Source organism: Tiliqua scincoides, chromosome 3 (assembly GCF_035046505.1).
Source record: "Tiliqua scincoides isolate rTilSci1 chromosome 3, rTilSci1.hap2, whole genome shotgun sequence".
Classification (NCBI taxonomy): domain Eukaryota; kingdom Metazoa; phylum Chordata; class Lepidosauria; order Squamata; family Scincidae; genus Tiliqua; species Tiliqua scincoides.
In genome coordinates, this window is record NC_089823.1 from 132,780,648 (window position 1) to 133,069,005 (window position 288,358).

At 43.3% G+C, this 288,358-nt stretch overlaps 4 protein-coding genes across 7 annotated transcripts in view; 1 reads left to right on the forward strand and 3 right to left on the reverse strand.

The window, feature by feature from the left end:
- Window positions 1-6,590: 6,590 nt before the first annotated feature.
- Window positions 6,591-92,837, forward strand: PSD (pleckstrin and Sec7 domain containing). The gene is made up of 16 exons (XM_066618981.1): window positions 6,591-7,556; window positions 7,679-7,781; window positions 8,392-8,860; window positions 14,060-14,506; window positions 33,322-33,522; window positions 34,064-34,144; window positions 35,699-35,811; window positions 37,332-37,390; window positions 37,759-37,848; window positions 66,508-66,551; window positions 85,216-85,394; window positions 87,160-87,230; window positions 89,368-89,525; window positions 90,174-90,318; window positions 91,901-92,044; window positions 92,613-92,837. The coding sequence occupies exons 1-16, from the start codon at window positions 6,591-6,593 to the stop codon at window positions 92,835-92,837; spliced, it is 3,495 nt and encodes a 1,164-aa protein (XP_066475078.1).
- Window positions 92,838-93,107: 270 nt separating this feature from the next.
- On the reverse strand, window positions 93,108-125,817 carry NFKB2 (nuclear factor kappa B subunit 2). Its single transcript, XM_066618982.1, has 23 exons — window positions 125,733-125,817; window positions 125,036-125,100; window positions 123,679-123,757; window positions 122,594-122,628; window positions 122,286-122,384; window positions 118,141-118,292; window positions 114,209-114,315; window positions 113,867-114,025; window positions 112,713-112,817; window positions 111,620-111,705; window positions 110,586-110,724; window positions 110,375-110,494; window positions 108,856-109,065; window positions 105,493-105,634; window positions 105,051-105,165; window positions 104,187-104,394; window positions 103,050-103,219; window positions 102,017-102,119; window positions 98,017-98,258; window positions 97,557-97,635; window positions 97,130-97,302; window positions 96,935-97,046; window positions 93,108-96,846 (listed from the first exon to the last, which is right to left on the reverse strand). Exons 2-23 carry the CDS (start codon window positions 125,057-125,059, stop codon window positions 96,719-96,721), a joined length of 2,787 nt encoding a protein of 928 aa, XP_066475079.1. The 5' UTR covers window positions 125,060-125,100; window positions 125,733-125,817; the 3' UTR covers window positions 93,108-96,718.
- A 2,769-nt stretch (window positions 125,818-128,586) lies between these two features.
- On the reverse strand, window positions 128,587-167,406 carry LOC136644905 (transmembrane protein 150A-like). Its single transcript, XM_066621116.1, has 8 exons — window positions 167,185-167,406; window positions 143,582-143,629; window positions 140,869-140,940; window positions 140,090-140,157; window positions 138,964-139,091; window positions 134,614-134,791; window positions 131,511-131,756; window positions 128,587-130,269 (listed from the first exon to the last, which is right to left on the reverse strand). The coding sequence occupies exons 1-8, from the start codon at window positions 167,298-167,300 to the stop codon at window positions 130,109-130,111; spliced, it is 1,017 nt and encodes a 338-aa protein (XP_066477213.1). The 5' UTR covers window positions 167,301-167,406; the 3' UTR covers window positions 128,587-130,108.
- An 11,205-nt stretch (window positions 167,407-178,611) lies between these two features.
- Window positions 178,612-288,358, reverse strand: part of GBF1 (golgi brefeldin A resistant guanine nucleotide exchange factor 1) — a 126,971-nt gene continuing 17,224 nt past the window's right edge. The window contains exons 4-41 of one of the 4 annotated variants that reach the window (XM_066619155.1): window positions 250,179-250,310; window positions 246,830-246,948; window positions 246,253-246,361; window positions 245,815-245,875; window positions 241,899-241,953; window positions 240,581-240,679; window positions 229,800-229,926; window positions 228,216-228,436; window positions 227,361-227,529; window positions 226,967-227,178; window positions 223,282-223,380; window positions 222,536-222,730; window positions 221,047-221,233; window positions 220,527-220,664; window positions 219,808-219,893; window positions 216,785-216,987; window positions 215,232-215,355; window positions 214,173-214,298; window positions 213,429-213,511; window positions 212,982-213,218; window positions 212,746-212,839; window positions 211,286-211,462; window positions 210,800-210,864; window positions 208,621-208,744; window positions 206,633-206,704; window positions 206,195-206,289; window positions 205,121-205,274; window positions 204,144-204,366; window positions 203,495-203,652; window positions 201,813-202,059; window positions 200,224-200,426; window positions 196,356-196,506; window positions 194,290-194,420; window positions 190,430-190,531; window positions 189,653-189,766; window positions 188,661-188,838; window positions 183,725-183,862; window positions 178,612-179,920 (exon numbers count right to left, since the gene is read on the reverse strand). In XM_066619155.1, coding sequence (XP_066475252.1) covers window positions 179,652-179,920; window positions 183,725-183,862; window positions 188,661-188,838; window positions 189,653-189,766; window positions 190,430-190,531; window positions 194,290-194,420; window positions 196,356-196,506; window positions 200,224-200,426; window positions 201,813-202,059; window positions 203,495-203,652; window positions 204,144-204,366; window positions 205,121-205,274; window positions 206,195-206,289; window positions 206,633-206,704; window positions 208,621-208,744; window positions 210,800-210,864; window positions 211,286-211,462; window positions 212,746-212,839; window positions 212,982-213,218; window positions 213,429-213,511; window positions 214,173-214,298; window positions 215,232-215,355; window positions 216,785-216,987; window positions 219,808-219,893; window positions 220,527-220,664; window positions 221,047-221,233; window positions 222,536-222,730; window positions 223,282-223,380; window positions 226,967-227,178; window positions 227,361-227,529; window positions 228,216-228,436; window positions 229,800-229,926; window positions 240,581-240,679; window positions 241,899-241,953; window positions 245,815-245,875; window positions 246,253-246,361; window positions 246,830-246,948; window positions 250,179-250,310 — 5,477 coding nt within the window. In that variant the 3' untranslated portion in view covers window positions 178,612-179,651. The remainder of the gene's footprint in view (window positions 179,921-183,724; window positions 183,863-188,660; window positions 188,839-189,652; window positions 189,767-190,429; window positions 190,532-194,289; window positions 194,421-196,355; window positions 196,507-200,223; window positions 200,427-201,812; window positions 202,060-203,494; window positions 203,653-204,143; window positions 204,367-205,120; window positions 205,275-206,194; window positions 206,290-206,632; window positions 206,705-208,620; window positions 208,745-210,799; window positions 210,865-211,285; window positions 211,463-212,745; window positions 212,840-212,981; window positions 213,219-213,428; window positions 213,512-214,172; window positions 214,299-215,231; window positions 215,356-216,784; window positions 216,988-219,807; window positions 219,894-220,526; window positions 220,665-221,046; window positions 221,234-222,535; window positions 222,731-223,281; window positions 223,381-226,966; window positions 227,179-227,360; window positions 227,530-228,215; window positions 228,437-229,799; window positions 229,927-240,580; window positions 240,680-241,898; window positions 241,954-245,814; window positions 245,876-246,252; window positions 246,362-246,829; window positions 246,949-250,178; window positions 250,311-288,358) is intronic. The other 3 variants (XM_066619153.1, XM_066619152.1, XM_066619154.1) reach the window with 3 other exon arrangements.

Below are 288,358 nucleotides of genomic sequence, written 5' to 3' on the forward strand. Positions count from 1 at the left end.
TAACTGAAATCAGTGAATTAAAATTATATGTGTGAATTTCTATCTATTATTATAATTTAGGATAAACCCTAAATAGCTGTCAGAGAGGCTAAAATATGCCAGAGAGGTAGAACTTAGAAAAAAGAGTCACGTGTGTACATATATACTATGCATGCTTTGCATAGTAAATCCAAGAGAGTAATATACCTTTTAGAAGTTTCAAAACATTACTATCTTTACATTGTCATGTTGTATCCTGACCCTCTACAGTGGGTAACTTTTCCCCATATTGCACATGGAAAGGCTGAGACAGTGTGGTTTGTGTAAGGTCATCTAGTGAGATTGTGGCTAAAGTGCTACCCAAAGCAGTCTTTCTAATTCATTGCCAATTTCTTACTTAATACAATATAAATATAGCCGCTCTTCTGAGGTATAACATTATAGTGTGGAATCTCTTTTTCATTAGAACTTGAAACATTTTTGTTTTATGAGTGAAACTATGGCCAATTTTTAATATATAGCTTAGTTAAAATTTGGCAGAGTCACAAGGGGCAACAAGCCATGCCTGCATTAAGTTAAAAACCCAACTAAGAATCCTGTGGAAACTGAAAGACTACAGCATGTATTGTGGCATGATCTTTCTCAATCAAGAGTTGCACTTTCTATTGCAACATACTTTTCAGATAGCCAACTGGTTACACTCAAATTGTTTTCCTTTTTTCCAATATGAAAAACTATGGGGTGTCTAGAATTCATGCCAGATATTGGTGTTCTGTGTTGGAAAAAGCCCAGTCGAAAATAGAACTTCAAATGCCTGGAGTCAGGGGAGGTACCAGTGTCTGTAGGCAGCCGCTGAACCTGAACCCCAAAGTGAAAATAATGAGGCAGAGGTTCCTGGAATGTTTTAAGATTCACTATGCACGGTCTGAACCCTCAAGCATCTTACAGGAGGCCATTGACCTGATGATGGAGGCTTTGGAACATGTGCAGTAAGGCTTGGTGTAGCCTGGGGATGTCCTTGGGATGCATTAGTCCTGATTGCACTTGTATGGTGGTTGCTCCTGGCTCTATTCTGAATCCTAAATATCAAACCCATTCTGGAATTTGGCAGACCAAAATCAATTTTGGAATAAACGTTTTGGAATCAGCAGTGCTGTCCTTTGCCAATATGCTGTGATTACTGTTTAGTTTTATAGCTGAATGATCCTTGGGGATTTGTGGGCAGGGGAGCAGAGCTGAACAACCACAGAATCGTTTTCCCACAAAGGCTTCCTCCCTCAACCTGGAAGTCTTCGCCTACCCACTCAGTGACTTTTTTAGCATCTGCCTTGCTGAACTGGCATGTGGGCACAAATAGTTTGGTGTCTGGAAGCTGGAACTTGTCCTTATTATGACAAAGATTCCTGGTTATGCGAGGATGACATTAGCAGTCCATGCCTACAAAAAGAATGGAGCTTTGAGGACGTGCAGTTTGGGGCTTATTACAATTGCACTGTGTGTAGCCATCATGGCCTGGCAGATGACAAAGATACTGATGAATGTTATGTGCCCAGTCCTATTCAAGTTTATAGCATTGATGCAGCTGCAGTGCAGCCCAAAATACGTATGAGGGGATAAATGTTCACTTGTCTTGATGAGGCCTCCATAACAGTCTCCCCACTGCAGGGTGAAGTACATGCCCTATTAGCATGGCTGCATCAGTGCTAGAAAGTTGAATAGGATTGTTCCCCATCTGCATGTAACTGTGTGAATTTTTAAGAACATAAGAACAGCCCCACTGGATCAGGCCATAGGCCCATCTAGTCCAGCTTCCTGTATCTCACAGTAGCCCACCAAATGCCCCAGGGAGCACCCCTGATAACAAGAGACCTGCATCCTGGTGCCCTCCCTTGCATCTGGCATTCTGACACAGCCCATTTCTAAAATCAGGAGGTTGCACATACACATCATGGCTTGTAACCCATAATAGATTTTTCCTCCAGAAACTTGTCCAATCCCCTTTTAAAGGCATCCAGGCCAGATGCTGTCACCACATCCTGCAGCAAGGAGTTCCACAGACTGACCACATGCTGAGTAAAGAAATATTTTCTTTTGTCTGTCTTAACCCTCCCAAAACTCAATTTTATGGATGTCCCCTGGTTCTGGTGTTATGTGAGAGTGTAAAGAGCATCTCTCTATCCACTTTATCCTTCCCCTGCATAATTTTGTATGTCTCAATCATGTCTCCCTCAGGTGTCTCTTTCCTAGGCTGAAGAGGCCCAAACGCTGTAGCCTTTCCTCATAAGGAAGGTGCCCCAGCCCAGTAATCATCTTAGTCGCGCTCTTTTGTACCTTTTCCATTTCCACTGTCCTTTTTGAGATGTGGCGACCAGAACTGGACACAATACTCCAGGTGTAGCCTTACCATTGATTTGTACAACGGCATTATAATATTAGCTGTTTTGTTCTCAATACCTTTTCTAATGATCCCAAGCATAGAATTGGCCTTCTTCACTGCCACCGCACATTGGGTCGACACTTTCATCGACCTGTCCACCACCCCCCCACGATCTCTCTCCTGATCTGTCACAGATTTTTCCACAGATTTGGTGCTTGTGCACGTCAGAACTCCTTTGTTCCTCCCCCCCCCTTTTAAAAAGTGTTTTCTAGGCCAAGTGGTTATAGACATAAACTTTAGGGTGGTTCAGATTATACTCTGACTCCCATTAATTGCAAAGGAATGAGCATCAGCATACTGGCACCTAATCAGTGGGGGGGGGGAAGGGTATTTCAAGGGATTGGTAGGACAACATCCCATGCAATTAGCCACCTGTGTGTCAGGGAGAGTTGTGTGTGCCCAGGCTCTTCCTTCCATGATGGAAGGGGCCAGTTGGAGTATCATCTGGCTCTCCCCTTTCAAACTGGGCAGGGAATGCTGACACAAGGCTCTTGTGCTGTGAGGGCAAAGCTCCTGTGCAGTGTGTAGGAGACATTATCTTCTCCCTCATTAGCTGATGAGCCCTTTCCTGCTGATGAGCCCTTTCCTTTTCCTCTCCCTTTCACATAACAATACTCCTATAAGAGGGCCCTCTTCTATATTTAAAAAAATCAGATTTTGAGGTGTCAGTGAAAAGGAATTTGGATGCAAAAATTTGACTTCTTTTGAGAGTGGGGAGGGGTGACATTTTATAAAGTGGTGCCTGCTCTTGGGTTTTGAAAATGCTTTTCCAACCAAAGAACCTCCTGAGTCCAGAAATTTTGTGAGTCCTAAAACAATTCCTCCGTCAGATTGCTTATCATGAAGAGTACTGTGGGTTAATTTATCTGGAATTTAAAAGCATGATTTGGGTTAGGGGTGGCATTAGGGGTTGTCTAGATTGGGCACTTGCCTATCCGAGGTCCCACTTAGCTGGGCTAAACCCTGAACCCTCAGTACCAGTGGTAGTTCCCAGTATGGTATCGGGAGTTGTGTGGGGCTAGTTCAGGGCCCCAGTACAGGGTTTTTTCCCCAGGCCCCCTAATAACCTAGCACTCGCTCATTACACAGATTGAAATTTATATTGTAAAGCTGATTTAGGGGGGGAAAACCAACACTATATTTCCCTAAAAAATAGATCGGAATCATCCGTAGCTCATTCCTGTGTCTCTGTTCCCACTAGAAAGGATGTTGTTCTTGGCACTTCTGCTCATTCTGGTGATGAGCTTTCTGTGCCATAAGTAATAGCAGACCTTGATTAATCCCCACTGTGACTTACCAGGGGAGGCCTTTCAATGATGGACATGTTCTTAACCACCCCCTTTGCCAGATGCTGCCAAAGCCCATTACTACTATCCCATAATCTCTTGCTCTTTCTTTGCTGAGTGATAAAAGTAATTGGTCCTTGTCCTCACTTTTAACAAAGCCTCTTTATGTACAGGCAGCTTATTATGGCTTATTCTGTCCAAAGTCTCAGTGGCTGTTTTGGAGCAAGTACTGCAGAGGCTGCTCTTGTAGGAGGTGAGGCGAGGTAATATACCTCGGGTACAAGTTTGGGGTGGCAGAGTGGGAAAGGCAGATCTCCCCCACAGAGCTCAAAGCACTGGGAATTTATCCTGCAGTGACCTGGTTGAAATGAATGAAAGCTGTGCGAGAATACTACCATGGATCCACCAACAGAGTTGGGCTCCCTTTTTATTTAGTGGGTGGAAGAGGTGCCATTTCAAACATCAAAATGTGTTGGGCTTACCCTCCTTGGGATATTATCTGTTCTAAAGGCCACTTTGTGCCTGACATTGTCCTATCAGTTTCCAATCCAAAATACTTCCAGGAAATAACTATTCTGCTTTACTTTGGGTATGATGTACATGGTTTTCCCCTATACAAAAACTACTTTGAGATATCCCAGCATGGCAATGTTCTACATGGAGATCCCCGAACACTTAATCTGATGATTATCTGTGACAGATATCCTTCAGGTCAAAGAACTGGCCCAAATGACCATGTTCTCTCTCCCCTACCACATCCTTAGAAGAGCTTCCCAGAACATGGTAGCTCTTTTGGGCTAGCTCAGGGATTGCACAGCTCTCTTTTCTCAAGGCACAGCAATGTCTACAGGTATAGCTCTTTCAGCCTTATCCAGGGTCAGTGCAGCCCCTTGAGCTAGTCCCTCAAAAACACCTAGCAGTATTCTCGCATTACGTTGCTTGTGTATACATTTCATTATGTTTATTCACCCCTGCTAACTGGACAAAGAGGCACCTTTTAAAACGGTATCCTTTTGTATTTAGCAGGGAAAGAGCAACTGTTCCAGATTACACTAGCACGGTATCTTTTCTAGTGCCTCTTCTGCATCTCTTTTTAGAATGTAAGCCCATTGGGGACAGGGAACTGTTTTTTGATTGATTTTGCAATATAAACCACTTTGTGAGGTATTTCATGTTGAAAAGTGGAATATAAGTATTCTTTTGTTGTTGTTTTTAATGCATGTGCATACACATTTTTATATGAATGACTGTACATGTCTTCATTTTGAAGGCAAGACTGGACCCCTTAAATGAAGAGTTCAGATTGTGCACAATGCTGCATGTGCACCAAACATAATGTGTGAATTAACTGTATACATGTATATATTACCAATCTGTGTATACTCTCGACGGATTGTACATACAAATAAAAAAAGTGTAAATAATCCTTTCATTTTTCACCAAATTTGCCTACAATTTTGCCTCCTCAAAGTGCAAGTTTCAGTGGGGGGGAGGGGGATTGTGAAATTCAGCTCAGCCATAAATATACTTTTAGTTTAAGTTGTAAAATAATTTTGCGGTTTAGTTTTTTTCAAAGGATTGGGCAAATCTATGAAAGCACTTTTATTAATAACTCTTAGCCACATTAACTATATAGAACAGAGACGCATTACAGTCTTCAAATCCCATAAATGAGAGAAATCTTTGCATCTGCCTCTTCCTTCCATGTTAGAAGACCTGGAGGTGGGGTGGAGCAGGTTGATGGCAGGCACAAATAGATGTTGTCTAGTGACAAAGCCAATATTTGTGGATCTCTGAGTCTTCTCACTGCAGTACTTATCAACAATGGCCAATAGGTGCTCTTTAACTCTTATGCAGCACATTTGTTGCCATTATGATAGCTGCATAGAATATACCTCCTGAAATGGAGTGAAGAAGAAGCTCATCATTCTAAGTAAAAGTATATTGTGGTTTGCGTACAGGGAAAATATGATATTTGCAGCAGAAGTGCAGCCTTGAAATCCTCATTGCAATACTTAAGGACATTTATTTATTTAGCGTATGGCTTATAATAAGTGGACTTATATATCAATTAGACTAGATCAAATGTCAATGTCCAGTTCATCCAGCCATTCAGGGACAGAGTTAACTTCATTGAAAAAGTCAGACCATGGGCCAGTATATGCCCTCAGTTTGTAGCCAGGCACAATGGTAAATGGTTTGGCAGGAGAACCCGCAATCACACTGTGGGGTCGATACTAGCCCCCATTTAAACATTGAGTCCTGACAGACACCATGTAGGATACAGATCCTGTTCAAAGCTTTCTAGTGCTGGCGAGGTAAGTCGAAACCTGGCACCTTAAGTGTAAGATTGTCTATATATCTACCCGTTTCTGGGCGTTCAACTGCCCATTTAGCTTTTTCATTGGGCATTGATGTTAAAGTTGTTGTGCAGATGTTGTGCAAGTACCAGAGAAGGCTTCCTGGATTTAAGCCTACCGATTAATAGATGAGGAAGATCGGCATGTACTGGTAAAAGTGGGTTGTTGGTGATTTTTCTATATTCTTTCACTAAAGCCTCTTGTCTCCGTAGGGCTGGTAGTGCTATGTGGCTCAAGATGGGGAGCCAACAGATAGGAGTGGGTCTTATACAGTCACTTATGATCCTCAAGGACAATTCTGTGGCCTTGTTTCTAGGCTGCTGTAATGTAGCATCTGTTCACACTCTTCCTCCAATTCAGCAGGTCTCTGTATCTGATGTGCCTCTGAGATTGTGACCTCTAACCTTCTGCTCTCTGTTTCAGGGCCATGTAACTCTTCTGCCTCTGTTGGATTTCTTACTTCAGCAGTGCCTCCCACTCCCTGTTCTTCTACTTTCACTTAAGTCTGATTCCTCTCTTTCCTTCAAGATGTCCCAGGCTGGAGCAGTCATGTGTTTCCATCCTGAGGGAGACCATGCCATGTCACCTCAGCACTTTGCTCGCGACCTAGAGAGGAGGCCTTGGCTGTCGTCTACCAAGAACGTGGATCCTGCTGCCTTTAACTCCCAGCACTGCCTCACACCAAACCTCAATGCTGGCAGGATTCATCTTCTCCGCAAGGGACTGACCCCAGAGGCCAGGCTGTCTCAGCTGGGAATGTACAACAGCACTGGCTCCCTTATTCGGAAGGTCACAGAGATGGGTTGCCTTGGCAATGGCAGCTGCCCCAGCTCAGGGAGAGTGACAGCCCCATGTACCCCTCTGAGAAGCAGGCCTCCACCCTCAATATGCTCACCAGGTAGCCGTGTGCCTCTGGTGGCCCCAGTGCCAAGTGGACAAAGCTCTGTTGTGACCTTTCGCTTTATTGAGAAGGCCAGTGTGAAAACTTTAAATGGCCTCCCACTAGCAGAGTCCAAGAGGGAGAGTGGCCTAAGCAAGAGCCTGGAATTTGGAGAAGCCCTCCACTTTGGCTCCAGCAAGCAGGGAAGTTGTTGCTCTGCTGTCCAAAGTCAGCAGTCCCTCCCACAGCACGAGGTTACAATGTCTCAAGGTCCTACTGCTCTAGACATGAACAAGTCTCTCAAAGCGAGGACAAATGAGTACAACTTGGCCAGCATTGGTCCAACAGGTGGTCAGGCCTTGTTGGCGCTTAATAGTAAAGGCCAGGAGCACCTTAGCCACAAACTGAAGCTGGAAACCTCTGCATCAGATCCTCTTCTGGCAGGAAACAGGCTCCTTGTGGGTGCACAGTCTTCCCAGAGCTTGGGCAATGGAAGCCCACATCCTTTGAATGCCAACTGTCTCTCCATCTCCCTCACCAATGGGATGAGCAACCCTTCCAAGGATATCTCATTGCTCCGAAGAAGTCCACAGAGTGGGGAATCGCAGCACCAGGTACTGTGCATTAAGAACCAATCCTTTTCCTGCCAAGTATTGTACCTCCTCTGCCTAACCCTGCATCCTCCCTCATCACTCCTAAGGATCCTTTCAAATGAAGTTCTCTCTCTTTTCTACAGGGAAGCCTGTGGTCATATTCTCGAGAGAGCTCTGCTCATGCCCAGCGCATTGCCAAAGCCAAATGGGAATTCTTCTATGGATCACTGGACCCTCCTGGGACAGGTGATAAGCATGTTGCTAATACTGGTGTGGAATGTTTGCATTTTTGACTATCCACATCTCATTATGATTTGCCACCAGGAAAACGGTATCCTGCAGTCCCATTCTAGTGCGGTGCAATTGGACATTGCATAGTCAGTTATTTGAATAGATTCAACCTGATCTCTATTAAGATCAGACTAGCTGTGACCCTAAACACGAATAACCTGTGGTTTTTTCTTCTTAAATAGCATGGAAAGGTGACAAACCAAAACTGTGGCATGAGGACTTTAGTACTTCACCTTTAGTACTGGTCATATATAAGTGTTAAATTATAGCACTTCTTTAAATGTGATGATAACAATAAACATTTGTATTATTAACTGATATTAACTCTTTGGGGCAAGGAAAGCCTTTGCTTTCTTTCCCTCTTTTTTCTCTTCTCTGCTTTTATTTTCTCTTTTCTTTCTCACTGAACTCATGTCTGACTGAACATATACTCTATAAAGCCAGAGGTGCTGATTTTTAGCATGTTTCTTAAGTGAGTACCATAAATGTAAGGCACCCAAAGTGATTCAACATGTCTCAGGAATTGTTGAGGGCATATGTAACCCAGGGGATATGTTTGTTCCAGGCACATCTTTACAGAAGGCACCTGATCCTCCATCTCAGCTGCCTGAGAAATCCAGCCACCCGATGCATCCCAAACCAGATTGGATTGTGCCAGAGCACAGCTTATGTCACGTAGAGGTGGAAATTGAGATGGCACCAGCAGGCAGTAAAAAGTCTGGAAACTGTGAAACTGGAATAATCCGCAGAACAGTGAAGTATTCAGAGACTGACCTGGACTCTGTTCCTTTGAGGTGCTACCATGAAACCAATATTGATGACATCTTGGCTGAGAAAGAGGAAGTGGATTCAGCCATTGAGAGCCAGAAAGATAGTGAGAGCAATCCAAGTTTCACTGGAATCTTAGGGAAAGGGAGCACTGTTCCAGGGGATCCCTATACTCAGCACAATAGGGAAGATGGTGACAAATGTTTAAGAAATGGGATACAGGACAATGATGAGGTATTTGAAGCCACACAACCGCAACAAGAGAGGTGAGAGTTTCTCTAGAGTGGTCAACACTCAGCATGTCACTTGCTGTAGTTATTATTGTCTGATTTGCAAAATCCCAAATAACGAAGTATGGACATTATTGATTCTGAATAATTTGATCTCTTTAGGTAGTGTATCATCCTATCTCTTAAGATAGGGTCAGGCCAGGCCAGGCCAAAACTTGTCTGGGAAAACTTGCCAGTTGTTGGGGGTACTGCTGAGGACCTGCACTCATGATCTTGGTTACACTTTTAGGGCTGCCAAAGATTCTGTATTTCCAATGCTTGATCAAATGAAGTGGTCTTGCTCAAACATAGTGCTCTCTATTCTGCAGTGAGATTATCTTCCCATTCATTGCTTTCTGCTCATAACTGCTGGTTGTCTCTTGACAAGCAGCTATTGCTTATATTGTGTCGTTTACGAGGTGGGGAGATGTCCATGAATAGAAAATGTAGCAGATCATCCTGTCTGCATAGTGGTCAACACTCTCAAAGAATTCTAAACAGAAGGCTGTCTGAAGAAGGCTTCTCTTTGCAGAAGCTATGCTGATTTGTTCTCAGCATAGCTTGTTTTATTTAACTATTCCAACTTTAAGCCATTTGTGCCCAATGTTTCATATGCTCAACAGGGACCAAATGTGTACACCTGTGGGCTGGGCAGAAATGGGTACTGCCAATGTGTTCTACCAATTTATGTGACACGTAGGTTAAGGCTGATAGGTCTATAATTTTCTAGATCCCATTTTTTTAAAAAATTGGTATAACATTGGCAGTGTTTCCAATCCTCTGGTAAGGAGGCTGAGGTTTGTAAGTTCCATAGTTTTCATTCAAATATCAGCCCTATCACTTTTGAGGTGTCTAAAAACCAAAATACCATTTGCTTCAGTGCCTTCTTAGTATTGTAATTTAACTCTAAATGTTACACTTTGCCACCTCTTCTGATACCGCATCTCAGATAACCTCAAAACCAATTGTTGAGGTGTGAATATCCCTCCAGCATCTTCCACAGTGAAAACTGACACAAAAACTTCATTGGTTTGCAGTTTCCTTTACACCAGTGTCTAAAGGTCATAGTACCTTACTGGCTCATTTCCGTCTTCTGATAAACTTGAAAACAGTTTTATTGTTTTTAAATTTTATACATAGGAATTTTATAGGAATTAGTATGCACCGCAGACACTTGCCCATAAGTCTATCTCACAGATAAGTCGAGGACAGGTTTTGAGGCAAGAATCATAGAATTTTCTATGACCCTCGGATAAGTCAGGGTCATAAACTTGGGGGGGGGGTCTGATTATAGTTTTGTCTGATTTTACCCTAGGCCAGATCCTGAAAAATAACCTACCAGTAATTGTTACCAAAGAACTGACAGTGTCTAATTTATTAAAAATATAGTAAAAGATCATAAGATTCATTTTTATTCATAAACTTTTAAATTCTGGTCTTCACCATCTTTTTGTAAACACTATCAAAGAGTAACTGCACTGTAAACAACATACTAATAGAACAGTGGTTCCCAACCTGGGGTTCATGTACCCCCAGGGGTACTCAACAGTAGGGGTACCTGAAAGAGAATGGAATAATGGCAGTGCTCCAGAATACCTTGCAGGGCCAGCAAGGCAGGAAGAGAAGTAGCTAGTTGACTGTGAAAGCTCCACCAATAGCTAATTTTTGGTGATCAATTCATGTATGAACCAGTGATTGAAGACCAGCACAGGAAAAAAAACTGAAACATAAAAAAGTGATCTATCACTCAGAATTTCTCAAGACACTTCTGATGCAAAACAGTGCAAAGGCAGAGTCTTCTGCTCTTAAGCCAGAAGCTCTACATATAACATACAACTTAGAACACAACTGGGAGTGTGCAATTCAATTCACAGCAGAGACAAGCAACAGCAAATGGCTGTGACCAAGTGCAGCTGCACATAGCTGAAACCCTGTTTACACAGAAGTAGACCCATTGCTTTCCCTTGGTGTTATTCGTAAGTAATGGTGCTCTGAATTGTAGTTTGTGAGACATTTGATGGGAGTGTTTCCACTTTCAGGGAAGGTGCATCCTGCAGCTGCAACAAGCCCACCCTCACCTGGTCTGAGGGCTGTTTCCTCCTCTTGATTAACAACAGGATCAAGGCTGTCAGGGGGTTTCCTTGTCAGTTTCCCTGATTGCATGGCTTGTAAATAGGGGGCAGAGAAAGAAGGACAGTGGGGAAGGGAGAAGAGAAGGGGGAGAAAATAGTATAACAGAATGAAGGCTGATGGAGGGAAGAGAGGGGCTGGGGCTGAAGGGCAGAGAGAAGCAGGCAGTGCAGGAGTGGGGGTGGGCGGGCGGGAGGGAGGGAGGGAGGCTGAATGGGGGGCTCCCCTCCTCCCTCTTGCTCGGAAGAAGCAGATGCAGAGCTGTAGACTCTGCATGAAGAAGCAGCCCTCCCGTTTCTCTCCCCATCTTCAAGCTATAATCTTTTCCTGGGAGTAAGCCCCATTGACAATAATGGAATTTACTTCTGAGTAGGAATGCACAGGCTTGGGCTCAAAGGCTGCCATCCTATGCGCACTTTCTTGGGAGTAAGTCCCACTGACCACATGCATGGGACACGCTCCAGGCTCCTGCTGCCCTTTCCTGTCCTTGCGAAGACAGAAGACGACGAGTGGGGTGGAGGAGGAGGAAGTCAGAGCCAAGGAGACCAGGCTCCGGGAGCCTGAGCAGGCGGGACTGCAATGCCCAGGAGCAGCTACAAGGAGGGAGGGAGGCAGGCGAGTGGAGCAGCTGGAGGTGAGAAGGAGGGAGCAGCAGAGAGCAGAGTCAGTCTCCCTGCTCCAGGTGGGAAAGAGGGAGCAGCAGCTAAGCAGCTCCGTCAGGCTCCCTGTGCGCAGTGGGGGAGCGGGTGGTGAGTCACCCTTCCCAGCAGCACCACAGCTGCTCCACAGTGTGCCTGAAACAGCCCTGACCCCGAATGGCCCCACAGATAAGGTGAAGGGTAGATTCAGGAACTATCTGTTGGGACAAATTTATTGCCCTATAGGCGAGTATCTACAGTAGTTTTACTTGCCATGTACCAATTTACATATACTAGAGTATTTCTCCTTCTTGTTTAATGAAGCAAAGTTAAGCTTGTTTTCTTGTTTAAGCATCCTTCATTAGGATGATATAAAAGGTAAGGATGCTCTTACCTTTTATAGGCATTGCTTTTCAAACTTGCTTGCATTCTCTTGGACTTGTTTGTAACTTTTCCACATGCAGTGTTGATACAGATGCGTATCATGACCACTGTTCTTCATCCATCCCACCACGTCCAATTATTACTGGGTTAAGACAAATTCAAAATTTAAGTAATAGGGAGGAAAAACAGTTTTATCACGTTGAACAGACAGGGAGAGTGCACACGTGTGTATAAATATCATCATCTTGGGAGCTTGGGTATGATAAAGGATTCCATATTTTTTGTGGAAGAGCTGGTTCATTTTGTAGGTTTACAACCTGATTGGATAGTTAAATTCCATGACCAGTAGGACAGTTAAAAGGCAGTTGAAAAGGGGTTAGTGAAGAAAAGCTAGGAAAGTGAGAAGGTAGTAGCTGCCTGAAGAATGTCTCTGTGAGACAAAGATCAAGGGTCAAACCAGGCATAGCACTCAAAATCTCAGTAGACTGCCTGCCTTTTTTTCTCTCTCTCATTACCCTAAAACAGCAGCTTCAGAGTCCCTGATGAGGATTGGGCAATGATGGAGGGGGCATTTTTCCATTAGTGCCATGTTCATTTTCTCCCCACCCCCAAATTCTTATCAGCCTTAGGTGCCAGTAGGAGCTACTTTCCTATGTAAATGTGTAAACACCCTGCAAGATCAACTTTATAGATCTCAAAGAATAAGGAGATGTGTATGTATTGGAGAGACCAATCTTGAAGGTTTGCAGGACAGAGGCTGCATGAGAGTCAACCAATAAATATCTCAGGCAATTGATAAAATTGTGTGTATAAGGGCGAAGGTGGGAATAATGTAAGAAAACGAAACATCAGTGGAAAGCAGTGCAAAATTCTGGAAAATTGAGAGAAAATAAGTTTGAATATTGGAGGTCTGACTTCTGATATTTAAACTGAACACAGATTTGCACAGTGTTTGGACTAGATAACTTTTCATTAAATCTGAGTGATACCTAAATCATTGTGAAATTATGGTTGCTGCTTTTACAAGATTAATTTTGTGCAATCATAATGAGGACTAGAGTTTAAAGCAACTCAAAATGGACATTCAAATTCTGTTCAGTAATAAGGAACCATGCCCACAAAACATACTAATTTTGTAAGACAACTACTCAGTTTGCATCACTTTTCTGTACAGATTCTATACAGTTTTCAGTCCTGGAAATTTCTTGATCAGGAACAAGTTGACCTAAATCAAAGACAGGGTGGGAAGCAATATGGTAGCACCATAACACAGCACCATAACACATAACACAGCACCATAACAAAGAGCTGTGATGAAATAAGGAGGGAGGCTACAAACACTCTGCTCCAGAACATTGAAGCATGCGGCATACGTTGCATGTGGTTGGCTCACTGCCGAATGAAGCAGGTTTCTAATCTGGATTCAGGACTCTTCCCCTTCTCCCCTTCCTGCTGAAAGAAGGGGAAGAGTCCATTCCCCATCCTTGCCTACTTGGAATGGATACCACAATCCTATACAGCCTGCAGTGTTCCCCTTCCTTGTTAGAAGTACTTCAGAAATCTTTGTTCTGAGCTTCTTTAGAAGACAACATTGAAAGTGGCACCTCTGCTGCTTGCTGGCTTAAAGAGAAGCATATAGTTATCTGCTACAAGCCCCTGGGATGGTGTGGGCTGTAAGCTGAATAAAAGCAGTACCATAAATGCAAAATATATGGGAGGAGAGACCTCAGACTTGCAAGTTATTGAAATGGGTCATCATATGCTAGCCCTTCTGTCTGGGGAGAGGGCAGCTGTTCTTTGGCTTAGCTGATGGAAACAGTATAGAGGCTAGAGCAAATGCATTTTCTGAAAGGTGATAGGAGGAACTGGTCATTCTCTTTGGAAGTGTGGCAAGGAAACTATCTTTTTGGTCAGTAGGGAGGAAAGGAAAAGGAAATTTCCTGAGACATTTGCCTAGGTGAGGAAGGAGGACATTTGAATGCAGTGCCTTATTCTTGATAACCAGCATCTCTCTCCCTTTCTTCACCCTGTTTTCCAATCTCAGAATCATGAATAGAGATGTCCAAGGGATGCTCAAGTCCCCAGTGCCCTTCCTTCTGGGGCACAGCCTGTCCAAGGATGGTATGGATTCATTCAGCAGACACTTTGAGAGCATCATGGAGTCTCATCGAGCCAAAGGGACCTCCTACACCAGCCTGGATTCCATTGACATCTTGTCTTCCCCAATTCACACACACAGTGGGACATACTTCACATTTGATCTTCCTATCCTTACCCCAGAAATACAGAGGCAAATTCAAGACAGTGCCAAGCTCATTGAGCAGAAGTTTGCCCCCCTGGCTCTCCTGGAGCCAGACTCTGGAACCAGTTCTGCCACTGATGCTCCCTGGACTGAGCGGGAAGAGGACACAAGGCGTGGAAGGAAAAGTGGTCTGCAGAGTCCCTGTCACTCAGAAGACAGCTTGGGGATTCCTTTGGCTTCCATCACAAGGTAAGTAAATAATTACTCCAGATTATATAATTTGATTTCTTCATTTCATGTGTCCTTTTACACTGACTGTGTGGGACTAGTATTGCCAACAACTGAAGCTATTCCTTGGAGATTTTTTTTTTGCAGTGTGGTGTTGGAAATTCCTGGAGATCCTTTTAGAATATCCAGGGTTACTTTCATTAGTCTTCGGGAGATTGGTGCTGATTCCTGGAGACTCCAGGCCAATGCTGGAGGTTTGACAACATGGTATGAGACAGCAATCACTGGAGACATTGAATCAGCAGGAGCATTCTGGAGGGCTAGTGTCTTCTTAAAGCTAGCAAAAAAGTTGAGGGGTGTATGAGAGTGGTTTGGGGGGAAGCATGCACACAAATGATACAGCTGTATTTAGCCACTACACCTATGCTCTGCTCCTTGGTGTTTCAACCTTTAGAAATGGACCTTTGATCATCTTAAGGATACACTTCTAAAAACTGGAGTGTGTGATGCTCTGTCAGAGCATTCAGTTATGCATCGGATTTTCATGGCCATTTTTACAAACTTGAACACCACATCAAATTGTGTGAGAAGATCTGTTAAAAGATCACCTACCTTAACCTGTTTGACATTTTGTTTTCCCATGTTGATTTAAAGTTGTGGTTCCCCACCCTCTAATCTGCTATTGCTTCATTACAATCTTTTTTTAATTTGGAAGGACGTTGGCCACACTCTTTTTTGGGGGGTGAGGTGCTGCTGTGCACAGACTAACATACAGACAAATATTTTTTAAAGCTCATTACTGTGCATAAATGCCTGGATTTAAAAACATCTGAAAATCCCCTTTTGCAAACATTGTCATATTTTTTTGAACGCTCTCTGAAAATATTGTGACATGCTCATGCCCCGCTTCCCCACACAACGAGAAATTCCAAGGTTGCAGTGCTACCCAAATTGTTGCTTTCACTGGAGGCTTACAACATTTCTGTAATATCTACCTTATTTACAAATACTGTATATAGGTTCAAACGTTTGGGAAGCACTTTTTTGAGGATACATGCTTACATGTTTTATGAAACTTCCCTCCCACCACCCTTCAGCTTGGCTTTTAAAAAAAAACCAGTTCCTGTGCAAAGAAAACTCTTGTTCTGTGTTCAGAATCCATCATCATCATCATCATCATCATCATCATCATCATTATTATTAATAATAATAATAATAATAATAATAAACAGTATTTATATACCACTTTTCAACAAAGTTCACAAAGCAGTTCACAGAGAAAAATCAAATAACTAATGGCTCCCTGTTGCAATAGGGCTCACAATCTAAAAAGATGCAAAAGAATACCAGCAGGCAGCCTCTAGAAAAGACACTGCTGGGATGAGGAGGGCCAGTTATTCTCCCCCACTAAATAAAAGAGGAGCACCCACTTGAAAAAGTGCCTCTTACTCAGTTAGCAGGGGTAGTTAGCATAATTTATCATTATGTAGATGATAAATGTACATTTCCCTTTTTCCCCTATGGTTGCTCAGGTGAGAGTAAAATAAGTTGATAGTTTCCACTGGACATACTGCTGCCAGCCAGAAAGCTGCTATAGAGTTTCTGATGCACGATCAAATCATGCATCGGAAAGAGAGCATATAGTGAAGCTAGGCCTTTTTTTTAAGGGTGAGGTGATCCAGGGAATTGACCATCTTCCCCAGAATGTTCAGCTGGCAAAAGGATATGAACAAGAGTGAAGACTGCAATACTTTGACCCAAGTGCAACGGACAGGCACAAAAGGCTGAGCACATGTCAACAGCTTGGCAGGACAGGGTTGGAACAAAAATAACAAGACGAGCAAAGGAGGTGACCGAGGCCCAAACCACATGTTCAGAAATCCACATAGCAATGGGCATTTTCCATGGAGTAAGTACATGTTAGGATGCAAAATTCATATAGGTTTTCTTAGCCTATGGGTAATGCTTTGGAATATCCAAGAATCTCTTTGCCAGTAGTTGCCTCCTAATCTGTGAGTTTAGATTCTTCTATGTGGGTTTTTGAACATGTTACAGAAGGGCTGCTGTTTCTTCCCCTTGCTTGTGGCAAGAAGGAGAGACAGCAACAAACATGGCATTTCCTTGATCTTTATCTGCTTAGGATCTAGTAGGGAGAAGCGTTGGAGAGAGGGGAAGAGGTGCCTCCTGTTTATATTACCCTATGTATGCCTCCTCAGAAGTAACTCCCATTGTGTTCTTACTCCTAGGAAAGCATGTGTAGAATTGCAGCCCAAGTTGCATGGAAGGAGCCTCACAATTTTGTCTTGCAAACTATCACTGTCTCCGCTTGCATCAGTCTTTTTGCTTGAAAATGCCTGCATTAAACAAAAGGCTTCTTTTCATTGAGCCAGTCACTGGGACCCACTTTTTAAAATGACTCTCTATCAGGACCCACCTAGTTTTATGAGACTAAAAAAAAGTTTCACTTTACCAGTCACTCAAGCCTCTGTGTTTAACCTTTTTACTACTGGGGAGGGGTGGAATCACCTTCTGAAATGTTTGTTGTCATAGTTAATTCCTCATTAACTATGGGTGCCAGTTCGCAACTTGTGTCTGTAGATGGGTTGAAGCTGCCTGTAGTGCAGGTAAACTGTAGCAGCGTGCATTCTTATGGGGAAGGCGAGTGCATATCTGTGCAATGTTGTGTATCATTAAACCACAAGCTTACATGTGTGCTACAGCATTTGTATTTGAAACATTGCTGCATGTGATTTGTAGGACATGTTGCTGCAAATGATTGTGTACTTTCAGAGCAAGTCACTTGCAAACAGCACAGCTCCCTCCATAGTGACCAAACAAATTATGCTGACTAGGTGATGAAGAGAACGTTCAGAGTGACAGAATGCTGTGAAATGCACTTCCCTGAACTATGCAGGCACTCTTCTGGCCTGTATTATTTCTTTCAAAACTGAGCTATGAAACATTTTGTACATTTGTAGAAAGACCAGGTTACATTTTTCTATCCAGATAGTTTTTCTTCCAGATAGTTTGTTCTATCAAAGGGAGAAAGTTATCTAATAGGAATATCACATACATGTAATGGGCGGTGTAGAATTATTATATTTTGAACTCAGTAATATGGCCCAGTATTGGAACTGATGCAATATTGCTATACTTTAAAGCAAAAATACCTTTCATTTAATGTGACTGTAGTAAAATCAAACAACTTAATTACAGGGTGCCATTTTGTTTTTTAATTAACTTCACTATTTCAGGGATATGCATTTCCCAATATCAGCATCTGTAATTGGCACAATCTAACAAACAGATACCGCTCCTATTTTTGCTTACGTCTGCCGACTCTAACTGAACAGGGACAGACCTTGAAGTACCTATCTTTGGCCACATGAGGGCATGCTAGTATAAGTCATTCCTTCACTCTCACTGGATGCATAAGGAACATAGAGAGAACAGGAAAGCACCAGGTGATCAATAGGAAGAAATGAAGGTACTAACTCCATCCCCATTAGGCTTGGAGACTTACAGTAACATTTTTTGCAATGGGACTTAGTTGTAGCTAACTCTTGCTGAGTGGTGTCCACTTTTAGGGGGTGCATATCTGACATAGTAGTGCTCAGTTTCTACAAAGTAGATCCAACTTTCCTCAAGTATCCCCTCTACTAGGCAGAATATCCTGTCAAATAGAATCTTTCCCAGTATACCTTTTCACTTTGTAGTGACTGATCAATGTTTATTAGTTGCGCATGAAAACAAATGTCATAAAAGGTTTAATTGGAACATTCTAAAATGAGAAAATTAAACCCTATCAGTTTGCAGTTCGTATGTAATAAATGTGGCAGGATGGCTAAAGACTGATGAAATGAAAAAAGCAGATCTTCTTAAATGAAATAAGATTTTTTTTTTAGTTCAGATACCAAGGTTTAAAATATTTGAATGTAATACAACTATATTGGAGCCTATGCTTGAAAGCTCTGGAGCAGTCTGCCTTGTGCTGTTGTGGATTATCCCCCATTGGAGATTTTCAAGCAGGGACTGGATGGCCACCTGTGAGGAATGCTGTAGCAGTTGCCTTCAGTGAGCAGGGGGTGGACTAGATAACCTCCAAGGCCTCTTCCAACTCTTAAACTCTATGATTCTCACTTTCACAACTGCATTCCCTCAACATGCAAAAGGGAGTGAGACTGCAACTGCTGGGCCCACCAGTGAAGGTATCTGCATTTCACAGGCTGTTCCACATGATTGGAAATCCTGCATGATGAGGTTCCCTCCTAATCACATGTACATAATCTCTGGGCTCTTTTTTTTAGATTCATTTTATATTCATAGAGCCACTGGACAAGGGTGTCCCCATTAACGTTTCTTTGTGTGCCATTTCAGTGGAGCCTTCTGCATTACCCTAGGACTGCAGTTTTCAAACTCTCAGGGAGTTTGAAAACTGCAGTAAGTCCTTGCAGGGGAGGGGAGGGAGGCAGCAGGGGTGGAGGGAAGGCAACGATGTGATCCCTAGGATCACATCAACTAAGGGGGGCTGCAGGGACTGGGCTGCACTCACTAGTCCCTGTAGCAGCCTGTTGGGGGTGTGGGGAGCCCAGCGTGAGTGTCTGCAGGGCTCCCCAGCCTTCCAAAAGTGAAAGTGGAATGATCACACTCCGCTTCCGGTTTTGCAGAGGTGGAACGCGATTGCTCCACTTTCATTCTTAGAATGCTGGGGAGCCCTGTAGACGCTTGCGCAGGGCTCCCCACACCCCAGGAAGGCTGCTGCAGGGATTGGTGAGTGCATCCCAGTCCCTGCAGCCCCCCTCAGCAACGTGATCCTGGGGATTGCGTTGCTGCCTTCCCCCTGCCCCATCCCTTTATTGGGCAGAGGCCAGGGCTCTCAGGCTGAGGTGTCGCAACGCCCCAGTTTGAATAGCTCTGCCTTAGGATAAAAAAAGCATTTGCTCATGCACCAAAAAATATGGAAATGATAAGTTGAGGTGAACTTCTGTACTATCACCATGTAAGCAGTAAGCAGTATTAGCAGTAAGCATACTCTACAGCTCTACTCTACTGTAGCAGTAAGCATACTCTACAGCTTTGCATACTGGGTTGGCTTATATGCACCCTCATTTTCACTTGGTATTTCAGCATCAGTTTTCTTCCCCATCAGATTAAAAAGTGGCACTAAAGCTATAATCAGTGTTATGTCAAAGTTTAACTAGATGTATGCCTTTAAATTCTAAATTCTGACCACCAAACGTTTGGATAGTCCATCTGAAGCTACAGACAGTAATCTTTTTCACAATGAACCAAAAATAAAGCAAAGGAAGTAACAGTTTAGGCTTAGCACAACATCAAACCTGTGCACCTAGTCTGCCTGTCCAAAGATTTTCACAATCCATTTTAAACTGTCTCCCTGTTAAAAAGGCCTGCTTTAGGCATGTTTAGTCATATATGCAGCACTCAGCTCCTGGTTTCTCTTGCTGATGTGTATTGCTTCAAATGAAACAGAAATATGCCATCTGCCCCAGGTTTGTGTCCTTCTGTGCATCCTCCATCTATCAGTCTTGTTCTCCACAGCATATGTGATCACTAACGTGTGTGATTTTCTTCAAACCAAAACAAAAATGAATGGGGAAAGCAGAATGTCAGTGTTCTACTGCCCCCTCCCCATAATCCTGAGCTATATGTTTCTCCAAGGTGCAGATGAAGAGAATTAGAGCTGAAAACCAAAGGAAAGTAAGGCTGCATAAGTGAGGCTGCAGTCTTAACCTCACTTTCCTGGGAGTAAGTCCCATTGAACACAATAGGACTTACTTCTGAGTGACCTGGTAAGGATTGTGCCCTAAGACTGTAAGAGCACACCATGTAAAGTGTAAAGATGGGTCACCTTAACTGAAAATTACCATACCTTTTTGGCACATGAATTAATTTATAGGCACCTTTCATTCTCTTAAACTGAAGGGTTTTTAAAAACCTTAACATGTCCTCGTTTTTAAAAAAGAAAATTCACTAAATTGTTTCAGGGGAGAATTAACTTCACCATAACTTCTATAGTGCACCTTAAGCCATTTCTGCCCAATGTTGCAGGGACTAAGGGCACAATCCTAACCAGGTCTACTCAGAAGTAAGACCTATTTTGTTCAATGGACTTACTCTCAGAAAGTGTGGTTAGGATTGCAGCCTAAATGTGTACACCTGTGGGCTGGGCAGAAATGGTTTAAGGTGCTGCAGACACTTCACACGTTATCTCGCTAATACTTACAGCAAGCCTGCAATAATTTTTCAAAATGATCCCCATATTAGTCCTGTTCTGCCATAGTTTGTCCAGTAATTCCAAAATTTTCTAGACATACAATGTTGTCCATTCTTGTTTAGTTCTGCAGAGGCCAAAGCTGAAGCAGAATGGTTAACACCAACCCTGAAGTGTAGTCCACTGCTACCACAGGCTGCAGATCAAGTGAATGTTGCAAAGAAATTGGGAGCAAACCAAGCACACACACAGATCATTACAGGAAATGAGGCAAGCCAGAGACTGCAAATCGAGTGAAGTCATGGCAACTCCTCTCTCATTTCACACGGCGGCACACGTTTTGTGTATGTACCACATGCACTGCAACATGCAGCTGTGCTACCCCCCACCCGGTCCTCAAGAGCCTTATACACCAGGACTAGCAGTCATTCATTTATACAGCAGGAAGTAAATCACTGTTCCTAGTGGCTGCTGGGCTGGGGAGGCAGGTTTTGTCTCCCTCTCTGACCCTGATTGCAGCCCATTCAATTGTTCCCACACATCCATGGCTTCCCATGACTTAAGTCAAGCTGCATGTGGGAAGATTCTTGATAGGGGGCAAGGCCTGCCTTCCCTCTCTCCAGGCTGAAAATGCCCCTTGCCATTGGCAAGTCATCAGTCCCCCCTTCAGCTGTCTTTAACTGTAACCTCACTACTTTTTTCCTGCAGTTATCAATGTCTCTTATTAACTTCCACAGGAGAAAGTAAACACAGTTCATCACACTGATGGGCATCTCACCAGTTAATTAATATACATAGGTTAGTAACCATTGCTGGCTTGTGCTTGCAATTCTGTGTTGCTTCTGCCTACTTTAACAGTGGGTGCTATGGCAACAAGGGGAATGAAGAAGGGAGTGCCTAGCAACAGGGAGGGTCTGGCAGCAGTATTCTAGGCAGGCTGAATGAGATTGACTGAGAGAGGAGTGGGAGAAAGCTGTTAAGGGAGATGGAGTAGCGAGGGGATCCAGGAGAGAGATATAATCAGAATTGGCTTTGCCCATAACACACTTGTATTTTTCCATGACAGTGTTTCTTTTGATGAGTACAAGGCAGACAGGATCAACTAGACTTTGTTCCCCTAAAGACAATGTTGTTGGTTATTTGGAAGAACACAACCGTCCATCTCAGGAAGATAAGGATAAAAACAGAACCAGCACAAAATAGGACTGGGATGGTTACAGTGCCAGCACCAGGTTGTTGAGGGCTCTTTGGTCTTGCACTGCATCCCCACAGCACTCTTCCCACTTCCTTATGGTGCTGTCATACCAAGACCATACCAAGACTGGGCACTACCAGTGCCAAGACTTAAAAGGCCATGGCTCTTATGGACATGGTAGGTTACTAGATACAAATGGGGACAGAGTGCCTATACCTTTAACCATAGTATAGAAGAGGGAATTTTGGCAGGTGCAGCTTTTTAAACCCTTCCATGTTGAGCTGTACCCGCCAAAATTCCCTCTTCTATACTATGGTTAAAGGTATAGGCACTCTGACCCCTTGTAACTGGTAACCCTAGGATGGCCAGTGCCTTGTGTGGCCAACCTCTGAGCCCTCCCGCTGGACCAGCCATTTTCAACCACACTGCCATGGCACACTGGTGTGCTGTGAATGGTCACAGGTGTGCTGCAGGAATTTGGGGGAGGGTCATTTATTAATAGGACCATTGGGGGATGTGAGCCCCCACCTGCACCATGGTGTGCCTTGTCAATTGTCAAAAACTGATGGTGTGCCTTGACAATTTAGCAACTCGTCAGGGTGCGGGGAGACAAAAAAGGTTGAAAATCACTGCCCTGGTCTGTTAAAATGAGAGAGGGGAGGGCTTCTCCTGTAACATTACCGTGAAATTTACTTTTAAAACAAATTAAAAGCTCTATTTTTAATGGCAGTAGTTCTTGTAGTTCTAGGAAACACATAATTTTTTTGGCATGAAAATTCATGGAAACCCAGTGTCTTAAAGTTTTAGACTGGGCCAGATCTCACTTGGTGTAAGAAGCCTTCTATATATCAGTGAAAAGGTGTGAGCAAAACCTAGTGGGGTGCTGATGTTCTCCTACTGTTTATTGCTAACTGGGCAAAGAGGCACTTTTTCAACTGGAGCTCCTCTTATATTTAGCAGGGAGAGACTAAGGGCTGAATCCTATCCAATCTTCCAGTGTTGTTGCAGCCATGCCAATGGGGCATGCACTGCATCCTGTGGTGGGGAGGCAGTCACAGAGTTCTCCTCAAGGTTTGGGAACATTTGTTCCCTTACCTCTGGGCTGCATTGCAGCTGCACCAGAGCTGGAAAGTTGGACAGGGTTGGGCCCTAACTTGCCCTCTTCAACCCAGCAGAGTGTATTTTCTAGTGACTGTTTGCTGATGGTGTTTTGTATTTTTTGAATTGTGAGCCCTTTTGGGACAGGGAACCATTTAGTTATTTGATTTTGTCTGTCAACTGCTTTGTGAACTTTTTTTTTATTGAAAAGTGGTATATAAATATTCAAATACATAAACAGATATCCAGTTAATCATTCTATAACTCTCGTAGCAACTCACAATGAATTGAAAGGGAATATAGTTGCCTCTCCCACCACTGCTGCCCTGCAACTGGTATTCAGAGGTCTACTGGCACTAAACATGGAGGTAAAGCTTAGCCATCATGACTAGTAGCCATTGATGGAGCTGTCCTCCATTAATTTGTTCAATCCCCCTTTAAAGTTATTCAAGCTAGTGGCCGTCATCTTTTCTTATGGTACTGAATTCCACAGACTGTGCGCTGTGTGAAGAAGGGTCTAGTGGCAGCACTCACAGAATGGTTGGTTGGCAACCTTCAGTCTCGAAAGACTATGGTATAAGCCTACAGCACCCAGTATTGCCAGGCGGTCTCCCATCACAGAATGGCCATCAGTAGAATGACATCCATGTTTGTAGTGTGCTCTGCATGGCAGCCCAAACCACCATAGAATTGGGCTGTAGGAAAAAGAGAATCTCCACTCCCCCCAACCCTATAAAAAGGCAGGGCTAGATTTTGCATGTTTTGTTTCAGCACTTGCAGAATTAACTGCACATTGCTGTCACTCTTATCTAAACCCAGAAGGCAAAAAGTGGAACTGCAGCCAAGTAAGTGATCCTAGCTGGCAACAAATCGAGGCAGCTTGTTTTAGGATTTTATTTATTTTGCCTCTGATATTCAAGTGCCTGATATGAGAATCTTGAGCATGTTATGATTCTAAATAAATTTTTTTTTTTTTCCTGAAAACTCACTGGTCTGTTTCATTCAGATCAGAGTGTAGAGCTACTGCCCACACTCTTTTATACGTAGATTGCTCATGATGCTGCAGTGTTGTGTGTGTAGGTGCAAAGGAGCTGAGATTGACCAAATAAGTTGGCTTCTCAGTCACTCTTCTTGACCCAAACTCCACTGAGTGGAAACCTCAGGATTTGAGGTCACTTAAGACTAAAGCAGCGGTTCTCAAACTTTTAGCATCAGGACCCAATTTTTAGAATGAGAATCTGTCAGGATCCACTGGAAGTGGTCATGACCCGAAGTGACATCATCAAGCAGGAAATTTTTAACAATCCTAGGCTGCAGTTCTACCCACACTTACCCAGGAGTAAGTCTCATTGACTATCATTGTTAAGTACATACATAGTAGCCTGTACGTACAGACTTGTCACATTTCTTCAAATGCAGTCACGTAGCATTATTTCAATGGTAGCATCAATTCTAATGTATTAAAAATAAAATATTGAAATGAATGGGGACCTACATGAAATTGGCTCGCGCCCCACTTAGTGGGTTCTGACCCCACAGATTGAGAAACACTAGACTAGAGAAAAGGCATGTTAGAATTCTGTCCTTTGATTTTTTCTGTTGCTGGTGGCAGGAAGATATCCTTGGTGGAACTGTCTATATCAGGGTGCTGTGTCTCTCACAGTCATTTCATGAGGCACTGGAGAGCGTGTGGGAAGGTCACGTGCAAGGGCAGTTTGCTTTGCTTCTTTCACCAAGCCTGCTCAGTGGACCACAACAGCCTCATTGGATAACCACAGCGCCAAAGCCCTGCAGCTCCACCAGGCAGTGAGCCACTATTCCACTATGTTCCAGACTAGTTTGTGGACAACAGAGGCTTGCTGAGCCCGCTTGCTGGTGCCTCAGAACTTCTAGAGCGGGTAAGGTCACTTATGTACACTAGACATGTTCCCATCACTGAAGACTAGGCTTTGGGTGTGACTGTCTTGAAGGGAGTTTAGTTTGGATATTGCCATAGACAGGCATCTCCTCTGCTTCTGGCCTTTGATATGGGCTGCCGCTATTAGGAAGGGTAACTTTCTTGGCGTGAGTGATAAATCTCCAACTCCTCCATAGCTTCAGGAGTAGAGGTATTTGAAAAAAGGTGTTTTTACACCAAAGTAAGCACATTGCATTTAGTAAGGGCCCAATCCTGAATGCTCAACCCTGGCCTTCCGCTGGCACTGAGTGTCGCAAATGTGCCATAAGGCACACTCACAATACTCAGCACTAGGTCAATGCTGGTGCCAGCTCAGCACCAGTCTGCGTTGAGGCAGCCCCAGCCAGAGGTATGCCGCCTAGAGCAAAGGGCGAGCTGCAGGCAGTGGAGAGGTGAGTCATGTTGGGGGAAAGTGGAGCAGGGAGGCAGGGCTGGTGGAGCAAGAGATCCAGAACCCCATGTCGGGCCTCCCAGCTACATATATTCATATTTCTTCACATCCTAGGAGAAAGCTGTTACTTTCCTGTTATGTGATTAGAAACAGTGATATTGGCTTCTCCCTCAACCAGTGATGGTGGTCAGCCCAATCCTATTGAAATTCCCAATCTTGGGAAGGGGGATAGGATACGGCACGCACCAGTGCTGCCAATCCCGCCACCACCCCCTCCTGGAACCCCATCTGCCTATCCCCCACACTTCTCCCACTCCTCCACTGCTCAGAGCTTTCTTGCTCCAGGATGTGCTGGGCCCTGCACTGGTGCCGGCAGTATGGCACAGATCTTCCTGCTGGCACTGCTAATTCCTATCTCTCACTACATGCTTTATGGCACATTTGTGACAATCTGCATAGTAGAATTGTGCCATAAGTTCTGTGTTCCTGTTGTTCACTCTGTTCTCCAGACAGTGGTTTAAAAGTATATTTTGCCATTGAAACCATCTGACCAATGCTCAGGATCTGTTAAAAAAGATCAGCACTATCAATCTAGGTGAACTGCAAAATTATGGGGCACAAGGCAATTGTGATGTTACAGTGGAATATCTCTTAAGACTTCAAAAGTGGGATAAATTTGTTTGCTTAGCCATAGGGAAATTTATTTATTATAATTTAAAGAATTTCTACCCAGCTTTTCCACCACATATTGGGCATCCAAGGTGGCTTACAACATAAAAAAAACAACACAATACAAATAACAGATTAAAACAATAATACAATACCTAAAACAATGGCAAACAAAACTCTGAAAATTAGAACTATAAAACAATATAAAAGTCACTTGAACATCACTTAAATATGTCGCTTGAAACAGAATAAAATAGCATGGAAGTCAGTTATCCATTTTGAAATTAACACATTTTTATCAGTGACAATGCATTTTTGTCAGCTTTTCTCAAAGAAATCCAAGTTCTTTTTCATTGCTGGGTCTTTCGGACATGTAATTGATTATGTTTTACACAACCGCATTGAAACAAACGCAAAACCTCAGAGAGCACAGAGTATGGGAGTAACATCCATCCCATGCCGCAGAAGGAAATCATTACAGCCATAAGAAAGTAGAAGCCTCTCAGGAGGTTTGGAAGGTCTATCAAACAATTCTCTAGTTCATACTTAAAGTTTAACAGCCTATTCCACTGTGCTATTTTTACTTCTGCCAGAGGAGACAAATATATCTCCTGCTCTCATTTTAAGTGTTTTTACTGCTAATGGTTCAAGGCCAGCAAAGTATTCTATAGAACAGGGGTGTCCAAAGTTTTTAGCAGGAGGGCCACATCCTCTCTGACATTGTGTCAGGGGCAGGGGAAAAAAGGAATTCATTTACATTTAAAATTTGAATAAATTTACATAAGTTTACATAAATGAATATATTAAAGATGAACTTATATGAATGAATGAAGCTCTTGCAATAGCTCAAGGCCTATAAAAGGCCTGGCACAAAGCAAGGCCAGCCTTTCCTTCACTGCCACTGCTGCGTCATAGACGCGAAACAGCAAGCAGTGGAAGGAGTCCTCATCCCACAGCTCACACGAGAGGTCAAACAGTTGCCCTCACACTGAAAGCAGTTACGTTGGGCCAGTGCAGGCTCCAACAAATCTCTGGAGGGCCAGAGGCTCATTGGAGACTGGGGGCTCCCTGAGGGCCACATTGGGAGTCCTCGAGGGCCGCAAGTGGCCCCAGGGCTGGGGTTTGGGCATCCCTGCTATAGAACATCTCTATAGAGCAGTAGTCCCCAAACATTTTTGACTGTAGGCTCTCTTGACCTTCTGGGCCATTGGCCATGGCTCCCCATTAGATCTAGAATCCTATACATTGTATAGGGCGGCAGGTTTGTAGCAAGGATTCTGTGGCTCTCCTGGCTGGTTTTTGCAGTTCCCCAGCCAGCCGCAGCTCACAGTTTAGGAGCACTGCTACAGAGAATTCATGCAAGTAAATAACAGAAATGAATTACTGAATCCAAATAGTCAGACTTATTCAACTTTCCAGAACTGAGGTAGCCATGCCAATGGGGCATGCGCTGCATTTGACTGTGATTGGGAAGTCATGGAAGCTTCTTCAAAATAAGGGAACATTTGTTTCCTGGGTCTGCATTGCAGCTGCATCAGTGTTGGAAAATTGGATAGGACTGGGCCTTAAGGGAAATAGAATATGTAACTGTTCTCAGAGATACATTTTAGGGAGTCTCATCAGCTGTCTTGCCCTTAATTTTGGTCCAATAATTAAATGGATGTGAGTAATTTGACCAAAGAGACCTGTTCAGCCATTAAGCTGAGGATGAACTGGACCAGCTATTTTCTCTCAGCATAACCTACCTCAGTGGTTTTGTGAAGATTACTTTCCTTTCTACCTGCAAAACGCAGAAACTTTTCTAAGGATTCAACTCCCAAGATTTGCAGCATTGCAGATCTGGACAGCAGTTCTGGCTCCCTTTTTCCCTAGTATTGTTTGATTTGAGGAATGAGCTTTTGCATGGTTAATTGTTACTTACTCCCTGTGGCAAACAGACCCACAATTTCCTAATCTCAAGTCAATTTGCATACTTTGTTCATATCTACTGGTAACATCCTTATTTCAGAATGCCAAAGACCAGATGGAGTACCCTTAGGGGTGCCTCTGATGGCACTTAACACTTTATTTTGATAAGAAGAGCAAAGAGAGACCATTAAAACCCCAAACCTCAGCTGCAAGTAGAATTTGTGGGTGAAGTTTAGATTCTAGATTTCAAAATTCCGTTTGCTGTCCAGTAGTTCAATATCTCAGCACTGGCTTCCTCTGATTTCAGTTTAATAATGGACAGGGAGGCTTCAGGAGGGGGTGGATCCAGCAGTGATGGCAGGCACTGGATCCTATATCCTCTGGAAGCAGCTTACATAAGAACAGCCCCACTGGATCAGGCCATAGGCCCATCTAGTCCAGCTTCCTGTATCTCACAGTGGCCCACCAAATGCCCCAGGGAGCACACCAGATAACAAGAGACCTGCATCCTGGTGCCCTCCCTTGCATCTGGCATTCTGACATAGCCCATTTCTAAAATCAGGAGATTGCACATACACCTCATGGCTTGTAACCCGTAATGGATTTTTCCTCCAGAAACTTGTCCAATCTCCTTTTAAAGGCGTCCAGGCCAGATGCCATCACCTCATCCTGTGGCAAGGAGTTCCACAGACCAACCACATGCTGAAGTAAAAAAATATTTTCTTTTGTCTGTCCTAACCCTCCCAAAACTCAATTTTAGTGGATGTTCCTGGTTCTGGTGTTATGTGAGAGTGTAAAGAGCATCTCTCTATCCACTCTGTCCATCCCATGCATAATTTTGTATGTCTCAATCATGTCCCCCCTTAGGCGCCTCTTTTCTAGGCTGAAGAGGCCCAAACGCCATAGCCTTTGTTATTAAGGGAGGTGCCCCAGCCCTGTAATCATATTAGTTGCTCTCTTTTGCACCTTTTCCATTTCTACTTGCAGCCAATGCTACAGTCCTAGGAGGTGGGGGGGGGGTGCAAGGAGTCCTCTGCAGGGCTCCCCGTGCCTGCAAAACCATAAAATGGAAAAAAAAAACAAAAAACCTGGCTCCCCTTTCCCCCCTTTCTCTTCCTGTACCAGTGAAATTGCCGGTTCAGGTCTGAGAAGACCCATTGCCAGGTGGGAGGTTTACCAAGGGGAAAGGGGATTTAAATCTGAAGCCTCCTGCTCTGTGTCCATCCATCACCGCCAGCAGGTTACAGCATGTGTAACCCCTGCTAAATTGGGTAAGAGGCACTTTTTCAAGTGGGTGCTCCTTTTTTTATCAGGGGGAGAGTAACTGGCCCATCTCACCCCAGCAGTGTCTGTTCTGGTGGCTGTCTGCTGGTATTCTTTTGCATCTTTTTAGAATGTGAGCCCTTTTGGGACAGGGAGCCATTTAGTTATTTGATTTTTCTCTGTAAACTGCTTTGTGAACTTTTAGTTGAAAAGCGGTATAATAATAATAATAATAATAATAATTAATGTGTCTTTTTGGTGCAGCTGCACCAGCTGGGGGGGGGCAAGGGATAGGAAGGATAGGATTGGGCTTTTAGAGTGCTAGCTTATGCATGTTATGTTTACTCAGAAGTCAGTCTGTTCAATATAATTTACTTCCAGGTAAACTTGCATAGAATTGTAGCCTCAGTTAACACGAGCTGCATACTATCTCAGACACAGAGGTGTTACTAGAGCTTGCATCACTAGATGCAAGAGCTCATTGCATCACCCCCATGATCTCCTCTTGTACCAGACCACACAGAATAAATTACAATATCATGTGCACAGCCTAAATGCACTCGGGTTGGTGTAACCCCCATTAACTTTATTTATTTTAACATGTAACAGTACTGGTCTCCCAACAAATCACTTAAAAAAAAAAAAAAAAAACAGTGGCCAACTTGAAACCAAATAAGGGTAAAATCCTAACCAGGTCTACTCAGAAGTAAGTTCTATTTTGTTCAATGGGGCTTATTCTCAGGAAAGTGTGGTTAGGATTTTAGCCTAAGACTTCTAGTATTATCTATCTGATATATGGAAATGCGAGCTGACTCATACTAACACCTTACTGGTTCCCTGCTGTGCCATAATAACACCTCATTGGCTCTCAGAACAATCAATCTCATTAGTCAGTTTTGAGTTGAGAAAAATTCACTTTTTGTTACATAAGGCAGTTGCGTTTTCCTTTTCTGGTTATTTGGCCATAACTTTTGATAGAATACAGATATTTCAACATAGTTTGTTTCATTGTATTCTGCATTAAAGTATGCATTGAATGATATGTAATATTATAGTATTATTCAAAAATACTGCAATTTTCCCAATTTTGACCAGCAGTGGAATCACCATCTGAGTGCATCACCCAGTGCAGTTTGCACCCTTCTCCCCCCCTGCACTTCTCTAGCAATGCCACTGGTCAGACAGCCCTTAGGAAAGATGATGGCTTAGGGCAGTGTTATTCAAACTGTGAGGTGTGGCTCCCTGGGGAAGCACCACAAATGCACAGGGGAGGCGCGGGATGTCCTCTTGCAGCGATACAGTCACACCACCTTTCCTGGGCAGAATGCGAGCCCCTCTGTCTTCTGCGCTTTTATTTAAAACAGAAGAAACGGGGGTTGCTCATCTGCTCTCTCCAAGAGGGACTGCGATAGTGGCTGCTGCTGCCCGCCCTCTTCTCCCTCCTCCCCGAGGCTGCCGCCTTCTGTGTTCGCTGCATTGATCCTTGTCTGGTTGATTCCTAGTTCCCAGCCTGGGATCGCTTCTCATCCAAGTGAAATCTCTCTTTTCAACCCCTGCCTCTTCCACTCCCCCCTTTCGATCTCCAAACTTTCCCGCTTTCCTCCCCCTCCCTAAATAAAACACTTCATATTTTGCCAGTCACCAGGGCTCTTAAAGTTATTTCCATGCAGCTGGCAAAAGGGGGGGGGGGAGAGGTAAGCACACACTTGGCCAAGAACAGATAAAGGGTACAGTTTTTAAATTGATTTATTAATCTTGTTGTTTGACTGAAGAGGAGAGGTTGTATTTTTAAAGTGATGAATCTTGCTATTTGAAGGGAATGTTTGTTGGCATCCTTCAGTCTCGGAAGACTATGGTGTCGCGCTAAGTATAAGGGAATACTTATCAGCCATTGATGAAGTGATTGCCAGCCCAATCCTATTCACACTTTCCTGGGAGTAAGCCTTATTGACTATAATGGGACTTACTTCTGAGTAGACATTCATAGGATTGAGCTGTGCATCTCCTAGTATAGGAGACAAATTAGCCTCCTAACCAAACCCTTATCAGCTCTGATATATTTTCATGGTCTATTTTTATTTTCCCCACCAGCTGCTGGAAAAATTTAATGTAATTTAATTAATAAAGGGTTCAGTCCTATCCAAGGAGAATGGGAGAAATGACTAGTTGGATTGGGGTCCACAGGGGTGTGTGTAATGTTGGTCAGACTGGGTGTTCACAAAGTTCATTTGATAAAACAATGCAATTGGCATGCTTACAAAGTTTTAAAAAATGAGTCCTCCTGGACCAGACAAAAATCTACCTACTCCAGCATCCTGTCTCCAACAGTGATCAGCTGCTGATCATTTATAAAGCATGTATATTGCTGTGTATTAAGAATATATTTTTAAGATCTGCATTTAATTAATGATATGATTAATATAATTCATTTTAATATAGTTAATATTTCTGAACACTTCCTGTTTAATGATGTCACTTCCAGCCCTCAGGAATATGATGGGGAGTCATGGCCAACAGCCATGGGGGTCAAGGGAGCCACTGGCCAGAAAAGTTTGAGTACCACTGGCTTATGGTCCAATCCTATCCAGTTCTCCAGGGTCAGTTCAGGCATGCCAATGGGCTGTGTGCTGCATCCTATGGTGGGGAGGCAGTCACAGAGGTCTCCTCAAGAAAAGGGAATGTTTGTTCCCTTACTGCAGGGTTGCATTGCGGCTGCACCAGTGCTGGAAAGTTGGATAGGATTGGGCCCTTTGAGACATTAACATATGCCCCTAGCCAACTTTCTCAGTTTTTCTCCAACTGAGCCTGATAATTCTCCCCCTTCACTAAATTCCTTGGAAAAAAATTTCAAAGGCAGCAACTGAGCACTCCTGCTGATTACACCACTGCTCCTGTTGTAGGAGAAGTCCTGGAGCTTCGCTGCCCCACAGCTGAAACCTGTACAGAAGTCAGATACAAAAAAAGAAACTGCAAAATCAAAAGTAAGTTCTTCTCCCTAGAGGGGTGGACCTCATATCCAATAAGGATTATTCTCCTTTTCTCTTAGGCAGTACCTCTGTATGCCATTATTTCCAGCTGAAGGTGTTTCAGTTTGCACTTAATGGTGAAGCCTCCAGTACAGGTATAACCTAATTATCCACAGATTTTTCACTTGCAGTTTTATCTTAACACAATGAGAAGGGCCCTTTTAACTAAAAGGAAAAGTTGTTTAACAGTAACCTTGTTAATGTGAGAGAGGGCAGCTGGCAGACAATCCATCAATCTTTCTCTCTCCAGGCACTTAGAACAGCTTCACTCTCAGGGAAGTGACCTCTCCCCTCTGAGCATGTGAGAGAATGCTAAGTGAAAGTGATTATCCCCTCTTCCATTCTTTCCCCATGCTACAGCTCCCAGTGAAGGGAGGGATCGATGCCTTGGAATGAAGCCTTTCTAAGAGCCCGATTGTCTGCCTGATGCATTACAAAGTTCAGCAAGGCTGTTTTTAAATTGCTGAGCAAAGGGACATTGTTTTTTAAATGGATTAATGCAATTTTTGCCATCCATGTGAGCTCTGAGAATGGAACCCTTGTGGATATCGAGACTCAACCTATATTGCTGCCTGATGTCCAGATTTTTTTTTAATTTACTTACTTAAAATATTTATACCCTACCTTTCCCCCTATAAAAATGGGACATCCAAGGTGACTAGAAACAAAGATTAAACCATAATATCATAAAAGAAAACAATTTTTTACAAAACAAACCAGCAGAATAATAAGTAAAAAAGCACTACACACAGCAGAGCAATAAACTTTGTTTTGTTTTATTGGTGGTTTCATCACAAAACTGAAATGGTGGGAAAGGATCCTTCAAGACACCAACTAGCAGCGGGGTTGTATTACCGTGGGCTTCACTGCTCTTTCTGTTTCTGCAAGCATTTAGGTTGTCATTTGGATTGATAATTATCAGACAGAAAATGCCCAAGTCCCAGTCAGAAAGTGTGTGTGTGTGTGTATGTCTCACGCGTGTGTGTCTCACACACAGACAGAGCTTCATCTGGAACTGCCTTCAGTGATATATTACAGGGGGAGAAACCCACTAGTTTGCAAAGTTCACATGACCTTTTCTGTGTTTTTTGTTTTAGTGAACATCCACTGAGTCAGCTGATCTCTGACTCAGACTCAGAAATGGACAGCACAGAGCAGCTGGCCCTGGGCAGTACGGACACCCTCTCCAATGGGCACAAGGCTGACCTGGAAGCTGCTAGACGCCTGGCAAAAAGGCTGTACAACTTGGATGGTTTCAAAAAAGCTGACGTGGCTCGTCACCTGGGGAAGAAGTACGTGTGGGTATTAGGAGAAAAGACCGCCCCCCCCCCCAGACCTCTGTTAACTCTCTGAGGGAATGCTCCCACCTGCTACAATCAAACAGAACCATCTTGAGGAGAAAGTCTTGTGGAGAACAGCTGATAAGACATAGCCTTAACTCCAGAGGAACGAGCAAACCTTTGGGAGCGGGTCTTTCTCAGACCCACTTGGGATGGCAGGGCTTTCTGTGTGACCCGTATAGGTTGTGTCAGGTTGTGTCTGTGCTACATTTCCTCTAGCCCGATGTACTCATTCATGCTAAAGGTGTATGCCATCAGTCCTCATGCATATTGCTACTAGAGAATAAATGTTTATGGCATCAAAGCATATAAAGGAGCACATAGTGCAGTCCATCATCAAAGACAGACTGTAGGCATCTTTGCTGACCTAATGTAAATTTTGACATCTTAAGTCCTACCTTCTTAGTCCTTTGCTGTGCCAGTCACAATGTTCTCTGTTTTTGTCCATCTCACAAGTTGATAGTTTTTTTAAAAAAAGATATTTGTCTCTCCCTTCTAGTAATGATTTCAGTAAGATGGTAGCCGTGGAGTACCTGAAGTTTTTTGAATTCACTGGAATGAGTCTGGACCAAGCGCTGAGGTAAGTCTGGAGATGTGTGTTCTCCAGAAATGCTGAAGGTATGAAAAATTAACAGGCACAAGCTGATGCATGTCTACTCAGGCAGGTGTTCAAATGGGGCTTACTCCCCAGAAAGCATAGGATTGCAGCCTACATTTAATAGAACTCCATTGTCTGCAGTAGTAAGCTACTACTACTAATTTCATTGTATTAAACTTTATATTTTAAAGAATATTATAAGTATTGTTTATTTTCATTACGCATCCAGTGCATGTCTGCAAACCAGCATTTCATAAACCTCCTGTTTTTGTTGCCTGTCTGGGATTACAAAAAGGGGGGAGGGGACCTGTAGGGTATCTAATACCTGCCAGGCTTCAGAATTACTTCTTGCAGGAAATTCGCTCTCCTTTTACAATTGTAGTACGCATTCTGTATATATGTCATTGTGACGGTATCATAGGCTCCCATTGGAGAATGCCCATGACATAACCGATCACCAGACATACCTCCTTATTTCCTATAGTTTTGGTACTATTTTAATAGGGAAGGGGGAATACCTTTTAAATTTGTTTTAATTCTGACCAGATTACATGGGATGTGGGAGATCTGGGATGGGATTTCCTGATGTGCTTTTGTAACAAAACATAAAAGTAGCGATGGGAAGGGAACAAATTTGATTCAACACAACACCCCTCATGAGGTGTTCACCCTTCCTTTGCCATGCCATTTTTCCAGTAGAAATTAACCCTGTCCTGCAAAGCTGCTAGTAGGAGTGGGGGAGGGGAGATGGGTTCCTGTATTATGCTTCTTCCCCCGCCCCAACAAACCTATTATCATGTGGGGGCAGGGTGATGTGACAGAGCTCAGTTGCTTGTGATCATGCTGGGATGTGATGTTGTCCCTACGTGTGATGTCACCATTGTGTACAGGGAGCGATAATGGGATTTATGGATTAAACCAGGGGTTCTCAAACTTCTCAGGAGTAATACTGAGGTAAGTCTTGGCAGGGGAGGGGGGAACGCAGCAACACAATCCCCAGGATTCTGCCACTGTTAGGGGCACAGGGGCTTTCTTTTACTTACAAGACTCTGCAGCAGGCTCCCTGGGGTGCAGGGAGCCACACGGAAGCCTCCGCAGGGCTCCCCAAGCCGCAAAGAATGAAAAAAATAATGACTGTGACCCACTACAAGTTTTGTGATCTGCAGTCACAAACCGGAAGTGGGTTGTGATAGCTATTTTTTCATTCTCTGGAGTTTGGGGAACCCTGTGGAGGCTTCCATGGGGCTCTGCACATCCCTGGGAACCTGCTGAAGAGACTGGTAAGTAAAATAAACCCCCCTCCCAACAGCGGCGGGATCCTGGGGATCGCATCACTTCATTCCCACCTCCCCTCCCCTGAAAGGGGCAAAGGCAGAGGTCTTCAGGCTGGAGCATCATGGCACCCCAGTTTGAGAACCTCTTGATTAAACCCTTTTTATCTTCTAGGAAAGAGACAGATACTCTGCTAAGTGACAGGATATGACTGTCACGGCTATTATATGGGGGAGTAACCTCCTTTTCCTTTTTTGTTTCCAGGTCCTTTCTGAAGGAGCTGGCCCTTATGGGTGAGACTCAGGAGCGGGAGCGAGTCTTGGCTCATTTTTCCCAGCGCTATTATGAGTGCAATCCCAAAGCCATCTCCTCTGAGGGTGAGATATCAGAACCTATAGGAAGATGGGATGGGTGGCGGAGGTGCTTGGGCTTGTTCAGGAACTGGACAATTGATTCTGCCCTCAAAGTGCAGTGACTCCCGCCATGCCAAGTCATGCAGAGCAATCTGCCTTTGCTTCCACTGAAATATGCCCAGTCCCAGGTCTCATGCAGGTCTCATGTTTCTGGGCCTGGTTTCTTTACATAAGAGAGCACTGGAGATTTATGGTATCTTTGGAAATTTGCTCAATGGAGGTAAAGGGCATTCCTAAAGGGCACATCAGACCCCCAGAGAAGAACTCTGCGCCTCAAGGTGCTTTCAGCATTAACATTTCTACCTAATGTTGCATTTATGCAACAGGGATCAAATGTGTACACCTGTGGGCTGGGCAGAAATGGGTTAATCTAAATTCTAATGTGTGCTTTGCTCCCCCCCCCCTTTTTAAACTAGCCAGCTGCTGTGTTTTTTTGTTTTTTTTACATATACACAAGCACACCTTCCCCCACAACTGTAGGAGTGGTTCTCTAAGCTCAAACACTGGAAGATTCTCAACTATCGGGACAATCTCATAATTTACTCCCTTTGCTGAAACATCAGCCAATCTGCCTAACAAAGAAATGGTCCGCTGATACAGTACAATGAAATAATACTATGGCAGCTCATGGTGTAATAATAACACTGTCTATGTACACAGTAAAAATCACAGTAAAAATGCTCCATTGGACGACTAACATTGTTTAGAAATTTAAAAGCCATGACAAACACTGCAAGTCAAATATCTTAAAACCTTGAAGATGACAGCAAGTATGCTCAAATTTCTAGGAAGGCAGTCTCTGATAGTAATTGGAGTCTGACTCATTATTACTATAGAGGTGTTTGAAAACATTTATTTTACTCAGAAGTAAGCCCACTGTGTTCAGTAAGACTTGGGCTGTAATCCTATCTTATTCACTGGAACCAAACAACTCTAATGGAAATAAGCATTCTAAGAACAATCTAATAAGTCCTTTCTTAATCCTTTTAAGGCCCAAATCCTAACCAACTTTCCAGCTCTGACATAGCTGTGCCAGTGGGGCATGTGCTGCATCCTGCAGTTGGAGGGCAGTCACAGAGGCCTCCCCAAGATAAGGGAATGTTTGTTCTCTTACATTGAAGCTGCATTGCCCTTAGGTCAGTGCTGGAAAGTTGGTTAAGATTGTGCCCCTAGTCCTCCTAAGCAATATAAGGATATTTATCAATGGATCTTAAGGATACCTGCTTGAATGAACTGGGGTATAAAACAGTTCATAAAACCTTTCTTCTTGATATCCATTCATGATACTATGAGTCTGTTTCACATAATTTTTGCAGGGATTTTAGTTCCAAGTTCATATGTGCATATATGACAGTCAGCCTTCAGAGGTTATTAAACGATGTTTAGCTCAGGTGTGATCCTCATCAGGAAAGCACCTGATCAGTAAAATGAATTTCTGCATTCTGGGCTGGAGGCTAATGATCTCTCTGATGTTTGCACTGCAGATGGAGCCCACACTCTGACCTGCGCCTTGATGCTCTTAAACACTGACCTTCATGGACATGTAAGTGCCTCACCCTCAATACTCCCTCCTTCCTTTCCCTAAGTATAACTGATATAGTGTGCTGTCCAAAACAAAGGCCAGACAGAAGATTCTAGATGGCTCACTAGCAGTGTATGATAGCCATCCCTTCTTGTTTGCTCTGACACTGAGAACTATATTGCTCTGGACATGGAGATACATTAAGCTATCATGCCTAAGAGCTGTTGATAGTCCACCCACTACCCTCCATGATGTTGCCTAAACCTGCTTCTTATTGTCTAAAGCAGTAGATATTACTAGGGTTTGTGATCATGAATTCTGCCTTTATGAACCTGCCTCTTATCGCCTGACCCTGTTACTCTTACTTCTTCTTCAATTTCTCCTCCTAGAATATTGGGAAGCGAATGTCCTGTTCAGATTTCATTGGGAACCTAGAAGGACTCAACAGAGGGAGTGATTTCCCCCGGGAGCTACTCAAGGTAAATCCAATTAGAGCTCTTCTGGGGCAGCTAGTGCTGTGCAAGGACTTTGTTGTTTTCTCAGAAATCAGTTCTCTTGTCACTCTTCCTAGGTCAGTTCCTCAGACCTGACCTATCTTATGCATCTTATTTCATCCCAGAGACATCATTTGAATATCTCTGTTCTGGGCAGCAGCTGGCCCTTTTCAAGAAGATGGCTTTCCTGGGTCAGGGCATATATTCTAAGATATGGCTATGAATTCTCAGAAATGAAGGAGGCTATCATTTTGCAGCTGTCCATTGAGAACTAGCAGTGCTTGCTTCCTGGGTTTCAAATTGTGCAGAATTCTGCATGGATCAGGTATCTAATACAGAAAGCTTTCTTGAAAATATCTTCAGGGCTGTTTTTGATGTTTTAAAGAAAGCACAGAGGTAGTGGTGGTGATAAGGATTCCTCTGAAAATATGGCTACCCCTGTGCTTATCAAGGGACAGTCATGAGAGAGAGCATTAAACAATTATATCAAAACCAGTTAATGAAGTTTTGGGCTGGACAAAGAGAACTGAATTAGTGTAAGTGGTCAAAAAGCTATTCTGAAACAGTTAGCATAAGCTTAGAATAAACATGGGAAAAGACCAAGTTCTTCACTGTTCTTCACTTTAAATCCTTCAAAAAGTTCTTCATTATGAATCCATTATTTATAACACTTTAATTAGAATAATAAACTAGGACTGAAATCTTATACATGCTTACCTGGGAGAAAGGCCCATTGAACTTAATGGAACTTACTTAGGAGCACACTTGCATAGGATTGTGCTGTAGGAAACTTGTCTAGCTGAACAAAATATAACATTCATTGATATGTTGAATTGGGGAGAAAAAACAGTTTCATTACTTGGGAAGACAAAGTGGTTCTCACAAGTGGTCACCATCCTGGTTTCAGAGACCCCAGGTAAGGCAGTTGTGTCTACTCCATTTTACATTATTTGAAACAACTACAGCAATTAGAAATATGGGAATCTTTGATTAAAGTACTTTTTTTTAAGGTACTAATTTATCGACCTGCAAATTAATAATTAACTTCAAGGCTCAGAAAAGTTCTCATTGGAACATAGGAAAAATATCTTAGTTTTGTCATCCTAGAGTCTAGGATGGTCTAGAGCAGCCATTTTCAACCACTGTGCCGTGGCATACTGGTGTGCCGCAAATGGTCCCCAGGTGTGCCACGGGAGTTTGATGGAGGGTCATTTATTAATAGGACATTGGGGGATATGAGCATGGTGTGCCTTGTCAATTGTCAAAAACTGATGGTGTGCCTTGACAATTTTAGTACCTTATCAGTGTGCCATCAAACAAAAAAGGTTGAAAATAACTGGCCTAGAATCACGGTCTAATATCTTACAAATAATTAAAATCATCTTCCATAAGCTTGTAATATATGAGTTGTGGTGGAATTGCCTCTATATTCTGGTCTCCAACTCTGGTCTTAATCAAGTTACAGAAGAAAATATGAAATTTGAACCAATTTGTTAAATTATCAGCAGGGGGGGACATGTTCCTGTTGTTTCTTCTGGACCTCTTGGCTGCCTTGATTAAAACAGATCAGGCCTGTGCAACCTGCAACTCTTTAGCCTAATGCAGCCTGTCAGCCAGATATGGAAAGCAATTAGGGGCTTAGTATATTCCCTGAGTTTTCTGAGCTTGCCTGAGAGACTGCAAAACTAAGTAGGGCTGTCAAGCAAATTGCAGGTCACAACAGATGGGTGATAGGCTTAGTTGGTCACAAGTTGTACGGGACTGTAGCAGATCACCAAATCCTTCTGAACTGTCTTAAAAGGATGGGAATTGGGGCATTTTTTTGCAAGGATTCCATTCCTACAAGTTTTCAGGACAGCATTGTGTAACTGTGACTCAACCTCCTGGGAACGTCCCCAATGCTTTTCACCATTTTTTTGCAGTGACTGAGTGAGAATTAACCATTTTGGAGTGTGGTGTCATCAATATGCTGATGACGCTCAGCTCTGTTTTCCTTTTTCATCAAATCCAGGAGCAGCAGTCAGGAGTCCTAACGCAATGCTTGGATGCTGTTATGGTTTGGATGATGATGAACAAAATCAAACTGAATCCTGACAAGATGAAAGGGTTGATGGTGGGCAATCCAAGAGATTCATGGGAAACATGTATGCATGTTCTAGTCAGGGTCACACACACCTTGAAGGTAGCAGGGACACAGCATGAAGATATTCTGATATCCATATTTGCTCCTAGCTGTCTGGGTTGCAGCTGTGGCCAGGAGTACCTCTTATTAGTTAAAACTAATAAGCTGGCTGTACCCCTTTCTCAGGAGTAATGCCATGGCCCCAGTTAGCCCTAGTAATTTTGCTAAGGGTAGAGTACTATAAGGTACTTTATATGAGGCTAACTTTGAATAATCTTCAACCTTACTACTGAATTTTGCTGCCTGCCCCTTGGTGCAGCTGACTGCAAATAACACAAGACCAATTCTTAGTCATCCACACTGGCTGCAGGTAGGCAAATTCTAGGCCAATGCTTAAGGTGCTGCTTATCACCTTTAAAACCCAACATAACTTGGACAGCTTCTCCTCCCATGTGAGCCTCTCTGTTCTTTTGAGATCTTCTGAGGAAGCCTTGCTCTAGGTCCCTTCTTTCTGAGCTATGACATCTGAGCACAGGGCCTGGAGTACATGGCATCACTGTTGTGCAACAGCATCCCAAGGGAGGTCCACCTGGCTGCCCCCTGTGTTGAGTTATTGGTGCTCTGCTAAAACTGCCTAGTTCTCCCAGGCTTTTCACAATTTAGATTTGGAGCTCTTGAATAGTGGTGAATTTTTATTTTATTCTGTTTATTGTTTGTCACTATCTTTATTGTAATTGTGATCTGTTTTGGATACAGAAAGGTTAAATACATTTGATAAATAAAAATAAGTAAGTGGAAGCAATCAAAATGATGCATAGTGTATTCCATAGTGGGCACTTTATAAATCTTTGGAAAAGCATGATGATATTTGCCATTTCCTTTTCCCTCCCTTTTTAACAAGGAATTTGTTAAAATTCAATTAACAAATGCTGTAGTTTTCAGTACCACAATGATGCTTTCACTGAGTTTCCAGCTTTCATTCCAATATCTGTTTTGTGGGTAGTCGCAGCCACTTTGGATCCCATGGTGAGACCTTAAGTTTTTGGTGTTCTCTTATGTGCTTCTTTTTACACCTATTTATACTGAATCTCATCTGGCATCATTCAGTCTTATTCATCCAGTTTGGAGATACTTTTTTGGAACGCAACATGTTAACAACTGTACTTGCCATCCGTTCTGTCACTATATACTTCTAATTCCAAATCATTTATAGGTTAAATAGGGCCAGTCCCAGGACAACCTGACTGAAGCAAGAACGTTTTAAACTATGGGTATGATTAAATACTTTTTGGAAGCCTAGGACTCTGATCTAGAGATGAGTCATACAGTGCAAGGTGTGTTTTTCCCCATTTATTCAAATCTTGTAGCTATACAAAACCTCAGAGAGTCTCTGCGAAATATGAGGTTCTATATCTTTCTAGTGAATGGGTCCTCACTGGGTACTCATGTCCTTCATGATCTTTCCATTCGTAGCAGACCAAGCAGAGCCCCTTTCACCTGCTTGAAAAAAACAGATTTAAATGTATCAGGAACATAAACTAATTGGAACCATTTGAGGCTTCTGTGACAAGCTGTGACAGTAGCTTGATACTGACCATTCAAGATCCCATTCAGATGGTACCTGTTGCTGGAACACGCAACTCACCATTTAGAAGTGGGAATGTTTTATTGAGTAATGTGCTGGGGATGTGGGTTTCATTTCCAATTCCTCAGCAGGCTAAGGCTGCAGTCCTAACCCCACTTTCATGAGAGTAAGCACCATTGAACAAAATAGAACTTACTTCGGAATAGACTTGGTTAAGATTGTGCTCTGAGTCATAATTAACCACTTGAAGGGAGGGAACATTTCCTAAGTCAACAACTAGCGCTGCTTCTCTACTTCAGACATTTCTCCCTTCCTCTAGTCCTGTATCTCCAATTGTATGATCTTTCTGCTCGGATGCTTCATCTTCAGCTCAAGTTCAGTTGTGTGCAAGACCAAATTTTTCATCTCTCCTCCTAAGCATTTCTTATATAAACCCTCTGTATCCACTGGTGACGTCGCCATCCACCTTGCTGGACAGACACGACACCTTGGCACAGACTCCTTTCTCTCCTTTTCTCCCCATATTCAGTCCACTGCCAGTCTTGTTACTTCTCACATTACAACATTTGCAAAAATAATCTCTCCCTCTCTGCCCCCTCAGTAAAAACTCCAGTTCAGGCCTTGATCATCTCTCATCTTGCATACCACAGTCTTCCTGTTTGATTTTGCACTGTCTCATCTTGGTCCTCTCACTTCAATCTCTGCTCCTGAACCCTGCTCAAATGTCTCATCCTTGCCTTCAAGATCCCCTCCCAATTGTTTGTTCCCCTCTTCTATCTCTCTGCTCTTATATCAACACATGTGGGCTATATGATCTTAGGTTGTCCTGCTCCATCATCTTCCATTTCTAATGGGCTCCTATTCCCTCAGACAGCTCTGTCCCTTCCCCTTATGCCTTGAACTGCCTTCCAGAATGCCTGTGTGATGCCTTCTCTCTTACTTCTTTCAAATTCCTTCTCAAAACCCATCTTTTCTTTGACATAGCTGTATGCTAAGTCTTTGACATAGCTGTATGCCCTAGCCCCTATACCTTATTAAGCAAAAAACAAAACAAAATGTAACTGAAGTAAATGGCCTGAGTTCACTGTCAATTTACCACTGTTTATTGCTTCGAACAAAAAAGGGCAGGGTCTTCCTTTGCTGGGTTATTTCACCCTCAGTGGTGGGTGGGTTGGTGGGTGGTATCCCTTCTCTCAAGTAGATGCCCTGCTAGTGTCCAAAAGATGCAGCCACCATTAATGATTGCAGCCAGCACCCTCCACAAGAATGGAAATCTTGAAATGGTGAAAACCACGCTCCTCCTGCTCTTCTGCCTGCAACTCCATTATTCCAGGAAGGGCTGGGATTAAGCAGGCCTGTTGCCAGCAACAGTTCTGTTCCTCATTACACCAGCTGCGTGTGTTTGCCTTTGTACCGTTCTCTCCGCAAGGAATAGTGACTCAGTACTGTCAACGTGAGTGTCAGAGGGCAAATGGCTCTCTGCTTGGTCATCTCTGTGGCGACACAGCCTGATGGTGTTGTGGTTCCTCCCACAGGCTCAGAAGGAAAGAGCTTCATCTTATAGAAAGTGCATCAAGGAAGAAGTTGAGCAATCTAGAATGCATACCCAGTTTTGGTGGCAGGCATTTCCTGCTACGCTCGTGCCTCAGTTTCCTACTTGATTATATAAGGATCCAAGTACCTGTTCCCACAAGAGATGTCCTAAATACTTGAAAACCATATTATTGCAGTGCTGAGTTGATAATGGAGCAGGATACATGTTGAGCTGGGATGGAGACAGAGCAAAAACAATATTGCTGCTTTTTTTCTTCAGTTGTTTCTGCTCTTTTGCCTGTTTAAGGCAACAGGCAGACACATCTATAGCTATATCTATCTAAATACATACAGATATAGATATATCTCCAACAAAAGCAATCTGGTAGAGCTGACACTAGATTGCAGATACCATTATTCTGTGCCAGACTGCCTTTTTCTATAATTTACCTTATTTTAGTTTTCTGAGAAAGGTGGTTAAAAATATGAACAATCAATAAATAAGTGCTGATCAGCCAGTACCTTCTGTGGTAGCTTTCTACGTTTTCTATCTAGCTAGAGAGCTCTGAAATGTATCCAGGGTTCTGCTTGGCAACACAGTGAAGCCCTGCTATGGCATCCAGCCCATGTTTCCTGCTACTCAGAAGAGATTGACGCAAGTTCTGTGAAAAGCCTGCCGGCGCCATCATGTAGCTCCAACCCTCAAAGAGGATGCTTAACTACTCAGCAAGCAAGGAACAGAGCATTTTGGGCAGGATTTTGGATATCTGAGTATAACCCTGAAGTTCTTTTTCACTCTTGTGTCCTCCTACAATTAGAGGTCTGCAAAATATGAAGGAAGAGACTTCCTCACTGCCCTGCCGTGTATGCACTGGGACAGAAAAGTGTGCAGTCAGGGAATAAAGTGTTTGCCCTTTTCACTCAGTAAAAGGATATTCCTGGCCAGTGAGCCCCAGGCTGCAATCTTATAAACACTTACCTGGAATGAGTTCCTTTAAACTGAATGGGGCTTACTTCTGGGTAGATGTGCCTAGCATTACACTGTAGGTCAATTAGGATAGCTTTTGTGTCATCATTTGAAAAGGTTGTGCTTTAAAGAAGCATAACTGCAAGATCTTTCACAAATACGGTCACAAGCTCTACTGAAAGGCTAAACTATGTGTGATGTTTGAAGTGTTAATAAGCCTGATAGGCATAGTGTTTTTATCAAGATAATAGTAAAGATTGAGACCATGATGAAAATTAACACTATCCCCATCATGCTTCCAATCCATAGGGGTTGATTCAGCTAGTGGTGTAGCAACGGAGGGGGATCTACCCCAGGCACTAGCTATGAGTACCAGGGTGCCAGCATCACTTCCACCCTGGCCGTGCCAACTTCAGACATGCTGCAGCCTGGCCAGCAGGAGGCTTGTTTCTCACCAAAGAGCTGTGGGCAGGACAGCCAGTGGCACTTGCTGTGGCCAGAACCAACTCGCACCACAGCTAGTGTCTCCTCCCCCCCCCAGCAGAGAAAGCTTGGCAACCCAGAAGTGACGTGTGACATGATGACAACTTCCAGGTTGCCGAGCTTTGCATTGGGTGATACCAACCCCAGTGATGCTGCTGGATCCAGCTGCTGTTTGTCCTGGAAAGAAACCTCAATTGGCACTTTAATCTTTCCAGAGAATTCATTTTTAGCATAAAAATATGTCGTGTGTCCCTCCCCAATCCATGGATGACGTGTCCGCAGATGCTAGGGTATGTATGTGTCTCTGTCTGTAAGAGCATCCTTCAAAGAAAAAATGCAAAACAATGTTTACAATTAGAAAGAAAATATTCCAGCAATATTGATGCACTGTTGTATGCAGAGGTGGAGTCTCGTGAGTGGTTGCTGAGGGTATTTTAAAAGAACTACATGATAGCCCCTGCATGATGGTATTGCAGTGGGAAGGTGGAAAACTCCCCATTCAAGTAATTTTTTTCAAAAGAGTAAAAAGCATCTTTACAAAACTGGTATGAAGTGGGGGAGGCAGAGTGGAGTCATGCAGCTTTTTAATCACTGATCTCACACCCATGTTTTGGATGGGTGCCCATGGCAGTTTACACAGCCCCATCCATCCCACACTGCCTGTACAGTTTTTTCTATCATGAAGTATTGCTATCTGAGCTCTAGGAAAATTGGTTATCCTGAGAACAAAGGCACCTTTGAGAGGGAAGACTTATGGATTCTACACCACACAGTGAGCAAGAGCAACACATATATGTGAATAACTGATCTGTTTGAAAGATACTTTGTTGAAATCCTCTGGCACCACAGTTCTTCCCAAACACCCAGATTTATCTATTAGTTCCAGAAAAGCAGTTTCCTTGCTACCTCTCCCCATCCTGCCCATTTGTCTTTCCTACCTCCGGGTTATGAATGACAGCAGCAACCACAGATACGGGGCTGCTCTTGACTAAAACCTATTTTGGGGGATGAGTTGTGCTAACTGACATATGTTTGTGTGGTTGGCTAGAGCTTAATCCTATGTCAGACTTCTCCCTGGGGCTGTTTCGTGGTTTGGTTTTACTCACAGACTGTGGAACATAAGAAGAGCTCTGCTGGATCAGATCAAAGGCCTGCCCATTGAGTCCAGCACCCTAATGGTAGCCCAGCTATCCAGGAAGGTAGCTAGAGAAGGCAGGCTGACCAAGGGGAATAGTGTCTGGTGGTTAGCTCTCACACACCTTTTCCTGGCCTGGGCTTTATCTTTTTTCCTAGTCCACAGCTGAATGGGGAGGGAAACTGGTAGTTGAATCTGCTGTCACTATCCATGCTAAAGAAACCACGCCCTGGGGAGATCTAAGGAAAAAATCCTCCCAGGACAGCACAATACCACAAGGGGTCCTTACCAAAATACAATTGCCTAGCACCTGTGAGCGATCAGCTACAATAACCCATTGAATTATCCATGAACATAGACTATGCAGGCTGATAAAAATGCCTGAACTCAGCTGGATGAACATAAATCAAAAGCCTGACAAAACAGGATACAATAACTAGTAATGCCCAACAGAGGGAGCTGGGAAGTTACTCAAGAGTAAAGCATATTAAGAGCCCAATCCTATGCATGTCTACTCAGATATGTCCCATATAGTCAAAGGGGCTTACTCCCAAGGAAGTGTGGATAGGACTGCAGTCTTAATCCCCAAGGCACAGCTAAATCAGTGAAGTTTGCAGGCTGGCTTAAAGTTAAAAGAGAACAAAACAAAATTAACTCCCTAAATACGTTTAAGCTAGAAATACCATAGCTACTACTTACATAGTCCCAGGAATCTCAGTCCCTGCATTTACTGGAGAGTAAGTGAGTGTGCCTTCTGAAAAACAACACTAGATGTCTTGGCAGACCTAGAAGAAACACACCTGAGCATCCCTGTGCTTGAACCTAAGCCAGGTTAGATAATGTCATAGAGTTACCAGATTGGAGATGGGGAGCCCAGCTGGCCTCTCCATACCAGTGCTTTGCCTAGACAGGTTTGGCTTCCCAATTGGTAGATACATGCACATCTCAGAGGGAGACTCAGTGTGGGATAAAGCACAGAGATAGGCTGTGCAGAGCAGCTGTCAAGTGGGGCTGGCAAGGCTTCCCCCAGGTAGTGATGTGACCTCTGGTTGGGGAAGCCTCAGGAGACTCAGGGCCCAATCCTGTCCAATTTTCCTGTATCGGTGCAGCCGTGCCAATGGGACGTGCACTGCATCCTGTGGTGGGGAGGCAGTCTTGGGGGCCTCCTCAAGGTATGGGAACATGTGTTCCCTTACCTCAGGGTTGCACTGCAGTTGCACTGTGCTGAAAAGTTGGATAGGATTGGGCCCTCAACCAGCAGTGCAGGCAGCCTAGGCTTTCCAGACTAGAGGACAGTCAGACAGTGGAGAGAGAGAAAAGTGCCAGAAAAAGACAGGGTGTGGAGAAGGAGGGAGAGACAGGTGAGAGATGATGCAAAGGGAGAAAGTGAAGCTGAGGCAAGGGACAGAGAGGAGGAAGGAAGGAACATTGAAAAGAGAGAAAGTAGGTCTGGCAGCAGAAGAAAGCAGAGTTGTAGTAATGAATTGGCAAGAGGTGGAGGAGTGAGAGGGACCTGGTGAGGAAGAGGCATAGAAGAGATGCCACATACTGGGAAGAAGTAAGGAGGAATTTGGGGTTGAAGAGAGTGAGTCCACTGCCTTCAAGCTCTTTGCTAGGAGAGTCACCCCCAGCCCTGTTATGGTCCAAGCCATACTTGGACTTTGCTCCATAAGGGAGCACCAGCAACCCCCAGGGAGGGCTTTAGGGCTAGAAGCCTCCAAAGGATATCCATGTAACTAAAGATACTGTAGGACAAAGACAAGCAAGTGGAAATCAAGCCTCGCACGCTACTCCTCTGTTCCTTTCTGTACCCTTCCTCCAAAATAAACTCCAAATAGCAGCAGCATCTTCCTTTGGTCTCTTTAAGGTCTTGTACACCAAAGCCATGCCATTACCCTCCTCTTCAAGGTAGAGCTACCCCCTTGGGACAAGTGGGAGAGGAGCAAGGAGCCCATACTTGGCTACTGCAGACATGGAAGATGACCCAAATCCATATGTAGCACATGGCTATCTGGGAAAGGGTTTTCAAATGAAGAACAGAGCCTGCTGCAGAAGCATGGCCCAGCAGCTTTTGAACCAACACAGTTTTTTGGGGGGGGGGAGGTGGGGGTAGAAGAATTAAGAAAAATAGGCAAAAAATGGGACACGGACACACACACTGGACATTCATCACACGAACAGAAGGTAAAGCCAATATCTCTCTCCTGCCATTGCTCTCCTACAATTGCCTCTGGACCTGAAGCATTCACTCATTATTCACTCATCATCATGACTAGTAGTCACTGGCAGATTTGTCCTCCATGAATTTGTCTAATTTGCTTGTGAAATCATCATCCAAACTAGTCAGCACCACCACACCTTGTGGCAGTTCAATCCTTTTGCGGGAGAGTAACTAAGCTTGCAGATGGCAAGGGCCTAAAGCCTGAAAGTGTTTGGCCTCTCCAGATTTGGATGTCCAAACAGCACTTGTTCTGTTGCAGTTCAGACCTACTAAAGAGGCATTGCCATTTAAGGGGCTGGTGCAAAACCACTGACGTTTTCTTCATAACTGCAAGTACTTTTTCCGTCAGTCATTCCTAGCATGTATCCTCACTGTCCCAAACTACTCACTACAGGAAAATATAAGGGAACCACCAACCTGTGGTTCCCAGAGTGCTGGAACAAAGTTTGATATGACATTTCTTCACCCCTTCAAGCATCACCCATAGAGCAGAGGCAGGGAAACACTATCAGCAGCACATTGCACAGCTTTTAATTATACCTGGCTGGGTTATGCTCTGCCTACACGTCTTCCCTTCATGTAATTTGGGGCTTCAGGCTTCTAGATCTTTCAAGCCTGTGCAATAAAAAGAACAGATTTTTCCCAGTTTTGAATCTGCATCATGGCTTTCAGTGTTGCTTGATATAGCCTCATGCTTTCTGACTCCAGCCGTGCCAGTGTTGGGAGAGGTTGATGCCTCTCTTTCTATGCCTCCTCTGTTTCTGTACTTCACTGACTTTTCTCCTACGTCCTCACACTGGAGTCAGCTACTCCCCTGCAGCCTTCCCAAAGTCTAGCTGGGCTATTTGCCTCAGACTTTGCAGCATAAAGGAATCCTTAATGGATGTTTCCTCCCACCTTCCTTTCTTCTTTTCCCAACTGGTCTTACCCAAAGTATTTTAAAAAAAAACAAAACCTGTTGCTTTGGATAGCTTTTTTGAAAAGCTTACCTTCCTGCCATCTTCACACTACTTTCCTCTTTGTGCTGAGAGGATGTCTTGGACCTGAGAGGATACATTAAGCATTGTTTTGAACCAATACCAGAAAAAGATAACTAGATAAGATAACCCCTCGCCACCCCATTGAGCTGATTAACCAAGCTGTGATTTAAGGGTTACCTCTCATGTGGCATCACAAATGGAACACTTGTCTTTTTTCTTGATAAACAGTGTTCCAGGGATATTACAAAAGGAAAAAGAATGAAATTTCGTATCTCTTTTTGGACCCCTGAAAAATAGACTGCCAATCACATGTCTTGAATATAACATGCAAATAGCCATGCCCATACAGGTCAATTAATTGTGTGCTGTGCACACAGATTCTATGCACATTGAAGTGATGTGTGAACAGGAGTACTTTGGTGCATCAATCAAGTTCTGGAGCATATGAGGGATTTCTCTCTCTCTCTCTCTCTCTCTCTCTCTCTCTCTCTCTCTCTCACACACACACACACACACACACACATTTTTTCAAGAGGCTTTTGTCTATTGGACTATTTAAGAAGGCAAGGCACTAGAGTCTTTGAAAGTGTACATTTGCAATGTGTGGTTTTAAGCAGCAATTTCATTTCTGCAGGGGAATATCCTTCTCAGGGTCTTGGTTAGGGTAACATAGATTTGTGTAGATCAGCAAACTGTTCTTTTGGCTGTTTCAAAAGTTGGTTCCTAGTTCTTATTTGACTCCTAAGTTAACATGTGCATGTTTCAGCAAAGTTGCTGTTGGATTTTGAGTATGCATGTGTATACTTCAAAATCAAATCTGTAATGAATTTGAAAAAGCAAACATTTTATAGATATCAGTATGGATTAATAATTCTGTTGATTAGAACATTGGAAAATCATATAGTACATGTATGTGTTTTTTGCAGTACTTGCCTTTGCAAGTGTGTCTTTGCTCACCTAGAAATTATCTTTTTGTGACATACTTGTAATTCACGTTGTTTCCCCTATGTCCAGAAACAGTGGGCTCCGCCCCATAATTCTTCCAGTTATGTATGTGGATACTAGGTGAGAGAAGCTCAGAGATTATGCATGCCAGTTCTGCTTACAAAATTCAGATGTTTTCAGGGCTGTGGGCTATTCCTTAGGCTTAGGCTCAAATCCTAACGAACTTTCCTGCAGTGGCATAGCTGTGCCAGTGGAGCGTGTGTTGCATCCTACAGTTGGGTGGCACTCACAGAGCTCTCCTCAAAGGGAATGTTTGTTCCCTTCCCTTGGAGCTGCATTGCCCTTATGTTGGTGATGGAAAGTGGATTAGGATTGTGCCCTTAACAATGAGCATTTGAGGCTGTTGTACAGTGGTATGAGTTTAGTAACCAGACCTTGGATGAAAAGCAAAGAAATGCTTTTGATTTTTGTTCATTTTGCTTAGCTGTTAGACTCTTCCTGTTTGGCTATAAATGTTTTAACACAAAAGTCAAAACACATAAAAATTCAACTAATGTTCAGTATCATGGCAGAACCCCAGACATCCACCTTGCTATGTCTTCATTGAAGCTTGATTGTCAAATGTAGTTGCTTGGATTTTCTGAAAACCATGATGCTTGTGATGTTTAAATTGAGTGTGTGAGAACGTATCTGTCATGTACAGCCAAACCGATAGTCCATCAAGCCCACTCACCTGTCTTCAGCCGAAGACAGTCATATATTACTCACAGCCTGATCCTGTGTGTGTTTACTCAGAAGTCTCTATGAGTCCCCTAAAGAATTTGCTTCCAAGTAAGTATGTATAAGACTGTATAGGGCATAGCAGCACAAAACATGAATGCAGTACTTGAGTTCCTGCTGATCACTCCTACAGAACCATTTCTGTAACTTAAGGAAGCTCTGGAGATGTATTTGCCATCTGTCTTTTTGTGAGCCCAGTTGAACTGTAAACCAAAATCATGCCCTGTAGTGAAGGTCCACAATTCTGTACTGGGTAAAACACATGGCTTTAGACTTGCATCAGGAGGTGTCATTGGAGAAACTTTACTGCCAAGGCAGAGGGATGGTCAGCTTTTCAGAAAATGTGAGCAACTGTTCTGCTGTGACATATGACTCTTTGGTTGAATTTACTTTATTTTTAATGGCATTATTGGTCTAAAATATATTTTACTGGAAATTGGGCTCTGGACTAAGGTAAACTGCTGGTATAATCCAAAATGGCAGCTATGTTTCTTTCTAATGTAGTTTACTGTCTTGGACAAGTAAAGGATAAAACAGCTGAAGTTTCAAAGTCAGACAAACATCTTTGAATTTTCATGCAAGGGCTTCTCTGTTTTTAAATTCCACAGTTGCCAGCCTAGATTTCAGATCCTGACAAGTATCTGAGGGCCCAATCATATCCAGTTTTTCAGTGCCGGTGCTGCTGTACCAATGGAGTATCTTGTAAATGGGAGGCAGTCATAGAGGCTTCCTCACGGTATGGGAACATTTGTTCCCTTACCCCAAGGGTGCATTGAGGTGCTGGAAAGTTGGATAGGATTGGGCCCTCAGTTGTGATTTTGTTCAAAGGATCAGTGGAACCAAATTAAAGAGGCAAATGAAATATGTGGGCCAAGAAGGGTAGGTAGTATTCTCTACTGTGCCTCCGTACCTGCCAGCTCAGGTGAGATGCCCTGCCCCCCAAAAAGTGGCCTTCAGGCCTTTCTCAAGAGAAAGCATTTTCTCTGAACTCATTTTTGGTTACTGAGAATGCAGTTTTCCTCCAACCAGGGTGGAAACCAGGCTTTTGCAATTATCCATATGTACTGTGATCACACAAATGTCAAAGGCACCCGTTACCTCTGGTGTAGGACATCTGTGGCAATACCATCACCGTCTTCCTCATACCAATACATATTTCATGTAAATTTTTTTCTTAGGCAAGTGCTTCCTGGCTCATCATCCTCCATTCAAATTGTAGTATGTGTGGCAGCAATGTTCAGAAGACACTCCCTTGCCATTGTGTGAACCCCCCCCCCTTCGGCTCTGCACTCCTGTTCCTCCCCCAGGCTGGAATGTACATCTACCTGCTCATTTTGAAAAGCGAGGAATAAGCAGCCGCCTCGTTACTTCCGCCAGCAACTGCGGAGGACCACGATCTGGTCCTATTGGCTTGAATTCGCCGGTTACTCATTGATCATCCCTTAAATCTGGCAGCTTCGGGGGGGGGGGAGAAGGTGTATGCTACCTGAGGCGCTCCAAGGGCCCGGGGCAATGCAGTCGCGTCTGGCAGCGGGGCTGCTGGGGAAGCACCAGCAGTGACCCGCGACCTTGCAGGACGCTGTGCAACAGGGAGTGCCCGCCACGCGGTGCCGGCGCTGCAGTGCAAGGTGGACGCCTGCCTGGCAAGGGCCTCTCCCCGCCCCCGCGGGACTCCTGGCCTCGCCGCCGCCGCTGCTGCCGTCACTCCCCCCTCCCCGTTGCAGCCCCTGCCTTGATGTCACACGTGCGGCTCCGGCGCCGCCGCCCTCCGCCCGCCCCTCCCCGCCTTCCCTCCGCGTTCCGGCAGGCTCCTGGGCGCGCGCTAATTGCCTGGCTCCGGGCTGCTTCGCACCCGCCATTGGCTGCCGTCGCGGGCGAGGCAGGAGCCGCCGAGCCGGAGCCCCGCGTCCTCGCCAGGCGGAGGCAGCCTCGCAGCCCGCGGCCAGCATGATCGGCGTGAACAGCATCAACAGCAGCGGCAGCGCCGGGCGCCTCCGCTCGCGCTCGATGTGCTCGGTGCGCTACGGGCGCAATTGCCGCGGCATGGAGACCTTCTGCTACGGCTGGCCGCAGCGCTCGCGCACCCTCAAGCCCGTGCTCTACACCGACCTGGTGGTCAGCCGCCTGCAGAGCCGCAGGAAGAAGAAGCAGCAGCCGGTAAGGGCGAGGGGGCGCCGCCTGCGCCACAGGCTGCCCGGCTCTGCGACGCCCTGGCGGCTGGGCGCGTCACGCCTGACGCTGCCCGTCAGCAGAGGCGCCCTGGACGGCACTCGGGGAGCTGCCGGCGCGCCCCGTCGCGCCTGCTCTCCGCGACCTCCGCCATCAGCTTGGCAACGCGCACGCCTTGCAGACATGGCATCCGGCAGCCCACACGCACCTGCCAGCCCTACCTGTGCGAGGATCGCTTGGCGCAAGGCTGCAGGCGCGTCTCGCAGGCACTGGGGGGCGTTAAGTTGGCTGGATGGAAAGGATGGTGGCTGCGATCCTGTGCGCGCTTTCTCGGGAGCCGGTCCCATTCAACTCAGTGGGGCTTACTTCTAAGCAGACGTGCATAGGATCGGGAGCTCTGGGCCCACTCCTGTCCAACTTTCCAGCACCGGGGCAGCCTCAAAGCAGCCCTGAGGTAAGGGAACACATGTTCCCTCTGTGACCACGTGCAGTTCATTCCCCATTGGCACAGCCCTGGAAAATTGGATAGGATTGGGCCCTATGTCGGTTGGGAAGGAAAAAAGACCATTCCGAGCAGCAGATTTAGGGCCAAATCCTAGCCAACTTTCCAGCCCTGGTAGCAGTGCCAATGGGGTGTGCGCTATCACCTCTGCTGGAAGGGTAGTTACAGAGGCCTCCGCAAAGTAAGGGAACATTTGTTCCCTTGCCCCCAGACTGCATTGCAGCTGCACCAGCACTGCAAAGTTGGATAGGATTGGGTCCTTAGAGAAATTTACCATTTTGCATTTTGTGCCTGTCCTGGATATGCTAATTGATTGCTGTCCTTGAGTTAGGTTGGAGTGCTGCCTAATAAGACTGCCTAGCTAGCATCCCTAACGTCTAGTCATCTACCTCTTGCTGTTAGTGGATTTGGGTTTTGCATTCTGTCCGCATGCAAGGGCAGAGGTCACTTATGCATCAAGATTACTGAAAGATAAAGGTCTCTTTTCAATATAGTATTTGGCATACAGGCTAAGTGTCAAGAGCTTTCCAGGCTGGTAATTCCTGGGCAAAAGTGTGTGGTTTACTTTGGAGAGAAGGATTTTGGTATCCTGAGATGAAATTGGGGGATGATTCCTCTTTTCCTTGGAATCAAGGAAGTAGACGTTTGTACTGCCAGGATTGGGTTCTGCTGCCTGTATATATGTAGCTCAGCTTTCTGAGTTGCAGACCAAGAGGTTTTCTGAAGAAATGCTGCAATTAGGGTTTTTTCTCCCTTGTACACCTCCCCTTTCTGGGTTAGGACACTTCTAAATGAGGTGTTTAGTCTGGTAGTGTCACACTTTGTTTATGGGGAGGCATCTTCACATGATGTCATATTTCACCTATTGCCTTCTTGTATTTTTCCAATACTTAAATTGTCACATTTGTTTATTAACATAGGAAGTTCAGCTGTTTTTGTTTTTGTTTGTTTTGTAATAGTGGTAGAGCAGCAGAGTGACCACCAGTTAGCACTAATGTTTTTTTTCTTTCTTTCCTGAGAGTTACATGCTCAGATAGAACAGATGTGGGAGAGCTAAAAGGGAGAAGGTTAATCTCCTAGATCTCGGAAGCACATTTATCTACTACTGCAGTGAGGGAGGAATGTTGCAATTCAACATGCGACTGCAGGTAGAAAAGCAGCAGCTTGCTGGTGCTGCAAGACGCACATTTGAAAATGCCCTTGGTGTATTTTTTTTGCTTCTGGTCAGGAGCTGAAGCTGTTTGCTCCCATGCAGTGTGCCAGCATGCAACCAGACTTGCCACCTGCTGCTCCCAGCAGTCATTAGAAATGTGCATGGAGCAAAAACTGGCCCACTCCACTCCCAGCAGTGTTCATAAGACCACCATCGCTGCTGAGAGTTGCTAAGAAAGACCACACCCCAAGAAGATCCATTTGACAGACTGCGCTGCATAGGGTGAGACTGCAAGCAGTACATTCAGCAGGGTGACAGGCTGCTTCCTACTTGTGTAGGAAACCTCCCATCCTGGGCTCAGTGACGTACAATATTTATTTTATTTAGGGTCAAATCCTGTGCAACTGTGCAGCCCAACTGATGCAGCCGTTCCAATGGGGTGTGCTTTGCATCCTGTGGTGGTGGTTGGGCAGTCATGGAAACCTTCTCAAGACACAGGGACATTTATTCCCTTACCTTGGGGCTGCATTGCGGCTGCGTCAGCTCTGGGAAGTTGGATAGGATTGGGCCCTTATTGTATTTTTAGACTAATTTATTTTCAGTGCAGTCAGGTTCCCCATGGAAAGATTTTAACAGAACAAATCAAAGAGGCCTTGAATTCTAAAGAGCGCAATATGGAGTTTCCTGATGGGGAGCAGGGCTACTCTCTGGGGCAGACCCACTTGCCTCCAAAGGCTCTCTTTTGTCTGGGGCCTCTGGCACCAGCTCGGGATTCAAACAATGAAGCATAGAGCTGCAGTCCTGCTCATGCATGTGTGTCCTTAATCCTCTGAATCAGTTCAGGTCTGCAACCCCAGGGCAGATTGTTCTTTTGGGGTGGGGGAAGCAAGCTCTCTTTAACTCCTTCTTTTTTGATTGATGTTTGGGGCCAGGCTAGTCTTCCCTTTACTGTGATGCTGTCCTAGGAGGAAAGGTGTGCAACTCCCTAGTGCAGTGGTTCTCACACATTTAGCACCAGGACCCACTTTTTAGAATGAGAATCTGTCATAACCCACCGGAGGTGATGTCATGACCAGAAGTGACATCATCAAACAGGAAAATTTTTAACTATCCTCAGCTGCAATACTACCCACACTTACCTAGGAGTCGTTTACTATCATTGTTAAAAGAATATACATAGTAGCTTGTTAAAAGTACAGGTCTGTAACATTTCCCCAAACGCAGTCACATCCCAGGGTAGCATCAAGTCTAGTATATTAAAAATAAAATATTGAAATGAATGGGAACTCACCTGAAATTGGCTCGCGACCCACCTAGTGGGTCCTGACCCACAGTTTGAGAAACACTGCCCTAGTGCCCCTTAGTTCTTTTGTAGAGGACAGAAAGTGCTTCTTTTCCATCCTGTGAGGAGGAAGAAGTCAAAATAGCAGTTCCAGAGGAAAACATCAGAGCTTGTTTTGCTGTCAGTTCACTTGAGGCGGTGGTGAATGGGACACCCATTCACCCCACCTGAATGGGGGTGAATGGAGGATTGTTCAGAATGAGTCGGTCCTGTTCTTGCTCTTGAGAGCATGTCTTCCTCCACCCATGATAGCTGGTCATTGCATTCACCCAGAGTTTTGTGGGGAGACAGAGGCGCAGGCAGTAAGATTCTCTGAGGGAATGGGGAGGGAGGCAAAGAGAAAAGCCCTCCCTACTGTTAACCTAGGTCTTTCTCTGTTCTGATGGCTGTGAGAAGACATATAGCAGAAAGGGAAGTGACACCCATTCTCTGCATTTGTTTTAGAGGCATCTTCTTTCTAAGAAGTTGTATGCCACAGGCAACTGTCTGCTAGCTAAATGATGTACTGCATTAGATTCAGCTTCCTATTTTAATCCCAGCTCAGTTCCCCATTCACCCCAAATCAGCCTGTTACATAGGAGAGAGATCAGAGGGGGAATATGATAGCTTCCTAATTCTGGGAGTCAGCTGGTGGGTGGATAGAAAAAGAACTCCTTCTATTCAACAGTTCTCCCTTGGGTTCAGGAACTTAATGATTTGCAGTTGATAGTTCACCCTATGTCTTGCGAGGGAGGATGTCTCTTTGATTCCTCTTCTAACATACATTTTCAAGTGGTATATTTTCCTGCTTTGCTTTTTGAAGACTATTAGAGTGTTAAAACTAGCCCCACAGCCGGCTGATGAGTTGCCAGACTCTGAAGTTTCCTAGACCCAGACCCTTGGAACAGACTGTTCCTTTCCCTGTGGATTTTGGAATGACTTTTCCCAGCTCAGGGATGGGCAGTTCCAGAAAAGCTCCCCAAAATGGTGTTCTTGTTCCTCACCGAAGATGAAGACAGATTCTTGACTGACTCAAGTAGAAAAATGAGACAATTTTTCATAAAGTTCCTAAAATGTCAGCAATTAGAGCAGCTTCTATTAACTGTGTTTTTGGCAGAATGGCTGTTTTCTGAGCAAGAGACATGCCAAGTGAAATTCCCCTAAACCTCTAAATTGTCATGAAAGGGGGTTTGTAAGTGAATCTAAACTGCTGGCATCATGAATAGTTCCAGGTTAGGCTGCATGAAATTCACATTCAATCATAGTAGGAGCAGTGGAGTGAGGTTTAACATCTTATTGAATCACTGTAAAGCAGAACAGCGTTCTAGAGTTCATTTAGTTACTGCTCAAATTTTAGGGGAGAAGTTACTTGAGGTATTACTTAAAGGTGCGCTAATGGATGAGGAGAGAGTCATGCTCCCTGCACTAAGGGAATAGTTTTGGTTCTTTCTGTCCCCCTGTCTGTCTTGGACAATTGGCTCATTCAGCCTAGATCAGTGGTTTTCAACTTGTCAAGAGCTATGATCAACATTTCCTGTAATTTTTACAGGGAGCGTGTAGAGCTGTACAAGCAAGGCGCAAGTATAGAGCACTAGGAAATGATATCATTGCCAAGCTTCTAGAGCATCCTGAAAGAAGCTGTGAGGCACTCCAATTTCAGCTGCAGAGTTTGGGGGGAATGCTGGCTGGGAGCCACCTCCAAACCCAACCTGCTACTGCAGGGGTGTCCAAAGTTTTTGACAGGAGGGCCACATCATCTCTCTGACACTGTGTTGGGGGCCAGGGGGGGGGAAGAATTAATTTGCATTTAAACTTTGAATAAATTTACATAAACGAATATATTAAAGATGAACTTATATGAATGTATGAAGGTCTTGTAATAGCTCAAGGCCTATAAAAGGCTTTGCACAAAGCAAGGCTGACCTTTCCTTTGCTGCTGCTAATGCATCACAGGCGTGAAACAGCAAGCAGTGGAGGGAGCCCTCATCCCATAGCTCACGCAAGAGGTCAAACAGTTGCCCTCACGCTGAGAGCAGATGTGTTGGGCCAGTGAGGGCTCCAGCAAGTCTGTGGAGGGCCAGAGGCTCATTGGAGACTGGGAGGTCCCTGAGGGCCGCATTGGGAGTTCTTCATTGGGAGCCGCAAGTGGCTCCAGGGCCGGGGTTTGGGCACCCCTGTGCTACTGCATATGAGATCCATCTTCAAGAGGCCATCAGGAAAGGGAGGTAGCAAATGAATATCCATGGTTCTTTTTCTTTGTGGTCTCTATCTAGTCACATGTAGTGGAGTTCTGTAAACATGCAGGGCCAGCAATGGAACCTGCTGGAACTTAGTTAAATGTTAAGAACATAAGAACATAAGGAACCTTCTCTGCATGTATTTTGGTTACATGTTCTGTATTTTGGTTGTATGTTCTGTCCCTGGTTTCTAGTGGGGAAGATCCCATGCATTCAAGGGTGGGAAGAACACACAATCCCTCAGTTCCTTTGACAATGGCTCCCTAAGATCCAGTTGCAGAGCTTTCCTCTGTTGCAGTGTCCAAGCGCCACTGATTTTTGAGAGTGATATTAAGAACATAAGTAGAGGCCCCCCTAGATCAGGCCCACCAGATGACTTTATCTCACAGTGACCCACCAGGTGATTCAAGGAGCGCATAAGACAACACGGTACCACTTCCTTGCATTTTGACTGTGAGCCATGTTGATGTCCCCATGTTGACACATCTGTGGTTATTGTTCTGGATGGTGTGTTGGGATGGAAGGGATGCTCCTGAAAAGATGGTTAGAAGAGCTCATCACTCTAAGGAACATAGGATTTGGTATGGAAAGATTGGCAGTTTGTGTTGGCAGTGCACTTAAGACCTGAATACGGATAGGAACTACTGTATGTTTGTAGAGGTATCCTGTGTAGATGTGCCAGTGAGATGCCTGCTGTTGTAGATGACACATGATCTAAAAGTTGCTGGATCAGGCGAAGGTTGGAACAGTTGATGAATGCTGTGTCTGCACAGGTGGCCTCTTGAAGAACTTTAGTTACAGGTAAGCAACCTGTGCTTTTCCTGCTCAGTGGTAGCCAATCGGTTTGTGCAGTGTGGGCAGAGAGTGTCATGGCAACAGTGCGCAATAACTCTTGAATGATGGAGAATGAGAGAAGAAAAAAGGCACAACAGAGAGACTGCCACAGCAAGGGAGGACAGGCAGATGGGTGGAGGACTGAGATGATTCACCAAAGATTAGGGGATTTGGCCAAAGCAATCTATCCAGAGCCAAAGTCTCCACCAGCACAACCTCCTCTAGGACCCCCAGCTGTTCAGGCATTGGAGACCTAAGCCCAATGGGGTGGGCAGGCATTAGGTCTCACCCAATGGGGTGAGACCTAAGCTTCAGTGGGGTGGGCAGGCATTCACAGAAGCCTCCTCAAGGTAGGGGAACATTTGTTCCCCTACCTTTGGGTTGCATTGCAGTTGCACCGGTGCTGAAAAGTGGGATAGGATTGGGCCCTTTGTCATTTATTTTAGTTTTGAAAAGGGTGAACACTTCATTGCTGTAATTCATTGAAAATCAAATAGTGATGTGCGACTGCATCCTCTTGACGTTGCTGCATGATGGAGCCACAGGCTAGGTCTGTGCCAGACGAACCTTGAGCCTTCCCCTGTTCCCCCTTGAGCTGATTCTGGGTAGAAACATAGGATCTTCAACTGGCCAGTGGTGATGCCTTCCTTATCTGCAAGGAAAACAATGTAAATGTTGTCCAGAGTAAGTGCTTGACCAGAGGCGACTGATGCTTGGCTGCAGTTCCATTGTTTCCTTTCTGGTTTGGGAGAGGTACATCACAAATGGGCAGCAAGTGCTGGAACAAAATGTGCAACCTCTCAATCCAGTCACCTCTTTTTATAGGCTTTGGGAGTCTCAAGATTCTACCTTTCCTACTGGCCGTTCTAATGGAGAAAAACCGTAATTCAGCAACGGTCAGGTGTTGGAAGATTTCAGCAGGATGCCAGTGTTTTCAGTGTGGCCCACTTCTCTACCTGGTTCAGATATTGGTCACACACATTGTAGGTTCACATTGTACAATAAACATTTTAGGTTCAATGTTCCACTGTGCAATTTACAGAGGTCATGGTGATGAGGTTGTACAGGTGAACTGAACCAAGAAAGCTCCCTACTGTGTATAAATCAGGTTTTCCCATTAGGGTGAAGGGAACCCATTCCCCTGGGTTTTATTACTTGCGGCTGGGAGATCTCTCCGCTAAGAAACTTGGGGGATTCCAGCTGTGCTTAAACTCATTTTTTATTATTTCTCTGCAATGAGGCAGGACCCTGTGCAGGAAGTTTCTCATTTTGCACTTTGTCACTCTTTCGCACTGATTGGATCAGAAATGTTGGATCATTCTAACCTACTCAGATCTTTTAACAAGTTGAAAGTGGGACACTGGGACCATCCTGTAAGAGAAGGTCAGCACAATTTTCCAAACCTTTTTCTGTGAAAGGTTCTGTCCTCCACTCCTGTCCTTGAGAACACTGTACTCTGGTCTCTGGTTTGGTTCATTTTTTAATTATTATTATTATTTTGAGTTGTGGAAACCAATCACCTACATTGAGACCCCCATGCCGCAGAACTCCACTGAGAAGATGGAAATTAATGCATCTGAGGCTGAGGTGTGTATCTCAGTGAGAGGAGGACAGAAGGCAGGCCATCTCCATTCAAGCATATTAAAACAGCTGGCACATTAAAATGATCTCTTAAAAATCAATTAAATTTTGTCATTCTGGAAAAGAGCTAAAGAGCTAAATGTGTATCTGTGTTCTTGAAAGGAAGCAATCTGGACCTGTTGGTTAGCTTAGAACAAGTAATAGCCTCAAGGACAAATATTTAAGGGAAGTCTAAATAATGAATTGGGCATATGCCAGTAGATCATGCCAGATTAATCTGATACCATGTTTGAGAGGATAACTAGTTTTCTGAATAAAGGACAAGGCAGTAAATCTTAGTCTGCCTGGGCTCCAGTGAAGCACAGAAAACTATACCATTGGGAATTATTACGACAGTGGAAATAATGGGCCTCAGACACATATATCATAAAGGGACTGGACCCAGCCCCCAAATCACCTTAATCCAGACTCTTGTGACCTTACTGAATTTTAATCAAGGTTTGGCAACCGTTCTGCTCGGTTTTAGGTAAAATTTGCTTCCAAATGCTATGACTTCGCATTGCAATGTTAATCTGTTTTGTATATCATATGCCTTGACAGGTAGACAAACAAAGCTGAGACGCTGTCTACTTCACATCCACCTGGATTGGCTTGCTACCTCATAATTCCAGAAAGTGAAAGGCCCATTGCCGGTTTGCCTTTTGTGAAAAAATAAGGGAATTGTGTATTTGGTTGCATAGCAATTGTACAGGCATCTTCTGATGCTTTCAGTTAGCCAGTATGGACGCTTGTATGGTTATCTAGAAACCACATATGTAATTTCATTTTGCCTCCTTTTCCCACTTAAGTATTACTAGTTTAACCAGCATGCACTTGGCTGGAAAGTTACGTAGCTGCCAGAGCTGCAGTGTTGGGCCATCCGCTTACCTGTCACAGGCCACGCTTTGTATAAAAGGCCAGTTGCACATGGAATGCTCTAGCTTTGTTTTGTATGGTGGTGTTGTTTTTTTTTGTATGGTTTTTGTATGGAGCCAGAAAAAGCATAATAAATTGCATGAATATCAGAGATACATGGTTACTCTACTGGAACGGGTGAGGAGACATCAAAATTGCATGGGGCCTTGTTCATTGCAGATTTATGGTCTGTCAAAGGCCTTCCACTTCTCTGGAAGTCTAGACCAGTGATTTTTTTTTTTTTTAACCAGTGTACAGTGGTTTTACAGTGATGGAAAATAAAGGATTTTTTTTTTGGGGGGGGGGGGTTTATTTATAAGTAGAGCCACTGGGGAATGTGAGCTCCCCACCAGCAGTGTGGTGTTCCTTGTCAAGTGTCAAAAAATTCATAGTGTGCCTTGATAACTTTAGCACCATGTCAGTGTGCCATGAGATGAAAAAGCTGAAAATTGCTGACCTGGCCCTTTAAGGTATGGGAGGTCTTTGCCTCCACTTTCAGACTGACTCTTGGCCACATTTCCAATTTCATTGTTTGAACTCCTATGCAGAAGCTTCTCCTGATCTCCAGTAGATGGAGATAGTATATTGTAGGCATCCATGGTAGTCGGAGAGAATGAGATATGTATATTAGGGTGCAATCCTAACCCACTTTCCTGCACTGACATAAGGGCAATGCAGCTTCGAGGGAAGGGAACAAACATTCCCTTATTTTGAGGAGGCCTCCATGAGTGCCACCCAACTGCAGGATGCAGCACACGTCCTACTGGCACAGCTGTGCCAATGCTGGAAAGTTAGTTAGGGTTTGGGCCTTAATTATATAGCCCTTTATTAATTTTGTAACTCAGATATTTTAAGCAACTAGACACAAGACCTTAACTCTGGGAACTATTATTGTATTCTCCTTTAAGTGAAATAAAATGGTTGTATGAGCATTTCAGTGCTGCACTTTGTCACAGGTCAGAGCTAAACAAGTTTGTGGCATAGTCCCTAGCAGAAACAGTAGCTCACTTGAACAGTGAAAGTATTTGTTATTAAGAGGCTCATTAACACTATGTTCTAAAAGTAGTGCTTGGACTTGCTATTTTGGAGAATATCTGGACAAATCTAAGGTGGTTTCTGTAAGAGGGTCCATCTCTTGTTAAGGAACAGTGGGGTTGGGAGAAAGAAAAAGAGGATGTGAGATCCCATTTAAAAGAAGAGTACTTAGGACTCTTATAACACTACTGTGCTGTGATCTTCACAACAACTTGATTTTTGATTTGATTAAGTCTCAGAAGTTTACTGGAATCATTCTGTGTCAGCATATCCTTCACAAAGTCCTTGCGTCAGTTGCTTAGATGGTCTTTGCTGGACACTTTGGCAATGATCCAGAAGAGTTAACTGTGCATACACCCACTTAATTTTAGTAGAATTTAAGTGTGCATAAAAATGCCTTTGTATACAGTTAAATTTCCCTCTGGAGGCAGTGGGGAGGGGAGCCTTGATTCAGCCATGTCGGGGAAAGAGAATCCTTGGAGAAGTCAGACTGACCAAGGGGATTAGTGCACCCCGTTCTTGCTTCCTACTTTCCCTTTACTGGACCAGCAGCTGAATGGGGAAAAAGTCTTGGTAGTCTGTATTTGCTGCCACCATACCAGTCTGCAGAGATGGTAGAGGAACACAAAGAAACTCCACCCAGGAAAGCACTGAACCTCATGGTTGGATATTAAAAATCAAACCCAAGTAGTGTCCGCAGGACAAACAAACATGACAGTCCACTGATTTGTCACCCATGAACATGGGCCAGGCACGCAAAGAGTTAAAATGTAATTAGTTTTAATAAACTAGTCTAAAGTCTAAACAAAAAAAGAATAATGTGGGTAAAGAAAATTGGGCAGTAAAAGTGCAAGCAGGTATATGAAATTGCCTGAGCTTGGCTGGAAAGCACCTAGAAAACGTTTCACTAAAGGGATGCTACTTGTCTGAGCCCACTACACCCCTCCTACACACACACACACACACACACACACACACACACACACACACACACACAATATTCTATTAGACCTGGGAAAGTTTGTACAAGGCTGGAATGGATTTACAAACCCCGAAAACAACACAGTCCTTACATTAAGGCAATCCTAACTAGATAGGATTAAACTACTTGCATTGCTCAAGGAATGCCCAGTCATTGCACTCACAGGTGAGCAAGTGGATGCTTCTCTCTGAACTTCCAACCAATGGGTCACTCAGATGACTGATGGAGAATACCACCCACTCCCTGTGGACTGTGAAAATTACTGTATAACTTTGTGTTGGTACTTTGAAAGAGACTGCCCTCAAGCCAGAGTTATGCAGGAACTGAAGGCTCTTCATGAATGAGCTCCAACTTGTAGAATATGGCAAATAATGCCATATTTGTTAGCATTTGCAGGATTCTGTCAATTGGGAAAGCCTGGGCAGCTCCTCTTAATGCTATTTAGCAGTTTGGGGTGGCTCTGCTCATAGTTCCTCTCACTTCTTGCCCATCTGCCTCTGCACCCATGTCCCCACAATACTGTCTGAATCCTAATCACTGTTCTTTAGTTTGTGGCAAGAAGAGTGAAAGAAGAAATCATTTTAAAAAAATTCTGCAGCTTGTTCCAGTATCTGCATTTGCTTATTTTTTTTAAAATGTAAGTTCCATAAGAAATGCCTTATTAGATCAGGCCAAATTCCACCAGGCGCCTGCTGGGAGTGCAAAAAAAGGCATAAGGTGATCCTCACCAATTGTTTGCTGATGGCACTGGGAGGACTGTCACTGTACACACGGCTATCATGGTGACATTGATTTGTAAAGGAAATCAATGAAGCTATTGAATGTCACCACATCTTGTGCTAGCAAGCAGCATGTGTTAATTACATGCTGTGTAATGGATAGTTCTAGTATTGGCAGTTGGCATGAGTGAGCATCTGACAGGACCAATATGTCAGCAAGAGGGCCCACCACTGACAAGGTAATTACTGGTGCTGCCATCCCACCCTTCTCATCACTTACTCATATGCAGGCCATATACAAGAGTGCATCTGGGGCTATCCCTGCTTTCTTACTTCTAGGGAGTGCTTCATTCAGTTCTCTTAGCCAATATTGGGAAGATATCTTAGAAAGTATTTGATGAGAGATGTTATCAAATGCTTTTTCAAAAAGCCTATTACGTCTGCCTTCGTGAGATCTATGAAGGCTATAAAGAGTGGCTGTCGTCGTTCCCTGCATTTCTCCTGCAGTTGTCTAAGGGAGAATACCATATCAGTGGTGGACCTGTTGGCTCAGAATCCGCACTGCGATTCTGGATAGATGCTCTCTGCAAAGTTCCAAACAAGACAGTCCTGGAACATGCTGGAATCCCTAGCATGTATGCACTGCTGAAACAGAGATGCCTGCGTTGGCTCAGTCATGTCGTGAGAATGGATGATGGCCGGATCCCAAAGGATCTCCTCTATGGAGAACTCGTGCAAGGAAAGTGCCCTACAGGTAGACCACAGCTGTGATACAAGGACATCTGCAAGAGGGATCTGAAGGCCTTAGGAGTGGACCTCAACAAGTGGGAAACCCTGGCCTCTGAGCGGCCCGCTTGGAGGCAGGCTGTGCAGCATGGCCTTTCCCAGTTTGAAGAGACACTTGGCCAACAGTCTGAGGCTAAGAGGCAAAGAAGGAAGGCCCATAGCCAGGGAGACAGACCAGGGACAGACTGCACTTGCTCCCAGTGTGGAAGGGATTGTCGCTCCCGAATTGGCCTTTTCAGCCACACTAGACGCTGTTCCAGAACCACCTTTCAGAGCGCGATACCATAGTCTTCCGAGACTGAAGGTTGCCAACATGATTACGTCTGCTAGATTGCCGTTGTCTCACACTTGCTGACAAAGAATTGTAAAGAAAAACTGGTGGGTTCAAAACTATTATTTGCAGAATCCATGCTGATTCTTCCTGAGCATGACTGGCCCAACTGTATGCTTAGCAACTCTATCCTTGGTTAAACTTTCCAGCAATTTACCTGGAACAGAGTGAAGATGATTAGTCTGTAATTTTCTGTGTCTGAAGTCAGTTGTTGTAGTTATTCAGATGTGGATGTCTCTAGCATATTGTAATAGGTCCCCCTTGCTGTGCCTCTTTCCAAGGAGGTAGGCTGATATTGTGAAGGGTGGTGTCTTTAGGTTGGCAGGTCTTTAGCAAGTGGCTGGTTGATGCTCAGTGTGAGTTTATTAAAGACTGCTTCATTGTCTCTTGGGAGTCCCAGGATTCTTCTCCAGGCCCCTTCTCTGCCTTTGGCTTCCACAACTCTCTTGACTTCCTCACTAAATCCTATGAAAGGGAGTTTTTCCACTTTGGCCTGCAGCTGGTGGATTTGAGGGTCTTCTTTGCCCTCCTAATGTGTCCTGGGTAAAAGTCTCAAGCCTTGGTTTTGGGATTGCAAAGGGCTGAAAATAGGTTGGAGCTCCTAGGGGCAGGGGGTATGTAGTCAGTGTAGTCAGACCACCTTGTAGTCAGTGACCAACCATAGCTGGGGACGAATGGCTTCCTCGTTCCTTCACCTGATCCCACCCTTCATGGTCTTTAACCTTCATTTTCTTCCTTGTGTCCGCTTCTGGATCAGTTTCCCCCTCCTACTTGCTTCTGTCCACTGGCCGGCCTCCAGAATTTGGAAAAAAATTCAGTTTTTAAAGGAAGCTCTTCTGCCTTGTGTAAAAAGGGCTTCTTTGCCTCTGCTGCTCAACTATGACATCTTTTTTGGATTGTATATATTTTAGTTGCACTTTTATTATAGTAATTTTAAACAACCTTTGATCCTTCTGAAAGGACATGATCCTTTTGACTCTCTCCCTTTCAGCTCCTGTAACTAATCCCCTCTAATTACTGTGTTGCACTTTTTGAGCAACTTTCACTTATGTGTGTATTGACTGTGATAGCATTGTGGTCATTGTTTCCAAGTGGTTGGACAAATCTCTTATCTTTCACTAGCTTGTAGGAACTGTTTAGGATTAAATCCTGGGTTGCCTCTGCCCTTGTCTGTGTCATGTGAATAATTTTCCAGTTTTAAAGTCAATAATTTATTGTATCTAGAAATAGTGTCTCCTCAATTTGTCTGATAATACTGATTTTTTTTTTCCTTTTTAAAATCTCTGCAGGCCCTGTATAGCTCAATCAAGAATGAAAAACTACAGTGGGCTATGTGAGTACCCCTATTTATTGGTAATAGTAAGAGCCCTTATCTGAACAGCCGCTTAATGTCTCCTTTATGTTGAGCTAAACATATTGCTCTGTTGCTTGCAACCAGATTTTGCCCCTCATTCCGCTTTCAGCTTTCCTGTGCACCAAAGTGGCACATATATCCTAAGAGAAATCAAATGCAATATGTACAGGTGTGCCCCTGCATTTGCAGGGATTCAGTTCCAAAACCCCCTGCAGTTAGGTGAAACCACAGATACAGGTGAATGCCTCCCCCATCCTCCAGAGGGTCCTTTGCCACATCCATCTGTCCACAGCCTTTGCCGGGCTCAGAATGAACCAGAAAAAAGCACAACTACTGGTTTCTTTGGGAAACCGGAAGTGATTTTTTAATGCTTTATAAGGCATTAGGAGGCCCAGGGAAGCCCCAGAGGGGACGCACACGGAGGGTGCTTCGTGGGGGGGGGGGCTCTGTGGACTCAAGTCCATGGACATGGGAGCCCTCCTGTACATGGGAAGAGCATAATTTCATGAACCTATTAGTAATAAAAATTAAGGTTTGTTTTAGATTCTGCAAACAATGTTCTTATCTAAGGTGGTCACAAAAGAAACAGTCTTGAAGGGGGGGGGGGGAAGACCAGCTTGCGATAGATAGCATGTAGATTTAAGACTCATTGCCTCCTTTCTGTTCTCTCTAATATTTCTTATTTGGAAACTTTTTCTGTCAATGTAAGTTGTTCTTGCTGACTAGTTGGCTCTGTGCCTTGAGTCCTGTCACTCAGAACCATCTGTCTAGGGTCTCCTATAAGTCTCCCGGGGTCAGAATACATGTGAGGTGCAGATCCATGTAATTTTGCCCCATCGATGTGTATGTGTTTTAAAGTGAACATCTGCTGCAAAAGGTTGCAGTTGGATGTCCTTACATCTAGATGACCAGCTTTGAAGGGGATTGCTTAACCTTTTGGTAGGGGTTAATTTTGTTGTTCAGGAACAACCTATTGTTGTTCTCCTTTCAGAAGGATAGATAGTGGTTCCTGTATCTTTTTTCCCCCTGCAGGAGGAAAGCAGCTGGGGTGGTTTGAGCAGGAAAATGAGCCAAGAGAAAAGGGCTATGCACTTACTCCCCGGCTACCAGTCTCCTTCTCAAGATTGCAGTTTCTTGCAGCTGCTCTTCAAGTAGAAAAAAGGAACCTGTGCATTACTAAACATTTTGTTTGGCCATTTGGGTTAACTGTAATATTTCTGTGATTTTTGGTCAGAAATTTAGCTTATGTCTTACAAATGTAAATTCTTAGTTTCAAACGGTCACTTGAGAAAGAACAAGCCTGTCTTTGGCTACTGGTCATGTTGCCTATATACTTCCCCCCAATTCAGAAGCAACATTCCTCTGAATACCCATTGCAGGGGAGCAACAGTGGGAGAGAGCTATGCCTTCATCTCCTGCTTATAGACCTCCCCAAAGCAACTGGGGGGCCAATGTGGGAACTGGGGAGTTAGATGGACCTTGATCCAGCAGAGCTCTTGTTCTTAAAGAACGTTTGTGACTGACTCTGTTCTTCACCCTGGGTTCAGCCCTCAGCTACTTAGCAGTGCTGTTACTCCTGAAAGGGCAGCCCATATGAAAATTGGGCTCTCCCAATTCTTGAAATTGTTCAAGAATTCTTGAAATGGTTCAGGTTTCTTATTCCTCCATTGTCATCACAAAATGCATTAGTATAGACATTATACTGCATTCAGCCAGTAGGTGAGGTGAATAATGGAATCTAATGGAATGAAATTATAATGATTTAACAGCACGAAGGTAGGAAATTGGATTTTGGTGCTTTTTTTCCTTTTTACAAGGCATTTAAAGGTGAACCTTGGTATCAGGGGTGAGTCAAATATGTTGTTGGCATCCTTCAGTCTCGGAAGACTATGGCGTCACGCTCTGAATGGTGGCCCTGGAACAGAATGTCCTCTCCAGTGCGCGAAGCCTGGATAAAGTAGGTATGGAGGATAGGCTGTTACCCATGCAGCAAATCCCCCTCTCCACGTCGCTGAAATGGTCCAACGGAAAGGCAGAGGCCAATACGATTGGTTCCAGCGGCATCGCAGGAGTTGCCAGAACGTGACTGTGTTCAGCCATGAACTGCCTCAGGGACTCCGGCTCCAGATTTTGCCTCGATGTTGACTCCTGAGGCCTTTTCCATAACTGGATGTAGCCACAAGGCAGTGGAGGTTTGGGATCAGAGTTTTCCTTCTCTCAGATGAGCTGCCTTCCCAGGCTGACAAGTCCCATCTACCTGGTGGCTTAGTCGCCTCTTACGACAAGTACAGCCAAACTGAGGGCCTATTCTTATCCCCAGCCCCGAGTCAAATAGTGAATACCTAATCAGTGGATATTGAGGGCCCACCTGTACCATCAAACAGCATAAGCAATGTCTCGGTTTGACAACACCGACACAAATGGATGCACCTCCAGATATGGCGTATCAAGTACAAAGAACGGAAGTGTGATGTGTCGTGACCTGAGTAAGGGTTGGGACATTACCATCACACACACACCCCCACCTTTATAGAAGATCTGTCCCTCTATATGGAGGCAGGACTTAACTGTGTGCTGTTCCCAGCAGTATTGTCCAGATACCCTTCCCCCTTTTCTTCCCTGGGACTATAAGAAACGCTTCTGCAAGCCTGTGTTTTAGTCCGTTGCTGGGGAACTCAGTATAAGCTTGTAAATAAACCTGTTACATTAGCAGTATTTCTGCAGAACCTGAACAGGAACTCCAGTTCGCTAGACAACATTGTAGCTTTTAATGTTCCGTTTTGTGGTAAAATTATACTTCTTTTGAAGACAAAGATCTAATTTGTAGAACAGGCATGGTCGTGGAAATCCCAGTATGGAGTAAAAGATTCTTGCTGTCTACTGCACATTTTGGTCTATGAAGCAGCGGAAATTCAGGGTGCATCCAGATGGAGTATTCTTACCACTGTCCAATAGTTCCCTTTTTGTTGTTGTTTGCATCCAGAATTGCAGTGGACAATCTGTGTGTGTGTCTGTGTGCGTGCGCGCGCGCGCGCATGCACACATCATCCACAAGCGTTTATACATAGCTACCAGGTAGCATTTGCTCCCCCCCAACAAGGTCTTCCTTGTGACCTGTGTTGTATAAACCCTCTGTAATTATTTCCTGAAGGTGCTTCTTCTCCCTTGCCCTTAGTTGTGTTCTCATTTTTTTAACTTACTCTATTATGGTTACGTGCTGCACAATTTTTTAAAAAATAATTGTGAATACCCTTTTTATAAAAAATTTTTAAAATAAAAACAGATCACTAAAGTGGCAGCTACTGGTAACCAATATGGTCATGACAAGGCCAGGCAAGAGGGCTGAACTTCCCAAAATGTCACCACGCCTGTTAAAACCATATTTCTTCCAAAGGGATGCAAAATCCTGTAGAGATTTGCTGCCCCCCAAAAGCACAGAGTTTTCAGAACTCTCCAAAGAAAGAAAAGTGGTTCAGGGAAAAGGCAGGATGATGATTTGCCAGTGACATGGCCCATAAAAAGTGGCAATTCTGGAGAAACTACGTACTTCAGCTGCAAACGCCCTCGGACAACATGAGACATTTGACAAAATCAAAAGTTTTTCTCACTTTGTATCACTTTAGGTCAGGACCACCTGCATGTGAGCCCAATCTCTGTATTCTGCAAGATCATGTACTCTTCTTTATTTCCAGCTCAGTGAAAATCAAGTTTATATCGTGTTCGGTTATCCATTTAAGTCTCCCTCCATTGTACAATTATATACCATGCATAGAAGTGAGTTCTCCCCCAGCAGGTTGTATCTTTCTTCATTCCTTGCCTTGAGAGGGGATTTCTGCAAGATGTTCTAGTGCTCTTGGGGGCTGAGGTAGACAGGCGGTTTCCTAATCCAAGTCAGCAGGATTCCTGGGGAGGGAGCCAAAGGGGTACTTAGGAGAGGCTGCTGGTTTTTCTAACTCAGTGGTTCCCAACCTTTTGGAGCTCGTGAACGACTGAGGCAAAAATTGGAATTGTCGTGAACCACATGCAATGACAGCCGTGAGTGGTCTGTTCTCCACCCTCTCTGGTGGTCTTTGAGGAATCATCTGCCAAGTAAGCACTCCCCCACAGACCACCAGAGAGGGTGGAGAATAGGCCGCCTGCAATCTTCAGTGTCTCCACCCTCTCCAGTGAACCGTCCCCCAAGTGAGCACTCCCCTACAGACTACCAGAGAGGGTGGAGAGTGGACCACTCACAACCAGCACTTCAGTGCTGGCTGCAGACAGTCTGTTCTCCGCCCTCTCTGGTGGTCCCTCTGGTAAGGGAGTGCTTGCTCGGCAATGTGCTGGAAGTGATCAAAGGTGACTTTTTTCCTGAGACCTCACAGACCATTTCTCAGGGTCTTGTGGATCACCTGTGGTCCATGGATCACAGGTTGGGAACCAGTGCTCTCACTGCACTGTCATGAATAAAAGCAGCTGCTGTCTTCCACCCAAAGGCAATTGTCCCTCACCATTGGGTAGTAAGTAGGCCAGTGACTCTTGGCATGACTGTTCCAGTGCATTCACCAAGAGTCAACTGGTATTTATATTCTGATTCTTTCATTTCTCCTTGAAATGCAAAAATATTGCTAGGTGTTTTGCTGTTGTTGTTTTGATGTACTAAATTGCATTTAAGGTTATTTTTTGCTTACTGTATAATTTACCCCTAGCTCAAAAGGAACTTACTTACCCTGAAAAGAAATCTTTTTGTCTCTGGTGAGTCATTTCTGAAGGTTGGTGGGGAGCATAGAAAGTAAACGTGGGCTGTTTTAAAACAAAATGAATTTCCATGAGTGGGGAATTCAAATGCTATTCTTAGTGTCGCTTACCAAAAGACGCCACCGCAGCCCCACACACACCACAAAATGAAAGAATTGCAAGGCAACTGGACTTTCCTGCCAGTTGCCTCAGTGGCAGACTTACCTCGCCCCCAGGGCAAAGATGCGAGATGCCCCCCCATGCCTGAAGCTGCCCCCTACCTTTCTAGCATGCAACGAAGCCTCACACAACCCTTGGACCAACTGGGGAAGCATTCTAACACTTCCCCATAGTCTTAAACGGCACTTCCAAAAAACCAGAAGTGCAGTTTCTGTGTTGGGAGCCTCAGTGAGACTTCCCGTGCAGTCCTCGAGGTGTGTGGACAGCACCTGGGGAATTTGCCCCATTTGTCCAGCGGTAGGTCCACTGCTAAGTTGCCTTACTTAGGCACTGTCTTCAGGTTCTTATCAGACAGAGCTGGAGGGTTACCCTCATTTAATGACAAGAGTTGCTGCAGACTGGCATGGAGGACGTTGCCTGTTCCCCTATCAAGTTTTTGATTTTACATTGCTTAATATTTGTCTTGCCTTGTTTATGGAACTTCAGAATCCCAAAAATTGACACTTGAAATGTTGTATTTTAACAATATTTATAAATACTGTATATGATTACTGAAATAATAATAACAACAACAACAACAACAACAACAACAGTATTTATATACCGCTTTTCAACTAAATGTTCACAAAGCGGTTTACAGAGAAAAATCAAATAACTAAATGGCTGAAAAATCAAATAACGAAATGTTGAATGTCTGCAAGACGCACGTGCACATTCTTCCTACACCTGATTTAGACGACTGGAATTTGATTTCATATTCTGAGGAGGTAGTAAAGTTGCAGATTTCTCGTCTAAAACAAACCACTATACTATGCAGTATCTATGAAATTTATTTATATTTATGTGGGTATTTATGAAATTATGACATTTAGGTGGCAGAAGCCTATCAGTGGATCTGACACAATTACTATGCAGCATTTATGGAGTGCCAGATGAGACAATGGGGGAAGGGAGTATGATAAATTCAATTGCATCTTTGGAAATCTGCACTGAAATTCACTCAGGTCCACTGGGAGACTTTACTGGATGATGCATTGTGACAGATATTTATTATGTGAGAAGCAGAAACAACCAGAATAGATGAAATGGGGTCATTCTACACCCTATGCTTTTTAATCTCCTATTGCAGTGGTTCCCAAACTTCTTAACACTGGGACCCACTTTTTAAAATTAAACTCTATATCTAGCTTTACGAGATTCAAGTTTCACTTTACCAGCCACTCAAGCCTGTTTTTATCCTTTTTACTGTTGGGGAGGGGACGACTTTCTGGAGCACATTCTCCTTTGATAGGCGTCAAGGCACATCTGCCTACTTGCAAGGAAACATGCGCATGTGATTCAGTTTCGCTTTCCATAGGGCTCAATACATTTTCCTTGTCTGCTGGGGAGAGGGGGGCAGGACTTCTTCTCAATAGTTTGTTGGTGCCTGCATCATTGGATCAGGACCATATTGGTGGTGTTGGTTGCCCCTCAGCCTGCCCTTCGAAGTGGACCAAGGTACATTCACCTACTTTCAAGTAAATGTGCGCATGCTGCTCCTTTTGGTTTCCATAGGGCTCAATACATTTTCCTTGTCTGCTGGGGAGAGGGGGGCAGGACTTCTTCTCAATAGTTTGTTGGTGCCTGCATCATTGGATCAGGACCATATTGGTGGTGTTGGTTGCCCCTCAGCCTGCCCTTCGAAGTGGACCAAGGTACATTCACCTACTTTCAAGTAAATGTGCGCATGCTGCTCCTTTTGGTTTCCATAGGGCTCAATACATTTTCCTTGTCAACTATCAGCTTGTCAGTGTCGCAATTCACCAAAAATTGGGTCACAACCCACTGGTGGGTCCCGACACACAGTTTGGGAACCACTGTCCTACTAGTTACAAAACTGCCAATCTATAGTTAGTAGGGCTGCCCATTCACTTCAGCTGAAGAAACTGTTCCATACCCATCTGCTGCTGAAATGAATGGGGTAACCCAGTGGTTGCTAAATTTTTCCCAGCCATGACCCACCTCGTCCTCTGCTATGGGGCTCCTCATGCTCAGTGTTCTGCTACAAAGCACTTCTGGGGGTCCTGGATTGTGCCAGGTGCACAACCCACTCCATTGGCCTCCATGTCTCACAGAAATATCCAAAAGTGACTTTTGGTTTGCAGTTTTGTATGCAGGAAGGCTCCCTGCACTGCTGAAAAGGGCTTTACAGCACTTTTGCAGCAGCCTGTGCTGGCAGAATAGGATGTTTTACCAATGTGCAAATGTAATAGATTACAGAAAGGTTTGTCAATTAATTGCATGAAAGCCTTAAAATTGAAATATACAGTCCAGTCAGTGTCAAGTACTTTAACACCCATTGATGACAATATTTAATAATCCTGTTATATGAGTTAAGATAATATCTTGGGCAGATAGTTTTCAGCAACAAACTTGATTTATAGTTAAAATTAATATAAAAAAGTCATTGTCCTAGCCAGGAAAGGAGCTTCCCTGTTTGACAAACACAAATGCATTTTCCTGAAGAACTGAATTTCAGACAATAGAGGGTTGGTAATAATTAACTTGGAGTTCCCATCACAGCTGACATGACAATCTTAATTTCTATAATTAATACAAGTTATAGTATTACTGTTTCATCACATTCTGTTCATACTTATCCTGTTCAGTGAAAGGAAAAAAGACAATACTTTGAGAATTTAGCTTGTGAATAGTAAAATTACTTTTCTGGTTAGAGCAACAATTTTTCTACATTGTTTAGTCTTCATATCAAGTTTGTGAAACCAGCAGCTGTATTGGACCAGCGTTTCTCAGTGGGTTGCAACCCACCAGTAGGTCACAACCCGATTTTTGGTGAGTTGAGAAACTGACAAGCTGATAGCTGACAAGGAAAATATGTTGAGCCCCAAGGAAACTGAAATGGAGCAGCATGTGTGTGTGTGCTCAGGAGTAGGCAACTATGCCTTGGCTCTTATTAAAGGCCATGCGAAAGGAAATGCCAAACCACCAATATTGTTCCGATCCACTGAATATAGAACTCAACAAACGCTCCAGAAGGTGCCTTCCACCATAATAAAAAGGATAAAAACAAGGCTTGAGCAGCTGGTAAAATCTCATAAGGCTAGATGGACCCCAATAAAGCAGTGCTTCCCAAACTCCTACAAGGCAGTTGGGAACACTGTAAGTTGTTGCGATGAAACCATAAGTGTCCTTTTTTCTTTTTTGCACACTTTTGCAGGCATGGGGAGCCCTGCAGAGGACTGCCTGAACCAAGTAGAAAAAAAAACCCCTCCTGTTGCTGAAAGCAGGGTGATCCTGGGAATCACATTGCTGCCCTCCCCCCCCCCTTAAAGGGACATTGGCCAGTGCTTCCCAGGCTGGCATGTCACCAGTTTGGGAACCACTGCTATAGAATGTCATTTTTAAAAGTGCTAAAACGTTTGGAAACGACTGTCCTATTGGTATCTGTTTGACTTTAGCCTCATTTGTGCTTTGGGTGCAAGTTAATTGTACATCAGGAAGAGATATATCAGTGCTTGTTTGGAGTTCCTTCACACATTAACACACAAAGAGGAGACCCCAAAACTGAATTAAGCCTCTAGTAAGGAGATTAAATCATCATACCCCTACCCTGAGTTACGTGTAAGCAGCAGCCAAATTCTGATCAATATTAAGGCATCTCAGCCAGCCAGCCAGCTTCAGCCATGGTGCAAAGACCCCTGTGTCCTTGCATCATTTTGGGGTCTCCAAACTGTTGTACAGAATCCCCAGGACATCAGATGTGGCAAGTGATTTCAGGAAGGGAGCTATAATTGTGCTTTATACTCTTTCCTCTCAATCATCCCTTCCCCCTTCCTTTCCCCTTAAGATTAGAGTTGGGGGGGGATATTAAGTCTGATTTGGACTCCTGCCCATAACGTGATCCCTTTTTCTTACTCGCTGGGTGCACAAAATACAGTACGCACTGCAAACATTCATCCACCATAAACCAGACAAGGGATTAGGATTGTTTAAAATTCCTTACTGCATTTTCATTGAACTGTTGGTGAAAGGGTATCTTTGGCATACATTAGTTTTGATGTCTGTTCTCTTACAGCAAATCTGTAATCTTTTTGACTGGAGGCTCCCACTCTCTTTCTTCCCCAATCTGCCCTTTAAAAAGGGGTGTTCTTTTGCCTTCACTGCTTTTTCCTTGGCGGAGTCAGGACTGGCCATCCAGTGTTTCTTTATTATCATCTTTATTAAATACTTCCCTACGCAGTTCCCTTGGTAACACGAGGGGACAGGACCAAATAGAACTTCAGACTTTATTCATTTATCTCAACATTTAATACGTTGCACTTTCTAACCTGAGGAAATCCCAGGCTGTTTACAAAATATTAAAACGAACTTAAAAAAAAAAAAAAAAGCACCACTATTCACCATATAGTGAGATGGAAATTTGCAGCTTTGTCCCTTTTCCCCCCAAACTACATGACCTGGCATCTGGGTAGCAAAAAGAGGTCAAAGTCTTGGCCGGAGTTCTGGAGAAGCAAGGTTCATAGTCCAGTGATGGATATGGATACTTGATGAAAACAGTACATTGCTGGTGATAGTTAAAGTGGGCAGGCAGAGCTGACTGGGGCTGTGCTGCCTGATATGATTTAAAGGCATTTGAGAGGCTGTCCACTGCTCGCAGGTTGCATGGCTATAGGGGAATAAGACAAAATAAAATGGGGAGGGGGAGAGCCACTGATAAAACCTGCATCTACTTCTGTCTCCTTCGGTTCCCCCCTTCTCTTCTATATGCTTTGTTTTTTCTTACTCTTATCGCTCAGCTTCATAACTTGAGGATGTTTTTTTCCCTTCCTTTTTCTTTTCTTCCAACAACTGTTAAACCTTATAATTTTCTATAAGTTTATCTTGTCAGCAGTGCTTTTTTTGTAAAAAAAAAAAAAAAAGTGCAGGAACTCACGACTTGTTAATCTTTTATTTATTTATTTTTAAATTTATTTAAAATAAAATATTTTATTTAATATATATAAATATATAAAATATTTTATTTATTTAAAATAAAATAAATCTTTTATTTATTTATTTATTTATTTCATTTATGTATTCATCTCATTTCTCTCTTTAAATCCCCATTCCCCAACTACTTAAGAACTAGAAAATGAGGGGAGATTCTTCAAGAGAGAAGAACAAAAAGAGACGGACCACCTTGGGAGCGCACACCAAGGATTATATCGAGGCTTGTTGCATGTATTTGCAAATATGTAACAACCAAAAAATTTAATTAAAACTTTTAAAACATTTAATAAATATTGGTTAAAACAATTGATGAAGGCAAAATATAAAAAATGATTACATTACATCACTCTACAGATTTGTTTGAACCCAAATCAATTAGCACACAGGGGAGAGGGGGCACAAAAGATGGGTTAATTAATTGATTAATAAACAAGTTATGGATCAAAAATCATGTGGTCACACACCCTCTATTGGCTCAAGACATTGAAACATGATTGGTGCAAAGAAAAGAACATCCCCCTGCCCACTCTATCACTACATCCTGTGGCCAGGAGTTTCACAGGCATTCAGTGTGAGTGGACTTCCCCTGGTTCTGGTGTTCTGTGAGGGGGAAAACAGCATCCCCCTATCCACTGTATTTATCACCATGTCCTGAGGCAAGGGGTTCCACAGACACTCAGTGTGAGTGGACATCCCCTGGTTCTGGTGTTGTGCGAGAGGGAAAAGAGCATCCCCTATTCACTGTATTTATCACCATGTCCTGAGGCAAGGAGTTCCACAGACACTCAGTGTTCCAACCCCTAAAATTCAGCCACTGAATTGAGGGCAACAGATTCAGAACAGTCCAAAGAAAGTTCTTCTACACACATGTATAGAATTTGCAGCCACAAGATGTGGTGATGACCAATCCTAGGCATGTCTCCTCAGAAGTCAGTCCCATTAGAGTCAGTGGGGCTTACTCCCAGGAAAGTGTGGACAGGATTGGGCTGATGGGTGGCTGGATGGGTGCGGGAAAGTTGGTTAGGGCTGGGCTTGCCAGGCCAGCACCTGCTGCAGAAACAGACTGGGATAAAGAAGACAGGCAGATCAGCCTGGATGCTGCAGAAGAAAAGTGCATGGAGGGGGAGAAGAACACTGGACAAATGCAGACCAAGAGCCCCAGCCTATGCATGTCTACTCAGGAGCAAGTCCCACTGTAGTCAATGGGGCTTACTCCCAGGAAAGTGAGGACAGGATTGCAGCCTGAGAGTTCGCTTCTGTGCCTGTCTACTCAGAAGTAAGTCCCATAAGAGACAATGGGGCTTACTCCCAAGAAAGTGTGGGTAGGACTGCAGCCTGTGAGCCCGATCCTATGCATGTCTATTCTGAAGTAAGTCCTATTGTGGTCAATGGGGCTTACTCTGTAGCCTGCCTGCAATAACCCTTCCCCAAAAGAATCAGTGAGATTTCCAGTCCTCCCCAGTGCCCAGTTTAAAGTTCTTCTATTTCAGGCATATCAAATAAAGACCCTCCTGGTTTTGTAAGTGCAAAATAGAAAACTTTCCCCTTACCACCTGAAGCCTCTTTTTTGTCCTTTTTAGTGGGGGGGGGAGGGAGGAGAGGTTGCCTTCTGGAGTATCTCCAACTCCATGGGATCGGGACCATCCTGGTTTCCTCACATTCCCCTTTCCCTGGCCAACAGCCAAGGCATGTCTGCCTACTCATGAGTAAATGTGACGTGAGGCTGCTTGCTTTCCATATGGCTCAATAGATTGCAGCTGGGGGGGAGGCAGAGACCTCCTTCTTCCTTTTGTGTTTTTGGGGACTGCATTCATTGGATCAGGACCATGCTGACGTCCTTGGGGTCCTCTCAGCTGCCCTTTCTGAGGGACTACTAGTGAGTAAATACATGCATTTATGCATGCATGTGACCGTGGCATGCAGGGAGGAAAGGAGGATTTAACTCCTGCTGAGGTCCTGGTGAAAATCACACCCCTGAAGCTGCTGTTGGTACTGTGAATGAAGCTTCTGTTGCTGGCTTCCTTCTTGGCTACTAGCTTCTTCTAGTAGCTTTGCAGATGCAGTTTGGATTGGGTTTGCAATGTTGGACAAAAGAGTTAAATACCTACCCCCTTTCCCATGCACCATCTTCCTGATCCTCTCCCCACAGTTGCTCTTTAACATAAATGAACACACAGGTCCAAACTTGGTGTTTGGTTTGCCTTTTTATTTTATTCTGTCCAGTGGTGGGATTCAAATAAATTAACAACAGGTTCTATATCCTAATGACCATTTACCAGTATGCCAAAAGATATACCGAAAGGTAGTTTAACTCTTGGGTGGATGCCATCAAGCCCCTTTTAAAGGCGTCCAGGCCAGACGCCATCACCACATAATGTGGCAAGGAGTTCCACAGACCAACCACACGCTGAGTAAAGAAATATTTTCTTTTGTCTGTCCTAACTCTCCCAACACTCAATTTTAGTGGATGCCCCCTGGTTCTGGTGTTGTGTGAGGGAAAATAGCATCTCTCTACCCTTCCCTTGCATAATTTTGTATGTCTCAATCATGTCCCCTCTCAGGCGCCTTTGTTCCAGACTGAAGAGTCCCAAACGCTGCAGTCTTTCCTCGTAAGGAGGGTGCCCCAGCCCAGTAATTATTTCAGTCACTTTCTTTTGTTTACAAAAGTTACAAAAGTCACTTTCTTTTGTTTACAAGAAAAGTGTGGTTAGGATTGCAGCCACTGTCAAGCAGAAGGCGAAGAAGGAAGCATCTCACCTTCGTCACTGAGGCTTTGATCCTATCCACACTTTCCTGGGAGTAAGCCCCATTGAACAAAATAGGAGTTACTTCTGAGTAGACCTGGTTAGGATTGTGCTCAGTGCCTACCCAGAGGTAAGTTCCATTGTGTTCAATGGGGCTTACTCTCAGGAAAGTGTGGATAAGATCGAAGCCTCAGAGAAGAGCATGAGGTGCTAAGGGCTGCTTGTGGGAAGAGGGTCTGGACTGCTTGTGGGTCAGGGTTGCTTGGGGGGTCAGGGCTCCACAAGGGTCAGGCAGGCAGGCTCAGGCGGGAGGGGTCGCGGGGGGCTCTCCCTCGGAGGCAGCGGGGGGGGGGCTCTTTGGGCAGGAGCAGCTCCAGTGCCCTCCTCTTTGTCCAGGCTAGCTCCGCTGGGGAGGAGTGGCACGGGGCAGGCAGCTGAACTGCTCCTCTTGCCCCCGTCAGGGATCGCGCCCTCTCCTACATTCTCAGCGCAGTCGCAGGAGTCAGAGCTGCGCATGTGCTCCCGGCCAGCAAACGGTTCTCAGAACCAAGACCTTGATTAAGTAGGGGTTCCATAGAACCGGGGCGAACCGGTTGAATCCCACCACTGATTCTGTCCCTGTTATTTTAATACACAGTGTTGCCTCCCTCCCTCTCTGTATTGTTCCTCTGTTTTATCTCAACAGAGCATCTCATCTGGTTTTCGCGCCTTCCTTGTCCACTGTGCATTGGCTCCTCTTTCCTCCGCACATTATGAGTCAAGTTCCACATTCATGAAATGAGTGTTTTTGACGCAGATTTTTTTAAATGATAGTGTTGGGGGAGGCAGATGAAATGACCCTGAACAGTTGTGGCTTTAAGCACCTAGCCCCTGCAGTGTGTTTTAGTCACATCCCTCCCCACCATGCTGTTTATAGTTCTTACCAACCCTTTATACTCTTTGATGAAAAACCTTTTAAAATTAACCAGTGCTTGAAGAGGGTCACATAGTCAGGCTGGAAACTGCAGCAGGAAACTAAGCACTAAAAAAAAAAAGACCCCTCAATCTCCCTGCTTGCAGTGCTTGGCCATTTTGTGCCTCCCAGCACTATCTGAGAGAAAAAAATCTGAGTTCAAAGCACACATTTGCATGAACACGTCCACACTATCCTTAGTTTAAACTCCTCCTTCTGTTATTTTGGTATTTATTTTCTTGAGCTCCCATCATTCTTTTTCTTTCCATTCTCTGGCATGCTGTCTTTGCTGTTCTTGCAGTATCTGTATTACAAAACTAGGATTTGCTATCTTGGTCTTTTCTCTTGTTCTGTTCCCTACTTGTGGAATACTCTCCTTCCCAACATATGCCCCATCTCATTTTTATAAACAGCATCTGAAAACCCATCTGTTTAAAATGTTCTTCCCAAATTAAGATCTCTTGGCTCCCAGCTTCCCCCTTGCTTTTGTTTCTTTTCCCGCTCTCCTTTCCTAATTGAATGCTATATTAGATTGTCAGCCTGTGGGCAGCATTTATCTCAGCTTAACTTTTGTCCAGTGCTTTGTTTTTAAGTACTGTAGAAATACCAAATATTGTCATTATTATTATATTCTAATGAGCCCCGGGAGCTGTCAACTCTTGCAATCTGGACAATATGCTGCAATGTAGGCTTCTTCAGACTTCAAAGCTGTGCTGATGGGAAGATTTGGACATTTTGAGGTTAGGGACTCATGGGGTGACCCTAACCCTGGCATTTAGAATGCAAGGCCCTCCCACACCCTGATGTGATGCCAAGAGGATGTGTCAACTTCTCACCTACCTTCCTGGCTCCCATCACCACAAATCTGTTCAATGGAGTTGCAAGGATTCATCATCCTGGTTTGTAAGCCTGGCTGCAAGCCAGTACAGCCAAAGCTGCTGTCATGGAGACAGCCCTGCTCAGGCTGATGTGTTTAAGTAAGCAGTGTATTTGTGAGGGAAATGCAGCATACTTTCTCCTCCGCCCTGGCACAGTGGGGAGCAGCGCTAAAGCATGATTCACAAGGGAGAGGGAACGTGGCAGGCCCACTGCCTGTCTCCAGCCCTCCAAGTGGGTGTAAAACGCCAGCACTGTGACATGCCTGCCTTGAGGGACCTTTGCTCTGTGTATCTCAGAGCAGTAGCAATTCTCACCCCCCGCACTCATGGCCAAGAGCTTTCCTCCATTTTTGTCCCTTGGCCTGCTTCATTGTTTATCTGATTCCATAGACAAATCCCCCTTTGGCATTGGAGGACCAGCTGGTCTCACATTAAGGAACGTGCAGGGTAAGAATGTGAGCTTTCGTTGGAAGTAGGAGCAGGACTTTGTCATGGTTGCAGAACTGATCTGATACACTGGCGGTGACAGATTCTGGGGGGGGGGGGGAAGTGCCAGGAAAGTGGGTGGAAAACTGGTCGTCTTGTCTTTAGGTTAGCAGTGAAGAATAGAAACTTGGGTTATGTCCCAACTTTGCATCAGTAGTTCCTTTCACTTGTGGAAGAAGAATCACACCCATTTGTGGGGCACACCTGCAAACAGAAGGGATCCTTCTGGAAGGAGCTGCCAGCAGGTTTGTGTTTCATGTGAAGTCCATGTACAACCCTCTGCTATCTTTGAGGCCCCAGTCCTCCTATTTTTCAACAAGGCCAACCCAATAAGAAAAGATCTGACTCCTGAGCCAAACCTTTGTTGTTTTAGCACACGTGTACGTACACATTCTCTCTTACATTGCTCCCTCTTTGTCTTGCTGGAGTACTTGAACCATGATCTGTAGCCTTACTGTGAACTTTGTACAGGCATATTTATTTAAAAGCATTTACACCATGCCTTCCTCACCAAAATGACCCAAGGCAGCTTATGACAAAATAAAAAGATATCAAAATAACCAACAATTCGCATCAGTTAAAGCATAGAAAACAGTAAACACTGTGTGATAACTTGTACGGTATTGCAGAGTTATGTATTTCTCAATCAGCTTTGAGTCCTACCCTCCCTCTGAGGGGCTCAGGGTGCCATGCATTAGACAAATGATTTTATGTAAAACATTTGTATCCTGCATGGGTGTTTTCCATGGTGTTCCATCTTGTCCCCATGTTATTTAATGACTGCACATAATCACTGGGGAAGGTTGTCAAGACTTGTGCTGCAGTTTCACCAATATGTGGACAACACTTATTTCCCTTGGTCTCACAGTGGATGTTCCGAACTGGTGTCCGGAGGCAGCAATGGGCTGGATGTGGGCTAGCAAACTGAGCCTTAATCTAGAGACAGGGCAGAGGTGGTGGTAGTTGTTAGTAGGAGAGATTATCTGAGAAGAGACTTTCAGCCTGGATGGGATGGCACTCCATCTGAAGGAGCAGCTGCAGTTTGGTGGTAGTCCTGAACCCAGTTTTATGTTTGAAGGCTCAGGTGGTAGCTGCAACTAGGAGTTTCTGTTTTTATGCACCAAGGCAAGAAAAAGTAGAACTGGGCCCTATTGCCCATGCCTTGGTCACATAGGGTTAAATAATAATAATACATACATAATAATACAGGTATTTCTATACCGCCTTTCTTGGTCCTCAGATTTCTCCTTAGACTTTATTCAAGGCGGTTTACATAGGCAGGCAATTTAAATCCCCGTAGGGATTTTTACAAGTGATTGTAGTGTGCTCTTGAAAAGCATTTGGAAAGCTCAGCTGGTGTAAAAATGCTGCTGTCATGTAACTTTTGTGGGGGTTCTTGGGTGTAGGCTCTTCACTAGTTCAAGCATCATTGTTTCCTGTGTGTTTCTGTGTTCAATTCAAGGTGCTGGCTGTTGCTTTTTAATGTCCTAAAGCAGTTTAGACCTTGGGTATCTTATGGACAGCCTGCTGCCATGTAGTGCTGCCCACCTGATAAGATTTTCAGGGGAGGCTTTGTTCTTGCCATGCCAACTTTGCAGAGGTTCAGTTGATGAGAACACAAAAGCAAGGTGTTCTCTCCGTGGTGGCACCTGGGCTTTGGGATTTCCTTCCCCAAGTAGTTTATGCAGCACCATCTCTCCATTCCTTGAGAGGTCAACTTCAGCCTCACTTGTTCTGCAGTGCCTTCAGGATAAGCTGGGACAGATCTCTCTTACCAGTGGATTTTATGCTGTCTTTTTAATTTTTATCTCCTGCTTTTCAACAGAAAAATGGTACACATTTCTTTTTCTTCTTCATCTATCCCATTATGTTCTCTGGGCACAGCACTAGAATTGAATAATGTACTCATACCCCACTGCACCACTCTAAATTAACTTCAAAATTTTCTTCATGTGTTTTGTAGTACTTTAAAGGTGATAATGGCTTGTCCACTATTAATCATGCAACTCTTTAACAAGCAAAAAGGGTTACCTCTCACTAATGAAGAGTGATATATAAATAGCTCAGCCGTTTGAGCTGTATTTAAACTTGCATTTCTCTTATTTGGGGAAAAGGAGTAGGTGAAAGGTCTGTGCATGTCTGCATATCTGAAAAGCAGTGCAGAGCTGTTCCTTTCCATACACCAATGTCTCATTCCTGCAGTTCCACAAAAATAATAGTTTGTGTTCAGCCTGCATAAGATCAAGGTATCCATAATCAGTGACAGTGCTGTCCTATTGGCAATGGCGTGGGTGTGGAACAGAAATAAATCAATGAATGGTTTATATAGAAATACCTTAAATCAATAAATGGTTCTTTCTTGTGCCATTTCTTTGTTGTGTGCTATTTGTATAGCACTGTTTAAACACAGTAGTTCTCAAAGCAGTCCACAATAATAAAATATGTGAATGATACTGCTCTCCTGATGACCGATCTGGAATACCAGGAAGTGTTGGATGGTATTGGTCAGTGAAATCATTTGACACCTTGCTCTTTTCACCTGCAAGGTTGTGGCAGAAAAGTGGAGGAGTGCTGGGGGCAGATGTTCCGCAGAGCCTTTACCACACTCTGCCGTGTGTTTTGTTGTCACTGCTGCTCTGAGCAGGTGATTTCATTGTCTCCTTCAAACTCTGAGACAAGGGCTGTTAGGGGCATTGGGTGGGTCAGTGATGTATCTGTTCTTTTCTCCAGTCCTCCTGTGGCATTGCTACTTCCCCAGGATTATAGAAGTGGCCATGGGGAACTACCCTTTCCCCTGAAATAGGCTGCCATGCCTATGATTGGAAGCCAGATGTTTTCCACCTCTGTTGGGGTAGGCTTCCTTGCCTAGGTGAGAGTGCAACTGCTTTGGCTCTGTCACCTGAAAGGTGGTGACAGCCAGCGGGAGGCGTTACAGGGGTAGATACTCTTCAGAGCCCTTTCCCCAGCCCACTAGGTATTCTTGCTGTTGCTCTAAGCCAGGGATGTCCACACTTTTTGGCAGGAGGACACTTTTTTGGCAGGAGAATCATCTCTCTGACATTGTGTTTGGGCCAGGAGAAAAAGAATTTACATTTAAAATTTGAATTCACATAAATGAATATATTAGCGATGGAAATTATACGAATGAATGAAGGTCTCAAGATAGCTCAAGGCCTGTAAAAGACCTTGGCAAAGCAAGGCTGGCCTTTGCTGCTGCTTCACAGACATGAAACAGCAAGCAGTGGAGGGAGCCCTCGGCCAGCAGCTCGTGCGAGAGGTCGAACAGGCGGCTCTTACGCGTTGGGCCAGCGCAGGCTCCAGCAAGTCTACGGAGGGCCAGAGGCTCATTAGAGACTGGGGGCTCCCTGTGGGTCAGCTTGGGGGTCCTCAGGGGCTACAAATGGCCCTCAGGCCGGGCTTTGGGCATCCTGCTCCAAGTAGCATGTTTCCAAAATGGTGGCAATTCCCCATCTTGCTGAGAGAATCAGAGGTAAGCTGTGAGCTTGGATCTCAGGCATGTGCTTGTTGTTTGTCCCTAGGAACAACTGTGTGTACAACTATGCTCTTCTCACCAACAATCTCATTTTTGAGCCTCCTGTCACATGGACCCCAGACTAAAGGACCTGGCTGAGAGATTGGTGGGAAGGGGTGAGCTGCTTCTGAAGGCGTTTTATCCCTAGTGCTTATCTTCCTTCCAGAGATGAGGAAGAACTACGAAAGTCCCTTTCGGAACTGGCAGACCCCAACCCGAAGTCCATCAAGCGCATTAGCAGCTGCAGTAACCCATTTCTGGACTTCTCGCAGGATCCAAGCATTGCCACCTACAAGCACGGTCTCCTGGTCCGCAAGAGTCATGCCGAGCCAGACTGCAAAAAGAGTACGTGTGTCTGCAGCAGTGGGAAAACCTTTGCCTGGGAAGGGCAGCTGGGGGCCTTCCTTGCAGGCCTGGGTTAGGATTTGGGGAGGGAGGGATAAAGGACAGATCTACGTCAATGCTCATCATGCTGTATCTGAGGGAGACTTGGAACTAGGCAGCATTTGGTGCTAAACACATGAGCCCCCCCCCCCCTCCAGGATGGCAGGAGCAATTTCTTAGATGTGTAACTGCTCTGTCTTTGGTCAGGGAAACATCTGAAGTTTGGCTTTTTCAAGGCAGTTTGAGAGTATGAGCAAAGGGGTTGCCCAGAAATGAGAGAAACACAACATGCAGTTTTTCAGCTCCTAAGGGATAGTACCCACACGAGGTACCCACTTTTTCCCCTCCTATGCCAGGATTGTTTGGTATAGTTGCAGTGAAAACAGGCTCAAGCTGCAGTAAAATGCCAATACAGCTACAGGCCTGTCTGCTGGCCACTGTAGTTGGTATTCTCTGTGCAGCCTGGTTCACACTAACAAGGGCATTAGTGGACAGTTCTGAACATTTACAGAACATTTGCAGAAGCTTCCCTTCATTTCTAATTTCTTTCCCCCCACCCACAACGGTGTATTGCTTGGATTCCATTTGCAGGGTGCCTTCACTGGATGTTTCTTTTAAAATGCATACCCCACTTTTCTTCCAAAATGGGAGTTCAGAGTCGGTTACAAATTTCAGTTTGGTCCCAACATGTGGCAATTGCAGTCCACATGGCACAATCCTCAAAATGCGGCATAAGATTATTCACTGAGTTTTATTCTTGATTTAGATGCTGTCGGAGTCCTTTTTGACCACCAGTTGCCGTCTTGGAAATGCTTCCTTTTTCCACCCAGTGTGCGTTTGCCAACCCTTTGCTTTCCTTCCTCACTATCTAAAGAGCTCCGTCTGAGTTTTGGAGAGTTATTTTGCTAGTGAAAGCCCTGGTGGCTTCTCTGCAATTCTTGTGTCCAAGTCAGAAACTAGATGATACCAATCTTGGGAATGGGGCCACCATTGGCCAGGTTTCACAGAATCCTTCATCAGACCCAGAGGGGACGCGTGCAGGTCATGTGCAAGAATTCTGTGATCTCTTGCCGATTGCTAATCTTGGTGCCTTTGTGCTGCCACCCATACCCGCTTATTGCAAAGCCAACACACAGCTTTCAGAGAGGGCAGTAGGAAGATTATGTGGCAGGGGGGTTACTAGTAGGCCTGTTGCCAGTAAGCTGAGCTCATCTGCCAGGTGATGCCTTTTTTTCTACCTCTACCAGGTGAACGTTTTAGTGGTGGGGGTGGGCTGGGGCACTGATAAAAACTTGCCTCCCATTTCCCCTGGGAGATGAGTGATGCTCCTTCTTGAGAGCACGCTTAAGGTTTTTGGTTCCTGATGCTGAAATTCCTACCCCTCCCCAAGAATGCAGCCTCCGTGCACACTCTCAGTTTCTCCTGGAAAATCCTCCCTAATCCAGCCCCGTTAATGCCTTCCTGATCTGATTAGATATTGCCTGTATGTTTTGTATCTGCTGCTGAGTACAGAGTTTACCTGGTAGGAACGGCTGGCACAGAACTTCAGCAGCTGCCTGCTTGCCACCGTCATAGCCTTATCCCAGGAGGCACCAAGCAAGGATTTCATAGCTTCCCTGCTTCTGTTCAGAGCACCCAAATCCACACTGCCACTGTGCGCTGCATCCTTGCTCCCACACTTTGCAAGGTAACAGCTAGCGTACTGACTATCTCCTTTGCTTGGCAGCTCCACGAGGAAAGCGGGGATGGAAGACTTTTCACGGGATCCTGAAAGGAATGATTCTGTATTTACAAAAGGTACAAGAACCCTTCTTCTTTACCCTGCATCTGATAGGGTTGACCTTTCCTGGTTGCTGCTGGCACTGCACGTCCATGGCCAAATAAACACACATGCACACTCTGCATCTGCTCATGACTTTTGGATTGAAGAACCTGAAAACATGAAACAGAAAATAGCCTGCGATTGGAGGACAGTGAATAGTAGCCATAATTGGGAACCCAGAAAGTGCTGTAGTAGTTTCTTTCATCCACCTACCTTCCCCCAACATCATCAAATGATGATGCCAAGTCACTACTGCCCCATTTTGTAACACAGGAAAATTTATCCTCAGGCTATTAGTCATTCTAGAATGAGACTATTAGGGAATGCACTCGATTCCATAAACCAGGTCTTGTTTCAGTCCTAAAACTACACCTTGTAGTACTGGAGCAAGGGCTCCCCTTTGAGGTTCTTTTTGTGTCACTTTCTGACATCCTACAGTAGAGGGTGGGATGGGGTGAAGTGCTGCTTCTTACTTACTACTAAAAAGCAGGACACCAAACTTATGTGAAATTCATATTGCTACTAGGCAACATTTAGAGGTCACATTGTCATAAGTGTTGCTCCAGCAAGCAAACTATAGCCCTTACAACTTGCAGAGTGCTTTATTATGGTTGGCCTTACAATAGCCCTCTGAAGTGGAATGCTATTAAAATCAGCTTAATGTAGATATAATGTTGAAAAGTAAGCCTGAGCCTGTAAAAGTAAGAGGAAATGTGAAAGCAGAAGGCCAGTTACTCTCTAAAATGTATAAAATTATTTAATTTATATATAAAATGTTTCTGTAAATTTTAAAAAGTTACTTTTAAATTTCAATCTTAAAGGTAAGGGAGGAGAAAGATGATTCATCTAATATTTTGAGGGGATTGAAAATCCCAGGAAGAATTAGAAAATGTCTGTGTTTTAAAAGTGACAATGATGTCGTCCAGTGGCTATACAGTTTCAGAGGGCTAGATTCTATTGCTGCAAGTCCCAGCAAGCGGGGTACATGCCAGTGAACGTCTGCCGTTATGTAGTGGTCCCCATACTACCCAATTTACAGACTACCCAACGTGCAGTGATACCAAGAAATTGCCAATTGGAGGCAAAGTTCTATACCTACTCAGTTTCAGACAGAAACAGAAACTTTGGCTATGAAATAGCACAAAAAATACAGAAGAGGAAGAGCCGGCTCTGATTTGAACTCACCTTTCCGATGGACATTTTGCTGGCAGAGATAAAGGAAGGAGAGGTGGGGCCAGGAACTTGAAACCATCCTTGGTTGGGCAGAAGCTGTGGCAAGCAGGGACATGTAGAAGTCCATAATCTGCTCACCATACTAACCGTTGCCCTCTGGCAAGTATAAGGAGTGCCAGTCTTTTCTTGTTGGGAATATCAGAGTCGCAGCATGACCTTGCTGATGGAAGGGCCACACAGTGCAGCCATTTTGTAAAAATAGCATTTGCATCAAGCAAGTTTTTGCACAGCAAGCTAAATGCTGTTCCGCCTGTTAAACACTGAAAGCAAACCATGCGTAGAGACATGGATGGTCTTGTAAAATAGTGGCTATGTAGCAGATCTCATAAAACATGGGAGAGGCCTATCAGTTTCTGAACACTGTTAACCTGATACTTTCCACCTCTTGGGCATTAAGCTGCCAAAAGAGGTTTGCGTGCACATGCTGTAACTGGACAGCCACAGTAGCACAACTGCATGACTTTACCTACAAATGTATAGCATTTTTCATATGAGCCCCTTCCTATGTGAATGCTGATGTTTAACAAGAGATTGTAAATGATCTGGGCCACAGGGTTAGGAACTCTGGAATGCAATAGGAAGGTAGCACAGGCCACAACAAAGGAGCAATAATGATTGAAAAATGCCAACCCTCCTCCGGTTTGTGGGCAGAAATATACACCAACTTTAAAGTTTTTCATCATATTCATGGTCCATTCATGTGGACCGCTTCCATCACCAGAAACTTCCTAACACAGCAATCACAAACCCCAAGGCCATGCTTTGAAGTGCCAGTTTGATTGGGAAAGGAGAGAGAGCCCCATCTCCTTTAGGAAGGTAGCAGATGGGGGCAGGAAAGGAGAGAGACTAGTCTTATGCCCAAACCTGTCTATACTCCAGGAAGAATACAAGCCAGGCAAGGCCCTGGCAGAGGAAGAGCTGAAGCACGCCATCAGCATCCATCATTCTTTGGCCACCCAAGCATCCGACTACAATAAGAGACCCAACGTCTTCTACCTCAGGACAGCCGACTGGAGAGTGTTCCTCTTCCAGGCCCAGTGAGTAGTAGCACTAAGTGCCCATATGGAAAGCCCAAAGAAAGAATTGCAGTGGCAGAAGTTTCCTGTCCCAGAACCACATCAAGCTGGGCCAGTGCAGGCTCCAGCCTCCGTGCCAACTCGTGGGTTACATTGGCCAAGCTCAGCCAACGCAAGCGTCTGGGGTAGGCAGGGAGGAGACGGGAGGGAGGCATTCTGGAGCAGGGAGAGGACTGACAGAGGGTGGTCCCAGGGGTGGGCCAGAAGTGGGAGGTGGGGCTGGAACCCAGCTGTTATGCCAGATCCCAACCCCATTCCCCAAGCAGTGCGGAGCAGCTGCCAGCCACTCTGCTCTCCTCTGACTTATGCCACAACATTCAGTTAGTTTCTATCAGCATCTAGCCACCTATAGTCCCCTTATCAAATTTGCTGTTTCTCTATAATCATATCACATGGGGGGTGGGGAGAATAGGGCAGGACTTACCAGTTATCTTACCTATGCCTTTGCCTCTTAAAAAGAATACTTTTGTTTTGGACTATTGGTCCATCCACATTTAGTTCATTTTTTTCTAGGGCATGTGTGTCAATGCAGCACCTGGATCAGAGTAGGATCTTTTGCTAACAAGTGCAGAAGGAGTACAACAGCTTTCTACTCTTGTCTTTCCACAGAAACACAGAGCAAATGCACTCCTGGATAACTCGTATTAATGTAGTGGCAGCCATGTTCTCTGCTCCCCCATTTCCAGCTGCAATTGGGTCCCAGAAGAAATTCAGCCGCCCCCTACTGCCCAGCTCCACCACACGGCTGTCTCAGGTAAGTGATATTATGAGATACTGGAGAGAAAAGCAGTAATGTTAGCAGTTGGACTCCTGTTGAAGAAGGAGGAGCAGAGAGCTGATGGAACTTCTATAAAAGGAACTGCCCCAGGTTAGGGAAAATAAGGGCACAATCCAAAGTGTCCCCTGGACCAACGCAAGCCCCTTGTGCCGGCCCGGGAATGTCACAAAAGTAACAATCTCCAGAGACAGTGAGTTTGCGGCAGCCGAGCTCAGCCAGCTTAGGGACCCGGGGAGGAGGCACGTAGGAGGTATTTCATAAGAACATAAGAGCAGCCCCACTGGATCAGGCCATAGGCCCATCTAGTCCAGCTTTCTGTATCTCACAGCAGCCCACCAAATGCCTCGGGAAGCACACCAGATAACAAGAGACCTCATCCTGGTGCCCTCCCTTGCATCTGGCATTCTGACATAACCCATTTCTAAAATCAGGAAGTTGCACATACACATCATGGCTTGAAACCCATAATGGATTTTTCCTCCAGAAACTTGTCCAATCCCCTTTTAAAGGCATCCAGGCCAGATGCCGTCACCACATCCTGCAGCAAGGAGTTCAACAGACTGACCACATGCTGAGTAAAGAAATATTTTCTTTTGTCTGTCCTAAACCTCCCAACACTCAATTTTACTGGATGTCCCCTGGTTCTGGTGTTATGTGAGAGTGTAAAGAGCATCTCTCTATCCACTCTGTCCATCCCCTGCATAATTTTGTATGTCTCAATCATGTTCCCCCTCAGGCGTCTCTTTTCTAGGCTGAAGAGGCCCAAACGCCGTAGCCTTTCCTCATAAGGAAGGTGCCCCAGCCCAGCAATCATCTTAGTCACCCTCTTTTGCACCTTTTCCATTTCCACTATATCCTTTTTGAGATGCAGCAACCAGAACTGGACACAATACTCTAGGTGTGGCCTTGCCATCGATTTGTACAACGGCATTATAATATTAGCTGTTTTGTTCTCAATACCTTTTCTAATGATCCCAAGCATAGAATTGGCCTTCTTTACTGCTGCCGCAGGGGGAGGGCAAGCAGTGGGTGGAGAGCAGGGCCAGGATCCAGCAGTTATGCTGGATACTAACCCCGTTCCCAGGCTGCTCAGATTTGCGCCAGATTTGAGGTGGCATAGATCTGAGTAGCCCCATTGAGACTGCAGAGGCTCTCCTGGGGGTAAGGGGAAAAGTGTCCTCTTGCCCCTGGCTGAATCTCTGACTGCCTGAAACTTGTACTGAATACAGTACAGGCCCACTGGCCTGCCTGTTCCACTGCAAGTTAGGACTGGGGTTCCCAAGACCTTGTCAGCATACCTGTGCAAAGTGCACATTCAGGATGACAAAGAAGAGAACATAAGGTCTTGAGGAAGAACTTGGACACACTTGGTATTCCTGTGCCGCCTACTTCTCCATACTGTCTCAGCAGCCTTCTACCCTCCCTAAAAGGGGAGGAAAAATCATCACAAGTTAGGGCTCTTGGACAAAACATAATCCAGATTGGGGCTGATATGGGGGAAGAATGCGTATTTCTAGAGAAAGCTGAGCAGTGGATTTCCCTTCTTCCTCTTCCCCAGGAGGAACAAATGAAGAGCCACGAGACCAAATTCAAAGCCATGGCAGCAGAGCTGCTGGAGCACCGGGCCTCCCTGCCTGAGAAGAAGGTGAAGGGTAAGGAGTATGAGGAACTGAAGCAGAAGGAAGAGTATCTGGTGTTTGAGGTGAGACATCCCAACAGACCTATTAGCATCAATAATCTGAGCCAGTAACCACCACCCTACCATGTAAACCACCCCACTCCATTCTCTATAGACCAATCGTGTGTGAAAAATTATCATTTCTGAATTTTCAGACAGTGTCTTTAGAAGGCAGGATCACCTATTCATAGGAGGCCTACAACTATGTCTGCGTTTACCCGCGAGCATTCATTTTTCCCTCGCTCACCTAGTAATCCCCCCAAAATTAACAGCCCCAAACATTTTTGCTTTTCTAGTAGAAAAGTGCTCTGACTCCTTGATCGTTTTGTTTTACATTTCCTATATCTTTTTGTGATGCATGAATCATGTATAGCTTTCTACATGTAGCTGCATCATTGTCTCATTTACCAGCTTATTTTCTATTTACTGTCAAGTGGTCCTTCCAGAACTTCTCCTCCTGTATTGGTGCTTGCCCCCCTCTCCCTTTCACAGCTTCTCTGCATGCGTCAGGTCACAGTGATGTCTTATTTTGCTGAAACCTTGTTGGAAAGAGGCCTTAAAGACCAATCTGCTTTCTACTGGTTTTGTGCAGAAATCACGCTATGGCATTTATGCTACATTAATGCGTGCCAAGCTGAAGACGGGCTCTGAAGACTTGGCAGCTCTGGAGGCCACACTGTTTGACACAGCACCCAGTACTGAGGACAGCCTCAAGAAGTTTCAGTCCAGCCCTTCCCTGAACCAGGAACCAGCTACCACAGCTCCCAGGATCAAACCCAACAGTCGACAAGCCATCAGCAACCTGCAGAAATCCTAGAAAGGACAGGTGCCTGCCAGGAGAGTGGCATGCCTGTACTAATAACCTGCATGATTTCATTCTCCATGGCCAGAAGCTGCACCATAAGAGGTCAGAGGGTATCTTGTCATGGACCAGATTCTCTGCCAATGTCACCAGCCAACAGGAGGGCTGATATTCTATCCTGACCACAGTCCCACCGTGTGCAGCCTTCCCAGTCTCATGGAACTTTGGCTCCCGTGCAGGTGAAGCAACCAAGAACCCATGGGTAACAAAGCAACAGGGCTTTATTCCAAATCACACAGCACACAGAAGTTCCACAGGAGGAAGAACATTTTCAATTTCTTGCAAAAAAAGGGGGGGGGCTAAATCTTGGCTGCCTCCACACTACACCCCTCTTCCCTGCCAGTTTTACACTTTTGTGACGTAGTATTTTACAGTTTTTTAGCACTTGACAAAGCTGAACCACACTGAAGTAGGGAATGTTATTTCTGATGCTTTGGGGACACTACAACAGATGAACAGTTGCTATATAGTTGGTGGACAGTTTTGCCTAGAGTTGGGAGGGTGGGGGATCTTTGCCCTCCTACAGCCACAGTTCTCACCTGGGCTGCCTACAAGAGCAAGTCCTCCACAGATGCCCAAGTTCTTCACCACCAGCAGCTGTCCTGGACTGGGTCAATTCAGTTTCCACTAGCATGAGCTGAACCTTGACTCACCCTGGTACTGGCTCAGTATTCATAGACCTGACCAGGGTTTGGGAATTTAGTTTCACAGCAACAGACCAGCACAAACAGGGTAAAACAGTGGATGCCTGCCAGGTGGCAACCTAAAAAAGCCATACGAGGGTGCCCCATAAGCACACCCTGTATAAATCCCTCTTCCCTCTCCCTCTGGGGATTGTGGGGTCTAGTCAGCATGCTGGCCTTTTTTTTGGAGCCAGGCAGACCCCAGTCTACCTGCAGTGCTCATGAAGTGCAAAGACCAGAACAAAGAGGCTGGTGTAGTGTTTTCTGAATATACAGTCAGAAGGGGAATGAAGTGAGAATATTTTCCAGACCAAGTCTGATTGGAGCATGTCTAAAGGAGGAAGGATTCCAAAACTGCCAGGAGCATTTCCATTCCCAAAGCTGCTGCTTCCTTTACTTGAACAGCAGGTGCCACCACAGCCCTGTACAGATAGTCTGTTCCTTAACTTGTCACATCAAAAGGGCTCTAAGGCAGTGGCTCCAGTACTTGCTTACAGCACATATGCCGTGAAAGACTAGTATAGAAGCAAGCCCCACTGATCTACCGAGGTAAGGGTATAGACCTAAGGAAACGGAGAATCCACAAACACATGAAAAGGCCTGAGGTCAGGATAGTGGGTGGGAGGAGAACCCCACTGCCCAGTGCAAGGGGCTGGCTGCTTCCAGCACTGACTCTCTGAATGTGTCAATTTTTTATTCTGCTCTTGGGTCAACAGCAAAAAAGAAAAAAACTAACTCTTAAGAGCTCTGTACAGTTTGTGTCTTCAGTTACCAAAGTAAAACCTACCCAAACACCTACAGTGGCCTGGATCCCTCAAAACCTCCCCTGGCCTTGAGTGGCAAACCAGGGACTAGAAGCAGTTTCTACTGGTGTCAGAGCCTGGCTCAACTACACTACTGCCCCCATCTGCTTCAAATGTAGCCACAGGGTTGCAACACGCTGCCGTTCATAGAGACACTGAACACAGGTTTTGCCACTCTTAAGAAATGGAGCTTAGAAGCATGCACAACACTTTCCAACTCACACAGAGGCTGTATTGAGATGGTACAGATAGCAGAACAAGTAAAAGTACTACAGTACATTTATGTGTAAGATCATGTTTTGTTTGAAACTAGGTCCAAGGTGGTCTTAGCAAGGAGCAAGAAGACCACCATCAAGTCAGTTGTATTAGCTGGCCTGTACTATCCAGCACTCTAGCTATCACTCTGCTTTGGAAAACAAATCCAGAGACAAATCCATACTTTTCAATGTATTTGACACATTCTCAGCTGGCCTATGATTGCTATTCCTCAAATAAGTTTAATGCAGGATAAGGGATAGCAACACACCATTCATACCATTTCCCCTCCTTGCACAACAGGTGCATATCATCTTCAGATACATCAAGCTTGTCACCCCACACCTCTAAAACCAGCCATGTTTCCTTGTATGGAAACCTTCCTCTTTACTCCCTCTCTTTATACTGATGGCAGTATAGCCATTGCCAGGGAAACTTACAGAGGAGAAAGATAGGGTTTGCTAGGGTATGGGATCAGGTTAAGAGAGGAACCTGCATTTTGCTATCTTTCATCAAGGACATACGAGGTTTTCCAACAGAACCACCACTTGTGGTATATCCATCAACGTACACCTACATTGTTCTCCAGACAACAGAAGTCTTCCTAACTATAAAACTTAGAAATCTAGAATTTGCGTCATTGCGCTATGCTTTTGCCCTTTGAGTACTTTAGAGGGACAAATTCTAATTCTCCATGTCAGAGAGTTGGTGTGGCTACTCTGCCAATAAGTACACATTTCACCTGTCAAACTCAATAAGCCACTGACATACCTTACCATGTTGATGTAGGGATCACAAGAACATGTGAAGCACTCAGAAAATGCTGTATAAATGTCATTCCTTTCCATAGTCAAAACAGTCATGAGCTAAACAAATACTATATTGTGCAGTATAGTATGTGAGCCACAGCCCAATAGCGGAACTTTGCCAACATGAGGTCTGAAGTTTGATCTCCAGGGAAGGCTGGGAAAGACCCTGATCTAAACCAGGACAACTGCTGTCAGTAAGTGTTAACAATAATGGATCAGCCATCTGACCTGGTGGCAATTCATATATTAAGCAACACAGATGCGTAAAAATTTGCATAATTTATTCCAACTGTTATTTTATGAACAAGGGACTGAGCCTTTAGCTTGGAAGACCCTAAAAATACACCAGCATAGATCCAGAACTGAAAAGATTAACTAAAAGCTTTAGCTACTCAACCAATTTAAACTGATTTACTCAACTGATTTAAGAACTGTAAGCAAGGGCCATTACTTTATTCTGCACTGAGGAATTTATAACCACTGAATTTTCTATGGGAACAAGAAGTTCTTCATTTTGTGACAAGACACTTCTGATTAGGGAATGTAAGCACTCAAGGTGAGGTGTGTTCCTTAACCCCACAACATACCAACCTGAAAAGTACTTTTTTGGCATTGCAGAGTACTGGGTCTACTGGCCCTCTCCCTGGCCTTCTACTGATACACAACTGCTAAATCTGTGTTTAAGCCCAAGATGTTCTACCAGACCTGAATAAGACTGCATGTCAAATCCAAACTGGCCATGGCAACTCTGAGCAGCAGGCCTGCTCAAAATGCTTTGAAAGCCAGACTGATGGTTCTCCTTTAGACGACTGAACAAAAAGAAGCCCCAAAAACTATTTCTCGCACAATTCTTTTCGGACCTCTTGGGGATTCTGCCCCCAAATTGCAAAGTCCCAAGTGAAAAAAATAAATTCATTTCCACAAGGCAGGGAGTGAGCCATCAGTTCCCAAGAAGGCACTCAAATCAAGAGGACTTGCAAAGGCATCAACAGGAAGGATTTGTAGGACTTGGCCAAGGTTTTTCTTCCAACAACTCAAAAGGAAATAAGATTCTAGGTCCTCATTAGGCTTGGGTTAGTGCTGCTCCTACGGTTTGAGCTAAGACTGCTGAAGGCAACAGGGCAGTCTGAACAGCAACAGTCCCACCTTTCACAGAGCAACCATTAAAATGAGAGCCAGGTCTGACTCTGCATGCTGGAGCATCTGATGCTGGAGCTCTGGATTCAAGATGCATGTGCTTGAATCATCTCCCCCTATAGTCAGTCAAGATTTTTACTCCTTTAGCATCAGTGCACTTGTTCCTGCTGACTGTGAGGGAAGAGAGAAGGTTGCTCCGCTGGCTGCTGTTTCTCAGGTAGGGATGCTAGCTTCTCCTCCACCGATTCGCTCCCATAAGCACTGTCTTCCTTAAGTTCTACAAAAGCAAAAGAATGTCATCAGTAACATGAGGTCCCAGACCTTCCCTCTCCATTCAAAGCTTCCGTCCTATTCCATAATTTTACCTGCACTCTGTAGTTTGACAAAAGTGTCTGGCCTCTGCAGTAGCCTCACTCCCTCTGTGAGTCCCATGGAGTCAAGTGCATCCAGCAGGCCCTTCAGGCTACCACCAGCAAGCTATGGGGAGAGTCAGATGGATCAGAGTCACATCCTGGGAATGGGGGTTATTACAGCCACGAGAGAAGAGAGAATGCACTGACCTCATAGCTGAGTAAGAGTCCCCTGCTAGGGGAAGGTGTGCCTTTGTAGGTCTCCATTAGGCTGCTGAGACCCAATCTCTTGGCCAGTTCTGCCCAATCTGCCCCTTGACAATCCCTGTTCAGGAGCTGTTCCAGACTTTGGAGGGTGTCACTATTCAGAGAGAGGATGGTTCCTGATATAAAGAGAGCACAAGAGATGGGGACATGAAACACCATCTCAATGCAATTCAAAAGAAAAATGTACATCTCTGCCCCATCCCTCAAATCAAATCCTACTTTGGGGCAGGACAGAAAATATTCATTGTTGCATCCTGCCATCTCCATCATCAGAGGCAAAGTTTAATGCACGCACATACTCCACTTTGGAAATCATGAAGCAGGAACCCATTCCTGCTGGAACTTCAGCAGAACAGAAAAGTCCACCCACCTTGCCTGGGAGAAGCAGCAGTGATCGACTGCTCCCTTTCAGAGCCGTGCAGTGGGGCATGCAGCAGTATCTCCCGCACCTAGAGAGAAAGAAGCCTTGATGATCTTGAACAGTCCTTGTGTTGTTCCCTTGGGAGGAGGGAGGAAGGCCATTTGCTTAAAAAAATCCTTTTTATAATGCATTGGGGGTGGAGCAGGGAGAAAAGACTACAACTCCACATAGGACTATTCCACAGTATGTGGAGCTACTGGAAGCTCCTATTAGGCTGGCAATGATCAGAGCTTCCTTGGGTGCAGGACACACTATAGTCCATAAGGTCTTAGCATGTCTCAGACAGACATTATAAACAAGAGGGAATTACATAAAGCAGTGAATAAGGAAAATCTCCACTGATACAGGACCAAAAACATGCCACTGGTACAAGATGCCAGCTGATTTCTGCTCACAAAACGTTACCTACTTTTGAGCTAGAAGCCAAATTCAATGGGGTGTGTCCGCGGCCCCTCTTTGTCCCATATGTACTGGGCTGCTTGTTCTCCAGCTCAGCCACGCAATCCGCATCTTGGTCAGCCAATGTGTTTGAGCATGCTTCTTCCAGCTCCATGACATAGTCCTCCTCTTCCTGCTCTACCTCAATGTCACTGCCGGAGTTGGATGAGGGGGCTGAGACAGGTTCATCATTCTCACAGAGAATATCTGCCCCTGGGGAGGAAGATACAGAGCTCAACAACAGCACTGCTTCCAATGGGACAAACCTGTGCGCATTTTAGCAAGCAGCTCTGAATACCACACACTCCTGCCACTGGAAAGCAGAAGCCAGAGCCAAAGAGAATCAGGTACAAGGCTGATCTTTGCTTTGTGCCCACAGAGTTCAAACGCTTCATCAGAATAGTTTGTTGCCAGCACTGCACTGCCCACCCTCTCTGAAGTATTAAATTACTCTGACTGTTTCATCTTCGTTTATGGTTCCAAGAGCTTACTTCTTCAGTTCAACCAGCATCATTTCTCTTATCTAAACATCTTTAAATAAAACCTTTTGTTCTTTCCCCAAAATGGAGATTATCTAGGAATTGATTACTAATTTCACTTGCTTCAGAGAAAGGGCTATACAAGTTATTTTGTCCTTGGTTCCTTTTAATGAGAAATGCCTTGCTTAGTTCTAGTCTTGCCTGCCTTACGGCAGTGGGGTTTTCACAGAACTCCAATTTTATGAACTTTTCCTATCATGCTACCACCCAACAGTTTTTCCTGATCCTGGAAAAGAAAGCCTATGTCACCAGTCTAGTCTATTCCCCAAAAGATAAGCACCCCCTTAACCTTGTTCCCCTAAAACCAGACTTGATATCCCAGAGCAAATTAGCTCCAGCAGAACACATCATTCTCCACCCCCTCTGTGCACCATCCAACCATAGCCCCAATGCAGCCTCCCACAGGGGCAGAGATGGGTGGGTCGGCAGCAGAGAGGAGGGAGAGTGTTTGTCTATACTAGGGGTGGACCAATTGCGGCTCGTGAGCCAAATGTGGCTCTCCAACATATTACGTGCAGTTCTCTGAAATATGTTTTCTGGACTCATTTTGGCATCATCAATATAAAAGGTAAAAAAATAGTCAAGGTTTATAATAATTTACCAGGTATAAACTGAGAGTCGAACAAATGAAAACTTTTCTAAGTTTAGTATTCACGGTAAGTAAATTATATTTAAGAATGTTAATGCTTCTTAAGCAATATGGCTCTCAAACATCTCTCTTGCAGCTCCCAAGTGTCTGAATTTAGCCTATGTGGCTCTTACATTAAGCAAGTTCGGCCACCCCTGGTCTATACAGATCAAGGGCTGCCAACAGGGAGTGGTCTGCTCTCCCTTTACCAGGTGCCACCTATCACATGCAGAGTGTAGGTCATTACCCTGCTGCCTCCATCCCTTGGGACCCAAGGTATGTTTTTGCAGTGCACTCCCTTTTTTCCCAGAATGGATGCAGTGACCCACTGAATTTAAACATAATAGCAGAGGAAATGAAACTGACCACGGTTCCAACAATAATGGTGAGTGATCAAGGAAGAGCCCAAAGCCAAATCCCGATGAACAGTACAAGAAATGTCATACAGGGGACAAGGCTTTCTAGCGAAGTGACATCCCAAACTGGAAGCATCCTCCTTTTGGCTGCTAGCACTGCTACTTTTTCTCAAGAACCTTCTCATGGGCTCAAAACTCTACCTGCCAGAGTAGCCATTTGGGGGCAATGGTAACCAGCCACAGCACTGCGGTGCATAAATGAGATGCAGACTGAGGTGTTGGCAGACCTTGATCTGATTGACCAGGGGTGGCCAAACTTAAGGAGCAGGATCATTCACCAGACTATCTGGAGGAACAGGCAGTGAAACCTCCCTCACATCTCACCCATTCTACCCAAGTCGCCCTGTTTTGATACAAACTTATAATAGCAACAGCAAGATGTTCCTTGTTTCAAGCCCCCTCCCCCCCAAAGAGGGAGTGAGCATCATCATCAGATGAGGAAACTAATGGGTTCCAGAACTTGCTTCTGCTAACTTGCAGGATCTCCTTTAGAAGCAAAGTAGGGTAAACTGTGTAATGCACAGATACCCCTTGACTTTTTAGGCTCTCTCTAATCTTCTGTCTAAAGCCTAAACAGCTATATTTTCAATTATCTCAGGAATTTACTGAAGTTGTAAGGTTTCCCATGGTAGATTACACTCTAGTGGCACCTAGTTCCTACTGCTACAGTACCAAAAGCTGAGGAATAGACTAAAGAACTGAGCTTGTCTTATTCAATGTCACAAAAGTCTGTCAAGGTTTCAAATGCCTTGGTCTAAAGCAGGGGTGCCCAAACCTTGGCCCTGGGGCCATTTGCGGCCCTCGAGGCCTCTCAATGCAGCCCTCAGAGACACCCCAGTCTCCAATGAGCCTCTGGCCCTCCAGAGATTTGTTGGAGCCCATACTGGTCCAACGCAACTGCTCTCAGCGTGAGGGCAACTGTTTGACCTTTCGTGTGAGCTGTGGGTTGAGGGCTCCCTACTCTGCTTGTTGTTTCATGTCTGTGATGCAGTAGCGGAAGCAAAGGAAAGGCCGGCCTTCAGCTATTGCAAGACCTTCATTCAATCATATAAGCATCTTTACTATATTCATTTATGTAAACTTATTCAAATTTTAAATGTAAATTAATTCTTTTTTCCCCGGCCCCCGACACAGCATCCCAGAGATGATGTGGCCCTCCTGCCAAAAACTTTGGACACCCCTGGTCTAAAGGATCCTGAAACATGCAACACAGGTTACGTTACAGTTTACATAAATTTAGTCAAGTATCTGCCATAAAGGTCAAAGTAAAGCTTAGGCATTATTCTGCCCACACCAGTGATGGCTATTGTAATGAGACTAGGTTTATTTAGGTAGAGCATATGCTAATTCCAAGGCCAATCTGATTCCTGCTTCTTTGTTAAAGAGTCTTCAAAAAACATTTAGTAGAAGGTCCTCCCTAAGTGAACACTAACAGGAAGCTTCCTGCTTCCTGTAACCATTCTAGCCATCTCCCTTCTCTAGTGTTCCAGCTGACTGCTTCTCCCACTCCACCTCTAGAGTTCCTTTAAAACCTCTAACAAGCTTTCAAGGAAGAGACATGAGTGCTTGGTGCCAGAATAAATGGGCAATGGGGGTGGGGGAGGCGGAGAACTGCAGATTGTTGAATCCATGGATATGCCTCAACTCACATGCTTATAAATTTACTGCTTTAGTAAAGCAGCAATTTATTCAGCTGTATTATGTCCTGAAACTGGGGGAAAATTTCTCTACCAAACAGAACCAAGAATGAGGTCATTTGCAGAGATCTGTCTCTGAAACATGTAGAAGGAATCTTTCCCACCCCACCCTTTCCACATGTCTTCAGAACATAACATATGATCTCCTAAACCAGCAGTTCCCAAACTCTCTGGGAGTTTGGGAACTGCTCTAAGTTGTTGCAGGGGAGGTGCACTGTGATCACTAGGATCACACTGCTGCCAGGGACAAAGGGGGGGGTTAGGACTTACCAGGGGCAAGAATGCCCTTCCGGGGGGTGCAGGGAGCCCACAGATGCCTCTGCAAGGCTCCCCAAGCCTCTCACTTTCTAAAAATAGCAATCATATTACTTCCGGTTTTGCAACTGCAAACTGGAAGTGGTCGTGATCACTATTTTTAGATATTGAGAGGCTTGGGAATCCCTGCAGAGGTGTCCACGGACTCCCTGCACCCCCAGAAGGCCATTGCTACCCCTGGCAAGTCTGAAAAACCCTTTGTTCTTGGCTGCAGCACAATCCTAGTGATTGTGTTGCTGCCTTCAAGATCCCCCTGCCCCTTAAGGGGGCAGATATAGGGCTCCCTAGGCTGGGGTGTTGCGCCATCCCAGTTTGGGAACCTCTGTCTTAAACATATGAGCCTCATCACCCAGGAGATGCTGAGGAGTTGCATTACCTGCTTTGATGAGCAACTTGGTAAGAATTGGGGAGCCCATTCCTGCTGCCAAGTGAAGCGGTGTATTTCCAGCAGACGTCTGGGCATTCACATCAGCTCTCAGCTTGATAGAGAAAAGTCAGAAAATGAAAGATAAACAATGTGCTCAGAAAGAAGTCACCCCTTTCCGAATGTGTAGATTGACCAGAAACCTGCAACTCCACAGCTTTATTTATACAACACCCCAAGTTCAATCCCAACAATCTCCAGGATTGTGGCAGCAGGACCAGGAAAGATCTCTCTGTGCCGAGCTTGCAGAGAATTACTGCCAGGCAAAATACGCACTGGACCACTCATCTGACTCAGTATAAGGCAACTTCATACATTCATTTGTTCAACTGCAATGACATTGCTGAACTAGGATTTATGATCTATATTCAATGCTGTGCTCGCCTGCTAGTTCCCAACCCTAGAAGTGTTAGCAGTGCAACATAATAGATGACATGAACAAGGCATCAGGAAGCCCTACCCGAGGCGCACACAATCCTGTGCAAACTCTGCTGGTGAGGCCCTTTCTACATGCCCAGGTAGCAGCTGTTGAATGTTGTACCCACACACCCCTCCTGCAATAAGTGCTTCAGAGGAATACTGAAAGCAAGACCCAAGATGGCTGGGAACTCCTCTACCACCTACTGGAGGCAGAACAACCCAAAGTATTTGGCTCTACTATAACAAGAGGAAAACAGGGATTTTGAGGCACCAAACCTTTTAGATTTAAGATTAGTAAACTATGCACACAGAGCAGAGAGAGATTGGACTTGCCTTTCCTCTCAGTTCCACCCCCAAAGGATCATTCCCTCTACAGAATACTCAACCCAGCACATACAACAGAAGCAGGAAGAATCTCCAACTTGAGTTATTCCCATGACATTGCTGGCTCAGCAGCTTATGGACTGGCACAGTAAACTCCCAGGGTTTGTCCAATTATGATATTAGGACGCAGAACCAAAACGCCCTCGATTCAACAATACCCCTATTCTTCAATCCTACGCACCTTCATCAATAAGCATGTAGCCAGGTTAAGGTTGTCCATCTCCACAGCAAGATGCAAAGGTGTCCGGCCACTCTGCCGCTCAGCAGCATTTACATTTGCTCCTTTCTCGACCAGCAGCTCAAGGCAGGCTGGGCGCTTGTACTTCACAGCAAGGTGCACAGGGAAGAGACCTGAAGCAACAAAGACTAGCAATGGTTCTCTCCTTTTTTGGGAATGGTCAAAGTCCCCTCTAGAAACAGAATGCCTCCCCTACATCCAAATGAAGGCTTCAAAGCCCAAGCACTACAAAACTTATTTTGTGGAGAGAGAAGAAAAATATACATTGAAACAAAGTAACAGAAGCACAAAACAAAAGCAAAGAAAACATAAAAATATACGCTATAAATAAGATATAGAAAAATTCCAGCACACTCTACTGTAACTGTACTCAAAAACAATTAATACATTAAATATATAAATCTAAGGCTTCCAAATATCCAAGAATATGTCCATTCTTAATTGTCGTCCATAAGTCATTTGCTCAAATGTTGATAAAGTTAAAAGGTCCTCAATCACTCATTAGTATAGCAGAGGGGGCACTTATCTGCCCAATGTTTTAATATTAGTCTTTTAGCTACCACAAAAGCACTGAGAGTTCATTTTCGCTGTCCCATTGTTAAATTGCACAAAACAGGTGAATAATTCAAAAGGCACTGGCAAATATAAATGATTGTTGCATTATAACATTAACACAATTAATAACTTCTTTTAAAAAATTGAATCACGGAACAACACATAATGTGCATTAGTGCGACATTCACTGAATTACAATGCCAACAATTAGCTCCTTTAATCAACCACTCACTATAAAGACATTGCAGTAACCAGTAAACCCTTAAAAAAGTGTTTTTTATTGAATTAATCACAAGATCCATAGATGATATGGGTTTGAGCTGCTCAGTGTTAGTATCAAAAATGAGTACATCCTATGAAGTAGGATAAGTCAGTGGAAACCCCTTTCATTCCCTTCTGCTTTGTCAGCAGTTCACTCACTCCAGAAGAGCAGCTTTACCCTACAGGATTCCAACACCCCACCTCCCCACCAGAGAGAGAGAAAGAGAGAGAGTGCGCATGCCCTATAATTCCCACATCACTCACCAAGATAATTAGGTGTCTCAAGAAGGCGGAGGGTATGGGAGCCCAGGTGACAGAGGAGGGTCTTCAGCATGTCCTCATCACCCATTTGCAATGCCAGGTGTACTACTGAGTTACCATAACGATCCAGCAGAGTGGGGTCTGCGCCAGCTTGCAACAAGAAACCAGCCACCCTAGGCTGATGGGTGATCACAGCCAAGTGCAAAGGTGTCTGGGAGGGACGGGACAGAGAGACCCGAATAAGTCATACAATCAGGGAGGTGGACATAACCACACCAGCACTCTCCCTTGGCTATCATGATCCCCCACCACCACAAGGGACAAAAAGGCACTTCCTAATTTGAGACTCAGTGTTCTCCCTATTTGCAAAATTAAGACCAGATTGATGTATTATGTACAAAATCAATAGATGTGATACCTGATTTAGGAAAAGCTAGAACCAGCCCTTACTGTCACCCTTAATAGGGACTCACAAGAAAACTGCTGAACAGATGCTCATCAAATTAGACCTACGAGTTTCAAAAAGAACCTATTTATTGTTTGACTCATGATGGCACTGTTTTTCCAACATCATGGGACAGTTTTGTACCAAGGTCCTTTTCAAACAAGGTCAATGGACATCCTGTGCAAGATTAGCACCACAGGGGAAAAAAAAAAAAGATATATCAAAACAGGCAGAGCAGGTTCAACAAACTGAGCCAATGCAAAAAAATGCCATTGGCTTGATGTGTCTGTTTTGAATCTGCTCTGCTTGTAGTTATGCCTTTTTGCTGTTGGGTAGAAAGGAAAGGGAAAGAAAGAGTTCCAGCTAGGATCAAGTGTCATTTCTTGATGACAGCTTATATCCTGGAACACCAGTTACTATACCTGCTGCAAATGGTTGGCAATGTTGATGATCCTTTGGTTAGGGATGCTGACTGCCACCTGGACCAGCTGCCCAATCACAGCTGTCTGTTCATGGATAATAGCCAGGTGCAAAGGCCTATGGAAGAAAAAAAATCCATGGGCTTGAAACAGAGATACTGTTCCCAATTAGTAGGAGGGTATTTTTGAACAGTGTTTAAAACCAGAAAAACAGCAGCATGTAGAGAAGTCCCAGTCCTGTGTCATCCTATAGACCCTGCCCTCAACGGAGTGTCTACAGAAAACTGATAACTCTCCACAAATTCAGAGTGTCACAGGAAACTTTACTGCCCATGATAAAAAGTACCTGCAGGTCAGAGAGAAGTGCCCAGCTATATACCCTCACATGCCACCACCCTTCAGGAAGCACCTGTTCAGGGAGCCCATCTTTCCACCACAGACTCACGTGTCTCCATTCTCATCCTGAGAAGCTGCCAAATGTCTCTGCACAGCCAACAGCATACGTGGATCAGCAGTGACTGCATAGTCCAGGAGAGCCTGGGCGCTGCGCCGAGCTAGGATCAGCATCCATGTGGTGCAATCCTGAGCTAGGTGAGAAGGAAAAAGCAAGGCATCAATGCACAATCACTGCCAGAGCAAAACAGCTTCTCTTACACTTTATCTCACCAATGCACAAACTTCTTTGATACAACTCCATTCTCTGAGCTTACTAAGCCAATTCCTAAATTCCCGTTTTAAGGAATCTTAAATCAGATTTTAATTCACCCATTTATCGCCAAAACCCACAACACCTTGCTCACTCTGAAGCCAGCCTTCTGGAAGAAAGAAGAGCATTGCAAAATCCTCCCTCTCAACTACGTTCTTAAATGCTAGACCAAGCTATTTACAGAGCATTTTTTTCTTCATTTACGTTTCCAAGCAGACATGAGAATCTTACAAATTTATTTATACAGAAAGACAAAACAGAACAACGAAAAAAAATCGCCGGGATTAGTGTTTATTTACTGTTGCAACTACACAGACTACACTTGCTCCCGGTGTGGAAGGGATTGTCACTCCCGGATTGGCCTTTTCAGCCACACTAGACGTTGTGCCAAAACCACCTTTCAGAGCGCGATACCATAGTCTTTCGAGACTGAAGGTTGCCAATACCTAATACTGTTGCAACATATCCATTTTTCATGTACATATAATACCAACGCAAACAAATTTCATGGAGAATAGAAAGGCAAAGAGGATCTCTTTCCTCTTTCCACCCTCCTCCCTTCCCCCCATCCCAGCAACGATGGAGCTGAGCTTGAGGATCCTGGATGCTTCCTGACTCAAGCAGAGGCCCAATGCTTGGAAGGCAGCACATATGCACCGACCTCACCTCCCATCAGAGGGAGACAGGGAACCCCCTCCCCCAGTTTCCTATAAACCCCTTGGCCTGCAAGAGCCCTGTGCCTTCTGCTACCAGTTCTGTGCCTTCTGCCAACTAGCTTCTCTGCATGCTGTTTGCCCTCTTTACAGATCTAGAGAGCAGTTTCAATTTGGTTGATTGAAGATAAATGACAATTAAACCAAATCATCAATCTGTAACTAGTATGTTTTGAAACACTATTTTTAAATGTGGTTGGTGCAGGGCGGAAAGAAGGTAGTAGGAGTGAATGCCCTACAACTTACCACTCCTTGGTTGGTTAGACCAAGCTCCAGCAGAGAGCTGGCAAAGATGGGGCTCTACTGTGGAGGAGGGGAACTTTCATGGCTCTCCTTCAGAGTAGTGGGCAGCAGACAAAGCAGCTCTCCCAAGCATAGTCAGAAAAAATGAATGCTTAAGAATAAACGTGGGAAAGCACAGGAGAAACTATCTGAGAGGGGGGGAAAGAAGGTGATCCAGAGAACATCTATTTGAAATTCCCATGAGTTGAACTGTAATGGAAAAAACTGGTTGCTGAGCCAGAAGAGAGAAGATGGTGGTTTGGACAAACCTTCAGCACTTTTAAGTACGATGCTAGAGATACAAGAATATCTACGTTTGCACTGAAGAATGATAATTAGTATTTAAGATATAGCAATGGCTTTTAGTCAAGTCAAGTCAACCTTTATTAGGCATAAACATTAGGTAGGTGAAGACTCTGTACGGAAACCGTAGAGAGAATATAAACCTAAGTAATACACAAGTATATGTATATGAATGGCTTTTAGTGTCTTTAACAAACACAGGCACAGAACTGAACTCCGTGTACCTATACCACATATTGATAATGTAAGTAATCTGATTAATGAGCATAATATATCCCTCTAGAAAAATGAATTTAACATTAGACCTAAGATAAATAAAGGAGAAAAGGCAAGAAAAGGACAAAGAGGAAATGTCATGTACCCATTACTGTTGAAAGTACAAGTACTGTACTTTTAAAAGATCAAAACTTAAGACTTAATCAAAGCAGATTTCTAAAATAAAACTTCAGAATCAAATGCAATAGTACAAGCCTGCAAATCAAATAAAATATGAAGAGAAAAACAGAACTTCCAAACAGCATGCATAGATCATGTACAAAACAATGCTGTTGTCAAACTTAGAAGCAAGAATCAAAACAACTAGACTCAAAAAGGAGATACAATGTAAATTTTACCGGAATTTCAGAAATTGGCTTATAGCAAAAGCATTTTACAAACTGCCTACAATCAGATCTGATCCATTTCTGAACAGAGGAAAAAATAAATTTACAAAAATGTTTTGTTCAAGAGAAAGAGAAGCTTTTTTTTTAAGCAGATGGAAATTCATTTAGTAGAAGAAATGGATGTTTTGATTGTCATGCACTTAGATCTACTAAAAAGAGGGAAAGTTAACATTTATCAGTATGAGACACCAAAAAATTCACTATGGGTAGGGAATTCCCCTTAACTGGTTTCTTGAAAGATGATTAGATCATTCGAGATGTAGAAGGAACTTAATTATTAGATTTTTAATGACTCGTGTCAGGGTCCCCCTAACTTACCTGGGGGAAACCGGGAGGGAACAGGCTTGCAAGGCAAGGAGGAGACAGGCTCCAAAGCCAGCAGCAGGTGGAGTACTGGTCTGGAGAGCCAGGAGAGGGAGGAGGGGGGAGGAACACCAGGCTCCAGCCTTTTGGCTCTCACAAGCAGTAAGAGGAGGGGCTGGGACAGGCCAGTCAGCCTTTTAACCCTCCCTTGGAGAAAGGGGCGGGGCCTGGAGGGGCTGGTCATGAGCATAAAGCCCAGCTGGGCCAAGGATGAAAGCAGTCTGGGGCAGGCAGCTGGAGGGAGCAGAACCCAGCCTGCCCATGACCCAAAGACTGGCTAGGGGCCAAAAAGTCCTAGCAGCTAGGGGAGAAGGGCCCAGGTGACGCAACCCCCTTCCCCCCACACTCTCTGCTGAGGCCCCGGTGGCTGGGCCGTTGCTCTGGGAGACAGAACCTCCAGTGCCCCGCCGCTGCCTCTTGCAAATATGAGGGTCCCCCTCAAGCCAGGACCCCACAACTCAAAAGTAGAAACACAAGCAAGTTTGGAAAACTAATCAAAATTTACTTCCCTCTTTTCAACTGAAAATGGGTATAATATCTTTTGATGAATTCACACAATGAATATGAATAGAGACAATAGTTATGTTATTATTAGCAGTATTTATATACCAGTCAAAATGGTGTGTTTGCTGGACAGGATGTGGGGGGGGGGGAGAACTACATCATGCACGTGGGGACTGAGGGCTATGCCACCACCAATGTGAAAGAAACAGCTCTCAACCACATGAGTAGCCTGAAGACTCCTCTCAAACATAAATAACTAGTCTCCTCAGTCATACCATGTTGCAGCAGCTCCAAGTAACGCTTTTCCTCCATGAAGCATGGGTTCCCCTCTTCCGAGGGCTTTTGCTCAACCTCTTCTAGCTTGGAAGTTCTAGACATCTGTATGCCTCTTCCTCCTTGGTAGCTCCCCATAGTGTTAGTTTCAGACAGGTAGATGTTGCTGCTGTTGTAAATACCAAAGCCTGATGAATGCCAGGGATTTCCAGCTACAGTAGACACAAGACAAACATCTATATTACATTCACAAGTTAAGATGAGAAATTACACTTCTTGTTACCTTGTGTGGTAGCAGGTTCTAAACCTTTACTAATCAGAGAAGCAGCATGTTTCATGCGTTATTTGTAGAACATGAAAGCATTACTGCAGTGGCATTCATCCATCAGCCCCTTGGCAGAGTTGTTCTACAACTGAAGTACCCAATCCTTTCCAAACTACTTTTTAAAGATGCTTTCCATTGCAGATCAGATGTTTAGTTTTGCTACATCAGAAAAGCCATGAACAAGCCTCAAGGGTGCCCATGTGGTTAAATAATTAAGGAAGCTTTAACAGGGAAGACAATTGCCTTTAAAATGAAAGTGGAAGTCTTGCCAAAATGATGAAAGCAAATGCAATTTGATATTACATTAAGTCAAAAGCAATGAGAGAAGCACATCACTAAAGATGTTTAAGCCAATAATAAAAACATCTTTAAAGAGATCAACAAGTAAACAAGACTGTTGGATGTCACAGGTATAGAATGAGGATAGGGGGATGTTGCAAAAACAAATGAATCCTTTGCATCTGGTCTTCAGTGCAGATTATTTCTCTAGAAGCAAACCTCAATGAACTTACAAAAACTCTGAACAAATATATGCAGGACTGGGCACCTCATCTTAAAAACTATCAAATCATTAGGGTCAAATGGCATTCACCCAAGAGTACCAGAGGTGACTGGCTACCTGGAAGAGTGGTGATGCCCCAACTTGACCCCATGCACTCCAGAGGATCTACTATTGAGTAATGGCAAAAAAGTAGATCACCTTACAATGCAATCCTATGCATGTAAGCCCCTTGAGCTCAGTGAAACCTACTCTTGGGTAAGTGTGTACAGGACTGCACTCTTGGAACCCTAGAACGGACATAGGCTTTATCTCTTGTTTAATACATCAGTAACAGCCTCAATTTCCTTTTTCTAAAACTTGCTTCAATAGTATATAAACACATGCATTATTTCCTTACAATTTTTTTCCTATCAATTCTCTGATATCTATTAACAGAAAAATTCTGATCCAACCATCTGGGGAATAACCATCGCACTAATCTCTTTATGTGCTTGTCCACTCTCACAACTGTGGTGGCTAAAGGGTGAAAATATCCATCTGAACTGCTCCTATGATAAAGTACTCAGAAGGGGATATCCAGAAGCAGCTAGGAATGTAGAAAAAGTAGCTAGATGGATTTAGCGGACCAGACAAGAACAAGGAATCCAAGACCACAAACTTTTGAGAAGTCCCCATCAGGAAAGAAAATATTTACCTCCACCAGAGCCAAATCCACTTGCTCCACCACCAGCACCTCCCATGGGTGCACCACCACCAAAGTGCTGAGGGAACTGGGGCAATGTCTTCTTACGCTTTCTTTCCACTTCTTCCTTATCTGCAGCCAAGAGTACAAAACAGCCATTAGAGAGAGGCCCTGCCATGCTATTGAACAACAGAAGCAGCACATCACCTAAAGTGCCTTGTACCTTCCACCACCGGGTAGTAAGTAAACTGCTTGGAGTCGCTCACGTCTCCCCCTCGCTTGCGCTTCAGCTGCAGAAACACAGTGACTGGCCTTTCTATCTTGGTCTTGTGGTAGGGCGGTGTGCGGAATACAATGGCATACTGCAAAAAGATAAGGCGTGTGAACGGGAGGCAGAGTCACACCATACAGCCACATCAATTCCCTCCTCAGACTACTGATTCCTCTTTGTCAATACAATTTATGGGCCATGTGCTTTACAATCTCCCTTACTCATCCTCACTACAAGGGTAAATCATAATTCCCACTTTAAATTAAGTTGCTAGAAGGATTTTTACTTACACATTTAGTCATATTTTTAAGGGGAGAAGTGTTTAAAAACATTTGATAACCATAAACAGATATAAATTGCATATATATATATATAAACTGCACATTATAAAGGCAGTGTAAGTTAGTCCCTTCAATTTTCTGGGAAAGTCACTGAAAATAAGGGATGCATCTTAAGATGCTTGTTTTGTTTTTTTTAAATAGATGACAACTACCTCTTTGTAATCCTCTCCAGAAGCTGATGCAATACAAAATACTACGCTACAAGGAGGGATAATAATAATATTAATAATACAGGTATTTATATACCGCCTTTCTTGGTCGTCAGATTTCTCCTCAAACTTTATTCAAGGCGGTTTACATAAGCAGGCTATTTAAATCCCCGTAGGGATTTTTACAATTGAAAGAAGGTTCAATCTTTCAAGAACCACAACATTTCAGATGTTTCTTTCTGATCTGGTTTCACATTCTGGTCTCCATCCTCCCACACTCAGAGCAGATGGAATAACTCGGCACAGCTTGTCAGCTGCTTCAAGGTCGCACGGTGCCGGTGGCCTCAAACTGGCGACCTGAGGATATTATCTTCAGGCAAACGGAGGCTCTACCCTCTAAACCAGACCTCCTGCCCTCCTGGATATCCATAAGACTACATAATACATCTTTGATTTGAACCCGGTTCTACACTGGCTCTCATAGCCTAACTGGTACCTGTTTGTGCACATCTGTGGGGGAGAAATCACCAAAGGCCTGCCAGCCATTCTCATCATCTTCATAAAACCGCACCTCAATATCATCTGAAGAAGAGAGTCACCATGAGAATATCAATATTGGCAGCACCCCACCCTGTCCCCATCTCATAGACTTGCAAACCAGTATAGTGCCTTATTTCTCAAGATTCAACCCACCCCATTCTCTCTCCCTGCCCCTCTCTCTCCAGCAGCAGCAATACCATATAGTAGTGATTGTATTTACTCAGTTCAAGCAATTCAATCAACCCACTGTGTAATCAAGCCCTTCCCTTGCAAGCATTATTTCCTGCTACAGGTGTGAAGCACAGATTACTCTGGCCCCCAGAAGTCGAACACAGTCTGAAGCAACCTAGGCCACTTTTGGTTGTTTAAGTAGACTACCTCCTTCAGACTCAGTATCCAGTATAGAACCACAGTCAAAAACTAAATGTTGACAATTTCAATAAGGTTTCAAGTGAATTTCCAAAAGTGGCAGAGGTATTTGTGGCAGTATCCTATCCTTTAGCTGCACAAGATTTTCACAATTATTCAAAAGTCCTGAACAAATGTGGTATTTTTGCATACACTGTCTTGAAAATCTTTCCAAGCCTCTTTCAGGCTTTTCTGCTACTACAAAGAAAGAGAAACACACTCTTTTCTCACAATTTCTTGTGCTAATGAAGCAAGCCTGAAGATTTTCAGGCTTCATTTAAAGGGGAAACATGTTGCCTGCATCCTTCTTCTGAGGTGGGCCAGGCACAGAAAATACAAAATATATGCAAACATCTGAACATTCTAAACAAAGACAATGGGAGACAACATGAAAAGAACAGCAAAAAGCTATAAACAATCAGTAATTTATCCCATTTCCTACTGTAACACAACCAGATGTCTGAAGAATGTCTAACATCAGCACAAGTAATTACATTCTTGTATCCAGGCATGGAGCTCCCAAAGTTTAAGACAAAATGAGCACTAAGAAGCAAGACTTCAGCTGTTAACTCCCAAAAGCATATACAGACGTAAGAGAGTGCAGCATACAAAAGTAGCAGCAGGGTTGTGGCAGTGCATACCTTTTTGGACTTTATCACATAAAAGGTAAACTTCATCCCCACCTCGCACTGAACCAGCTGTCTTATCCATCCTGGAGATCTTCAGGTTGGAAGCTCCAGGAGATTCTACACAACAAGAAAAATTTCAACGCTGGGTAAATGAGATGTAAACATCACAGTTCAGACAGTTGTATATGTATATAATTGTTCATAAAATAAAGAGAATAAAGTCATGGTAATCTCTCAGTTTTGCAAGCTACACTTATTACCAAAAGTCCACCAATGATGATTAGTTAGGCAGGTGAGCCAAAACTGTAGGTACCATCAAACACCAGTCCCGTATCCTCTGCAACACCCACAGGGAAGAGATTAAGTTCGTCTTTTGATTTGTGCCAGGCTTTGGGGACATTCAGAAGCAGTGAGAAATTTTTGTTGCTTCCGAGTGTCTCTAAAGTCTTCTGCAAAGAGACCAGTATCTCCTTCCTACAAGTTCTTTCTCATGCAGGAATTACATCACCTTTTGTTGAGACAGACAGTTATGAAAATGAAATATAGCTCCTGTTAGCCAGTTATCATATTTGTGGACCCTGTAAACAGTTCTTTCTCCACTTTGAGCTTGTCAACTCACCCACGCAGAGGCATGACAGTTGTGGGCGGGGTGGGGTGGGAGAATTAATTAGTGTCCTACAATGTTTCCTAGGCCCAAACACTATCACAGCCAGTTCTTTCCCTGGGAGAAGGGATGCCAGTTTCCTTTGATCTGTATGCCTAGGCCCTAACTGCAGGTGTGAAGATCCTTATGCCTCCATGAACAGGATACTGAGTGAAAGTAATCAAGGCCACATTCTGAAATCTATGCAGATAGATTTACAGTAAGGGAAGAACAGAAAATAAAAGCCCTTAGCCATAATTACAACACAGCTTTCAGTCTTTAAAAATTATATATAAAACCAAGACAGTTTGTAGCAGCTACATTGGATACCAAAGAGCAACCAAACCTTTCTTTAAAAAAAAAAACCAAACCACCCCAAACTCTACAAAACAGGCACACTGGAAAACACATTCACAGGCTGACATAACCTGCGTGGTTTATTTTAACTGTATTATTTGGGCTCTGATCACCATGATTTGAAACCCCAAACCATTCTGGTCCATGGACCAGGTGTTACACTTACTGCTGTCATGAATGGGGTCAGAAATAACTGGTTTCAAGGCTAGAGAGAAGTCTCCACTGCTGTCGCGAAGGAAGGCACTAAAGCGCAGACGAACAATGCTGAGGTCCATTGTTTTCTTCAGCTCCTTTGCCTCTTGTTCAATTGCCTCTTGTTCAGCTTCTGCCAAAGTAGATGCCAAATTACAGGTCTGACAAGCAAGCTTTACACTCATGACATCCCACATCACACTGTATCCTCCTTCATACCTGCTGTGTTCAGAACTGGCCTTCGTGGAATCACGGTTGCCTGCAAACCATGCCCACCCATGCCTGTCTCCCAATTTCCTTCCCAGTTCGGGATTACCTGTCAGAAACTGCATGCTGTTTCGCAGCTTCTGCTTCTTCAGTTTATCCTTGATTACTTCCATCATGTTTTTCTTGGTCACATGGAGCACACCCAGGTTGTTAAATCTGAGAAAGGGCACATGACATCTCATTTGAATAAAAAGTCAAAGAGCAGACAACCCTACTACTACTACTAGTTGTTGTTGTTCAGTTGTTAAGTCGAGTTCGATTCTTCTTGATCCCATGGACCACAGCACGCCAGGCCCGTTTCTTTACAGCATCGGACTTTCCTTTCACTTCCAGACACATCCGCAACTGAGCAACTTTTCAGTTTTGGCCCAGCACCTTCATTCTATCTGGGGCTACCTGTAATTGTCCTCTGCTCTTCCCCAGTACAATACTGGACACCTTCCGACCTGGGGTTCATCTTCCGGCACAATAACTTTTCATCTTCTGATACTAAAGTCTCCAGGGTTTTCTTGGCAAGGATAATGGGTTGTCATTGCCTTCTCCAATGGATCAAGTTTAATCAGAGCTCTCTACTATGACCTGTCCATCTTGGGTGTCCCTACACGGCATAGCTAATAGCCTCACTGAGTTACTCAAGCCCCTTCGCCACGACAAGACAGTGATCCGTGAAGGGGCTACTACTAGTAGTTGAGATCAACAAGTTTTTAAAAGTTTAGTGGATGACAAAACGCCAAGAATACTGCCAATGCGTTTCTAAAGACACCATTGTACCAGTAAAAGGCAAACAAGCATGTGATAAAAGCATATGGATAGGCCATATACCTACAAGGGAGCTGCAAAACAACAAAATAAGAGGTGTCACATCATTCTACCAAAAAGTGCTCAGATCACATGGGTGGATGAGACACCCAGAGCACCAGGTAGGAGGCAAATGCTCACTCCAATATGCAGCAGGCACAGATCAAGGAAAAGCCAAAAGGTCATGCTGCAATACATGCGGTATGGCCAACAATTCCAGGAGTGACAACTGCAATGGAATCTGAAATTTCAGGTCTAATAAACAAAGAACAAATTCTAGCCTCCATAACACAGAAGATTACTACAACCACCATTTGAGAGGATTTGGATTCCATTAGTTGTTTATATGAATACGTATTCTTAGATGAATACTGATGCATATAAAGCATTTTCACTGCTATCTTAAGATTGTTTATTATACAAATTTTATGAGAGCATACTTCTAGAGATAATTTCTATCTTATAAAAATAAAAACCTTTTGCTTTTTCTAAATTTTGCCTTCAAATCACCCAACGTGCAAAAATACACATGAATTGCCCAGTTTGCATAATTTCAGTTTCAAAAATTTGATTTTAATTGGGTTTTCAATAATATTGAAACCAATACCTGAGAAAACCATAATTATACATATTTTAGACCATCAGCAGTCAGTCAGCCAAGCAGCACAAGACAGTAACACACCTCCAATAGTCTACTAAGACCACATGAATTGTAGCATTTTTTAAAGACACCTTGGGTTTGTCATGCTGTAAAGATAGGATTAAAACACCAATACAGATACCTGGCTTGGCAGCTCATGAAAAGGGTAAGTTATAAGCCAAAAATTCCCAATTCAAATTTCATCTCAGTTACAAATGCAGCAGATAGCCTTAAGGAAGTCATACGTTCTTCAGCTCCTCTCTGCAATTTGAGTGTTATATAACACTGACCTATCTTACAAGGTTGTTGTAATGATCACTAGGAAAAGGAGATTTAGTCTTGCCTAGTACATCTCTGTTCTGGAAAGGAGCACAAGACCCCTTTGGAAGCAAAAGTCTGTATCCAGCCTTCATCTCCTACAATCCTTGCTCTTTCTATTCCCCTTTTCAGTGGCTGCGCATGGAGGAAGACATTGGCAAGTTGCATTCAGGTGTGTTTGGAACAAGTTGCTGCAACTCCAGTATAAATAAGAGCAAGTTTCTTAAGTTGTCTTGCAGCCAGCGATGGTGTCAAAGTTTGCAGAAACTTGATTCAGTGTACCAATGAGGTCAGTTTGAAATGCTAAACAGTGCTGCATTTTACCCCTGAAGATCTTCGTCAGTGAAAAAGTTCTGCATGCGGATGCTCAAAATTCTGCGGACCAAGTGCCTAATTTCAGCTCCTTTGTAGAAGAGTGCACAGAACTGCTTTAATGTGGTCACTGTGTGACCAGTGTGACCTTAATCTCAGTGACACTGTCATTACTAATACTACCAACTACAGGAATTTTCAAATTATAACCAGTCTGCAACACCCAGGCGTAATACAATAATGCATGTGACACTATCAGCATGGATGGGCTGCAGCTGAAACAAAACCTGGACAAGAAAGACGTGCTCTCAGTCAGGAGTTCAACCAACCCAGAAATATGGTATCCACCTGTTCTAGATGGAATTGCACTCCCTTTGAACAATAAAATTTGCAGCTCATGGACATCAGATGGCAGCTGAGACTAAGAGTGTTTTTGCTCAGCTTCAACTGGTGCACCAAGTGTGCTCACTCCTGACAAGAGTGGATGTGGCATACGTGACTATGCCCTTTGACACACACTGACTGAATTAAAGAATTGACTATCTTTAAAGACCATTTGGGAACCAGCGCAAAAATGCCACTACAAGAGTTCTGACAGTTGTCATGATATCATTCCCTGCTGCTTCGGCTACACCCACTGGTCCTTTTCTAAATGCAATACAAAGTGCTGGTTATAACCTTTAAAGTTCAGATGGTTTCATGCGTAGGACCATCTCCCACACATGAATCTGCCTACCCTTTACAGACACCTTCTGAGGCCTTTCTGTGCATCCTTTTGTCTTTCAAGGCATGGTTGATGCAGGACAAAAGCTTTTCTGTTGTGGTACCCAGGATGCAAAATTCCTTGTCCTGGGAGGCTCATTTATCCCTAACCAATGTTCAACAACTGTTTAAAACAGGCTACCAATTAGCCTTATATTTATCTGAAACATAGGTCAATTTTTTGTAGTGCTGATTCCTTCACTTTAGTTTCTAACTGCTTCTTTCAGTGTTTTACGGATTTGCATTTTTATTAAGGTAGATTATTGGTTTTTATGTTCCTTTATAGAATCTGCCTTGAGTGCCTAGCCAGAATGCAAGTCTTCCAATAGAATAAAAGAACATTATGAACCTGGACAGACCACACAGAAGAGAGGGACTGCTTCCAGACAACTGTAGAGAAGGCTCATAAATACCAGATAAATTCCCATTTGAATCAAGTGGAGTTCAGTCCTATTTGCAATCTTGTTGATGTCCTAACTCAGAATAAACCTGGAAGACTAGAGCACTGCAAGTATAGTCTTGCCTCTTTTTGCAAGAAAAAGGTTTTCTGTTGCCCTTAAATTAACTTGGCTTTCTGCTTTTTCTTCCCCTCCCTATAGTTAGAAAGACCTTTGGGACTTGATCCTAAGACTGAAAGCTTTAAAAATAGTTCGGAGATTACTGTGCAACTTGTTTACGGGGAACTGTGTACGTTTTGTCTGACTCTTCCTAGCATCCCCCACTATTCCACCTAGGCCTTCATGACTACAACACTGTCAGTCCTGTATAGTTAAAGTCCTTCCCCATCCCCCTTCTCTAGACATATTTTCCTGATCACCTACCTGCCTTCCCACAGCCTACAACCGGGACAGTTACAAGATACCAAGCAAATAAAGCTGTGACTTAAGTACAGCACAAGTGGGACTTGTTGCTCAAAGAAAACTTCAGAGCCCCTTAAGGGGCCAGATGGCCACACTTCTACACTGTACGATAGAAGATCATTATGCAGAAATCTACACAAGACGCCCTTTTGTGCATTAGGCTTAAGGAATGGGGTTGAAATGAAAGTGCTAGAATGCTTAACTCAGAGGTATCCATCTGATCATGAAATACTAGCAAAAATTCACCTTCAGCATACCACTTTCCCCTCTCCCACAATGGTTCATACATACTGTGCAGTCATGTCCTTGGGGCCCACCATCACGACACAGATTCCAGTTTCATTGCACTGCTTTCCAACCAGGCTGTGGGCATGCACTTGTGGAGGGTCGGTGTGAGTAACCAGGTCCACTTCTATCCTAGCCACACCAACATAATTACAGATCTGCCAATAAAACAGGACAACATGAGTTCCAAGAAGTACAGAGCTCTGCATCAAAGTGGAAGATATCACCTTCATGTAAAGCTTCCAAGGAGTTTTTGCCTCTTCAGAATCCCTATGAACATGAAAACAGCCCTATAGTGGAAACATGGTATTGTTTCCACAATAGGGCCACTTTAATTCAAGTATTTATTCTGAAAAAAGTTACTGGTAGCCCACCCAAGAAGTCACTTGCAGGTCTCTGAACCCATGCAGAAAGAAGCCATGAAAATAATCAACAGCCTGGTATACACAAAAAAGTGTTTGTGCACACCTAAAGGGAAACTCTAGAAGGTAATGGTCAAATCGCACAACTTCCTTACAAATTACATTTGAGTTATCAAACCCAGAAATGAAGGATTAATAATTTTTAAAATTCAAATTTAAGTAAAATATAAAGAAAAATAATGCAGTCTTGCCAAAAATAACCATTTGCTTGAATTACTCACATAATTCAGCCCATCACAAAATAAAAAAAAGGGAATGGCCATTATTTCTGGCTTGTTTCTCTGTCCATATGCTTCTGATTATACTTCCATAATTAAATTACTTTGTTTTTCAAAAGGCATCTCGAACTCTCTGCCCTAAGGCTCTGCATCCATGCTTTCATCATCACCACCTCTTATTAAAATGTCAAACAGAATAAAGCACACAAATTGAGCAAAAAAATTCAAAACAAAAATATTTTTTAATCTTATCTGCACTATTTATGCAGAGTGAAAGCAAAAAATGGTAATATTTTCAACCTTGATAGGCCTTCAGTTAGAACTCTTCAGCAGAAGTCTAACCATCCATGCTATATATTTGTTTTGTGTTTTTTTTTTGCCCAGAACAATGAGCTCTACAAAATATACAACCAATCTCCGATCTACTTTACCATGCTCACATCTCCCCGTACATGGACAACCTCTTACAAAATGCAGTAACACAGCAAGAGACACTTTATGCCACCATAAAAAATAATCTGTCTGGGGGTTATTAGGGAAAAAAAAAGATGGAAAAAGCTCAAGTGCCACCACACAAATCAATAGCCATCTTGGGCACCAATGCAATACAGAATGGAAGAATACCCAAAATAAACTAACAAAACAAAATGATGGCTCATCAACTTAAGAGCATTACATAGCTCTAATAACTAGTCAACTGAGCAACTCTAAAAAAGAAAACCAGGGTTATGAAATTTCTTTATAAAGAAAGGATTGGACACACTTAAAGAAGAGGCAGAAACCAAGAAGCAAGCAACTGATGGATACAAGATTACGCGTGAATTAGAAAGCGGTAGAGATAAACAACTATTCCCTTTCACACCTGCAATATGATTGCACCCAGCCAATAAGAGCAAGTCTAAAAGCATCACAAGCAATACTTTTCCATCCAGAACACAGATCCTTGTAATGTTTTTCCACATGAAGTAGTAAAGAACAACAACGTTCTGAAACAAACTAGAAAAATTTGTGGAAGATCATTAACAGCTTAAATAATCTAGCTTGATGCTGAATTATCACACGCATCCATATAATAATAGTCCACCAAAAGAACAGTCCTGGTCACTGCCATCTTACATCAAGTTCACAGCTAGATTTGGCCAATTAATTTGAAATTCAGCCCCAGGACCACCGCTATCTACTGCTTCGAAATCCTTGTAGCCTCACAACTGGCAGAATTTCCCTAACAGGAACTTCGAGTTTAGACCAGGGGTCTCCAAACTATTGCCCGGGGGCCACATCTGGCCCCCCACATTTTATCTGGCCTGCAGCAACTTAAAATACTTTTATTGTTAATTTTTTTGCTAACGTATAATATTACTCTTTATATATCATTTTCGATTTAAGCACAGCACTGTTTCTTTGTAATTATCGTATTTTTTTCTGCTCCAAATCGTAACATGTGGATTACAAAAAAGATCCAAGTAAAACTTATTCATTCATTTAAATTTAATTCATTCATTTATAAAACTGATATTGTTTTGGTCCTCGAAAATGCATAAAATATATGATGTGGCCCTCATACTGAAAAGTTTGGGGACCCCTGGTCTAGACCTAATATTACTGTGCCCCCTTGGATCTTAAGCCCAGTCTCCAAGCCCTTCAGTATTCCCTGGTTGCTCCATTTCTTTCAAATAACTGACAGCCTTCCATCTGTAGCTCCTGTGTATACTTTTGCCCTATTTAACTTTCATCAATTTCCTCTCTCTACTACCCCTCCTGTTCCTCAAGATTTACATCATCAGGCCTGTGGCTACTTTATTCTACTTTCTTTAGGCACTCAGTCTTTCCAGCATTCCTTTCTCCCTTCCTCCATATAGCAAACAGCCCCTTCAAATTTTAAGAACAAATGTTTTAGTGCAGTAGTTCCCAAACTGTGGATCACGATCTAATTTTTGGTGGGTCACCAAAGGGTGATGGAAAGATCAGGTAACTAATTGCCTCAAGCCCTTCTCAAAAACCAGATACTGTAGCTGCTAATTACCCTGGAAGGAGCTGAGCTCCTGCTAATTACCCTGGAAGGAGCTGAGCTCCTGAAGGTTGTAAGCATGGTTAAATACAGGGAGATAAATGTTTGAGGGTCTTTTTTCTAGTTTTATTGTTTATGAATGAATGATTATTTCTTTCTATATCTCCTTTTTTAAAAAGCCTGATAAACCTAAGTGGATCCTGATAGAGCAGGGGTGCCCAAACCCCGGCCCTGGGGCCACTTGCGGCCCTCGAGGCCTCTCAATGCGGCCCTCAGGGAGCCCCCAGTCTCCAATGAGCCTCTGGCCCTCGGAAGATTTGTTGTAGCCCACACTGGCCCGATGCAACTGCTCTCAGCATGAGGGCGACTGTTTGACCTCTCACGTGAGCTGTGGGATGAGGGCTTCTTCCACTGCTTGCTGTTTCACATCTGTGATGCAATAGCGGCAGCAAAGGAAAGGCTGGCCTTGCTTTGTGCAAGGCCCTTTATAGGCCTTGAGCTATTGCAAGATAGAGCTTCATTCATTCATATAAGTTCATCTTTAATATATTCATTTACGTAAACTTATGTAAATTTATTCAAATTTTAAATGTAAATTAATTCTTTTTTCCCCTGGCCCCCTGACACAGTGTCAGAGAGATGATGTGGCCCTCTTGCCAAAAACTTTGGACACCCCTGTGGTAGAGTGTAGTTTAAAACATGGGTTCCCGTGCTAAAAAGTTTGGGAACCCCTGTTTTACTGCCCCCGCTTTGACTGAGGCAGAAAGGGATGAAGTCCTCCTCATCTATTCTTCACCTACCATCATCCTTTTCCCCTGTCTACTGCCTACTCTGTACGCTTCTTTCAGCCTCTCTACCTCTGGGCTTTCCTCCCAGATCTTTTCATTGTCTTTGCCTGGGCAAGGATTTTATCTGAGCCAAACTGACAAATTTCCAGTCCCTTGTGGAATTCAGGTTGCATATCATTTTGTTCCCAAGAAACTGAACATTTACAGCCACCATACCCACTAAGCCAGCCAACAGATGAACTTGCCGGGAGGTGAAGGCAGACTCAAGGTGGAAGCCACCGCAAATTCACCATCAGGGTGAAAGCCAGCCTCAAATCCTCCATACCCTCCACAATCTACCGCTGATGCAGCCCACTTCTTGTGGCTGCATGGATGGGCTGGCCCTGCACAAAAGCATTATAACAAACTTACAGCCATCCAAAATTATCAGGAATAACTTTAGGAACCACACCGTGAAGTGCTGGAAACTGGATGGAGGCTAGATGACAGTGAATAAATCACTTAATTGGCACCCTATATGATTTGTAAAGCACCAGAAATCCGGTCACTAATGAGTATCTAAACTCAAAAAAGTCTACCACAGGATAGCTGTTCTTTTTTCTTTAAAATTATTTTAACATTTGCAAGTCTAACAACTAAATTCAATAAGATTACATGTTCTAAACAACATTGAGAATCACAATTCACAAAAATCTTTGAGCAGAATGATGCTCACCTTGACGGTGGGATAAGTCTTGTGTCCCTTCTCACTAGATGCTCCAGGCAGTCCACCATGGGAAGGACCTTCACAGCCATATCGGAACCGAAAACCTCGCTAGGAAAAAAAAATAATACCATCAAATGGTGGATTGTAACACCAGGCAATTGGTAAAAAACTGCCTGAAATATTATATAACTGGGGCTGCAATCCTATGCGCATTTTCTCAGGAGTAAGCCTCACTGAATGGGACTTAATGTTGAGTAGATATGCATAAGATTGGGCCGTAGAACACCCAGCTCCCCTACAGAGAATTAAATCCTTACCTGCTTCGGCTGCTCAACGATAGTGAGCAAAGGGCCTTTAACCGACAGGGAAAAAAGGAAAAATATTCTAATTAGACCAATAGTGTGTGTCTATGATCATATAATTCACTTAAGCAATACTTTATTAGCATGAAAAACATGCATACATAATAAACCATGCTCCCTACTCCAATATTTCAAGTTCTCATAATATAAGTTACAGATTCCAAACGGATCTAAGGGAAGCAATTAGAGAAACGTGTGGAACCATCCTAGCACACATGTTGGTGGACTTCTGGTGTTAGTCAGAACCCAATGTTTAAATGGGGGCTAGTATCTACCCCACAGTGTGATTTTGGGTTCTCCCGCCAAACCATATACCACATTGTGTCTGGCTGCAAAATGAGGTCATATACTGGTCCATGGTCTGACTTTTTCAATGAATGTAACTCTGTCCTTGAATGGCTGGACAAACTGGACACTGACATTTGACCTAGTCTAATTGATATATAAGTCCATGTATTATATGCCATACGCTAAATAAATAAACTTCTGCAGATCACTTAATGATGTCAGCAGCGTAGAGATACCAATGGAAAATATTTTTAGTATGGGTTGAGTATCCTTTATCCGAATGAATGGATTTTGGAATATTTGCATATACATAATGAATATTTGCATATACATAATGAGATCTCGGGGATAGGGCCCAAGCCTAAACATGAAATTCATTTATGTTTCATACATATCTTATACACATAACCTGAAGGTGTTATATGTAGGAAACAAACATATTCTACAAACAAACAAACAGTAGATTTCATAATTTTGTTCATAAAACAAAGATTGAGTATACTGAACCGTCACAAAGCAAAGATGTCACTATATCAAAAAGTTTTTTAAAGTTCCAGATTTTGGAGCATTTTAGATTAGGGATGCTCAACCTGTAGTTAATCTAATTCATTAACTAATTATCTAACTGGATCAAGCAAATGCTTCTATGTACACCATATGCAGTACAAGTGTAAATTATGCCATAATAAATCTAACACTATAAACACATTTTCTTGAAACACTTGTATATAACCTCCCTATAGGCTCCTTACCTGTCTCCACGAGCAGGTCCTTGTTTTCAATTAGAGGCGAGCCAAACTGGAAATCATCATAGTCTATCCCATCCAGGCACTGCATACAAAATGGAATCAACAGAAAAACAAAATATCTTTGTTACAAAGCTGTGCAGCAATGAAGCAAGAAAAAGACGATATGCAACAAATACATTACTACAAGATAAGGTAATAACCTGTAACATGCATGGCTTTAAAGAAGGAATTGTCATGAGATTCACCACAATAGGTAAACAAAGCCTCTGTAGCCAACACTCAATCTTCCTCAAAGTTTACATCCAAGCACGATTTTTCCAAGTTAAAAATCAAAGGCAATCTTACAACCAATAAACTTTGCATTTAAAGTATTACCCACTGGGTTTCTGCATGAGTCACTAATCTGAGCATGCCTCTTAGTTGGAGGTATGCAGCTCCCAAAGTCATTCTCTTTTTCTGATGCATTAGGCTCAATGGGCAGTCAGTGTTAATGGCAGATAATTCTGTTGTCTCTCTGCACTGGGTAATGCTGAAAAAACAACCAAACTTCCTGCCTCCAGTGCAGGCAGACTACCCAACTCATTGCCCCGCACTGCCCTTCTCCGGAGACCCAACAGGTAGTTGCCTCCACAGGTGAGTATTTGGACTCACAGGAATTAGACATTATTAAATTATTTGATTACTTGTGAAATCAAAAACAACAATTGCTGCAAAATCAACAATTGTTGAAATAAAAACAGTTGTTGCAAAACAACAATTTTCTAGTTGTAAGTGATTTGGGTACTGAGTACATGATTTGGGTAAGTGATTTGGGTTCCCGGGCTGTCTTGAGTTCACTGCATTGAAAGTCTCAAAAGAGACAACTACGTTCACAACTTGACATTTTGGATGGGAAATTGAGAGAACTGTAAAGAGACCTCCAACAAGGAAGCAGGGCGGATCCAAGGGGGGGCCATGGGTGCGTGGCCCCCCAAAACTGTCTGCCAGCAGGCAAGGGCATCCACTGGGCTGGGGAGCAAAATCAGGCGCATGGGGAACACCCACTGGGCAGGCACTGGCAAGATTGGCTGGAATGGGAGCCCAGGTGAGAGCCCACTGCTACCCAGTCTGGTAGACCTGGGCTCCAAGGCCAGAGACCATCAAGTTCAACACTGAACCTAGGTCTCCCCGCAAGGTTGACCTGGGCTCTGGAGTTGGTAGTACTCATGCCCCCCCCCCACAAACACAGGATCCACCCCTGCAAGGGAGCCCAAGTTTTTGCATACGGTCCAGGCGAGGGTGGGCATCTCCCAACTGATCGGAAAGCACAGGGAGAAAGTTCTGCTCCCCACACAAACGCCCGCCCCGTCTTAAGACTCACCGGGTGGTAGCCGTCGCCATCCATGGCGGGTTGGAGCTGCTGCAGCCACGGAACTAGATCCGATCCTGCAAAGGGAAGGAAGAAAAGCGCTGAAAGAAGACAAAGCGCCACAGGCGGAAGCGGGGCGGGGCGAGGAAGCGCAGATGGAAAGTCCCTAGAAGTCCAGCCGCGCCGCGGGGAGAGCAGCGCTGCTCTGCCTTGGGGGCCGCCTCGAACCCCGGCCTGGCGCCTGCCCGCCTCCGAGGGCCCCCCAACATACCCACGGAAGGGCGGAGAAGGGACCGTCGCCAGGGTCTGCCGCGTCTCGGGGAGAGAGCGAGCCCGCGCCACCCCGGGGGCTTCCTGCTCAGTCCAAGGAGGAGCGCAAAGCCCGCCCGCCTCTCCAGCAGCGGGTGCTGGACTGCAGGCAGCGGGAGAGACTCTCGCCTTCCTGGCAGTCGCGGGGATTTCCCCAGCCAGCCAGCCTCGCCTCCCTCCAGCCCAGCAACACGAGTGGCCGTCGGAGGTGGCCCGGAGAAGGCGACGGAGGCTCCCCCTCCGCCCTCCCCACCCGCTACCCCGCGGGCTCTGGCTGGGAGCCAAGGGGGCGCTGTTGCCAGGAAGGGGGCGGCGCCCAGGGGACCCACGGCCGCCGCGGCCCCTTCCCACCCGCCACCAGGCGTTGCACGGGTGCGCAGACCGCCCCCCCCCCGCTTACCTGCAACCCCCGAGGCGGCCTCCCCTCCGCGGCGTCTCTCCTCCACCAGGGCTGGACTCCTCCGGTGCCTGCCCAGCCAGCCAGCCACTCCCCCCGCACGGCTTCCCAGCAGTCAGCTGACCCGTTCCAGAGGTGGAGCCTCCCCAAGAGGTTGCTGGCGGGCTGGCCGCGTCGCGAGAGCCGCTGGTGCCAGGCGGGACATTCCCGGGACTGGAAGCCGCGCTTGGGCAGCAGCCTCGGACCGTGCAGCCGCCGGAGGTCGGAATGCTGACGCTGCTGAACCCCGGGGGGGCGGGCGCGCACCCAAGAAGAGCGTAGCGTGCAAGAGTCCGGACTGCCCCCTCCTTGGTGTGCCGCCTTAGCCACGGCCACATGCATTGCAACGGGGCTTTTCCCGCCCACAAGGAGCCGGAGAAGGGGCTGATGTGTACTGCCGGGCGCCCCCTCTACTGTGGCTGCCTCTCCAGGGCTTCAGCGTAGGGTTCCACCCTTGCCACAGCCCCGCTGTGTGTTCCAGGCAGGCTCTCTCCCTGCAGGAACTCCAGCGGCCAAGTTCCTTTGGCTTCTCCGTTCTAGGCTGTGGCTTCCGGGTGGAGGGACACTCCTGGAGGTGGTGCATCTGGCCCTCCTCTTGTACTTTTCAGCTACTGCCAACTGGTGCATGAGAGGAGAAACTCATGCAAAGAAACACACTTTTAAAAATTGGTTATTAAAACCCCTTTTTGCCCAGCCCACAGCTCATTTTTGGTCAACATTAGGCCCCTGTTGCGTATATGCAACGTTGGGCAGAAATGGCTTAAAGCGGTGGAGAAAGTGGTCTGGTTCCTGAGGGTACACCTCACTGCCTTCATCCTTTACTCCCCCCCCCCCATTTCCTCTCAGCTGTTTGCTTCTGCCTTCCAGGCCCCAGTGCAGACAAAAATTCAAGGTGAAAAACCAAAAACATGCATGTTGTACTTCAAAAGCAATCAAAGGATAGCTCAGGCTCAAGAAGCACCACTTCTATGAGTGGTGGCAGCCCCACTCATGGGGGGAGCCCCAAAACTAGAACAGATTAACTTCCTAGTTTCTTGAACAAAAGAACCAAGAATTAGTGGCAAAGCAACACATGGATGGGTAAGTAGTTGTTGGTAGTCTTTGGTTGGGCACCTTCCTCAGGCATGTGCACATAACAGTAGGTACATGCACATGGATGATAGGAATGAATTGGCATCTGAGATTCACGTAATAGAGAAGCCATAAAAAGTGTGCAGATGAATGTGTGGGTGGGATCTTGCTAGTCTTTTGTTGCAGAGGAAATTCCACTGGACTGGGGAGGTAGGCAGGCAGTGTGATCAGAGTAAGTGGTTGCCTCTGTGGTGAGGGAAGTGGATGGAAGGCACTTCCTCATATTTATGTACAACTTGCGAGCTGCACTGAGCTAGTGGGCAGATGGCTTAAGGTCTGAATTTAGATAGAGATTTCTTTATTTCTTAAAAGTAGTTACCCCGGATCCCCTTTAATCCTAAAGCTGTGGGACCGCATAGGGTCAAAACGCTTGTTATTTTTATTACATGCATTGGCTCTGCAGTTTGGCTTTTAAACTCACTCACATACACTAGATCAATCTGTATAGCAAGAGAGATAATATGAATTAGTGGTTGAAGTGTGCAAATTAGATCAGGACTGGGAGGCAAGGGTGCTTTAACACTTTGCCTGTGCCTTAGTGTCTGATCCAATTCCAGCCAGCATTGTTTACCAAACACACACAGGAACAGAGTTAACACAGCTGCTTGGACTTCTAGACATGAAGAAAGAGATCCATGATCAGGATCTCCTGCTGTCCTGTTATTTTAAAAAAACAACTCCAACAGCAACAAGTAGCTTCATGACTTTATAGTTTGGGGAGATAAGTTCTGAGAGAAGGAGGCTTCCTCTCCTCATCAGGTACAACAGGCAAGTAGACAGTATGTCCAGAGTTTTTTCTGCTTTTCCAAGTGGGAGTTGCAGGACCGATGAGGAAGAAAACACACAGAAAATACACCACAAGGATTTTTGAAATTATTGCACATTCATTTTATATATTACAGGTGTAAAATATTCCAAATGTTCCTCTCTAAAGGTTGTGCAACAAAAAGATGAGCAGAATCAACATAGCTAAATATATAAAGCAATGGACATGGAAAAAAATCTACTTCAATATCCTTCCCTCTTTCTCTTTTAAGGTTCTCTAAAGAAGAGGTTCTTAACCTTTTGCACCTCATGCACCCCCAAAAGAATTTCAGTCGTCCATCTCTCTCACACACACACAAACACACACACACTTTTGTTTCCTTATTTCAATTATTATTTGCTATTTTCCTGAAATTGCATTGAACATATATAGCACAAAGTTGAACTTCAAAAACATTACATTTCAATCATTTAAAAAATTTGTTCACAGAATTTGAAGGCATCAAAATACTGATGAGAAAAATCAATGAGAAGGCTGCTGCTGTTGCCCTCAATCAGAAGGTTAATTAATGGAGCATTTTTTGACAAAGCCAGATGCATACAGTGCTTTTCATCCAACAGTTCCAGGCTTTTGAACTGATGACAAGCAACACTAAAAATCCAGATTTACATACATATATCCAATGTTGCCAAATGTTTCAATAGGTTTAGCCAAAAACAATAAATATTACAGTCAAGAAGAAAATATATTACTGGCTCTTGTTCGCCCATGAGTAGTCAGGGCCAAATTCAAAATATTTTTAAAACTGCCCTTGTCTGGTCAAAAAATGTGTATCAAGGCAAACAGATTTCATAATTCTAAGAGCACATCACTCATTCCCCCCCCCCCCAGGTACAGACCCCACCAGTTAAGAACCTCTGCTCTAAAGGGTCATTGTCAGGCCTTTCCAGATGATATGGGATGTTTGAGGGTTTAAACACTTGTGCAGTTGCACAATTTTCCCCCCAACTCCCTGGACTATTTTGTAAACATTTTAAAAGTTTTATTGTTTTCATGAATTCTTTAGAAGATGCCAACCAGGGCTGACCAAGATAACCCAACACCTGAGGTAACATGCCAGATGCTACTCCCACTCTCCAGTGTTCTCACTCAGTGCTCTCTTTTCTCCACATTTATTCTTCCTCTCTGTCCACCTCTTTTCCAATCTGGGAAGTGGAAGGAAGAAGAGCAGCAGTGGAGGCAAGAAGGTAGATAGAGACAGGCTCCCCCCACCAATCTGGTGCCTGAGGACAACCTCAGTTGACCTCATGGATGGGCTGGCCAGCCCTAATGCTAGCCACTTCCTCATTATAACACATAAGCACTGCCTCATTCACTTAACCCTTTAAAAAAATTTTAAGTACCAAACACCAACAAGTCTAGTTTTGCATTTTGATACTTTATTTCTTCCTTTGATGAAGTATTTCTTTGCATCTTCTGTCTTCATTGCTAATTGCAGTACACACCTTCCAAGTGCAGCATCAGCAAACCCAGCCCCATCCATTATGTGGAGACATGATATAACACTATCAGTATTACATCAAAGCTAGCATGACTAACAGGAAAAATTTATCTGGAAAGGCCCTAGAATAACTCAGCACCACATTGGGCAAGAGTAATTCACTTTGGTCTTCTCTTAAGATAGCGTAGTATTGCTTGACACTGCTGTAAGAAAGTAAAACTTTTCTCCATTTATTCTAAACATAAGTGAAAGGAAGTATCAAGAAAATGCCCAAACATGTTGAACTGGTTCTCCTGTTACAGGAATGGAGAAGTCACCACTTCCACACGCCTCTTTTTCATGCCACACCAGTAATGTCAGAAAAAGAACATTTTGGAGGGGCCAATAATACAGTTCCATACCAGTGTGTCCTGAGTATCATAACACCAGCAACGTAAGAACTGGCCACCAGTCAACCACTATCTTCGAAGTTTTGATAGATACTATCTTTTGGACTGTTCCAAAAGGACTATATTTTAAAATACACATATTTGAATACTTCATTGCATCTTCCACATACACTGTACATCTTTAAGATCTATACAGGGAAAGGTAATATGAGAAGTAGGCCTGAGAAATCCAGACTTAAAGGCACAGAAGTAGCCACCATAGGAAAAATTCCAGAAATATTCTCAACTAATTCCTGAATGGAATGACAATGAACATCTTAAGGGCACTTCAATATGGAGCAAAGCAGTCGGTGGAGGATTACAGTGCATTGCTCCACAAGATCAAGATCCAGGATTTGATGAGCCTTCTTGGCTATCTGGAAAGCACCATATTGACTTTGGGAACAAAACAAGTAACCTACCTATGAGTATCCTGAGCTCCTTGCAGGTTGCAGAAGTGCTTTGAACTCTTTGGCAGTGAAAGAAAAAGAGAAGTATTCCAGAATGATAACCCCTAATGAGCTCTTTGGACGGAGCAACTGTTACTAGCACCTAGGACAGAAGGAGAACAGCATCTCCAAGGAAAGCTAAACAGTTGGTTTAGTCTTCTTCCACAACTCCTCCTACATGGGACAGAGCCAGCACCAGGGAGTTGAACCAATCCAAAGCTGAATTCTTAAAAAAAAAAAAGAGCTTTTCACTAAATTAGAACCAACTCTGAACATAAAATAAAAGCGTTTAAAAATAAATGTCTTTACAAGCTTGATAGTTAACGGCATTCCTTTTTAGGAAGTTACATTACAAGCAAAACAGATATTATTCTGCATGAAAGGTAGCTAAACCAGTTCAAAGTGTCTGAACCAGTGACTGAACTTTAAAAAAAAAAAGTTAGCACCTGAACCAAAAAATAAAAAAATATTGACCAGAAAGTACGTATTTTATTATTCCACTCCCTAGCCACCACCAAAACTGTCGAATTGGACTACAATGGGCTGTTCCAGCAAGCTGTTAAAGTGAACTCAAGAGCTAAACTGCTGCTACTATTAATGCTGAACGTTTTGAGGATAAAACCAGACTCTCCTGAAAAGCAATGTGGCGCCAATTCAGCTGGAGCAGTCGCACACAACACATGATACAAAGCATGTTACAACTACTGCTCACCACTTCTTCACTCAGGAGAACACAAAATCCTTGAATATACTGTATAGCTCGGGCCTTGAATGGCCCAAACATGCAACAGTGAAAGCCACTTGGCAAGTGCCTTTGGTCCCTAAAAAAAAGAAGACTGCTACAAAACGAGCTGCATCCCCTTTGCAGTTCTTTTTGTGGGAGCAGCTCACACCTGGCCATTGTCAGGTGCTCGGAAATTCAAGGGGAAGACCAGGGTGTTTTTATTTTGTCCCTGGGCATGCCTGATGTTCATGGCTGCTGTGTGTGTCAAATCCAGCTCCTCGTGGACCCTGACAGCGGCCTTTCCCTAGGCCAGGCACTTGAGGCTCCCTAACTGGACATGCCAAGGATCATAGGATACATCACTGAGCTATGCCACATCTTCAGGACCTAAACATTTCTTATTCTCAGTGAATCACAAGATATTCTACTCACGCCGCTCACTACCACCATTTTTTTTTCATTCTCTCTCTTCCTGGTGTGAAAGCCCTGGTTGGTAGGAGAGCATGGACGCATAAAGAAATCTTGTTGTATAAAGGCCAATGGTATGTATGGGATTGTTAAGATAGAACAGCCAGATCACTGTTAGCATAACTCGTATACAAAATAAGTACAAGAAATGATCTGACTTAGGCATCTTCAAGATAATATTCCACACTTTTTTCCTTTTTGGTCTTGCTAAATCATAGTAAACCTAGTTCATCCAGGCTCTTGTGCACTTGAGGAATCTGTGTCCCAGCAGGTACCTTGTGTCATGGACAGGTTCTCCAAATGGCAGTGAACATGTGATATGCTTGGTGTGCTACCATCCACCTTGTAGCTTTTAGAAGTTCGCGTGGCTTTCAGAAGAACCAGGAAGGTGTCTGTGGAGATTGCCCCAAATTCAGCAGTGAAGGTGCCGTAAAAGACAAGGACATTGATGATAAACATCCACTCACAGAGAGCCGCCAGGTGTTGTAGGATAAAGCTTTGCTGCATAAAAAATATACCACATGGGGGTGCCAGAGTCAAGACAAACAACTGTCAAAAGGTTCCCACCAGAGAAAAGCGGCAGGGAGTGGCAAAGAAGGGGAGGCATAACAAGCACATTACAACTAGGGATTGGTGAGTCCATTCAAAACTGAGTCAGCATTTTTGAGCATCATTGGAGAACACTAGAGAGGGGGGAACCAGTTCATTTTAAGAGTTCGGAATACTGTAATCTCATTCCTTTTGGACATGCACATTTCCCTTCTGGGATGCTTCCACAAAGCTGCTTAGAATTCAGGTGTGACAGGGAAGCAGTTTCAGGGCCAGCAACTGGGGCCTCAGCAGCATGTCACCTATCAAACAGGTCGCTGTAGCTCCCCAAAAGGAGCTATGGCACAACATAGGTGATGAGCAGGAATCAGCATTGGGGATTGTTATGAGAGAAGGGGAGACATTTGCTCACTGAAGGCAGAAGTCCTATACACCAGGGGTGCCAAATGTGCTTAACTAAGAGCCACATACGATAAACTTCAGGTGTTTGAGAGCCACAAGACATGAACAAATATCACACACGTTTTTACTGTTACATGCACATATTATTCCAAAAATGTTATATGAATGTTAAGAAAAACATGTATGTAACAATATTTATTCGTATATGTAGTTTTTTATTTAACTTTTATATTGTTATGCAACGAGGATCTCAACAAACATTTCCACAAGCCACTTTACACGTTAAAGAACCGCATGTGGCTCCAAGCCATGGTTTGGCCACCCCATCTATACACATTTTCTAGGGAGTAAGTCCTTACTTCCAAGAAAATATATATTAGAACTTTGGTCCACGAATTTGTGCACAGCAGTATTTATTATGAGGAATAAAAGGTACAGTTGTATAGTGTTTGGGGAATTATCATTTAAATTGTACTTCCACCTTATTGCACAAAGCAATGCTTCAGTAGGACACTTGTGGAAACACTGCAGGTTCATTAGGCTGTGGCAGCAGGGGGGGGGGGTGAGACAATTCTCAGCTGATCAGCCACACTCTGCCTCTGACAGACAGGTACAACCCAAATCCACTCTGCTTCATGACTCAGTTCTCCTGTTTACCAAACACTCCCATAGCTAAAGCTTGGAAAGTACACATATGTATTCCCTAGGAAGAGAAAGATTCCACTACTGTCCTTATTTGTTGGATTCACAGCCCACTATATCCCAGAGGGTATGTGCATTGTGTGTGTCCCTGTGTTTTCACATACACACACACACCCGAGTTAATTATTCCTAGATAGTTTAGAGAAGTGCTGAAATAGAACAACCTCGTCCCCATTGTTGCAAATTAACAGGAAAGATGTATTACCAGGCTCATATTCTTACCTACTCTTCCTATACGATCCCATTCCCATCTTTCTAGATATCTTCAGTGCCAAGTTTAGGGCCAAACTAAACATAAGGACAGCCACATTTGTTGTTCACATATCTGTTCCATTCATGGATAAAGGAAGGGCAGGGGTCTACTTTGACAGAGGTAGGAAACTCCTCTAACACAAGGAATATGCCCAGTCTGCTAGAGAGTTAATCCCACAACTACAATTCAATTTTTCCAGGACAAGGCTGCAAACGGGAGTTTTGCAATCCTCCTCTCATGCAGGCAGCACCACTTGTGCCAACTTCATGTGTGTTACTGTACTATGACACTGGTAACACGGAATGGGTGAGCTGATATATGGAATGAATTCTCTGCAGCCTTCAAAAAGACTAACCTGAGCAAGGCAGATATTCCCTCAAGGTCACTAAACAGTGTCAATCATCACTCTAGACTCATACGGAATGTCCATTTCAAAAGCAGGGTCAACAATAAGATGTGGTAAGGAAAGACTACAGGCCCTTCACAGGAATTCACCCTCTCATCAACCTCCTCAGTGCATTAAGTGGGAACATTCTTTGCTTGCACTGCAATCAGCAAGACACTTATTACAGCTGATCCCATCCAGTAACTTTCATCCAGCACTAGTTACTATTCTTGATCCTTTTCCATTCTCACTGCATTCTACTCCTTTTTTTTTTAAACTCTTAATACCAGTGACTGAGTCTGAGTGCAAGTTTCCTGGGCTCATTGATCCAGAACTGCCTCAGTTATTCTTCACCTCAGACATTATCTACAACCATTAAGGTAGACTTTGATGACCTTCTGCAAGAGGGTGGCTGTTTATAAACCCACTGTGGGGCAGGGGGGGTGAACTGTAGCCATGTGAAACATTTGGCCAATGGAAGGTGGCACGTGGGTTCAAATCAAAAGTAGTATGGCCAGCTTGTGCTAGGACACTGTTACTTTTCTGAACCATTACCTGTACGTCCTCATCTAACAGTCCTGGCAGAATTTTGCTTTTAAAGATAGAGGTGAAACAAAATTCTGAGGACCAAACTACACAAGACTGATCACATCTCCAGTCCTTTTTAATGTCTTTAAAAACCATCTACGGGGCCCTTAATTTGTATCTGGATCATGTTTGCCCCCAAGACTTCCACAACCCAACAGATTAAGGGCCCTATTTACAAATGGGGATACCTCACCCACATTATTGTCTCAGGGTCAAATCTTATCCAATTTTCCACCACTGCTGCAGCTGTGCCAATGGGACATGTGCTGCATCCTGCAGTGGGAGGGGGGCAATTATGAAGGCCTCCTCCAGGTAAGAGAGCATTTGTTCCCTTTCCTCAAGGCTGCATTGCAGCTGCACTGGCACTGGAATGTTGGATAGAATTGGGCCCTCAGCCTGCCTAACAATGTTCCTCTTAATTCTTCCTCACTCATCAGTCCACTTCTGCTCTGAAGACACTTCTTTTACCTTTAAACCATTTTGGCTGAGAAAAGGATACTGAAAATGAGGGTGAGGAAGGCCAGAACTGAAAGGATGCTGCGCAGGTGGCCAGTCCAGTAAAGACTTCTGGATTTTGCCATGCGGTAAGTCAGAATCGACTGGAAGAACAAAAAAAGCATGCTGGTAGGGAATGCCAAGCCTGCTCCGATGTAGTGCAACACTTTCGCATGGTCCACCTGAGAGAGAAAGAGAGAGAGAGAGAAGTAGAACCTGTTCAAGACTCTGTCACCACCAGGCAGGACTCTAATTGCCCAGTTTCAGAACTAGCCTACACATGCAGTACAATGAGGTGGAAGAATTCCGAGCTGGCAGAGTATACTGCAGCCCTTCAGACTGCAAATGAGGGATGCCATTTTTGAAGACGTCTCTATGTAAAACATTCCCAGCAACTAAAGAACAAAACCCCCTAGCACATCAGAGACAAAGGTTCTAGCCCTGCCTGTTCCCTCTGCGCAAGTTTTATATTTGGACAGTTTTCTATTTGTTTTTAAATGAACGGCAAAATTCAAAAATCTGATTCCCATCTTTATTCTGCAGGAATACAGCCCATATTACTACCTCAGCACTTCACTACATTTCGACTTAATTTTGCCGCAAGTACAATCCAAGTTTTAGACTCTGACTGGTTAGCATCTCTTTTTGTAAAAACCATAAATACACTTCCTTTGTCGGATTGGCTGGCCAATCGGGACCTCTGTTTCACACATGTACTCATTCTCTCCCACCTTCTCCCTCTCCCCAGATTTGCTATTTTCATGTTGTCAGGGCCCCCTTCAGAGGTCCACAGTGCAATCCTATGCATTATCTACTTGGAAGTAAGTTCCACTGAGTTCAGCGAGTCTTACTTCTAGGAAAGTGTGTATAGGACTGCAGCCCCAGTCATCTACCATGAGGCCTCTTTCTCCTTATAGAGATGGATATCTATCAAGCTTACCAGCTTTGCTTGTTCAAATGTTTTATTATCATAACTATTTGAGATGTTAAGGTTGTTAGATGTCATGGGATTCTGACAACGCAGAAATTTCAGAATTACCAGCGAAACTCTAGCTGTTGGGCATCTGTCTATTAAGCCAGAATTTGTTGTGTGCTTCTACCCTCTTTTCTATCACTTGTACCCTGAGATTTTCAGCCACATTTATTACAAAAAAAAAAAAATCAAGTAGTACCTTTTCAAATCACTAATTTTCATATAGCATATCTTAGGTTAAGGTAATTCATAGCATTTTCCTGCAGATGTAAATATTTATTCTATTCATCCTTATTTTAAAAGGGGCAGTAACCAATATTACAAATTGCATGGAAGAGAGAGAAGTAAACAAGCTGAGCCAAGGTCACGTTTGTGACACTGCAAGTAAACATACCAGTAGCTGCTGACATTTTGTCAAGTGCCTGTCTCCCACTCCCAGTTTCCTACACTAAACAGAAATTCCACTCTTGATCTCACAGTCAGTCCCTAAAGCTCTGGTTTCATGCATTAGTACAATCGCCATCAGATGAGATCTCCTTTCAAGGTCCAGGAGTGACTATGGGTCCAGAATTAGAATTCTCAGTCTTCCTTTATGGGATCATAATTGGGATCTTCACTTCTCTGAGCTTTGTGACAAAAGTAGCCATCTCTCCACACTGGAGGTAGCCTCTACAAAACATCAGATTCCCCAAATCTTTCCACTTCCTTGCCTGCATGCCTTCCTTGCCTGCATGCCTGCAAGACAAACCCATCGGAGCAGTCTGAGACTGGCAGTTTCTCAGTACAGTAAGGGGATGGGTTACCAGGAAGCACTAAAAATGTTTCTCTGCATATTGTATCTGGAAGTATCTCTGTGCAGCTGTGAATCTGGAACTTGCTGCAGAAAAAAAGGAGTGATGCAGTTGACCAGTAGCCAAGGCCTGGCATCATTCACAGTCGGTCAAAGGGCTAAGGACAGCTTGTTGCCAAGAGGCTTTTTAGAGGATGGTCTTGGCTGATCTGACTTCAATTAAACGAACATTTCTTGATCCCTGTAAAGAATAGGTTGAGGCAGGAGGAGAAACATCAGACACTATAAGAAAGCAGCAGCTGCCCAAACATTTTTTACACAGCACTTTTTCCCAGGCATCTCTTCACTTAGAGCAAACATCCAAGGCACAGCTAACAACGAAGGGAGAGCAAATACGGCCATCATTAATTTGCCTGAGCCCTCTGGTAACAGCAGCTTCCCAGTTCAATGCTTGGCTCCTTTCAACCATTTGAAAAGAGGCCAGGTCACTGGCAGGGATTAGGACAACCTCAGAAACTCCACCAAGATATAGTTCTTTAAACAAATATCTCTAAAATATTATAAAACCACCAAAGAGTAGTAGCAAGGACAGGGGAGGGATAAGATAGACAGCAACAAAAATGCAGCAAAGTAATGAAAAAGCCAATAGTATTTCATTACTTGATTAAAAAATGCACTTGTTTGACATGAGTGTCGTCCCCAGTCAAACTTACACATGTGAAATCAGTCTCAAGTACACCTCTCTCCTGCCGAGTGCACATACGTGAAAGACAGAAATGCAACTTTAAATGCTCTTATACCCAGTTTTTAAAACTGATTTATGGCCACACAAGGTCAATTTACAATCGCATTCCAACCTTCCAGTGATGTTTGTGCTACCTGTAACCAGACATGTTCTATCTGTAAATTTTTATTCCGCCACCTGCCATCCTACTTCACAGAGTTGTAAACATTCCAAGAACAGCTTTTAAAAAAAAAAAAATCTCCTTGCTTCTTTGGTTGCTGTCAAGGAGATAGTTTCCCCCTCCCCCTTTTTCTTGTTTATAAGTTAGAAAATAATTCTAATGCATTTCTGCCTCTCACAGAATGAACTCTGAATTTTGTCATTCAAAAATCATTGCACTCACCAACAGTAAGTACATAGAGATATGTAGGTTAAACTACACATTGTTGGACACCAACGTGCTTATGAGAGGGGTATGTGTGACTAGATAGTATCCAGATCAGAGACATCCATGAGAATGTAAGCCCCCACTTCCTCATGCCATAGTTCTGATCCACAAGGGACACCATAGGTGCTATTTAGATAAGCATACACATAAGGTGTAATGTGACCCAGAGAAAGACAAAGGCACAAAGGACCCATCTTGGCAAACTAGAGAAAATATGAGAAGGAAGCAAGAAGGAAGGACATAAAAGAGAAAGAAAGCCCACTTTTCTCTCTTAAGTGAATGGAAGAGAAGAAGTGGGATGAGCAGAACTACTGCAAGTGCAGTAAAGGAAAATGGACAGCATTTGCCTTCCTGAAGGTATCTCCATCCCACATACTGCCCTAACAAACAGGCACCTCATTTTCTTCAGTGCCCTAGATCGGGGTAGCCGAACTTGCTTAATGTAAGAGCCACACACAATAAATTTCAGATATTTGAGAGCCACAAGAAAGATGTTTGACAGCAGCAATGTTTAAGCCATTTCTGCCCAATGTTGCATATTCACAACAGGGAGAAAATGTATATACCTGTGGGCTGGGCAAAAATGGGTGAAGAAGAATTTAAATTCTTAAATATATTTACTCACCATGAACATTAAACTTTGGTTTGAATCCAGTGGAGTCCAAATTTATACCCAGTCAATAATTATGAAGCTAAAAAAAATTTATTTGCTGATGCTGCAACTGCCTCCCATGGTCAAGGTCCCAACTTACCAGTCCAATTCGGGGGGGGGGGAGATTTGGGAAGTCGGCATTGCCCCCTCTGCCTCCTTACCTCTTCTCCAGGCCTTAATCAGTGCTGGGGAGGGGAGATGTGGTCACTGTTGCTCCCCGCCCACCCACCTCTTATCCTGGCCTGGAACGGGGGGGGTGTCCCCCCTACCATCCCTGCCACCTCCTTGTAGGGTAGAGGGGATCCACTCAGATTATAAGTTGCAGCAAACAAACAAAAAAGGGGGGCATGGGGACATCTGCATGCTTAGTGCATGCACGCTGGTGGATGGGACAGCAGAATGTGAGCAAAGGAGTGGCATCTTTTCATAACTTTTCAGGTAGTGGATCAGCTGGGACTGCTCCTGACTGCAACCTTCCTTCAGCTTTGCTGCCTCTGGGTTTCTGACAGTTAAGCTTTTTTACCTTCTGGTATGCCTTTTCAGTCAACAGCTTGTCCCACAAAACTACACTTCTGTGAGGATTTGCACCCCAGTTGATAGTTCCCAGGTCTCTTACAAAAGCTTAAGTGCAAATATTTGGATAGCAGCCAGTCACCATCAAGAGGCTTCGTGCCAGAGGTACCACACAGTATTGATTGGTACAGCCATATCTATAACCCAAATTGGCTCCTCTTTGGTCTTTCTAGACAAGGAGAATGTTGCCTTACCTGAAAGTTGCCTACTATAATGAGGCCAGCTGCACAGATCCAGCCAGAAGCCAGTCCCAAGGTGTTGAGAAGGGAAGAGCCATAATGTTCTATCACATGTGCATATCTCAGCAGGCCGACCAGCACCACTAGGAGAAGGAAACAAAGGTCAGCTTCAACCACTGGCTGAAACCTGTCCACTCAGACTGCAAACAAGAGACCCACCATCCTGCTCCAGCAAAAAATAAGGAAAATGGCAAAAATATCCAGGCTTCACACCTGGACATTCACAACAGCTGGCAAAAGAATGAGAGCCTGCCAGACAGTGTCCAGAGAGAATAAGTAGGGTTGTTGGTCCTCTACAATTTCATGCAAGAAGAAATCTCCAGTTTCACACCTTCAGTGCAATGTTGGGATGTCTAATAATTCCAGTTCTTATTTTAAAAAAGGAAAATTGACTCTTGGGTTATGAATATACATTTCAAACCATGGAGGCAGCATCATCAAACTCCTGTGTACAAGGCACAGAGAAACTGTAGCATGTATGACTTGTCTCTTCTTCACAGCCTTCCATCAATATTTCCCTCTTCAGGCACCTCAACCATTTTTCCATAATTTGTGTTCTGGTGGTGGCCTGCTCCTTGCCAAAAATAATCCAAATGCAAACATGGGTGCGTTTTTAGTTTCCACTGCAGCCTGTAGTTTCTGAGTGGTCTGCACTGATGCCAAGCCAAGCAACAAAGCAATTCCATAAAACACTCGCAAACACTAGCATCAGATCTTAAAGTTAAACTCTTGGCAAGACCTTTCTTGTTCCAAACACAAAAACCAAACAGGATTATGCAAACGTGCTCAGCTTCTTACATTTTGCTTTCCTTGGCACAAGCTTTGGATGTCTGACAGAAAGTATGAGGCACTCTGCACTCAAGCAGTTTAGATGAAGGCCGAGGATGTTTTCAAGCCTAAAAATGGGAACTTGGTTGGAGTTGATCCTGCATCTACCCCACCCAAGGGCCCTCACCATACAAGCAACATTCCGTAGCCTTCTCCATTGACCACATATCATTGGGCCATGCTGAGAATCCAGGGCCAGCCAGATCACTCAAGCTATAGTCATTCCCACCTTTCCTCTGTGACAAAAACTCACCCATGAACGAACCCAGGCTGCAGATCAGACTGAAGAAGCAGCTCTCTGGGGGTAACGTGCCACACTTGCTGTAGGGAGGAAACATCAGGGAATGTAACTCTCATAAGACCATAAAAGGAAGCAGCTTTTTGATTTTTTGGACACTCTAGGCCAGGGGTGCCCAAACCCCGGCCCTGGGGCCACATGCGGCCCTCGAGGTCTCTCAATGCGGCCCTCAGGGAGCCCCCAGTCTCCAATGAGCCTCTGGCCCTCCAGAGATTTGTTGGAGCCCACACTGGCCCGACGCAACTGCCCTCAGCATGAGGGCAACTGTTTGATCTCTTGTGTGAGCTGTGGGATGAGGGCTTCCTCCACTGCTTGCTGTTTCATGTCAGTGATGCAGCAGCAAGGAAAGGCCAACCTTTCTTTGTGCAAGGCCTTTTATAGGTCTTGAGTTATTGCAAGACCTTCATTCATTCATTCATTCATATAAGTTCGTCTTTAATATATTCATGTATGTAAACTTATGTAAATTTATTCAAATTTTAAATGTAAAAATTTTCCCCGGCCACCAACACAGTGTCAGAGAGATGATGTGGCCCTCATGCCAAAAACTTTGGACACCCCTGCTCTAGGCAAATGATGTATCACATGAAGACCAGTTCCCGCTTCTTAAAAATTCAGCTCTATGTCAAATTAACACTTTCTAGATAGTCCAAGCGAATTAAGGAATACTATCTAATAGGTGATGCAATACTTTGTGGCTCTCTCCAAGGTCTTCAGAGATCAAAATTCCTTACCTGACAAGAGGAACATGATCTGGTGTGCAGCAGGAAATGGGGCTATCCATTTCACAAGACTGGTTGTAAATCCTGTAAAGGAGAATGGGATGAAAATATGTTGCATGAATCCTTTGCGCCACTGAATTATGCAATCATTTGAGAAACTGTTTTTCAGCCCTTCCAAATTGTGGTAAGTGGCATTCTTCATCCATGCAGTCACACATACAGGAATCCTGCACCTGAAGACAGCCAAAGGTGAGGGTCTGTCCCTCTCTGTCACCAAGTTGTGGCTACAAACCTTGCTCCACTGAAGCAAAGCAATTTGGGGTGCCGACATGGAAACGGCAGAATACACAATTAACACAGACTGGCAAAGTATAAATTAGAACCAGCATCTGATGACTTGTCGAAGTACAGCAAGAGATGGGTGCTGCCGGGAATGTCTGAACTTGAACCTAATCAGAAGGCGTAGGGCTTGCAAGTTGCAAGCACTCAATATTCCCCTCACCACAAAAAAAAACCCAGACAGCCATGATCTGCCCTGCTTCTACCCAACCTTAATTTATATACCACAAAATTATACGAATTATAATTATAAATTAGATGAATGCCAGAATGCAGGCATCTGCATTCCCCTGCCTACCTGCCTGCCCACTCTCTCTCTCCCCCCAAACCACAGAGCTCTTGGTTCAATTCAACATTATCATTTTGTTGTTTATGCTACAGAAGCAATTGAAAACATGGTGGATTCTTTCCATCTAAGTCAGAAGAAAGTACTTTACAGGAAATGGTATGGATATGTATATTTTATCTTCCACTTTTAATCAAATATTTGCCAGATGGAAGAGCAGAATCAAACTAAATACAGTCCCTTTCTCAGCTGAACTGTTTGGGGAAAAGAGTCCCTGCTGCCATTTCTCAGCCTCATCTCCCCCTGTACATTCTGTATCTCCGCTGGAATAATTTCACCCTTGGCTAAGTTTAAAAATGGTACAGAGACTGTTGCGGAGCTTTGTGAAAGCTGGGGCAGAATTATGTTCAGAATTCCACTCGATGGTTGGCAACCTTCAGTATCGAAAGACTATGGTATAAGCCTACAGCACCTGGTATTCCCAGACGGTCTCCCGTCCAAGTACTAACCAGGCCTAACCCTGCTTAGCTTCCAAGATCAGGGAGCTCATCTTAGCCTTTACTGTAGAAACTTCTGTAGTGCTTCATAATTAATGGAGAGACTTTTCTGCAGGATCAAAATAAAAAGTAAAGAAAACCTCAAGTGCCTACCACAGTTTTAAGTCACCAAGATATTCCCAAAAGCTTTTGAAGTACTACCAGATCTTCCCACTTGATCAATGGGAGAGGACAGCTCAAGATAACTCTGCTACCCTTCCTACTCCCACCCTGCAATAAAGGTTAAAGTTCCACCTTCTTTGTTTGTTTTCATATGTTAAAAGTTTAGATGAGCCAGAGTGGAAGACAATCTTCCTAGAACTAAAACAAACTCACAGGTTCACAAAACTGAGTGGAGGTTGCTTTGTTGGCATTCGCCTCTGGAGCTTTTTGACCTCTCAAAACCCACAGAAGCAAAAAAAACCAGTGAAACTGCCTTTCCCACAGCAGAACAGACAATACAGGCTTCATGCTATTTGTCACAAGTGGCAGTACAACCATATTCCACATGGCAATCACAACAGCAATGGATATGCAACCTAAAGGATTACAATTGCATTTTCCCAGAAACAAAGAACTAACCAAGATCTGAGTACTGGGCAAATGTGATACCTCAAATACCCATCTCAAGAGGAAATTTGGGGCACAAGTATTACAAATGCTTTTTATTGCATGGACATTCAAAAAAAGTAGCTGCATGGGAACATCATGAGCTTTTAACGCTCAATGCTGGGGAAGACAACTGTGTAAAAATAAAACCAGCATCCGCAAAAAGATTGAAGTGTTGCAGATGTGAAACATTTAAGACTGTTCATTTGTCAGTGAACTGTGTCAATAAATATACATTTATTTAATAGACAGAGCTGTACATTATATTCATTAAAATTAGGGTAAATCAGTGCACCTTAACTTTTATACTGGAGGAGGTCTTCACTGAACTGCCAAATGTGACAAAAGGGAGGCATTCAGAGTATTTTTTGGCCCCAAGCAGACACTGTCAGTAAAGTGTAACTACTTGTTCTATTCCTCATGAAAGTCCATTCCTTTTCTGAGGTCATTGGTTAGACAGGGTGGACGTGAGTTCCAAGGGAGAAAAAGAAGAGTCTAGCTCTTGCTTCCTCAAGAACTTGAAACAGAAAGTGTCCAGACACGCCTACATTTTTCTCCACAAGCATGAAGGCCACTAACTTGCTCCTTTAAGAAAAAGCTATAATTCTGAAACAAGGAAAAGATTCTGCACGATAAATGGCAGGCTGCATGAACAGGGGTGTAATTAGGGTAAATGCAAACTTTCAGGCCTTGAGGCCTCTCATCCTTGGCTAGACATCAATTTGTCTCACCCAAGCAGCTCAATTCTGCTTTGAGAGACTGCAAACACAGAGTCTAAAAATAAGTTTCCCTGTTACTTTTTAATGCCAAATCAAGGCATTCTCCCCATTACTGGCAAGGAGCAGAGTACAAGAAATCAAGCTAAGATCGGTCAAGTGGTCCATCCCACCACTCTGGAAAACCCACACACACACACTAACAGAAATGTCACCAACTGTGCAGAACAGCCTCTTACCAGTTATGGACTGGGCAGATGTGATTGTTGGAGAGTGCCATGGCATATCTGTAGGGAACAAAAAGAGATAAGTAGTTATGCTTTACAATCTCATTCAAAACACTCAGCAATCATCTCGTAGCTCTGTGCTTTACATAGCATCCACACCCGCCATGCTCAACAGCGCACATCAACAGTGTGCAATAGACAGGCTATTCCAGGAAGTCCAAATCCCTCTTCAGGCATAGATATGAGATGCAGCCTTCTGCAGTTACTTCTCTTGGCCTCAGTTGCCCACCTGTAAAAATACGTAGGTTGGTGGAACCTTTATAGCAAAGCCACATCTTGGCCATAACGTTTCATACATCTGTGCTGTTTCAATCTGCGGTCTGTGAGTTTCCACTGAGTTCATACATAACATCTGTCAGTAACCAGGCCCCATTACAGTTCCCGATCTGTAAAGTGGGAATAGTGATCAGCTTCACAGGGCTAAGGAACTACCCATCCAGGGAAGCTGTTACAGCTGATGGCCTTGTTGTCTCTCAAGTCAATAGTAGTCACAGGGGCCATTCATATTGTCACAGGTGCCAGGTGCCATTCATATTGGCACCATCACATGCAGGGAGGGGTGCTTTAACCCTTGCCCTGCCATAATTCCTATCTGAATTGAGAGTTCAATGGCTGCTAATTACTCAGAAAAACACATGCCTTCATCCCCAATAACAGGCTGCCCATAGCATGTAGTTTGGCCCTGAAAAATTGAACAAGCACTAAACTTAAAAGTTGTGTGTCAACTAAACAATCATACTCCCTTAGTCCCCACTTTCCTATTGTCCACTTTCAAAAGTCACTTTCTGTCTTGCTGCTCCATCTGTTCATCCCTCTGTCCTCAAGAGACCAACTTACTGGAACACCTTCCATGCTTCTTTTAGCCTGCTGTGTGATCCTCTCAATAGCATCCAAGGCATCCTAAGGAAATGAAACAGTCTCCCTATCTTAAGCTTCAGTTGGGAGTGTGTTGTCTAGAGTGACTGAGCTGCCTTGGACTGCCAGCGCCGTATGAGCATCTGGGACTGCCATAGGTTTATTGACCAAGAAGCGGATCTGCACAAAAATCACAAAAAATTCTTCTCTCCTCAAATCCTTGAGACTACTGCGTCGACAGGAGCAAATGCTGACAGGACTGATCACACAACGCTGCTTGAAAACCATCAGGGTGAAGCAAAAGTTTGTTCTATCACTTGACAAAACTTAAGACTAAATTTATTCTGGAGAGTAACGGGGCTCCCCATGCAGACCTGGCAACCTCAGTCACAGCAACACAGCTCACCTTTTCTCCCCCCAAGCACTTTCAACTACTAAAACAAGCCTCCACACAGTTGTATGTTGAGCAGCAACAGTAAATGGAGCCTAGCAAAGTTGGAACTGAATATTAGAAGTGATACAACAGCAGGGTGGGACCTCAGGTCTGAGGATCTTTGCTAAGGGAAGTGTGTCAAACCCAGCTAGCTCCCCTGCCAACCCCCCCAAAATGACTATGATTCTAGAGCCCAGCACGTGTTCCTGCCTGCAAGCACTCAGTATAGGATTTTTCCTGCTAATCCCTATCCTTTAGCACTGTAGGACTGAGTGCAGAAAGGCAATCCATGCACAAACCACCACTAAAAAAAATACATGTGAATCATTTTTCACAAACATGTTTATTAGCATCCCATGAAATACACATTAGCAAACTCAAAAGGGGCACAGCAATTCAGGAAGGGTATTGCTCCGAAGGCCAGACAACATGTGACATTTAAAGACTATAATAAAGATATTAGCCCTACTTTTTCCTTAGTCAATAGCAGCAGGATTAGCTTTCCCCATAGATCAGGCTGTCCGTGGCAGGGGAAAGGTTAAAGGCAACCAGTCTTCTATCATGGTCCCAATATGCACAGAGGATCTAGCTGCTGTTGACTGAAGAAAAATTAAGGCCACTGGAACTATTAACACATTAAATGTCACATTTAGTTTGGTCTAAGAGAGCAGCCAGACCGGGAACATATAATTTTTTGTACCATCTGTTGCTGCATGCAAAGGGGGGACCCAGCCTGCATCATGCTCCATAATTATTCACTGTTCATTGTTGGACCAACGGAGAGAGGATACTCCACAGAGGGATGCAGATACCAGAACTCCTCCAGGTCCCTTCCAGTACGATGATGTTATGAGCAACACGGTGTGGTCCAACAGAAGGAAGGGCTGTGGGGCCTTCCTGTGCTCTAGCTCTGGAGACAAGGACATGTAAGCTATAAGCATCCAGTGATTGTACAAGCCAAAGCATGTTGCAAATGCCGAGTTTGTGAGGCTTTCGACCACTGACATGCTTAGATAGCACTCGTACCACATCCTTCACTCTCCACTAAACAGGAAACATTACTAACTGTGCACTTTTGATAGTTGATACGACTCCGGTTGGTGTTGCTACCCATTGAAAGCTGATTTTTTTTGAAAATAGTAATTTCCCTGAGACATGGAATCTCTTCCCATCAAGCCTACAGTAAGCAGGCAATCCACCCCTCAAGCCCACAGTGTGGTTGCAGAGCTCTGGATGGTGCCAGGATGGTGTAGTCACTGTACGTGCAAGGAAAGCACCCTACAGGTAGACAACAGCTGCGATACAAGGACATCTGCGAGAGGGATCTGAAGGCCTTAGGAGTGGACCTCAACAGGTGGGAAACCCTGGCCTCTGAGCGGCCCGCTTGGAGGCAGGCTGTGCAGCATGGCCTTTCCCAGTTTGAAGAGACACTTGGCCAACAGTCTGAGGCAAAGAGGCAAAGAAGGGAGGCCCATAGCCAGGGAGACAGACCAGGGACAGACTGCACTTGCTCCCGGTGTGGAAGGGATTGTCACTCCCGACTCGGCCTTTTCAGCCACACTAGACGCTGTTTCAGAACCACCACTCAGAGCGTGATACCAGAGTCTCTCGAGACTGAAGGTTGCCAACAGTAACAGTATGGTTCGGGAGCTGGATTTAGACCTGGAAGATCCAGGTTCAAATCCCCTCTCAGCCATGAAGCTTCCTGGGCGACCTCCGGCCAGTCACCATCTCTCAGCCTCACCTACCTCACAGGGTTGTTGCAAGGACAAAAGGAGCGGAGGAATCATGTACACCACCCTAAGCTCCTTGGAGGAAAGTCAGTATAAAAATGTGAAAAATACAGTAAGAATCTGTTTCACGCTCAACGTCTGCTATGCAAACCATATGCTCCAAGATATCATTCACCTACTGATTTCTGTGTAGCAGCAGCATGCATTGCATTTTACAGAGTACCAAACAAACAGAAAGGTACCTGTCCTACGGAGCTTACAATACAAGGTAGATAAAAATCATGTTTAAATTGTCAGTTACATTGACTATGTATAGGTGTGCTCCATCTAGCTTGAGGGAGGGGTTTAGGCACCAATCAAATTCCCTTGCTTCAGCATATCCTGAAGCTATACTGCTGTTGGGTATCTACAGTGACATGTCACATAATTTTAAGTTAGTGAAACCTGACATTAATGCAACTCCACCAGTGTAGGAGGTTGGGTGTTGGCTAGGGAGGCTCAGGGATGGACCAGAACTCAGTTGGCATCCTAAGCTCCTTCAGACCTCAGCCTCGCCTTGCTCCCCCTGTGACAGAACACCAACAACATTAGAGACAGGGTAAGTCAAGCCCTTCTTACTGAACTCAACTGAGAGTCAAAAGCTACAGCCAGCCTCCTTCTCCTCACTCCACCTACACAGACATGATGAAGCAAGCTCTGCCCCCAGCACTGACATGCTCTGCATCTCCACCCCTCTTGGGGAAGACATCTTCCATTTTAGACCATTTCTCCACCATTGTAAGGAACACTGGGCATTTGCCACTGCAGACAAAGTTATTCCAGAGGAGGTGGAGTGAAGCTGCACAGCGTACCAGCACTGGGGCTTACTAACACATTCCCATTCAGGCGGCAACTGTGGACACTTTCTGATGTGTAAAGCGAGGCCTGAACATTGCAGGCAGTTATGGAACATTCTTAGTCCTATGTCAGAAAACCCAGATACCAAACAGAGTTCACAGTTCAGTAATTCTGGCTTCATGCCTGGATAACTTAGTGGAGACTTGGTGAGGGGAAACCCAGTAAAAGGGGTAGTTCACACAAACCAGATAAGCTCAGTCGTCAGTGCAAACAGCTTGGTGTGGTAACCAGCAATGGAAGAGCATACAGCCAACTCTAGTCTTCTCTAAACTTTCACAGGCACCCTGCCTCAGGACCAACACCCAACAGGAACCTCTATTTTCATCCTCCAAGTGGACCATACTGCAAGGCTTCACACAGGGCTTCACACAGGAAAGCAAGGCAGGAGTACTTCGTGCTACAACATACCCCTGCTAATTGGGTAAGAGGCACTTTTTCAAGTGGGTGCTCCTTTTTTTAGCAGGGGGAGAGTAACTGGCCCACCTCACCCCAGCACTGTCTGTTCTAGTGGCTGTCTGCTGGTATTCATTTGCATCTTTTTAGATTGTGAGCCCTTTTGGGACAGGGAGCCATTTAGTTATTTGATTTTTCTCTGTAAACCGCTTTGTGAACTTCGAGTTGAAAAGCGGTATATAAATACTGTTAATAATAATAATAATAATACAACAGCTGCAAACATCTCCCATTTTCCTCCAACTTCTCCAAGATGTGGAAACTGCGTATTGGATCAACACCTTTCAGCACCTAGTAGCAGTGACTCTTGTATGTAATAATTCCACCGCACAGACAACCTGTTGTCTATGAAAACCAACACATGGGATAGCTTCCCAGCTAGTAAACAGCAAAGAGCAGAGGCGGCACTGTTGGTCACTCCATTTCAGCCACTGCTTTTATTAGCCAACCATTCACAGTCCTTTCGCCTAGCAGGAACAAAGCCTGGCCACAGGGAACAGAACAGGCGCTACAGCTCCTTACAGGGGAGAGCTGAGTATTGCCTCAATGGAGCAGTATCTGCCCCAACAGGTGAATCTTCAAATGTGGACCAGTGGAGGTGCTACAGATGGGGGAGAAAAGCCAATGCAAGGAATTTTGAAGAGCACATAGTTAGCGTCACACTAAACATGTACTGAGCAAGCAGGTCCAGGCCCTAATTGTGGCACTGGTTGACTGTTAATTGTTGCTGTTCCCAGTCCCAGTTCCATGCAGACAAGGTCTGCAACCTGATCAGTAGCACCCAGTGCAAATCCAAGTGTTCTCCATGGGAAAGTCAATTTTTTACTCTGGCAGAGTTCTTATACACTTGCAAACTGCTTGATTTAATTATACTATATAGCTAATGAAGCCATACCTAGGATGCTACGAGGAAGAAAGTTACATGTGCCATTTGTGGAGCAGCTTTCAGTGGCACAGGAATCTGACAAGGACAGAAGGTTGGCTGGTAATCTTAGTCATCTGTCTTGCTAGCAGAACTCACTCTGCCACCCACACTCAGAAAAAGCTTGGACTATGGCAGCTCTTCATCTGCATTTGCGTAAATAGGAAATAATTAAAAGAGCCTTTTCCTTGCTTGTGACTCATCTCAGTAGCCTTCAGAATGGGAATAGCACTGAAAGAAGGACCTGGAAGATCCTCCACCATTACACCTCAACTCAGGGTCGACATCATCTCTACTCTATGGCCACTTGGAGCTCAAGCAAGGGTAAGGCGCTAGGGCTCTCCACAACCCCTGCCCCTCTCGATTACTGTTGTTACAGTTAACCACACTGTTGGATGGTAGTAAGTGTGGGTGAATCGACTGCTATAAGAGTCATCAGTGTACTTGGGCATTGCATACTCTCACATGTGTCTTGGTTCAGGAAGCTCCTCCCAATGGTTTTGCTGGGTGATCGCATCAAAGACTCTAACAAAGGATCTCACATGCCAAAGCTATTGTACAGGTAGCCAGAAGCAAGACGGGTAGCCAGAAGCAAGATGGGTGCAATGGCTAGTGACCAGCACCCACCTCCACCTTGTAACTGGGTTACTTTGGGGGGAAAAGTACTCTTGCTGCCACCACTGAAAGTTGGAGAGCCAAGACAAAAGGAGGTTGCCTAGAAAAATCTCCTTCCAAAGTCAAAAAAAGAGTCCCAAAATCCAGGGACTCCCCTTAAATCAAACAGTGGCAGAATGTCAATGGTGTGGGAGATGTGATAACTCTACTGAAACCACGCAGTAAAATCACAGGAAGTTTATTAAGTTGCTAGAAAAGATATCAAAACAATGAAGGAAAGAAGAGGCAAGCATTAACAAAAAAGCAATGACAATCAAAAGGAAAAGGTTGGGGGTTCCCCCTTACTCATGTTGCTGCAAGTTCATCAGCCTTGTCCCATTCATTAGCAGGATGAGAGGCAAGCAAGCCCCATGAAACAGAATCAGACTCGGACAAATGCAACCAGGAAGGTGTGTGTGTTTTATAACCTGCAGGCATTAGCCCTGCTTTACTTGTGGGATTATATACAGGGGGGTGTCACCTGAACCACTTGAATTTCCCACTCCTGAAAATCAGGTGGGCCTCACAATCCAATGACCAGGCTCATAGCCTGGTCCTTTGTTTACTGGTCCATTTGGAAGGAAGATGCTGAAACAATACACAGCACAACAGTGCAAACTTGGCTACTTCTTATGACACAGCAGCTCTCTCAGCATGCTGAGGCATCACAGAAGCCTCCAGCATGCTAGAAAGGTCTAACAGAAGGGTCATTACAGCAATGCTGTTCCGCAGGGCTACAATTCCTTCTACAGAACTCTCCACCCTGGTACATACGGCTTATTCTGTGATCATCAGGAGTCATCCTCCTGACTGCTCCTGTGACTGTGTGGTAAGAAAGCTGCTCCGCATCACAGTGTGAGGTGTGGGTTCTACCTTCACCTCTTCTTTTGCTGGTCAGATGTTCAGAAGAGGAGCTGTGCCTTGGTTCTACACAGTGGAACTCAGCCTCCCACCTCCTCTTTCAGAGTTCATTCCCATTGACATAATGGGGAGGTCATGAGACTGCTTCCTGGAAGCTGTGTCTCCCATTGTTGCTTGTCCTCCTGCCTCCCTCCTTCTGCAAAAAAAGTCTTTCCCCTCACAGGGCCATTGTTTCGTCAGTAGGACCTGAACTCCTGTGCATGGCAGGGTTGGTTCTTCATGTATATTCTTTTCCAGCCAAAACATGGCATTGGTTGGGTACAGTGCCAAGAGTGCGTGTGTGTTCCCTTTCTTCCCTGTGTGTTTTCCCATCAAACAGATCTCCTGAAGGCTGAATGCAGTCTAAGCAACCAGTCTACCATCTGCAGAAATCACATGAGCATTACAGGGACAAAGCTTAAGCTAACTGTGTTCCAGCCATTCACACTGGTAAGGATGCTCTGTTGTGTGTGTGTGTCTGTGCAATGGTGTAGGGCAGGTCTGTCCAAACCCCAGCCCTGGAGCCACTTGTGGCCCTTGAGGACTCCCAATGCGGCCCTCAAGGAGCCCCTAGTATCCAATGAGCCTCTGTCCCCCCGTAAATTTGTTGGAGCCCGCACTGGCCCAACGCAACTGCTCTCAGCAGTTTGACCTCTCGCTCCCTCCACTGCTTGCTGTTTCACGTCTGTGATGCACTAGTAGCAGCAAAGGAAAGGCCAGCCTTGCTTTGTGCAAGGCCTTTTATAGGTCTTGAGCTATTGCAAAACCTTCTTTCATTCATATAAGTTCATCTTTAATATATTCATTTATGTAAACTTATGTAAATTTATTCAAATTTTAAATCTCAATTAATTCTTTTTTCCCTGGCCCCAGGCATAGTGTCAGAGGGATGATGTGGCCCTCCTGCCAAAAACTTTGGACACCCCTAGTGTAGGGCAACATCATGGAACTGATCCTCCATGTCCGCGAGCGGACTGGCTCCTTGGATACATGGCTAATAATAAGGGTGTGGTATCTGCATGCTGCATTATGATTGATGCCTGCTGGCCGTGCTGATGTAGTCTCTGGAAATGTTCTCTCTGGTTTAAAGTGATATTGTTTTACTGTCAGTCTTGCTTCGGGGAACATAAAAGCACTCTGAAAATGAATCTATGATCCCCTTGTCAAATGCACCAAGTTAGTGCATGCATTTCTATGTAAAAGGCCAAACTATGGGAAAACAGCTTCATTATATAACCACCCTGGGCTCTTTGGAGGAAGGACGGTATAAAGAACGTGAAAAAAAAACAAATACTTCTCAGATCATGCGATCTGTGCCAGGGTGTGCATATTGCACATTAGTTATTATAAAGATCACAATAGGTAATGTTTTGTATTTTTGTGATAAATTATGAATATTTGTGGCAAATTATGAATAACTGTGACCATTACCCAAGCAAGGCAGCATTTACTTTCTATATTGTGGAGGAAAACAGTTCAGTAATGACCAATACGGGGTTCTGGAATGCCTTAAAATCGGTTCTAAAGAGCACGGAGAGTCCTCTAAGAGATTTCCGCTAGCTCAGTAGAATACTTTCCTTTTCCTCTCAACAGACAACTCCTGCATGACACATCACAAACTGCTTTTGAAACTCCCCTCAATTTCAACAGTAATTCAGCCTGTGGGCATTTGTGGGGAAAAACGACTGCTGACAAAAAAAAAAAAACAACTAGCATATGCCCCCTGAGGCTCTTGGAACTGCTTGTTTTAGTTCTGAGTGTCACACACATCACTGTCTATTCCATGACAACTAGAATCCAATAAATGCTTGTGAAATAACCTTTTGGGCCACAAGTTGGCCACAGCAGAAATAAGTAGAGTCCAAATGACTCTGAAGGGCTCAGCATATCTACCATCTTCCAGCTTAGCAGCTGCCCCACCAATATGACCCTCAGCACCAAGAAAATCTAAAAGGGAGCTTGCCGAAGCTGGACTAGAGGGGGAAGGACAGTGGAACCAAGTCTTCCCTCTTTCTTAAAGTCTAGTCACACACTGCTGCTGCTTTCTTTCAATCCTCTTCCTTAATTCCAGAGGTCCCACATTTATTTTCTGACACAGAAATCAGGTCTTGGATCACAACCAACATCAAGCACAATCCAGAAAGACTTCTTTGTGCCACTTTAGCAGGGTGTCAGGAAGTTCTGAGGGCAAAAGAGGACACAGAACCAACCTGGCCAACTCTTTGGAAAGAGAGATCTGAGGTCAGGAGGAGCAGGTCTCTGCTCTCCACACTACATTTACACACACAGACCCAAGCAAAACTAGTGCTTGAAGTGGTGCTCAAATTCTCCCCTCTTTTCTTTTTTAGGGGATATGCACGTTTGCATGCATGTGCCTGTCCTATTTCCACCTTCTAAACTGGTTGAGTGAGTGAGTGAGTGAGAGAGAGAGAGAGAGAGAGAGTGACAGACAGACAGACAGACAGACAGACAGACAGACAGACAGACAGGCAGGCAGACAGGCAGACAGACCGACCGACCGACCACGGGGGCGGGGAGGCAGTGGTGACAGTCCTCTTTCAGGAGAGTGACTGGGGAGGAGAGTGATCAGGAGCTGAATAGCAGTGACCAATACTTCCTCCTGCAGCCATGACACCACAATCTTCAGTAGTAACTCTGGAGAAGGTGGCAAGCCATTGCTAATTCTCCAAATATAGCTAGCAAAGAGAGGATGGAACAGAAACAGAGCAGCAAACAGATGGAATAGATCGCTGGGCCTGGGAGGCATGGGTGCTGGACACCATCTCCCTGTGTTGCCAGTTCACCATTTCCCCCCCCAACCCACCATTCAAAGAAGACACTTCACCTGGCCTCATGAATCGGCAGACTCTCCGCAACTCTCCCCTCATTATCACTAGCAAGCTATTTTCTTTCACTGGGTCTTCTTTGCACTATGTCACACATGCTTTGCTTACCACTATCGAGCAATTTAAGCTGGGCAAACCAGAATACGAAGGGCAACTTTTGGAAGTATGTCAAAGTAGATATGCAGGATAAAGGACAGACAGGCAGTAATTTGGGAATCTTGACAAGCCAGTAATTAATTTTCAGAACACTTAGCCACAGCTGATCTGAAATTTTCTTGCACCTTTTATAAGAAGTATAAAAGGTATTTGGCATTTGGAAATAACAGATACCCACTAGTAGCAGTGACAGAGACTTCTATTCATTCTTTCTAAGCTCTACAATGATGATTCCTGCTGCTTCTTATCCTCCATGACGATTTAACATTCAGAGTCACAAATCAAACAAAATCTACACTTATTTGCTTTTATTTATTTACCACCCCACTGTTTCTATAAATTCTCTAGGCAGCTTAACAACAGGAAGTTAAAACAATCTCTTCAACCAAAAGCAATTAGGAGACAGAAAAAAATAGCTGCATAAAGTGATCAGGCATCAGTATCAAATAGAATATGTTAAATTACACATCAAATGTCCTGCAGAATAATACTGTTCCATCTCATACCAAAATCCCTTCAAAAAATCAGTATCGAACAGACGTCTCAAGGCAAAACGTTTCAGAGTTTAGTAGTCACCATGGCAAAACAGGCCTCATCCCAAGTTCCCACTAAACACACTTCTGTCTGTGGTGGGACGTGAAGAAAGCCTCTCATGAAGACCTCAATAGCCAAGCAGAATCAGATTAGGCCATGTTGCACTAATCCAGCCTGTGCAGGATTAAGACAGTTCAACGGCCAGATCAATTATCTCTGGAAAAAGCAAGCAAAAGCATTCCTGATCATCATCATTACTTGGATGTGCAGGAGCAAAGCCAGGTCAAAACACACTCCAAGACTTCAAATCTGATCCTTCAAGAGGATTGCTACCCTGTCTATACCGTACTCCTATTCTCAGGATGACTTTTATTACTCTCAAACTGCTGTTCAGTACTTTGCCTATCTGAAATGAGATGAAAAGAAGATGCAAATTCACATACTGATAGCACCCAACCTGAATCCTCTGGAGTTCTTTAGGTAGTTTCACACAGATGTTTCTATGTGACATATCGAAACACAAAGTACAGGTGTGTGCCACTTAACGGCAGGGATACGGTCTCCGATCTGTTATTCGATTAGGTCATTAAGTGAACATTCAGCCCAGTCTAGTGCCTTTGTTGTGTAAACAGGCACTCCCAGATACTAGCTGGCCGCACAGGCTACTGTAGATTCTTTATGCCTCTTCTTTGCATTAACAGCTTCTTTGGGCACAATCCTAACCCACTTTCCAGCACCAACATAAGGGCAATGCAGCTCCGAGGTAAGGGAACATTCCCTTACTTTGAGGAGGGCTCCGTGAGTGCCACCAACTGCAGGATGCAGCATATGCCCCACTGGCACCGCTATGCCAGTACTGGAAAGTTGGTTAGGATTTGGGCCTTGGTTGTATAAACTCTGAACCACTGCTGCAAATTATGGGAGACCTGACTGCCTCATTAAGAACTTCTCCATTCTTTGTTCATTAAGAAGTTCTTCTCTGTTGTGCTTTGACCGTCGTATATGCGGCCCGTCGTTAAGTGGAAGGTTGTTAAGCGGCACACACCTATAGTTTCATACAAATTGTGGGAGACAGACCAGAACCTGCAGACCTCTACATGTGAGAGACAATAGCATTGAACAATAGACCCTGAGAGTAGTCACTACCTTATAGGAAGACCTCGAATTACTCAGGCCTTCCCAAAAGGTTAGATAAATGAGTTTACCTCTAAAACCTGCAGGTTATATATTGCCATGATGGCTTTGTTGCCCAAAAATCAGGGCCACACCTAGTGTGCGGTTCGGTTAATGCCTGGTGTGACAAATCCAATAACCACAACACAACGGAAAGATTAAAAATGCTTTATTATGCTTGCATGGAAGTGAATCAGTTTGTATTGGCTGAAGGCCCTCTCATGCACCAACTGTCTCACCAAGTGGGAAAGGTACTGTGCTTTTATACAGTTGCCCAGAACTTCCTAGATGATGATTACATAATAAGGGCATCACCCACCACTCCCTCAGAGGTAAGTATCGAGTTTAGAGGTGCGCCAAGTGCAGAGACGAGTATCGTGTGCAATGTCTCCCACTCAAACCTCCACTTGACTGCTCTAACAGAACTGGGTAGGGCTGGTTCCATCTAGCTTAGTTCCGTTCATCCTCCACTGATTGACAGTTAAAACTATGGGCTAGGATACTCAATATGGGGTTGCTTTGGTTCTAACTTCAATATTGACATACCAGTTTGTAACCTGTGATGGACTTTTCCTCCATAAATCTGTCCAATCCCCTTTTAAAGGCATCTTAAAAAGGCACATAAACACCCTCACCACATAAAATTAATGATCAAAAACTACATGAAGAAACCCTTCATGTAGGAGGGGGCGGGTCCTGAGGTGGCTGAGTAGTCGTGTTTTTCTGACCTCCTGGAAAGCTCTTCAAAAGCATGCTAGTTCTTCCCAAAATCGCAGGTCTGATGAGATCCGAGGATCAGTGGTCAGGAGAGGCCTCGATCCTACAGTTGGTGTACAGTTTCGGAGAAGAAGGGTCCAGCCAGGGACTGTTTTTTCTCCAAGGGAACCCAGCCATCAGTGCCGGTGATGGTGAGGATTCAATGTTGAAATTAAGCCGAAGGCTCCAAGCAGGGAAGGAAGTTGAAAGAAGCAAGCGAGTGTTGTTCCGTTGTGTCTGGCATTAATAGACTAATTGACTGCCTGATTAAGCTTTTGCCGGAGAGAAGGAGAAGGGGGGGGCAGGCTTTCCCCCTCCTGGGAGAAGAGGAAGGAGGGAGAGGCTTTCTCTGCTTACTTGCTTGTTGATGTGAGAAGAAGCTTTGGAGGAGATCTGCCAAGCTTGTTATGGAAATATGAGTGCACAACTGTAACTTTATAAATCTAAAATTTGTTGGATTACAAATTAACCGTCCTGGAAAACAATTATTGTTGTGGAGTGTTCAGTTTTGTTTTCCTGTGGAGAACTGATGGAGAGCCTGTGGATACTGCGGCTGGAGACCTGCATTTTTTTTATTTTTTTTTTTGCAAAAGTGGTTGATTGTTTACATTCGTTTGATTATCTCCTGGAAAGGAATGCGGTTGACATAGAAACAGCTATAAATAACAGAAATAAGATATAAACAACAGAAATAAGAACATTAGGGACATCTAGTAGGCTAAAAAAGACACTACAAGGACAAGAACAGGACTTGACAAGTAAAGTAAGAAGAAAGAAGATATAAGAAGGAAGAAAAAGGATGACAGAAAAAGGAGGGAAAGTTAGGAGCTCTCCTGCCCTGGAGTCCAGCTTGGGAAAAATAACATAAGAGGAATCGAAAGGGAAAGAATGGAATACATTCCATTCCATTCTTACATACAATGGAAGACAATATAGAAAAATTAGTGGCAATGGGACAGCAACAAATAAATCAATATCTACGGGTTGAAGCTAGTTTGGATGTGTTAACTACACAACTAGATTGTCTTAGTGTGCAACTCAAAGATGTTATATCTGAATCACATGAGAAAAAACAAAGGATTATGGAAAAAGTACTGGAAATGGGAAAGCAACAAGCAAATTGATATTTATAAATCCAAATTAGCCTGGAAATCTTAATTCAACCGACAAATGAGTCTAATACGTAACAAACAGGAGAGGATCAACAAAAGAGCAAAGAAATGGAATATAAATCCAAAACACTGGAGACAGGACAAAACAAACAACTGGAAGAGACAATGTTAATGGAAATAGCTTGGAAGATAAAAAGTCACCAGACCAGAAAGCAGAAGAAATACTTCGACTAATTGATACAGATTGGATTGATCAAGTGAAGGAAGAAGAAATACTTCAACCAACTGACATAGATTGGAATGATCAAGTGAAGGAGATGATTCATCAAGATGTAGATTTATCAAGAAGAGCGAGTACATGAAACTATGATCTGTTAAGAGGAATTCATGTGAAATTTATTAGAAAAAAAGATGGAAAGTTAAAGTCTAGAGAAGAGAAGAGATTTGGCAGACCAGTGGATATTTAAGTTGGAGACAAGGGAATAGATAAAAAGAAAGACAGTAATGTGCTAATTTTGTATGTTAGAAATTACAGCTTATTAGATGTCAATGAGAATTTATATGTTTAATAGGTGATATGTAATATGTATAAAATTTTAGTTAGCTTGATATTAATAGAATTTTAGAGGATAATTTTAATGAGTTAGAATTAATTTTAGGTGATATTGTTTTGGATGTCTACGTATATGTTTATGTATTTAGTCATGAGGATATATTAATTTTGGATGTTATAGATAGAGAAATGATATATGTAATTATTAGGATATGAAAAGTTGTTAGAATTTAGTATGTTAGATATTGAATTATGATATTAATTGTGGTGAGGATTTTATATGCTAGATCAGGGGTGTCCAAAGTTTTTGGCAGGAGGGCCACATCATCTCTCTGACACTGCGTCGGGGACGAGGAAAAAAAGAATTAATTTACATTTAAAATTTGAATAAATTTACATAAGTTTACATAAATTAATATACTAGGGGTGGAACTTATATGAATGAATGAAGGTCTTGCAATAGCTCAAGGCCTATAAAAGGCCTTGCACAAAGCAAGGCTGGCCTTTCCTTTGCTGCCGCTACTGCATCACAGACGTGAAACAACAAGTAGTGGAGGAAGCCCTCATCCCATAGCTCATGCGAGAAGTCAAACAGTCGCCCTCACGCTGAGAGCAGCTGTGTTGGGCCAGTGCGGGCTCCAACCAATCTCCGGAGGGCCAGAGGCTCATTGGAGACTGGGGGCTCCCTGAGGGCCGCATTGAGAGGCCTTGAGGGCTGCATGTGGCCCCAGGGCCGGGGTTTGGGCACCCCTGTTGTCATGAATATGTACAGTTTAGGCCTAGTAACATGTAAGCCTGAACCAAGCTAAAACAGTAACACAGAAGTGGCTTGCAGTCCTAGCTGCTAAGAATTTACAACTCAATGGAAGGTGATTATGTAGCACCTAGGCAGCCAGAAAGACGCCCATCAAGGATAGAATGCAGCTGTAGATCTCCAGGGGGGAGGGAAGAGCTGAGAGGGTGAGCTTCCAGCCCCACTTCCAGGAGGACAGGGTCTTTTGGTCTTTGTCTCTTGGTGAGATAGGTGGTGGGTGCACATCCTGCCCCGCCAGGACCATGTGGCCTCTTAGGTAACTGACCTGAGGATCTACAAAAGAAGCTGACCCAGATGAGATTTAGAGAATAATAGGAGTTAGCCAGTTAGCTTTGTTGTTTTAAGCTGATATTTTTCCTAGAAGTTTTTATGCCTCTAGCATTTGCTGCCTTTTGTAACTTTTTGCAACCCTATGTATTTAATAAAGTAAAAATCCTTTTACCATGTTGGTTCATTGTCTGTTGGGGACAAAGGTTCAGAATCCTGCCTAGCCATTCAGCAAGCTACCAAAAATCCTCATTGTGGACTAGTAACTTGAGGACTAAGACTTTAAGTAAAGAAAGTGCTCAGTGCCTACAAGGGATATAGTTAAGCCTAGAGGGTCTCGGTGTCCCTAGACTGAGGCACTGGCTCTTACAGGGTGGTGGCAGTACTACTGAACAGGGATCTTTGAGGGCTCTAGGGTTCAGAACCAACGACTCTGAGCACCCAAAACCCTGGAAGTGTGAGACCAAGTATACGACACCTGTGCTAGATACTGGAAAGACACGAAGATCCCAATGAAAGATGAATTAATAGAGAAAATAATGACTGTGGTAGAAATGGACAGATTTTTAGAGAGCTTGGATCAACAGTGAAACCGATATAGATTGAGTAATGAAAATTATTTTATGTTTGGTTGAAAATCAACTTGCAGAAGTATAAGATAGGGTATTTAGATGAATGTATTATATATATGATATATTACGTATGATATGATATATAGATAAATGATAAATGATATTAAGAGGCTAACGTAGAAGAGGAATTGGATTAGGAAATAGGTAATGATTTATTAGTTATACTGAGGTATGATGTCTTGCACCCTCTAATATTGTGTTTATGTGTGTTTGTTATTTTTGTTTTTGGAAAAATTTAAAAAAAATTTTTTTAAAAAGAAACCCTTATAAAATTTTAAAATAAATACAAATCTAAAATCCCTGAAAAAGATATTTTAAAAGCAGTAAGAGCAGACTTCCAAGGCGAAGCATAGCATTTGCTTCATTTTCAAACCACTACATCACAAAAGTTTATCAGCAGAGTTGACCTTCATCTTACGTAAGTATTACATTCTGGGGTCAGTGTGTAAAGTCAAAATCATGCATAGCTGAAAATCCCTTCAAGCAGTGGTTCTCAGACTTTTAGCACCAGGACCCACTTTTTAGAATAAGAATCTGTCAGGAGCCACCGGAAGTGATGTCATGACTGGAAGTGACATTATCAGGCAGGAGTTGTTGTTTTTTAAAACAATCCTAGGCTGCAATCCTACCCACACTTACCTAGGAGTAAGTCCCCTTTATTTTTATTGTTAAAAGCATATACATAGTAGCCTGTTAAATATACAGATGTATAATATTTCCCCAAATGCAGTCACACACCATGTAGCATCAAGTCTAATCAAAATAAAATATTGAAATGAATGGTAACTCACCTGAAATTGGCTCATGACTGACCTAGTGGGTCCTGGTCCACAGTTTGTGAAACACTGCCTTAAAGCCAAAAAATACTTTGGCTCTTTAAGAACTAAAAGTAGAGTATGAGACACACAATTGAGAACTGAGGGGAAAGCATTTTCATTCATCCATTTCAAACTTGCTCCAGGGCATAAACAGAGTAAGGTGAATGATAAGCGGAGTCACTTGCACTATTTAAACTGTGGGTTTTCTCTGTCTTCCTGGGGGGGGGGGAGCGCGTGGGGAGACACTAAGCACTGACACTTGAATTCACGCAAGTCTATCGCGAATAAGATCCAGGTCAACTGTATACATACAGTCCGCCACTCTGTTTCAATGCTAGCATGGTTTACTGAAATCATTCAGTACATACTAACTTAGATCATATGTCCCTTTGTATACATGAGACTTGCAGTAGACAGCAATCAAAGAACTTCACACTGTCCATGGATACTTTAAACCACTGGTTCCCAATCTGTGAGTACAGGTGGCTCCTGAGAAGTGATCTGCGAGATCTGAGAAAAAAAGATTACCTTTGATCACTTCAAGCATCTTGTTGAGTGAGCGCTCCCCCACAGACCATTGGAGAGGGCGGAGAGCAGTCTGTGGCAGCTGCTGCTATGGGCAGTTCATTCTTTGCCATCTCAGGTAGTTCATGTGAGGGCCATTTGCTTGGGAGATGCTTCCCCACAGCCCACGAGAGAGAGCAGAGAACGGACCACCTGCAACCACAGCGAGCAACAAAAGTAGCAACCCAGAAATCTTCTCTAAAAATAACAAATTTCTAATAAATACTCTTTATTACAAATTTAATTATATTTTTTGTGTGCAGGGAGGTAGTGCGCACCACGATAATTCCAACTTTTGCCTCAGTGGTCCATAAGCTCCTAAAGGTTGAGAACCACTGATTCAAACTGATCAGCCTCTCTCTGCATAACTCGAGTTTGCTCACACCCTGTTTATCTGATACTTCTACTGCTTCCAATATCTGTGTTAGGACCACTCTTGCCACCTTCCATAAGTGGTTTAGCAGTTCACCATGTTCACATGGTCTATCTGGCAATTTACTAAATTAGAAAGTGTGATGAGTATTATTCTGGTCTGTCACCTTTCTAATATCCTTTGAATTAACTCCTCCAAATTAGGGTGACTTGGATCACAACTGCCAGGCATATAGGCAGTTCTCCCTCATCGCACATTTTTTTCAGCACTTAGAAAAGTAAGGCTAGAATGTTCCTTTTAATTAATGTTAGGATAAAAAAAGCACAGGGTGCTTTGTTGTATAAACTCTGAACCACTGCTGCAAATTATGGGAGACCTGACTGCCTCATTAAGAACTTCTCCATTCTTTGTTCATTAAGAAGTTCTTCTCTGTTGTGCTTTGACCGTCGTATATGCGGCCCGTCGTTAAGTGGAAGGTTGTTAAGCAGCACACGCCTATAGTTTCATACAAATTGTGGGAGACAGACCAGAACCTGCAGACCTCTACATGTGAGAGACAATAGCATTGAACAATAGACCCTGAGAGTAGTCACTACCTTATAGGAAGACCTCGAATTACTCAGGCCTTCCCAAAAGGTTAGATAAATGAGTTTACCTCTAAAACCTGCAGGTTATATAACCTGCACTCCTTTTAATTAATGTTAGGATAAAAAAAGCACAGGGTGCAAAACTGAGGGTTAAACTTTTAAATTGTTGAGGACATATAAATGTGATTGTAGCCCATAATTCCCCTTGTTTAGTCACTCAGCCTACTGTCTTCATTCCAGACAGCCACAAATGGTTATTGAGGAGGTGAGTGTAGACTAAAGACACAAAGATTTTGGAAACCACTGAGATCAGCTCTATCATCCCAGCCAAAGTTTGATCAAACAAGAACTTCAAATCCAGTTATCTCAGCTTCAGCAGGACATGTTTGTCATGTATGAAATCCAGAGTTAGAATATAAGCACTTTATGCTTCTCCAATTTTGATAGTACCAGTGTATAATCTCCAGTGGCATCACTCAGATTTGTACCACCCAGAGCAGGAGGCCAGCGCATCACCGCCCATGATGGACCTCCTCCCATGCAGTGGCTGAGCAAAGCCCTAGGCAGTGGGTGTAGTGATGCACCACTGCCCCATCCCACTGGTTTTTTGGCTATAACCTTTGATAGAATAGAGATATTTCAACGTGGTTTGTTTCATTACATTCTGCATGAACTATCGAACGATATACAACATGATGGTATTATTTGAAAACACCAAAATTAAAAATTTTGGCCAGTAGTAGTGTCACCCCCCCGTGCATGTCACCTAGTGCGACCTACACCCCCTAGCAATGCCATTGATAATCTCTCAGAATATCAACTGTGTCTCTTTACTTTTCTTCAACCCAGAAAAAGCCTCTGACAAACTGCAACTGTGAGAGGTCCATGAAGGAAAGTGAGAGTTGCCAGAAAGTTTGTACCTTCCCTGTTCTATTGCCTCCATTAAAGAAAAAGGCTACCCTTCTGAAGGGTTACATAGCCTTTCCTAGAAAGCAGATGAGCTTCTAAATCCTACCTGCAGGTTAGCAAATCCCACTTCCCTGCTTGTTTAATTTTTTGGGTTGGTCACATGTGATGCAAGATAAATGAGTGGAGAACTTGCATGCATCACAAAACAATACACACATTTTGAATTAAAGTTTCCTGTGTGCCACTGAAATAGGGGAATTAGCTGCAGCCTTCTGGCTGTTATCACTGATGTAGCTAACAGTACCAAACCATTTTGCCCACCCTGTATTACAGTAACTTCTCTAGAGAAAGGTGTTCTGGCTCTTTGGCTACAATCCTAACCTCGCTTCCTGGGAGTAAGTGCCATTGAACACAATAGGACTTACTTCTGAGTAGACCTAGTTAGGCTTGTGCCCTTCAATACACAAGTGAAAAAAGAGGCAGATTCATGAAATCTACTTCCCTCATCATCTATTTATTTCAAGCATTACTTTGTAGAGAGAATTTTCAAAAAAGAAACTGAAAGTGGATGACAAGGATAAAAACTATCAAACAGAACAAGTGTTCTACTCCATCCCCCCCCCCAACTCCAACAAAGAGAAACATTGCTGGGTCAGGTGGCTTGGTCAACACATCTGTAGCACTGGAGGGATTCAATGGGACTGGGAGCAGTTAGCAATACTGGTGGCACAGGGTTATTACTAGTAGAGCAGCATCCTAAAGCCATCTTAAAGCAACAGCTGCTAGCTTACAGAGGAACAGGAATGTAATACGAGTGTGTAAGCAACTAGTACATCACTGACTGATATGCTTAATTTTCTTAACACCAGCCTTCAAGCACAGCACAACCCTGTGACATAGCCAAGCCTGGCCAAATGGAGAGTTAGGCATCAGCCAAGTTCAGACTCCAGGGGCAAATGGGGATCTGCTGGAAGACAGGCAGACCATGGCCCAAAGGCAAAAGGTGTGGTTGAAGATAGGCTAGTGTTCAGATTCCAGAGCATGTGGACAAAGAGGAAGAGTAGGAGAGTGTGGGGAAAAACAGAGAGTCTTTTCCACAGCTTCCACCATAGTGATGCAGAAGGTAAGGTGCCAAAGACTGGCTGCTGGAGCCAGTGATTCCAGACCCAAGACACACACACACACACAGGGCCTAGGAGAGGGGGGTAAAGAGAGTAATTTGTACCCAGGCCCAGGGGCCAAAGGAGGGGGTCCAGAAATTTCCTGGGACATTTCCTATCTATTCAGACTTGGTGCCTGCACAGGATGCTGGGGACACTATCATGAGTGTGCAGCCGCAGCTACTGGCAAGCCATACATGCTGGACCGAGGAATGCATACATGACACTCCTTAACACAGTGTCAAATCTGGGAGGCAACTGACCTGCTACAGTAGCTCTTTGGCTTGTGAATCTGCCTACCATGAAGGAGTGTAAAGGAGCTCAGGGACACAGCTGCAAGACTACAGGTGCTGCAGAAGCAAGTTTTGGGACTCACAGGACACTTTCCATTATAGTGTGAACCTAAATATGATGCTAATTTTCTGCATCATTTTCTATATTGAAAGATTTTAGAGAGACTTAGGAGTGTGTTTGGTTTTCCATATTACTGTATCTAATTGCCAGTGCCACACGGGTGGGTAGACCTGGGCTCCAAAAACTTTTCCAGCTATCTGCACCCTTCCTCCCACCCTAGTTTTTCCCCCTGCCCCCATTTTGCTTGCCCATCACCAGGACCCTCCTCTGTTCTCCCCCTTTGCAAAGAGGCTGAAAAGAAACTTTGTATCCCCTGATAAAATTCCTCTCAGAGGCCCTACACACACACACACCTCTTATGCAACCCATTCAAAGGATTTACAGAAGGCATTTTGAAATATACAACACCCTCCTTTCCAGTGAAGTGAAAAGACTGACAAAACAGTCAGGAAAAATCTGCCACACCAGAGGTCTAGTGGGGGGGGGGAAGAGTTCCTCTTGCGTTTAGTTAGAATTCTTGCCAAGACTACTACAACATACTGTATAATTCAGGAAGTGTCCAACACCAATGCTGGAAGATGGATGCTCCCTGAAGCAGGAGGACTGTCCTAACTTTCCAACAGTGCCCAGCATTAGACCACAGAATCAATACTTTGCTGCAAATTGTCTCATTTTATTTTGCTGCATGTTTATTTGCTCCAAGGCGCTCAGATGCCCAACACCACTGTGAGGTTGTCAGAACAGTTACTTACTCCAGACTACCCACTGATCTATATGGATTAGTGGAAATTTCCACATCACACACCTTTACAACAGTCACCTAAAGAAAATGCCACTGTATGCCTGCTGTGGACTGGCAAGCTCAAGCTGATGGATAATAATTTGCTCACAATGATAACGAGGATGGGAAATGAACCCAAACCTAGCAGGAAAAGATACATGGCTGTGTGAATTCAGAAGATAGATTCTACTGCCAACAATATTCCACCAGGATTGTAATTCCTCTTGGTTACCTATGAGCCTTGAGGCAGCAGCTCATGAAACGCTGTTCTCGAAATTAATGCAAACTGGCTTAGAGACAAGTGCTGTCACATGGGCTGGCAGACAATAAACAACAGCTAATGATCAACAGAAGTGGAGGGTAGGGCAGAAAAGCAGAAGAATTGTCTTAAGAAAACAAATGGGTGGGAGAAGGAACGACAAAGTCCACCTTTTAAAAAAACAGTGCATGAACAAATATCTATGAGGAGCTTTTCAAAAACATCAGGAATAACATGCCCCATTATGCTGAAGAAGACTGATGTTCTGCTGCAAGAATCAGAGTTGCACAAGATGTAGTCATCCATCTAATCCAGTTCTAAAAGAGATCATAGCAAAGTGCCATGTTCTGGCCACCCTAATTCAAAGAGCAAGACAATGCCAGAACATATATGGAGCCCTGCACTTGAAGATGCCATAGTCAGGCTCATCAGCTCCTGCTCCTCTGCCACAAACTCCTCCTCTGCTCCTCTGCCACAAACTCCTACTGTTTGTGCCACGCATGCAATAAGGCACTTTTGGCAACTCTTAATGGACTGTTCTCCCCTTGACATGTTAGAAAAAAGCCTAAAAACCAACAGCATCCTAGGAAGAGAGAACATCTGCACTGGTAACTGACCTTCCTTTCTCTCTCAAGGCTGCCAGTCCAAGCTCTTTCTTTGGAACGGACAGCCGGCAGATAATCATAACAGACACAGGCAGAGTAGCACATTTGGGGATATTACTGAAAAGCGGTCAGTTGCCCACAATTATTTAGCTTGAACTCTGATCTTTCCCCAGGAAAGGGCACCCCATTGGGCCTTGCTGCCTCCGGCAACACAAGGTTTTGGACTGCCTCTATCTTTAGTGTGGTCCAGGGTTGACAGGAAACCTGGAGAGATTAAAAAATCCTTCCAAGTAATTCAGCCCAGAAAAATGTGCAGGCTAAACAGACTGACCAAGGCCAGGCAGTCACACCAGGGTCAGGGCCCAATCCTATCCAACTTTCCAGCACTGATGCAGCTGTGCCAAGAGGCTTGCGGTGCATTCTGTGGTGGAGAAGTAGTCACCGATGCCTCCTCAAGATAAGAGAATATTTGTTCCTTGGGGGCTGCATCAGCACTGGAAAGCTGGACAGGTCTGGGCCCTTGGTCCGGCTGCTTGCTCCCTCTGTGACTGGAAGCCTCCCAAACTGACCACCCCCACCCTATTTACTCCAGCAGCGTCACATTTCTGATAAAGTGAGCAGTTCTTCCTTGCAAGGGTGCACTCTGCAGAGCCTGCCCCCGCCTTGGGGTGGTCCTGAGCCTGCTTCCATGATGCTGCTCCAGATGAGCCAGGACCAGATGCGTGCCCCACAAGGTCCTTCTTCCATTGACCTGCCCTCTCGACTACAGCTGTCAACACCAGGGCCTATGAGAGATGAGCAATGGGGGTAATTTGTACTTGGGGCCCAGAGTCATAAAGGGGGCCCAGGAGCCAAAAGCGGGGACCAGAAATTTCTTGGGATCTTACATTTTTCAGTCGCACCTGGACTCACTGGCTGGATGGAATGCTGGGGATACCAATGCAGTTGCAAGCAGGTAGACCTGGGCTCTGCATCGGGAAACCCAGTAGATCTGGACTTCCAAGACGATTCGGGCTGCCACCACCTTCCTCCCTGCCCTGTTTCCTCCCATCCTGCCCCCTGCCCTGTTTTCCCCCCTTTCTGCCCACCCCTGTCGCCACTTTTCCCCCCGTTGCCCAAAAGAAATTCTGTCCCCCCTGATGGTTCCCCTCGGGGGCCCTGGTCAACACTGGAACTTTCCACTCACTGGCGCCCCGTCCAGGCTCGGGCTGCTGCTGCCCAGTTTCCGCACGCCTGAGCAGGGTTGTTGGGGGGGGGAGGGGAGGGGGTCCCAGCAGGAGCCAGCAGCGGAGCACCGCTGGGCGCGGGCGAGGCTGCGGAAACGCCAAGGCAGCTGCTGGCGCAGAGCCGAGCAGCGGCCAGGCCAGGCCGGGCGCGGAGGAGGAGCAGCGACGCGAGCTCGGGGCGCCCAGCGAGGTCTGCGCCGTCCAGTCCCGTCGCGGCTGCGCTACTCACACGATCCACATGCCGGTGATGCTGAAGGCGGGGAGGGCGACGGGCAGGATCACCCAGGCGGGCATCTTGGGCCGGAGGCGCAGCCACAAGGGGGAGCTCGCCCGCACGGGCACCATCGATGGGGCGCCCGGGGGCAGCCGGGCCAGGCGCGCCCAGCCCCCGGCCCCCGTCCTCTTCCTCGGCGGGCTGCAGCGCGGCGCCACAACACCCAGGGGGACCGGGCTGGCTCTGCGGCCGGAGGAAGCCAAGGAGGAGCAAGCCCGGCATGGGACGGAGCGACCCCGCCCCGGGGGCTGGCCTGGAGTAGGGCCGGGTGGGTGGAGCGGAGGGCAGCCGCGTCTGCGAGCAGCCCATGTCCGAGGGAGCCATCGAGGGACGGAGACTGCGATCCTAGCCACGCTTGCCCGGGAGTAAGTCCCATTGATGATGACGGCACTTCTTTCTGAGTAGGCACGCCTAGGATTGGGCTCCGGGGCTGCACTCCTAGCCACAACTTTCCTGGCTGGGAGTAAGTCCCGTTAACTCTACTGGCATATACTTCTGCGTAGGCAGAGCTTGGGCTCTGAGTCATTCCTGGCGAGGCCCGCCCCACGCACCCCCTTGCTGCTCCGAGGCGCAAAGCGAAGGACAGAAACTACCCAAAAAAGCGAGAAGGAAACAAGCAGAAAGGAAAGGGCTTGCAAGTTGCAACCTCTGCTCGCCCCCTCCAAAAGAAACCAGGATAGGGGCAGGATTAAGAGCCGCTAGAGACCAGGCAACCAGGGGCTGCTGCTCTCCTGGTAGTAAGGAAGCAGCGTATGTTCTCCCTCTCCACAAGGATAATGAACTTCTCCCCCGCCCCATCTACCACAACTCAGGGATGCAGCAGCCTGGTAAGAACATAAGAACAGCCCCACTGGATCAGGCCATAGGCCCATCTAGTCCAGCTTCCTGTATCTCACAGCGGCCCACCAAATGCCCCAGAGAGCACACCAGATAACAAGAGACCTCATCCTGGTGCCCTCCCTTGCATCTGGCATTCTGACATAACCCATTTCTAAAATCAGGAGGTTGCGCATACACATCATGGCTTGTACCCCGTAATGGATTTTTCCTCCAGAAACTTGTCCAATCCCCTTTTAAAGGCGTCTAGGCTAGACACCAGCACCACATCCTGTGGCAAGGAGTTCCACAGACCGACCACACGCTGAGTAAAGAAATATTTCCTTTTGTCTGTCCTAACCCGCCCAACACTCAATTTTAGTGGATGTCCCCTGGTTCTGGTATTATGTGAGAGTGTAAAGAGCATCTCCCTATCCACTCTGTCCAGCCCCTGCATAATTTTGTATGTAATTTTGGTGCAGAGCACGTATCCACACTCCTAGCGGCTTAAACAGAGCAGCCTTCCTCATTGACTCTTAGAACAGTGGTTCTCGCCCTTTTAGCACCAGGACCCACTTTTTAGAATGAGAATCTGTCAGGACCCACTGAGAGTGATGTCATGACTGGAAGCGATATCATCAAGCAGGGAAATTTTTAACAATCCTAAACTGTAATCCTACCCACACTTACCAGGAGTAAGTCCCATTGACTATCATTGGTAAAAGCATCTACATTAGGAGCCTGCTAAAAGTACAGATCTGTAACATTTCCCCCCAAGGCAGTCACAAACCATGGGAGCACCAAGTCTAATATATTAAAAATAAAACATTGAAATCAATGGGGACCCACCGAGTGGGTCCCAACCCACCATTTGAGAAACACTATTTTAGAAGATTGCTACAACATGCTGCAGTGGTAGCAGGTAGATCAGAGAGCTGGGAAATTAATCAAAACCCAGGAAAGGAGCTGAGGTCAGCACCCCCTCTTCCTAGAGAAGGACATTGCCAGATCCTGTGGCAAGTACCCAGATTACACACTGGGGAAATAAATATTTCCTTTGATCTGTTCAAACTCTCCCCTCTCTGTTTTAGTAGATGTCCCCTGGTTTTGGTTTTGTGCCAGAGGGAAAAGGACATCCCCAATGACATACAAATGGGGGGCCAAGGGGGCACAGGGCCTCAAGTTCCAAGGTGCAAGCTTGTGATAGAGGCCACCTCCCAATTTTTAAAATCTTGGTATTTTCGAATAATACCATCATGATATATCATTCAAATGCATAATTTAATGCAGAATTCAATGAAAGAAACCATGTGGAAATCTCTATTCTATCAAAAGTTATAGCTAAAAAACCAGAACACACAACTGCCTTATGTAACAAAAAGTGGATTACACTGGGACTCCTGTATTCCTCAACTGTGCAATTTTCTCAGGAGCCTGGGATGAGGGACTATGTCAAACATCTTCTGAAAATCCAGATGATATTATTATTATTATTATTATTAATTTATACCCCGCCTTTTTGCCCAATGGGCACACAAGGCGGCTTACACACACTTTAAAAATACATTAAAAACAATTTACAATAATTAAAAAATCTAAAAACAAACCCCGTGGATTTTCATATAAAAAGCAAGAAGCAAGAACGCTAGCCAGCCTGTCAACAATTAAAAGCTTTTTGAAATAAAAAGGTCTTCAGTCCATGCCGAAACGTTAGCAATGAGGGAGCAGTTCTCAGTTCTAAGGGGAGGGTATTCCACAGTTTGGGGGCCACCACCGAGAAGGCCTTCTTCCTGGCCGCCGCCCCTCTCACATCTCTTAGTGGCGGCACAGTCAAAAGGGCCCCCCCAGATGATCTAAGAGCACGGGCAGGATTGTAGGGAAGGAGGCGGTCCCTCAAATACCCCGGACCCGAGCCGTAAAGGGCTTTAAAAGTCAAAACTAGCACTTTGAATTGAGCCCGGAACAGAACCGGCAGCCAGTGTAGCCGCCGGAGCAACGGCTCGACAGAGTCAAACCGACGTGCCCCAGCAACCACACGAGTAGCCGCGTTCTGTACTAGTTGTAATTTCCGGACCGTCTTCAAAGGCAGCCCCACCTAGAGCCCATTGCAATAATCTAATCTAGATGTCACTAGGGCATGGTTTACTGTGGCCAGGTCTGCGCAGCTCAGGCACGGTCGCAGCTGGCGAATCAGCCGAAGCTGAGCAAAGGCTCCCCTGGCCACCGCCGCCACCTGGGACTCCAGGAGCAGCTGTGGATCCAGGAGAACCCCCAAGCTGCGGACCTGCTCCTTCAGAGGGAGTGCAACCCCATTCAGAGCAGGACGATAGTCCAGCACCCGAGCTGTGGATTTCCGAACCAAGAGCACCTCTGTCTTATCCAGATTTAATTTCAGCTTGTTCGCCCACATCCAGATACTTGTTCACCACATCCAGCTTGTTCGCCACATCCAGCTTGTTCGCCCACATCCAGATATTTAATATCAATGAGTTCACCCACATCCATCCAAATCCTTTACAAAGAATTTTAAAAGGTTCTTAAGACTTGCCCTTGCAAAAGCCATGCTGATTCTTCCTCAGCAAAGCTTGTTCTTCCATAAGTTTTAAGATTTTATCTTTGATGAGACTTTCCACCATCTTACCTGGAACAGATGTTAGGCTGACCAGCCTTAGTTTCCCAAGTTGCCTCTCCCTCCTTTTTAAAAGATTGGTGTGCCATTAGCTATCCTTCAGTCCTCTTGAACAGTGTCCATTCAAGGGACAAAGGGGTATTTTAGGCAAAAGATCAGCAACTTCATTTCCTTTATTTCCTTTCCTATCTGGTGACATCCACCCACCCTGGTGACTTATTGATCTTTAATTTGTCAATGAAGTCTGAAATGTCTTCTATTTTAACCCCTGTTTCAGCCATTTTCAACCTTTTCAGCTCACGGCACACCCACAAGGCACTAAAATTGTCAGGGCACACTACCGGTTTTTTACTTACATTTAATCACTACATTACAATTAATTGTTAATATAATTAATACAATTATATTATTACATGACAAAGAAACTCACAAGAAGCTTGGAGAGGAAAGGATATGTGATTGTGAAAAGGATGACAAATGTTATTAAAGTGATATGCAAGAAAGTGCTGGCAAAGAGCGATCAGATTGAGCACATAGGAGAGCTGTGGGGTGAGGGGCAATGAAGAGACATGAGTGAAGCAACTTCAGGATTCAGCTGGAGTGGGGGGAAGAGAGAACTTGAAGCAAGTGATTCTGGACCTTTGGAAGGTGCAGAGGAGTGAAGGGAGGGACAGTAAGAGAGGTGCTGACTACAGTTATGAGATTGGGGGGGGCAAGTGCCTGTGGGAGGGAGTGGGGTAGGGAGAAGTGCCAATTGCCAATTGGGAGTATTTAAGGAAAAAGTGTGACCAAAAGCCCAATCCTAGGCATGTCTACTCAGAAGTGAGCCCCATTATAGTCAACGGGGCTTACTTCCAGGTAAGTATGGAGAGGATTGGGGCCCAAATGCCCTTCCCCTAAAAGGCAAAAGGCAATGCAGGGAGGATCGCTTTGGGGAGTTGCAGGCAAAGTGTGGCAAGGAAAAGGGACTATCCAGGACCCTTTGAGCCAGCCAGTTCTTAGGCTGGTGGCCTCAGCAGACTCACTCGCTTCATACCTGCTTGCCTGCTCCTGACTCCTTCATTTTCACTCACTCCACCCTCCGGGACCTCCTCTGAGCTTCTCTGGTTGCCCAATCAGCACGCAGAGGAGGCAAGGACTTAATACCCAATCCTAGGCGTGTCTACTCAGAAGTAAGCCCCATAATAGTCAATGGGGCTTACTCCCAGGTAAGTCAGGATCGGATTGCAGCCTTCCTCTGGTCATTTTCCTTCCGCTTCCCCTGTGAGCATGGCTGCTGCCTGTCTGCTCTGATCTCACGGCACACCTGAGGGAGCCTCGAGGCACACTAGTGTGATGCGGCACAGCGGCTGAAAAACACTGCCCTATTTAATTCTTTAGTTGGGGGGGCAGGCAGGCAGTGATATCTGCCCAAGCTCTTCTGCCATGAAGACAGAGGCAAAGAACTCATTTAATTTCTTTGCAACGTCCAAGTCTCCATTTATCTCCCCTTTCCCTCCTTCACCATCCAGCGAACCAACCGCTTCTCTGGCAGGTTTCCTGCTTATAATATATTTGAAACTGTTATTATTCCCTTTTAACGTTGCTAGCCATACACAGCTCAAAAATCTTTCTTGGCCTCCTGGATCATCTTCTTATGTTTATTTTGCCAGAGTTAGTTCCTTTTTATTCTTCTTATTAGGGCAAGACTTCCATTTATGGAAGGAAGCTTCATTGCTCTTTATAGCCTCTTTAACTTCGCTTGTTAATTAAGCCCTTCCTCCTTCGTAGTATTCAACTGGACCTCTATTACTGTTGCCTCCATGCTTTCTGGAGAGACTGGACTCTCTTTACCTCCCCTTTCAGTTTTTTTCTAACTAGTCTCTTTATATAAGGGAAGTCTGTCCTTTGGTAATCAAGGAGTTTTGTATCACATTTGCTTGGCACTCTTCCTCTGACATGCATGGTGAAACAGATCACAGCATAGTCATTACTCCCCAATGGATCAGTAACATTTACATTTCTAGCCAGGTCCTAAGTACCACACAATATCAAATTCAGTCACCTGTCCTCTGATAGACTCCATGACTAACTGCTCTAAGGCATCGTCATTTAGCATATCAAGAAATCCAATCTTTGATGAATTTGACCCAGTCGATATAATGACTAAAGTAGTCCATCCCATCCCCCCATGATTACACTGATGCCTCCCTGATTATTTTTCTCATCTCAAAACCTCCTTCAGCTTTTGATCTGGAAGATAATAGCATACCCTACTATTACATCACTCCACGGGCCTAGCAATTTAATTTATTTAATTTTCACATTTTTATACAGCCCTTTCTCCAAAGAGCTCAGGGCGGTTTACACAGCTGCTCCTCCCCGCTTTCTTGTCCTCACAACAACCCTGTGAGGTAGGTGAGGCTGAGAAAAAGTGACTGGCCCAAGGTCACCCAGGAAGCTTTGTGGCTGAGAGGGGATTTGAACCTGGATCATCCAGGTCTAAGTCCACCTCCCAAACCACTACACCACCCTGGCTTAACCACAGTTAGAGTCCCCCATCAATCTCTACTCAAATCACTTTCAAGAAAACATCCCCAAAGATTGTACCCCAAATATTCATCTTGGGACTTGTTTCCAAGGGGGAAAAGGAAGATATAAAATGATTACTCTTCCAGCAGAGGTGATGGAGTGTAAAGATTCTTTGCAGAGGTCGCACTCCTGCTAGGCCCTTTTCTTCCTAATAAATGACTTGCTCTTAAATCTCTCTTAACATTCAGTGTTCTGTACTCTGCTTTAGTTAACAAATAACAAAATGATTGAGCATCTCCTGCAGAAACAAGACATGAACGCTTACCATTTGGACAGGACAAAGTCCAGAAAAATTATATCAAATCTCAGTGCTTCTCTCCAAAATAAGCAAATTGCTCAGTTGACACTGATTCCACAAGCAACTCTGCCCAGTTTGCTGTACAGATGAGTTGGGATAAGTTCTGAGTGAAGTCACCAGTGCACATGGGCCTTATCTAAAAGAAGCTTGAATTCCAAAACCAGTTCAGAGATTTGCTTTTAGTAAACCAGAACTGAGACTGCACTAATCCCATGTTAACATAGTGGCTACTTTGAACACAACCAGAAACTGATCCATACACATAAACCTGGTGATCATTTCCATCTAGGAGGTTCAGTAAGCAGGAGATTATTCTGGGCATACCTAGAAAAGCTCTTAAGGCTGCTTCAACCTTAAATGGTATATGCACTTTCCTGGGAGTAGGTTCCATTGAACACAGTGGGACTTCTGAATTGACAGGTTTCGGACTGAGTTATTAGAGAACGATGCTAATTTAGAAATGCTTAAGTCTTTAAAATAAAGAGAAGTGTGAACCAAGTGTGACAATTTTCAGAAATTTACAGAAATCCACAGATGAAGCAGACTGTCATGTGTAACTCTCTTGCTAGATTTGGAACCTTGAGTAGAAATCCAACAAACAGGTGTTCCATTCAATAGGGAGTGGTTTTGCCACACCCTTTTGCTATTCAAACTGCATTGTTTTCAAAGAGATGTGTATTTCAATGAGCATGGAAATCTGCATTCCCATTCTGATGGTACTCATGCATAAATACCTCCTTAAACATAGCTAGAATTGGACAAGAGAATGTTAGAATATCAAGGAGAAACAAACATTTGATCAAAGTGAGGTCCATTAATTTCTCTTTCTAGATTCACAGTGAAATCGCACCCAATTGGTGTGCTATGTTTTGGCAGGCTGACCTCAGTGTTTTTTGGTCACTCCACATCTTCAGGCTTACTATTTGGAGCTCAGGTGATGCTGCTGCTGCAAGGTGAGCCTTACTACACTCCTGTGCTCCAGCCAACACCACCACCACCTTTGGGGACATGTTACCACTGTTGCCCAGTTACCACTACACCAAAACTCTAGTTTTTTCCATTGCTTTATGTGCAGTTCTTTATTGGAGAGAGGGGCAGAGCTACAGGAATGGCAAATCAGGCATCTCCCTTCAGGAAATGAAGGAAGAATTATGTCAGCCTGCTTAAGGGCTCAACAACTTTTCATTTGAAGGTGAGCATTGGGGTCAGGGAGATGAGGCATCAGAGGACAGACTGATATGTCATCACTTCTCCCAGCATTTTCATCTGAAAATGGCAAATGGTTTGCAATCACATTTTGGAGCAGTTCTGAGGAGCAGGAAGGCCCAGAGAGGGGGCAGCGGCTCCCTGCACCCTCCAGAGGGCCATAGCAATCCTGGTAAGTAAAAAAAAGCCTTGTGTCCATCCTGCCCCTCCCCCCAACCCTGCCAGCAGTGCAATCACGGGAGCACCATTACCCTATCCCTTAAGGGGGCAGTTGCAGGACTTCCCTGGCTGGGGTATCGCAACCACTACCTTAAAGGATAGTGCTTCTTTTGGAAGACCTAATTAGTCAGAACTGGCTCAGAGTGTTAGACTTCTACTTAAGAACATAAGAACATAAGAACAGCCCCACTGGATCAGGCCATAGGCCCATCTAGTCCAGCTTCCTGTATCTCACAGCGGCCCACCAAATGCCCCAGGGAGCACACCAGATAACAAGAGACCTCGTCCTGGTGCTCTCCCCTACATCTGGCATTCTGACTTAACCCATTCCTAAAATCAGGAGGTTGCGCATACACATCATGGCTTGTACCCCATAATGGATTTTTCCTCCAGAAACTCGTCCAATCCCCTTTTAAAGGCGTCTAGGCTAGACGCCAGCACCACATCCTGTGGCAAGGAGTTCCACAGACCGACCACGCGCTGAGTAAAGAAATATTTTCTTTTGTCTGTCCTAACCCGCCCAACACTCAATTTTAGTGGATGTCCCCTGGTTCTGGTATTATGTGAGAGTGTAAAGAGCATCTCCCTATCCACTCTGTCCATCCCCTGCATAATTTTGTATGTCTCAATCATGTCCCCCCTCAAGCGTCTCTTTTCTAGGCTGAAGAGGCCCAAACGCCGTAGCCTTTCCTCATAAGGAAGGTGCCCCAGCCCCGTAATCAGCTTAGTCGCTCTCTTTTGCACCTTTTCCATTTCCACTATGTCTTTTTTGAGATGCGGCGACCAGAACTGGACACAATACTCCAGGTGTGGCCTTACCATCGATTTGTACAACGGCATTATAATATTAGCCGTTTTGTTCTCAATACCCTTCCTAATGATCCCAAGCATAGAATTGGCCTTCTTCACTGCCGCCGCACATTGGGTCGACACTTTCATCGACCTGTCCACCACCACCCCAAGATCTCTCTCCTGATCTGTCACAGACAGCTCAGAACCCATCAGCCTATATCTAAAGTTTTGATTTTTTGCCCCAATGTGCATGACTTTACACTTACTGACATTGAAGCGCATCTGCCATTTTGCTGCCCATTCTGCCAGTCTGGAGAGATCCTTCTGGAGCTCCTCACAATCACTTCTGGTCTTTACCACTCGGAAAAGTTTGGTGTCGTCTGCAAACTTAGCCACTTCACTGCTCAACCCTGTCTCCAGGTCATTTATGAAGAGGTTGAAAAGCACCGGTCCCAGGACAGATCCTTGGGGCACACCGCTTTTCACCTCTCTCCATTGTGAAAATTGCCCATTGACACCCACTCTCTGCTTCCTGGCCTCCAACCAGTTCTCAATCCACGAGAGGACCTGTCCTCTAATTCCCTGACTGTGGAGTTTTTTCAGTAGCCTTTGGTGAGGGACCGTGTCAAATGCCTTCTGAAAGTCCAGATATATAATGTCCACGGGTTCTCCCGCATCCACATGCCTGTTGACCTTTTCAAAGAATTCTATAAGGTTCGTGAGGCAAGACTTACCCTTACAGAAGCCATGCTGACTCTCCCTCAGCAAGGCCTGTTCGTCTATGTGTTTTGAGATCCTATCTTTGATGAGGCATTCCACCATCTTACCCGGTATGGATGTTAGGCTGACCGGCCTATAGTTTCCCGGGTCCCCCCTCTTTCCCTTTTTAAAAATAGGCGTGACATTTGCTATCCTCCAATCTTCTGGTACCGTGGCCGTTTTGAGGGACAAGTTGCATACCTTAGTCAAGAGATCTGCAACTTCAATTCCTTAATAACTCTTGGGTGGATGCCATCAGGGCCCGGTGACTTATTGATCTTTAATTTATCAATGAGGTCTGAAACATCTTCTCTTTTAACCTCTATCTGACTTAACTCCTCGGTTAGGAGGGGCCGTTCGGGCAGCGGTATCTGCCCGAGGTCTTCTGCCGTGAAGACAGATGCAAAGAACTCATTTAATTTCTCTGCCATCTCTAAGTCTCCTTTTATCTCCCCTTTCCCTCCCTCACCATCCAGAGGGCCAACCGCTTCTCTGGCGGGTTTCCTGCTTCTAACATATTTGAAGAAGCTTTTATTATTCCCCTTAATGTTGCTGGCCATGCGTTCCTCATAGTCTCGCTTGGCCTCCCCTATCACCTTCTTACATTTCTTTTGCCACAGTTTATGTTCCTTTTTATTCTCTTCATTAGGGCAAGACTTCCATTTACGGAAGGAAGCTTCCTTGCCCTTCACAGCCTCTCTAACTTGGCTGGTTAGCCATGCGGGCACTCTCCTGGATTTAGTGGAACCCTTCTTTCTTTGCGGTATACACCTCTGCTGGGCCTCTATTACTGTTGTTTTAAGCAGCCTCCATGCACTCTGGAGAGACTGGACTCTTTTTACCCTCCCTTTCAACCTCCTTCTAACCAGCCTCCTCATTTGAGGGAAGTCCGCCCATCGGAAGTCAAGGGTTTTTGTTAGAGATTTGCCTGGTATTCTTCCCCCAACGTGCACGTCAAAACGGATCGCAGCATGAACACTGTTCCCCAATGGCTCAGTAACGTTTACATCTCTAACCAGGTCCTGCGTACCGCACAAAATTAAATCCAGAGTCACCTGTCCTCTGGTGGGCTCCTTGACTAGCTGATCTAAGCCACAGTCATTTAGCACGTCAAGAAATCCGGTTTCCTTATCGTGACCAGAACACAAATTGACCCAGTCAATATGAGGATAATTGAAGTCCCCCATGATTACAACCCTGTCCTTCCTTGTCACCTCCCTGATCTGTTTCCTCATTTCAAGGTCCCCATCAGATTTCTGGTCTGGAGGACGATAGCACGCCCCCAGTATTACATCGCTGCACAAGCCTGGTAATTTAACCCACAGAGATTCTACGGTGGAGTCGGACCCACCTTCAATCTCTACTTTGCTGGATTCTATCCCTTCCTTAACATAAAGGGCCACCCCACCTCCAACACGCCCCTGCCTGTCCCTCCTGTAGAGTTTATAGCCCGGGATTGCGGTATCCCACTGATTTTCCGCATTCCACCAGGTTTCCATTATGCCCACTATGTCAATATTTTCCCTTGTCACCAGACATTCCAGTTCTCCCACCTTTGCTCGTAGACTTCTTGCAACTACTCGTAGTTCAGTTCTCCCACCTTTGCTCGTAGACTACTTGCAACAGATCTTACTACAGATGTACTGCTAGAACTTGAAACAAGAGTTTACTTTGCTTGGCAACCAAAGTGTACAATGCCAAGTGAATCTGGAGTCTCCTTGGCTAGAAAGGGCCTGCAGTATTATCTCCACTTGTTGATCCTGAATCAGGTCCATCACACACTGTAGCGAGGGAATCAGAGCATTGTCATAAATAAGGCCTTCCATTCAGGCAACTTTAGGAACACTGGTCCTATACATTAGAGGACACTGACAAAGAGAGATTAATGCTTCCAATGGAATATTTACTTGGCTTTCTACTACTGAACTTCTAAAATTTTCTTACACTCTGCAAGAACTCTGAAGGTACAACATAGATTTAGATTATACAGAAACTCCTATGAATACATTAGTTTCCAGGGGTTTGTTCAAAGGATCCAGAAATGAAAGACAGCAGGCCCAAACTGGGAGAAAAGGAACTACTAAGCCAAATATATCATTTATAGTCATATTTATTCCACTGTAAAAAGTCAATTGACTCCTTTTATATATATATATACATACACACAGTCACCTGCTGTTCCACACAGTAGACACTGGCTTCAGTTCCCAGTGGGATTCTGCAATAAATGTGGAGAATTTTAGCCTAATGCATAAGAGGAAGGAAGCACTAGATGTGACACATTTCACTCTCTGATTTCATGCTGAGAGAGGCTAGTGGTGCAAGAGGGCAATGGAATCTCCTAAAGTGCAAGAGACTGCTGGCAAAGAATGGAAGGAAACTTAGCAGCCAATTCCTGATGGAGTTGGAGCATGTGTAGTGAACCCCACTTCACCTCCACTTCCAGAAGCATTCCCCCCAGGCACTAGTCACCCAGTCCCCTTATCTCACTATACAGTGAGCACAAGTTCAGAACACCTGGAAGTCACCCAGTGGGATTCAACTGAAAGGAGGAGAGACTCTAGTGCAAAAATGGTCAAGATGCTACTGCTCATTCCGCACTGTAGAGAGAATTTCTTCTGACCCAGGCTTGGTATCGTTTCCCATATCCTCTGGTCTTTTTCAGTGGGCAGAGATTTCCACTTCTTCCTAGAATGCCCAGCATACAATTGGTAAAGTAACCCAACCTAGAGCTCTGGAGAGGCAAGAGCCAAAGAGCAACCCTAAGAAGTGTTATGTCAGTATCAATATAGACAAAAAAGCAAAGAGGCAGTACGCATACTGGGACCTTGAGCTCTTAGGAAATCTTTTCTCCTCTCTGCATAAAGCTCCCACTTTGTTTGGATCACTCATTGTAGAATATCTGTGCTGAGAGCTTGGCTGCTACCCTCTAATTCAAAGAGACCAGGGACCCTAGAACAGATTATCTGGGATGAGGATTTTGGACTGAGGTCCACTGGGAAGGACAGCCACCTTCCAAACTGGTTAGCTACTCTTCTGCTAGGACTTTTCCTACAGCAAACATGGCTTCTACAGACAGAGCATGGCCAGCATCCTGTACCATCATCACCCTTGCAGCCAACCGTCCTCTCCTCAGTTGACTTCAGAAGTCGTCATGGGGTCAGTAGGCCGCTGGGAGGCCAGGAGAGGCACAGGAGAAGTGGCTTCTATGAGGGCTGGGTTCAAAATAATTGGCAGAGTCATAGGTGGCACTCCCACCTGTAAGGGGGAGGTCAGAGGTTGAAGGATCAGAGGCTGCTGTGGCATCGCAGGAGGTACATCCTTCATTGAGCTTGCCTTCAGAGGTGCTGTTGGAGTGGGACCAGAGGTGTTTGGACCAGGTACTGAGGCATTCTCAGAGTCTGCAAAGGGGGAAAAAATTGATTTTTGACTTGTTAATAAGGAACCATCAGATAATAAGTCCAATGACTTTCCCAGCTTTCCACCATCCTGACTAGGCATGTACGCACACACACAATTTCTCCTTATTAACCCAACATTTCTTTTCTCTCCCCTCTCAATATACTTCCTGTCTCTCATGATTTTTCATTCCTGATGCTCTTTATTCTCAGTTTCATTTTTAAGAGTAGTTTAGATTTACCCTTCTGTTTTTAGTTTAATACTAAAAGATTTAGAAAAGTGCATGCTTAAAATAGCCAGAGACTTTTGCATTCCCAGAGGGGTCCAAATGACCTAATCCTATTTAATCACCACACATCGTTCTTTGATCTGACCAACTGCCACTATTTGTAGTCTTGTGCACCTCATACTAGCAGAGTCACGTGACCCTTGTGTGACCACTGTAAATCCTCCTAATTCGATTAACTGCAAAAGAAATTGTGGGCAGCTAGCCAGGTACATATACTAAGAGCCAACTTGCAAGGGACCCTAACTCTGTGAATAAAAGGGAGACCCCACAACAAATAGTCACAGTCCTACAGACAAAGTCAAGGAAAATCAAAAGCAACCTGTAAGTTAGGTGAAATCAGAGCAGTAAAGTCTCCTTGCCCCCAACACGAAGCTACACTACTAGAAAATTTCATCCAGGTGTTTGACTAAATAGCATGTCTAAGATGGGGGGGGGGGGGAGAAGATGTTTCTTCTTTCAACTTCACACTTTGAGAATGCTACAACTGCTGCTGTGTCACCTCGCTGTAAACAGAGTTTAAAACTATAAACATCTCTATAGCTCTTGAATAAAACCATTACTTTTCAAAACAAACAGGCTTAAGGCAAACCTGTTATGAAAATAGAAACTGCCAAATCATTTTTTACTTGTATCAATACTAGCTCGAAAATAACTCAAGCCACCCCCCCCAATCCTAAAGTCAGGAAGTAGCCAGACTTATTTCCAAGCTGAATCTTAGAGATAAGCATTATAAGTCGTCGTCGTCGTCGTCATCGTCCCCCCATTGCAAACTTATATTTAAACCCCAGATGAATACATTTTGCTAGCATTACTACTAGAAAGTCAGCAGGGGGTATGAGGGCTATACTGGGAATTCCACAGAAAAGCTGTGATGTAGTATCATTCCAAAAGGACTTGTAGGGGAAAAATGACAGCTGTTGACTGGTACCTGCCAAGAGATCCAAAGTTGCTGCTACTGAAGAGATGACACTGCTATCCTCCCCAAAGTGAGAAAGTATGTTGTCAATCATAAGTACTCCCAATCTTTTGCTGCACATTTTTTGCTGCCCCCTGAAAAAAATCATTGAAATATCCCTCTCCCTTCAAATGGGCTGGTGAGGACTAGAGTAGAGGAGAAGCATTTCAGCTCATTGGTACCTCAAAAGGATTCCTTCAGGACTGATTGAATCAGTAGCAAAATAGCAAACGAGGCTCAGTTTAAGTAAGGATGAAGTTACGGATGAAGTTCCTTCCCTCCCATTACTGTAGTCCACAATGTCAGCATTTAAGCTATAAGCTCCTTGGGGCAGAGATCTGGTTTTTGTCTGTGTCTGACTATAAAGCCCCATGAACATAAATGGCAATATTATCATTACCAATACATACAGCAACAATGTAGGGACTAGCAACGAAATCCTGCTATCTCCAAACAGAAGTGCTCCTGCTCAGTACTCTAGTCAAGCAGGAAAAAGAGCCCATTAGCACTATGCAGCTTAGGAGTTGGTGTTCAGCTGCATGTTAACCATGAACCGAGCACTTGTTACATGGCTATAAGAGTGGAGATGTGTTACAGCAGGGGCAGGGAGAAGACTGTTTTTTATTTGTTTGTTTTTTAAAGCTCAAGGCATTCATGGCATTCTATAAGCCAGTGGTTCTCACACATTTAGCGCCAGGACCCACTTTTTAGAATGAGAATCTGTCAGGACCCTCTGGAAGTGACATAATCAAGCAGGAAATTTTTTTTAACAATCCTAGGCTGCAATCCTACCCACACTTACCCAGGAGTAAGTCCAATTTACCATCAAAAGAATATACATAGTAGCTTGTTAAAAGTACAGGTCTGTAACATTTCTCCAAACACAATCACATACCATGGTAGCATCAAGTCTAATATATTAAAAATATTGAAATGAATGGGGACGCACCTGAAATTGACTCACGACCCACCTAGTGGGTCCTGACCCACAATTTGAGAAACAAATTCAGGCAGCAGTTTCCAAACTTGCAAGGAGTTTGGGAACCAAAGTAAGTGCATGCAGGGGAATGAACTGAAAGTGGGTTGCAATAATTATTTTTAGATGTGCAGAAGCACGGGGAACCCTGCGGAGGGTTCCACGGGGTTCCCTGCACTTCCAGAGGCTGGCATTGCATTAGGTAAGTTCAAACCCACCTCTCCATCCCTGGTTGTAGCGTGATCACATCGCTGCCTTCCCCTCTCCCTGCCCCTTAAGGGGGCAGAGGCAGGGCTTCTCTGCCTGAAGTGTCACAATGCCTCTTTTTTGGAACCCCTGTATAAGGGGCTCAAGCTAAACAATTCCTCTTTCTCCATTTTCCCACCCCTAACTGCAATTAGCACTTTCAAAATCCAATGGCTCAACTGCCCTCAACTACAGACAATTGCTAAACTCAGTATCTACCCAAATCTTCAGCTCCTTTACACTAGTGTCCATCCGTTTGCAACCCTCCCCCATGGGACATAGAGAACAAATGGAGAAATCCAGAATTGTAGCAGTGCTAAAACTGGGCAGCAGTATTCCCCCCTACACACTCAACCACTGCCAAAAATCAACAATTAAAGTATTTCCTGTCTTTGGCACAAACTGTGAACCTTGGAGTTTCTTTGAGATGACTTATCCTAGTTGTTTTTTTTTTCTTATTTCTACATCCTCAATATTTCATAAGACCTGAAAGTCCACCAGTCCATTTTGTTAATGTCTTATTCTTTTATTTTACACATGTACAGACTTCTCCATATGTAGGGACGCCCACCCCCCAAAGAAAACTATAGAGAAACAGTTTTTTTAAAAATTTTGGGTATCTCCATTTTGCATTCAAACTCATAGGCCTTGGTTCTCAAACTGCTAGGGTGTTTGAGTACCAAAGTGGGTAGGGGGGACAGGAGGGGGGTATTTTACTTACCTGCAGTCAGTGTAGGAGTCCCGGGGCCCCTCTGCAGGGCTTCCTACACCTCAAAACATCTAAGGGTGCAATCCTAACCCCTTATGTCAGTGCTTTCCAGCACTGACATAAGGGCAATGCAGCTCTGTGGTAAGGGAACAAACATTCCCTTACTTTGAGGAGGCCTCTGTGAGTGACACCCAATTGCAGGATGCAGCACACGTCCCATTGGCACCACTATGCCAGTGCTAGAAAGTACTGACATAAGGGGTTAGGATTGCGCCCTAAATGTAACAAAAAAGCACTTCTGGTTTTCATTGTGAAACCGCAAGTGCCCTTTTCCCTTCTGTTTCACATGTTTGGACATGCAGGGCTCCCCTGATTCCCCAAACCCTTCCAGGACTCCAGGTAAGTAAAAAAAAAAAAAAAAAAAAAAAAATAACCCTCCCTCCAGCAGCAGTGGGATCCTGGGGATAGTGTTGCTGCCTTCTCTTTTCCCCCACCTGAAGAAACCCTGCCTTCCCCCAAAGGGTCAGAGGCAGGGCTTCTCAGACTGGGGCATTGTAATCACAACTATCCGAATTTGCCATTAGAGAGAATGATGACAGTAGTAATAATAAACTCTACAATTAGGACTTACCACTGGCTGCCAGCTCAGCAGACTTGTCAGGGTGTGCTGAATGAGTAACTGGCCTTCCATCCCCTCCAGAGCAATGTGGAACAGCAGACACTGTTGGTTTCGGGGGATGCATCTCTACAGGCAAGGTGGAAACTGCATCTAAATAAAAGCAGCAAGTAGAAAACTTTATTCCCTCTGGGGGATATGCATCATTATGGCTGAATTTTCCATAGGCGAGGAGGCCAGGGCCCCAGACACTGCCTTCCTCTTCCCTAGAGAAAAGGGCTGCTATCCAGTGTACGGTTTTTAAAAGGACCCCTAAATAAAACAACAACAACAACAACAACGAAAAAGCTATGCAGTCAGACAGCCAGCAGCAGGGTGGGGGCTATCCAGTGTTCTGCATCGAGTGCCACATGTATGATTATATGCCTCTGGGGCATAAGTCATGGGTGTGTCCTCGGTGCAAGGAGCTCCAGGCTCTCAGGGAACGCGTCCGCTCCCTTGAAGCCTTGGTGGCCGACCTGGAGAAGCGCAGGCAGCCAGAGAAGGACCGTGGGGAGACTTCCGGGGACGATCAGGCTTCGTCCCAACCTCAGGCGTGCAGCTCCTCGGCTGCCCGGGTGGGAAGTCTCGGGACTGGAGGACGTCATCCTGGAGAGGAGGGAAACAATCCCCTAGGGGGGATCCCTTCTCCAGGGGATGGGCCCGTATCCGAGCGCACTCGGGATACTCCTCGGCGGGAGGGGGGTCGGGGGCTTCTTGTAGTGGGGGATTCGATTATTAGAAACATAGAGAGGGGGGTTTGCGACGGATGTGAGGACCGCATGGTGACTTGCCTGCCTGGTGCGAAGGTTGCGGACATCACTTCTCGTCTAGACAGGCTGGTAGACAGTGCTGGGGGAGAGGTAGCGGCTGTGGTGCATGTCGGCACCAACGACGTGGGCAAGTGTAGCTGGGAGGTCCTGGAGGCCAAATTTAGGCTTTTAGGCAGGAAGCTGAAAGCCAGGACCTCAAAGGTAGCGTTCTCTGAAGTGCTACCTGTTCCACGCGCAGGGCCAGCTAGGCAGGCGGAGATCAGGGGTCTCAATGCGTGGATGAGACGGTGGTGTAGGGAGGAGGGGTTTAGATTCGTTAGGCACTGGGGAACGTTTTGGGACAAGCGGGGCCTGTACAAGAGGGACGGGCTCCATTTGAACCAGAATGGAACCAGACTGCTGGCGCATAACATTAAAAAGGTGGCAGAGCAGCTTTTAAACTGATCCCTGGGGGAAGGCCGACAGGAGCCGAGGGGCATCCGGTTCGGGACTCCTCATCCCTATGGGATGAGGATGGGGAGGTTAGAGAACAACAAGACAAAGGCAGGGTAGGAGAAGAAATTGGGAAAGGTAGGGAGATGGGATGTGATAGACGGTTTGGCACAATGAGAGGATGCGGGGACAAAGGAGCGAATAAGCAGCCCATCCTGGGGCATTCCGTGTATAAATGCTTTTATGCGAATGCACGAAGTCTACGAGCAAAGGTGGGAGAACTGGAATGTCTGGTGACAAGGGAAAATATTGACATAGTGGGCATAACGGAAACCTGGTGGAATGCGGAGAATCAGTGGGATACCGCAATCCCGGGCTATAAACTCTACAGGAGGGACAGGCAGGGGCGTGTTGGAGGTGGGGTGGCCCTTTATGTTAAGGAAGGGATAGAATCCAGCAAAGTAGAGATTGAAGGTGGGTCCGACTCCACCGTAGAATCTCTGTGGGTTAAATTACCAGGCTTGAGCAGCGATGTAATACTGGGGGTGTGCTATCGTCCTCCAGACCAGAAATCTGATGGGGACCTTGAAATGAGGAAACAGATCAGGGAGGTGACAAGGAAGGATAGGGTTGTAATCATGGGGGACTTCAATTATCCTCATATTGACTGGGTCAATTTGTGTTCTGGTCACGATAAGGAAACCGGATTTCTTGACGTGCTAAATGACTGTGGCTTAGATCAGCTAGTCACGGAGCCCACCAGAGGACAGGTGACTCTGGATTTAATTTTGTGCGGTACGCAGGACCTGGTTAGAGATGTAAACGTTACTGAGCCATTGGGGAACAGTGATCATGCTGCGATCCGTTTTGACGTGCACGTTGGGGGAAGAATACCAGGCAAATCTCTAACAAAAACCCTTGACTTCCGACGGGCGGACTTCCCTCAAATGAGGAGGCTGGTTAGAAGGAGGTTGAAAGGGAGGGTAAAAAGAGTCCAGTCTCTCCAGAGTGCATGGAGGCTGCTTAAAACAACAGTAATAGAGGCCCAGCAGAGGTGTATACCACAAAGAAAGAAGGGTTCCACTAAATCCAGGAGAGTGCCCGCATGGCTAACCAGCCAAGTTAGAGAGGCTGTGAAGGGCAAGGAAGCTTCCTTCCGTAAATGGAAGTCTTGCCCTAATGAAGAGAATAAAAAGGAACATAAACTGTGGCAAAAGAAATGTAAGAAGGTGATAGGGGAGGCCAAGCGAGACTATGAGGAACGCATGGCCAGCAACATTAAGGGGAATAATAAAAGCTTCTTCAAATATGTTAGAAGCAGGAAACCCGCCAGAGAAGCGGTTGGCCCTCTGGATGGTGAGGGAGGGAAAGGGGAGATAAAAGGAGACTTAGAGATGGCAGAGAAATTAAATGAGTTCTTTGCATCTGTCTTCACAGCAGAAGACCTCGGGCAGATACCGCTGCCCGAACGGCCCCTCCTGACCGAGGAGTTAAGTCAGATAGAGGTTAAAAGAGAAGATGTTTCAGACCTCATTGATAAATTAAAGATCAATAAGTCACCGGGCCCTGATGGCATACACCCAAGGGTTATTAAGGAATTGAAGAATGAAGTTGCAGATCTCTTGACTAAGGTATGCAACTTGTCCCTCAAAACGGCCACGGTACCAAAAGATTGGAGGATAGCAAATGTCACGCCTATTTTTAAAAAGGGAAAGAGGGGGGACCCGGGAAACTATAGGCCGGTCAGCCTAACATCTATACCGGGTAAGATGGTGGAATGCCTCATCAAAGATAGGATCTCAAAACACATAGACGAACAGGCCTTGCTGAGGGAGAGTCAGCATGGCTTCTGTAAGGGTAAGTCTTGCCTCACAAACCTTATAGAATTCTTTGAAAAGGTCAACAGGCATGTGGATGCGGGAGAACCCGTGGACATTATATATCTGGACTTTCAGAAGGCGTTTGACACGGTCCCTCACCAAAGGCTACTGAAAAAACTCCACAGTCAGGGAATTAGAGGACAGGTCCTCTCGTGGATTGAGAACTGGTTGGAGGCCAGGAAGCAGAGAGTGGGTGTCAATGGGCAATTTTCACAATGGAGAGAGGTGAAAAGCGGTGTGCCCCAAGGATCTGTCCTGGGACCGGTGCTTTTCAACCTCTTCATAAATGACCTGGAGACAGGGTTGAGCAGTGAAGTGGCTAAGTTTGCAGACGACACCAAACTTTTCCGAGTGGTAAAGACCAGAAGTGATTGTGAGGAGCTCCAGAAGGATCTCTCCAGACTGGCAGAATGGGCAGCAAAATGGCAGATGCGCTTCAATGTCAGTAAGTGTAAAGTCATGCACATTGGGGCAAAAAATCAAAACTTTAGATATAGGCTGATGGGTTCTGAGCTGTCTGTGACAGATCAGGAGAGAGATCTTGGGGTGGTGGTGGACAGGTCGATGAAAGTGTCGACCCAATGTGCGGCGGCAGTGAAGAAGGCCAATTCTATGCTTGGGATCATTAGGAAGGGTATTGAGAACAAAACGGTTAGTATTATAATGCCGTTGTACAAATCTATGGTAAGGCCACACCTGGAGTATTGTGTCCAGTTCTGGTCGCCGCATCTCAAAAAAGACATAGTGGAAATGGAAAAGGTGCAAAAGAGAGCGACTAAGATGATTACGGGGCTGGGGCACCTTCCTTATGAGGAAAGGCTACGGCGTTTGGGCCTCTTCAGCCTAGAGAAGAGACGCTTGAGGGGGGACATGATTGAGACATACAAAATTATGCAGGGGATGGACAGAGTGGATAGGGAGATGCTCTTTACACTCTCACATAATACCAGAACCAGGGGACATCCACTAAAATTGAGTGTTGGGCGGGTTAGGACAGACAAAAGAAAATATTTCTTTACTCAGCGCGTGGTCGGTCTGTGGAACTCCTTGCCACAGGATGTGGTGCTGGCGTCTAGCCTAGACGCCTTTAAAAGGGGATTGGACGAGTTTCTGGAGGAAAAATCCATTATGGGGTACAAGCCATGATGTGTATGCGCAACCTCCTGATTTTAGGAATGGGTTAAGTCAGAATGCCAGATGTAGGGGAGAGCACCAGGATGAGGTCTCTTGTTATCTGGTGTGCTCCCTGGGGCATTTGGTGGGCCGCTGTGAGATACAGGAAGCTGGACTAGATGGGCCTATGGCCTGATCCAGTGGGGCTGTTCTTATGTTCTTATGTTCAGTGCTCTCACCTGGGTGCCAGATCTGGCTGCCCTGTCAGCATAGTGGAACAAGGCACCCCCCCCCCCCAAAACACCCTAAGCTCAGACAAGACTCCTACAGTATTATCCAAAAATTTTGAGCAGGTGCCTCCGAAAGGGCTTTTGCTTGGGGATCCTAGACATCACATTCATGCTCTGAGCCCAGGGCCTAGTAAACCTAGGGGCTATGCCCCAGAGCCCTTTGCAGGCAAAGAAAGCAACAAAAATGGGGCAGTGCCAGTATTTGGAACTTGGCCTCCTGCCCTTGCTAGTCCAACAGAGCAGAACTGCCAGTTCATGCCTCCAAGCTCTAGCTCCTAACTTCAGAGCCCCAAGTTTCTGATATGGCCCACAAGCCTTAAAGGAAAATTTCTGTCTCATTACTTCTGAATACCCATCAGATAGAAAAAAAAGTTGTTTACTGGTTCTGTATAAAGAGAAGGGAGTTTCCCACATACACACATACCTTGGATGACTGTCTGTTTGAAGAGCTCATCCCTCAGCTTTGGCAGAAAGCATACTATGCGCTCCCAGGTAATCTCCCAGAGATCCGAGTAACCTGTTCGTGAGTCAGCACTATGGAATATTCCAGCTGTGTCCATCACTAGCAGCATGTTTTTCAGTGATTCAGGGATGGCTTCTGGCTATAAAGGAAAACAGATCTAAGAGTTGAGAACTTGTACCACATCTCCCTGCAGGATCAATTTTTCTCTTCAGTCCTCTTTTGAGTACTTCAGATGTCTTCATAGGATTAGAAAGCACTTGGCTCCATCATAGGGCAAAGAAGCACTTTTAAAAGTGGTGCTCCTCTTATATTTAGTGGGGGGAGTGCAACTTATCCCTTTTCATCCCAGCATAAAATCTTTTTTTTGAAGTAGCTATTCACTGGTGTTTCTTTTGCATCTTTTGAAGTGTGAGCTCTTTTGGGACAGGTAACCATGTATTTAGTTATGCAAACTGGGAATTTTTTTTGTTGAAAAGCAGAATACAGGCATGCCCCCATATCTGTGGGGGTTCTATTCTGGAACCCCTGGCAGTTAAGTGAAATGGCAGATATGGGTGAACACCCCCCCCATCCTCCAGAACTGAGGGGATCTCTGCTCCCTTCATCTCTGGAGGGTCCTCTGAGCCTAACAGAGGCCACCAACAAGTCCATCTGCAGCCTCTGCCAGGCTGAGACTGAGCTTTAGAGTGCAAAAAATCATTTCCCGTCTTTTGAAAGACCAGAAGTGACATTTTTAATGCCTTATAAGGCCTGGGGGTGCATGCAGGAGAGGGGCCATAGATCCAATCTGCAGATAAGTGAGTCGGTGATACAGGATCTGTGGTACAGGGCCTCCCCCACCCCGGTATATACATACAGTCATCATAGGGGACCACTAACAAGGGAGCAGTTTGCAAGTGTTTTAAAACTGGTTTAGAAAGGAAAGCTTTTAAAAACAGCAGCAAATTGCATACCAACAAGTCACTGGAGCCAGAATGCATGTATTTATCCATGAAATCTAGAATTGTCAGCCACAAAGCAGCAAACGTTGGGAGGGAAAGTAGTGGGGACAAATGCTGCAGGAACACCTAGAAAAAAGTAGATGATACCGTAAGAATTGTAGCAAGACAGGAAGAGCAGGCTGGAGCTGTCACCCTTACTCAACAGGACATGCCCAGGTCTTCTATCATAAATGGTTTCATCCTACAGGTCCCTAAACTCTTGAAACTAGAACACTTCCAGAATACAGCACCTCACATTTGACTTCCCCATTCAAATTGGCAAAAAGCTTGTTTAAAAAATCTGTGTTTAAAAATCTCAACACTCTGTGGTCATCATGGTGAACATTCTGTGCACAGATATGTTAGTAACCAGACAAAACTGAAAATATTTAAACTTCCAGAGAAGTAGCTGTGTTAGTTTGTAGCCGTAAACACAACACAGAGTTTTGTGACACCTTAAAGGCTCAAAAATTTATTGGAGGATAACAAAGCTGATCTCATAAGGAGTTTAAAGCCACAGAAGACAGGCGTGGCAACAATTCAGGATTGGTCATAACAATGTCCTCACTAAGCTAAGTTAATTAATTCTATGACAAAGGAACTTAGTCTTAATTAAGACCTCTTCCACTGATAGAAGTTTCTCTCTTTAAGAAGTGTCACCTTTGTACAATAAGGACTTTCAAAGTGATGTATTTAACATTAACCCAGAATACTTCACACTCTGAGAAGTGACACAAAGAGGCCTTGCACCTTGGAAAGTAGAGTTGAGGCTCTCATCCTGGTCTCCTCCATTCCACCAATGTCAGCTGGGCTGATATTTTCCAGGAGTTTGGTCAGCAAGGGAAATAGCACCTATTTACCCAAGATACCAACATACAAATATATAAGAACAAATATATAAGAACAAATAGCAAAATCTAAAACACAGCTTGCAAGCAGGAAACCTGTCTGTAACCTGACTTTTTGTATGGCTCAAATGACCAAATGAAGCTGCCTCATACTGAGTCAAGGCAGCAGTCCCTATAGCTGAGCACTGTCTACAGGCAGAGGTCTTTCTCAATTCTACCAAGAGATACCACTCCATTTAAAAAAAAAAAGAAGCCAATTCTCCTTGGGCTACTAACTCGTAACCTGTATTGAGCCTATACGGATAACGCATTCTCAGTCAGCTCACCGTATCATCAATATGTATGACCAACATTGAGGGGAGACCAAATGAAGAGACCTTTTTTGAGTTGTCACTTACAACGCCTCCAAACTAGTATGGGGATTCTAGTTAACTCTGGGAGTAGTAGGAAGACTGCCAACTTGGGATTTATATTCTTTGGTCTCAAGTAAGGCAACAACATAAGAAAATTCAATGCCCTTTCATGCACTTGCCCAGGCACACTGAAGCCTCAACAGCAGTTTGATGAAAGCATCTTCTTTAAATAGCCAATTGTGGATTCACTGGCTTTGTAAAATTTTAAAGTGTCTCTAGTTTCATGAAGCTCCAATTTCCAGTCTATATACTGGTGCATATACTATGCATTAGCCTCCTGACAGTATGCAATAGGAAATTTCCTGTCTGCGAATTTCCTCCTGAATGACATGGAAGGCAGTCATACATCCTTTTCTCTTTTTGATCATGGCTATTTGTTTCTTACAGTTTGGTATTTCATCAAATTATATAAGGGCCAAATATTCAATATGTGATCTAAACAAATATTCAAACTTAAATCCTGGAATCTGTCGTGGAAATTTGGGCAGCAATTAGTCAGAGATGATTTTGTTATTGAGACAGCATGGTGTCAGGATGAGCAACTTCCAACTAGTGCCTGATCCAGTGCAACATCCCTACAGTTTTGATCTTCCAAGGAGGAAGGAACTGGTCAGTGCTTAACCGGATTCATACTAACCATGACAGGTGCAAATATTGGAAATACAAATGGGGGTTGGTTGATAATCCTAATTGTGACTGCGGGAATGTTCCACAAGCTTTACATCACATTGCAATGGAATGCGCCCTTAGAAGGTATTCTGACTCCCGGCAGGAACTACATCAACTTGAGGGTACTGCTGTCCAATGGTTAAATGATTTAGATATTTGGCCATAGGTCTAGTCACTTAGTAACTGCTCATATATAACATATAATGTAATTTTATTCATGATTTTATTCACCATGTTTTAATAATTTGTTGTTTGTTTGTGTTTTATATATGCATTTTGTATATTGTGAATTTTGTGTGATGCTGCATTTTGCCATATGTATATTGTATTGGCAACCTTCAGTCTCGAAAGACTATGGTATCGCGCTCTGAAAGGTGGTTCTGGCACAGCGTCTAGTGTGGCTGAAAAGGCCAATCCGGGAGTGACAATCCCTTCCACACCGGGAGCAAGTGCAGTCTGTCCCTGGTCTGTCTCCCTGGCTATGGGCCTTCCTTCTTTGCCTCTTAGCCTCAGACTGTTGGCAAAGTGTCTCTTCAAACTGGGAAAGGCCATGCTGCACAGCCTGCCTCCAAGCGGGCTGCTCAGAGGCCAGGGTTTCCCACTTGTTGAGGTCCATCCCTAAGGCCTTCAGATCCCTCTTGCAGATGTCCTTGTATCGCAGCTGTGGTCTACCTGTAGGGCGCTTTCCTTGCACGAGTTCTCCATAGAGGAGATCCTTTGGGATCCGGCCATCATCCATTCTCACGACATGACCAAGCCAACGCAGGCGTCTCTGTTTCAGCAGTGAATACATGCTAGGGATTCCAGCACGTTCCAGGACTGTGTTGTTTGGAACTTTGTCCTGCCAGGTGATGCCGAGGATGCGTCGGAGGCAGCGCATGTGGAAAGCGCTCAGTTTCCTCTCCTGTTGTGAGCGAAGAGTCCATGACTCGCTGCAGTACAGAAGTGTACTCAGGACGCAAGCTCTGTAGACCTGGATCTTGGTATGTTCCGTCAGCTTCTTGTTGGACCAGACTCTCTTTGTGAGTCTGGAAAACGTGGTAGCTGCTTTACCGATGCGCTTGTTTAGCTTGGTATCGAGAGAAAGAGTGTCGGAGATCGTTGAGCCAAGGTACACAAAGTCATGGACAACCTCCAGTTCATGCTCAGAGATTGTAATGCAGAGAGGTGAGTCCACATCCTGAACCGTGACCTGTGTTTTCTTCAGGCTGATTGTCAGTCCAAAATCTTGGCAGGCCTTGCTAAAACGATCCATGAGCTGCTGGAGATCTTTGGCAGAGTGGGTAGTGACAGCTGCATCGTCGGCAAAGAGGAAGTCACGCAGACATTTCAGCTGGACTTTGGATTTTGCTCTCAGTCTGGAGAGGTTGAAGAGCTTTCCATCTGATCTGGTCTGGAGATAGATGCCTTCTGTTGCAGTTCCAAAGGCCTGCTTCAGCAGGACAGCGAAGAAAATCCCAAACAAGGTTGGTGCAAGAACACAGCCCTGCTTCACTCCGCTTCGGATGTCAAAAGGGTCTGATGTGGAGCCATCGAAGACAACAGTGCCCTTCATGTCCTTGTGGAAAGATCTGATGATGCTGAGGAGCCTGGGTGGACATCCAATCTTGGGGAGAATCTTGAAGAGGCCATCCCTGCTGACCAGGTCGAAAGCCTTTGTGAGATCTATGAAGGCTATAAAGAGTGGCTGTCGTTGTTCCCTGCATTTCTCCTGCAGTTGTCTAAGGGAGAATACCATATCAGTGGTGGACCTGTTGGCTCGGAATCCACACTGCGATTCTGGATAGACGCTCTCTGCAAGTACCTGGAGCCGCTTTAGTACAACTCGGGCAAACAGCTTTCCTACAACGCTAAGGAGAGAGATGCCGCGGTAGTTGTTGCAGTCACCCCTGTCACCTTTGTTCTTGTACAGCGTGATGATGTTTGCATCCCTCATGTCTTGAGGTACTCCACCTTATGATTAAATAAATATAAAAGCATCCCCCAAAGGCAGTCACTGGTAACACTGCTAAATGCGAAAATCTTCTCCGAGTCTTTCTAATTTGAGGTCAAAAAACCAGTATCTGCTTCCTAGGAGTTATTCAACAGATCCTTTCTTCTCAGTCCCTACTTGCTCAAGCCTGAAGGACTGAAAAAGGACTTCCTTCCCATAGAAAAATTGTCAACTGTTTCTTCTTGAAAACACTGAGGTTCCTCATATCTGATATGTAATATATGCTTTGGACTTACCTAGATTTTCAAATCTATAGGCAGGACAGCATAAGCCATTCTTTTCAACAGTCTTTCCTCAACTCTTATATCTGTCTACCATAATCACTAAATTGGAATCTTGCTCTGATGGCAAATTTGCAGCCCAAAAAATTCTTCCACACTGCTAGCTGTCAATGAGGCAGACAGGGAGTATGACAAAATCTTACCAGGAGAGACCTAAAAGGTCAATCTGTCTCCATTAAAAAAAAAAAATCCTCTCAAGTATCCTAGTTTCTCCAAGAGGCAGCTCCTAGCTGGGGAACAAAAGGGAAAAGGAAGTGGTGGCAAGCTATTTGAGTTACTATGTTATGATTAGCCAAGATTCTGGGTCAAAGTGAGCCCAATTCACTTCCACATCCCATTGCTTTCTCCAGAAATATGAGGAACTTGCTTATTCCCTCACCCTGCTGATGCAGACATACAAAAGTACCTTATTAAAACAAGATTCCCACTCTAGGGCATCAAGAGCTTGAAGATCATGCACAAGAAGAGCCCGCTGCAAGTAGGTCAGGGCCTGCATCCGCACCTGTCGCCGTGCATCACAACACAAGCAGGCAATACCTGCACACAATACAGATTAAAATGAGGGAGAATCTTCATTCCTGATTTCTGAAGCCACGTAGATCTAGCTACGTGGCAGGGAGGGTGGTATAAGGGTGTGTCAGAAGTGGGGAGGGGGTGTTTCTGGGCAGGGAGAGGGCAGAACTGGGAGGATCAAGGCCAGGAATGTTTGGGGTTGGTGGAGGCCTCCCCTGCTGTATCCTAAACCCTGTTCCTGGGCTGGGCAGCCCTACATGGGCATCCCAGATTTGTGCCAGCTGAATAGCTGGCCCAGATCTGAGAAGCCCCATAGGGACAGCTGGGGCTTTACTCAGGGTAAAGAAGAAAATATCCCATTACCCCAAGGAAATCTCCAGCTGCCTCCTAAGCTGCATTGGATGCAGTGCAGTCCAAGGCTTTGTTGCACCAGTGCAGCTTAGGTCATGTGGAGATGTCATTTGCTTCATTACAATCCTCAACCATGATGAAGATCCTAGAGGGCTGCAGTTCTGTGTTTCTATGAGCCATTCATATTACAATATCTATATTCCCAGATATAATCAACATGTTTCAAGCTCACTTGCTCTTTATCAGGGAACTAAAAAATACATGAAAAACAGTCAATAGGTATCATACACAAAACCCAAAAATTATATAAATTACTCGAAACACAAACGTAATGAGCCATAATAAAAAGTTCAAGTAAAAAGATATGTATGTTCTTTCTATAAAAGACAATACATAAGTAAATTGTCAATTCTTCAAAAAAGCCTAAGGGTATATAAAACTCAGTATCTACCAATTAAGTTAAACAGTAATACACATTAATTATTAGTTTTTTTAAAAATAAGTAATTTATAAACATTCTCATGTTTTGCATATGAAACATTCTTTTTATTACAGGAAAAGGTTTGTTATCTTGCAAACAAGGGGAACAGGGTTACCAGTTACTCAAATACACTGGTTAACAAAGCTTTCACATGACTTACAAGTCCTCCTCCCCACAACAGGCTCCCCCTTTGGTGCTGGGTCTGCTCTCCTTCCTTCTTGATGAGGATGTTCTAGGAATGGAGGTGACTCCATTCCTAGAAGGCCCTCAAGAAAAAGGAATGAGGAAGGAGTAGCTGTCAGGAAGGGAGCAGGCTGGGTGTGGATTAGAAGACTTGTTTAACTGATGCTTTGTTAAGCTGTACACTTGTTTAAATTTCTACCCGATGTTGCACATACACAACAGGGACCAAATGTGTATACCTATGGGCCAGGCAAAAATGTGTTAAACTGTAGTTCCTGTCTGCAGCAGGCGAAGATTCCTGTTAACTGAGTTCACCATTTAAACAACTGCTAGATAACACAACTTTTACTCCATAATTACCTTTTAGTTCCAATAAAGAAGCTTAAAACTTGTTGGGACCTTTACTAGTTTCTGCTACCTTGACAGTCTGTTGTTGTTTTCCATAGTAGTGCTACCACCTTATTTCCTGATCCACGCAGAACCAATCAGACTCACTGTGGAGTCACCCTATGTTCAGGATTTATATTAGTTACTAGGAAAAGGACATCCTATTTTAGCATTAACATGTCCTGAACAAGGAAGAAAGGGGGACAAACACTTTGAGCTTCCACAAACGTAATCAAGAAAAAAATGTAAGCAATAGTCACATTGGTGCCTCAGCGTAAAAGCATAAGAAAAAAGCAAGTCTCACAGCAAACTGCTTACTAGAAAAAAGTTTTGAAGATATATGCATGTGTGTAATTGGCACCAACTTTTATGCACATGGTTTTGAAGTCACAGCATCTTGGCCACTGGTCTCACCAGCTTCAGAATGCTTAATAATAATTCATGTTTAATGCCATGTCATGTTTTATGCTAAATGACTACTGTATAACTAATTTCAGCTACCTCATTCTGATGCATGTGGCTGCTACCTCCTACTAGCTAGGATACATTGGCTTTACCTTGTAACAACGGGCACCAACAACTGGCCCATAATGTTCGAGAGTCTGCTTCAATTTTCTTTCCTGCAGCCTCCAGATGGTGCTGCTCCTCTGCCCAAGAGCTATAGATGGTAGCAGCTCGTGTGTGAAGGGTATGCATTAGGTCCAGCAGCTGCAATTGAAGAGGTAAGACAGGCAGGCAATAAGCAACCTAAATGCCTTTTAAACTACGATTAAAACAAAAACCTTGACAATGGTTTGGAATACATGGACTGAGGAATACAAGGGGGGGAAAGGGAAAAGCAACATATCAAAACCAATTTTTCAGAAACCAAAGTAAACAAGGCAACCTTCCAGCCTTGTAGGGATAAATCTGCAAGTTTCAGAATATGTTCAATAGTTATGTTTGTCTTATGACATGGTTAAAGAAGTCATAAAAGAAAGCAACGCAACCTTGTAAAATCCTAGTTCTTCAGATTATCTAGTTTTGAGGCTGGGCTGGTTGCCTGTAACAGAAACACAGATCTATTGCAAAATACCCTCATGAGGGATGAAAACGTGTAGGCCATGAATCTGACTCCTCATTCCCCACAAAAGGAAATTTTTCATTCTCTGCTTCCAAAAATCTATCCCCCTTCATCTTCCCACTCTTTGATATTTGCATTCCTCTACTCTAGTTTTGTGTGAGCCATCTTTTTAACCATAGGTTCCACTAATCCACCAATGTGTTTTAAAATTTACAGGAAACAGGGAGGAGGAAGAGCCAACAGTGGACGAACAGACATGTCCCCAGGAGCTCCTGGGAGACAGTTTGTTTTCCCCCCCAAGTACTGCAGGTCTGAAGAGGACCTGAAGATCTTTGTTACGAGAGACAAGATCTTCATCGGTGCAGGTATCTGGGAAACTGAAAGCCCGACCTGGGGGGGGGGTCTTTCTTCTAAGAGGAATCTAACCGTTTGTGACAGCATTGAGGGAGGTGCAGTGTTCTGCAATCAAGCTGCTGGCTCTGTGCTGAGATGCCATATGGAGGGGGGAAAGTGTGAAGTGTAAAGATTAAGCTGGAAATTTAAGATAAGCAAGTGTTAATATTGTCCCCGGCTCTGATTGACTGATTTGGCTAAAAGCCCTTGATATATTGGAGGTGTTAACGAGAGACTTTTTAAGGAGGTTGAAAGTGCTCTTTTTCTCTGTTGTGGAATAAATTGGTGGTGGATTATAATTACAACTATAACGTGGGTGTGAACTAAAATCCAGAATTATTCTTGGACATAATTGGATATAAATATAATTCTCATTAGATTTGAAAGAGCTTTGTTTTCTCTGCACCAGAGACAGTTAGACTGTTTTCTTTCATTTTGTTTTTATCTCCGTTAACCACACTGGACTATTATCTGCAAGAGGTATGTAAGGAATGCGGATGGCAGAGTAGTAATGACGTGGTGGATGTGAGGAGAATAATATGTTATGGACATCTAGTGAACTAGAGAGAAATTACAAAATGGACTCTGTTCCAGAAATGTGGATACAGAAAATCTTGATTAATACAGAGAGATTGCTTGTTATGGAGCGACAACAGCTGAATTTGTTCTTGCAGATTCAAGCCAGTCTGGAGACTCTTTCCCAACAGATAGATGTCTGTAAGGAACAATTGGAAGATGTGAAGAAACAAGCAGAAGATAAACAAGGGAGTGAAAAATCGGACAAGGAGGAAAATCAACAGGATGATCAACAGGATGAAGAAGAGGCGCTGATGGAGATTAAGAAAGATAAGATGGACAGAGTAACAGGAGTGCACTAATCACAAAGTTTGTTGGAACAAGAAGGAGAAAATATATCCCTGTTAACTGGAAGAATGAACACACCCTATATAAGAAAGTGTGGATTTATCAGATTCTGTTATAGAGATAAATTATTAAAGATATTATAGGAGAAAAAATGGAAAGTAAGAAAGAAAAAGAACCCTGAGGGGTAATCTGAGGGTTAAAGAAAATTGGAGGGTTTATTCAGCTAATAACAACGGTCCAAATTTGAAGGAAAAAAAAGAATACGTATGAAATTGATAAATATGAATTAGAATTTATTTTTAAAAAATCTAGCTGGAAATGTAAACATGTGGAAGAATTGTTTTATATGTGGTTATGTCAAAGAAAAAAATGTAATTAGATTGGAGTTGAAATAGCTGAGGTGATAATTTTGGTAATTAGATTATTTTGTTTTAATATTAATGAGCAATTGAAGTTAGTTTACGCTTGGTAGAAAGTGAATATTTAGAAAATGTAGTATAGAGCATTAGGGAAAATTTATTGTATATTATATAAATAAATGGATAAATCAATAAGAGGTAGAAATAGATGAGTAAGTAGATTAGGAGATTATAGTATGATTAATTAGTAATGGTATATGGTATTTAGCACTCCTAAATGTATGTTATATGTTTGTATGTTTGTGTGTGTTAATTAAAATTTTTACAGGAAACAAAAGTGCAAACTCAGAGTCTCCTACCAGTTAAGACACAAGTAATGTCTGCAAAGAGAACCCAAGTATGCACTTGCTTAAGAACTAAAGAGCCTTGCTGGGTCAAACCAAGGTCCACTGAAGTCCAGCTCTCGTTACAAGAATCCAGCAACTAGCAGGTACTAGGTGGATCTACCAGTGGACCAGGACCTGTCTTCTGCCTACCTTTAACAAACCATCTCAGAATTCTTTACACCTCATGACTTATAAATCTCTAATTCTATATTTATCTCACCAACTTGAATCTCCAAACACATGGGATACAGGGGCCTACTTTTGTAACTGTTTCTGTTCCTCATTAGACAGCATTTCAAATCATTCTTTCAGCTCCTTTTCAATGACAGAATCACTATACTTTTCCAATCACCCTTAGCACAGACTGGCATGGTCCAGACAGAGAGGGAAGTAGACAAAACATCAGGCACTTGCACTTTAAGCTAACCCACCCCAATGGGTCATTTAACACAAATGTACAAGGAAGGTAGGCAAAAGCTTCAGATGCTGATCAGCTTTAGTGACACTGCCCCTTGCCCACTGGCCATCCTATACCAACTACCCTGTGAGGGGAACTTAACTCACTTCCTTGTTTTGTTATAGTCGAAGTGTGATGCGGTATATAAATACTATTAATAATAACATTTACTGCTTCTTATCAATACTGTAAGTTGCTATGAAACTCGGGTCGGGAAGCAACACAACTATCTAGAATTGGACCTCCTTATCTGAGGGTTTGGCACCTGAGGATTTGACTCAATGCAGGTGACAAGCCTAAGTTGAGAGGTCCTCAAGGTCCTTCTAGAGCCGCCTCTCAGAAGCCTCTGAGAGGCCTTCTGAGGTGCAGAGAAGTCATGCGCTGCCTCCCGGTGCCTCAGAACTCCTCCCAGACACAAGGTACTTCTGGTCATGTCTGGGAGCTCCTGTAAGGCCCTACGCAGTTTTCATTTTCCAAGGAAGTCAGTATCCACGGGGAGTCCTGAAACAGATTCCTCCCCCCCCCCCCAATACCGAGGGCCTACTGTACAAAATAATAAAATTACTATGGGTGCATTCTCATAGAGGCTTCTGAAGGGCAAATGCACCTCCAATATTCATTGGCACCATGCAAGGAAGTCAGTCCATGGTGCTCTCTCACTTACGTACAGTGCATCAGCAATGACTGCAACGCTAACCATATGCAGGGTAGGTGTATTCTTGGCAGAAAATCTTCCTGCACAATGCTGTTCTTTTGGCGATGATACATGTCTCAGACTTTCACTTTGGTGATCTACAGATTCAAATCCAGTAGTGAAGTTCCCTACAGAAACACCGTAAAACTATAGCAACAAGGTCAATCAATAGTAGGGAAAGGCAAGGAAGAAATCCTGGCTATACTTACGTCCTGACTAACCTGTAAAGACACAGTGTGGTAACTGGCAGGGACACTCTCGTCGTCGTCGTCATCATCACTGGGTGAGCGGTGCTGGTGTTGACTGGAGGTCCTTGAATGCCTCAGAGAGCCCTCTTTTGCTTTCTTCTTGAACCGGGTTGATTTAGGGTCATACTTATGGCTCTTACCCCGCTTCTCCTGGGACTTGCATCCTACAGACACACCATATTTCTTTAGGTTGCAGTTATTTATACACATCTCCTGCCCTGTTATAATGCAGAACTAATCTGAAACTCTCAGTTCAAGGAAGTGAATTACAAGTGATACCAAAAAAAGGAGAAAAGCTCATATATTCCTGATAGCTACTTTTCCTTCAAGAATGGTACAGAATTCTATCTCTAACCCTAGCAAACTCTGTAGAGTACACACGCAAGGGCCAAACGAGACAAGATATAAGAGCTCTTTGGTCAAGATTTTCCACTTTAAGTGAAAATCAGGAAAGCAACATGGAGGAGAGATTCCTTGGGCCCTTTCCCCTGATCTGGCCCTCCCCACCCCAGCTACTGTAAGCCAGGGAGAACATACCATATGGGTACCTGCAGATTTCTCCCCATACCCCTCTTTGGTGTTAAGTTCTGGAGAGGAGACAAGGTAACACTCCTATAGTGCCACTTCTCCAAACAGCCACACTGGACTGCTAATTTTTTTTTAAATAAAAGACAACATGAAATCCTAATCATAGATCTCCCATATGATAAGCATTTTTGTTCTGTGAGACAGATTTCATTGTGCTTAGGTTTGAAGGATCCTTGACTAGAGACAGTGCCAGTAACTTCACATGTACCACTGGCGTAGCTAGAGGGGGGCGGCGCACTAAGTTTTGCAGGGAGCCTCCCTGCAGCATGCAAGTGGCTCCTCCCCCTCCCCTTGGGAGCCATGTGGGCAGGCTGAATGTGCAGCCTGCCCACATGGCTCCCAAGGGGAGGGGGAGGAGCCATTTGCATGCTGCAGGGAGGCTCCCTGCAAAACTTAGTGCGCCGCCCCCCTCTAGCTACGCCAGTGACATGTACCAATTATGGCTGGCAGAAGATCCTTCAATATACAACAAGGCAAGGGGAGCAGGACAGAGGTTCTCACAAAAACAAAAATAAACCAACAAAAATCTCAGTCTTTCAAAAAGAAAGAAACCTCAAGCACAGATGGAAACTGTTGCCAATTCCAACTGGTAAACTACCAATGCGTAATTAATAGCATAGTTTCTCTTGACAAATAAAATGCTATAGTCTGAGAGCTGTGACAAATGGTCCAGCTATACATTATGTTACATGCACGATCAACACTTTCATGTTTGTTTCTTCCTCAACTTTAAAGAGTAGCCATACCACAGTATGGTGAAGAGGGGCTTTAACCACTTCCCCCTCACCACAGTTCCCATCAGGTCCAACCCTGGTTTCTGCCTGGCCAGAGAAAGAAGCTCCCACTGGTACCCCAAATTTATCCAGAAGATGTAGCTATTTGACCTAAAGACGGTAGATTTCTCCCATGCTCTTTATCTGAACATTAACTGAGACCCACTGCCAAATAAATTCTGGCCTCACCTCCATTCAGACTGGCCTCCACAAAGATGCGGATGGTTTTGACACAAAGCTCAAAGTTCTCCGGTGTGACATGGGCAGCATCACGCACAATGAAAGATAAGGACTCTACACACTTCATGAGAGACTTGGTATTGTGGGGGCCCAGATCCATCCCCACAGACAGACTATACTGATTCACCAGGGGAGAGTTGCCAAATTTGTACAATCCCATCATGGCCTTCGGACTATCAAGATCATCCTTTCCAACCTGTGAAAAAGAAAACGTTTGAATCTCAGGGCATCCTAGTTAAGGCCAAGAGAAAAGCTGTAATACAAGCCTAGTTTTACAAACAGAAAATTTGCTACCTAGCAGGTAATGCAACTGACCAGTCATGCTCTCCAGTGACAGAATCACCTGAAAGAGCAAGCTGGGCCACTGGCTGCTGAAGAGGAGAGAGAGGAGAACACACCTACGAAGACACTCTTCCCTCACAAGAACCCTATGTGGTGCTATTGCCACATGCTCCCCATGGCATGGTATGCTGAGGATGAAGGAAGCTGGCAGGATGCACATGCAAGGGTCCAAAACCAGGCCATGACCTAAGCCCTGGTCCATCTTGGCTTGACTGCACAGATGGAATGTGAGAAGGCTTACAGATAGAAAACCTCTCTCTTGTGCAGCTCTTTGAATGTACTGAAGTTGATTAATAGTTTTCAGTGTCATTATTTTTCAACATTTAAACAATGTAAGGCAGCGTTCCTCAATGTTTGTCCCCCACTGTACCACTTTGCATGGTCCACCTATTAGAAGTACCACTGGAAGTAACTGGCATTGATGTCATTGCCAGTTACTTTCAGATTGGAAAGCCAGATGCAACATGACGAACACCAGTAAGAAGCTCAGGGAGGACAGGAGGGCTTTTCCGAGTGCACAAGAAGTGCATGCTGGAACTCTGCCTGCCTAGCCAAGCCTCCTCCTGCTGCTTGTCACGTTGCATCGCTGATCTTGCTTCCAAGTTGGAGGAGTCTGGGGGTCCCACAAGTACCAACAGACACAACCTCAAGTACCACTGGTTGAGAAGTACTGGTGTCAGGGAAGAGCTTGCCATTGAATTACTACGTTTTAAAATATTTACAAGTACTCCAACAAAAATACAGTCTGCCCTTGGTATCCATGAGGATACTGTATATTGCTGAGACTTGTGTTTCTGAGTCCAGAAATACAGATCTTACGAGCTCAAAATGCTTTGCCTCAAATACAAAGCAAGCATTACAACCTGCTAGTACTTTGTCCAAGCCAGAGCAGAATAGCTCTTTAGATAGATAGGGAAGGGAGGGGTTGGTTTGGAGGGACTATGAATTCAGACTGGCTCAGAATTAAGTTGAGCTATTTTTCAACTTTGGGAGAATTTACTAGAATTATTTCCAAATCAATCTGATGAAAACTGGGGAAGCTTGCCCTTAGCTGCCAGAGACCAACCACCCATCTTGAGGTTGGGTTGGTTGGGGGCACATTTAAGAACAAGTCTTTTTGACTGACAAATTTCATGAAGCCCACAATGTGGAATGGATGGGGTAGTTTTGAACTAGAAACACCCGTGGCCTCTGCTGTTTCTTCAGTGCTGGCAGGCCCAATTTTCTCTACAGTTGATGCCTCGCCATAAAAAACCATATAGAAGGAAGAAACTTTCCATATTACTCACCACAAGCCAGCCACTATTTACCACATCCATATCAGTGACAGAACGATGCATTTTGCCTTGCTTGCTGTGATCTGCATACACCTCTGAATCAGAAGTATAGCCACGATCTAAGATGGCTTCATTTGGATGATACGAGATCTCACTGTCTGACTGAGCCCCTAAAACAAACAGAATGAGACAGATACAGACACACCTACTATCATGTCAGCAAGCAGCAACACTGATGGCAACTCTGAAGGACCCAAAACAGAGAATTTCTAGCAACTCTCTTTCATCCTGCTTTGTATATTCTCTCCCATACTCTTGGCTTCAACGGCCAGTATGCTGTTGCATCTAAAGAGATACTGGATACGAATTTCAGATGCGCAAAGGTGAAACTGCTCTTTTCATAATATAAAATAATACATTTAATCTGCTATTGTACTCTGAGCACAAAGGGCAAGAGGAGTTGGTAAAAATGAAAGGATAAACCTGATATGTCAGCCAAACATAGAACTTTTAATCTGGTTATATAATTGGCTATAGTTTAATTTCAGCTTTGTTTTTTTGCAAATCCTCTGGGAAGCAAGAAGTGACAGACAGCAACTGTTCTTCCAACAGGTTGGCATCAGGTCTTCCAACAGGAAACTTCTGCTAATACCAAGCTTACCTGTGTCACTCTCCGTCCTTCCTGTAGCTTGCAGAGCTGGGGGTGGCTTCACACCTGATCCAATGCATTCCAAGAGGGTAAAGAGTGTGTACCAGTCATCTCCAGAGTGAATGTTGGCAGCATTGGTCTTGAGGAGCTCATGAAGGCCATAAGCAATCTGGTGACTGACCCTGTTCAACATGCTGGGCTTCATCATGAGCAGGATGCGCAAGGAGAGCAGTACCTGCGCAGAAAGAAGCCATGGTCAATATCATGGGGCCAGGTTATTTCTACACCAACATTGCACTCTGCTGCACATATCAGTCTACTTCCTGCGAGGATCCTGTTCCAGGACCAGAGGCAGGACTGGAGCACGTTTTGATACCAGATGTTCTTGTTCTATGATTAAATTAACTTTTTTTCCTGCATTTACTTCCAGCATTTTTTAACTCCTACAATATCTGTTATGAAGGATAGGTGGGGGGTTCCTGGCACTGTTGCAACAAGATGCCAAAATAGCCCCAACTTGGTCACAAGTTCATACAGTGATGGCCATAAGAAAATCCTGGTTGTTTTAAATGCATTGTATAATCAGAGACATAGGCAGCTTAAACATCACACAATAGCTCGAAATATTCTACATCTTGGACTTCAGAACTGACAGAGCCATAAATAAGAATCTTGTTACTGAAATACTCCATTTCACATGGCTCATGTTTCAGGAATGAGACAATCTTCTCAGGTGTTTACCAACTTGGCTATGCCACAAGCTACTCTTCCTGCTCTTACATCTATTGTGGGGAAGTAGCCTGTCAAATACATTGTAAACCTTTAACTTTAGTGCTTTAGAATCTTCAGGAGCAAATTCTGGCAATCTTCCCCTTTTATCTAGTTTCTCTTCTGCTTCCATGCAGCAATATGGATACTCCAGTCACAACACATATCATGAGAGCTGTTCCTCCAAAAAAGGCTGATACAAATCCCTGCAGCCACTTTACCTGGGCACTGATCTCCTCCCTGCGCAGGAGCCTGATTGCCAGCCGCAACAGCCCTACCACTGCCCTTTCCACTAGGAAGCAATACTCCACAGCATTGATACACAAGTGGTAGAGGTGGTCTCGCACTGCCTGCCACACAAAGGCCACACGGTCCCTAAAGAAAGAGGAAAGGCATTGTGGTGAGATATATGCAAACACAGCTTCTAATTCGCCCCCCCCCAATTCTAATTAGAAGTGCACACTTTTATATTCATGTTCATTCTCTGACTCAAATGTATATCAAGGGATGAAGCCCTCAAATTGGTGACAACATGGGGATGACACCATGAAGCAACTGTTACTGATGCTCTTTCCATGTCAACTAGGCTGTCCATCCTTGATCCAAGACCCCAAATGTGTTCAGTTCCCCTTCAGTTAGCTTCTAACACTGAGCACATGTTTTTAACAAGCTATGCCCCGTGTTTTCAAACTGTGAAGGAGAATCACCTAGAGTTCAGATATGTGTGTGTGCATGCACACTGAAAAATAGGAAGGGGTGACACAGGGACTTATCAGTAGCTTTCTGTAAACATATACTACAATGAGCTCAGTTTCAACCTCCTTCAGGTCAGCACTAATATGAGAACAATCAGATAAGGGAGTGAGTGACCAGAGCACACAAACATCATAACTAAAAGAAAAATTAATATCCCTTTGTCCTCCAAAGATTCTCATGCATAGCAGTTTATGCAAAAGGACCTCAATAACTCACCCACCCAATCATTGAGGGGTCCCAGAAAGTAGAGCAAATATAAAAGGGAAATTCAAAAACATGGATTTACCATGAATACACCATAACATGGGAACAAGCAATTCTTAACTGGACATTATGAAGGACTATAATCCAAACTTGTATCCTGCATTCTCTATGTGGTATATTTAATACAGCCATGGCTTCCTGCCTATGCTCTGTCTAAAGGATTAGACACTCCACATGAAGTAATTTGTGGGTTTAACCGTTCAAAAAGACTAGAGAACTCAACATTCAGTTTAAGAGCTGAAACACCTATATCAGGTGATATCTGAATGGCACACCTGTTCTCCAGCACAATCCTCAGAAGCATCTCCAAACAGAAAGCAGCATCTTCCTCATCATACATTTCCTCATCAGGAGTCACTGAGATCAGCGCCTGAAGTAGTCAATGGACAGCCACAGATATATTTAGAACACAATAGGGAATAGGAATTTCCCACAAGTAGTCTGTACATGCCTGTTCCCCCCTCAAGCACCACCTGTAGCAGCAACATGCACCACAACAGATCAAGTTCATTTGCTCCACTGAAATATTTGACCCAGAAACAGAAGCAACTTTTTCTGACCAAATCTCCTGGGAAAGATGCATAACACAGCATGCAGCACGTCCCTAGTGTCTTGGGCAAGATGAATCCTTGTCCACCGAGCATGCGACTCATGGTCATTCCCATACAGTTCACACAACTCTATCCTACTTCAAAGTCTTACTCATTCCTCACCTTCATGAGTTCCTGGAGGGATTCCAATTGCAAAAACTTGCTTTCAGTGATCAGCTTCTCTGGATCGCATTGCTATAAATAAGTTAAAAGGGAGAAGCATCAGAAGAAAATGCATGTGCACAATGCCTGTACATTGAACATAAGACAACAGGGTCCTTCAACAGGTCCAGAATATATTTCTCTACTACAACATTCATCCCACCTCAGTTATTGGGCATCAGCTCTTTTCTAAAAAAAATAAATGTAGTCTGTAGTCAAGGTGCAGAATGCTAGCTAACAGAAGTCAGTATAGCTTTGATTGATCACTGTTGAGAATTTCTCAGAGGCTCCAGACCTGGGGGAGCATGCTCCATGCTTCAGACCCGGGGAGCCCTCTAAAAGGTCTTGATCTGGATCCACTGCAAATCAGACTGAACTCCAAATTTTTCATGTTCAACTCCAAATTGGATGTGGGGGGGGGGGCACAGACTCACCTAATCCAGAATCTGGAATCTCCCAGTCCCTGTTCTGGTGTGCAGTACTATCCTTTGAGCCATCCTATATGTCCATTCACTGCTAATAAAACCCACCACAAATGTTTCCATCCTCAATTCTCCAATGTCAAAACCAACTGAACAAACACAACCTATCTGAGATTTTCCATCTACTGTGAATCTGAATACTGACTTGGCTGGGTCAGAAAGACTAGGGAAATGCATAAAGCACACTGTCAAAATGACATGTCGGGCTTACCATATCATATATAGCAGGAGAATGCCATGAAGGGCATAAATGTAAAATGTCTTTCTGGAGATATCAAAGGGCATTGCGCGTCACTATCAGAGGCATTACATCTACTATGGATGGAGAGAAACATAAGCCACTTTGTCCTCATAATGGCTTCTCCTCAGGCAAAAGGTTATCAGTACTGATGTTTTTAGCTCCATATATCAGTAAGCAAATTCTTTAATTATGAATGTATTTTAAATATTTTCACCCCATCTTTTGGCTCTCCAGTTCTGGACTGGATTTGGAAACCCAAATTCAAATCCATACCCAGTTATGGATTTCAAGGGATATGCTTGAACAAGTAATTCTCTTCAGTCTAACCAGACACTGCTGTGATGAAGGAAATACATAGCTTTGAGCAACTTGGCAGGATATAACCATAGCAAACACAGCAAGCAATTGATGCACTGGAGAGAAGCAAAAATTTTCCAGATAAATTCACACGATACAAACATTGTGGGTGTACAAAAATTGCATGTTAAGCTCAGAATTGGCATCATGTTCTCTAGGAAGATGGCAGAGTACCAACAACACTCAAACTAGAGTTGTTACTGTGCAAAGTTGCCATACACTTCCCAGCTTTTACACTTTCCTATGGGCCAGGGTCCAACCAAGCAGCAAATTTTACCAATGTTCTCCAACACACTAGACCAGTTCAGGCATGAGGCCAGGAACATATAAGCGAACTACACAGTTTTCTAGCCAAAGGAACGTCCTGTCCCGTCCCCCCCACCATTTCCACATGAGGGGGGAGAATCATTCTACTTCCAACCACGATTTGTTAACAAGCCAGGATTGACCATGATGTGCAAAATCAGGTGATTCTGGCTTGTTCAAACCATAGTTTTCAAAACAAACCCCACTCTGAAGCCAAAATTTAACCATGGGTTCAGAGCGTAGTTTGTTTTAAAAACTGGGATTTAACTAGCCAGGATAGCACACTTCACATGTCACTGTCCATCTCAGCTTGTTACAAACCACAATCAGAAATAAAACGATGCCCCTCCTTCATGCAGGGAGGAAAAATATACACTGCCAAGATTAGGGGATGCCATGCAAATCAAGAGTTTATTCCTGACTTTGCATGACGCCTGAACCATTACACTCTCTAACTTCCCCCCTACTATCAAGTACAGACTGTCCTGCCAGTGCTGACATACAGAGTCCACCATCCTCTCATCAATATGTGCAACTTCATCACCATGCTGACCATGAATTACCTTTATACATTCCAGGGCCATTCTTTTTGCTTCCTGGTTCTCTGTAGATGGCCCCCTCATTCCAGATTGTTCTGTTCCACTGAGTGTTAACCAGCTGACAAAACTTAGAACTGTAGACTCCCCACTGTAAGATTTAAAAAAGTATACAGGTCCAACCTTGTTATACACGGATTTTTTATACAGGGATTTGACTCAACATGAATGGCCACTGCAAATGAGAAACAATGTGCTGATCCCTGGAGAACAGGGGAAAAATGCACCCCTTTAAAATGCTTTTCTTACTGTTGTAGAGATTTTTATCTCAACATGATGAGAAGTGCTCTTTAAATGAAAGGAAAACAGTCCTTTACAATAGTTAGAGAGAGGGCAGCCAGCTGACAATCCATCAATCATTCTCTCTCCAAGCAACCCCCTCCCTTCCCCTTGAACACAACAAGTGAAAGAAAGCTAATCCTTTCTAAGAGCTTGAAGAGAGACTGATTGTTGAATTGTCTGTCTTAATGACTCTATCTTAACATCACTAAGGTCAGCAAGGCTGTTTTTAAATCACCTGAGCAAAGGCACTTTGTTTTTTAAATTGATTTGCTATAGTGAGATTTTTGTCATTCAGGTGAGTTCTGGGAAGGGAACTCTCCAGGGAAAAATGAGACTAATATGTTCTCTCTGACCTCCAACAGGATTGTATTGAACAACAGAAGAGGATGTTTGCTAGTGTGCCATGCTAGCTGGGTTACCTTAAAGGGTTCCACCCACTCTGCTTCATTCACATCATAAGGCATGGAGTAGGACATGACAGTGCATGATTGTGGAGAAAGGGGAGCACAAAAGATCAAAGGAACACAAAAATGATGCTATCAACCCCTTTTATTGGCTGCTATATTACAGATTAGTTTGTTTGGACAGAAAAAACATCTTCAGTCCTCCCTCCCTTTAGCTGTTGTAGTTCTTATGCACCTAGTTCCTTCATTGGGATCTCCCAAAGGGAGTTTCTTCATTCCCTGACAGGGTAGGTTGTGACCAAGATCTGTTAGATCCAGCTTTGCAGTCTCAAAGGTTGGTTCACGGTTTTCCTGGGCAAATGTAATACCTGGCCACAGATTTCGTCTTCTAGGGGAGGAGGGGGCTAAATCTTCCTAAGGACTACCCATAACCTGGCAGCAAGGGTGCTTCTTGTTGGAGGAATCTTAAAAAATTGGTTTCCTCTTTAGGGGGCAAGCAGAGTAGCTTCAGCAGCAGACCCCCCCCCCCCTTGCTGGGAATCAACCCCAGGGAAGCTCCCACACCCTGCTGACTGCTAATCAAGAAGGACAAACGACAATGGCTGGTTGAAGTTGCAAAAGAAAGTCATTTACTCATGGTTCCATAGAAGCATATGTTACAGCATCTGATTATGATCAGAGGTTACACTAAACTTAAGATAACAAGGCCCTGGAGCTGCCTTGTCCTGCGTGCCATGTGGTCAAGATGGCGTCGCCAGCAGAGCCCTGCTGTGACCCATCTTGTCAGGTCAGTGTTCGTTGAGGAAGAGAGGGCGTGCACGGAGCAGAAGGGAAGGTTATAGTGTCTGGGCCACACCCCCACATAGGTCATCCAAAGGGGACAGGTAAAGTACAGGGTCACTGGGCCATGGCTTAACCCTTTCAGGACAGTATCCTGCCACCTCTGGACAGCAGACGGAGTTGCACCAAACTCCAACACTTCTTGTCCAGCCTGAACAGCTTACTCTGTTTCTTTTCCCTTCCCTTGTCTCTTGTTCCTTTCCTCCATCACTTTGACCTTATCTGCCTCTTGCACTTTCCCAGCAACCCCCTCCTATGATCCTTCTGCCTTCTCTGGTCTCACCTTGGAATACTCCTCTGTTGTACCCTCAAACTTTGCTTGTCCTTGCATTTTCCCCACTTACCCTTTCTCCTTCTGCCCCGTTGTCCCCATTCCTGGTTCTCCTTTGTCTCTTTTCCTCACTGCATCTCCATCTCCAGGCCCTCCACCCCCCACCTTCCTCCTATGTCCTTAAATTTCTCAACCACTTGAAGCCCCACCCTATCCCAATACTATCCTTTTTCCCTTTCCTAGTTTTTTCAGCACTCAGTGATGAAGCCACCACCAAGTGACTCCAGTGACGTGCTTCTAAGCACATCTTGCCCCAGCTACACACTTTGGGACCACAGGCCGTACCTACCGATTGGAAGGTGTCTCCTCACGCTGCAGGGAGATCTTGCCATTAGGATCCACAAAGTCCTCAACCTGTGAACAAAACAAAACCTGTGAACAAAAACACACTGTATAATGCCAACTTTTTTTGGAGGGGGGGTGCTAATTCCCTCTCTCCATACCTAAAGTCAGCACATGGATAACTGGCGCATTCTTGTTTGACATAACATACTATGAGCCACTGTAAATAAAAAAACTCAACCCTTCAAAAACAAGGCTTTTGCTCCTTTGATAGAATATTCTTGGAACTGAGCTAAACAAAGGCTGCTTCAAATTCAGTGAAAACGTTATTAAAAAGTCTTCTTTTTGACCATTATTAAGAATGATTTTCACATTTTACACACTATTCTGAGCTTTGCCCCATCTTGCACACCTCTATTTCTTCAGCAGAACACATTTTCTTATTAGTTTTGAAATTACAACATGGTTTGTTATTCAACATCCATTTCCTTACCTCCACCATGGTTTTTGGCAACAGCTCTGCTCTGAAAAGCTGCAGCATGGCCTCCATGATGTTTTTCCAACCCTCCCGCAAAATGTCACCATGGTGATGAGCCAAGTGGAACACCGTCTTTGCTGCAACATGGGCCTTGGGATTACTTCCAAAAACAGTCGGCAGGTTCTCAATAGACTGCAAGTGAAAAGGAGAAGATGCTAGAAAATCCTCTTTTCTTAAGCCAGTCAAAATTCAATTACAGAGAAAACAGCAGCTCAAGGCCTCAGGTAAATCATCCAGGCTGGTGGATGATAAATAGGGTACTTATCCCCAATTCTTGTCTTGAGGGACAAGAACTTTGCCACCATCATTTGCACTTTGGCACGGGTTGTCTACTGCAATGTATTATAAATGAAATTGCTCTTGAAAACAGTTTGAAGTTTATACTTGGATGGAATGCAGCCGTATGATTTGTATCATGCCAATTCTAGCCCAAGATAGTTGCTGTCAGACTTCCTTTAAGGTGTTGGTTATCACCTATAAAAGCTTTAGGTGGCCTGGGTCCATTACAATACGCAAATGACACTCAGATCAACCTCTCTATCCCATTTAACTTCTCCATCCCACCCTCCCTCTTCTATCCATCTCATCAATTCCCCCCCACCAAGCATTCCTTTCTTTGATTACTTCACATAGCAACTGATAATGTCATCTTCCATTGTAATGATCACATACAAAGCCTTGCCCATTTGCTCCCATATTCACCCCTCATTACCCTTGGCTCTTCCTTTCCTTCGCTGCCCCCTGCATGAATATAGATTTTATCTTTTGCTCATGTTGCTCTGCAAAGCATCATGTCATACTATGGTGATCTAATAGAAATGTTGTGCTATGATTACTACTAAAACCTTGCATTTCAATGGTTTACTGCTGATCTTGGGATCATGTGGGCTGCTAGTCTTTGCAAGACATAATAGGACCCTTACTGAAAATCTTCTAGGTCAGACTTGCTCACTGGTCTAAGTACCAAGGGAATTCCTGCTGCAGGAGAAGAGTTCTGTGCTAGACACCTCTGCCTCACATTCACCTCCCTTATCCCACTTCCAGTTTAGCAGGAGTAGTCTGACATGTTAACAAAACACCAAAGATACAACTTTATTTCAAATACAAAACTTGTCATGGACTCATTTCACACAAGGGACAGCCAACCAAGTGATGTACATGGATATGTGAAGCCCCCCTTGGAGGTTGGTGTAGTTACTACCATCCCTAACCTCCTTCTTAGAGGACTGGGAGTACTCCGCTGCATCATGCTCTTCCTCTTCTTCCTTTGCCATTCCCCTGCTCAAATTCTCCCTACTTCCCTTTTTGGTATTAGTATTTGTGCAGCACTATATCGGCCCCAAGATACTAACCATACTTGGGCATAAACCAGATTTTGAAATCCTCACCCTATCTCACTTCATTTGCAGACTCACCTCACTACTGAGGGCTGTAAACTTGCAGAGGGAAATTATGAGATTATCAAAAACATCACTCAGGCCATAATGGGCAGAAATCATGGCACATTTTCTGAAAGTCAAATGAAAGAAATGTTAACAGGAACCACACTGAGTCATCTGTAAGTTTTCCAAGTCAGCTTCCCTCACACCACTCTCCAATACTGGATTCAACTGGACAATTCAACAGAAACTTTCAAATGAAGGAAGGTTACCTGAAACCAGAGATAGCCTTCTGAATGATAGTTTCTTCAAGGCTCTTGTCAAAAACATAAGACAGAGCTGCAACAGTGGGCCCCCAGGTCATAGCAAAGAGATCATGGTCATAGCTTCCAGGTGGCACATGCAGAAAAATTCCTTCATCAGTGGCCCCACGATGCAACAGCACACTCCATACATAGTTCTCCTTTACTAGACCCGTCTGCTCCTCTGGCATCACAATCTCTTCATTTCTATCAGACAAAATGGCATTTTAAAAATCAAGTGTTTTTCCTAATCTTTTGCATTGGGACTTCAACAATAATATCAAACAATATCTAATGAACTGTGAATAGCTGTTTGCAACAATCTCAGACTCTGCTGAGTGTCAGAGAGACTGGATTCATCATTCGAACAGCTCTCTAAGCACTCACTCCCTCCAATGGCAAATTCCAAACACTTACTTGATGGCATGGTACATATCTTCCAGCATATCTTGCTCAAAGTCTTTGCCTCCATTTACACCTTTCAGGTTTTTTCGGAATTCCTGTAAGTTATAGGAACATAAACCACCACAAGGGGTATAAGTATTTCAAATGGAACATGTGGCAGTAAAGTGGGTTTTCCAATATAATGGGAGCCTTGGAGTCAACACAACTACTTCTATCCAACTTTCCAGCACTGATGCAGCTGTGCCAATGGGATGTGCGCTGCATCCTGCGGTGGGTGGGGGTAGACAGTCACAGAGGCCTCCTCGAGTTAAGGGAACATTTATTTTCTTACCTTGGAGCTGCACTGTGGCTGTATCAGCACTGGAAAATTGGATAGGACTGGGCCCTAAGGCATGATCCTAAGATTAACATTTACAAGCTTTTATCCGGAGTAGTGAGAGAAGTGCAAGTGTTATAACTCTGATGTCTGAGATGCATTCTACATGACCTCCTCAAAATGGGCATCACAATTATCACCATGCACTGCTAGGTACTAATGTCAAAATATTTTATCAACAAAATCCAGATGAACTTTATCATGAGTTGCAGGAAAAACACACTTCAGAGGAACATCTTATTATCATGCTTTAGGATACTCCAAGTCAGGTAGAAGTTGCAAAAAGAGAGGTAAGTGTGGAAGAATACGCTTCAGTTGCACAATGCCAACAGGATAGACATGCAGGGTGTAACTGACCCTGTAAAGAAGTCAGATCTCACCTCGAGCGTCATCGGCACACTCTGCTTGCGAACGTTGTGGTTGTGCTGGTCAGTGTTAAGCATAATTACTGCGTAGGCTAGGGCAAAGCAAGCATCACTATTAGCAAATGGAGATCCATTTGATTTCTGTAAAGTAAACAATACAAGTCAGAATTATTACAGTCCATTTAAATATGGTATCTAACCCATATTTATACCATTACCAGTCTAGATAATGAGACTTGCATTGCTCCAGTGTCCATTATGGATGGGGCAACAATACAAAGCAGAGGTGCTCAACTAAGTATGCCTGCTTGAATTGCTGCAAACAGATTAAATATGAGCACAGAAAGCCTTAATTCTCCTCATACCCTATGCCAGCACTTGCCAAACCATGGCCTGCAGGCCAGATCCAGCAAATTGCTGGATCCCTCCCCTGTGTGAGCAGTGCTTACCATTCTGGTGCACTATATACAGGAAACACCCCCCCCCCATCTTTGTGCAACCATCCAAACAGTTGCATCTGCCAGGAAATCCGGGTACAACACCTGCTAGGACAGTGGGCTACAGACGCGACTGCCCAGCGCACTGGGCAATGAAGATGGAGGGACTTCTTCTGAACCGCATGGTGAAACAGTAAGTACAGATCCTAATGGGGACCGGTTTAGCACAGCACAATGGTTGTGAGTTTGGCAACTGATGCCCTATACTGCAATTATGCTGCCCCCCAAGGACCCCCCACAACTCACTTTGAGAAAGAGGAATGGAATCACATTCAGGGAAGGTTTCCAATACAGAGTGAGAGTCCTGGGCATTTCCCAAATAGTGCCATTTCTCAAAAAGAAATCTTGGGGCTTGTAGGCCTGCCCGTGATTGCCAGAATGGGGGAACAAATGTTGAGGGAGGTGGGGTAAGAGAATCCGTTGGGTGTGGACTTTTCTCCAGCAACTGTTTCCTTGGGTGCATCCCATCAAGGTAGCCTCAGTGCAAAGCATGAAGTGAAGCAGGTTAAATAAGTGTAGCTTTAATTATGTCAGATGCGGGCACAAAAGAACAAAAGTCAACTCTTTCAGAACTTACACGCCAATGTTCTGTAAAGGCTTCCAGCAGCCTATGGATCACAGGAGCCTCCCCTGGCAACCGAAAAGCTTCTAGATAGAGTCTCAGAGCTTCATCTAATCGTAAGCCTTGGAAAATGAAAGTCCTGAAATGAAAGCAAGAAGACAAGACAAATTGGTTAAAGGGGAGTAGGCACACTAGGTAAGCACACACCCCAAAACTTTTGAGGGCTACAGTAAAAAAAAAAAAAGGCATTTCCAGGCAGCGACTTTATGGAAAAGAATTGGGTTTCTTTAGGCTGCTGTATTCATGTCTTCTTCAAAGGCTTAGAAGAAGCAGACAAAAAGGACACTTGCCGCTGTGAAATACAGCTTACTATAAGGACAGGCATTCTAGTATAACTTCACACTACAAAATACTTCAGTCATGCCACAGAGTCAAGCCAGCCTCTGTAGCTCTTGCTGAAATTTACTCTAACCTTTATTGCAGTGGTACTCAAATTGGTGGGTCATGACCAATGTAATGTAAAGGTCCCCTGATCTCTTTAAGGGGTAGGGGAAGGAGAGAGGCAGCAAAGCAACCCCCAGAATCGTGTCTCTAATGAGAGTGTAAGGGAGTGCTTATACTCATGGAGGGCTACAGCACGTTGTAGGAGTTGCAGGGAGCTCCGCTCAGCCCTCTGGTGAGCTGCTTGAGGCTTAGAAAGTTCAAACTGAGCAATCGCAAAGCACTTCCTAGTTGCATTCACAAACAAGAAGTGCTTTGTGATCGCTCCATTTAAACATTCTAAGCCTCAGGAGCCCTGTGGAGGCTCCCTGCTTGGGGCTCCCTGCAGCAAGCTGCAGCCCTCCATGAGTATAAGCCTAAGCGACTTTGAGATTTAGAGCAGTGCTTCTGAAAGTGCGATCCATGGACCGCTGCCATTTCACAGCGAATTTTGTGCTGTGCTGATTGGTACAGGTCTTTCCACCTAATGCAAGCAAGCAAGCCTCCACATTTTTTCCTTACATCAAACACAAACACCAAACTTCTCTGAAGCATTCAACTCCCCCAAACTTTCTGTCCCAGTTAGTAGAAGAGAAAAAGCAGCAATTCACTAGAACTTAAAGGCCTCTGGGGTCTAACTGTCTTGGAGCTTCACCTCCTCAGCATTACTGTCAAGCTCACCTTCTCTGCCCACTAGCACATACCAGTGTGCAACAAGTTGATAATCTATGAAGATGCCCAAGACTATGCAAATACAATATGGCAAGAATATGGTACCAGTCCTTGGCACACTGGAAAAAAAACTACAGGTCTAATTGCATATTAGATTGTGCACATCAGATTGTTTGAGAAGACCTGGCTTAGGGGATCTCTTTAACTGCTATACATCTGTCACCTAAGTGAAAACAAACTCATACTCCTGCAAAAAGCAGACTAGGCTCTCTAAGCGGCACAAATGCATCTACTTTAAAACCAATCATTTGTTCACATTTTTCTGTGCGAAGTCTCTTCAAGCTGGTTCCCTAAAGCTGGTTTCCTAAAGTTTATTATTTATGAAAGAATCCTCTGTAAGGAGCATTTTTACTCACTTCACAAAACTGTCCAGCAAGTCTACATTCTTCCGGTCACTCACAAATTCCCCAATCATTTTCTTGTCCAGTCTAGGATTTTCTCGCAGCCACTTTGCCACTTCATCGTTATCCATAGGGGTAGCCAAAAGGTTTTTCTCCTGCAGAAAATGTATCCCTTTTTTTGGCTTTTGGTTGAACTGTTCTGAACCACTTATCAAGAGCTGAAAAAGTCAAATCAATATAATTAATCAAAACATCCTACATAGTGGAGGTAATGATAGAAATAAAGTGCAATTTCTTGCTTACATTGTAAGGGGGCTTGATAAACTAATGCTATCAACTATATATAGGCTCATATAGGCTCAACTATATAATAAAATTATATAGTTGAGCCCCACTTTCTAACTCGAGTCCCCTCAAAGCAGCCCACCACCACACTCACAAAACAGAACAATTCCAATCAAAACTTCAATTTACAAATAATTCTATCATTTAAAGCACATGCAGGACATCCCACTGATCAGAGTGGGTCATATGAACCTGTTATTTCATATAAAGTCCCACCATACCACCACTTTGTAGCAATTTTTCCTCAAACTGGTATAGAACAAAACACCTTTGCATGCTTCCATATATACTCCCATACTACAGAATTTACACTATGTCCCATATCTTGGGTTCAAGTAAATTAGGGGTTTAATTTTCATATTTCTTAAGGTTCACAATGATTCCCAATACAATGTTACACACGGATACTAAATCCTTGATATTTTCAAGGCTTATGATTTCAAATCTTTTTTATTCTATTAAATAAAACGGTTATTCTGCTAAATTTCTGACATACTGTTCAATAGTAAATATTCAAAACCAGTGTGGTTTTTCATTTCCCATGATGCCTTTATATTTCATTATTTGCTCAGAGCTTAAAAAGCCAGACACCTCTATATGAGAATCAATATTAGGGTGCAATCCTAGAACGCCCTTGGACCAATGCAAGTCCCTTGTGCCTGGCCAAAATGTCACAGAAGTGCCATAAAGCACATAAAGAACAGCGAGCGAGAGGTATGCAAGGGGCAGGGCCAGGATCAGGCATTTATGCTGGATCCTAATCCCAGTCCTGGGCAGCTCAGATCTGCACCACCTCTTTAGGTGGCACAGATCCGAGTAGACCCATTGGGGCTGCTGCAGCATGACACAGGTAAGGGGAAGCAATTCCCTTTGCCCTGGCCTAAGCAGCTTTCAGCCCCAATTCTGCCTTGGATGCAGAACAGGCCCGCCAGCCTGCCTGCTCCAGAGCAAAGTGAGGATTGGGCAGCCCGTTGTTTAAAATGTTATCTACACTTCAGTATGTTCCCATTCTTCTCTCCCCCCCCCCCTCACAACTGTACCTCACAACAAGCAAAGAATGATATAAAAAGCAACTAGCCCTCCCCTGGTATCTCTCAAAATTAGACCGGCCCTTTCATTGCAGAGCCATAAAATTAACACAGTTTTAAAAAGCAAATATATGTGATTGCATCTTTGCCTGCCTCCCTTTCCTGGCTCTCTCATATAAGGCTGTTGGCTCACCATTACCATTGTGATTGTTGAAGATTGTTGCATCACTGAACGGATATCAGAAGTCAACAACTTAGTATATGTCTCAGACCAGGTTTATGTTTTCAAATACTTGTGTCATACTTATTATTTAGCAAACGTATTAGAAATCCAAGCTGCTGAAACTCAAATACTGTTAAGTTCATAAATTAAATCTGGCCTTCCCCCCCCCCCAAAGGAAAACAGATAGGTATTGTACCACAAGTATCACAAGGTCTAGAAAATATAGCAGGAAGGCAACAAGTTCATCTTTACAATCTGTATAAAGAAATCAACCAATTCTTGAGTAAACACACTATGTGCATTTGCACTATTATTCATATTTACCAGAATTGGGCTCCTAAGACTCAGGAATGCATAACACAAGAGGATAAAGTCATACGCAGCTACCCAAGAGAGGGTTAACTAAAAGGTTCTGTGTGACTAGAAATCCAACACAAACATCTACGTGAACTTTACTAAAGAACCAGAATAAATGTCAGTCCTCAGTTACTGCCCATCACTAGCAGGAAACAACGTTCCTGGTGACTGTGACACCAGTTTCTATGGATATGTACAGTAGATCATCTTCCTCTGTTCGTCTAGCAAAAGTTCGCTTCTCAAAACTTGTTTCCAGATAGGAAAATATTTTGGTCACTGCAACATAAGCTTTCAATTGTTCGCTATAGGCTTTCAGAATTTTAAGAGTAGCAACTTCAGTTAAGAATATACCATCATCTTCATGCAGACTCAAAAAAAGAAGCTGCACAGCAAGCAGAGCAAAGAACGTCCTCATGTGTTAATTAAACTGCGTGCACCAAATGATAGAGAGACGTAGACTCTAATCAGTGCTATACAAATGAATCCACAATTCCAATTACAGCACAAGCTGCCAAGATTGAAAATGGCAGATCTTCCTTTTCCTCCCAACTTTTTCTATACTATTTCTCCCTCTGCTATTTTTTCGACTGGGGTTGAAAAACAAGAGAATGCATCTACTAAAAGCTATGTGTTGGGGTAGGGGGTTGCATGTTATGCCAGTCAAGATAGATGCACAACTCCAGTGGCCCACCTCACCACATAAGAACCACAACATGGCCTGTTAAACAGTTTAGCTGCATTTTTGTAAGCTGCTTTAAACACTGAAAAAGCAGCCTAGAAATGTTTTACATAAATAAAATAATAAGGTAACTTGTCAATGTCTTCATGATCTCATTTCCATAGTCACTTCTCCCTCCTTCTCTCTCCATGTCCCCTCTTGTTCTTTTCTTTCATGCTGCTCCCTGCCATTTACCTCCTGACATCAGCTTGGCTCCTTCTGTTTCTGTGCTTTCAAAACAGCAATTAAAGAATTGCCTCTCCCTCTGGCATATTCAGATTTACCACCATCTTCTTTCCCTTCTCTGGAGAAGGATCAGTATTATGGACAGTATTTGCTTATGTAAGTGTTTTAGAATAGGTCATACCTTCTTTTTACTCTTAATCTTTATCAGTTCCTGTGTTGTCGGAAGAAGGCAGGAAAAACGAGTAGGCTTCCTTGGGATGGTCTTTTCTACAAAAAACAAAATAAAACCTGGTTTCATAATTGATTCTTTCCAGAAGCTAGTACTATTTATTATGCTAGGTTGAATAAATTCCTTTTTCTCGCTCCCTATCCCCCCCATCCTCAATCAGCAGTACTGCTTTTCTTTGTCAGTCCTACTACTGTGGGAGAGTATTTGTCAACAAGGACATATGATCTCATTATTTAGCTGCAAACGTACAAAGAACAGCTTCACAGATTAAAGTGGAAGCAAATATATAAACAAGTACCTCCTATTCCTTTACATGCAACATAAGTTACCTATCTTTCTGTTTCTGAATATTATAAAAACAGAATGCAGGGAATCACCGTTAATGTGGGCAGAAGGAGCAAGGGATACTCATATCTTTCTTACACATTACAGGATATAGGATACAGTGTTAACATATAGCTACTTATGGAATAATGTATCAATTGTTCAGTCACATTTAATCATCCTTATCCAAATCCATTCACAACTACTGCATCCAAGAAACTAAAACATACTTGCACATTATTTATATGCTTCTCTAATTCAAGTTATAGCTACAGATAGGCAAGAAGGAAACAAAAAAAGGAAAGACATGTAAGGTGAACACTGATAAACGTTCAAGACTCATTTACCTGCATCATTTCCCACCTCCAAATTCAGACAATCTTGCTGCTTTGGGTGGTCAGCCCCCAAGCAGTCATTAATAGGTGGACATGTATCTGGTAATTCTGTTTTGGGGGATTTGCCTTCTGTCAGCAGCTCCTCAGTAACTATAGGGGAAAGAGGAAACTAGAATAATCAGGGATTAGGATTTCAAACCACAATGTTGTTACTATTTTTTATAAATATACTCAATCTTAAAAATTTTATTTTCCTTCAGATACATGGTGATTGTCCTTTGATGCTACTTAAGAGAATAAGAACAATCACCATGCAGCTCAAATTCATGTGTGAAGAGTACAAAGAAAAGTGATAACTAAAAACCTGTTGAGAAAAATCCCACAGAAGACAGACAGGTTTCTAAGATTTTAACACAACATAATCTAGGTTAGGACTGAGCATATATGAAGCAGGATAGCATGAATAAGTCAGTCTGGAAGAAGAGAAATGACAATGGAATTAAGATGAAGATATCAAATAAATGGTTCTCACTCTGACTTGTTTCTTTGATGCTATAGGCAATTTCTGTGCTTGGTTTTAGTGCATCCTTCTCCTGCTGGTAAATGCTGCTTAGTACTTTGGCTTGGCATTGGGCTTCAGTACTATCAATCACTGTCAGCAATGCTTCAAGAGACAGTAGATGAGTAGTGTATAGTTGTCCAGAAACAGGAAAGGCATTCTAGGAAATCAAGTATAGCTAAGCATTAAGTAATATCTCAGTCTGAGCAAAACTTATACCCATGGAAACTTTATTCAGTTCAAAGAGGCACACAACCATAGAAACATCTATACCATTATCCTACTTCTCAAACATCCTTCCACTTTAGCAAACTATACATTACTTCTGTCTCAAGTCACATATTGCCGACTTTGCAGATATAACTTAAACTTTGAAACTGATTCATAGTTGTGGTTGGAAGCATGCTTGTTGCATTTATACCAATGTCCACAGCAGAGAGTATGTGAAGTGAGAAAGGGAAACATGCAGACAACATACACAAAGGAGCCAGATCCAACCACAGTTCCCTGGAACGTGTTTACTGTGTGCCTCCCCAAAAGACACACAGAGATGTGAAGATGTGATGTTCACACAAAAGAACATCAATTGTTTTTGATGTTGTGTGAGTCCACATTTCAGGCCAAACTAGATGTGACAACACAGCATGTGTGTGTGCAAAGAGTCACAGGGAGAGCCTAACAATATTGTAGTATTGGGTATAATACTGGAATATTGGGTGAGACCAAACCAGAAAGATCCATTCTGAAGTGTTGTCGGTTCTTGAAAGAGAGAACCTCTATGATTGTAAAAATCCCCTTGAGGGATTTAGAAACACCTGCCTAAGTAAACCACCTTGAATAGAGGAGTAATCCGATGACCAGAAAGGCGGTATATAAATACCTAGTTATTGTTGTTGTTGTTATTATAAACTATCAAACTGTCTCACAAGTACCATGTTCAGGGGAAGATGCAGAAAAACAGGTTAGACCCCCTTCCAGTGTCATTGTCCAGGTCATTTTCGAATGCAACTACTCAGCAGTTGTTATTAGACTGTTAAAAGCAGTCAGATCTTGTTACAGCAGGGGTTCTCAAACTTGGTTATGATGACCTCCCCCCAAATACAGCAATGTATGTAATCCTCCCCCAAACATTACAGCTAGTTGCAACCCACACTCTGAGAACCCCTAGAGTAAGACAATTAGTCCATCTTATGCTTAATAATATTAAGAATAATCTAGCCCAGTACTGCTTGCACTTACTGGGAGCAGCTTTCAAAAGGTTTCAGATAGGGATCTTCCCTAGCCTTACCTAGGGATTCTCAGGGGAGTGCAACATCTTCCAAGTGGCTTGTAACCCCATAGGGTCAAAACCCATACCTTGAGAACCCTTGAGTCACAGCATTATTTTCTGTCATGTTTAAATGTTTGCAACTACTAGAAAGAAAGAAAGAAAGAAAGAAAGAGAGTAGTTCTTTTTCAGAACCTTGGAGAGCAGTTTGGTGAGGTCTTCAAACAGGTTAGCACAGTAGTAGTCACAATCATAATTCATGTAGAGCTCAGTGACAAAACTAGGGATCCTCCAGAGCTGAACTATGGCCTCCAGTGCCATCTCCTTCATCTCATAGGGCATCTTAGGGTTCTCCACAGTGATTATCTCCATCAGCTTCTTTATATACATCTGGTAGAGACAAAGAATAGCTCAGGATATAGCATGCAAAAGGCACCAAAGTTCATAATCTCATGGGAGGAAGAGAGCACTTTCATAAGTACTATCACAGTATTTGTACTAGTGTGTTTTTTTTTAATAGCTTGACAATAATGTTGACAATAAACATTCATTTCCCACCTCTCCAATCTTTAAATGTTGGAGGCAGCTAACAATGTACTACAACAAATAATGTAAACATTGAAACAGCATCTTCCAAAATTCCTGCCTTCCATCTCTGAAACAGGGTCAGTATGGGCATCATTTCCTAGAAGACATAAAATTGGATCCCTTCTGCTACAAGGAGAAGGCACATCCAATCTTAGAGATTGCTCTACATTCACTAGGGAAAGAAAGAGCTTGAATACTTCATATAGCAACACAAGGATAAGCCCGGTTTCCTAAATTATTTGATAGAATTCTATACTATGTAGTAGAAAAGCACATCTATGAAACTAAGACACCAAGTTGTTTAAAATAATCTTGTCCAAAAACCCGAAAAAGCTGCACTTCAAAAAACTCACCTCCAACTGAAATTTTAGGTGCTCTCTCATACTCTCAAATAGAAGAAAGCAAACCCTAAGAGAGGCCGAATATAAATTGAGTCGCTCCACACTCAGCAACTAGGGGAAAAATAAAAAAATTGGAAGGTCATGAATGCAAAATTATTCCTTTTCCTCTCCCAACTGAAAAGCTATCCAAAACTCAAATCATCATAGAGGAGATTCCTCCAAAGCAGGGGTGTCCAAACTTTTTGGCAGGAGGGCCACATCATCTCTCTGAGACTGTGTCAGGGGCTGGGGAAAAAAGAATTAATTTACATTTCAAATTTGAAAAAAATATACATAAGTGAATGTATTAGAGATGGAACTTATATGAACAAATGAAGGTCTTGCAATAGCTCAAGGTCTATAAAAGGCCTTGCACAAAGCAAGGCCAGCATTTCCCTTGCTGCTGCTGCTGCATCACAGATGTGAAACAGCAAGCAGTGGAGGGAGCCCTCGTCCCACAGCTTATGCGAGAGGCCTAACAGTTGGCTGTCACGCTGAGAGCAGTTGCATCAGGCCACCGCGGGCTCCAGCAAGTCTCTGGAGGGCCAGAGACTCACTGGAGACTAGGGGCTCCCTGAGGGCCAGATTGGGAGTCCTTGAGGGCCGCAAGTGGCCCTAGGGCCGGGGTTTGGGCACCCTTGCTCCAAAGTAAAAACAAACAAGATTTAATTGCTACTGCCTAATACATAGGAGAACTCTGCAAGTTAGGAAAATTCAAGGAATAGATATGGCAAATAATAAACATAAACTGGGGTTATGTCCTGATATAACTTACAAATGTGCAATGCTCTCCATTGGAATTAAAACCTACTATAGTCAGGTTTGATTCAATATTGGGTTATAAGACGAATATTAGAAAAACTGAAATACAGGTTGAGACTATTTGCATGGGTTCCATTCCAAGCACTCACTCATGGATGGTGTAATGGAAGATGATAAGATCATCAGGTGGACGATATGGTGTTGACAGCGATTCCATGTTTTGACAGCTGTTTGACAGCTCTAGGAAGGGCAGGGCTGGCTCTACAGCTGTAATCAATCAAGGCCAATGGAGACCTGGATGGACACCTGAGCTTCATTTGACCTTGATGGGACTTTGAATGAGCTAATGAAGTAGCTCACAGCTGAGCTGCATTTGGACTTAACAAGGGGCTGCAGGATAAAAGGCAGATTCAGAAGGAGCAGGACTACCTGCCCAGACAGAGCTACCTGGACCCAAACCTACAGGATGGACACACAGGGAGAAGGGGACTGCCAGGACTCTGGAGGACACAGAAGAGTGGATTGCCAGGACCCTGCTGAAGGAGACACTCTGCTGGAGAGGACACAGAGGAGGGACTCTGCTGCAGAAGACTGAACTGTGCTTTGAGCTGGGGTGGACTTGAACTGGAAGCTTTGGACCTTTACCCACTAAGTTAAGTGGGTGGGAAAGCCTCTGGACAAGAGGACTTGCAGGGAATAAGTATATGTTTGTAGCAATAAATTTGGTTAATTGCTCAACTGATAAGGAGATCTGTTCATTTCTTTGCACACCACAGCTGTTGTTTCTAAAGATAAAAGAGGGTGTTAATTAGCCAAAAGTGGGCATTGGGAGTCTGAATATTTGGACAAGACAGATGGCAAAAAACGAACTATAGCAAATCAATTTAAAAAACAAAGTTTCTTTGCTCTGTTGATTCCAAAACAGCCTTGCTGACCTTTGTGATGTAAGATAAGAGTCCTTAAATAGACAATCCAACAATCAGTCCTCCTCCAAGAGCTTACAAAGAGCTGAGAGCTTACACTCAGCCCCTCCCTTCACCAATGCAAAGGGATCACCTTTCTTTCACATGCTCAGGGGGAAGGGAAGGGTCCACTGGGGAGAGAAGGACTGATGAATTGTAAGCCAGCTGCCCCTTTTCTCTCCCTCTCATCTTAACGAGGCTATTGTTAAAGGACTGTTCAGTTTTTTAAACTGATTTTAAAGGGGTACATTTTTTCCCTTCTCCAGGGATCAGCACACTCATTCTCATTTGCAGGGGCCATTCATGTTGAGTCAAATCCGTGTATAAGAAATCAGTGTATAAATAGGCTGGACCTGTATTAGCATTTGATTATCAAACAGAAGATACTGAAGCAACAAATTGGTTACTTGAAGCAAATTAGACAAAAGGAATCTATAACATACTTAGTAATGAAATTGGAAACAACTTTAAGCATTTGTATATCTTGAATTTTAAACCCCTCTGTTGAAAGATTCAGGAAGAAATAGAAGTGTGGCAAAACTCGCATCTAATTTTTTTCAGAATTTGTACAGTTAAAATGAACATAACACCGAAGGCAAATGTTTTCTTACAAACTACACCTCTTAGTGTAACAAAACTATTGAAGAGATAGCAGCAAATTATATTAAAATCTGTTTGAGGGAAAAGGAAGGTAATAAGACAAAATCAAGTAAATCTGAGGGTAAAGGTGGTGGGGAGTCATGACTGACCAAGATAAGCAAATGTGTTAAAATGGATATTAAAATGGTTTGGCAAATACAAAACCAGATCTGTTATGTATTAATAAAAAGAGAAAAAGTTTATAAAGACAATGGCATAATTATTAAGAAGCTCTTGGAAATATGAAACACTGTTCAAAGTAAGTCACTATTGGGCAGCCCAATTCTAAAGCTGGCTGCTCTGCCGAGGCTGCAGGAGGTCTCCTCAAAGTGCAATGCTCTGCAATGGGGCTTCTCAAGTCTGCACCAGCTATTCTGCCTTCTGGCCTGACATGGAGTTCAGAATCCGGTGGAGTAGAGTTCTGCTGGTCCCACCTCCCCCCTTAAATTGAACTTAATTTAAAATCTAAAACTGAACTGGGCTGTTCAATTAAGTAGGGGGGCTGTTAAGGTTTTTACAGGCAGGCTACAGACAGAATTCACTTGGTTGAATAGGTTTGGCTTCCCCATCTCATCTCCCCTTATTTAATTGTTTTATTTTAATTATTTAAAATTATTTTTATTTGCTTGATGATGTCACTTCCTGCCATGACATGACTTCCAGTGGGTCCCGGAACAGAATGTCATTCCAAAAAGTGAGTCCTGGGGTCAAAAAGTTTGAGAACCATCGGAATAAAGTTAAATTTTAGTCTTCTATGGTGGAAATGGAATAGAGGTAGGAGACATTAGAGAAAAGTTCTGAACACCTTAAATGAGATATTTCACACAAGACACATGTGGAGCCAAAACTTTGTCTACTAGCTTTTGTGAAATGCTAACCAGGTCAGTATCCAACTCCAATCTTATACACGTTAACCACTACAATGCTAGGCTTTGCTTAGGATTTGAGAAATTGCTTAAACCAAACTAAACAGGAATGACTTGAAAGAGTAGGGATTTAACTAAGATTTTGAAACATCAGATCCCTGCAAGATTTTGGAAAGATATGCAAGGTAAGGGAATCAATGATGATTTTCTATAGGTTCTGACAGAAGGCTTAGACATGAGTATTTCATCCAAATCATTCCAATATGCTATATGATTAGAAATAAAAACAATGTAAATCATGAGGGTTGCATTTTATATTATGTAAAAGCAAAAAAAGGTTTACATATGCTTTTGTATGTATTTTTTGTACTACAGTATGCTAAAACAAAGAAAAAGTACTCTGCGAGCATTTAAGGAATCTAAACTTACTTGAAATAGATATCGGCATAGTTCCTCTTTCACAAGTCCTAGAAGGGATGGAAAGTTAGCAACAGAAGCCAACTCCAGTGCAACAGTGAGCAGCTGCAGACCCATGTGAATCATCACCTCTGAGTTGTGGCGATCATGCGGATTTGTGAGGGAGATGAGAAAGCGGAGTAGTTCTCGGATACAAGGCAACCCATAGGGGACTAATGCTGTTCCTAGGGGGAAAGCAAGGAGAAGTTCACAACAATAGCACTTCTGCTGCTGCTCCTTTCCACTCAATAATACACAAAATGAATCTAGGCAGAAGCAAATGCCACATACAGTACTTGCTTCCTTCTTTTAAAAGGAGTAGAAGAGATAAAAATGGAGGACACTGAACATATTTCAAAGCACTCACCTTCCTTTTGAGAGCACTGAGTAAACCGAACTCCCCGAGGATTGACATAGTCCATGTCATGAACAGAAGCAGAGTCTGAATGCTCAGCTACAGATGTACACTCTTCAAGAACTTCTGGGATGGACTCCACTGATGCAGATGGGGTTTTTTCCTCCTGGAGGCATTCATTCTTCAGCCATACAAGTTAATAAGAAAGGAACAGACATGCGCTACAGCTAGCTGCTATATGGGCAGCTCTCTGATACAAAACATCCCCATCACTCAAAGACATTCATTGTCAGAATAGAGTCAGAAGTTCAAAAAGTAAGCTGTCTGGTTCAGTGGTTAGAAGCATCACACCTGAAGAAGGTGTAAACTTCAGTACTGTGTATTCAATACTTGAAACCCCTTTTATGTCTTCTCTTCTTGACTGTGCTGTCCCAGAGGACAAGATTGTAACAGACCAACCAGAGAGCTGGAATACAATATGACTGGCAGGAGATTCAGGACAGGCATAAGGAAAAGCTTCTTCACATAGCACATAGTTTATGGAATTCACCACAAAAGGATGTGGTAATGGTCACAGCATTGATGGTTGTTGTTTTTTTTAATATATGGGGGACAAATTGAGAGCCCCAGTCACAATGGCTTTATACTATCTCCAGGTTTAGAGATGCATCTGAATACCACTTGCTGGGAAGCAGGACAATTCATGACATGCTTCTAGCCTCCCCAGAGACATCTAATTGCTCCTTGTAGAGAAACAGGATGCTGGACTAGACAGGCTTTAGCCTAATGCAACAGGTCCTTCCTTATGAAGCAAAAGCTATAGCTGGCTTATAGGTTGCTGGGCCCTACGATTATGCATGCTCATACCTGGGTTTCTAGTTGTAACCTGGTTCTAGGTTCACTTAAAGGTATTGCTGCACCAATTCCCAAAGGGTTGGACATTTGCAAGTCTGTAAGATCTTCCTTTGAGCTGATCTGGGAGGAAAGTTCTATGCCACTGTCAGTAGAAGGGCTGACTGCAGAAGATGTATTTTCTGAACTTCCAGATGAGCTGGGAGAAGGTACATCAACAAAATTAACTCCACCTGCTAATAAAAAACAACAGTAATAAGTTAGCCACAAACCATAACTAGAGTCATGTTCCTATTTGTTTATGCACTGAATCCTTGGTTCTCTTTCATGACTTCAACTACCTCCTCTCTCGAATAAGTTGCACTGAGTATATTCAAGTACTTCCCAGAACTCCTGTCCAATAATTGGTGCAAATGTTAACACAATCATAGTAAGCTCAGAAACTAGAAGGGTGGGAGAAGGAAAATGTCCACATGACAGAGGAGTAGAGTGTGAGGAAGGTGTGTGTGAGCTTAGGAGCACTCCCAATCACTTAGTCATGATTATATGACCAGGCAATATACAACTACAATGGACCCAAGTTAACAAGCTATGTATACATAAAGGAAGTTAGGCAGAAAATAGATACTGGAGGGGGGGGATGGAATGAACAGCAGAATTGGTTTAGTAAATATTTGCCTAAGCAAATGGTAACAAAACAAAGTATCTCTCTTTTTCTGAAGAATGAGTGGAGAAATATATTAAGTGAGGAAGATAAAAGTACATCACAACTGAAAAAAGTACCTCACTGATGAAACAATATCTGTTGTCCTTTATTTGCAAATTTAGGGATCTATTAAATAATGAATCATATTGTCAGTTAATTTTCATTAGGCTGAGTTCTAAGAACATCTGTGAATGCATAAGCAGCACCAGAGATCAGCCAGCCAGATCACACACTGGTCAAGGGTCCACAAGCTGCTAATGGCTCAAACAGCAAGCTTCCAAGCCCCCTTTATGATGGACAGTGGTGGAGCAATGCACTGGGCAGAGAATGCTGTTCCATTACTGCCAAGGACTGGGGATGGGGGTGGGAAGAAGATCAGCTCTTCCTGCTTTTCCTGCCCAGTAGCCAATTGAGTTGTTTCTCTCAGACTCTATGGATGTATAGTTGTATATTATTGTGATATAAAAAAATTATTAGTCTTTCTCTATAAGGACTTGATCAACTGCAGTTTTATACAACAAAAGATCTGCATCATCTGGGACAAAGCACAAATTGCATATCACTTTCTTCTTTTGTCAATGATAAATCCAAATGCAGCTTCTACAATAAAAGCTGAGTGGTTACTAGGGGAGAGAGATTGTGTGAGCATCTTTTCATTCTTTTCAGTTGTATTTCATACAGGCATTTTTCAATTTGACTTTTGAAGCTATTTTTGAATACCACAGCATTCTTCATTCATCAACATCCATTCCATTACAGTTTTTGTAGCTGCAGAATCTTTGGCATATATTTTTAAGTTTCATCATAAACATATCCCTGCTAGAGGGACAGACTGCATAACCAAGTTTATTATGGAACCAAGCTTTCCATTCACATTATATTACTTGCCATACCTATACCATTGGCAGCAGACTGTTCAATTCCTTGAGATGCTTTGGCTACATGGCAAGAAGTCCTTGGCGATCTCTTCTGCTTCTTCCATTTTGATGAATCGCTCATTCCCCCAGCTCTCATTTTCAACTGTAAACAGCAACCACATAAATGTTTTAACTGTCCATCTAGTGGAAGCTCACAACAACATTCCAATGGGGCAAAATCAGAATCCTACTATTGCGCCAGCTTACCCCAAGATTTTACCCTAAGATCTATCCCAGCCTCAGCTGGAAATTATCTGCTATGTTACTTCAGTTTATAAAAAGATCTAATAACTTACTAGATTGATATTTTAAGCCTCTCAGGCTGCATTTTTAAACATTCTGCCACACTCTAGCATGACTAAGAAACAAAGTCAAGGGCAAGATTACACAGATGGTGATGGGCTTGCTGGGTTCTAGAAAGTGCCTACTGACTTCTAAAAGACAAACTGAACTGGCTACAACCTGCCTCCTCTCTCATAGATTCTGACGTTTTTGTTTAGCAAGTTTTAGACCACCACAGAGCATCACCCATCCATGATCACAGAAGAGCATGAGTGGCCCAGGAGAGGGTTTCTGAATCCCACGTAATTATTTTATGACAGCCCATTACTGTTATACAAATTATAGTACTTTTGCCCAATACTCTCTCTCTCTCTCTCTCTCTGTAATTAGATCTTATCAAGTTTTTAGAATAAGGAACCAAATATAATCATGATTTTACAATTGGAAATCTAAAGTGGTGCAACACCAACTTGGTTTTGGAGTTTTTAAATTATATCTAACTACAAACACTTAATCAGACCAATAACAGAAATATCTTTGTGGTTTATCTACAACAGAATCAAGCTAAGTGCATTTAAGCATATTAAAAACTACAACGCTTGGTTCTTCTAATAAGCTCCCCATCTTCAGTCACAATAGATACAACATTTTAGCCAGGGAAGATGCCCAACACCATGGCAAAAAAATAAAGTGAGAATAACAATCACTTCCCTTTGTCCATCTTTCAGTAGCTTTTGGTCTGATAATTAAGAGATTTGTTATTCCACCTTTCTATCCTATGATCTTCCAAAGAGGTTTACAATATAACAAAAATATAAGATTATCTGAAAAATACAGGAACACTAAAGCAACAATAACTGAAATTAGTATTTTACCCTACCTGCAATAAGTAGTGCAATCCTAGGCATGTCTACTCAGAATTAAATCCCACTGCCCAGGTAAGAGTGCATTCAATTATAACCCAAGCACATGTACATGAAATAACTGCACATTCTTCTCCACTTAAACTGACACCACTTCCAACTCCATCTCATCAGAGTGAGATGGAGTTGGAGATAGAGTCTACAGAGTAAATACAAGGATTGCAAGGTTGAGAAAGCTTCCAAGAGATATATTAGTGCATTTTATAAGAAAAAGGACAAGAGATAGGGTTTTACAGCAACATGCCAAGATGAAGCTTACAGTAGAAGGGGTACAGATTATTGTGATGAAGGAGGTTCCACTTAGAATTCTAAAGAAAAGGAAAGAATATGGCTTTCTGGTGGATGTTTTGAAACAGAAGAAAATTATCTTTAGAAGGTGTGAATTGGAAGGAGTTACCTTTAGATTTCAGAGTAGAATGTATAGAATAGATTCCATTCAGAAAGCTAAAGATTTTATGAAGGAATTCGAAGGAGGAGAAGAAAGAAGAGAACAGGAAAATCTAAAGGATATGCAATAAGCCCAAATAGACTTTCAAATAATTAGTTCAGAAGATTAGCTATGGAGTATAAGTTTTTATCTTGGAACATTAATGGAGCTAATGCTCCAAATAAGAGGAAAAAAATATTTTATTATTTGAAGAAATTTAAAAAAGATGTGATTTGCCTTTTAGAGACACATATTTAAAAAGGTCATACAAATTACTTAATACAGAGAAAGTTAGGACAAGAATTTTTTTCAACAAATTCAAAGAAGAAAAATGGTGTGGTTATGTATGTTAAAGATTATTTAAAACCAAAACTTGTGTTTGCAGATGAAAAAGGCAGGTGGTTGGCTGTGGAAGTTATAATTTCGGGAGTAAGAACTTTTGGGTTTGTATGCTCCAAATCAAGAAAGAGGAGTTTTTTTTAGGCAATTATTGGATGTACTCTTAAATTACTCATATTCAAGTTATTGTTTGATGGGAGATTGGAATGCAGTTGTGTCACCACAAAGGGACAAAAAATCTGAGAAGGAGATTAAGATTTCTCAAGGGAAATTACCAAAAACTTTTTTTGATTTGGTAGAAGCTTTAGGGGTTGTAGATATTTGGCGACAAATGAATGGAAATATAAAAGAGTTTACTTATTATTCAGAAAGACACAGATCACTTTCAAGAACAGATATGTTCTGGGTGACGACGGATATTGCAATAAAAACTTCTAAAACAGAAATTCTATCAAAGACTCTTTCAGATCATAATCCAATAACTATGACTATTAAGAAGAAACCTACAACATATAGATGGAGATTGAATGAATTGTTGTTACAAAAAGAGGTAATAATAAAGGATGCTAAGCAGAAATTAAGGGAATTTTTTAATTTGAATTTAAATAAGGGAACAGAAATGAGGATAGTTTGGGATGCTAGTAAAGCTTTTATGAGAGGATACTTTATTCAGAAAAGTATAGAATGGAAAAAAGAGAGACAAATTAAGTTTCAGAAAATTGGGGAGGAAATTAAAAAGAAGGAATATGAGTTAATAGAAGTCCCAGGAGATTAAAAAAAAATAGTACAACAAATAAAAGATTTACAGCATCAATTATCTTTGATGATGGTGAATCAAATGGAAATTAAATTAAAGTTTGTGAAACAAAGATATTTTGAGCATGCCAATAAACCAGGGAAATGGTTGGCCTACAAATTGAGGAAGCAGAGAGAGAAGAGAGTAATTTTATAATTGCAGGAGGCGGGAAAAATGTATACTGATCAGGAAGATATAAAAAATTATAAATTATTATGCTAATGTATACAAAAGTCAAAAAATAGATCAAGTAGAAGTAAAGAACTACTTGGATAAACAAAATTTACCAGAAATGTTTGAAGAACAAAGGGAAATCTTAAATAATAGAATAACTCTGTGTGAAGTTGTAGAGGCAATAAAGAAGATTAATATAGATAAAGCTCCAGGTCCAGATGGTTTAACAGGTAGATTCTATAAATGTTTAGAAGAAGAAGTAAGTTTACCATTGCTTAACATGATGAATGATATTTTGCAGACTGGGAAAATGCCAGATTCATGGAAAGCAGCAAATATAACTTTGATTCCTAAAGAAGGACAGGATTTGATGGATATAAAAAATTGCAGACCTATTTCCTTGTTGAATAATGATTGTAAAATATTTACAGCAATTTTAGCAAACAGAATGAAGATATTACAAAATCTTATACATGAAGATCAATGTGGTTTTTTACCGAAAAGACACATGAGTGATAATATTAGAATAGTATTGGATTTGCTGGAATATTATGATAAAAAGGATAGAGAAACAATTAGCATTGATTTTTTTGGACTTTGAGAAGGCATTTGACAATTTGAGCTGGACTTCCTTGATTGCTGTCTTAGAGAAGATGAACTTTGGAGGGAACTTTATACAATGGATAAAATCAATTTATACATCACAAACTGTGCAGGTAGTGGTAAATGGAGAACTATCAACAGTGTTTGAGATTCAAAAGGGAACACAACAAGGATGTCCATTGTCGCCACTTTTATTTATACTTGCCCTAGAAGTGTTGTGTAGAGATATTAGACAAGATGAAAGACTACATGGTGCAAAGATTAAAGATGAATGCTTTAAATTAAGAGCATTTGCAGATGATATGGTTTTGATCTTAGAAAAACCTTTAAAAGACATAGAGTTGTTGGTTAAGTTGAAGAAGTTTGAATCATTAGCAGGATTTAAGATAAATAAACAGAAAACTAAAATTTTATCTAAAAATATGAATGAACAAGATCAATCGAAGTTGATGAATAAGACTGGGTTCAAAGTGGAGAAGAAGATTAAGTATTTAGGTATTATTTTGACAAACATGAATTGTATGTTATTTTAAAATAATTATGTTAAAGTTTGGGGTGAAATTAAAAAAGATTTTGCAAGATGGGAAAGGTTGAAATTATCTTTTTTGGGAAGAATATCTGTAATTAAAATGAATGTACTACCAAAAATGCTTTTTCTCTTCCAGAATATACCAATATTACTTTCTGATAAACCTTTTAAAGAGTGGCAGAAAGATGTGACAGGTTTTATATGGCAAGGGAAAAAACCAAGAGTGAAACTTAAGACTTTGCAAGATGCAAAAGAAAGAGGAGGTTTAGCATTGCCTGATCTGAAGACTTATTATGCATCATGTTGCTTTCTGTGGCTTAAAGAATGGATATTTTTGCAAAACAAAAAATTGTTGAAGTTAAAAGGTTATGATTTAAGATTTGGTTGGCATGGATATCTTTGGTATTATAAGTTGAAAGTGAATATGGAATTCAAGAATCATTATGTTAGACATGCACTGTGGAAGATATGGAATCGTTATAAGAAAAGGTTTTACAACAAAATTCCACTCTTAACTTCACCACAAGAAGCATATTTTGGTTTGGGAACTGTACCAAGAGATAGATGGTTATTGTATAAGAACTTATTGAAATGTAATCAAGGTCAATGTATTTGAAGTCTAGAGAGGAATTGATTGTAGAGGGTTTTGACTGCCAATGGTTTATGTATTTACAATTATTAGAAAGATTTAAAATTGATAAAAAATTATATGGTTTTGAAGAGGGAGAGACAATATTGGAGAAACAATTAAGATCAGATGAGCAGGTAATATCTAAAATATATAAATTGCTTTTGAAGTTTGAAACAGAAGATGAACAGGTTAAAGAATGCATGATCCAGTGGGCAAAAAATGTGGGCTATGAACTTTCAATGGACAGATGGGAGAAATTATGGATAAAACAGACAAAATTTACTTTGAGTGTTAGCATTAAGGAAAATATATATAAGATGATCTATCGTTGGTATGTGACACCAAGTAAATTAGCTAAAATGTATGAAACTATGTCCAATAGTTGTTGGAAATGTAAGAAACAAGAGGGAACATTTTACCACATGTGGTGGACGTGTTCAAAAGTTAAAAAATATTGGTCACAAATTCATGCACAGATACAGTTGATCTTAAAAACAAATATACAATTGAAGCCAGAAGTATTTTTATTAGGCATGACAGATGAGTATGTGGAAAGAAAAAATCAAGTTTTATTTTTGTATATGATAAGGGCTGCCAGAATACTTTATGCTCAAAATTGGAAGACTATAAATATACCTTCGGTGGAGGAATGGTGGATAAGACTTATGGATTATGCGGAGATGGATAAATTAACAATTTTGCTTAGGGAGAATTCAACAGAAACCTTTTTGAAGAATTGGAGTCCAGTTATTGATTTTTTGAATCAGAGAGAGGAGGGGATTTGAGGTATTTTGGATTTGAAGATTGATTTTGAAGTATTAGTGGTATAGATTAACATTTGTTAATGTTTGGACTGTATGTATTTGGATTATAAGAATGGAAATGTTTTGGCTTCGCTCGTGCTGCTTTATTGGAATTTTGTTTATGTATGTATTTGTTTTTCTATTTTATGTTTATTATAGTTAAATAAATGACAAAAAAATAAACTGACACCACTTCCCTCCTCTTCCTCTGTCATCCCCCTCAGCATTTGGTAACTGTTAACCCCCCCCCCCCACACACACACACACACACAGTCTGGCAGAATGAAGGCAGAAAGAGCCATACTTTCCCCAATTGGCTTGTGGTAATTCTTATGTCATCTGAAGCCAGGCAGACTGACAGAGATGCTTCTCACTCTCACTGCTCTAGCTGTCTCCCAGGAGAAAACAGTGGTCAATGAGAAATATCATAGCTGTAGGTGATAAGCTACTCCAATTGCCAAAATGCCAAATGGGATGGCAAAATGTGGTGGGGGCGAGCAGGGAACTATTTCCCCTCAGCCCTAAGTTGAGCACGACCTCCCAAATCTGAAGAACTACTCATCAGCAGCATCCCTATCTTATCTGGACTGGCTCCAGTTTATTAGCCCTCAATCACCCCATTAATGATCTCAGACACTAATTCACCATAGCACAGGAATTTGATGAAAAGGGAAGGATTGGGGAACAAAAGGGAAGGAGAGGGGATCCAAGAAACTACAGGCTGGTCAGCCTACCATCTGTTCCAGGTAAGATGGTAGAATGGCTCATCAAAGATAAAATGTTAAAACTTAGGGAAGAACAACCTTTGCTGAGGAAGAATCAGTATGGCTTCTGAAAGCGTAAGTCTTGCCTCACGAACCTTTTAAAATTCATTGTAAAGGTCAACAGCCATGTGGATGCAGGTGAACCCATTGATATTAAATATCTAGATTTTCAGAAAGTGTGACACAGTCTCTCACCCCAGGCTCCTGAGAAAATTCCACAGTTGGGGAGTAAGAGAGTAAGTCCTCTTATGGATTAGGAACTGGTTGAAGAGCAGGAAAAAGTGGGTGTCAGTGGGCAATTTTCACAATGGAGAGATGTGAAAGCGTTGTGCCCCAAGGATCGGTCTTGGGACTGGTGCTTTTCAACTTGATCATAATGACATGAAGTTGAGGATAAGAAGAAAGGTAGCCAAATGTGTGGATGAAAATTAAACTTTCCCAGGTGATAAAGACTAGAAGTGATTGTGAAGGGTTCCAGAAAATTCTCCTCAAACTGAGAGAATGAACAGCAAATGGAAGATACACTTCAGCGTAAGTGTAAAGTAATGCACATTGGGGCAAGAAAACAAAACTTCATATATATATGCTAATAGGTTCAGAGCTGTCTGTAACAAATCCGGAGAGGGATCTTGGGGTGCTGGTGGACAGCTCGATGAGAGTGTCGACTCAATGTGCAGTGGCAGTGAAGAAGGCTAATTCTATGCTTGGCATCATTAGAAAAAGTACTGAGAATAAAACTGCTAATATTATCATGCCATTGTACAAACCAGTAGTAAGGCCCCAACTGGAGTATTGCGCCCAGTTGTGGTTGCCACATCTCAAAAAGTATATAGTGGAAATGGAAAAAGTGCAGAAGAGAACGACCAAAATGATTATTGGGCTGGGGCCTCCCTTATGAGGAAAGGTTACAATATTTGGGGCTTTTCAATCTAGAAAAAAGGTGCCTGAGGGGGGACATGATTGAGACATACAAAATTAAGCAGAGGATGAATAGAGTGGATAGAGGGATGTTCTTTTCCCTCTCACACAACACCAGAACCAGGGGACAACCATTAAAACTGAGTGTTGGGAGAGTTAGGTCAGACAAAAGAAAATATTTATTTACCCAGCTATAATTAGTTTGTGGAACTCCTTGCCACAGATGTAGTGATGGCATCTGGCCTGGATGCCTTTAAAATGGGATTGGAAAATTTCTGGAGGAAAAGTCCATCACCGGTTACAAGCCATGATGGGTGATGGCTTCTGGCCTGGATGCCTTTAAAATGGGACTGGACAAATTTCTGGAGGAAAAGTCCATCATGGGTTACAAGCCATGATGGGTATGTGCAACCTCCTGATTTTAGAAGTAGTTTACCTCAAAATGCCAGATGCAGGGGAGGGAACCAGTATGCAGGTCTCTTGTTGTCTTGTGTGCTCCCTAAGGTGTCTGGTGGGCCACTGTGGGATACAGGAAGCTGGACCTGATGGTCCTATGGCCTGATCCAGCAGGGCTCTTCTTATGTTCTTAAAAGGAGAAATAGTCCTGCATATCATCAGCATGCCTTTGATGTATCTCTCCAATTAACTGGATGGATCTCACTCAGCAGTTTCATGTAGCTGTAACAGTACAGGAGATGGAATAGAATCTTGCACAACACCACAGCAAACACTATGGAGTGCAATAGGCATCCCTACCACCACTTTTTGGAACCAACTATCCAGGCAGGAAATGGACTACTTAAGTACAGTGCCTTCAATTTCCATTCCAAAAGGCAACCCAGAAGGAAATCACTCTGCTACAGTATCAAAAGCTGTGGAGGGGTCTGCTAAATCAGCAAATTACATTTTCCCTTATCCTTCTTCCCGTACTCTCTCACTCCATTAATAATCTCCTGGACCCAAACAGTCATTGTTCTCCTTTTAGAGGTTAAAACCGAGAAGGATAAAGAATGATAAAGACTGAGTAAATGGGTAGTGGGATGCAGCCCTCCAAAAACACTATCCACATCTCTGGACTTTAAGAACTTAAATTCATCCAACAATTTACAATCAGATGATATTCTAGAAATGCTGATCAGCTGAACTGCAGACATGGTGCTGTCTAAGCCAAGGCAGACATAAATAGTCTATTCTCAATATGTTTAGCAAATAAGTCACAGAACACTATCAAGAGGTTTTTTTAAACATTAATCTATAGGTCTAACTGGAGAAATTCCTAAACTATTCAAAAAATCTCCACTAGATGGTACTGCGTAGACTCAATAGAGTCAGAAAAATAATCAAGTAACATACAGCATTTAGCCTCTTGAGACAGACCATTCAAAACCTATCCCCAAAATCTGGAAGAAGCTGCTGCAAGGCTCAACCTTTCTAAGAAGTAACCTGACTACGACAATGGAACTGAAAAGAAATTCCTCATCTCCAAGTTACCATCTTGCTGTCCAGATGAGAAAGCCAAATATAAAGCACAACCCACAAACACTCTGGACCAAAGACACTTTGAGACAAGTCATAGTGGCCATAAAGTTCCAAGTCAATCCAATAAGATAACCTCATAGTGACTGCCAAAAGCCCCCCAAAAGTCCTCAGCATCAGTGCAAAACCACTTCTGTCACCTTTGGCAGGAGCACAGAAATAACTGGTTTTTGCCCCCTCAAGCCCCCTCCCCAATGTTGTTGTATACAAACAGGGGAGCAGAACTGCAGGGGCCATTTCAGCTCAGTTGAAGTACAAATGCTCAAATGGGACCCAGCTGCATGGTGATCTTGGAGAGCAAGACTGAATTCCTACAAACTACTGTGACCTCCCCAAACGCTGAAAACAGCAAATTTATATTGATGCTCCATTAAGAACGCATGTGGACCCATCTAACAGAGATAAAATTTGTTAATATTTATATTGAAAATTTCTGTTTCATCCACCCAAGTCTCTGTAACTCAAGTCAGGTCAACAGTACTTCCAGGATCTAATTGCAAATAATAATTGTTTTAATATAGACTGGACAATAATCTAATCAGACTAAGGGTGCAATTCTAACCAACGTTCCAACACTAACCTAACCACAATGCAGCCCCAAGTTAAGGTAACAAAGATGCCCTGACCTTGAGGAGGGCCCCTTGACTGCCTCCCCACTGCAGGATGCAGTGCAAGCCACATTGGCACAGCTATGTCAGTGCAGGAAGTTGGTTATGATTGCACCCTGATAGTGGTACACTCACCAAAGTTTGCCCTTCACCAGAAACTCATTCATGGGGGAGAAGTCTTTTCAATGGTGATGCCCAGACTACTGAATGACCTCTACAGAGAAATGTGTGTGTTCCCCTGCACCACTGCTTGGTTTTAAGAGGGCACTTCATAGCTTAAACTTATTTTCTTATTATTTATTTACTACATTTATATCCTGCCTTTCTCCCTGAAGGGACCCAAGACGGCTTACAATAAATGAAATACAAGAAACAAACACAATTAAAAACAGAATTAAAACAATACAGTTTGGCCTTTTATTGATGATACATGCTTTTATTTTATCTTTTTTGTTACACAGCTGGATAATTTAAGCCACCTTATACCCACTTTGCAGAGATAGATGAGATATAAATTTTATTGTAAAGGAATAAGAAATAAATTCATGAGAATTTAATTATCCCAGTCATTATTCTTTAAGTGTGAAGACTAAAATTTAAGTATGATTATTGCCCAAAAAGGACAAAAACAGTCTGTAATGTTTTCACTGCAAGCCCTTTATACAATTTGTTAGCCACCTTTCCATCAAGGTCCATGCTCATGTGGCATATCTTTTACAAAAACAACAAGTTGTTTGTTATGAAGCTCTAGGTGGGATTTTCCAAACCAGATAGGCAGGTGGGTTTGAAGAAGTTGCTCAAACACTATCAGCCTAGATTTGTTTTAAAGGAAAAGAACTTTCATCCCTGATTCACAACCAGAGTTTGGAAACCTGATTCTATTTCTGGTTCACAACTCTGCAGGTATAGCCGACTAATGTACAAAAAGGGGAACCATAAATCCTACACACTTATGGAAATGTTTAGTGTATTGCTTCTTCTATGCTCAACATTGGTTCCTAAAGCATTTACCCTAGGCAATGCATGACAATTTATAACAATTCTAGCCAACCCAATAGATGGGCTAATTTCTCTGGAATAGCACATAATATGCAAAACAATAAGCTTTCAAAATGTGACTGATGTTAGTGCCAACAGATTCTAACTTAATCACTGGCCACTGACAATGTCATTCCTGGCTTACTTTATTACTTCTCTGAATATTCTGACAAGAGCATTTCTGATGCCTGCAATGCCACAAAATTACAATCTTCCTCAACATATAAAGCCTTCCTCCCAATGCTAGCCCACACAGATGCACAATTTGCTGCATGCACTCTTCCCAAAAGCCATGCTGCATAAGAAACGAGAAGGAAAGCTTTTGCTACACAACACGTAACTTCCACCCACATATGCTTGCAGAAGGGAAGGAGAGAAAGAGAGACCTTCAGTTTCTTAAAGAGCAGTACTCTCTCTAACTGGTTCAAGGCTTTGGACTGTTCCCCATTACATAGGTCCAGTCTGTTGAGGAGATATGGAGAAATCTGTGAAAGACAGTCACATGTATGGTTTGAAAAAGAAAAAGAAAGCTAAACCCAAAGAGAGAATCAATGTAACAACACAAGGAATGAGGCTAATGCACACAATGCAAAAGTAGGCAGGACAAAAAGACTGGAAACCAAGGCTTCTATGAATGACAAGCAGTCAACAGCTCGTTAGTGAAAGGCTCTTGCACAGCATTACATCCAATGCTTACCCATCTCCTGAGCACAGACCATGTCCACAATGGGTAACATTTGCAAGCGTAAAGCACTGCAAAGTAACACTGATTCTACTGGTGCAAATCCTGAGCCCACAACCCTTTCCAGGGCAATAGTCTAAAAAAAAATGCTATAGATTCTAACAACGGCACTTGACCCATTATGTCATTTGGAGAATAGTAAAGAAATAAAGTTGCAGAAGGCATACCTGAATGCCTAAAGAGAGCTGTCTTTTTTGTCTTATTTTGTCAATGTATTTACCTGAATTGCCCCTCATGTATCTGTAGTTCCTTATTTATATATGACAGGGAAGAAAGTAGTCATGAATATGTGCCCACAGAAAGCTTCTGATACAGATTTCTAGGAACCCCTTCTCTTTTTCTTTTCTTTTCTTTTATCTTATCTTCCAGCCTGTTTCCCAACCACAATACACAAAGAAAATGAAACTCTAAAATGATAGCTTTTTTCATGCCTAGTTACAAGTGCCAAAGATTGATGCCTTGCACAGAATCAAGACATATTTCTGCTTACTAAACTCTGCAAATATACATTGACATGGCTGCATAAGTCAAATTCAAAAGATGCCTGATGAAACACCACCTCCTATTTCAGTCTTTTTAATATGAAGCACTTACCTTTTCCAGATAACAGCTTCTACTTACTAATGGGCTGGATTAATAAGCACTATACAATATTTATGGGCAGCTACAATAAAAACTGAAGCAAAACAAGCTTGATAGAAAGTATCTGTGCCCAGAAGAAGGCAACAGGAGGCACTTTCCTATCATCTCTGGGCTAAGTGGAGGTATCTAGGATGAAGGTATAAGGATCTAGAATCCAAATTCATTTCTTGGATAAGCAATGTTGAACTTCATTCATTTGAAAAAGGGTTTGACGCACTTAAAAGCACTCATTGGTGACCCAAAGATTTTCCAGAATAGGGCAGCTATAAACATTTGAAAGTAAAAACCAACAGAGAAACAAACACCATTTTGGGCCTTACCTTCTTTACATTAGTTCCCACATAGCTTTTAGGTTCTTCTTTAAACTGAGGTAATCTGCAAAAGACACCATTATTAAGGACAGAGAAAGCGACAGCCCTCTTCTATGAATGGCAAGCAGCAAACAACAGTAGTAGCAAACAAGAATGGAATCATTCCCCCTGAAGATGGCCTCCGTATGCAGTTTCTCTGCCCTCTTCTGAGCTTAAACTAAAGAATAATAAATGGAAAAGACACCATCAATCTTGGGAGTCCACAGGCAGCTATGTGGAATTCAGAGCTCTGACAGAAACAGGAATCCAGAAAATGATTTGTCAGGTCAGATCAGTTGACTAATGATTTTGTGTCTTTTGGGCACAAAGAAACATCTGCTCTTCAGCTCTTGTTGTTTTCCCCATCCATTATGGTTGAAAATATCTGAAATTCACATGCTCATAGCAATTACAAGAAGAGTACAGAACATAAAGACTCTGCACATGGACCTGATATGGGTCCCAAAGGAGCAGTTAAACCTTTGCTGCCTACTCTTCACCTGCTTGCTGACTGAAAACCAACCAATGCACACAATTCGGTTTTTCCTAAAATGTGTCTTTTCCCCTGGTCCACGAGTTCCTTTCTTGCATACTCACTTATTTAGCCTCTGAAGACAGAGGGAACAGAATTTGACTTGGAAACAAATAGCCAATGGAGTTGATACAGCACTGGCATAATGTGCTTCCTGTGATTACAGTGTGGTCTCTTGACATTGCATTTTGTACCAACTGAAGTTCTAAAATACAGTGTACATACAGCTAACTTTGAAAAGGTGTTACAATAATCTAGCATTGATGTTACATAAGAACATAAGAACAGCCCCACTGGATCAGGCCATAGGCCCATCTAGTCCAGCTTCCTGTATCTCACAGCGGCCCACCAAATGCCCCAGGGAGCACACCAGATAACAAGAGACCTCATCCTGGTGCTCTCCCTTGCATCTGGCATTCTGACATAACCCATTAAGTCATGTTACCATGACTGATAATGTCTGTGGCCAAGTCAGGTTGACTGCATTCTTTCTGGTGAGATCAAACAACTGAAATAATAAAAAGAATTCCTGGTAACCTTTGCTTTCAACACCAGAGCTGGATCCAGGAGCATCTAAGCTGTGAACATGTTCATTCAGGGGGAAAGCAACTCCATTAAGGACCAGTAAAACACTTAGACAAGGATCAGTTCAATCACCAACCAACAGTATTTTCATCTTATTAAGAAAAAGTTTATTAGTCTACATCCAGTCCTTCACTGATCCCATATGATTCAAGACTTTGACAGTCTCCCCAAAAACTGATGGAAAGGAGAGACAGAGTTGTATATAATTGGCATACTGATGACAATGCATTCCAAAAGTCCAAGTTACCTTCCCAACAGTTTTGCATAAATGTTAAAGAGCATTTAACATTTGAGACCAAGAACGCTGTAAGCCAAAAATCAAGGGGCAGTATCCCTGCATCATCACCAAGGAAAACCAGAACCATCTCTATTAATATATCTGTCTCTGGTAATCCAAATGTATAATAACCATCAATAAGTAAGCTCCTGCTTACTTACATCTAGTCATAAAGAAAATTTAATAATCTTACTACCTTGGGTTGCCAATTCAAATCTGCAACTTGTAACAGTGAAACATGTAGTTAACCTTAAGGCCAGTATTATCAAGCAATTTCAGATTACCATCTAAAGATTTATATTAAGTAGATCAAGCACAGAGCACCAAGCTGTCTTTCAGATGGGAATCAGTTTACATAATGACTGCCTTAAGAAAACAGGTTCTCTCAAGATACTGCAAACCTTTTCTTGGTACAAAGTTTGTCTTTCTGTCCTAACAGAGACTAGTAATGCTGCTTGGAGTCATCCAGTTTAAACTTTGCCAATTTAAAACTATTAATAGCCCATTTAACAAAACATCAGAAACAGAACAATAAAAAAGTGAATTTTTTATTTTGTATTCTCATATCTTAGCCTTATGTGTCCCAATTCCTTATAGCAAATATTGTGTTGGTTAACATTTATTGTGCTTTGGGTTAATCTGAAAACTCTTGCAAAATCTTTGATTAAATTATCAAAGTAAATGGTGGGTAATGAAAGAATAAATTGGGAGGACTGATAGTACAGCAGCCAAAAAATCCCTTCCCATAAAACTTAGATTTGAGGAAGAGGTGGGGATCATTGGCAACTTACTGGGCTGATGGCCAGTCACTCTTCCTGCTCAAAATTTGAGTTGCTCATCCAATTCATCAATTGATGATACCATAGTCACTACTGATTATTGAAATCACGGAAGCCTGATTGCGTGTCTCTTCATCATACATCTGTTTTTCTGGTTAATGAGTCTTGCCCTTAATGGCACCTTCTTGTAAAATGTAAATGTAAAAGTAGCAGAAGTGAATTATGGTCCAACCATAGCATGTGCGGGGATTCCACTCCCAGAACCCCCACAGATGCTGAAAACTGCAGATAATGAAATCTGCTGTGGAGCCAGCATTCACTCCCAGGTGGTGGTATGAGTTCCAGGGAGGGCATGTGCAGCCTCCCCAAACCTCAGAAGGCTTCTGAAGACCCTTGGAAGGTCTTAGAAGTAAATTTCTGGTTTTCAGAAAAACCAAAAGTTTGCTTCTAAGGCCTGCCAGAGGGCCTTCTGAAGCAGAGAGGCCACATGCAGAAAAACTGGAGGTTCACTTCTAAGGCCTTCCAAAGGGCCTTCAGAAACTTTCTGAGGCCCAGAGTGGCCATGAGCTGCCTCTTCTGGCTGCAAAATCTCCTGGGCACAAACAGAAGTCACATCTGGGAGGTATAGGTTGGCCTGCTAATCCAGACCCACGGTGGGTCAAAACCACTGGTCCCAAATCAGTGGATAAGGAGGCATGATCTGTACTGCAAGAGATTGATAGCACAGCAGGGAAGGAATCCCCAGCCTTCCTCTAATAAGTAGATCTGGGGAAGGGGTAAGGATTGCCAGTAACCATTGGGACAAGCCCCAGCCAATCTTCCTCATTTCTATCATTATATGTCTGTTTTTCAGGTTTATGCATCAAAATCTCAATTGCATCACCTAACAGGCTACCACACCACCTATTATGTGTCATGTGTTCCTTTATGTAGTTTTCTTAGCTCTAGTACTTTTGCTATTCCATCCCTAATCCTTGATAAAAATTTTGTTAGCTTTTAGCCAACTGCAATGCACCAACATGAAGTTTGAATTGTCCACAGTGATTTATGCTGCCAGCGATAGTTATGGAAGTTACTTATTAGTAATGTGAAAAGAATGATAACTTTACAACCTCGTCTAGGACATGATTCATCAATATGAGCAATAGGCACTGTACAACTTACATGTGTCACTGTCGACTACATTTACTAAAGGACCACTGTCTCCTCCAGAAATGTCCTACAGACACTTCTGAGATATGCTGGGGACAGAGGCTCCTGGGAGTCAAACCATACCAAAACATCAAGTATATACAGCAAGACATTCATACTGGGAGCTTTGCAGGTATTTGATCCCAAGTCTGACAAATTTCAGGGTCTGTTAAATCTTTTTTTTAATTAGGTTACGCTTCAAAGGCAAATGAATGATGTCTCTATTTCGAGTTCCGTACTGGGCTCAAGGTTATTGTGACACTGTCTGGCATGGTTTCATGCTGTGTTGTATTTCTGTTTGTCCTGGGCCGGTGATATAACATCTAATAAATGCCTTACTGAGACACTGTAGTCCACCCATAGAGAATACCTGCTTTGGCAAAAGCCCAAGGTCTGCAAAGAATAGATAATGCTTGGGGTGGATGACACTGGACCACCCTCCCCCCACAACTGGAAGTATGGAATCTTCCAACCCTTGAAGGGCCATCTGAGCAGTGCTGAGACAAACACTAAGAGGTTTACCTTGTGAAGAGCAGCTGCACCATGTCGACCAGAGTGTGCTCTGCAGATTTTCTCAATAACTCTGAAGACAAAAACAAATAACACAGGTGTCATTACTCGGTGTGATATTATCTGGAGGCTTCTCCAAGTAGACTCCCCTCCAAGCGTTGTTTACAAAGGATTACTGAAAATTTATTAAAACCAGCTCCCGTCTCAGCTGTGCAGCAAAAAGTACAAAAGGTACACTAAGTGGCGCTATGGAGCCAAAAGGGGGGGCACAAGCAGCGAGCAGAAAGTGATACAGGATCCCCTCATTTTTTATTAAGCTGTGGAAACTTTATACACATTTAGCATATTTTATGCTTGCTTGCATTCTGCAGGCAAGACTCACATCATTTAGCAGAAGCCATTACTGACCCAGGAAAGTTTGGGATTTGCTTACTTTCTTGGAAAACCTACCACTAAGCCTCATCTCAAAGCAGATACGGAAGCAGGACTGCATGATTTCACACACTGACTCATTGGTAAGATGAGCTCCAACTGGAGTAAGGAGAAGAGTCCTCAGGACCTGAAAGAAGAGCAAATTAACAAGGAATGATACCACAGTGACATTCCCACAACATTATCAGGTGAGGACAATGGGTAAAAAACAAAGGTGCATTTGACAACTGTAACTGAAAGGAAGGTGGAAGAAGAATCTCTCCTGCACATCTCATTCACTGAGGGGAGAGCAAACAACGCAGGGTTGTAGAAAGGACAAAAGAAGGGGAGGAACCATGCACACCACCCTGAGCTCCTTAGATGAAGGGCGGTATAAACATGTGGAAAATATTAATGAATTAATTAATTTATAATTTTGTCATATGTAGGTGTCAAAAATTTATGAGCCCCAGGTGTCAAATGACCTAGCTATGCCACTAGTTTAAAGTTTATCATTAAAGGAACAATGGAATCTAAACACTCTTCTCCTCTCCAGTCCCCATGAAAACAGGATACATGGAGTATCATTCAGTCACTACATTTTTGCTCCACATACCTGTAAGATTTTCATCAGGACAACCTCATCACTTGCAGGATCCGTGCCCACAAAGCGGGCATGTGTGACAGCATCTGCCATATTCTCCATTCCCTCAGCTGTGCCCTCATGGTTAGAATCTGTATAACAAAGGAGAAATTTTGGCAAGGCCAGTCCCATACAAAGCTTGGTCCAGAACAAAGTTCTTTACTTTTAAGTGCATGGCTTTCTTTTCCCTTCCCTTCCCATCAATCACATATTAAAACAGAATTCCGAGTTACCCTCCCTCAACAAAACAAATGCTTTTTGGTTGGATGTGCCTTGCTTGCTCTCTATGTCTGGAGCAAGCCCAGGAACAGAGAGCTCTTGCCTAGAGAGCTCCTAACTGCTTAGATGAGACTGGCATGTGATCACATATTGGGCGCCAAGCCCACCTGTCTATGTAAACAGTGGGACAGAGAAACCAGATGGCTTTCTCTCATCCAATCAGATGACCTGTGACATCATCAAACCTAGGTTTCTTAAGATCAAGCAGGAGATTGCTTGGGTACATTTTACCAGGTTAGTTATTAAAACAAGCTACTGCTTTGCAGAAGACACACCTGCTTACACCCAGCAAGTGTAAAATCAGTATTTTTGTGACAATATTAAGCAGCTAGCAATACGGACTGTATTTCTAGCTAGATATTTTTAGGGATTGATTTTTTTGCTTGCTCTTTCCACTCCAAGCCTTCACTAGTGTATTGACATAGGGTTTTGTATGCTTTTCTCTTAAGTAGCTACTAGGCTCCAATGCTGGGTGTTGCTAGTCACTCCATCCATCTAACGGAGTAAGAGGCACTTTTTCAAGTGGGTGCTCCTTTTTTTAGCAGGGGGAGAGTAATTGGCCCACCTCACCCCAGCACTGTCTGTTCTAGTGGCTGTCTGCTGGTATTCATTTGCATCTTTTTAGATTGTGAACCCTTTTGGGACAGGTAGCCATTTAGTTATCTGATTTTTCTCTGTAAACTGCTTTGTGAACTTTTAGTTGAAAAGCGGTATATAAATACTGTTAATAATAATAATAATAATAATAATAATAATAATAATAATAATAATAATAATAATAATAATAATAGTTTTCATCAAACCAGATGAAGGCATTTTTCACCAGCCTGCTTTTGTACCTCTCTCCACCCATTTTCTTTTTTTGTTTAATTCCTTTTGGGTTTTAATAAAAAAACCCAAACTGGTTATATTTTTAAAAAAACTGGTTATATTTAACCAAACAGGAAAGCTCCCAAAAACAGTTTCCTTGGGAGACTCAGAAGCTGCATTAGAACCCCACTGGTCTGTAAATCTGTTTTGTTAATTATCATGTCCAAGAGCTTGGATTTGGATACTTCAATAAAGTACCTCTAAAAGGGGTACTCACACTTTTTTGGCTCGAGAGCTACTTTGAAACCCAGCAAGGCCCAGAGATCTACCAGAGTTTTTTTTACAATGTCTGCGCCATCATAACATATAACATTTATGTGTACAATGTATGTTGGTGTACCTTGAGCCCCACTGAGTATAACAGGACTTACTCCTGAGTAGACATGCCTAGGATTAGGCTGTGAGGCTGCAATCCTAGCCACACTTACCTGGGAGTAAGCCCCATTGAGTACATTGGGCCTTACTCCCGGCGTTTCCTCCCAGAGGCACCTGAAGGGGGGGTCGGCACTCCGCGATCTACTCATTTTGCCTCACAATCTACCGGTAGATCACGATCCACCTATTGAGCACCCCTGCTCTAAAAGAACAACTTTTTGCATTATCCTCATGACAGCTGGGGAAAATGCTGGCAGAGGTAGATTCCTAACCAGTATGGACATAACCCTGTTGGGGTTATATTTTGACTCTTGGCCTGGTTAATGTTTGTTCACAGTAATTCAGTGGCTTGTCATGTCTGATGGCTCACAGACACTACTGTGATTCGAGTTCAAACAAGCAACGCTGTGCTTTCCTGGGTGGGGAAGTTTTCCCCAGCTTCCCTGTCTCTGACTAGTTTCCTTAGTTTGGGATGGTGGCAGCAGATGTGTCTACCAGTTTCCCCCAACTCACAGCCCAATCCTATCCAACTTTCCAGCACTGGTGCAACTGCAATGCAGCCCCAGGGCAAGGGAACAAATGTTCCCATACCTTAAAGAAGCCTCTGTGATTACATCCTCAACACAGGAAGCAGTGCATACCCCTTAGGTACAGAAGCACTGGCACTGGAAAATTGGAAAGGATTGGGCACTCAATCACTGAACCAGTAAGTCAGTGAAGCAAAGAACAAAAAGGGGGTGCTGAATTAGCCACCACTTCCTTAGGTCAACTTACAGCTTCTCTGTGATTTTCCCAGACAGCAGTGGAGAGGAACAAGACTGAGCTAATATGCTTTGATCCCCAACTCTGAAGCCTTGTGCTGCTTTAAGTATGCCATCTTTCTGCTGAATGAGACTAGTCTTGAATGGCTGTTCCTCCACCAACCAACCAGCCACACACAAAAAACATGGAGACAGAAAACCTCTTTACTTTTCTTCCTAGTTAAAAACCTGACAATTCTCTTGAACTCCACATTGTGTTACTCCCCTTCAAGAAAGGCAAAATCTATTTCTGCAAACTATCAGGAAACAATTTAGCCTTGGGGAAAACAAAAATGGACTGAGCTCCAGAAAAATCCATTTCTATTAAGAAAAAAAAAAAGTCCAAACACCCTATGGAAGGGCAGGTCCTCTAAACCAGAATCCTTTTTGGCTGACCTAATTTGTATTTTAAAATATTCCTATCTTTTCTTAAAAGGAACTTTTCAAATGAATTCCACAAAAGGAATCTCTGCCATGGGTGTTAGTAAATCCTTCGGAACTCTTTGCAGGCTCCAACCAGGGAATCTGCTGAAGGAACAAATAGAAAGAAATGTGTGCCATACCCTTGCCTCCCCACTGAAGGTCCTTCTGGACTCTTTTCCCACAAAAATGCAATAACCTATTTTCAATCAAAAGGTGGTCACTCCAACCTTGTTATCCTTGACAAATGCCAATTTCAGTGAAAGAAAGTGGATCATGACACCAAAGTACTTAAAGGTTCTGACTTGTTTGATCATCTGCCCATCATAAGTGTTTACAATGACAGTTGGCAGTTCCAAAGTACTTGAGGAATTTTGTAGCCCTTGGCTAGAAAGTGGTATACTACCCTTCTTGCTTCTCTTCTTCCTGCTTTTTTGCTATATCCACAGCATGGTAATTCCACAGTTTGGTTGTAACCTTCCAAGCATTACAGATATACATCACTATCCCAGCAACAGCTTTTTCAAGCTCTAGTCTTCACCAATATTAGAAGAAATGCAACTGTTCTAGATCCATACCTATTAGGGCATAGGAAAGGAACTTATTCACTGATGTCAGGGCCAATCCAGTGATGGGGCCTGTAGTATCTTCAGAACGGATAACTTCCAAAAAAGGTCGAAGAAAGACAATTGGCTCAATTGCTGAAAGTTCTGTAACAAAAGAATCACATCAGCATGAGAAGCATAACTTTTTGATCATCTTAAAAGGAACAAAATTACATCAACAAATTTTGTGTGCGTGTGATGTCAGGGAAAGGGATGGGAACTCAAGTCAGGCGACTAGAGTCTGAGTCACAAAAAACGTGTGCTTTCATGAACACGCAAGTCGCCTCCGCCAATGACTTGGCATAGACTCGAGTATGAGGCCACTTGACTTGGCACGGATTCCCTATGCATGCATACTGGAGCCTGCTTGTGTCTGGGCGTGCTTACTTTTTTTCTGGTGCATGAAAGAGCTTGTGGAGCTATCATTTAGACCAGGCAAGCAGCAGGGAAGTTCCAGTCAGGAGGCAGGGAAGGCTTAACATTTTGCTTTTGCTTGGGGGGAAGGCGGGAGCAGCCTCTCTTCCCTATCTCTGATAGGAACTGATGATCATTGGACGAAGGATGGGTGGTCTGATATTTTCTTTAGATGAAATAAGCTCCTCCGTGGGCAGCTCCTTCTGCCCTAAGGTGGGAGAAGCCCAGGAAGGGGAAGGAGGAAGTTATTAGCAATTGCACTTTGGCTCCTGTGGGCTCCAGCAGAGTAGTTAAAGGGGGCATAAAGCACTATGTGTTGCATGGAGCCTGACCGCTAGCCAACTGGAATGGCCCTGAAGCAGGGACTGGCAGTGCAGGGCAGCAGGTGAGGCAGATCTGCCCTTTCATAGTCCATGGGAAAGCACAACAGCTGCCCCATCTGCTTACACCCAAGAAAGTGTGTGTAAGGAGAGCTTCCTCGGGTATAAGGAGATTCTTGTCAAGTGTAAGCAGGCAGGGTAGCTGCAGTGCTTTTCCATGGATTACAACAGGGCAGTTCTGCTTCACCTGCCACCCCGCTCTGAAGGGGAGGGGGCCGCTTGCACACCTGCAGTGAGGATCCATGCAACATGTAGTGCTTTACTAGTCAAGGTGAGGCTCCCTACAAAACCTAGTGCTTTGCACCCCTCTAGCTACACTATTGGTAGGCTCTATTGTTACTTGGGAGGAGGAAGCCTCATTAAATGACCTGCTGCAATGGGGCTACTTCTGAGCCAAGCTGCAAAGGATTGGGTCATCCTGATAAGCCTTGCAGCTGCTGCACATGACCCTTCTCCCTCTAGCCACCTCTGTCCTCACTCTCACAGTCCATCCCACCCCCTCCCACCTTGTTTACAGATGGAATGGGGATATCAGGGGAACGGTTAAAAAGAACTTTAACACATACACACAGCAGCTCCAATTTTTCCACAGTTGGCTTTTTGAAGGGAGCGACTCATGACTCAAGTCTTTTGAGTCGTGAAAACGCTCTGGGCAACTCAGAGTTGAGTTGTGGAGGGCAGAGACTCGTGACTCAACTCATGTCAAGCCACACTGGACTTGCCGATCCCTGGTGTCAGAGAAAGGAAAATCTGAATCCTGGGAGAAGGCAGGCTGACCAAGGGGAGTAGAGTCTAGTGGTCAGCACACCTGCTCTCTGCCCTGTTTTCCATTTACTAGATCAGAAACTTAATAGGTAGGAAGCCTTGGTGGTTTGCATTCTCTGCCACCATCCCAGGTTACAAGACAGAGGACAGTTGTCTGGAGGAAAAAATTCTCCCAGGAGAGTACTGAACCCCATAAGTTCTTATTAAAAACCAAATCCACAATAGCATCTGCAGAATGAAGAGACTGAACTATCTGCAAACATGGATCAGGCAGACAAAGGGACAAAATGTCACTTGTTTGCTAAAAGTCTAAACCACTTGTTCTCAAATTGTGAGCCGTAACCCACCAGTGGGTCGCAACTCACTTTTTGGTGGGTTGCAAAACTGACAAAGAAAATTTATTCAGCCCTGTGGAAAATGAAATGGGACAGTATGTGCACATTTACTCACAAGTAAGCAAATATGCCTCGATAAACTCTGAAAGGAACATTTGTTCCCGTACCTTGGGGTTGTATTACAGTTGCATTGGTGCTGAGAAAGTTGGGTAAGATTGGAGCCCAAGTCATATTGAACATAATGGGCTTAGTTCTGATTAAAGTAAGCAACGCCATCTTCAAACACTTCTACCTATACACAGTGAACTAGGGTTCACATCACCTGGTGCTTGAGGCCAGCATGTCACCCAACACCTAGGTGGTGGGTGTGGTGATCTACCATTGTCCCGCCCCCACTGGTTTTTTGGCTGTACCTTTTGATAGAATAAAGATATTTCAAATCGATTTGTTTCATTGCATTCTGCATGAAATTATGCATTGATTGATATATAACATGATGGAATTATTCTTACAAACTGATTTTAGTGATTTTGGTCACTACTGGTGTCACACGCACCCCCAGCATGACAACTTACTAACACCTTATTGCAACAGTTCCTAAACTTTTAGCAACGGAACCCACTTTTTAGAATGATAATCTGTCCAGGACCCATAGGTAGTGCTGTCATGACTGGAAGTGACATCATAAAGCAAATTTAAAAAATATATAATTAAATTAAAGTACAACAAATAATTAAATAAGGGGAAGCTAGCCCTGTTCCACCATGTGAATTTTCTCTGTAGCCAGCCTGCAATAATATCCCCCCCCCCCAAAAAAAAGAAAATCAGTACGATTTTCAGCCCTACCCAGTTCAATTTCTTATATTTCAAGCATATCACTATCAGGACCCACCAGGCTTTACAAGTCTAAAATTGAAAAAAATTCACCTTACCTTCTCAAGACTCTGTTTCATTCTTTTTATGGGGGAGGGGGGCTCCTTCTGGAGCATTTGTTGAGCTCTGGTTCCATCCGAACAGGACCATCAGATCAAGACCATCGTAACCTGCTTTCCAGCGCTGGCATAGCTGTGACAGTGGGACATGTGCTGCATCCTGCAGTTGGGGGGCAGTCACAGAGGCCTCCTCAAGGTAAGGCAATGTTTGTTCCCTTACCTCAGAGTTGCATTGCCCTTATGACAGTGCTGGAAAATTGGTTAGGATTGCGGCCTCAGTTTCGCTTTCCATAGAGCTCAATACATTTGCAAGCTTGGAGGGAGGGACCTCCTTCTCGGGTGTTTTTGGGGGACTACATTCATTGGATCAGGACCATTCTGGTGTCATTCGATTCCTCTCAGTCTGCCCTTTCCAACAGACTAGGACAAGTTTGCCTACTCACAAGTAATCATGCAGTATGGCTCAGTTTCACTTTCCATAGGGCTCCATGCATTTTTTGTTTTCCGTTTTTTTGCCAATAACTTTTGATAGAAAGGAGATATTTCACTCCGGTTTTTTCCATTGCATTCAGCTGTAAATTCTACATCCAATGGTGTATAACATGATGGTATTATTCCTAACCACCACGACTTTAGCGTTTCACCCCCCCAGTGCGTGGCACCCCCCTTGCGCATCACCCGATGCGGCCCACACCACCCGCACCCCCCTAGCAACACCACTGCCCATAAAATAAATGTATTCGGATTTTTTGTTCAGCTCACGTTATTGAGCTATAAAGATAAACCTATAAACAAAGATTCAACATTAAAAGGTTACTTGACTAGAATGGGCCTAAAACATCAGTTTATTCAGTGATGTTATAACTGCTAATTAACTGCTCATTAACTGCTAATGAGACAATGGTATGGAGAGATGCCAGTTATGACTCCATATAAATGCAATGGAAAATCTTGGCAGTTGCCGAAATGTAGAAGTTAATGTGTATTATAGCATCCTCATATCTATTATTGAAAGTAATTCTCTCCATATGTCCATTATTATGATTGTGCATGCAGTGACGTTCTGGGTGCTGCTGCTGCTTGCTTTATATAATTGCATCTAAGTTGTTGCTTTCATTGGACATGGCTCTGCATATTGCTTAATGAAAAGCATTGCTTAACAATTTTCTCTATTAACTTTCTCTGTTAATATTACTTAACAACTTTCTCCTCTAAACAGCAAAATTGGAATTTCAGGGAAGGAAGCTAGCCCAGCAAGTTCAGCTGGATCACTGTCATTTATGCAGTCTGACATTGACCAAAAAAAGTCATTATTACATAGCTTAATTGACAAATTCTTCCCAGGCTTGGGAAGAACAGGCACAAAGACTGAGAGGGCAAAACATGCAAGTGGTTGCCAGGTGTAACTGTGGTAGCCACGAATCTTAACTACATTAATGAACTCACAGCAGCTCCAAGGTTCAGTGCCCATGGACAACCTATGGCAATGAATTTCAATCTCAAATGAAATCACCAAGTCAAAGCAAAACCAACCACCCCACAACAAATTTGCCTGCCCATGACCAAAGAATGATAGCTGTTGACCCCAGAGTTCCTGGTTTACCAAGATTCTCTTTTAACAGGAAAAAGCAGATGTTCCAAACACCTAAATGTCTTAAAACCCAAAAGGAAATTTTTTGCACTGCACAGTCCAGAGAACAGACTGATCCATCTGTCTTACTGACAGTACGATATGTGTCAGTTTAATTACCCACTTTACTTTTCAGATATTGGCACATGTCAAAAGATCAGTTAGGTTGTAACACACAACAGAATTCAAGTCAGTCACTATTCCAGCATAGTACTTAATATCAGATTTTTTTAGATAACCAGCCAAAACAAAGAAAGCAATTTAGGACAAGAAAAATTTAATACTTCAACAACAATACTTTGAACAATAAATCTTCATAGTCTTTAAAGGCTTGCACACTATGAATAACTCCCTCACTGTAAATTCACTTTCTTTTCAAAATGGAAGACTCTATTGTATTTTAAATCCTGAAAAAAGAAAACTATAGTTTTATTGTCAGTTAACTGTCTTGGCTATTCTCCTCACTTGTTCCTCAGCACTGAAATTAAAGCAAGCAATGAGAAACACTCATAACGCTACAGGTCAGAAAGTGATGAAACATCTAAGCACGCAGTGACGAAGAGTGTCTACCTTGAATGAAAGACTGATAAAGAATGGCAATACGTTTCTGAAATAGTCCCTACTCGCTGCCTTCATGTTCGATGCTACTATGGATTCCACCAGCATTCAAAATGACCCATGAACATGGCTTAATATCTCACTATCCTTCATTTCTCTAAGTCCTTCATTTCTCTAATACTAAACAGCAAATTTAACTGGCTTCACTAACAACAAGAAAATGAAGCAGAGCATCCAAATCCCAAGAAGTGTATTACTACGTAAGAGTAAAAACCAAAGCTAAAACATAGTGAAACAACCAAACTATATTTTTAAACAATAAATATACCACTGAAGAGGCGGGAGAAAAGATAAATTCCTATTGACTTGAGGACTCATTCTCAAAGAGAGTGAGGAACTTAATACCACCACTCTATGGATATCTAGGCATCTCATTTTATTGAATTGCAACAAAAGATTATATAGCATTTATAGTGTTGAGTATTTCACATATAGTATATATAACCTCTGAGCTATCATTACAACAACCTGATAAGGTAGTCCAGAATTATCTCCTTATTGCAAAAAACTGAAAGAGCGATTTGTCTAGTGAGTTTAAGGCAGAGGCAATATCTATAGTTCTTTCATACAGCTTCCATAACACACACACACACACACACACACACACACACACACACACACACACAATATATCATATATAGAGAAAAGAAAAATATACTAGGGAAGCAAGGTCTCCCTCACATGTTACCAGAAAAAACCAAGAAAATCAATGCTAAATAACCCAAGTACAGTGTTACAGCAGAACTGGGGAACTATTTCAATGCAAAGCAATGCAAAAGTAAGCAAATTCTCAATATCTGAACATTAGGTATCCTTAATTCTGTGGTGCAACGTAAGGATCTGAAACCTCTTCAAAACAGAGGGGATCCTTCTTTAAGTACTGTGAAAAACAGATGTAAAAAAATTAGATGTTTTCTGCAGGGAAATTTGCAAAGAAACAACTTAATCTTTTTAAAAAAAAAAAAAAAAACACCAACAGAGAAGTTGCAAACATCCTGGAACTAGACCTTGCTGTTTAATACAATGATCACTATCAATACTGACCACCTTAAAAAAAAAAAAAACCCACTTCTTCTACCTAAAAACAATGGATTAGAGTCAGTTTCTCAGGAAATAACCAAGATTACTACTGTCAACAATTGTGTTATTGCTTTCTAAGCTTAGAGTAGAGATCCTGAAAGCAGCACCGGAGAGCATTTACAGAGGACAATTTCATATAGAGGTCAGGGTGAGCATCTCATTTCATTACAGCCTAGTTTCACTTTGTGCAGATCTGTGAAACTTTGTCCCAGAATATGGAAGAAGCTGCCTAGGCCTCAGAAGGCCACCGAAAGGCAATTCTGGTTTTTGCAAAAAAACAAAGACCCTTCTTGTTATGTCTGGGGCCACACCTATATACCCCTGCAACCTCTGGAGCACTCCAGGAAAAAAAACTGAGCATGAAAACACCACATGCACAGACACCTATCAGACAAGCAAGTGAAAGTGCTCCAACTTAGATTTCTTGTCCCTGCACAGGCACGTTTCCAATCTGCCCTTGTACACAGTCAAGAAACAACTATTCCATGGAATTTCCCAATTTGTGAGGCTCCAGTCATGCATGGATCACTCTAGCTCAGCCTTGCCATCATGCAAGACCGAGGGCCTGGCCACTAAGTGGTGTGTACACTTGATGCCGGAGTTTAGCTGGCATTCAAGGGACTCAGCAGTCAACCGGAGTTTGAGGGCCAAAGTTTAGCTGGCGCTCAGCAGTCAGTTTTCAATTAAAGCAGTGGTCAAGACAGCTAAAGAGAAGAATATGAAAATCTGGCTACTGACATTCAATTAAATTTTCCTTGATCATCAACAAGCACTAAATCCTTAGGCAGCAGATTAAAAAGGGGAAGATAGGTAAGAGTTAATCTAATGCTAGAGGTGCATTTTCCTAACTATTTAAACACATGTTGCAGCTGTGGCTTGATTTCACAATCCAATGGTTCAGTTCAGCAGAAACACAACTGACTGACAGTCATAGGGGGGAAAAAGAAAGCAGCTTGACACAGAGGTTTCACCTGTTGGGTTCTATCACTAAAGCAATGAGACTTTCCAAAGAACAGCTTTTAAACAGTACCCCACCGATTTCAAACAAAATAAGAAACTAGACACACAAGTGACATGTAAGGAAGTAGTCCTACTTTATACCCTGTTTAGAGAGTCAAGCTCGAGCTAAATTCAACTGCATTTACTTTCCTCACTGAAAGTGGCACTGTGTCCATAGCAATGGCATAGCTGGCCCCTCTGACACATGAACTTCCGGGTCCATGAAAACGTCACACCCTCCAGAAATGCCTGCCCCAGAAGTAAATGCAGTGACATGACGACAATTATTTCTGGGTCATGGGCACTTATGCACCGCTCTGAGTGGACAACCACTTTTTTGCTGTAAAAAATGGTGAAAATACCAGTTGGTCACTCAGAATGACTCACAACCTTTGAGTGCCCTAAAGTGTGGTATCCAGGGCCCTTTACCCTCCAGGTGCCCCTTAATTACACCACTGCTCCACAGAGGATAAAAAGCACTACCAAAAGATATCAATATTGCATTTATAAGCAAATATCTATAAAAATGTTTCTATGGTCTCACCAGGCTTGGCTCTCCATGAATAGTGATGAGCAGGAGGCTGAGGTAGTAGCTACAACCACCAATACATCATGGAGCCACTGTGCAAGATGGCCCAAAGAGACCACAATAAAAAACCACATGCACTTGGGTCCTATTCAACTTTCCAGCACGATGCAGACACAATACAAAGTAACAAAAGTTCCCTTTGAAGAGGCCTACGTGACTGTACCCCACCACAAGATGCAGCACATGCCCCAGCAGCACAGCTACATCAGTGCTAGAAAGTTGGATGTGACTGGGCTCTTAGTCTCATAAGAACATGCCCCACTGGATCAGGCCATAGGCCCATCTAGTCCAGCTTCCTGTATCTCACAGCGGCCCACCAAATGCCCCAGGGAGCACACCAGATAACCTCATCCTGGTGCCCTCCCCTACATCTGGCATTCTGACATAACCCATTTCTAAAATCAGGAGGTTGCGCATACACATCATGGCTTGTACCCCATAATGGATTTTTCCTCCAGAAACTTGTCCAATCCCCTTTTAAAGACGTCCAGGCTAGACGCCATCACCACATCCTGTGGCAAGGAGTTCCACAGACCGACCACGCGCTGAGTAAAGAAATATTTTCTTTTGTCTGTCCTAACCCGCCCAACACTCAATTTGAGTGGATGTCCCCTGGTTCTGGTATTATGTGAGAGTGTAAAGAGCATCTCCCTATCCACTCTGTCCATCCCCTGCATAATTTTGTATGTCTCAATCATGTCCACTAACACAATCTTAACTCTGGCCTTTTGTTGTTCCCTAGTGCATCTCTGGAACACTCTTGTAATGCAGCAGGAAGATATAGAGCATTCAAAGGTGTTTTCCACTGACTGTGCTTTTAATACAATAAGCTGCAATAAGTTCCAGCTGTTTAAGAGAGTTTTCTGCAAAAATGAGGATGTAACATACAACCTCCAGCTTATGAATCATTAGAGCTGTATTCTCATGCATGACCAAAACCGAGTTCTGGTCAGAACTATTGCCTCTTAAAAAACAAAGCAAAAATAACTAAAGCTGCAATCCTAAACAGTTACCTGGGCTTTAGCACCACTGAGCACAGTGGTGGTACTTCAGATCAATTCTATACATGTTTATTCTATAATTTTCAGTTTTGGACTAAAATAAAGTTGCTTACTGCTTATTTTCAAAAACCTTTTCTGTGGTTATAATAGCAGGGTTTTTGCAATATTTCTGCTTTATAATTAATTTTAGATGTTGAGATTAAGACAGTTAAAGGTAAAAGAGTCAAAACCAGGATAAGGAGCTCCTTTCACATGATACTTTCTCTGACATCTTCATATTCAAAGACATGCATACTTCATGCATGCCCATTAAATGGATGGCAGCACAAGTGTCTTTTTCACTCTGTTAACAAGCTGGAATGCTGATGCTTTTTAACAGGCTATAGTCACATTGCTATGCATATGCTTCAAGATAAGGAATTCCCCCAACCCAACATGAAAGTTAATCAGCAAACTTTCTGATTGTTTGAATCAGTTGCCCTCTGATTTGGAAGCATTTATGGATTGTCTTACAAAAATGAACTCTACTTAAAACTGAATTATTGACTTGAACTATCAAAGAGTAATAGATATTTTTCAGTCTATAAATGCATCAAAGATTAAAGGGACCATCTTGTCTCAAATTTCCAATTTCAGTCAAAACTTGTAAAAACAAATTAAAACTTAATAAATGGTAAAATATCACATCAAAATGTATGTGGAAACATTTAGGGATAGGTCAGAGGGAGGTTCAGGTCCAGGAGGGGGTAGGAACAGCAGCAGAGACTCCCACCACATCCTATGGCCCCTTCCAGTCCATGGAGCCCTACATGGGCCTCCTTGGTTCTGCGCCAGCTCTCGAGGAGCTGTTTCAAGAAGACCCATTGAGGCTTGACAGGGAGTAAGGGAACATTTGTTCCCTTACCCCAAGGAGACTCCAGCGGCTGCCCCAACCCCACAGGATACAACAGCAACCATTTTGGCACCGTTGTACCTCGCAGCAGCACTGGAGCATAGGATTGGACAACGTTTTTCCTCTCTGGTTGATTAGGTACAATTTAATTACTTACTATCCAATTTGTTATCCTTACTAGTACTTGCTATGTATAACTCCATTTATTTAATGCAGAGCAGAAATCAGATTTTAAATTAAGTAAAATTCATCATATGTTTAAGACATATCAAAGTAATTAACGGCCCAATCCTATCCAACTTCCCAGCTCTGATGCAACCGCCTCCTTGGCATGGCTGCACCACTGCTAGAAGGTTGGATAGGACTGGGCCCTAAAGGTAATATAAATATGATATTATAAAATGAATAATTGATCCACTCATTCAAACATTTTCTGTCTTTTTGCAAAGAGAGAAGTTCTGTATATTGTGAACTGGTTCAATAAGCGAATGAGTAATCATCTTGCACTTTTATGTGATTTCCAGGGTAAAACTTTATGCAAGAAAAGCTTTCCTCAGCACTTGTTTATATGCACACATGAAAAACTGTTTGGGACAGGAGAAAAATAGCTTAACAGTGTATGCTCCTCCAATTAAAAATGCTTAGTGACTTGTGCTAGGGACAGGCTGTAGATCCTGTGTTCAATAAGGTTGGTATTGCACTATGCAGAATGCCTGCATATTGCTTTAAACCACTATCACATATTTAAAATTGGTCTTAAATGTGCAAGTTCTCCTATAATGTCATCGATTTCCTTCTTTTTTCATGGATCTGTAGTAGCATTTTGGAAACTGGTTGCTATTTTTGGGAAACTCCTCTACTGATACAAATGTGTCTTTTCAGGAAGCAGCATCCTAGCAATTGGGGGGAGCAGGGTGGTAGGTACTACATAATCCAACTTCAACTACAAATATCTACAATAATTACAAACTTCAACTACAAGTCCCAACACCCTCACCCAAACTGTCTGGCAGAACAAGAGAAAGACCCATCAAAAAAACTCTGGCAGAGATACTTATTTGCAGAGATGGTTTTTGGGGTTTTTTTTTTGCCAACAACATACACCACCACTTTCTGCACTTCTCATTGTTGTAAAAAAACCAAGAACCCCAAATCTGCAAAAAATAAAACCGTTCACTAATACCTCTACACAAATGTGGCTGCATCTGCTAACACTACGCCTCCATATCAGTTAACTAGTACATATTTAAAGCTATTATAATTTATAATAAATGCACCCTTGCAATAAAAACATAACATCACTTTTTACACTTCTCATTTTGTCAAAAAATGAAATCAGCTAAAAATTAAAAACCAAAGAGCACACCTCTACTTATCTGATATCTGTTCCACCAATTTGTATTCTGCCTACATCTTACATGCATATTTAACAAAGCACGCTAGTTGGATCTAATCCTGCCCACTTAAGTAACCTAATAAGTATACTGTTGACTGCTTTATTAAAGAGCTTAATATTAATCTTGGCAGTTTTGGGTCATTAAAAGAACAGTTCCTGTTCCATCCAACAAGAGCCAGAGGGCAGCATGGGAAAGCCTAGACAAGAGCAAAAAGATTAACAAGTTCTTCATGAAGCCTGAAAAAGTCTTCCCCCCCCCCCCCACCATCCATGGGATGCAGAATCCCCAACAGACAAGCTCATACCACCACTTCACTGCAAATATTTTGGGCAGCTGAGGCTAGCATAGCTAATGTGCATTCACTATTGTTTTTGCTGATAACCAATGGTACTGAGAGAACTGAAGAACAAGAAAGGGCACCAGAGCAGCTGGTTTGTTCAGTTTCCCAAGAGAGAACAAATCTCATAAATTATGGCCATTTTAATGGACTTACTTGCATAAATAACTGCTATAATGAATTTTCTGCTCAGAGAAACCTATGGCTCCTTGTGTCGAAGGTAGAAAACATACATAAGAGACACTTGCTCTCATCATTCATTTGGCAAAGTTTATAAGGCTCTGAAATGAAAGGAGGTTAATACTATTTCTGCAGATATGAAGTAGTTTGAAGGAGTAGTTCTGCTCAGCTTCGTTATATTAAATACTGCCAAATAAGTGGTCTGCCTCTTGCTAAACACTCCTTCACTAAGTTCATCAGTCAGCAAAAACAGCTGCCAAAAGGAAACTGCTGTGACTACTCAAGAGTTCTTCAGCAAGAAGATACTAATAAAAAAGGCAAGAGATCATTTCCAGCCATTTCCCCTGCCTAAGTAGCTACACACACACCCGCAAAAGTAACCAGAAATCCAAAACATCTACATGTTGTAGCCAATTGTCCACATTTCACCTTATTTCCACTGCTGCGCCCAGATTATCTTCTCTCTTGTGCCCTTGGTCCATCATGCTTCCTGAGGCTTCCAATATAGCCATTGCCCCCAGCATCACAGCACCCCACATGTCCACTCTTCCCCCATCTCATCCCCATTCACTGACACCCCCCCCCCACCACTCTCTCTGGAATTGCAGAAAGCCATTATCCTCTATGATCTTCTCTCTATCCCTCCAGCTATTTGACCTCACTGAAACCACATTCTCTACCTCCAACATGGTGGCAGCCTTCAGGTTGCTATATTTCAAGCTGTAGTGAGCAAAGCATCCTCCGCTGAGACTCTCACATTGGCATCTTCCTCATTGCCTAGTAAGCCTAACAGGGTCCACTCAGATAGCATTGTTCCCCTTCCCACTACTGCCAAGCCTGCTCTAAGAATTATTGGGTGGTAGCAAGTGCTTCATTGAGCACAACTGGAACACAGGCAACATTTTACTCTGCTCATAACGCCATATGTTTTAATGTCTGCCATTCCATCAGTTACCCCCCCCCCCAAGCAAGGCTACATGAGCACACATGGCACTACAGTAAAATTTCAATGACACTTCTGTTCCAGCAGTGCAACACTTGATAAACTTGGCTTTCATCAGAACATAGTGCCCACAGGCAATTGCAAGAGCCAGTGCCCTGGGAGGGTCCAGTGCCACAGGCAAATTCTATTCCACCTACTATTGGGACCCTAATTGTTGCTGCTGCTGCTAAATAGACTCAATAGAGGCACCATTTAAACTTGCCCACAATACTCTGTGTCCAACATAGCATGGGGAGGCACTGTAAGCAAAGTAAAATAGCCAGCTATAATGGTAATAATTGGGAGATACGGTAGTAGGTGGGGTGGCTTGTGCCAGCAGTAGTGGGCCCTATCAAGGCCCTGTGGCTCCGGAATTTCACTTAGGGTGTCGCATGCAGACACCAATCATGGCTGCCAGCTCCCTCACTGCCCCTTGTGCCTGGAACTTTATGGGGAAGGCCTATAGCCCAGTTGTGGAGTACATGCTTTGTAGGCAGATTCCATGGACAAAAACCAGAAGAAGCTCCAATTGCATTACAGGGCACTTTAGAGGCATAGGGATGCTCACAGATGGCTCATAGGCTTCCAGCACTGTCTAGAAAGCAGTACTGATGTTAAGTCTTTAACATTCAACATTTTCCCCCAGCACTAATGCAATTGCAGGAGCGTGACTCGCCTTCATCCTGCCCCTTAAGAGGGCAGTGACAGAACTTCCTAAGCTGAGGAGGGCAAGACGTTCCAGTTTGGGAACCTCTGCCTTTCGGCTTAAGAACTTCAGAAACCTTCTGACAGGGCCTTTTTCCTTTTGACAAGCCTTCTGATTAAGGTTGTTTTAGTGCTAGATGTCTGCTGGTTTTATGGTGGGTTTTCTTGCTATTTGAATTTTGTGTTTTTGTACTCTTGTTCTTTTACTAAAGTTGAATGTGGATAGTTATTTCTTAATCTTTTCTATTTTATACAGTGCAGTCCTGTGCCCTTATCTGCGCGAGTTCCGTTCTGGAATCTGCCATGGATAGCTGAAACCGCAGATACAAGCGAATGCCCATCCTGCCACCTCTGCTGAGCTCAGACTGAGTTCTGAGGCAAAAAAAAAAAGTTTCTCCATGAAACCAAATGCCTTATAAGGCATTACAAACGTCACTTCCAGCTTCTCTGTTAAACCGAAAGTTGCGTTTTTGTTCGTTTCATTGCCTCAGAGCTCAATCTGAACTCTGCAGAGGCTAGGGACAGACATCCTCGGCCTCAGACGACCTCAGAGGCCCTTCCGGATACAAGGAGTGTGGAGTTCCCCTTGCTTTCAGAGGGGGTGAGCGTGGGGGTGCATGCATTGGGAGGCCCCCAGACCTAATCCCCGGATACAGAATCTGCAGATATGGGGCCCCCTGTATTTATTTACCATTACTTTTAATTGCATATCTGAATGCTTCATACTTTGGAAGCCACTTCATATTTTGGAAGTTACCCATCTGGGAGAAAAGTGGGGTAAAAATTGAATAAATAAAATATGATTTTCAACAGGAAACTTTCCACTGAAAACAGCATATACATGTGTGAGTGTCATTGGGATCCAAGCTTCAATGGGAGCAAAGTTCTGATGCTCCCCTACACTCCATTCTCTTTGTTTCACCCCTGTCCTATTTAAAAACGGAAATTAAAACATGCTTGGGCAACTCACATGTTCCTACTATTGTGTCATTAGGCTCAAAGAAAACTTGCACTTTGCAGATATCAACAAATGATGCTGCAAAAGCGTACCTACTGTATTTAACAATCTCTCCTGTTAATGGTAGTAATCCTCTCTTACTATTTTCACTATTACAACATCCTACCCCACTGTTTATATCCCACTATGCTCCCGCTCAGTGGCTTCTGATGGTCAGCATACAAAGAACTGTGCAATTAGCTTCATGAACTCAAAGGGACTTTCAACATATTCTTCTTAAACAGCTGCTTTGCCAAACTAATGGGAGATTCAGCAGTATTTTGCAGTTTGTTATAGGGTCAGCAGTTTACAAGCAAAACATTTTTTGGGTTAACAAACCTCTTGCTACAACCTAAGCAGCTGCATCCCATCCAATTGATTCATATTATAAGATTACAATTTTTAAAAAAACACCCACATTATAGTAGTAGGAAGAGTTGAAAACCCAAAACAAGATATATTTTGCAAGAGGTGAGCAATTGTCCTTATTCACCCCAGCATGGCATCTTTTCCACTGGCTATAGTTGGTGTGTGTGTGTGCTGTTTTTTTTAATTGCGAGCTCTTTGGGGACAGAGAACTGTTTACTAATTTATTTTACTTGTAAATCACTTTGTTAACTGTTGAAAAATATATATTGTTCTGATGCTAAATTAATAAATTGATGCTAAATTATTAATAAAAATTAATATTAACTAAATACTAATTCTAAAACAGTTCCTTTCAGAAAGTTCCCTGAATTCTTCAATTTCGAGACCTAGCCTCACCCTACCTAGCAATTTCAGGAGCCAACTTCCATCCAGTTAGATGTCAATAGCCCTTCTCTGTAGCACACTACACTTCTTTCCTAAGAGGACTGAGAATATCATAACCAATTCTTAAGCCATTTCTGCCCAACATTGCATATATACAACAGGGACCAAATGTGTACACATGCTGGCCGGCCAAAAATGGGTTAATGTAAAATGACAAAATTTGTTTCCATTCCACCTCTTTTTTCTAGATTAAGCCTCACTCATTACATCTACAATTATCACTCTTTGTCAAACATACATTACATTTCTAAAGATAACGACATAGCACCATTCAAAAAGGCTTATTAATTTTCTATGAAGTGGTTCTTAAAAGGTGTTACTGCGTGCCTTTCCATGACAAGGAATTGTTTTAATTTTCCCAAATATAAGTAAGCACCAATTCACAAATTACACTTTACACATTTTGAGCTCATACAAAAGTGGTCTATTCACATGAGCAGAATAACTTGTGAAATGAGAAGTAATGTGTTAATATATCCTTACATAAAAGCTATATAAAAGCTGTATCTGATTTGATTTGTAAGAATGCTCCACATAGTTTTAACACACAAATTCTTCACAGATCTCATGTTCAAAGCCTTAATTAATTGAAACTATTTAGATAGTCCCACTTCATCATCCCAACACATTCTTGATCTACCCTGCAAATACTATGAAAATATCCATTTGTAAGTCAGGTGGGGGGGGGGGAGAAATCATAGGAATATTATTTTCCAAGATAAGAACAGTTGTTTAACATTAGACCATTTGTGCCATATAAATATAAGCATATGTACAGAAGAACTGTTTCTGTGCATGGAGCAAGTTTTGTACTTCCCATAAAGTACTTTAAAGATGAAGCGTTTTGCATGCTGCTGTGTCCACAGTCCATTCTGTACACACAAGGTCAGCCACATCCAGCAGGATTGCATCAGACTCCTGGAATGCTGAAGTCCACATATTTGCCATTCAGCATGAAAACTGCCTTTCAAGTTCAATCAGCTATAAATGTTGCTTTGTTTTAATTTTCCACTGAACTTCCTGGAACCTATTATCAGACTGCCAGGGATGTATATTTAGCAATGGCAACATGGCCTTTTTGCCACTGCTCCACTGCTAATGTCACCTCCAATAAACAGAAACACATAACTCTCCCAGCAAAAGACACTTGACTTTGGACATTGCCTTCAGTCAATACTTGAACAGTGATAAAGACTACATCCAGTTCTCCATTTTATATTCTGTAACCCCCAAAAACAAGACAGACCATTAGTTATTACACACTTCCGAACTTCATATGCCTAAAATAATCTCTATTTATAAAATTAGCTGCATTTCAAAGGTTTTCTTCCCTGCTCTCTCAAGTTGGAAAAGTTATTTTCATTCAGACAAAGTGTTCAGACATTAAGCAGATGTTCCATTGAATGCTTCCCTTCACAGCAGGTATTTTGCCACAGCAAAGAAGATAAAATCATTACAAGGAATTCAGAAGTGACAGAATAAAAAAAATTCTAAAATGAAACCAAGACTGCATGCATAATTTTTCCTGTTGCATATTTTATCAATTAAAAAAAACTGGTATGATACTAGAGAAGTAGTTTTAAAAACACAGGCATAATGGTTTCCAGTGTGAGAGTAACAGACCACCCACGATGGGTGAAAATAGAAAGGAGACAGAAGGCCAAACCTACCCTATCCCTCTTCAGAAAAGTGAGGCAGTTGTTAGTATGGAGACATAGGAGAAAAGACCTGATCATTTGGCCACCTGGCATCTCAGCTCCATAGTAAACAGCACTGGGACTGAAACAATGCTATATAACAGTAAGTTTGAAACTCATGTGAGTTTTTAATACTTAATTCATTGCATATTTTGCTCAATAATCTGAGTATACTGTTATGCATCTTTTAGGTTTCATGAATCCAAAGTTTTTAGGCTCAGGTGTTAATTAGCATTTTCAGAACAGTAGTTTGCCTCTTATCCAAATTATTTCTTCTATATCCTAGTTCAATATCCACTACTTCAAAGTGGTTGACAACTTAAGCAAAAACAATACAACTCAATAAACAGAATAGCCAAATCCTATGCCAGCCTCCATCAGTAGGATGAGCACGCGCACTGTCACCAACGTGGCGTGGCGTAAGGCATGTTGATGCCAGAGCAGGGGCCTATCCCACCAACAGAAAGCCTTGCGCCAGCTTCCTACCACTAATCAGAGGCCAGCACCCACCGGAGTACATAGGCACTCAAGAGGATAGCAGAAGGAGGGCAGATTAGGCCCGGGAGGTGGTGTGGAGAGCAAAGAATGCCTCTGCTCCTTTCCCCTCCCCAAGCCTGAAAGCCGACATGGGGTAGCCCAGATTTACACCAGTTATAGAGCTGACATGGATTTGAGCAGCACCGTAGAGACTGCTAGGGTAGGTGGACAAAGGTCCCCTTCCCCCAAGGAGACCTCCAGCAGCCAAATTTCCATGCTGGGTGCAGCAGAGGCTATCTTACACTATCTTACAGTGCACTATCTTACAGTGCAGGCATTTGGTTAGGACTGGGCTCTCAACTATAAAACAGTACATATCCTAGGACATGGTTTAATTCAGGAGTTCCAAAACACCTAAAAAGGAAATGGGAACGAGGTAAGTGTTTGCGTGGGCAGGGAAGGGCGTTACCTGTCTGCCCCCCCCCCAAAAAAAACCCAGAAGCAGCTTTAGATAAAGGCTTTGTGAACAAACTGCTGAGGAGATCAGAGGGGGCTGCAAGCCTCCAGGACCCTGCAGGAGGCCAGCACTGCCCCTCCCAAGTAGCTAAAAAAGCCCCTTGGTGGAAGCAGCACTGCAATCTCTGCAGCACTGCTGCTGTCATAGGTGCAGGGCAACTCTCCTTAAGGGGAAATGCCCTGCTTCCTGTTGCCCTGGTTGGTCCAGTTTAGGAACCACTGGTTTAATTCATAAACACACTAGCTTAAGTCTCATAAGGTCTGGTAATGGGAAGGTCCTCAATGGCCACCTAAAAGAGTCAAGAGCATGGATCTTACAAGTTTCAGCCAAGAGTGCATTTCATAAACTAGGAATCATTACCGAAAATATTATATTTCTGGGGCATAACAGCACTTGTAAAAGAAAACTCACTTCCCTGGGACAAATAAGGCTAAACAATATTGTATCATGCTCTACCTTGAGTTGACTCTGGTGGTTAGCATTGAGAACCACTGACTATAGTACTGTAGGAATTCATTACTACTCTTCAAGTCTGCCCTTGTATCTAGTTTGCTTCCATATGCACAAGACAAAGTGCAAGTTTAATTATGCAGGGTGTTACTTTATTAGCTTAGATTCTGCATATAGTCCTTTGCAGAAGTCAACAGCAATATTCTACTAATGGTCCCAAATTTCAAACATGCAAAACTCAGAGAGCCACATGCTTGGAATTCTTGGATGATAATAAGCAGAGCACAATTTGTCAACCTTCAGGAGACATCTCTTGATCTCTTGCAGCTGTACAATAAAGAAATCAATTGGTGCATTAAATCTGTGTAATTTTTTTATTATGTTGATCTATTTTCTGTTTCTCAGGTTACAGTGCTTAATCTATGTATTATTTAAATAGGCATTGGTAGCATTAGCTGCTTGTAGAACTATTAGAATTCGAGACCCTGATGATATCGTCTGCGGTTACATTCAGGTGTCACTGTAGACAGTCATCAATATTGTAAATATAGTCTAACTGAAGAGTAATTAATCAGCTGCTGGAATTTTTGATGACACCTAGCTTTAATGGGGCCCAGGCCAAATACATAATACCACCTAGTTTCATTTACTATGACATGTATACTCTTCATATTTATAACCTCTCAGGATGGCTTATATATACACTACTATAGAACATAAATGTGAAACACCAAGCAAGGAAGTATGTGTTTATCCTCTTATATGCAAATATATACATAACTAAAATTCATAATCAATTAAGGTATTTTAATTGGGTGCCAGCCCTAATAAAATCCAATAAACCAGATGAGAACAAACAATATAAAACAGATTAAAGGGAATTAATTAGGTTGCATTCAACCACAGCAGCAATTCAGCAACGTCCTCCTGAAAGGATGCACCCCTTCCTGAACACCTACAAAGATGCACTCTGCCTGATGTCTTCTGGGAGACTATTCCATAACTTGTTACAAGAAATGCCTTGCATCTTGCAGAGGTCACCCTTTTATCTCCCACAATAATGGTACATGAAGGCCACTGTCAGATCTTAAATGGTTTGGGAAGGCATGCACAAAACATCAGCGACTTTACAAGTCTGAACAGTTGCATTAACACAGCAAATGAAATACAAATCAAACAAATCCTGAGAATCTCAGATTTGGGGGCGGGGGCCAAAACAGAACCAAAGCTTATATGGCTGCAGCAAAAACCCTAACATAATGATGCTAGTTTTTGTAAAACACGTCTAACTCCTTCAAAAAGGACAGATGCCAATAGTGTCACACCAAACCCAGAAACATTTTCTATCAGCATTTTGTTGCAGTTTTGTCAATCTGCAGTCAGACAGAAGTGAATGCACTCCATACCACCACAGAACTGCTGAGCCTAGCCCCCTTTTCTCTCTCCTCGAGTACACCCTGGGATATCAGCCAACAAAACAAAACACCACAAAAAAAGAAAAAAAGTTGATGCTAATCATTTCCGACACCTGATCAGAATAAAGAAACACAAAGAGGCCTGATGTTGTGTGCTTGTTTAACTTTGTAAGGCTCAGGGCTCCTCACAGCAACCCATTAGTTATTTGCCACATTCCATTCAATGCATCACATGACTGGATTACTAACAGTTCCTGAAGGTTAGTTTAATCAGCGTTTATATGCTGCAGCTTTTTTCTTGACAAAAAGTTTAAATTAGGATGTATGAATTACAATTATAAAACCACTGATGACTTGCAAAAATATTATAGCAGTCTTTATTATGGTATAAAGAGCAATTCTGTTTCTGTGATGTTATGAGAATTTGAAGCATTGTTGAACTAATATTTCTAAAGACATGTAAATTCATTTCAAACTTTTTCCAGAAGGAAAGTGCATTTGCTAACGCTGCAACAGACTAACAGCACAATCCTGGGCATGTTTACTCAGAAGTCAGCCCTACCAAGTTCAATGGAATTTACTGCCAGGTGTGTAAAGGATTGCTGCTGGGCAGTCCAATCCTGAAGCTGGCGGCTCCGCTGTGTGCAGCAACACCAAAACAGCTATCGCTGCATCCAGCAGCACCACCAAGGCCATCAGAGATCTCCTTGGAGGAAGGGGATTTTTGTCCCCTTCTCCTGAGTAAGTGCGCAGGGCCCACAATGGGCTATTTTGCCAATGCAGACTGGGGGATTTACGTGTCAGGCTTTTCAGCCCGACATGGAGCATAGGTTCCAGCCAGTCCCACCACCTCACACCCTGGTTCCTCCCCCACCCTGCCCATGCCTCCCCCCGCCCCAAAACTACTCACTGTCAGTCAGCCCTCCACACAGTGCTGAGGCACAGCACTGGTGTCCCTCTCTGGGTGCTGCAGATGTGCCTTATGGCATGTTTGTGACACCCAGCACCAGTGCTAGAGCTCAGTACTGGCACTGAGGATGTTTAGGATTGGGTCCTAAGAGGCTTGTGGCACCTTAAAAGACTAAAACGTTATTCTGGCATAAGCTTTCATGAACTGGTACCTGTTGAATTTCTGCCTGACCATGTTCTCTCCCCAATCCACTATCAACCTATAATACCAAGGCAAAATGTAGGTGTATGGAGCCTAATTTGTAAAGCCCAAATAACATACAAGACCACACACAGTCTTCACGGCTTACATGGCATAGAAATGAAGGTGACCACTTTGACTTCCAATTTCCCATTTGTTTTGAAGCATAAAGAGAAATTGTAAGCACATTACTGATGTTAAACTCAAGATTTTTTTAAACATTTGGATGTTGTGGGTTTTTGAAATGCTAATTACAGCTATACAATATTGTATTCCTCGGTTACAAAAAATCCACAAAGTTAAATCTTTGGCAGATGTCCTGACTGTGAAGAGTTGTGGATGTGTTGAATTTTACCTCTGTAATCCTTATTTACACACCACTTTTGAGTGCACAAACAACTTCACTTACAGTATCTTATTAAGTAAACACTGGAGCGTTTTTTACTACTTCATGCAAGTAAACACTGAATAACTGAAGTAAATGAGTCAATTTCATTTCATTTATTACATTAGGCATGTAGTCAGTATGGTCCAGCATTGTCTTTCCAACACCCAGATGACTCCATGACTCGTAAACAGGGTTTGAAGGCAACATTTCCCCAATATCTGAAGTCACATCTAGTCATCCTATTTCCAACAGTGGCCAGTTAGATGCCTCGTGAAAGCCCCATACGCAGGACCTGACACAAGTGATGAAGCATGTTAATTAGGATAGGTTACTTAAAAGTTTTTAATAAAAATCTTAAATTAGCCTGGCCTGTAATCAAGAAATATGTTCATTGTTTCAATCTATTTGCAACTGGCTTTGTTTCCCTCAACAGCCATTTTACAATGATTCCCATGAACCCTTCTCACAATCCCAAAGTGCACACAGATTCCATAAGGTTGAAGACCCCTGCCCTAAGGAGTTCAGGATCCTATACATAGGAATTCATCCCTTCCATTTAGCCTCTCAACAACTCTGCATGGCAAATTAGAGTAGGAGACAATGACTGGCCCAAGATCATCCACCAATTTTCATGACTGAGAGCCCAATCCTGTGCATGTCTACTCAAAACCAAGTCCCTTTATGGTCAATGGGGCTTACTCCAAGGTAAGAAAGGACAGGATTGCTGCCTGAATGTCGTTTAGAACCCACAACTTCATGGTCCTAGCCTGCCATCCTAACCGTAAACTATTTCAGACTTAAGTATGGTTATTTCAGTTAAAATACATGGATAACAGTGCCCTTGCAGAAGATCAGTGATTTTACAGAGGTGATTTGTAGTTTACAGCATTTTCAAATTTACAGAACATGAAGAAGAAAAAAATATCCTTACAAAAACAGGTCACTCACAGAGCTGAACCACACTTTTTTTCCTCCAAGTAAAGGGAAAATAACAGAACTCAAAATCTGTGCAAAGCAAATTACTCAAACCTGAGCATAGCCATAACAAAATGAGTGAGACGACATCATGGGTCATCTACCACTCTCGCTCACTCTTCATGCATCTCAAATTTTCTAAAAGGAGTTTCACTACCTTTTATATAACAACTATGGGGTAGGCAAAAAAAAAAAAAAAAAACCCTAGAAAACTAAACACATACACAGCATTCCACCATTATAAGACCTGAACATTCTACCCGTCATAAAATCTGAATCTTCCCATCCAATTCTCAAATATGGCATGCAGTAACTAAGCCAACTTTCCTGGAATGGTCATATACTGTACATAATCTCCATAATAGATTTAACTACCTTGCAAGGTAGGTAAACAGTGGCAAAGACTCCAATACTCCCCCCCACACACACACCTGTTATGTTAACATGAACAAACCCCTTAACATTAACTATTATTTCAGTTACATAATCTGAAAATTGTTACAACAGCCAAGATGAGGGAAGACCCATCTGCTGCCAATTTTTACAGAGCTCCTGTGCCTTTCAGCAGCTGTATGACAGACAGAAATTCAAAGAAACTAATTACATTGGGTGTTTACTCTTAAGCCCTATTGAGTGCAAAAGGGATTACTCTCGAGCAACTGTGTTGCAATCCTATGCAGCACCACTAAAAATACTTTGGAAAAGTTCTGAGTAAATCATCCTGGACTGCTTCATACAACAGAATGTGCTGCCTCATCTTGCCTTCAGCAACCTTCACTGCAAGCTCCCTGCAAGCTCCACTACCGCAAACTCTCAAGTCAACACACTTCAGAACCAGCCATTTTCTTCTCCATTAAAAACTAGCCATATACATTTTGTGCACATGCATCTCTGCTGACTTCAATATATTCAGATGAAATGGACTGTCAGCATTAATGACCACCCCATCCCCCATTATTCAATGAAACAGAGGGTTCACTGCATTAATTATTATTATTATTCCAACCTACATGAAACACAGTTGTTAATTGGTGTTGAGCAACTGATACAAGTCTCAGCATGAGACATAAGTATCAACTAGGTATTGGCGCAGTATGTACAATGTTCCTAAAGACGCCACTTTTTTGCAGTTCTGATGGTGTTATTTCAGTAAGCTGCAATTGTTTAAAGTAATTTGCAAAACTTTGCAAGATTGTTCCAAGTGCCCTAATAACAATGGGGACCACTTTGGTATGTTTTATTTCAATGGCCAGGTCTCGGTATTTTACCATTTTTTTCTAGTTCTTTTCCATAGACTCTGGCATCTCACGGAATTGCAGTATCAACTAGCCAGATGTTTCTATTTTCTATTATCATTGTATTAGGCATATTATGTTCAAAGTGTTGGACCGCTTGAATTTTAAAGTCCTACAGGATCTTGTCTAGTTCATTCTGCAACACCTTCTCCTTCCAATTAACCAGAGGGTTCACTGCATTATTTATTTATTTTTATTATTATTGCTAATGAAGCAATGAGAAACACCTTCTGGTGGGAATATATTCAGAGGGCAGGATATCAGTCATTACATAATGGATCTGCACGAAACTTTGGGAGGTGGGACAGCCTGGCCCCTACTTACTCCAAAACAAATTTCAGGAAGATTGGAAAAAATGGTTGTGAAGACAAGACATTTTAGGTTTGAAAGTGCTATATCTTGCAGATTTATCTGCAGACCAAAAGTTAAAGAAGTAGGAGACTGTGATGTCTAGTTAATCTGTAACAAATTTCAAGATGATTGGACAAGTGGTGTTATGACCAAAATAAATTTTAACTTATACTACTCTCCGGTGTTTCTTGTAAGCTGCACAGCGGTGAGGTCAAGCAGCTATACTGATGGCTGCACACAATGCAATGTGGTTGCTGTGCACTTCCATGGCCAGGGAACTCTGCCTCCCTCACTGAAACAGCAACCTCCTCGGAGCTGGCCTTATTCCCCGCCAATGGCGGGGGGTGCTCTGTGCTGCCAGCGACAGTACCCAAAAGGCAGCACCACTTCACCTAAACTTGCAATGGCTTGCAGGACAGTGGGCCCACCATTCCACACAGGAGAGAAAAAAAATTAGAGGGACCATTGCTGCTCTCACAGCATGAGCTACAGGAAGCTACCTTGCTTGCAAGGGCATGAAAAAAAGATCTAGATACCATCAACCCCCTCCCCCCCCCAAATATTTTACATTAAAAATGCAAGTACAATTAGCTGCTGAAAACAGGACTTTAAAGAGTAATTACTGAAAAGTATGTCAAATTTTTATCCAAAACAACTTCAATCAGATGGAAATTTTTACAATTGCAGGAGATATAAATCCAATGGAAATGTATCCATAATGAAAATGATGCCAATATTTTGAGATCCTCAGGATTCTATTAAGAGTTTGAATTGCTGTATCTACCCGATTTCACAATGCATCTGCACAAAAATATGAGTGGGTGATGAAGACTATGGTCTCTAATTTCACACTCAACTCAGGAGGACTGGATGAAGGCTTCAGATTTTATAAACAATAAAATATTCAAGGCTTATACTGATAAAATATTGTTTGCCCATTTCACTTTAATGCTACAAGCACTCCCATGTCTGTATAATCCTCAGTTGGCAGGCAGGCAGGTACACAAATGGACTATTCAATCTTTTCCTCTAGAGACCCAGGCATAAATATACACATTATATATTTTGTTCTAGCAAACACACACATACACAGGGAGAGAGACACAGACAGATAGACTCAAAGGCAAAATGACAATACTACTATAAATATTCCTTTACTCATCCCTTTCTCTGTATCTCTGAAACACTTTCTCCTAGACTACTTCACTTACCACTGAATATTCCTCTTGTCATATCTGTTCTTGTTGGAAAGTATAAAAAGACTCAAATAGGCTCTGAATGATTGTTAAAGAATACACTATAGTTTACAGCAATAAGCAAGTTTCATTCAAATTACGCATTGAGCATTTTGGACACGAACTTTGACAAACAAGATCAAGACAACCCATTCATGAACTATGAACAACAGACACACCTTAAGTCAGAATACTTCATAAGGTTTGAGCCTCTTTAGCAAGAACATAGTATCGGAAGCTCTCTTTACATTTCTGCTCTGATTTTAGAAGAACTTATATCAACAGGTTGGTTCTGCTTAGGACTCATTAGAAGGACATATCACTTGACTAACTAACCAAACATTAACATTAGAAGTGAATTTAATGTGAAAATGAACACTTAAATTTACAGCTTGCAACAAGCTCTTCCCATCTCTGAATGCCAAGGTGAATTCTCACTAAACACCAATATTTGCATGAATAAAAATTAAAGGATTTAACTAAGTCTTGCTCTTGCACACAGATGTTAAAAAGAGACCTTTACAACCGAAAATAGTGAAGAGAATTTAAAGCAATAGCAGCAGGTGCCCGATGTGACAATCAACTTTGAAAAATTATGAAGCTTCCAGGTCTCAACAAGATGTGAAATTCTCAAACAAGTATGAAAAATGAATCCAATTCACTTCCAATGGACCGAGTCTCCAGGAGCACATATCCAAACACTCTTGAGAGTCACTTTCAAATTTTATAAATTCAAGGAAGTTGCACTGCAACTTTAACACTGAAAACGTTGTGTCACACAAGTGCTTTCTTTTCAACACACTTTCCCTTAGCCTCCAGTTTCCCCCCATTCTGTGCACCTCACAGCATGATCTCTCTCTTCTCCCTGCACCACCACAGGTCTTCCTAAATCTTCCTCAACTGACCTCTCTCCCTTCTCCCTCTCCATGCTCTCTTTTGTCAGGACCAGCACAGTTCATCACCCTCATTTCTGCACCATCTTCCCCATCAGGTATCTTTGTAGATTCATTTCTCAGTAATTCCTTTTTCCTCCATGTACCACAAAGCACTCCTCCTCCTTCTTCTTCCACCACTGGTCTCTATGCACCTTAATCTCTCTCAGTTATCCCATTCCTTTTTATTCCTTTTCTGCATTCTTACTTCTCAGCATTCCATACCACTTTCCTCTCTCTGCAACACCTCTTATCCTTTCCACACTTGCATCTCTCTGCTAATCCTTTCCTTGCTCACAGGTATACCAGCAACCTAAGCTATTCCCTTTTTCCTCTGCAAGCCACCAGCACAGGTAACTTCTCAAACAAATCTCTAAATGGCACTTTTTTGCTTGGATTCGCACCCATTCATATCCCCCAACTTGTGTCTACTCCTCACTGCTGTTGAATTCGGCAACAGCAGCACACAAGGCTTTCGTTCTCCCAGCAATCTGTGGTAGGGAAAGGCACTCAGAAAAAGCAAGTCATGGACATCAGTTCTACTATTTGTCTTTGAATTCAGGAGGTGGGGAGAAGAGTTATGTGCCAGGCAGTCTTCCATCTCCACTCCCAACTTTTGATAGTGGGCCTTCAATGTTTCCACAATGAGGTGAGAATGGGAAGTGTATTTATTTTGAGTGCTTGTCTATCAATGCATGCCTAGTCTTTCTGCCCCTGAAGAGGCCCTCACCACCTAAGCAGAGGTTTATTTCTGGTCAGCAGGCAGAAGAGAAGGCAGGCAAAGACTAACCATCCTCTTCTGACAGAAGACAGGACCCAAAAAATCATGATGTCCCCCTTGTGGAGTGGAGGACACTCCGCAGCTGCAGCACTTGATTTCAGCATGCTGTTGCATTCTCCAATAAGGGGGAAAGAAAAATTCAGGGCTCCTTGAAACTGGTAGCAATTTCAAGGGAAGTACAGTATAATTCATTGCCAGATTTCACAGTTTTCTGTTGCTATTTTTTTCCATTTCATTTTATCACAGGTGCCACCTCTTGAGGACCCCCATTTTTGCCCCAGAATACTCTACGCCAGTGGTTCTCAAACTATTAGCACTGGGACACACTTTTTAGAATAAGAATCTATCAGGACCTACCAGAAGTGACATCATGACTGTAAGTGACATCATCGAGCAGGAAATTTTTTAACAATCCTACCCACACTTATCCAGGAGTAAGTCCCATTTACTATCATTGTTAAAAGCATATACATAGTAGCCTGTTAAAAGTTTCCATTAAAAAATTTCCACAAATGCAATCACATATCATGGGAGTATCAAGTCTAATATATGAAAAATAAAATATTGAAATGAATGGGGACCCACCTGGTGGGTCCCGACCCACAGTTTGAGAAACACTGCTCTAGGCATAGTATTGTTCTGGAGCATTCTTGGGTCAAAATGGCAGCTGCTACAAGGAGCTCTTTTTCTGCCACTTGCAACAGTAGCAAAACACACACACATTTGGTTTAGCCACTGTTAACATAAGTACCTTGGGAGCTTGAAATTGAATTTCACTTCTCTCCACAAATAGCACCAAAATGATTCCCTCTCCCCCAAAATTTGTTGCCTGTCAATGTGATGGTGATTTTGGGAGCCACTTTTACTCAGCACTGCAGCAAAATTTGAGGTGCAGAGATCAAAAGGCATTAATCAGAAATGTGAAAGATTCTGAAAATAATTGCAGCAACACATTCTTCTTGTCATTAAATGTTCTACTCTGAGAATTATCTTGCCATTCAGGTAACTCCAAATAGAATCAGGTCCTAACAAAAACAGCCTGAGAGCAGTGTTATCCTATTGAGGAACAACCAGCCTTATCCTTGTCAGGAAACATTTCTACTATGTATATAGAGATCCTATTGTTTATAATTCCCACTCACAGGCACAAATAATAATGAAAAGATAGACTGTAGCAAATGCAATAGCCCCTTGCCAACTTCTTCTGTATTCCAAGTCCCAGAAGGGTAAGAAATTATTTCCCAGTCGAAAGACAAAGCTTCCTTTCCCAGAACAATTTGTCTCTTGGTCTGACAGCCCCCTACTTCTGTTATAGTCCCCCAACCAAACATGGTCAGTTACATGTTTCCAGCTGTATTCAAAGCACATGTTTCTGCCAATCACCCTGATCACAATGAAGCTCAACAGTTTCTAAAAAGTAACAGGTTTCTTGTTTTTTAGTTTAGTTTTAAGAACAACAACAAGTCTTTGTCCCTACTCGGAACTATCTCCCATTTGCTTTCAGACTCTCCTCCTCATCTTACTCCAAAACAGTTCCTTACCCCTCCCCAGCCTATGAACTTATGCAGACACTCTTCAACATGTGCCAAGGCAGCCTGGGTAAACAGGTATCACAAAGTCCAAAATAACACCCTTTGGAGAACAAAGTGGTGTCACTAGGGTTTGCATCACTAGTGCAAGAGCTCATTGAGTCACCCCCATGATGGACCTACTCACGTACCAGACGATACAGAACAATTGGCACAGTCTAAACAATTTGCACAGCCTAAATGCAGGGTTAGTGCATTTAGGGTTACTAGGGTTAGTGTCACTCACTAGGGCTAGTGTCACTCACATTAATTGTATTTTACTATATAACAGTACAGGTCAACCAACAAATCCGTAACCAACAAAAAACCAGTGGCCAACGATGACTCACACAACTGAGTAAGAGTTTATTATTAGCCCCAAGTCATGGAAATAAGAGCTCTCATACTAACACTTCATTGGTTTCCTGTTATGTCATAACACCACCTCATTGGGTTTCAGAACAATCAGTCTCATTGATTAGTTTTGAGTTAAGAAAATTCACTTTTTGTTACATAAGGCAGTTTTCTTTTTCTGGCTATTTGATCATAGCTTTTGATAGAATACAGATATTTAAACAGGGCTTGTTTCACTACATTTTGTATGAAATTCCACCTTGAATGATATATAACATGGTATTATTTGAAAATACCAACATTTCTCAATTTTGGCCAGAAGTGGTGTTACACAACCTCAAATGCATCACCTGGTGCAATCCACACCCCCATAGTGATGCCACTGCAACTGTTCCAGCAACAACTGGAACAGAGAGAAGCCCTAGAGAAGCAAAACATCTCAGAAATGTACTATCATATCAATCAACTATCCGACAGGCACACTTTTCTTGCTCCTGAAAAAAAGTCATTAATGGCTACAAATCCATAGTTAACAGTGAGTAGCATTATATGTTTTTAAAGGGTGCTTCCACAACATGGTTTACATTTAAAAAGAAGTGTGCTGTGCCATAATCAATGTTTATGGACAACATAATTAAACATGATGATTGATACCAATACAAACTGGAAGATTTACAAAAGGGAAGCATTCAGTGTTGCTTGAGAACTGTTAAGTTGTTCGACAACTACTCCCCTCCCCTGATCAATTATCTTAACCTTCATCTCTCAGATTAAGAGCAACCCACAAAATCATTCCTGCCCTTTTCCCCTCACAACACCACCATCATGGAGATTCCATTTGTCTTCCTTAGCCCAGTGGTTCTCACACATTTAGCAATGGGACCCACTTTTTAGAATGATAATTTGTCAGGACCCACTGGATGTGATGTCATGACCAGAAGTGACATCATCAAGCAGGAAAATTTTTAACAATCCTAGGCTGCAATTCTACCCACACATATCCAGGAGTAAGTCTCATTTACTATCATTGTTAAAATAATATACATAGTAGCTTGTTAAAGGCAGAGGTCTGTAATATTTCCCCAAATGCAGTCACATACCATGGTAGCATCGTCTAATATATTAAAAATAAGATATTGAAATGAATGGGGACCAACCTGAAATTGGCTCAGGACCTACCTAGTGGGTCCCGATCCACAATTTGAGAAACACTGCCTTAGCCTATAAGCTTGAAATACCCTTAACCTTCTACTCCATGCCCAGTTCCACCTAATTTTAACTAAGTGTTCATACACACTTTACAATCTTCTCAACACATGCTTTTATATACAACTCCCCCCTGCCAACACACACAAGGAGCTGAAGCATTTCAAGTACGTACTAATATTTGTATGCACTGGGATTTAGGATAAGTATATGTTTACCAGAAAGTGCATTTGATATTGAATATTGTCTGATAATCAAAGAACGTGTGTGCATGCATAAGTCTGGAAAAATAAATTAATAAAAAGCACACTTCAGAGGATGTTGTACAAGACAAACTACTGAAAGTTCTAGCATGAAGCCAATGAACGTTGGCAACCATAATCCTGCATACTAATTAAAACTGTGCATCATGAAACCTCTGCCTGGTGGAAGAACTTCAAAAGGAGAATATTACAACTACTGCCTGAACAGGTGCTGAATGCCACTTGAGAAAACCTTTAACCATCTCCAAACTATTTAGGATAGCCTGGATAGAGCAGTTAAAAGACAGTACTCAGATGAGAAGTCATACTTCCAGTTTTTCTACGGAGCTTATTCTCACCAGTGCCAAGAATCAAACTGCACATGGGTTGCTCAGTCTGGAAAACAACTGCTTTTCTTATTCAGCCAAGGTAACCAAAGCCTGTCCTCACTGAAGCAGTTGCCAACTATGCCCTGATTTTGCACTGCATCTGCAGCATATCTGGCCCTTTTAGAATAAGCATCGGTATATGTTCCATGCAGCAGTGGGTACTTTCAATTCACAACAAAAGCTACACACTTTTTACACATACTCTCCTACAGCATTTGTATGACCTGACCATTTGCACCCAACTGAGGCTCACTAATTACCACAGTGACTCAGAGTCAATATTAGCATTATCTTCTTCTGTGTACTTTCTCCTACCCAGAGGCTGAATAATTAAAGGATTGGTAAAAAGTAAAATGCAAAGGTTAATGAATCCTTAGCTGCTTGTTCCAGTTTTTTCTGTTTAAAGAGGAGACAACATTTTTGTACATAGCTTATTCTCAGTCTTTCCTTGTTCTTAGATGCATGTAGACTGCTTACAGTGGCTCAACAAGTAGGAAGGCTCTTTAGCTATACTCAGTGGCTCTAGTATTCCATGTGTTCTCAGGCTCAGCCCTGATACTAAATCCACAGCCAAAGCCCAGGAAGCTTGGCTCAAATTCAGCCCTAGGAAAATGGGAGATACAGTACACACCCTTAATATACAAAGCCTTGCAATAAACAGCTCTTGGATAGCACTGTGGGCAAAAAGATTTTTGCATCTGGTCTTTTGGGGAAGGAAGAACATATTTTCCAACCTAGGATTATTTATTTTTTTAATCATGCAAGTCCAACATAGTTATTTCATTCAGCTCACATTTGAGATTAAGGGCCCAATCTTACCCAGCTTTCCAGCACTGATGCAGCCGTGGTAACAGGGCATCCATTGCACCCTGTGGTAGTGGTGGCACTCACAGAGGCCTCAAGGTAAGGACAAAATCAATCAATTCATGTTGATTTTAATTTATCATGTTGAATTTATTTTATTTAAGAAATATTTAAATTTCTTACATAAAATAAATGCATGAACCAGTGATTGAAAACCAGCACAGTAAAAAAGCTGAAACAATATGGAAAGTGATCAATTACCAAGAATTTCTCAGGACACTTCTGGTGAAAAACAGTGAAAAGGATTTGATTAATGGTTCTTCTGCAGTGGTTCCCAATCTTTTGTCACTTGCATATCCCTTGGCAGCCCATTTTCATAAATTGTACCCCTCATATTAACTGTTTGTAATTCATATAAGCCCTTATCTCCTCTATATGAAAACCAATACTTCGTATTCATCACAGTATTTTTTTTATCTGTTTGAAGAACTGAAAACTACCCTTCTTTAAGGTGCCTGGTATGTTAAGCCAGAGGCTCTACATAGAACATACAACTTATAACACATAACTGGGAATGTGCAATTCAATTCACCGCAGAGAGACAAGCAACCAGGAATGACAGTGAGCAAATGCAGCCACACATATTTGCAATCCCATTTACTCAGAAGTAGACCCACTGCTTTCCATGGGTGTTATTCTTAAATAATGGTGCACTGAATTGTAGCTTGGGACTTTGTTTCAGAAGGAAACTAGGATTATATCCTGGTGTTTTAAAAAAAACAAAACAGACCTTTACAAAGCATTCGCAAAATAGAACGAAGCTGGAGCAGGGTCCACTAAAGAGAACAAGACTTGCTTGATTTAAATGGAAGTCTTGAGCCCTTTTCCGAGGAGGAGAATAACAGGTTAACTTTGGCTGCAGCTTGCCAGGGAGGTTACTGTGGAGATTAAAGCGCTTTTATTATCTCTGCATTGCTTGTCTGGTGCCCTGATTTGCTTGAAAAGCCATGATCCCCGAGTGACCTCGCACTTAAGGCGAGATGACATCTAAGCTTGATTTATTGGCAGAAGTTTATCACCCTATAGGCAAGTATCTAAAAATCTTTTTTTAAAACTGCATGTCTCAAGCTGAGTTCTAATCTCCATTCTAGCAAACTCTTGCTCAGACAACACGAAGGGAAGAGGAATAGACATTTACTTGCAAAGTTCTGCATACTTTTGTTGCAAATAGGTGCCAGATGGAACAGAAACAATTTCTGTGGCACATCACTGGTCAACTGAAAAGGAAGCAACAATGAAAGCCTCCTATGCAATGGTGGACAAGCTCCCTTTCTTCTTTAGGTTATACTAAAAGTAAAGCTTTTAAACCTTAAGTTTTTACTGGAGTTTTTAAATTTTGCATTTCCAAAAGACTTAGGTTTCTAACCTTATTTTAAAAGACTGAAATCAGCTTGAATTTCTTACAGTTTTATTTCTCATTTTAAAAATTAATCTTTGGACTAATAAGCAGGTTACCAAAATTAGTGTAGGGTAATAACATTTGTGAATTTACTTTGCTTCACTGGGTTATCGTACACCGAACGCCCTAGCACTCTGACCCTTGTAGCAGTAGCAAAACCAGTCAAAACCCATACTTAGGTTCAGATCCCATTCAGGTTAATCTGCATTTAACAATTCAGTTTCAGTTCAAACACGAACTTGCAAAGGTGGCTCAGTTACCAGTTTGGACACTTCAAACTAGTTTAAATAACAGTAACAGACTCTCACTTGTAATGAAATCCCATGAAAAGAATACAAAATATTGTCTCAGTTAAACAGTTGTTTTCAAATTATTTCAATTGTTAAGAGGTTTTACAAACAGGAAAAAAACAAAACAGTAATATACAATTGGAAGCAGAGCACCTGATTATTGAATCACTTATCACATAGCATGTCTAGGGGGGATTCAGTTGTGGTTCAAGGAAACCAGGAAATTTTGGGTTCATTTTACTGGACAAATAAAATCAACAGGCTACTCTGAATTGGTTTTTAGGTTGGGATTCAGGTTCAGTATGACTCCCTTTCTTTTGCTACTTACACCTTTAACTTTGTACATAGGGAAAAGCCTAAGGACCCAATCCTATCCAACTTTCCAGCACCGGTGCAGCCACAATGCAGCCCTGAGGTAAGGGAACAAATGTTCCTTTACCTTGAGGAAGCCTCTGGGACTGCTCCACCATCATCATCACAGGATACAGTGCACAACCCCTTGGAACAGCTGCATCAGTGTTGGAAAGTTGGATAGGGCTGGGCCCTAAGACAATATGTTTTCCAAAATTAACAGCTGGCCTAGGTGCAACATCAACCCCACACCCAGGAACAGAATGACCCTATGATATATACCGTTGCCCCAAATCTGGCATCAATACATCATTCCTAAATAGTTAAATGATTATAGACGCCAAGGAGAACAAAGGTACTCTACTGCAACATGCCTAACATTTACATTGCCCCTCTCTGCTCATTAAACAGATTTTGGTTAAATAATGAACAAACTGTATTATAGACTCCAATGAGAATTCCAAAATTATAAGTCAACTGATAAAGCTCAGAGGAGATGGAAGAGAATGGGAGGGAGAGAAGAGTAATATTGACTAATATAAAGGGCGCAGCTTGAGAAAGGATATTCCTGCCACACCTGATCAAACATAGTCCACAGAGGGGAGAGGGAAAGAGGAACAAAAAGAGAAATGAGACAAGGCAGTTGAAAATTTGCATCCAGAAAAGATTAAAACAAATTCTGTAGGGACTGAGAAAATACAGAATATATATTACTATAAATGCAAAACTGTTCTAAAAGCTAACTCAAATGTCAAAGATTACTGCTTGAATAAATTTGAATATGTAAGTCATTGCTTCCATAACTTAATGAAGAGCCAGTCAAGCCAAATTCAGGCAAGAGCTGAACTCTGGCCCCAGGAGCTGCCCCTTAAGAGTCGAGGTCTCAGAGAGCAGCATTAAACACCTTTAACTAGGACTCACCAATAGGCACACCCAACATGGAGACATCTGTTCTGTCTCTATATTGCCAAGGCCATCTAGGGATGATGTTCAGTCAATACTGTGATGACCAATAATCTACACACAGACAAGACAGCGGTGGATATGGTCTTTGTTTAAGTGCTATAGATAGCAGGAAATTGAACTGCTGATCTCATACAAAAAATTTAGGGCACAATCCAGGGTTGACATTGAGCCAGTGCAGGCCCACCGCACCAGCTACTGAGAGTTGCAAACATGCTGTAAGACACATTTGCACCACCTCAGGAGTCAGCTGGGCTGGTGCAGAAGCCCACATCAACTCAAGAGAGCCAGGTTTGAACTCTGTGCCAGCTGGATGGGGTAAGTTGGAGCCAGTTAGTGCAATGGGTTGAGAGGGTGGCAGGAGGGTGGAACGGGGTCAGGGAAGGGGCATTTTGGGGTGGAATCAGTGGCAGCAGCATGTGCTAAATCCTAACCTCACTCCTGGCCTTGCAGCCTTACATGGGCTCCTAGGATTTACGCCAGATAAACTGCTGGCGCAGATCTGAGTAGCCCCATAAGGGTGGCTGGGGCTTGACACAAGGTAAGGGGAAAATATTTCCTTGCCCCAAGGTGATCTCCAGCTGCCTCCTAACATACACTGGATGCAGCACAGGCCACTGTGGCCTGCCTGTTCCAGCACAGGTTAGAATTAGGCTGTTAATGTCAGTGTTTCTAAACTAGTCACCTAAAGATCTTTTCGTACTCAGCATGATACAATTTAGAACAAAAGAGAAATGTGACAATTACAAAGAAATAAAAAGTATTCAACTAAATTAACCCATTTCTGTCTGGCCCACACGTGTACATATTTGCATATATGCAACATTGGGCAGAAGTGGCTTAAACTGAGAAATGCTATATAATGAGTAAAAATATTAAACATTAACAAATGCTCTGACAAACCAAGGTGCTGCGGGCCAGATAAAATGTTGTGGCAGGTCGGATATAGCCTCTGGAGTCTGGAGCAGTGGCATAGGTAAGGGGATGCAAGGGGTAGCAGTTGCACCGGGCATCAAGCCTTAGGGGTGCAACAAGCTGAGCTTGACACAAGTGACCAAAATAGTGAAAATAATAATAATACAGGTATTTATATACCGTCTTTCTTGGTTGTCAGATTTCTCCTCAGACTTTAATTCAAGGCGGTTTACATAGGCAGGCTATACTAAATCCCAATAGGGATTTTTACAATTGAAGAAGGTTCTGTCTTGCAAGAACCACAACATTTCAGATGGATCTTTTATTATCTGGTATCGCATTCTGGCCTCCATTTTCCTATCACACAAGCCGACAGTGGCCAAAGAGCAGGTGGAATAACTCAGCATAACTCAGCTAGGCTTGTCAGCTGCTTCACGGTCTCGCCGTTCACGGTGCTAGTGGCCTCGAACTGGTGACCTTCGGATGTTATCTTCAGGCAAATGGAGGCTCTACCCTCTAGACCAGACCTCCTGCCCAAATCTTGGTATATATGAATAATACCACCATGTTATATATCACTAGAAAGGTAATTTAATGCTGAATGCAAAGAATCAAACTGCACTGGAATATCTGTATTCTATCAAAATGTATGACCAATTAACCAGAAAATGAAAACACAACTGCCTTATGGAACAAAAAGTGGATTTTCTTAACTCAAAACTGACCTATGAGACTGATTGTTCAAAGAGCCAATGACATGTTGTCATGTTATTGACATGTTGCAATGTCATGTTATCATGATACAGCATGAAACCAACAAGGTGTTAATATGAGTCAGCTCATTTCCATATATCATAATACAGTTAACCCTGCTAACTGGGTAAAAGGCACTTTTTCAAGTGATCCTCTTGTTATATTTAGCAAGGGGAGAATAACCACTCCTCTTCACCCCAGCACTGTGTCTCGAACCAATGAGGGGCACACTTTTTAATCACTTAATTAAATTTGATTTTGTCTGCGGGGAGGGGGGCTACAATTCTTTGAGCCCAGGTAGCAGATAGATGCCTTAGCTATGCCACTGACTGGGGGGAGGCAGCAGAGCAAGTGGGTGGCAAGCTGCTGGGGGGAGGAGGTGGGTTCCTCCCAATTTTCACTTTTTAAAAAGCCCAGGCATGACGTCACTTCTGGCTGTGACATCACTTCCAGGGCAACATTTGAGCTTGGCACCAAGCTACATGATTATTAGCTGGTCTGGAGACCCCTGACCTAAGTAATACAAAAATACTTAGGAGATACTGTTGTCTCCTTGGAAAGTTCATGGAATTGTTACCCAGATTTTGACCAAGGAAATTGTTACAGATAGTAAAATGCTATCAGTCCCAAACATCTAACTGGCATCTAGGTACACACACAATCAATGCCCTTCAGTCCTACTGCACTACAACATCATATGTGGTTAAGGGCTTCATCGGTTTGACTGCTAGTAACCACAAGAGATAACACAAAATAACTCCAAAGCCTCAGTCCCAATCAAACTGAGACAGAACATCAAACTTATTTTTCCCTAGAAATTCTGAAGCTGAGCTTCCCTTTAGATTCCATACTAAAGTAGGTTAAACAAGTCAATGAACAACTTTTAATAGATGAACATTGACTGACACAATATATATTACCATCAGATATGGAATTTAAATAAAACATGAACACCTCTCCTTTAAGGGTGCTTTGGATTAAGAGAGAGTACAATAAACACAGAGGCCACATTATATTCAAGAAACCAAGTAAAGAACACAAAAACTATCCAACTACCTAAATAACCAGCAGTAAGGCAGACAATAAAGCTTTTTAAAAACAAGGAGACAAAACTTTCCCATGCCAAGGTCAACATATCGGCCTCTACCCAGTTGTGGTGAGCAGGAACAATTCAGACTCCTAGGAAAGTCTGTGTTTGATGCAATTGGCTTAGGCCAGGGGTGCCCAAACCCCAGCCCTGGGGCCCCTTGTGGCCCTCGAGGACTCCCAATCTGGCCCTCAGGAAGCCCGCAGTCTCCAGTGAGACTCTGGCTCTCCGGAGACTTGCTGGAGCCCGCACTGGTCTGAGGCAACTGCTCTCAGCGTGACGCCCAATCTCTCATGTGAGCTGTGGGATGAGGGCTCCCTCCACTACTTGCTATTTCACGTTTATGATGCAGCAGCGGCAGCAAAGGAAAGGTTGGGCTTGCTTTGTGCAAGGCCTTTTATAGGCCTTGGGCCCTTGCAAGACCTTCATTCATTCATATAAGTTCCATCCCAATTATATTCATTTACGTAAATTTATTCAAATTTGAAATGTAAATTAATTCTTTTTTCCCCCAGGCCCCCAATACAGTGTCAGAGGGATAATGTGGCCCTTCTGCCAAAAAGTTTGGACACCCCTGGCTTAAGCAATGTGACCCACTCCAATATTCTGATCTCTGTTACTCTAACATCCTCTGGAAAGCTCAACCACTTTAGCCAACACCTGACCCATTAGTAAGGAAGGATCCACTGACATCCCACTGGGTTTTGTGAGCACCTGTCCACTGGTCAAATCTGTCTCCTCACTATGGCTTAGCAGAGGTCCGAGGGGCTGAGCTTGGTTTTCTATGCCTTTGGATTCGCCCAGGGATCTCTAAACTTTTTGGTTGGAGGGCCACATCAAATATCTGGCACAGTTTTGAAGGCTGGAGAAAAAAATAAATCTAAATAAATACATTAGAGATGGAACTTAGATGAATAAATGAATGGGCTCAAATGTCTAGGATTTCTCCAAGCACCAACACAGCCCAAGAAATGAAGTACATTCTGAAATGGGCCCCCATTCCCCCACTCCAGAAGCACAACCCTGGTTGAGTTTGGTCAACTGGGCCAGAAGCTCTCAGGGG

Excerpts from the sequence above, each read along its gene's own strand:
- PSD (XM_066618981.1), top strand. The coding sequence starts at position 6,591 with ATGTCCCAGGCTGGAGCAGTCATGTGTTTCCATCCTGAGGGAGACCAT. Across the intron at positions 8,861-14,059 it reads ACACAACCGCAACAAGAGAG|AATCATGAATAGAGATGTCC; the intron begins GTGAGAGTTTCT and ends TTCCAATCTCAG. Across the intron at positions 37,391-37,758 it reads ACACTGACCTTCATGGACAT|AATATTGGGAAGCGAATGTC; the intron begins GTAAGTGCCTCA and ends TTCTCCTCCTAG.
- NFKB2 (XM_066618982.1), bottom strand. The coding sequence starts at position 125,059 with ATGGATGGCGACGGCTACCACCCG. Across the intron at positions 122,385-122,593 it reads TCGTTGAGCAGCCGAAGCAG|CGAGGTTTTCGGTTCCGATA; the intron begins GTAAGGATTTAA and ends TTTTTTTCCTAG. Across the intron at positions 111,706-112,712 it reads ATGTGATAAAGTCCAAAAAG|ATGATATTGAGGTGCGGTTT; the intron begins GTATGCACTGCC and ends TCTCTTCTTCAG.
- LOC136644905 (XM_066621116.1), bottom strand. The coding sequence starts at position 167,300 with ATGGTGCCCGTGCGGGCGAGCTCCCCCTTGTGGCTGCGCCTCCGGCCC. Across the intron at positions 143,630-167,184 it reads ATCACCGGCATGTGGATCGT|ATATGCCATGGCACTCTCCA; the intron begins GTGAGTAGCGCA and ends TGTTCCCTACAG. Across the intron at positions 130,270-131,510 it reads GAACCTGTCCATGACACAAG|AATTCAGCTTTGGATTGGTT; the intron begins GTACCTGCTGGG and ends TTTTTTTTTAAG.